Source organism: Bolinopsis microptera, chromosome 12 (assembly GCF_026151205.1).
Source record: "Bolinopsis microptera isolate Bmic1 chromosome 12, MBARI_Bmic_1.0, whole genome shotgun sequence".
Taxonomy (NCBI): domain Eukaryota; kingdom Metazoa; phylum Ctenophora; class Tentaculata; order Lobata; family Bolinopsidae; genus Bolinopsis; species Bolinopsis microptera.
Window position 1 is genome coordinate 1,488,670 of NC_087083.1, and position 288,358 is coordinate 1,777,027.

The 288,358-nt window shown below is 39.0% G+C and overlaps 7 protein-coding genes and 7 long non-coding RNA genes across 20 annotated transcripts; 6 read left to right on the forward strand and 8 right to left on the reverse strand.

Annotated features, from left to right (window-relative positions):
* The first annotated feature begins 27,835 nt into the window (after positions 1 to 27,835).
* Positions 27,836 to 50,042, forward strand: LOC134824252 (uncharacterized). Of its 2 annotated transcripts, XM_063836037.1 has the most exons (4): positions 27,836 to 27,945; positions 28,457 to 28,538; positions 47,216 to 47,310; positions 47,495 to 50,042. In XM_063836037.1, exon 4 carries the CDS (start codon positions 47,514 to 47,516, stop codon positions 48,735 to 48,737), a length of 1,224 nt encoding a protein of 407 aa, XP_063692107.1. In that variant the 5' UTR covers positions 27,836 to 27,945; positions 28,457 to 28,538; positions 47,216 to 47,310; positions 47,495 to 47,513; the 3' UTR covers positions 48,738 to 50,042. The 2 variants fall into 2 exon arrangements, with proteins under 2 accessions (XP_063692107.1, XP_063692108.1); XM_063836038.1 differs by lacking the exons at positions 27,836 to 27,945; positions 28,457 to 28,538 and adding an exon at positions 28,754 to 28,981 and having other exon boundaries at positions 47,120 to 50,042.
* On the reverse strand, positions 32,855 to 38,561 carry LOC134824118 (uncharacterized). Its single transcript, XR_010161349.1, has 4 exons — positions 38,442 to 38,561; positions 38,159 to 38,295; positions 33,587 to 34,456; positions 32,855 to 33,413 (listed from the first exon to the last, which is right to left on the reverse strand). It is a non-coding gene; the product is annotated as an uncharacterized LOC134824118 (long non-coding RNA).
* Positions 50,043 to 60,590: 10,548 nt separating the features above from the next.
* LOC134824011 (uncharacterized) lies at positions 60,591 to 64,310 on the reverse strand. The gene is made up of 3 exons (XR_010161337.1): positions 64,153 to 64,310; positions 60,841 to 60,916; positions 60,591 to 60,672 (listed from the first exon to the last, which is right to left on the reverse strand). It is a non-coding gene; the product is annotated as an uncharacterized LOC134824011 (long non-coding RNA).
* A 12,060-nt stretch (positions 64,311 to 76,370) lies between these two features.
* LOC134823965 (uncharacterized) lies at positions 76,371 to 77,600 on the forward strand. Its single transcript, XR_010161329.1, has 4 exons — positions 76,371 to 76,482; positions 76,738 to 76,832; positions 77,244 to 77,340; positions 77,526 to 77,600. It is a non-coding gene; the product is annotated as an uncharacterized LOC134823965 (long non-coding RNA).
* Positions 77,601 to 77,852: 252 nt separating this feature from the next.
* On the forward strand, positions 77,853 to 79,484 carry LOC134823966 (uncharacterized). The gene is made up of 3 exons (XR_010161330.1): positions 77,853 to 77,937; positions 78,474 to 78,568; positions 78,753 to 79,484. It is a non-coding gene; the product is annotated as an uncharacterized LOC134823966 (long non-coding RNA).
* A 12,036-nt stretch (positions 79,485 to 91,520) lies between these two features.
* LOC134824272 (protein sprint-like) lies at positions 91,521 to 181,621 on the reverse strand. 5 transcript variants are annotated; one of them, XM_063836070.1, is made up of 20 exons: positions 181,547 to 181,621; positions 180,294 to 180,403; positions 178,077 to 178,117; positions 120,394 to 120,433; positions 119,541 to 119,914; positions 117,888 to 117,998; positions 117,595 to 117,682; positions 104,625 to 104,689; positions 99,761 to 99,853; positions 99,379 to 99,479; positions 98,765 to 98,843; positions 97,876 to 97,972; positions 96,374 to 96,507; positions 95,631 to 95,816; positions 94,013 to 94,116; positions 93,603 to 93,794; positions 93,041 to 93,302; positions 92,601 to 92,849; positions 92,261 to 92,457; positions 91,521 to 92,062 (listed from the first exon to the last, which is right to left on the reverse strand). In XM_063836070.1, the coding sequence occupies exons 1-20, from the start codon at positions 181,601 to 181,603 to the stop codon at positions 91,820 to 91,822; spliced, it is 2,823 nt and encodes a 940-aa protein (XP_063692140.1). In that variant the 5' UTR covers positions 181,604 to 181,621; the 3' UTR covers positions 91,521 to 91,819. The 5 variants fall into 5 exon arrangements, with proteins under 5 accessions (XP_063692140.1, XP_063692139.1, XP_063692136.1 ...); XM_063836069.1 differs by lacking the exons at positions 178,077 to 178,117; positions 180,294 to 180,403; positions 181,547 to 181,621 and adding an exon at positions 138,413 to 139,051 and having other exon boundaries at positions 91,730 to 92,062; positions 94,022 to 94,116; XM_063836066.1 differs by lacking the exons at positions 178,077 to 178,117; positions 180,294 to 180,403; positions 181,547 to 181,621 and adding an exon at positions 138,413 to 139,051 and having other exon boundaries at positions 91,730 to 92,062.
* An 18,805-nt stretch (positions 181,622 to 200,426) lies between these two features.
* LOC134824491 (uncharacterized) lies at positions 200,427 to 202,742 on the forward strand. Its single transcript, XM_063836396.1, has one exon. The coding sequence runs from the start codon at positions 200,427 to 200,429 to the stop codon at positions 202,740 to 202,742; it is 2,316 nt and encodes a 771-aa protein (XP_063692466.1).
* A 2,443-nt stretch (positions 202,743 to 205,185) lies between these two features.
* LOC134824408 (uncharacterized) lies at positions 205,186 to 206,724 on the reverse strand. Its single transcript, XR_010161404.1, has 2 exons — positions 205,627 to 206,724; positions 205,186 to 205,338 (listed from the first exon to the last, which is right to left on the reverse strand). It is a non-coding gene; the product is annotated as an uncharacterized LOC134824408 (long non-coding RNA).
* Positions 206,725 to 210,283: 3,559 nt separating this feature from the next.
* On the forward strand, positions 210,284 to 212,134 carry LOC134824571 (uncharacterized). The gene is made up of 3 exons (XR_010161431.1): positions 210,284 to 210,363; positions 211,200 to 211,413; positions 212,105 to 212,134. It is a non-coding gene; the product is annotated as an uncharacterized LOC134824571 (long non-coding RNA).
* Positions 212,135 to 213,502: 1,368 nt separating this feature from the next.
* Positions 213,503 to 223,196, reverse strand: LOC134824289 (uncharacterized). Of its 2 annotated transcripts, XM_063836104.1 has the most exons (4): positions 218,260 to 223,196; positions 217,660 to 217,771; positions 217,481 to 217,527; positions 213,503 to 215,406 (listed from the first exon to the last, which is right to left on the reverse strand). In XM_063836104.1, exon 1 carries the CDS (start codon positions 222,564 to 222,566, stop codon positions 218,829 to 218,831), a length of 3,738 nt encoding a protein of 1,245 aa, XP_063692174.1. In that variant the 5' UTR covers positions 222,567 to 223,196; the 3' UTR covers positions 213,503 to 215,406; positions 217,481 to 217,527; positions 217,660 to 217,771; positions 218,260 to 218,828. The 2 variants fall into 2 exon arrangements, with proteins under 2 accessions (XP_063692174.1, XP_063692172.1); XM_063836102.1 differs by lacking the exons at positions 213,503 to 215,406; positions 217,481 to 217,527; positions 217,660 to 217,771 and adding an exon at positions 218,164 to 218,189.
* Positions 223,197 to 239,239: 16,043 nt separating this feature from the next.
* LOC134824427 (uncharacterized) lies at positions 239,240 to 246,643 on the reverse strand. The gene is made up of 14 exons (XM_063836330.1): positions 246,517 to 246,643; positions 246,066 to 246,247; positions 245,659 to 245,783; positions 245,328 to 245,500; positions 244,989 to 245,095; positions 244,709 to 244,835; positions 244,425 to 244,536; positions 244,072 to 244,199; positions 243,606 to 243,762; positions 243,390 to 243,499; positions 240,544 to 240,599; positions 240,183 to 240,354; positions 239,824 to 239,945; positions 239,240 to 239,503 (listed from the first exon to the last, which is right to left on the reverse strand). The coding sequence occupies exons 1-14, from the start codon at positions 246,572 to 246,574 to the stop codon at positions 239,411 to 239,413; spliced, it is 1,722 nt and encodes a 573-aa protein (XP_063692400.1). The 5' UTR covers positions 246,575 to 246,643; the 3' UTR covers positions 239,240 to 239,410.
* Positions 246,644 to 248,468: 1,825 nt separating this feature from the next.
* Positions 248,469 to 254,664, reverse strand: LOC134824220 (plasminogen-like). Its single transcript, XM_063835997.1, has 10 exons — positions 254,510 to 254,664; positions 253,935 to 254,163; positions 253,326 to 253,367; positions 252,118 to 252,247; positions 251,859 to 251,906; positions 251,594 to 251,670; positions 250,962 to 251,094; positions 250,703 to 250,750; positions 250,428 to 250,514; positions 248,469 to 248,729 (listed from the first exon to the last, which is right to left on the reverse strand). The coding sequence occupies exons 1-9, from the start codon at positions 254,639 to 254,641 to the stop codon at positions 250,433 to 250,435; spliced, it is 921 nt and encodes a 306-aa protein (XP_063692067.1). The 5' UTR covers positions 254,642 to 254,664; the 3' UTR covers positions 248,469 to 248,729; positions 250,428 to 250,432.
* Positions 254,665 to 264,525: 9,861 nt separating this feature from the next.
* LOC134824608 (uncharacterized) lies at positions 264,526 to 265,299 on the reverse strand. The gene is made up of 2 exons (XR_010161445.1): positions 265,182 to 265,299; positions 264,526 to 264,846 (listed from the first exon to the last, which is right to left on the reverse strand). It is a non-coding gene; the product is annotated as an uncharacterized LOC134824608 (long non-coding RNA).
* A 7,616-nt stretch (positions 265,300 to 272,915) lies between these two features.
* Positions 272,916 to 274,058, forward strand: LOC134824492 (uncharacterized). The gene has a single exon (XM_063836397.1). The coding sequence runs from the start codon at positions 272,916 to 272,918 to the stop codon at positions 274,056 to 274,058; it is 1,143 nt and encodes a 380-aa protein (XP_063692467.1).
* Positions 274,059 to 288,358: the final 14,300 nt, after the last annotated feature.

Here is a 288,358-nt window from a genome sequence, read left to right on the forward strand (position 1 = left end):
TGCTTACGGTTTTGATTTCGGTGCCGGGGTTTCGGTTGACCATTGTTACTGATTTCAGGCCCGGCGCGCGCTACTTCGTAGCATGTGCCAATCGGGCATTTCGGAGAAAGCGGCGCGCGCTACTATACTTGAAGAAATTCAAACGAGTCACATCCGTCAATGGGTTTCTGATTTCACATAGCCATGTGGCCTCCGGCAGGTTCGCGCGTACTGCAAGCGAGAGGGCTCTGGTTAGAGCACGGTTTCGGTCGTTGATTACGTTTCTTTTTAAATATAAACATTGACACTATTTTTATTGTACTATTAATTTCACTCTACTATAGTAATAATTAGAAATTGATGACTATCCGTCTATCTTATGCTAGCCTAATAAAAAGAAACAGCAGATTCTGGTGAGAGCAAACACAGGCGTTTCCCGACGAAGGCAGTTGCACTAGGCCTATGAAGGATCTGACGACAGCCGGAAAGTCCCAGTTTAAAGCCCCACTCACCTCACAGAACTCCTTTGCGGAAAACGTGACGGTAAGTCGCGCTTCATTTCATTTGACACTAACCTGTTCCTAATCGGATATTAATCATATCAATCATTCCTATTATGGGCACATTGCTCCTGGGAAATGAGGTTTTTAAACTTTTTACCTTGCACATTATTTATTAATTCCAAAATGATGAAATACTTCTATCGAGATTTGATTCACGATGTCAATCTTCGCAGTCGCCAGGTCGGTGAGGCATTTGACACACGCTGTAACCCTTTTTTAGGACGGGGCTTTTCTGGTTAATATTAGTTAGCTGCTAGTCTGTGCTTATGTGTTCTGGTTTTTTGTGTATGCAAAATATCTAATTGTGCTTCGATATAATAGTTTATATTGTAATGTCCATATATATTATACGGTAAAATTACTTAAAGAACACCCCTGACTATCTTTTGACTTTATTGAAAAACACGGTACTAAACCACTGCTACATGAACAACTTCTGAAAACTTGGTGTGAATAAGTGTACAACGTGCTAAACTGAAATTCAGGACTGACCAGTTGAAAAAAGGGCGAGCGTACAAGTGTCATTTTACTTAGAAAGTTCTAGTCAGTGATTTATTATTGGAGCCTGTCATTACCATCTCAATGCTCCTAAAATCCTTTAAATAATTGTTTGTTCCGTTATTCTTTTTCCTTCTCTTTTCCTAGTCATCCCTTTTAGTATTACGGTTCATGCTATAAATGGCTTACCCCAAAACAAAAAAAAAAAAGGGGGAACAATAAAAAGGGCTTAAAAAAACCCCCCCCCCCCCCCCCCCCCCCCACTAAAATTAATGATAAGGTTAAATTTAAATCTTTAACCTTTTGGTGCTGTCTCAAAATAACATTAATTTAATATTATTATTATTAAGTACCACACAACACGTGGGCCGGAGATCGTTTGGCCATATACCATAAAATCGAGTTAAACACCGCAATTCCAGTCGCAAGCTGGGACCACTACTAGCATAGGTCACAACATCTACAAAGCTGCCATATAGCCTGACTGACACTTTCTCGATGACTGGACAATGTTTCTTCTTTTCCCCTTTAGACTACCAGATTAGTCATTTTAGCTTATGATTAATATTTATATTACCTATAGTTTACCTAGATTGCCTATGATCATATAACTAAAATTACGTGCTATCAATTACTAGTGCTGTCAAAACCGTTGTGATCTTCATCGTCCTTAGTTAGTGCGAAGTAAACGAGGGTGGTGTTCGGACAAACAATTTGGTATTCATTGATAAAATTTTCAAAATTTTTAATGATACGCCTTGATCAGTTCAGCTTTCGGGGTTTTCATGAATCCAGACTGAAGAGGAACAGGATCTGTTCATCCTTTCTGATTTAATCACTCATTCTGAACAGGCAAGCTCTTTGAAACTGTTTTTCTGGCTTGAGTGACTCGACTTCCAAACAGCTTCACATAACTTTAAAACCAATCCAGAGAACAGTTAAAAATTTTAACAACTTGAAAAATATTTTTGGGTCCTCCAAATTCTTTCGATCGGATCAAGCCCAACGCTGAAAAGCTCCACATGATCCATTCTTCAGCTTCTTATACAGTTCTGTTGCCCTTATCTGTATCATCATGGTAAAAACTGCTATACAGGGCCCCTCTTTACACGTACAGCAAAAAACCTTAACTGATAACAGGCTCCAAAATGAAACGTGAGCAAAGGTAACTATTAAAATTTTCATTTACGTGATCAACCATCAGTGAAACACATGATAAAACGTTTTGTAATGTTTACCCATATCCAACAACCCGCATTCTGTTTTATTTCTTTGTTAAGAATGTAGGAAATTTTAATAAGTAGGAATTTTTGACAAAAGTTAGGAAATCGAGTGCCATCGAGACTTTTCGAAAATATTTCAGTCGGAAATTAAGTGAAGTGCAGATAAAAGTAGCTGGACCGTTATTTAAATGTCCTCAGTCAGGGATCCACTGATCCAGTCTACTCAAATTTCGTTTCCACAGACCAAAGATTGTTGCTATTAGCTACAATAATCCTGTGCATCAAGTAACCACTAACCAGATGGCTAATTATTGGGGCCATTTTCGAGTACACGACATAAATATTTGTCATTATTACTGTATAACATTTTACCATCTACTTATTGTCTATGAAACCGGACATTCATACAGTGTCACCCAGTGTCACCCAGGCATCAGAGGCATGTAGACAGGGGGGGGGGCTGGCCCGGGGGGGGGGGGGGGGGGGACGGAGGGGGGGGGGTGGGTTTTCGTTTTTTTTGCTGTTTTCCCTACCTAGGGGGGGAAAAATCGGAATAAATCGAACCCCAGAAAAAAAGATAAAGCCCCTATGTCCCATCGGGTCCGCACCTGGTAATGGGCTGTGTGTGTTTATGGTCTGCAAGTCAGTCAAAGATTTGAACTCGTGGAAAATTAGTAAAATATCTGGTCATAACTTCCAAGCAAACATACTAGGAAGATCTTCTATAAATACGTCAATAGAGTCCCCTAGGACAGTAGTGAGGAAATGTAAAAATCTTAAGACGATGCGGTGAAGTTTACCAAATTTACGTGGAGTACTGATTCTTTGCAATCCCAGTGTATTGCTGTCTACAAGATTTCTTAATGCCAAAATGTCGTCTAAAACACCTTTTTCGCAAAAAAATTTTTCGGGGGGCTACGCCCCCTAGGCCCCCGCCAAAGGGGCTCCGCCCCAGCCCGCCACAGCTTGCTCGCTTCGCACGCTGCGCAGGCTGGATTGGGAGGACGCCCCCTCCTAAGAAAAATCCTGGGGCTACGTCCATGGGCCTAGCCTATGAATCATACGAATCAACCTAAGTTGAGGTAGCTATCACATTAGGACCTTAACGGGTGGAAAACATTTTTGCCCAACTTATACTCTTGATACTTCATGCTGTCTCCTATTTTGTGTTTAGTTAAGCCAAGTGGTTCAGACAATTTATCCCAAAAAAATTGAAATCATGAAAATAGTATACTAAAAATCGCTTCACCATTGTCAGATTCGTTCAGGCGGCCAAATCTCGTTAAATTTCCAACAAATTTTCGGGGGCTTCGCCCCAAAAGTAACCTGGATTATCTATTAAAAAAGCATCCGTGCCCTACAAAAGTTAAAAATCGAGAATCTGGAAATCCGCCCATGAAAAATCTTTGAAATCCGCTGCGAATACAAAGACTTTTTATGCGAGCGGGCACAGAAAACAAAAATTTGAGCATGTAAGGAAATTAAAAAATTTTTTTGGATCTGGTGTAAATAACTCTTTTGCTGCTAAGGCGCCGGCACGCGCTGGGTCCACATGGTTATACAGCGTGTAGCAAACACAGCGCTGGAAAAATATAAGATGCATTGAGCTAATATTCATATAAGCGGTGCGCCGCGCTAAACTAAAACCATAAACATTAAATTGTACTATTGACAGATTATTTTTTCAAACGAGTTTTGCGAACTATAATCTGACATGCTGACTTCGAGGATATAACATTATACCGTGCAGTTCAAATGTATGTGAGTCAAGCGCTTAACCAAAAGCCTTGGCAAAAAGAGCCAGTTGCCTGCAAGAGCTTTACTAGCCCCGATTTACCACTTTTGGAGCACAAAACTCAAAACCTAAAAAACCGGCCAAGCACAAAGTATGTTATCGCCACGAAATTTTTTTTTATTATTTTTTTGGGGGTGGATGATTCCCAAAATATTTATCAGCACGAGGCACTAATTAATACGAAGTTCATATCGAATTTTAGATATGCCATGGATCGTTTACAACCATATCTAAAAGGATATTAAAGACAAAATCATATTTGGTTGTAGGTATAAATCGATATTAATCAATTATTTCAAATAGTAATTGTGTTTTGATAATTATTACTATTGAGTTACTTCGATTGAAATATTAAACACTATTACAATACATTTCAAAAAACAATCGGCCGGGGACACGAAAGGAGAGGGGACAAACACATCACACGGACGGAAACTGCTGCTGTTGACGAGTATTCTGATATTATTAAATATGTCTCTCATGTTCATTAAAATAGGGTTGATCATACTTCTATAGTATATTGGGCTGACACAGAAGCTGCAATGTTACATGGGGTCCAAAACGGGAAGTGTGATACAACTTATTTTCGCGTTAGTAGTAAGCGCTACAAAATATAAAATATAAGAATAAAATGCAACATGCCTGCCGTTTCCGGAATATCGGCGCGCGCAATTCATTATCTGGCGCGGTAAATCCGCTGGGTATGAATTGATAAAGTTATACATGTTTTAAGTTTTCGCGGCGCTACTGTTTACACAATATATTGTGAGTCGTCCCTACGTTCCAGACGACACTCCAGACAAGTCCAGACAATCAGTGTCAGCGGCTGAGCTGATCAGTGTTCTGTGTAATATGCGTGAAATATATAGATTCTATGTTTGAATGTGGTGTGTATGTGTGTGTTATTTTGTGTGTGTAGTATGAAATCTAATATGACTAGTGAGTGTGGTTCTTATTATAGGCACATGTATTTCCAGAAAGTTGCGTTGACCATTCATCAGAGTTCTTCAGCTTTTGAGCATGAGACAAAGCACATAAACTTTATGAATATTTCACCTTTAGGGAAATGTTAATCGAAAATCACAGTAAGGTTGAAGAGAGAATGGCTGCAACATCTGGCCAGTTTCTTAGAGTCATTATACACTACCCCTCCGGTTTCGGTAAGTTTTGAAATATTGCATTGAATAGATTTTAAAGAAAGTTTGCTGTCGCAGTGATGGCTGCTGTAAGCGATCCAGTTTATACTCAACAGATAATACTCGTTTGAGTTATTGACTTCTTACTTACTTCATGTTTGTCATGGTAATACATCGGTGCTGGTTATTGGATCGTGCCAGTGTGAGGTTACTTGTAGTTGTACTTATTCACTGAAACCAGGTATTGAAATCGGAAAATTACAATGATCTATTACATAGAATAACCTACCGGGGGATGTCGTTAAGATAAAAGTATATAAAAATAGGCTGAATCACACCCTCTCTTCAAAAGTTGCCAAACCCCAGTCTATATGAAAAATTTCAAGCCAGTTAACATCGTATAAGCGTTAACACTGTTCACTAAATTAAAAGAATTAATAATAGCATAGTCTTGTTTGAGACTATTTCAAATACCAACAGATATCGAAAAAAATAAAATAATTTAAAAATGAACTGATAAATCTCTCAAAATCAAAAGTGTTCTTCCTTACCTTCTAGGAAAACATTTTCATAAAACCCCTATCAAAATCGGTCAAGAACAATCATAAAACATTCAATACTCCTAAAAACCCATATAATTGGCGGGTACACACGTGTTTAGGCAAACTATCAAGGTATCAACTACTAACATTACACACTAGGTTTAATGTTATTTGTTGATACCTTGATTGTTTTCTAAAACGTTTGTTCGCCGCTATTTATCTGGTTTTTAGGACGTTCTTGAATTATATATGATTGTTCTTGACCTAATTTGATATGTTGTTTAATGCCAATGTTTTCGCGAAAGACTGAGAACACTTTTGTTTTTGAGGATTTATCAAGTTCATATTTTCACACAATATTTTATTTTTACGATATCTGTAGGGTATTCTGAAAAGACTCAAACTAACTGAAGTCTTTATTAATTTTTATCTTCTTGCACATGTTAACCTTATCGATTTAACTGGGCTTGAAATTTTCATCTAGAATTGGGTTTTTCAACTTTTGAAGAGCGGGTGTGTGTCATGCCTATTTTAGTACTATAATCTAAACCGACATCCCCTTTAGGTTCATCTATGTCAATACACGAGTCATTGTAAGTTGTTCACTTCATTACCTGGTTTCAATGCCTAGTACACCCTACACGACTCACACAGGCACAATCCAATAACCAAGCACCGAAGTTATTACCAATGAGGCATACATGAAGTAAGTAAGAAGTCATAACTCAAACGCTTATATCTTGTTGCGTCTAAACTGGTCGCTACGCCGCTCCATCACTGCGCCTACAGCACTTTCTATAAAATTCAATTCAAGCACTCTTTCAAACCTTACAGATAAGCCGGAGGGGGGTAGTTTCACATGGGACTCTTAAATGGCCAGATGTTGCTGCCATTCTATTCATCAACTTACTGTCAATTTGCTGATACACATATCCTAAAAGTGAAATGATCATTTTAACGTTATGTGCTTGTCTCATGCTCAAAACGCTGGAACCTGAGAAAGGTCAGCACTCACCTTTCATGGCAATGACATGTGCCATAATATCTCACCACACCCACTAGTTCCATAACGATTTATCCAACCCACCAAACTACACCACAATACACACCACAATCCAACACATCGAAACTATTAATTCACGCATATTAACAGAACACTGATCAGTCATCCGCTTTACACTGATGTTGGACTAGTCTTGGAGTGTTCGTCTGGAACGTGGGACGGACTCACAAATCTATTGTGTAACACGTAGCGCGGCGCACCTTAAACATAGTATAACTTTATCATTTCATTACCAGCGTGATTTACCGCGCCAGACAAATGAAATGGCGCCGCGCTATATCCGTACACTCGCAGTCATTTTGCATTTATCTCTTATATTTTATAATTTGGTATCTCATCATACGACGCGCAAATAAGTTGAATCACACACCCCGGTATTGGACCCCAATGTTACTTGCAGCACCTGAGACAGCCCACATTACTCTAGACGTCTGGATCACCCCAACATTTCACTGCCAGGGACCCTAAATACTATACACAGATACTACGTCCCAGCAGCCGTTTCGTCCGTATGATGTGTTGACCATCTCTATCTGTGTCCCGTCGTTTTGTTTTGTGAATGTATGGTAATAGTGTTTTAATATATAAATCGAAGGTAACTCAAAAGTTCATCATAACAAACACAAATCCTCATTTCAATCTTGATATACTATCGATATATCACCCCACCCTAAACCTTACAAATATCTTTAATACCCTTTTCTATATGTGTTAAACACCCATCCAAGGCCTATCAAACTTCGTCATGAACTTCGTCTTCTTAGTGCGGAGTGATAAATAATTTGGAATCAATCCACCCAATCGTGGCGATAACATACTTTTTGTGCTTGGCGGTTTTAGGTTGAGTTTGTTGCTCCAAAAAGAGGTAAATCGGGTGCTAGTAAAGCTCTTGCAGGCAACTGGCTCCTTTTGCCAACTGCTTTTGGTATAAGCGCTGACTCAACATTTGGAACTGGCACGGGTATAATTGTAATATCCTACGAAGTCAGCTTGTCATATTATTTCGCAAAACCTCGTTTAAATATCTTGCACTATTTACAATGTAATGTTTTGGTATTAGGTTTAGGCGCGGCGCACGCTTATATTGATATAGTCACTCATCTTATATTTTCAGCGCTGTGTTGCTACACGCTGTATAACATGGTGGACCCAGCGCGGGTGCCGCGCTTCGCAGCAAAAGTGTTATTTACCCAATATCCAGAAAAATTTTTAATTTCCTACATTCTCAATTTTTTGTTTTCTGTGGCCCGCTCGCATAAAAAGTCTTTGTCTTCGCGCGGTTCAAAGATTTTCATGGCGGATTCCGATCTCGATTTTACTTTTTTGGGCCGGATGCTTTTTAATAGATAATCCTAGGTTACTTTTGGGGGCGAAGCCCCCGAAAATTTTGGAAATTTAAAACTAGATTTGGGCCTCTGGAACGAATCTGACAATGGAGAACGATTTTAGTATACTATATTTTTTTTTTTCCTGATTTCAATTTTTATTGGGATAAATTGTCTGAACTGGCTTAACTAAAGCACAAATAGGACGGACCGCATGAAGTATCAAGAGTTTATAATTTTGGCAAAAATGTTTTCACCGGATTTAATGTCTTAATGTGATTAGCTACCTCAACTTAGGTGATTCGGTATGAATTCATAGGCTGATGCCCAGGGACGTAGCCAGGATTTTTCTTGAGGGGGGCTGTCTCCAATCCAGCTGACGCAGCGAGCGAAGCGAGCAAGCCAGTGGCAGGGGTCTGGGCGGAGCCCTTGGGGGGGGCTAGGGGGGCGTAGCCCCCGGAAAATTTTTGCAGAAAAGGGTGTTTAGACGACATTTGGGCATTAAAGAATTTTGTAGGACAGCAATAAACTGGGATTAAAGAATCAAGTACTCACGTAAAATTTGTAACACTTCACCACATCGCTCTTAAGATATTTACATTTCCTACGGTCTAGGGGACACTATTGGACTATTTATAGACGTCTTCTAGATGTTTGCTTGGATGTTATGACAGCTATTTACTAATCCACAGTTCAAATCTTTGACTGACTGCAGTCATAAAACTCAGGCCAGTTACAGGCGACCATGGGGACTCGGGGGCTTATCTTTTTTTCGGGGTCGGATTTATTCCGATTTTTCCCCCTAACCCCCCCTCCCCCCCCGGCCCCCCCCTGTCTACATGCCTGCTGATGCCTGGGTGACACTGGGGTACAATGTAGACATATCCGGTTTCATCGACTAGATCGTCGATAGTACACATGTAATAAAGTCATAATGACAACTATTTATGCTCGTGTACGCGAAAACGCCCCAATAATTAGCATTCTGGTTAGTGGTACTTGATGAACAGATTTTGTAGCTAATCGCACACAAACTTTGGTCTGTGAAACGAAATTTGATAGACTAGCTCAGTGGAGCCCTTACTGCGGAATTTAAATAACGGTCCAGCACACTTTTAGTCTGCTCTTTACTTAAATTCCTACTGAAATATTATCGAAATTCTCAGAGTAGGGCTCTCGAATTTCCAAGTTTTGTCAAAAATTCCTCACTTGTTAAAATTTCCTACATTCTTAGAATACGAGAATGGGGTTTTTGGATATGGGTAACACTGACAAAACGTTTATCAGTTGTTGTCATGATGGTTGATCAGCGAAATGAAAATTATAATAGTTACTTGCTCACGTGTTCATTTTGGAAGCTCTGTTTTTCATAAAGTTATTTTGATGTAGTGTAAAGCGGGGCCCGTATAAGCAGTTTTTACCATGATGAAAAACAGATAGGGCATCAGAAGCTGTATAAGAAGCTGGAGAGAATGGAACATGTGGAGCTTTCAGCGTTTGGCTGATCCGATCGAAAAGAATGGAGGAACCCAAAAATATTATTCAAGTTTTTAAAATTTTACACTGTTCTCTAGGATTGGGTTTAAAGTTATTGAAGCTGTTGGGAAGTACGCTTCACTCAAGCTCAGAAAACAGTTTCCAAAGAGCTTGCTCGTGTTCAGAATGAGTGATTAATCAGAAAGGACTGACAGATCTATTCCCTCTTCAGTCTGGGATCAGAAAAACCCCGAAAGCTGAATGTATCAGTCGTATTCATAAAATTTGGAAAATTTGGTCTTCATGAATTAACCAAATTGTTTGACCGAACACCCAACCTTCCTTTTACCTTAGCACTAACTAAGGACTAAGAAAGATCACAAGGATTGCCAGCACTAGTAATTGGCTTATAACGGTACTTTTAGTTAATGAGGTCATATGCATTCTAGGTAAACTATAGGTAAAAATATATATTAATCATAAGCTAAAGGTACTAATCTTAGTATTCTAAATGGGGAAAAGAGAAACATAGTCAGTCAGTCGGAGAAAATTGTCAGTCAGGCTATATGGCAGCTATGTAGATGTTGATGACTATGCTAGTAGTGGTCCCTGGCTTGCGACTGGACTTGCGGTGTTAATCGATTTAATGGTATACCAAACGGATCCACCTCCCACTTGTGTTTGGTTACTTAATAATAATAATAAAAATTAATGTTATTTTGATACCGACACCCAAAGGTTAACTAATTTAAATTTTAACCCTTATGCATTAATAGTGTTAGCTGTAGCCATTTAAGCAAGAATCTCTAAAACTAAAAGGGGGAGAACAAAGGAACAGAGGAGAAAAAGAATACCGGACCAACACTTACTTAAAGTATTTATCGGAGCATTAGATATTGTAATTACAAGCTCCAATAAAAAAATCACTGACACAAACTTCCTTAAATTAAAAATGACACCTTGGTACGCTCGCCCATTTTCACTGGTCAGTCTGACTTCAGTTTCCGTTGTACACTTATTCACCCAAGTTCAGAATTTGTCAAAGTTTAGCCAGAGTTAGTACCGTTTTTCAATAAAATCAAAAGCTTCAGGGGGGGAGTTCTTTAAGTAATTATTACCGTATAAAATATATGACCTTACAATTAAAAACTATTATATCGATACTCTATTATATATTTGCTACAAAAAAAACCCGAAAAACACAATTAAGCACAGACTAGCAAGCAAACTCAATATTAACAGACAGCCACGTCTAAAAAAAAGGGGTTACAGGTGTGTCAATGCCTCACCGACCTGGGCGAATTGCGAAGGATTGAAATCGTGAATTCAAATCTCGACTATAAGTATTCATCAATTTAGGGAATTCTAAATAATGTGCAAGGTAAAAATTTTAAAACTCATATCCCAGGAGCATGTTCCATAATGATGTGCTATGATGATATTAATTAATAACCGAATATTAACAGTTTAGTGTCAAATGAAATGAAGCTCGACTTTACCGTCCCGTTTCCGCAAAGGAGTTCTGTTGAGGTGTATGGGGACTTTAAACTGGGACTTCGGCTTGTCGGCAGATCCTTCATATGCATAGTGCAACTTCCTTCTTTCAGGAAAAGCCTGTTGTTTGCTCTCACCAGGAATCTTGCTGTTTCTTTATGCGGCTTGCATAAGAAAGACGGTATTCGATCATTTCTCACTTTTATTATATTAGAGTGAAAATAATGTAAAATATAAAATATAGTCAAATTGTTCTACTTAAAAAAGAAAAAACGTAATCAACGACCGGCACCTAGCTCTAACCAGAGCCCTCTCGCTTGCAGTAGCGCGCGACCGCCTTAGGCACATGGCTATGTGAAACGAAACTTGACGGATGTTACTCGTTTGCATTTCTTCGAAGTAAAGTAGGCGCGCGCCGCTTTCTTCTCGAAATGGCCCGATGGCAAGTGCTACGAAGTAGCGCGCGCCGGCCCTGGAACCAACTTTTTTTCCATATTTATCACAATGGTCAACCGAAACCCTGCACCGTAATCAACCGTAAGCGAGCAACGCTCGACGTTACTGGCCGCGCTCAGTCTGTCATTCCGCCTAATTCGATAATAGCCTGAGGTCCCCAGGTCGCGATCGACGAAGCGACGCAAGAATGCTAGTTTGCGCGGCGCGTCGAAGCGGCGAAGTCCTCCAAAATAATTGTAGCGCGATGCACTTATGGGCGCGCCCGCCGCATCTTTTTGCAACCACAGTTGCAGTATGCAAATCGGCGAAATGCGAAGACTTGACATCGTTAATCAAACAACATAATTTGGTCGCAAAATTGCATGCAAAATTGATTTTTATTTGTTGCATTTTATTTTTCTCCAATACAAATTTATACAAAATAAAAACATGCTTTAGTGTTTAGGTTCGAGTAATAGGATAAAAGATAGTTAATCGGTTATAAAGTTATCGTGAAGATAATACAAAGATTAATTTAAGTACAAAGTATTAGTTTTCACTTTTAGAGAGGCTCTTACGGGCAAACAGAGTGTTTTTTGTACGAGTTTAGAGAACAACCCCCTTACAACCCGGGGGGGGCTAATTGTACACAATAGTAAGATGTTACGGGATCGATAATATGTTAAAGACAGTATAAAAGGCCTTATTAGTCACGTGCTATACCAATGACCGCGTTTTAACTTTGACAGTCTAACTTTTTTTTTCCCTTTTCTTAAGGCAAAAGAGTAATTTATTCATATTTTGTCAGCAATAAGATCACATTATTTCTATTTGGGGTGAAAATATGAGCTAGAACGGACATAATCTCGCTGAGTTATTAGCTGTTTGAAATTTAGATGAAACGCGCGGGTGCCCAATTGATAACAATTCAAATACTTTTGCGCGTAGTGCGCGTCGGTAAATTTGGCAAAAAACGCTTGCGGAGTGACAATATTCAAACTTCGATAAAGTTATGAAGTGGGTACTTCTCGGAAAGGAAAAATTTAGGCAACCCCGATGTGACTATTTTTGGGTATTTTTATACAACTGCAAAAAATTATTCAAAAAACTTTCACGCAAAAAAGTCAAAATTTTACAATTTTTTAGGGTTTTGCCTGCACTAAAATAGAGGGATTTTTAAAAAATTTTTTAACCTCTGTGCGGCTGTCTTTTGCTACCTTCATGCCCTTTTGAGCCATGCCAAACCAAAATTTACATGCTCAAAATTATCAAAAACATGCTTTTTTGGCCTATTTTTTGGCCCCAAAATCGGTTTTTGCAATTTAACGGTGTAACTCAATCCAATCATTTTGAAACTACTTTTAATCGATCTCCGGTCAAAAATCGTCTGTAACGGTGTATCTGGGGTCCATAGCGTATTCGAGCAGACAATGCCCGTAAGAGCCTTACTATTTAAATGCTTACATTACCATTAAAATCTGAAAATTAGTACACAGACCGGTCAAATTAATTTTCGCCCTGGTTTACACTATAAATATATTGTTGTGGGGTCTGGTAAAGTGACACGTTGGACCAAACTATAAGTTACCTGATTTAAGTACACACCAGGGTTTCAACACATTTTTATCGATAATTTATCGAATGAAATTAGCACACAAGTGCTGTACTGGAACCTGGAACATTTACACCAATTAGTTCTATCAACAAACAAGTGAATGGGAAGAAGCAAATACTTTCTCCAAAAAGTTAGCTGATAAAATTCCTAGAAAATTCGGTCAAAGATATTGTGAGGCAATGATTTTTATCAGGAAAAGAGTAAGATTTGACCTATTGAGAAACAAACAGTCATAAGTTTTTAGAGGAGAAATATTTGAAAAGTAGTATGCAGTAAAAATAGAGACTTAGATATAAATTTAGAACCAGTAATTGGAATTGGCTACTTTTCCTATCCTACTTAATGCCATCATGTGCATATAGCAGTAGAAATGCGACTCACTAGGACCACTGAGCAAATCGGCGTAAAATGGGTCGAAAAGCCAGAATGGGACACTCGAGTCCTTGATCTTGTCAGTGGCGTAAACGTTGCCTGTTGGCGCCCCCCTGCGAAAAGGCGCCCCCTGTTGGCGCCCCTCCCCTTTTGGTGCCCTCTCCCAAAATTGAACAAATTAGGTGATTTTAGAGGATACGCCGGTAAAATCTCTAAAAACAAGAGTGTATTCTAGAGCAAACACGCGCAGTTTTGCTAGTCTTTAGATAAGTTTTCGAAAAATGTCCCACATTCAAACGACGATTTGGCGCCCCCCTAAGACGGCGCCCCCCTGCCAGGGGGTCAAGCAGGGCCCTTCGTTCGCCTGATCTTGTCGTTGGTGCACTGGGCCTTTTGAACTACATCCTTCAGATTCATGTCAACTGAAATTACTATAATCCCAGTTAAGGCAATCGCCGACGCAGGATTTTATGGTCATCTATGATATGTATAATCTGTAATATACTTTCTCTTTAAATCTTAAAAATATTAGTGGAAATGTGTGTCAAACAGTATATTTATACCATAAAAGTAATTCAAGTGTTGCCAATTGGCAGCGCACAATACAGAGGTAACGAGGCAATTGTCCACTGCTCCCAATATTTATCATATGAAATATCAACAATCAAGAAATATCAACACAAACCAAGATATATACCATCTACTCCCTCATAGGGGCAGGGATGAGGTTATTAAGAGACTTCTGATCGAGGTGTCTCCATATTTGCAGTCATTTTTTTTCCTCTGTACCCTCGTAGCGCTATGAGTGTGGTTCTTAACATAGCGGAAATCCTTATTCTTGTCTTACATTTCTTACCACCTCGCAATACCTCTCCTTTCTTTCCTGGCGTTGAGGTCTTCCACTTATTTAAAACGTTACATTCTTTGGACATGCCTTCCCCCCCCCCCCCCAGGATGTGAGAAAAACTGGCTGGGGTGAAAGTGGCCTTCTTACGGGCACACTCTCTCCCAAGTACTCAAAACCAAAAAAATTTGTATTCCTCATCCTTCTTCTCCTTTTACGTTCTCTCGTTTACTTCTTGAAGAGTTTTTGGTCCTGTTTGATAGCAATTGGGGTGTGAAACCCTTATGACAAGGAAAGGTCTTATCAAAATGGAGTCCAAACTCCTCTAGCAGCACGTCAAGCCGAGTTGGTCACCTGATATAGTTTTGGGGTTGAGGCAGTTCACCCTCATTTACCTTTGTAGCTGGGGTTCGACTTTCACCTCATGACCTAACACACGAAGAGAGGATTTGCTAAAGTGTCTCTGCTGTTGTTGTGGGTCATTATCACATAAACCCCTAGCTTACGTGATAATGTGTCGAAAGATCACTTGTTTCCACATCCACGGTGATGGGAGTGTTTGGTATTCCACCAGTGTAGCGTACAGACACTGGCACGCAACTCCTCTTAGTTCAGAGTGTAGCCATACTGCTGAGAGTGGCAATGTGTTAAGGCCAACTGGACGCTCCCTTTTCTTTGCTGCTAGTAGGGCTCTCTTAGAGGATGTGCCAGTAATAAAGCTCAAAATTCTACTTTTATTCTTAAAAAATTTGTATTCTTAAAGGGTTTTTATAAAAATTACTCAGATTTTTATTGACTTTAAAAATTAGGGTCTTGTGATATTAGTGTTTTTGCAATTGTTTGCATTCATTTTATCATTAGTGATCTACATATATTTATAACTATGTTAGTCGACTTTACAGTGATGTCCACACAAAAAACTTAAATTCCATTATCAATCTTGAATTTTCCATAAATTGTCTTTAAGGTCCAGTTAATGAACATTTGTGTCTCAATTTGGCTAAGATTTAAATTCAGTGTGACAAACTGGTACCAAAACTTGTATCGCCGAACGAACCAACTCTCAGCTTCCGAGTACGCGTTTTACTTCAATATAAGCTGTGGCCGCGTGACGACCATAACAGTCCTCCGAGCGCGAGTCCTCGCGTAAAACCCTGCACCACTTTAACTCCACTACCATCCCCCACTAGACCTCCCACCACTAATTCTCTAATGTCCACAATCCACTTTCACCACCCACCAACACTAAAATTCACACCCCACCCACACATCCACTCATCAATTCATACCCTATACCCTACTTCAAAACCCCTATCCACCTAAAATCCCTTATTTTTATCCATACTTAACTCCCTAAAATCACAACCTAACATAACACATTCACAAAATTCAATAAACATAACCAACCCCCTCCTTTCTCCATACTCAAAAAAACCCTACCCATCCCACCACCCCCCACACCATATCCACACAACCCACAACATCACATCTATACCACTACCACACCAAACCCTAATAACTTCCTCATCTCTCCTCCCCAATTACCGACAACCCCTCCCCACTAATCTCTCCCCAAACAAAAACTCCACTCTCCCAAAACCAAACCACCCCTATCCTCCTACCCTTCTCCTCCTAATTACAAAATTCTAACATTTCCAACTACTCCTTACTCACATCCTATTATTTCCATCCCCCCAACCTTACACACCCCACATCAATTCTATACCCTATATCTTCTATAAATCCAATCAACCACACATACCACATACATCACACTTACCAACCACAACCACATTACCCCAACCACCCCTATCCCTATAACCTACCCACTCCCCCATCCCCCTCACTTCAACCCCTCACACCAACTATTCAACCACCCACACATACCAATCCTTCCCTCATAACAACTCATTACCTCCCCAAACAACACCCCAAAACCCACATCTCACTTCCAAACCAACCCCCACCCAAAAACACAACACATCAAAAACCAAACCCAAAACCTACCCCCAATACTCCCACTAACCAACCATTCCATCCTAACCAAAACTCACCACCATCAAACATCTAAACCAACCCTAACCAACCCCAATATACTACCCTACAAACATTCCCAAACATCCCAATCACATCCCAAAACTACACACCTCCCAAAATCCCCTCCAACCCCCTACATCCACCCTCAAAACTTTTAATTCTTCCCACAATCCCCCCCCTCTCACAATCCCCCACCTACCTCAAATAACATCCTTATACTCTCCCAACCACTTAACCCCTCTCCTCCACATTCCATTAAACAACTTCTAACCTTCTCCCCCCCCATTCACCACCAACCACAACCTATCCCAAATCCCCACCCCCCCAAATTTTATTATCATCTCCCAATACTCACTTCTCCTATCACTTACATAATCCTTTACACCCTACCCCCCCATCTCAAAAACACACATCCAACCTCCTCCCCCTCATCTACCTATCAACAAACACCTAACAATTCTCCCCCCCATCAAACCTTAACCTCACACATCCCCCCACATCTACAAATACCCAATTTACATCCTTCCACCCCCCAAAAACCCATCTTTCCCCAATATCTCCATTCCTAAACCACACCCCAAATCTCCCCTACCCCCCCAACCAAAATCTAACAAATTTTTCTCCCAATACAACATACCCAAAAACATACCCCACCCTAACTCCTCTAAACATATCTCCTCCCTTTCCAAACATCTACACTCCCCCCACCCACCCCCCTACCAACTCCTCACTCCTCTCCTAACTTCAACTTCCAAATCATAATACTAAATACAAATACCCACCATACCCCCACATCTTCACAACAAAATCTAACCATTACCACACCCCAAAACCTTCCAACCTACCATCCAACATTAACCCAATCAAAACCCATAATAAATTCTCCCTCCCTTATCTACCCACATTTAAACATACCCACCTTTTTAAATAAAACCAAATTTCCCTTCCCATTCCCATAACCCAATTCTAAAAATATTACCACTCTCCCTCACCACCTTTAAACCAAAACCATCACTACACAAACCCCCTTACAACAAATCAACCCAACACCCCCCCCCCCCAAAAAAACCCCTCCCCCTCTCCTATTCTACTCCCCTCCTCTCCCCCACCCCCTACCCTATCCCCCATAACCCCCCCCTTCAAAACCTCCCCCAAACCCCACCCCAATAAATCACCATAACCAATCCTCTCCTACACCCAAATCACACAAACCCTCAATCAATAATCTCACCAAAAACACCATCCAATCCACCAATTCCAAAAAAAATTCAACTACTTTAAATACTCTTATTACCCCATAAATAAACAACAACACACCCTTCACCAAACATACTAATAACCTACCAAATATTCCTCACCATACCAATCCTTCCTACATATCAAACACCCACCCATATCCTACATCAATAAACTTCATCATCCAATCATAAATCCCACCCCCTCCAACAATTTCTCCCATTCACCCTCCAACCCCTCTAATTCCAACCCCCCTAAACTTACCCACTCCCCATTCCCACAACCCCCTTACAATTCTCTCCCAAATTCCCACCACATTACCTAAACTAAATCTCCACACCCAATAAACCCCCCCATCCCCACCTCCCTACATACCCCTACAACACCATCCATTAACTCCACCCCCCCCTCATCTCACCCATCATCCCAAACCAACAAATACAAATCACTCACCCACCACATTCCCCTAATCCCACCCACATTCAAATTTCCCCTCCCATCACAAACACTCCTACCCACCCAACCCCCACAAACTTACACCATAACTCCCCATACAATCCACAAACCCTCCCCACAATCAACATATCCACCCCCATATCCACCCCTTTCCACTTTTCCAACACCTTACTCCCCACAACACCCCATCCCACACTCCCCAATATATTATACAATCACTAAATTAACCCCCCCAAATCAACCATTCAAACAAAGTTACTTTCATCCCCCACCCCCCCAACCCAACAATCTCACTACACCATCCCTACTCCCCCTCTCACATTATAACACTATTCCTTCACCAACCTACCATACACACTCAATCTTCCTATTTAACCCCAACCCAACATACTCCCCCACCACACACCCCTAATAAGACTACCCATACAACCATCTTCATCCCAACACCAACCCATACCATAAACCATACTCTTCTTCACCCTATCTGCAGCTCTTATCCCCTAACTAAACCCCCCTCCATCACACCACAAACCATTACCAACTTACTAGTCCACCCAGATTTCCAACCAACCCTCTCAACCTAAATTCACAATCCATAATATACCCAACACCCCCATACATCCCACACAAACATACCTCATAGAACAACCCTTCTAAAACACATCCCACCCCCCACTAAACTCCAAAACACCAACCACATATCCCCATCCCCCACAAAACATGATCTATTCTAAATTTATTATTCCTTCCATTAACACAAATACAAAAACCCTCTACACTCCCAAACCCCAACCAACATATAACCCTTAATAAAACAATGCCCAAAAAATAACCACACAACAAACCCACCACACCTTATAAGAATAATCTCTCTCATCCCCACCACTCTATTTGTTTCCCCATCAACCCACCTTGTTTTTCCAACCCCCCAGGTTTGTGTTAACAAACCCACACTTCTATAAACATTTCAAACACAACTGACAACGTACCAAACACACGCCGGTTCCAAACCCCGCCCCCCCACCCTCCCCCAACCCCAAATAAACTAATACTCCTCATATATACTCCCACTACTCCCCACAATAACAACCATTCATCTTCCACAATCCAACCACCTCCCACCCAAACTCAACACAAATATATCCAAAACACACCCACACACTACCAAATTACAATTCCAATACAGAACCCCCAAAATCCCCCACCAACATACCCTTAAAATATATAAATTAATATCCACACCCTTAATCACACCTCACCTATAATTCACCCACCTCCCCAACAAATTATCCATCATATTATCCTCACCAACCTCCAAAACACCCACACCTAATACTCATTCTACTAAAACCTATACTTTACCCCAACTACAAATCACACAACCATATTAAATCCCCATCCCACCTTCCCCCCCAAAAATACAAACATACACACAACCTCTCACCTAAATTAAATTCTCACCCACAACACACTTACTACCCAATTTTTACACTCTAAACCCCCCCAAAAACACAAACTATTCCTCTCAAAAACTATACACATAAAAAAAAACTCCCAAAAATCAAAACCCACAACCCACTTACAATCCCTAACCCACCCCAATAACACCATCTCACCACAAAAATCTCCAATAAAAACACACCCACTTCAACAAAACCACCTCTTTCAATCCCCTATACTCAACTTAATCACACACCCACCTCCATCCTCAAAATCCTTTTCAAACTAACCTCAATATCAAACCTCCAACATCTCACAATCTACACAAAACTAAAACAATATATCCCCCCATTCACCATCACCCCTCAACCCAAACCCTCAACTTTCACCAACAACCCCACCCCAAATCTCTCAAAACCATTACACATCCCTCCCCCTAAAATCACTTACCCAAAATCTCAACTTACTCCATACACCACATTACATAACCACCTTATACCCCACCCCAACTACCCACCACCCCTACTCCAACCCCCAATCATTTCAACTCCACTCCCAACCAACAACAATCTCACAAATCACAACCCCCATACCAATCCACCACCCCCCCCCTAATCACCAATAACAACAATACCTCCCCCCAATAACCCCTACTCCCCCCCTTCCACCTCCCCCCCTTACCCCCCATCATCCCCAACCATCTCCCCTCATCTACCCTCCCCACCACAAACCTCACATTCCTACTCCTATCTTACACCAACATCCTCCCCACACCCCAACACCCCCCATTCATTATTACCAATAATTATCCCTCATCTAAAAATTACCCCTCTAATATTACTAATTCCATAAATTCTTAAAACAAAAAACCAACCCAAACCAAAACAATCCCCAACCAAACCACTCCACTCACCAAAATCCACACCCACAATCACCTCCCCCCCATCAAAACTTTTAATCAAACCCCCCCCCCCACCAAAACCCCATTTCCCAAACCAAACCCCCAACCCCCCTCCCATCAAACCCTACCCCATCAAACCATCCTCCTAAACAAAACCCCCCCATTCCCCACTCTCAAAACCACACCAACCAACTATATCAACTCAACCCCATAAACCCTTCTTCCCCTAACCACCCCCAACTAACACCACCACAAAATCCCTCAATATCCCCCACTCCCATCTCCCTCTACTCCCAACCACCCACACACCTCCACACCTTATACCAACTCTAAATACAACAAATTCTCATCCTACCCACCTACATTCTCCTCCTCTATATTCATACAAAACCTTACCCCCAATTCCCCACACCCCATAAAACCCCACCACTCCCTACCTATAAAACATTAAATAATAACCACTAATACACACCATTCCAACATCCCCAATCCCACCAACCCCCAAATACTTTCTACCACTCCCACCCAAACCCATCACAACCACAAAAATCCAATCAAACATTCCCCTTCCCAACTTAAAAAACCCCACCATCCCCCTACCTCCAAACATCCACATAAAAATACCTACACACCCTCCCCCACCATACCCAATATTAACAACATCCCATAACCCTAAACACCCCTACCCCCCCTCCCCCATTTCACTCCCCTCCCCCCCCATTTAAAAAATTCCCAAAACACTCCTTAACCTCACAACTTCCCATTAAATCCTACCCACCACACACCCCCATCCACATATCAATCAAAACCCTCACAAACTCCTTCCCACCTCCAACTCCTCCCCCTCTTACTTAACCTAACATTCTTACCCACTTCTATTACCCACAGACACCCCCCCTCCCCACTAACAACCACAAAATTTCCTTAAAAATCCCCCCAAATATTACACCTCCAAATCCTTAACCAACCCCCATACCACCCATCACCTTCACCCCCTAAAACTCTAACCCAAACTCTCCCACCACCCACAACAACAACCCAACCTCATACCTATACCATCATCCCCACATTCCCCCATAAAACCTATTCCCAATCCCCATACCCCCACCCTTCTACCACACCCCCTATACAAAAAACTCAACCCTAATAACACACTAACCTCCAATACACTCAACCCCTAAATATTAATCAACCTCCATCACTAATCCTCCCATAAACCACACATACACAATTCCCCCTCCAACAAATTTAAATTCCCACACATAATAACCTATTTACTCAATCATCCCCCAAATCCAATAAAACCAAAACCCCTATAAACAAACACTTACCTACCTCATCACCTCCCTACTTCCTCACCCAACTTACCTACCCCAACCCCCCCCACTCCCCAACCCACCCACCTACAAAATATCCTTTACAACGAAAACCCTAACCCCTTCCCTAACATCCCTTCTCTCACCAAACCACTTTACCATTTCCTTCTAACCCCCACTCCTCAACATAAACATACCATCCATCCACTTATTCAACCTACCTCCCAAACTAATCACCCCAGATGCTCTCTCTCTCTCTCTATTGTAGATAGAGATATAGTCTACAAAACTTAATCACGTGTCTCTCTCGTCTACGATGTGCTCCGCCATGCACACTGCCACCTAGAGAATAGCACGTACTTCATATCTCTAGTGTGTCTTGTCTTTGACAACACGTATCTAAAGCACCCCCATCCCTATAAGACTGTCAGTCAAACAATGAACCACAATAAAGCATCCTCTGCTCTCACAGAATTGACGTGTTCAGGTTCCCTATAAGCCAATGTGTGTTACATCACTTCGTGATATAGATATACCCCAGACCACGGTCTCCTCCTGTGACCCGTGTACACACAATCAACGAGTGATATTCAGTTTTTCACCTCGTTCTGAGGACTTGTGCCACGCTACCCACTCGTGTTGTGTCCCACAGCTCTACCGACTCGCATATCGATGTCCCCAAGTAATGGCATCTAACAAGCGTACATGATAGAGAATCCTGTGTGACCTCCTAGACATCAGACTGCATCGTAATCTTGCGACTCCTCAGAAATACATAACACGCTTCACCCCATCTTTCTCACTCTCGACCCTCCCTAGCGACCACTGTACAGGAGTGTAAGAAGAAACTTGCATATACCTCGCACCATCGTTCTCATCTCCCAACAGATCTCCAGTCCGCTTACAGCCTTGTGCAACACATCCCCCTTCCAGACACTCGAATAGTACTATAGTCGGCGCTCACAGAGTGAACGCCTATCACGCCCGCGTCCTAATGTGTCTCATAGATTGGTCGTGTGTGACCCGAATAGAGTTCCGACTAGTCATCTCGCTATACAGAGAGTGTGAAGCTACCACCTCCAATCTCTAGTCTGTATCACTAGCACACAGCTCGCTAACTAGTGTTGACTGTCAGATTTGTATCGACGCAAAGTCGCGATCGTGCCAGAGAGACAGAATCGACGTCCGCTGCGCTCACTCCCACTGACTGTCCTCTCAAGACTTGCCGGAGGAGATCATCAGCCTCACCCGCTAAGAGTCCTGAACATATGCATGGCCACACAATCTGATCTCAATCGCAGAATCACGCATGACTCCAGAGGTATCGTACCCGACACGAAGAGAACACGAGAACGCTACGTGGGCAGGAGTGAGAATACAAGTGAATGCAGGACCAGTAGAACATACTAATCTAAGACATCCTCAGGCGCACACTGCGACACTACAGTCTTATGTATATATCTAGATGCTTGTGAAGACTCTCCGACTAAAGCGCTGGAGACCTAGTGAACCAGAGACCTCTTCTACTCACCCAGCTGTCGCACTTATGGAGTTCATGACCGTGATATATACTGACGCATCTCCCCATATTGTACGAGATCTGAGTAATCTGATTAGAGAGATTGTGTTGTAGAGTGAACCTATGCGTCGTGAAACCGAGTTTTTTGTTAGATGGACTCAACTGTAACGTTATATACCTTCTATATAAATATATGTACTATCAATAATTGATAAAATTAATGCAAACAATGGCAATAAAACCCAAATATACAATGGACCCTATTTTAAAAATTCCATAAAAATTGAGTAATTTATATATAAAAAACCCTTTAGATACAAATTTTTTAAGATACAAATTTGCTTTTGATCTTATTACTGGCACCTCATCTTAGGCGACGCCTACTAGCAGCAAGAGCAAAGGGAGCGTCCAGTAGGCTTAACACACTGCCACTTCAGCAGTATGGCTTACACTCTGACAAAGAGGAGTGTTAATCGTGACAGTGTTTCTTAAGCTACGGTGGTGAGATTTATGAGTGGATCCCAACACTCCCCACACTGTGGAAGTGGGAAAAACAAGTTATCTTACGACCACCTTCTCATGTAAGCTAGTTGGGGGATTTGTGGATAATGACCCACACAACAACATTTCAGAGACACATTAGCAAATCTCCTACGTGAGTATGTCAAGCTGTGAAAGACGAACCCCAGCTACAAGAAGGTAAATGAGGGTGACTGCCTCACCCCAAAACTAGAACAAGTGACAAGCTCGGCTTGACGTATCTGCTTAGAGGAGTTTGGCCTCCATTTGATAAGACCTTTCATGACATAAGGGTTTCACACCCCAATTGCTTATCAAACAGGACCAAACTTTCTAGAAGGATAGAGCGAACGAAAAAGGAGACGAAGGATGAGGAGGAAAAAAAAAAATTTTTTTTGATGGAGAGTACTTGGAGAGAGTGTTGCACGTAGAGAAGGCCACTTTCACCCCAGCCGTATTTCTCACAACTGGAGGCCAGTCCAAAGAAAGTAAGCGGTTTCTAATAGAGTGGAAGACCTCAACCGCAGGCAAAGAAAAAGAGCTGGATTGCGATGTGGTAAGACTGTAAGGACAAGAATAAGATTCAGCTATGTTAAGAACCACACTCCTGCTCTACGCGGGTACAGAGGAAAAAAAATGGACAGCAAATATGAGACAACCACTATCCAGAAGTCTTTATAAACCTCAACCCCTGCCCCTATGATGGAAGTAGTGAGTATATATTCTTTGTTATGTTGAATTTCTTTTGATTGTTGATATTACAATTATACTAAGAATTGGTAGCAGTGGACATTTCCGTTACCTCTTATTTGTGCTCATGCCCAATTGCTCACCTTGAATACTTTTATTGTATATAATATACTGTCTTGACACACAATTTCCACTAATATTTTAAGATTTAAAGGAAAATTATATTACAGATTATACATTATCATAGCTGACCATAAATCCGTGCGTCGGCTGATTGCCTTAACTTGGATTAATAGTAATTTCGTTGACAGAAAGCTGAAGGATGGAAGTTCCAAAAGGCCCATTGCACCATCGACAAGATCAGTGGCGTAACGAATGGGCTGCTGACCCGCTGTGCAGGGGGGCGCCGTCATAATGGGGCGCAAATCGTCGTTTGAATGTGGGAAATTTCGAAAACTTACTAAAGTACTAGCAAAACTGCGCGTTTTTCTCTAGATAAACCCTTTTTTAGATATTTTACCGGCGTATCCTCAAAATCACCTAATTTGTTCAATTTTAGGGAGTGGGGGCAACCACAAAGGGGAGGGGGCGCAACAGGGGGGCGCCTTTTTCGGCAGGGGGCGCCCCACAGGCAACGTTACGCCACTGGTACAAGCTCAAGGGACTCGACGTGTCAAATAATGGCTTTTCCGAAACCCATTATCGCGGATTTGCTTCAGAGGTCCTAGTGAGTCGCCTTCTCTCAAATGGCACATGCTGGCACTTTAAGTAGTCTAGAAAAGTAGCCAATTCAATGTACTGGCTCAACCTTTATATCTACGTCTGCTTATTTTTTACTGCTTACTACTTTTAAATTATTTCTCTCTAAAAAAACTTATTACTGTTGTTCTCAATAGGTCTCAAATCTTTACTCTTTTCCTGATAAAAATCCTTGCCTCACCAATATAGACCGATTTTAGGAATTTTAATCAGCTAAACTTTTTTGGCAGGAAAGTATTTGCATCTTCCCATTCCACTTGTTGTTGATAGAACTTTTGGTGTACAATGTTCATGTTCCATGTACCTCCTTGTGTGCTAATTTTCATTCGATAAATATCGATATAAATTTGTTGAAACCCTGGGTGTGTACTTTACATCAGGTAACTTATAGTTGGTCAACGTGTCATTCCGCCCCGACAACAATATATTATAGTGTAAACCAGGGCGGGAAATTATTTGACCGTTCGTGTCACTCATTTCGATTTTAATGGTGACTGGTAGCCTTTTAACTAGTAGAGGCTCTTACGGGCAATGTCTGCTCGTACCTCTAGGACCCCAGATCCCCTTACTAGACGTATTTTTGGACCGTAGAATCGATTTAAAAGTAAGTAGTTTCAAAATGATTGGACTGAGGTTAGCACGTTATAAAATTGCAAAAAAACCGATATTGGGCCAAAAATAGGCCAAAAAAAGCCTAGTTTTTGATATTTGAGCACGTTAATAATGTGGGCCATTGTCAGCAACATTTGCTGCAGGTAGCTAAAAGAACCACAAAAAAAGGGGGCGCCGCACAAGATGGTTAAACAACTTTTAACCATCCTCTATTTTAGTGCGCCAAACCAAAAAGTGGGTTTAAAAATTTTGATTTTTAGCTTGAAGATTAGCATAAATTTTTGCATTTGTATTCATCACCAAACAATCGTCCCATGTGTTTGCCTAAATTTACCTTTCCGAGAAGTACAAGTACCCACTCATTACATTATCGAAGTAGATAATGTATATAACCACCCACCCAACCCCCCCCAACAAACCCCCCTTTTCTCACCCGCAGCGTTTTTGCACAATTTACGTCCGCGCACTACGCGCAAAAGTATTTAGTTGTTATCAATTGGCACCGCGCGTTCATCATAATTTCCACAGCTATAACTCCGCGCGATTATGTCCGTCTAGTCATATTTTCACCACAAATAGAAAACTAATGTGATCTTATTGCTTGACAAAATATTACTATAATTACTCTCTTTGCCTTAGAGCAATAGACTGTCAAGTTAAAACGCGCATTTTTTGGTTTCTAGCACAGTGACTACAAAGGCCTAATTTATACTTCTTCACATATTATCGATCCTTAGAACATAATTCTATTTGTGTCCAATAAGCGGTAAGGTCTCTAATACTCGTAGCAGAAAAACCTTCTTTATGCGTGTAAGAGCCTCTTCAAAAAAGTTTAAACCCAACTACTTTGTACTTTACAATCTCATTGTATTATCTTCTTCACGCTAACTTTAAAACCGAATTAACTACTTTAATCCTATTACTCGAATCTCAACACTAAAGCAATGTTTTATTTTGTATCAATTTTTTGTATTGGACAGAATAGAAAGCACCATAAAAATCAATTAAGCAATGAATTTTGCGACAAAATATGAGTTGATTCACGATGTCAATTCTTCGCATTTTTTTAAACTTTAAAAATTTTCCCGTTTTTTTCAAGGGACATCCAACCTATTTTAAGCTGTAAGATAAAGAAACTCACGCGGAGTATATCAAATTTCAGTGATAAGAAGTACAGGATCAAAACAACTTATTCGAGCAACTACTTCCTAACTGTAATCTATCTTGTGAAGACTATATCCTACCCCAGGTTATTGCAGGTTTGTGAATGTTTTACGGTATTTAGACAACTCAATCTCTCATTCTATATAAGTTTTTGATTGATTGATTTATTTGAGGGATATCTAAGTTAGTACCATCTTAGAATACGACAGCTCCAGCACGCTATTTTTAAGCTGTAAGATAAAGAAACTCACGCGGAGTATATCAAATTTCAGTGATAAGAAGTACAGGATCAAAACAACTTATTCGAGTAATTACTTCCTAGCTGTAATCTATCTTGTGAAGACTCTCCTACCCCAGGTTATTGCAGGTTTGTTAATATTTTACGGTATTTAGAAAACTCAATCTTCATTCTATATAAGTTTTTGATTGATCAATTTGTTGATTAATTTGAGGGACATCTAAATGGGTACTATTTGATAATACGACAGCTCCAGCACGCTATTTTTAAGCTGTAACTGTAAGATAAAGAAACTCACGCGGAGTATATCAAATTTCAGTGATAAGAAGTACAGGATCAAAACAACTTATTCGAGCAACTACTTCCTAACTGTAATATATTTTGTGAAGACTCTCCTACCCCAGGTTATTGCAGGTTTGTGAATGTTTTACGGTATTTAGACAACTCAATCTCTCATTCTATATAAGTTTTTGATTGATTGATTTGTTGATTTATTTGAGGGATATCTAAGTTAGTACCATCTTAGAATACGACAGCTCCAGCACGCTATTTTTAAGCTGTAATATAAAGAAACTCACGCGGAGTATATCAAATTTCAGTGATAAGAAGTACAGGATCAAAACAACTTATTCGAGCAACTATACTTCCTAGCTGTAATCTATCTTGTGAAGACTATATCCTACCCCAGGTTATTGCAGGTTTGTGAATGTTTTACGGTATTTAGACAACTCAATCTCTCATTCTATATAAGTTTTGATTGATTGATTTGTTGATTTATTTGAGGGATATCTAAGTTAGTACCATCTTAGAATACGACAGCTCCAGCAGGCTATTTTTAAGCTGTAAGATAAAGAAACTCACGCGGAGTATATCAAATTTCAGTGATAAGAAGTACAGGATCAAAACAACTTATTCGAGCAACTACTTCCTAGCTGTAATCTATCTTGTGAAGACTATTATATATTATACTATTATATATCCTGCCCCAGGTTTGTGAACGTTTTATAGGATTTAGACGATATAATATTCCTTCTTTGATCATTATTAATTACCAATTACATACTAAATTTCAGTTAACTAATTGCGATTGAATTACGGCACAGCTAATGTTACATTATTATAATGTTATAACACTCTACTACTACAGCTGCCATGAATGCGCCGCTTTAAAAGTATAAATATAAGAAAGTAACATGGAGTATATTTCAGGTTTCGGTTCAAAGAAATAGCGGATCAAACCAACTCATATTCCATCTTAACAGTCTCTAAATCTTATAGCTCTGAACATCAGGTACCAAAATATAATGATTCATTTATATAATTTTAATGATTGTTCAGGTGGGAAATAAATATCATTGAACCGCGATACTAAATTAATGATGAATCATGAAAGTATACTAGTCTGAGAAAAAATGATATGGAGTATGGACTAAGAAATTTCAGATCTGAAAAGGCTATAACCGGGAAGCATTCAATTTAAAATTAACACAGAAATTGGGTACAATCCGACCGGCTATTAACTTGACTGATCATGAATGTTATGTAATTTTTGCAATATATAACGATAAAATGAGCATCTACATTCTTCATGTAGAACTAGAAGCGCCACAATTTTTGGGAAAAGGGGTTACAAAAGGGAGCATAATAAATATTGTTATTAATTTTTGGAATCAACACACTGCTTTATACAAAAATAATCGTCTCTTTTCAACAAAGTAATACAAATTTTGGCAAGTTTCCATAAACGATATTTTATGATCGTCGCCGATAATCGCTTATTGAGCGCTTTTTCGGCGCTTTTTAAAAAAAAAACCGTTTACAATCGCTTTTTTTACGATTATAAACGGTTCAAAAAAAATCGCTTATAATCGACTATAATTGGTGTCATAATTCAAAAAAGCGCTTTTTCAAATTTAAAAGCGCTTATAAGCGCTTTTAAGCGCTTACTAGCGTCGCTGAGCGATTTGAAAGCGGTTTTCCAGTAGGATTGGCGCCAAAAACGGGTGGATAAGCGGTTGGCCGGATAAGCGATTCGTAGGCGCTTTTTTGAACCATTTATAAGCGATTATAAGCGCTTATAATTGGGGTGCAATTTAGCTGTTTGTAAAGCGCAAATAAAGCGCTTATAAGCGCTTTTAAAATTGAGTCAGGAAAACGCTATATTACATCTTATAACCGCTTATAATCGATTATAAGCGTTTTTTTAGAAATCGCTTATAACGGCTAATTCATCGCTATTTCACCGCTTTTACCGCTTTTCCTATCATCCATGGCCAGGTGAGCAGGAATTAAAAAGCGCTTATAAGCGCTTTTTCGATGCTGCCCCTAGCCTGGTCGGAACGGGGAAGTGCCCGGAATTTAAAAGCGCTTATAAGCGATTTCTCAATTCCCCTTAACCTGGTTGGAACTTTCATGTGCTTTTCTGAGCAACCTGGGGTGCACCGGCAGAGTCAGGATTTAAAAGCGCTTATAGGCGCTTATGATCGCTTTTCTACCGCTTTTTCTATCACCCATGGCCTGGTTGGCAAGAATTATAAAGCGCTTATAAGCGTTTTTCAATGCTGCCCCTTATCTGGTCGGAACAGGGGAGTGCCCGGAATAAAAAAGCGCTCATAAGCGCTTTTTAAATGCTGCCCCTAACCTGGTCGGAACTGGAAATCAGAGTGCCCGCTTATAAGTGCTTTTCTGAGCAACCTGGGGTGCACCGGCAGAGTCAGGATTAAAAAGCGCTTATGATCGCTTTTCTACCGCTTTTCCTATCACCCATGGCCTGGTTGGCAAGAATTATAAAGCGCTTATAAGCGTTTTTTCAATGCTGCCCCTAACCTGTTCGGAACGGGGGTGTGCCCGGAATTAAAAAGCGCTTATAAACGATTTCTCAATTCTCTTCAACCTGGTCGGAACTGGAGAGTGCCCACTTGCATGTGCTTTTCTGAGCAACCTGGGGTGCACCGGCAGAGTCAGGATTTAAAAGCGCTTATAGGCGCTTATGATTGCTTTTCTACCGCTTTTCCCATCACCCATGGCCTGGTTGGCAAGAATTATAAAGCGCTTATAAGCGTTTTTTCAATGCTGCCCCTAACCTGGTCGGAACGGGGGAGTGCCTGGAATTAATAAGCGCTTATAAGCGATTTCTGAATTCCCCTTAACCTGGTCGGAACTAGAAATCAGAGTGCCCGCTTATAAGTGCTTTTCTGTGCAACCTGGGGTGCACCGGCAGAGTCAGGATTTAAAAGCGCTTATAGGCGCTTATGATCGCTTTTCTACCGATTTTCCCATTACCTAACCGCCATGTGCTTTCGCGCCAATTCGGGCGCGCTTGTTTCACAAGTACGTCAAGAAGTGAGTGGGGCGCGCTACTGCAAGCGCAAGGGCTCTGGATAGAGCAAATGGCACCCAGCTAGTGAGGCGAAACTCACTGATCTTTCCAAAAAGGTATGACAAATTTGGTATTGTGAAAATTCTCACAGTCTCTAGAAAACAGTATTACAAAAAAATTTTAAAATCTGAGCAAGTTTATTTTATCGTCCACCCCTAATCCAGAGCCGTTGAGCTTTGATCTAGCCGCCAACCCTCCATCGATTTTGGCAACCATATATTGGTTCCCAAAATTTCCCGCACTTTGCAGTTTCTGCAGTAGGGGTAATTAGGTATAAACTACAATACAGCTGTACTTACAATCACATTCACAACTACAAGCATGCAAGCTCACCTGGTCCAATGAGCCTAGCGGGAAACAGAAAACGTTTTAATTAGTTTGTTATAAACGAAGTGTCGTACGTCACCTTAAGATCGGGTGACAGGGTGCTTACAATTCGCGTTACTGGGCGGCGCTCAGCCTGTCATTCTGCATTCCGCCAAATCTTTATTCGGGCTGAGTGAATTCACCGCTGCGCGCAGTGTTGTGACCCCTCTTCGTCTTATTTTACACATATTTGGACGTTGCCAATTTATCCCACTGCGAGCTGATCATTCGCGAGGTGAAAATGAGCGCTGGGGACGATCTCTCTGAAATTTTACCTGTTGGTTCAGTGGACGATTTTAGCCACAGCGCCTTAAATTTAGCACGATCGTCCATAATCACACAAAGTTACAGCTAATTTAGTGATGTAAACACTCGTCGCAATATACTGGAATTGAATCGAGCGCGTTACTATGGTTACTGCGCGTTGATATGGTTACTAGATTTAGATTAGATTCATCGTTTTAGCGCGCGTAGCATGTAGCATTATTACAATTCTATCATATTGTCATATTATTATTAGATGCACGAGTTTAGCTGCATTTTACATTTAATTTCAGGAATCTGCAAGATTTGTAATCGATTAGATAACATTTAATTTCGTTCTTCATTCCTTGCTTGGCGGTCCTCATTTATGTATGTATTTTTACCTGGGAGCGGGAACTCCAGGCTACGCTTTTCATTAACCGGGATGTAATTTTCATAAACCGATTAGAGTTTAGTCAGTATGACATGCTGATCGCCGCCAGACAGTTGAAAATTTGTTTCATACACATAAAATTGATTGTGTCATATCTGAGTTCTTGGCTGTATTTCGAAACCTCAGTCAGTTATGGGTTTTTACCGGCCTAAATAAAAAGTCAAGTTTACAGAACATTTCTGGGGAACCTTACTATGTGTTTTACTTAACAAGATCAAAGATGCGAAGGTGAGGAAAAGGACGCGTGCATTCGAGAGCGTATCATTTTGTACATTATATTACCCCGATCTGAAGCAGGAGGTGACCGGGATTGGCAATTTTGAGTTATCCCGGTCCCGGTCAACCGGGTCAAGTCACATTTTTCATCCCGGTCGCGGTCAAATGCTTATTTATGATCCCGGTCCCGGTTAATTCAGGATTCTTGGTCCCGGTCAATCACTCAAATTTGCCGGGATTTTGACCGGGATCTTTTACATAATTTCATTCACTGTGATTTTAAGTTTTTACTTTCATTCATTGTGAATTTCATCTTTAAACAACCTCTGAGCCAAATAAAACAATGTTTAAAATTGCTAAACAAGTTTAGGTAACTAATATCGTTACATAACTCATAAGTGCAAACTAACATCAAGTTTTCAACTCGGGCTACGCCCAATTGTCAATTGGAGAATGAAACTGTTGAATAATTTGAGGGATTATTGACTGAGGAATGAGGAATGAGGGTGAACTTGAGTACTCAGTACATGAACATTATTGGTGTAGTACATTAGGCCCATGCCCCATGTTGACGGGTTTTTTCTAGTTTTTTCTAATTTAATATTCTAGTTATTACTTATCAAATTGTTCAATTATAATGTAAATGAAAGTTGCAGCTTTCAATATGAGAATACCAGTTTTGGTCCCGGTCATCCCGGTCAAATCCCGGTCATCCCGAAAAAATTGTATTGTTGGTCCCGGTCCTGGTCCCGGTCCCGGTAAGATAGAAATCCCAGAAATTATTGGTCCCGGTCCCGGTCACGGTAAATTGATAATCTCAGTCCCGGTCCCGGTCCCGGTCAAGTCACATTTTGTATCCCGGTCCCGGTCCCGGTCAGGCCTAAAATCATGTCCCGGTCACCTCCTGATCTGAAGTTTGATGACTAGAAAACAGTGAATACAATTAATGTTTATTAATATTATTATCGAACTTCATATTATATTGTTTATCCTAAGTAAAGATCTGATAACTCTACAACAGGGATCGGTTAAACTATAAATGGAAACAATTTAAATACTGAAACATAAACTAGTGTTAACATATCTATAATACGTTAACTTAAAACTTAATTACATCAACTTGCAAGATTTAAAAAATTTTCCCTATAAAATACAGAGGCAATATCAAATATGGCACAGTTCAGTCAAATGAAAAAATCTGTTTGTTGATGGCACTGAAGAATATTTTGAAAAAAGCTACGATGAAAGTTGAAGGAACAGTTAAAGGAACACTATACCAATTTCAGAATGTAAATTTTCGTGTTTAAATATCATACTTTATAAGGTATAAAGTTTCGTATTATTAATCAAAAGTTGGTGTAATATCACACGTAACACGTGTTAGATATTAAACAGAAGAAAGTTTTTTGTCCTAGATCAAGAGCTGCTCATTTCTCACAAGCAGTGTGGTCGGGGTTCTGTTCTTCGATTCTTGCTGCCTTTGTCTTTCGCACGCAAGTAGGAGTACCCTGAGGATTAGAGGCAATAATAATAATAACGCTTTATTTGTATACCGCTTAGGCCGTATAATCAACCATGAATTATTAAAATTTTATAGTTCTACAATTGGAACCTGCGACTTGTTTTGCAGTGAATCACAATCCAGACGAAATGTGTAATTTTAAAAAGTATAGGTACACACCTGTCCGTAGTTTCTCGTACATCACGCGTGACGTCCGGCTAGAAGGAGTTTCTCCCAGGTCTGCTGTCTAGGAAGAGAGAATGGGAGATGAGAGCTGTTTGAGCTTTATGACTTCACTTAACAGCCAGAGGTGCCATAAGCTAACTCGTCGTAAATTGCGAGCTCTGGCAGGTATCCTCGGGTGATTGTCAGATGAGATGGTGGTCCAAAAGAAACTGCTGGGAGCCTGACAGAAACCCGTATTGCAAGCCCCGAAACGGTGTCAGGTTTGTGACTGAAGATTCTGATCAAGCTCAGGGTTGAGTCTACACAGTGTCGCCACTTGCCGATGCCAGTTGATGCGACAGGACACTGATTTAAGTGGGAAGTTGTGTCTAAGAAACAGCGTGTGGTTCGGGTGCCGGTTGAACGCATGTAATAGGGAGGGTATATCCGTATTTCGCTGCTAGGAGGTGGTCCGCAGATTGCGTGAAGATGCCTACTTTTAAACCTATCAATATGTTCAATAGGTAGGTGCTAGTGATGCAGTCCTTGACCCGGAAGCTAAGGCTTCCCCGTTTCTCGCTCATTTGTGCTCCGATGTTCTTGTGACCTCTGCAGGGGTCAAGTGCAGGATGAGGGACATGGCCGACCAGGAGAAGGTTGTTTTTGAGAGGTATTTTTATACAGTTTAACTGTATCATTACCCTTGGAAATCTCTCGACCCAAACGATGCCAAATTCTGCCTCCGAGCACAAGTACTTTGTAGGGGGTCAGCGAGTCATTTCATGTCTATTGTTCAATGTCGTTGAGTACAGGGGAAGTTAGCTGCTGTCTACTGCCGTTATTCTCCAATTCTTAGAGTTCGTCTTTCGCACGTGAGTAAGTTTCCTGGGGAAAATAAATAGTCAACCAAAAATTATTAATAATAAACATAGATGGACTTCCCACAATTATAACCAGTAAATCTGACACCTGCTAGCTGGCGTAAATTTAAAATTTAACACGCAGTGCGCGCGCCGCGCGCTAAAAATATCTCAAATTTGAAAACTGATGTGGTTTTTACCGAAAATCGAATTCGCGCTAGCCGCCATCAGAAGATGCAGTAGATGAATTCATAAATTTGGAACATGGGCACATCACAGTATTGGCCGTATTTGAGTGCTGGGAAGGCTCAGTTCGGATTTCTAAGATGGATATAGCCGTAAGCTAGGCCTAGGAACCATAAAAAGTCGTATAAAACTACCCATGGAATGACCAGAAATGAACGAAAATGAACATTCTTCTCAAAATGCTCAGAATGGTTTAAAATGGGTCGGAAAGTGTTTATATTAGTCCTAGGACCACTCAAACCAAGTTTGAGAATCATTGCATGTCTAGAACCGATGTTACCAATGTTCCAAAATGTCCCAATTTTGGCACAATAATCCTCCTGAGAATCCAGATTTTTGGAACACGGGCACATCGAAGTATTGACTGTATTTAAGTGCTGGGAAGCCTCAATTCGGTTTTCTAAGATGGATGTAGGTAAAAACTAGGCCTAAGAGCCATCAAAACTCAAATAACATTACCCAGGTTCATGGAATGTATGGAAAATGAACAAAAATGAAAATAGTAGTTGAGATGGTGGAAACATTTGATACAATTTTGGAAACATGCTTTTACAGCCGTATTTATGCTTGTACTGACTTGGACACGTTCATAAAAAGGTGGCACTAGAGATTGATTTTTCACTGCCAAAATTGTGTGAAGCATTTTAAAATACTTGTATCTCAAGGAGTATGCTATGAAAGTTAACCAAATTTTAATGTGGTCCAAAAAGATTCAAATGTCACATAATAAAGTCATTCATCTCTTTATATCTGTTAATTGTGCAGATATGAGCCAGAAATCACAAAATATTCATTTCTTGCACCTCTAATGATGAATTTACATTCTGTGAGTGTGTCCTGCTTCTCAATGTGATTATTGAACCTTTTTGAGATAGCTGAGTGTTAAAAGTGCAAAGAATCACCGGTTAAATGTGGAGTTACGATGCAATTATCACATACAGGGTTAATTCTGACTAAGTATTTTAGAATGATGAATGTGATATGAATATCAACGGAATGATTGTAACAATGAACTCTATCAATCACAATTATATCATGCTAACTAATATTTAGAGAATTTAGATGGTTAAAAGTGCCATAATGAGTCAAAAATCACATAAATGAGCATGTATTGAAATGATGCTGTATCAGGGGAATGTACACTGTCCATTTGAACACTGTCCATTAGTACTCCGATGAAAAAGCGATGAATGTCGATTTGCCGTGATTCTAGCTTTGTGTGTTATTGTGTGATTTCAATGCAAGGCAATGAAGGGACTCAGGTACCACGATCTGGCAGACAAACATGTCTGAACAGACATAGCGAGTCAGATCTGGTTCAGGAAATTTTATCGTTAAAGAGATATTCATATTTCATATGAATCAATACTCAGGTTTCTAATTTTGGACTCGCCCGGGGTTTGATTATGATACTTTGAGGAATGACATTTGATTTATAAGTTGATTTCAAATCCCCTATGGGTACCAGAAATACTGGTTTCACAACAACAACATCACTTTTTGGCTCTATATCAGGTTGGTATTCATAGTAAATCTGCAGTAATTTGTTGGGACACTGCACTTGTTTATGGTCATGGAGAAGTTCGTTATTAGAGTAATAGTGGAATCAATAATCACAAAACACTGATTTTAAACTGATTAAACTAGGCAAGTACTTTTACTACTCAAGCCATGATAATTTTGTCTCCATACTGTGACAAATGAATCAATCAGTTACGTATAATACTTAATTGAATTTTTGAAATGTGATTATCGATTCATTACCTTTCTTTTCAAAATGTCATTACAACTTGAACATTACATATGATTCATTTGTCATACTTTAAAGAAAATTACATAGTTGGTAGCCAGATTTGTGTGATTTTTGAATCATTTAACCACCCAGATCAAAAATTATCGCTCAAAGGCCTTCAATATGGTATAAGCTTAGACATGGATTCAAAAATCACATAATAAGAACCATAGAATGGATATATGTTGTCATATTGTGCACTTAATTTAAGGCTTACTATAGTGAGACTTAATAGCGCACCAATAACGAAAATGTGATTTTTGAATCATATTAACTGGTTTTAATACTATTTAATACTATTTTGTACCCTAAAAAATGATAGAAAGCCAATAAAAACGTAAGATGATTCAATAATTACTGCTCAAAATAGGCTCATTTCCAATGTTTAAGTTGTGATTTTTGAATCATTTTGGCACCAATAACAATTTCAGATAAGACATTTTATTCCTTACATGCATTATAGTCACCATATCAATTTTGGCGTCTTTGTGAATTAAATAGTACTTTTCAGATTATCTAGTGTTGATTCATCTTGCATTTCTAATTGTGTGATTTTTGAATCATTGGCACACAAATAACGATAACTCCTGTGATATAAGCACTACAGACTCCGTGATTTCAGGATCATGAAATTTAATCGAATTTCTAAAGGTATAGATAGATATATCAACCAACAAAGAGCAATGACCATTTTTAAAACTCATTTAAAAAAAATCAATCTCTAGTGCCACCTTTTTTTGAACGTGTCCACTTGGAATCTATCTGGTATGGTAGAAGGACACATGTACTAACATTTCCAGCCACTTAGAAGTGCAAAATACTCCCCTGGTTCATGGAATGAATGAAATGAACACAAAATGAACATTTTCCTAGAATCCCCTGAATTGGGCTAAAACCAATTGGAATCGGTCGGTATTGATACCAGGAGTGTCCCTGAGAAGTTTGGTGTGCCTAGCATGTTCAGAAAGGGCTCTGGGGCAATGTTTCTATTTTGGTTTCAGAGTAGTTGAGATGGTGGAAACAATTGACACAAATTTAGAAACATGCTTTTTAGCGGTAATTATGCCTGGACTGGCATGGAATCGATATGGTATGGTAGAGGGGCATATTGTTTACTAACATGTTCAGCAACTCAGAAGTTTTTTTCTTTGACATGTAATACTCCACCGAAGGGATAGGGTGCGTCAAGAATCATCCAGTTTCACATCGAAAGCACTATTTTCACACATCAAATTGTGACATTTTTTGTTCAACTTTAAAAAAACCTTTTTAGTGCAAAATGATCCCCTGGTTCATGAAATGAACAAAAATGAACTTTACCCTAAAATCGCCTAAACTGAGTTGAAGGCGATCAGAATCGATTGGTATCGATACCAGGAGTGTCCTTGAAAAGTTTGGTGGCCCTAGCATCCTCAGAAAAGGCTTTGTGGGCAATGTTCCATTTTGGTTTCAGAGAAGTTGGGATTCTGGAACAGAATTGAGACAAATTTGGAACAGGCTTTTTGGGCAGTAATTATGCCTTGGCTGACTTAAAATCGATCTGGTATGGTGGAGGGGTATATTAACTACATTTTTGGGTGTTTTCAAATTAAAGATTTCAAAGCCAGATTTTCGGCTTAAGTTGGCTGGGACATGCCCAAATTGTATATGCTTTGATCGTGATCGGGTTTTCAAAAATAAACGATTTACCTTTCGCATATGATGGACTTTTTCCCGAAGAAGGTGGGTATTTTATCCTTGTAGTTTTCCAGAGAAGGACGTAGTCTTTTCCACATCTCTGTCATCAAAGAAGTCCTCTCGATTAAAACGGTCCCTGTTTGGCACTCCTGAGATAATTGACTGTCTTATACACAATGGTTTTACCGTTTACAACATTTGCAGTAATATTTATTACCGAATTTAATTAGAATTTAACCCATACATTTTAAACACATGAACTGCTGTATCAGTAACCATCAAAATAGAGACAAACCTATGAATTTGATGTTTATCTTGTTAAGTGGGAGGTTAACCTCTTCTTGACACAAAATACCCAGTCGTCTCCTGAGATCTCCGACATGACAGAGGAAGCTACTGTCGAGTTCGATATTACAGCTAACCTAAGATAGTCAAACTGAGTGGGATCAATTTTAAGCATTACAAATCAGCAGTTATCAAGCAACTGTGATGAAAGAGCCATTATTGAAATGTAAGGCAGATCTAGAGCTAGGAATGTGTTTCGGGGCATCAAAGAATAAGTATCTGTGTACTGTTCTTTACCATACCATTTAAACGATTTAATACATGGAAGTATCACAATAATATACTTTTTCAAAAACATAAACACGTTTAAAAAAAGGCTCGAATGGGTTATCGATATTTCCATATAATGCAGAATTGAAATAATCTGTTTAGGAGTAATACGTTCAAATTCGATCCTGATCTACAAAAGAGTAACATGACAGCAAAATCCGCTGTGCTTTTCTATACTAGAACAAGTTTTAGTAGTCTCCAGCACATCACAGCTTAAAGGCAGTAACACTAAATCGATTACATTAAATAACCTCTTAAGATCATTTAGTAACATCTGTATTTCAATGTGCAACGAAACAGCTTCTATACTACTTTACTACTTCTATACTACTTTACTATCAACTAGATATACGGTTTGAGCATTGAAGCTCTATGCTGTGAGCAGCAACGAAAAGAGATGGGATTGCAATATATCGACTCACTTGTGAAAATAATGATTAAATCTCAAATCTCCTAATATAATACGATAATTACGATTTCTAACTGCGCGGCGTAGTGCGTACTTTGAAATCCAAATAAAAATTATTTTTGATCAAAATATTGGAAAACAAAATTACAACATGATTCTAATCTTGTGTAAAAAAATGTGATAAACAATATGCTGTTAAAAACTTTCGTGAAAAATTTTAAAGAGCATGATTTCCACCCGATTATGTGAAGTTATCATTTTTATGACTTTTACAGGTTATATTTTTTGTCAAGAGCTTAGCCATTACGGTGTACGAGAAGGGGCCTTACGAAGAAAATATATGCTTTTTAAAAATATATATACTTTTTCAAAAAACATAAATACTTTTTCAAAAAACATATATACTTTTTTAAAAACATATATACTTTTTCAAAAAAACATATGTTTTTTGGAACGTATATATTTGCGGATAAACATGTATTTTTCGTAAGGCCCCTTCTCAAACATGGCGTGTACGAGAAGGTGCCTTGCAAGGCACCTTCTCGTACACGTGCGTAGATGGACTTAATTTGTAATTAAAAATGGAAAGAACAACCGGACAGCACTACTCAGACTCAGTCTCCTATCTAATCTTAGAAAAAGACTGCGATTTGAGCTGCTAAGGACCACAGTGATATCCATACAGGGAGATAAAGGAAAGAAGAGGAGGGAAAACCTCGCCATAGCTGAAACAATTTGCAAGAATTCACAGTTAGTTAGATTAAGAATAGCTCTAAGCTAAAGCAATGTTGCATCTAGGTAGCTGTAACCCATCCACAGGTAGTAGAGGTGGTTCTACCTGAACATCTGCGGAAAAACATATATTTTCCGTAAGGCCCCTTCTTGAACATCACGTGTACGAGAAGGTGCCTTGCAAGGCACCTTCTCGTACACGCCATGTTCGAGAAGGGGCCTTACGAAAAATATATGTTTATCCGCAAATATATACGTTCCAAAAAACATATGTTTTTTTGAAAAAGTATATATGTTTTTTGAAAAAGTATATATTTTTTGAAAAAGCATATATTTTTCGTAAGGCCCCTTCTCGTACACCGTAAGCCATTTGTCAAAATTTAGGTCATGGTATCATGTTATGTGACTATACAATGAGATTATAATCCGTTGATGTATAATATCTTGGAGTTTATCAGGGGATAAAATTATTTGTAGGTTTATAAACTACCAAAACGCGCGCTGAGTTGGACTCGTTGTATAATAATAATGTATAACTATCAGTACATGATACACGATAACGTAAAACTATATAAATCGATAACATATAAGATCAAATAAACCATATGGTACCAAGTTACATTAATTGATGAAATCTTTCCATGTTTTAGAATGAAAATCCATACACAAATATTCCTAGCTTTAAGTATGACACACATTATTACATGATAACGAATTGATTTAACGCGCATATGCAAAATATATTGTAATTGTATAAGAATCGACCTTGTTTTTTAAAGATTAGTCATTTAAAGTATCGATGAGAAAATCCCTGTACAAATAGCTTCTACTTATAATCCGATAATTTATGTTGTATGATGCAATGAAAATACTCATACCGCGCGCGCAGCTTGAACTACGACATACGCAAGCGTTCAGTTGCAAATTATAAGGTCTACCGAAGTTTGTAGGGCGCGAAAAATTTTATGTTGACGTGCTCGCGCATTCTGAGTAGTCAGCTCGCGTTGGGATTCCATTGATAATTTTAAAGTTTTAACATTTTTATACTAAATTCTTTTTTAATTTGGTTCTAAAACGATAAAGCTTGCTTTTTGTGAAACTTTAATGTACTTTCGTAAAATAATTTTGATGTGGCAGCGATTTAAAAAAGAAATTAGTTAAAAATTATACAAAAAAATTGGACATTTTTTGATATTAAAACATGTATAACTTGGGCTGTGTTGACAGTAGAAAAATTAATTAACCTCTATCCGACAGCTTTAAAAGTTTTCTAGGCGCCGCGCAAATCCACGCGCGCATTTTAGCGTGTCAAAATCGTTTAAAACTAGAATTAGTTGATGAAGGAGCATAATGCAGATCATACGTTGTATCACTTGACCATTGCATGTTACATGTTACTGGTCTGGCCCGACATAGCACGTGCCATCGTGGCATTTCGGGAAGAAAGCGGCGCGTTACTTTAGACGAGTAACATCCGTCAATTAAGAGTATCACCTGTTAACCATTAGTAGATGCTTTTACGGGCATTGTCTGCTCGATACGCTAGGGACCCCAGATACACCTTACTAGACGTATTTTTGACCGTAGAATCGATTGAAAGTAGTTTCAAAATGATTGGACTCATTTTTCTTGATGAAAATCGCGAAAAACCGATTTTTGGGCCAAAAATAGGCCAAAAAACCATGTTTTTTGATATTTTGAGCAAGTTAATTTTGTTGGAATGTCGGCAAAACTTGCATGGAGATAGCTAAAAGACAGCCGCACAAGATGGTATAAAAATAAAACAAATCCCTCTATTTTTTCTAAGGTAAAAATCCAAAAAAGTGGTAAAAATTTTGACTTTTTTGCTTGAAGTTTGAATAATTTTTTGCAGTTGTATTAAATCAACTCAAAAATAGTCACATCGTGTTTGCCTAAATTTTTCCTTTCTGAGAAGTACCCACTTCATATACTTTATCGAAGTTTGAATATTGTCAAATATTCAAACTTGGCAAGCGTTTTTGCCAAATTTTCGACGCGCACTACGCGCAAAAGCATTTAGTTGTTATCAATTGGCACCCGCGCGTTCATCATAAATTTAAAACAGCTATAACTCAGCGAGATTATGTCCGTTCTAGCTCATATTTTCACACCAAATAGAAAATGATGTGATCTTATTGCTGACAAAATATGAATATAATTACTCTATTTGCCTTAGAGTAATAGACTGTCAAAGTTTAAAACGCGCATTGGTATAGCACGTGACTAATAAGGCCAAATCTATACTTCTTAACATGTTATCGATCCTTAGACATCATACTATTGTGTCCAATTAGCGGTTTAGTTAGGTCTCTAAACTCGTAGCAGAAAACACGCCTTTTTGCCCGTAAGAGCCTCTACTACATGGGTATTGGGTCTATTTGTATCATTCAGGTCGCGTCGTGGGCTCTTACTAAATCGCTCGCCCAAAAATTTCACGTGACTTTGGTTTTTTTGGTTTTGCCGCCGTACAAAACGGTTTTACATAAACCCTAATCCCAACCCTAACCCTAACCATAACCCCAAAGCTATCCATAATCTTAACCACAACCCTTACCCTAACCCGAGCCCTAAATAATCGAATTCACGTTTTACTAGCCTGTCACGTGACCAAAACGGTTTTTTGCCCATAACTCTCCAGGGAAGCATTTTAACCCTACGTCATGGGGGGTGGTTCGGAATCAGCGTCCAAAAATACACCGATCTTGAACCGAATTTTCTTAAAATTTGGGCGAGCGATTTAGTAGGAGCGCGCGTCGTGACATAGTCATAAGTAAATTAAACAATTGCGCGGTAATCGTGAATCGGTAAACAAGCTGATATGCCCATTTTACAGCATGAACTAACATGAGACAAAATAAAATATTGACTCACAATGCGATGTCAATCTTTCAATTCACAGCTTGGCGAGGCCCAGTCTAGTGGTGAATTTTTACCAAACTAGCGAAGCGCAATGTTGAATGTGATTGCGAGAATTGACGGGTGACACTCGTAAAATATTTATTCCATATATTGGAGTCCAACTCGGCTTTTACTGATTCGCTCGCCCAAAAATTTCACGTGACTTTGGTTTTTATGGTTTTGCAGCCGTACAAAACGGTTTTACATAAATCCTAATCCCAACCCTAACCCTAACCATAACCCCGAAGTTAACCATAACCCTTTCCACAAGCATAACCCTAACCCGGGCCCTAAACAATCGAATTCGTATTTTACTAGCCTGGGGGTGATTCGGAATCAGCGTCCAAAAATACACCGATTTAGAATTAGATCACTTTCATGCCCCAAAGGGCCTTTTCACAAGAATTTCCTTAAAATTTGGGCGAGCGATTTAGTAGAAGCGGTAGAAAAGCGATCATAAGCGCCTATAAGCGCTTTTAAAGGACCAGTTAACTGAAAAATTTGTAGTCTCCAATTTGGCTAAGATTTAAATCAGCTGTGACAAACTGGTAAAAAATTGTATCGCCGAAAGAACCAACTCTCTAGCTTACGTGTAACGCGTGTTATTGCAATAATAAGCTGTGGCCGCGTGACGTCATAAAGTCCCTCAGTGCGCGCTGGCATAGCGTAATACAATGCACAAATGTTTATCATCGTCAATAAAACACGTGTAACTCACTCAAATTTTAGAGTTATGACTATTTCCCTAGTTCTCCAAAATCCTTATAGTTTTGGCTATCACCCTAACTATATGAATAGCTGATTGGATGTACAGTGCTCACGTCAGGATTTTAAACAGTGACATAAGTTCTTGAACAGTGGCTGGTGAATGTACGGTTAGAAAGTTTCTGCTATTACAATTAGTTATGTCATATGTGATAATTTTTGATTGTTTTCATTGCTTCATTAAAACGAAGGGAGACTGTACCGATTATTTTTCCCCAGTCCATGAAACTAATACACAAAATAATGTGCTATATATTAAATATAGCTGATCAGAGTGTAACTCTGTAATATAATATTACAGTTGTTCGGAAGAATGCGAGCAGTCGAATGGTTCGCTGTCCTAAAAGACATAGTTCCGAGAGCAATTATATTTTTAGCATAGCGAAATTTCTTACTTTAATCCACACGTGCCAGACAGTACAGGAGACAAGAAGTCTGGCTATTTTACGGCCGTTCTCATGGGACCATTAGTAGAAGTAGCTCCTATCAGAACGGTGCCGTGGGAACTGAAAAATACCCGGTCTACTAAATACTGATTGGAGTGTACAGTGTGCGGAGTGTTTTGAATTTGACTTACCTAGTTATCGTCCTACTTGTATGATCATCGGTACTTACCATAAATAAACTACAGGTAAATTTAAATACCAAGTGCAAACGTGTTCAGTCAATCGACCCACTGAACAACTATAGAATTTCCAAGACCCTATTATTCTTTGACCCTATTATTCTTTGGCCATATGTATTACGGCACGATCGATTCTTAGATGGCTAAACGACAAACGTTAATCTATACAATTCTTAAACTATGAGATAGCACTTTAATCTAAAAATACACTTTTTATATTACTCCTGATTTTTACATTTCAATTTTCACGTAAAACATTGTAGCCATAGGTTGATCATGGACACTGACAGCTTAATTTTAGATAATAATGATTTATGAGTTTCTCTAAAGTTAACTCTAAACTTGTGTAGTCCAGTCATTTATGGACATTTATGGAATTGAACCTGCAAATTTTCGTATACTCACGAAATTTTGCAAAGACCTTCCCAAAAGTATGAATAAACGATTTTCGGTTGGAGACATATTGACCACGCCGATATTGACCCAATAACGTAACCGACCTTTTGTTTCTGAAGGTCGTAGAGACTTCTAAATAGGCTGAAACGAAGCGGCATATGCATGTTTATATAGGAGTAACTGAGCAACACATGGCCTAAAATCCTTACTTTTCGAGAAATTTGCCAAAAACCATTTTGGGCGTGGTGCTGAGCCCATTTTCGATAGGATCGTGATAGAGTCTTTAGACAGGGTGCAAAAGAACCGCAATTAGCATATTTATATATGACTTACGAAGAAACAGATGCCTTAAAGTGCTTACTTTTTCAGTTATTGGCGAAAAACTGATTTCCGGTTCCAGAAATCATGCAAAAATATGGGTATCTTGTAAATTGGGCTATGAAGGCCCTACAGATTTTTGAATGGGTGCAAATTGTGCAGAATGGCCATGTTTATATACAACTTATGAAGCAACATGTACCCTAAAACACTTACTTTTCGAGTTATTTGGGGGAGAACCATTGTATTATGTCCATTTTTACCTGTAAAATACAGTCTCACGAGCTCTTCTGTGCGCGCAAGGGACTTTATGACGTCATCGCCAAAATAATACAAACGGTAATTACACGCGTTAGAGAGCAGTTAGAGATTTAGGAATTTCGACTCGTTGCTCAGTTTGCTATTTGTCACAATCTGTCAAAATATGAGGATAACTTTTTTTTGAGTTAACTGGTCCTTTAAATCCTGATTCTGCCGGTGACCCCAGGTTGCACAAAAAAGCACTTATAACTATAAGCGGGCACACTGATTTCCAGTTCTGACCAGGTTAAGGGGAATTGAGAAATCTCTTATAAGCGCAGCATTAAAAAAGCGCTAATGAGCGCTTTTTAATTCCGGGCACTCCCCCGTTCCGACCAGGTTAGTGGCAGCATTGAAAAAGCGCTTATAAGCGCTTTCTAATTCTTGCCAACCAGGCCATGGGTGATAGGAAAAGCGGTAGAAAAGCGATCATAAGCGCTTTTAAATCCTGACTCTGCCGTGTACCCCAGGTTGCTCAGAAAAGCACTTATAAGCGGGCACTCTGATTTCCAGTTCCGACCAGGTTAGGGGCAGCATTTAAAAAGCGCCTCTGAGCGCTTTTTAATTCCGGGCACTCCCCCGTTCCGACCAGGTTAGTGGCAGCATTGAAAAAGCGCTTATAAGCGCTTTCTAATTCTTGCCAACCAGGCCATGGGTGATAGGAAAAGCGGTAGAAAAGCGATCATAAGCGCTTTCAATTCCGGGCACACCCCTGTTCCGAACAGGTTAGGGGCAGCATTGAAAAAACGCTTATAAGCGCTTTATAATTCTTGCCAACCAGGCCATGGGTGATAGAAAAAGCGGTAGAAAAGCGATCATAAGCGCCTATAAGCGCTTTTAAATCCTGACTCTGCCGGTGCACCCCAGGTTGCTCAGAAAAGCACATGCAAGTTCCGACCAGGTTAAGGGGAATTGAGAAATCGCTTATAAGCGCTTTTTAATTCCGGGCACTCCCCCGTTCCGACCAGGTTAGTGGCAGCATTGAAAAAGCGCTTATAAGCGCTTTTTAATTCCGGGCACTCCCCTGTTCCGAACAGGTTAGGGGCAGCATTGAAAAAACGCTTATAAGCGCTTTATAATTCTTGCCAACCAGGCCATGGGTGATAGAAAAAGCGGTAGAAAAGCGATCATAAGCGCCTATAAGCGCTTTTAAATCCTGACTCTGCCGGTGCACCCCAGGTTGCTCAGAAAAGCACATGAAAGTTCCAACCAGGTTAAGGGGAATTGAGAAATCGCTTATAAGCGCTTTTAAATTCCGGGCACTTCCCCGTTCCGACCAGGCTAGGGGCAGCATCGAAAAAGCGCTTATAAGCGCTTTTTAATTCCTGCTCACCTGGCCATGGATGATAGGAAAAGCGGTAAAAGCGGTGAAATAGCGATGAATTAGCCGTTATAAGCGATTTCTAAAAAAACGCTTATAATCGATTATAAGCGGTTATAAGATGTAATATAGCGTTTTCCTGACTCAATTTTAAAAGCGCTTATAAGCGCTTTATTTGCGCTTTACAAACAGCTAAATTGCACCCCAATTATAAGCATTTATAATCGCTTATAAATGGTTCAAAAAAGCGCCTACGAATCGCTTATCCGGCCAACCGCTTATCCACCCGTTTTTGGCGCCAATCCTACTGGAAAACCGCTTTCAAATCGCTCAGCGACGCTAGTAAGCGCTTAAAAGCGCTTATAAGCGCTTTTAAATTAAAAAAAGCGCTTTTTTGAATTATGACACCAATTATAGTCGATTATAAGCGCATTTTTTTTGAACCGTTTATAATCGTAAAAAAAGCGATTGTAAACGGTTTTTTAAAAAAAAGCGCCGAAAAAGCGCTCAATAAGCGATTATCGGCGACGATCATAAAATATCGTTTATGGAAACTTGCCCAAATTTTATCAGCTCTTATTATTTGACGCTGCTCCTAATATATTATAATTCGAAAATATCTGGCTTTTGACGCAATAGTTACACAGTTATATAACTACTGTTTTATAGGCCAATAAGGAAACACACCACTGAAACAAACCTCGGACCCTTTATTCAATTCAAGGCACTAAACGCAAAACGACCACTGAACGACCACTGAACAAGTAAGTCATTAAAAATATTAATTGAAATTTGATAATTATGTACCACGAGAGCTGTGTGATAATATAAGAACCTTGATACGCGCGAAAAGTGGCATGCAACGTATGTCAATAAGAACCTATGTTGATCCTGGAATGTTGGATCTTTCAATCTGCATCAATCCCCTTACAGCTGATTTCATTTCAGAGATATCAATTGATCAACAATGGATAACTATTTGGAAAATGGAAAACAAATATACGAAGAATATTGCTCAACATCTGAAAACCTGCCCACAATGCTTCCAAGAGCACCGGAGCAGACCTACATTGATGTATATCCAGATGAAGATCAGCCCGGTCCCAGCTTTACAGATGACAGAAGACATCAATTAGACTACGAGACTGAAGTTAAGGTGTATAGGGCTTTGGAAGAGGTAGATGGAAACTTCATTGTTCTTCACAGTTTCAAATACACGCATCATCAATATCGTTTGTGTGCAGGTAAAAGTCATATCCGAAAAGGATGTTCTAATTGTAAAGGCAAAAATGCAGAAAATCAGGAGGGGGAAAGTGACTTTCTCATCATTTGTGCGGACAGTTTCATTATCATCGAGGTAAAGAACATGGATAATGTTGGAGAGGTTTTGGAATGTGAACCAGACTTCCACCTGTGTTCAATTGGCGAGGACTGGCAACCTCAGTGTAACAGAGACCAGCAGTTGAAAGCATTAATCGGAACGTTCCAGAAATCAGTCAAACAAAGAAACAAGATTGTGGAACTGATCAAGTGTATGGATAAGGATGCAAAAATTCTTCAGTTTACTGCCTATCCTAATTTTAGTAAACAGTTTAAAGATGAGTTTAAATTTAGTGAGATTACAGAACTCCCGTTAAGTGATGATGAACTGTCAACTATCATATTTGAAGAGGACCTTTGTCGCAACGAACTTGATGCTGCTTGGTGGGCAGCAAATGTAACTCTGGCCAATTATTCATCTTCAGATTCCCATGAGAGAGTAAGGAACATTTTGTTAGCTATTTGGGCCACAGAGAGAAACACGTGTGATAAATCCAAGTGCAGTTTAGGACGATGTATTATGGATGTCAACAAACAACTTAAGGAAGGTCGCATTACTTTTGAGCCTAAAAAAGGTAAAAACCGTAATCAAAATCCCGCAGTTGTCAAAGCTCCCGATGTTATCAGAAACAATTCTAATGTGGAAAACCTAACAGTAGAACAACACAATGCTTTTGAGTCAAAAGAGAATTTGTTGTTGATTAACGGTCCCGCAGGGGCGGGCAAAACTGTCATATTGTGTGGTAAAATACTGCAACTGTTAGAGTCTGATAAGAACAATAAAGTTGTGGTATTTAAGTTTACTGGAGAAGGGAACAATTCACAGCATTATCAAAGTGCGTTAGATAACGCTAGTATAAAATCGAACTGATAAGCGCAGATGAAGATGATCACACTCCAGAACAACTAGCTAATCTTATAACAAAGTGTTTGTGTAGTGTTATTATTGTCGAGATACCAGGTTATGAAGATACCACATATTTAACAAATAGACTCAGTGTACTAAGTGGTTATAATTTGTTTGTTGATGATATACAGACAGTAATTAGATATAATACCACAGCTGAAAAGTGGACTTTATTGATTAACAAGTTAAAAGACTTATCAGCAGATAAGATTGTGTGGATAGCATATGATATTGTCCAGGTTTGGGCGCTAACAGACACAGATCTCATTTCAATAGTAGCTAATGTAATTACTGATACATTAGCACCTCATCAGAGGACTACTTTATCTAGTAACTTGAGAAATACACATGATTTATCGAATATTTTATCTGTAATCAGAGATCAATTCGTTAAGTTATGTTCTCTTAAATCAGATATTTTAGATATTATTTTACCTTCACAATCACCAGGACACTTTATACACGGTACATTGCCTGTTATACATGTTTTTAATAATCGTAATGTTGATAGTATTGTACGTGTTATTAATATTGATTTAGATAGATTGTGTGCTACACATGAATTAGAATATTCTGATATAGGTATAGTACATACTAATTACACTAGTAGTGTAGTACCACTAGTTGAGGACAGTGTTAATATGAGATGTAATGACACTGCTAGTAAGATTGCAGTGTGTCACAGTAGGTATTGTGCCTCTAGTGAGTGGCCTGCTGTAATAGTACTGTGTAAAGTGTGGGGTAGTGAGGAGAAGGACCTGACTACACTTTACTTAGCGTTATCAAGAGCACGTGTACACTGCTCTGTTGTTATATTCCCAGAGGAGGGTGAAACATTAGACGAATCACCTTACATGTTACATTTGTTACATAATCTGAGTAACTACGCTCGCATTATACGATATTAGATATGATGTTACTGTGTAATAACGTTAGTGGGTGACTAGTTCTATTGTTATGAAACATGTATACATAAGCCTTGAATACGTGATAGCTCAACAATGAGTGAACTTTTACGAACTAATTACCGATTTTTGAAAACTGTGAGACCAAGCCGGGACTCGATCTCGCTACGTCCGGGCTAGACAGACAGATAAGGAGATAAGGCTTATGCTTAACCGATTGCGCCACTGTGCTGATAACAATACAAACATATTAAGCTAAAAATTGAGCGTCATTTTGCAAATAATTTCACCCACTAACCAAACTTATTCGTTATTGTAGTTATTTATATAATGCTAATTACTATGAAATTACTATCCACTATAGAATGTGTTATCATTCGTTTTATCTGTCTTTCAGTGAAATAAAAGTGTTTTAAATCATGATGTTTCGTATAATTTAGGGTTGACCAGATTCAGCATAATGTCTAGGTTGAGGTCTAAACAACCTAGTCGGAAAACAAAAAAATCTTACCTTTACATATGAATGACTAATAAAGAAAATGACGAATGACGAGACGCAATTGCCAAATTAATTTGATAAATGTTAAGTACAAAAACAGAATTAAATATCAATTCTACACGACAATCTATGATAAACACTTCGTGAATTTGCTGAAAATTGTGAAGTCGTTAGATTTAGAAGCTTAAACTTAAGCAGCAAAATCAGAAAATATAAGCTAATAATTATAACCGTAAGTGTAAGCTCTCCGACAAAATGATGAAATCATTACTGTAATGTAGTAACAGTCAACTGATAAAAAAGAACTGAGCACACGGACCATATCAGGCAACACTCTGTCCGGAGAGTTTACTCGCCAGCGGATTGACCAATCACACCACATAGATGGTGCATTATCCACTTTAATCCGGTTAAATTATTATATTTGATCTTGTTTCTTTTTCGTACAGATTGTAGTATAGTTAATTTTTTTTAACGTGTTTTGGGTCTTATTTATGATTTTTTAATAATTATCTTATTTACTTCATTGATGTATTGTCACGATGGGTTCGTTAGTGTTCCCTCTGACTATTTAAGTTTAATTCCAGTTTAATTTCCAGTTTAATTCCATAGAGCTCCCTATTAGCGGAGAGAGACCACGTGACTGTATACGCGACCTCGTATTGGTCAAACCAGTAAAACACATACGAGCAGTCCCCGCCTTTTATCTCTATTTCCTATCCGCTACCTAATCTTTCAAAATGTATCGTTTGTTTATTTTACATCTGTAATTGTTCATATTAGAATTCTGGGTAATCTTTATTTTCTCAAAGTCGGTTATTATCTTGGAGCCAAATAACATGATAAATTACAGCTTTCATTTATGGAATCATCAATTTCAAAGTCATGACCACCATTATAAAAATCAAAGTACTTGCTATCTGATATGATCTATTGATTAAAAATACTGCGATCAATCGAAATGTATTTTAGCTAAAGAATAAAGGCATACCTGCCATTGATTAACATATCACAAATTCTTCTGTCACGGAGTTTCTATTAACAGGAAGCGATGTGTAAGCTAGGAATAAGAAATAGTTATGTAAAGGATTTTAAGAAATTTGCGCAAAATACGCGTCAGCATGTTATACGAAATTAGGTAAAAAACCCAAAATCGCCATATTCAGGTGCCTTAAAAACCATGTTAAAATTGAGTTAGAGATCTGAAACTTTGCAGGGCGTCTAGACCTCGTCCAAATCGACTGTATAATTTTCTTCATGTTTCAGGAGTATCAGGAAATGGGTTTTCTGGAACCCCTGTTTTACAACAGATTGTCGTGAAGCTATATACATATATATCAATTTGACCAAAACCCATAATCATGGGTAGAGTGGACCGCTGCCAGTATCTCTCTTTCCCAAACAAAAGGAAATGATATTAATTTGATTGACCGTTTTCAAATGCAAAATGATACCGAGAATGAAATCGGTCGCTCGCTTTTCCCATTCATTCACGGCTTATAGTTATGCGAATTGTAATAGGTTTCGATAAATTACATCGATCACTGTATGCTGTAATAATCTATTTGGGTTGCGTTCGGGTCGTTACCTAGTATTTCGGGATAAGGGTGGTAGTTAGTGAATTAGCTGAAGTTAATTGAATCTTTATTGCCGAGTACAGCTATCTTCGGGTATGGTAGTTCTTCTTAATCTATTACATTTGTAATTGTAAATGAATGGGAAAAGCGAGCGACCGATTTCATTCTCGGTATCATTTTGCATTTGAAAACGGTCAATCAAATTAATATCATTTCCTTTTGTTTGGGAAAGAGAGATACTGGCAGCGGTCCACTCTACCCATGATTATGGGTTTTGGTCAAATATCATCTCTTTTTGATTAATGTCAGGGTACTTCATAAAGTCGAAATATAATGTATAAACTGATATCTTCATTAATAAGGAGGAAGTTTCAACGATTTCGAAATTTTTCCTTTGAAAACATTTCCTTGTGTTTGGGTAAGCATATCGGTCGATCACTGACTGAATTTGCCACTTTATACTCATTCAAGTTGGCATTAAATTTATATATAATGACATTGAACTGTCGTGGTAAAGCAGAATTTGTTCGAAATCACGAATGAGCAAAATTATCACCTTTCGCACGTGCAAACTATGAGCGGACGTTGCGTGCGCATCCAATATTGAATCGCCGTAAATTTTTGTGTGTTGGTGTTTTATATATAGTTTGATAAGCATGCAAAGTTTCAAAGTATTTCAAGAAGAACTGTAATCACAACGGCACACCAAAGTTTACAGAAAATGGTAAAAACAGCAATTTTCAGTGATTTTAGCAATTTTTAATCAATTTGGGCGTGTCCCCACGTGTGCATCTTTTCGATTTTTAACTTTAAAACTAGCCTAATGCACAATTTATACCTATAAAAAGCAGAACTGAGCTCCACAATCCAAGGGATAGCCCAACACCAGAGAATACTAAATCGCAAAATTGAAGTTTTTATAAAATAATTCTTCAAAAAAGCACTAACTTCAATGGCAAATATATTTATGAAGGAGCAAGGTAGGGAAACTTTCCGGTAGATTTTCAGAATACTTAAACAATTATCTAACTTCAATATGCCCTCAAATTTTGAATAAAATTACTCTTTAATGGCGTAAAATCGATTTTAAAAGTGATTACTTTGTAAAAAAACAGGTTTTTTAAATGGTTAACTTGATGACGTCATCAAGTGGTAATGATGACGTTAAATTACTTTTTCATATAATATAAACTAAAGTCTAAACAATTATCTTCAAGACCTGTGGTCCGAAATGGCTGTATCTTTTATACTTTAGAATCTACGGACACTTAAATACAGGCTATAATTCACTGGCAAAGCGTCTATCCCTGAATATATATATGTATATATATATATCCATAGACACAGTGTTTCGTCCTATTAGGACTCATCAGTATGGCTCAAATCATCAAGGTTGGTTTTGCCGATGGCGGGTATTGAACCAGCAACCTTGCGATTACTGGCCCAACGCCGCGCCACTGGGCCACCAAGGCCTTAATAATGAGGGAATTACATAGGTATATATATATGTATGTATATATCACGACAATCTGTCGTAAAACAGGGGTTCTAGAAAACCAATTTCCCGATGCTCCTGAAACTTAAAACTTTTTTTACAGTCGATTAGGTCAACGTCTAGACGCTCTGCAAAGTTTCAGATCTCTAACTCAATTTTAACATGGTTTTTAAGGCACCTGAATATGGCGATTTCGGGTTTTTTACCGAATTTCGTATAACAGTGCTGGCGAGTATTTTATGCAAATTTTTTAAAAATCTTAACATAACTATTTTTTATTTCTGACATCTTTGACATCAAATTAGAATATTTTGAACTAAAAATAAATCTGCTGAACGACTTCCGATGAGTCTTAATGCCTGAAAAACTCCTGCCGGAGGCGTCGGCCTTCGGCCGCCGCCTCCGGCCGGAGTGCACGCTTCGCGTGCACGAAAGAGGCTTCCGACGTGTACCAAAGGGGGTGTAAAGGGGGTATAATAGTTAAGGGGATAGAATAGTAAAGGGGGTACATAGTATACCCCCAATAAAGACACCGCTCGTGCTTGCCAGCACTGTGATATCTGTATTTTACCAAAACCCATAATCATGGGTAGAGTGGACCGCTGCCAGTGTCTCTCTTTCCCAAACAAAAGGAAATGATATTAATTTGATTGACCGTTCTCAAATGCAAAATGATACCGAGAATGAAATCGGTCGCTCGCTTTTCCCATTCATTCACGGCTTACGAATTGTAATAAGTTTCGATTGATTACATCAATCAGATTCTGTAAAAATCTCTTTGGGTTGCGTTCGGGTCGATACCTAGTATTTCGGGGTAAGGGTGGTAGTTATTACTTATTGAATTAGCTGAAGTTTATTGAATCTTTATTGCCGAGTACAGCTGCCTTCGGGTAGTTCTTCTTAATCTATTACAATTGTAAATGAATGGGAAAAGCGAGCGACCGATTTCATTCTCGGTATCATTTTGCATTTGAGAACGGTCAATCAAATTAATATCATTTCCTTTTGTTTGGGAAAGAGAGACACTGGCAGCGGTCCACTCTACCCATGATTATGGGTTTTGGTAAAATATCATCTCTTTTTGATTATAATGTCAGGGTACTTTATAAAGTCGAAATTTAAACTGATATCTTCATTAATAAGGAGGAAGTTTCAACGATTTCGAAATTTTTCCTTTAAAAACATCTCCTTGTGTTTAGGTAAGCATATCGGTCGATCACTGACTGAATATGCCACTTAATACTCATTCAAGTTGGCATTAAATTCATATATAATTACATCAAACCGTCGTGGCAAAGCAGAATTTGTTGGAAATCACGAATGAGCAAAATTCTCACCTTTCGCACGTGCAAACTTTGAGCGGACGTTGCGTGCGCATCCAAAATTGAATCGCCGTAAATTTTTGCATGTAATTGTTTTATATATAGCTTGATAAGCATGCAAAGTTTAAAAGTATTTCAAGAAGAGCTGTAATCACAACGGCACTCTAAAGTTGACAGAAAATGACGAAAACAGCAATTTTCAGTGATTTTAGCAATTTTCTATCAATTTGGGAGTGTCCCCACGTGTGCAACTTTTCGATTTTCAACTTTAAAACTAGCCTAATGCACAATTTATACCTATAGAAAGCAGAACTGAGCTCCACAACCCAAGGCATGGCCCAACACCAGAGAATACTAAATCGCAAAATTGACGTTTTTATAAAATAATTCTTCAAAAAAGTACAAACTTCAATGACGAATATCTTTATGAAGGAGCAAGCTAGAAAAACTTTCCGGTAGATTTTCAGAATGCTTGAACAATTATCTAAGATAAAAATTTCCTCAGATTTTGAATACAATTACTTTTTAATGGTGTAAAATCATTTTTAAAAGTTATTACTTTGTCAAAAATCAAGTTTTAAAAACGGTTAACTTGATGACGTCATCAAGGGGTGTTTATGACGTCAAATAATTTGTTTATACAATGTAAACTAAAGTGTACACAATTATTTTCAAGACCTGTGGTCGGAAATGGCTGTATATTTTATATTTTTGAATCTATGGACAATTAAATACAGGCTACAATTGACTGGCAAAGCGTCTATCCCTGAATATATATAATATGTACTAGTGTAACCCGGCCTACGGCCGGGATTTCACTGCCGCAGTTAAAAAGGGTAGGAGTAATTACCCGCTGAGTCAAAACCCGGATTAGGCGAGCAATTCTATTCGGAGTGCCCTCACGTATCCAATAGTATGCTTAAAAGATAGTAATTCTTAATCAATAATCAATGGAAATTAACCCTTAACACCATGCACCACACCAGCCTATCATATTTGTGAACAGGCATTACATTGTCGTATGAAAGTATGAACTCTCTCTACAGTCCAAACAGACCGTTTGAGCACTCCCTCCCCTAATAAGTTTATAGTATTATATGACCATGTAATATATACGCCATGTAATATATACGCTAAATAATATTATGCAGAGAGAGAGAGAGAGCTAGCCCCGTAACTCTTGCCGTTCTTCTCAAGCCATTTTATTTGCTACACGTTGTATACCTCTCGTGCACGCGAAGCGTGCACGCCGGCCGGCCGGCCGGCGAGAGAGGCTACACATTATACGTCGTCATTAGCGCGGCGTCAGTCATGACTGACGCCGCGCTAGTCACGTGACTTATTGCGCAACAAAATTGTGGAGTTACCTTGACGCTAAACGTTTCGCGCCGGCGGTATATGTAAAGTTTTTAATCATCATCAAAGATGCATCTAAATGAACGAATATGTTCTTCATGTAACGTGAAACATGTGCAATATTAATATCACCGGCGGTGAATGTAAAGTTTTTACTGCATTGTCAAAAGGACTTTCGACAAATCTGTATCAAATAAAAAGTTCGAAAATCAAGTGTTTTAGTAAATAATTTAAAATATATTCTTGATTTTTTGTTTTCTTGAGAACTGACCAACAAAATCTTTTTAAACTTTTCAGATAGTTAAATAATTACAATTAAAATTATTTATGAAAGTTTGGGCGAATTTCAATGTGCAAAATTTGAGATATCTTCTTAAACACAAGAAAATATCTCCAAATTGGTGGTTTGCATCAGTGGTACCGAGGCATATATCTGAAGATCTGACAGATATATTTTCTTTAAACTTTCCAAATAATTATATGGTTATAAGACAAATAATCTGTGCAAGTTTGGGCGAGTTTCTAATTGGAGATATCACTTCAAACACAAGAAAATATCTCCAAATCGGTACAATATTTGGCATGTATCTCAAGATCTGACTGATAGATTTTCTTTAAACTTTCCAGATCGTTATATATAAGACAAATAATCTGTGCGAGTTTGGGCGAATTTCTATGAACCGACAGTTTGGAGATATTTTCTTGTGTTTGAAGTGATATCTTAAATTTGGCACATAGAAGTTCGTCCAAACTTGCACAGATTATCCGTCTTATAGCCATATATGGCTATAAGACGGAAAATCTGTGCAAGTTATATTTATATGTAACTATCTGGAAAGTTCAAAGAAAATCTATCAATCAGATCTTGAGATAATCAACTTTCATCAAATATTGTTCTGCGGAACATAATAACAAATGGACCGGAAAGTCCAACTCTGCAGCTGTGTACAATTTTTAAGGTAGCGTCATTAATTTGTAACAAAGTTTGAATAAGTTTGTCCGATCATATGCCAATTTAAATGATTTGAATCAATCCATTTGACTGATTGCTGAGGATGCCAAGGTTAACCAAAGTTTGCTTGTTGTGCGAAGAGACGATTTTTGTCGACAAGCTAGTTTCTTTCAAATTAAACTTGTGCAATGTGTAATATTGCTACGGTCGCAAACAGGTAATCAAGCTGTATATTGACATTAACTGTATATTGACAATTTGACACCTTTATATCCGCAATCGAGATACAGTGTAATCCGATATACAGTGTGATTAGCGCATTGTATATCACATCCTTGCTAATATGATCAATGTAATGAACCACATGAGCCCCTGTCTTCACGTGATGGTAATTATTGATACGCGGAATAAATGCTCTAGAAAAATCATCAGATTATTGCCTTCGATACCAAAGCTTCTACTACTAAAAGTTTTAGACAGAAGAATTGCCGAGTTGTAGAGATGCAGGGATGTATAGTTGTACTTGTAGACTGTAGAGTTGTAGTAGTTCGTAGAAGATGAACTTCCGTAGAAGATGAACTTTCGTAGAAGATGAACTTTCGTAGAAGATGAACTTTCGTAGAAGACGAACTTTCGTAGAAGATGAACTTTCATAGAAAATGAACTTTCGTAGAAGATGAACTTTCGTAGAAGATGACTGACTGACTTACTGACTTAAGTCGGCTTCTTGGTCCGAGCAACTACAATTCCTCGCCACACGTCGCGGTCCAGCATAACAGATCTTATCTCTTCAACACAGGAAAGGCTGGTGTCCTTCTTTAGCATGTCCAGAAACGTAAGGTGGGGCCTCCCCGGTCTCCTGTATCCATGCTGAGGGTCCCAGAACAGAAGTTGGTTTGCCAGAAGGTCGTCATGCCTGGCTACATGTCCAGCCAGTCTCATTCTTCTGGAGGCTATCATCGCTGATGGCTTGGGGATGTTGCCGTATAAATCACTGTTGTTGATGATTTGTGGCCACCGTATGTTCAAGGCCATCCGGAGCATTCTAGTGTAGCATCCATTGATCCGCTTAGTCATGGATTGGCTTATCGTCCAAGCTTCAGAGCCGTACAGGAGTATGGGCTCAACCGTTGCTCGAAAGACACGGATCTTTAAGTCCCTGCGCATTCCAGACTTCCAGGTTGTCTTTAACTGATGACAGGCCCCCCATGCCTTTGCTTTCCTAACATCAAAGTCCTTCTCCGCACTCATTATTCTGCTTCCAAGGTAGACAAAGTCATCTACTTGCTCTATCTCCTGCCCACTTGCTGCTTTAATGACGGTAGAGTCAGACTCAGAGAGATTGACTCTGATGTACTTCGTCTTACTCTCGTTGAGGTGAAGTCCAACGGAGTTAGCAGCCAGCTCCACACTGAGGAGAAGATCTTGCGCTTGCTCTGCGGTGTCTGTTGTCAGTGCAAGATCGTCAGCAAAGTCGACATCTGTCATCTTAACTGCTGGGTATCTCCTGCTTCTTCTGGGGTTGACAGTGAAGCCCAGATCTTTGCCTCTAAGTGCTGTTGTCATCACATAGTCAATGACAATCACGAAGAGGTAGGGCGCCAGTGTATCTCCCTGCATAACTCCAGCAAGTATAAGGAAAGCTTCAGTCAGACCATCCTCCGTGATGACTCGTGCCATGGTGTCCTTGTACATAGCATCTATCAGCCTAACAATGGGCTCTGGTATCCCATATGCCAGGAGTATCTTCATCAATATACCCCTATGAATGCTATCAAAGGCCTTCTTAAAATCGATGAACAAGAGAAGGGCGGTCAGGTTTTTGTCTCTAGCCCCCTCCAAGATCCTCCTTAGACACAGAATGTGGCTGGTGGTACTGCGTCCCTCCCGAAATCCGTTTTGGTTGATCCTCAGGATTTTCTCCATCGCTGGTTTGATTCTGTTAAGGATCATACGATTCAGGGTCTTACTAACAATGGACGTAAGAGCGATTCCTCTGTAGTTATCCACTTTAGTTAGATTTCCTTTCTTTGGCACAGGCACGATGTTGAGTTGCCGCCATTGATCAGGGATTTTTCCATCAACCAGAGCGCTGTTACAGAACTCTAGAATCAGGTCGTCCATGTCCACTCTTTTGAGAATCTCTGGAGCTATGCCATCATCACCATAGGCCTTACCCTCCTTGATCTGCTTCCTCGCCTCCGCTAACTCCTCCCTGCAAAACAGACCAGTCTCTATATAATCCTGCTGGGGGTGGATGGTTTGGATAACTATTTCCTGGTCAGGTACAGATGGTGGTTGACCCAGGAGCTTAGTGAAGTGGTCTTTCCAGCTCTTCAATCTCCCCTCTGCACTACCTCCATCAACCAGGCTGCATGGCTTGCTTTTCCTGCCATTTATGTCATTAATAAGGTCCCAACTTTCCTTATTCTTGCACCTGTCAGCAGCATCCTCAGCCCGCCTGATCCGAGAAACAAGAGTCTCCTCCTCAACCTCTTTGTAGCTCACTGCAAGTGCATCCTTACACTCCTTAACTACCTCTCTACTCTCCTCTGAAGGATTCTCATGATATGCGTCTTTGGCCTGAAACAGAGTTCTCCTCCTCTCCGATACCCTAGGATCTTGGGAGGGGTTGTTACGTTGTCTTCTTGGGATGGGCTTAAGCAACTTATGATTGGTTGCTTTCACGGCATCCATAAGCTTTCCGTACTGAATCGTGGAAGATGAAGTTTCCAATAATAATTTAGAGCGCTCACATCAACAGTTTTTGGGATCCCAAAGCTATGAGATCTTTTTTTCTGGGTCATTCCATAAATGGCATTATATCGGCAAGATGCATAATATTTCAGTTGCGAATATATCCAGATTCCTATCGGATATTATATTTAGCTGCCAATGATGACTGCCATCTACTGCAAAGTGCTTTGGGCTGTTGTGATGTGGCGAGTCAGAGGTTAGAGTCGCAGGTTGCGTACGCTAGGACCTTCTCTGGATTAGATGACATCGTGTCTGAGACTACATCTGCTCTACCAAAGAGTCTGCTTCGTATCCGGCACGGATGGTAGCTGTGTACGACAACCATTGCCTTACGATTTCTTCGAGGCTTCATCACATGCAGATTGCAGGGCATGTGGCACTCTTCTCGTAGTCAATTCTAGCCTTGTAACGAGCTATGTCCAAATAGTGCCCTGATCTTGGTTCGAGACTTGGACTAGTAGGGTGGCCTCCTTCATGCTCGTGATCTTTTTATCTGTTTTTCCTACTGCAACCCTTGAAGGTCTGTGATACTAGAGGGCTTTTGTTTACCGCGATCTCTGTTCAACAAGGTGAACTGCATCGTTTATTGTGCTGATGGGCTGGAAAAGAAAGCTGCTTGTTTGATGTCAAGATTTATTATTCTCGTTTTCTGTATACACTACATACATTTTCAAAAGAAGCATAAGTTTAAATAGGTTCTTTCGTATGTTTCCAATCTTACATACTCATGTTCTTAGGGACAGGGAGGTGGTACTGGTATTGATAAAGGTGTCGGCGAGATTTTATTTGCTGTCCGAAAGTCACATATTGATATAGGTTTGCCGTCTGGTCAATGGACATGGAGCTGTAGAACATCGTGCTTTGGCTTTGATAAAGATTGAAAAGTCTATCAGTATCAAGTTGCCGTTGCATATCAAGATAGGTGCATCTAGGACAAGAGCTGCTGGCCGGAAATGAAGATACGTAGAAGCTAGGTCAACAAATGGTTTTCTCGATAAAATCTTTGGGTTTAGGAGTCGGGGTTCTTTGGTATCTCCTGAGCAAGATAAAGAATAACATTATAATTTAATCTTAATATTAGATTTTAAGACTTAATATCGATGTAAAAATATAAAGTCTGCAAGGATAATTCAATATGACCTATGCTTTGAATTATTTATAAACAAAGCCACATCAGATTTCGATGGGAATATTGAGCACTTACAATATCTGTTAGTGATATGCTCATCAAGTCTTTTCGTCGCGAGAGACGAAATGCTCGAGGTCTCTTTACGTCCGGTCTGAAAAAGCAAATTATTGTAGTTGCAAAATGCTATGACACAAACAATTCAAGGCAGATTCGGCTAACTTAAAAATGTGAACTACAAAATAATTTGTAAGTTAAGGGGGGGGGGGGGGCTCATTTTGTTTTTGTCTGTTTTTGTACGTTCGATTTTGTCCGTTTTCAGAAAATATAAGGGTACCAAACTTTTGATTTAAATTGTCTCCACAATTTGTAACAGGCTATCTGCAGAAATGGGTAGCACGGTTGATGACCATGGTCCTTTCTCAAACTTTCAATCCTCAATTAGGTACAAAGAATAGTCTATACATTTTTAATAACATAAAAAGGGATGAGAATCACTTTATTTATGAAAAATATCGTTCTTGAGGAGGAGGAGGACTGAGGAGGAGGAGGAGGAGGAGGAGGAGGAGGAGGAGGAGGAGGAGGAGGAGGAGGAGGACTGAGGAGGAGGAGGAGGAGGAGGAGGAGGAGGAGGAGGAGGAGGAGGAGGACTGAGGAGGAAGAGGAGGAGGAGGAGGAGGAGGAGGAGGAGGACTGAGGAGGACTGAGAGGAGGAGACTGAGGAGGAGGAAGACTGAGGAGGAGGAAGACTGCAAGGAGGACTGAGGAGGAGGAGAACTGAGGAGGAGGAGGAGGAGGACTGAGAAGGAGGAGGACTGAGGAGGAGGAAGCATCTAAATTTTATTTTCATAATAGGGGGAGGACTGAGGGAAAGGAGGAGGACTGAGGAGGAGGAGGACTGAGGAGGACTGAGGAGGAGGATGACTGAGGAGGAGGAAGACTGAGGAGGAGGAGGACTGAGAAGGAGGAGGACTGAGGAGGAGGAGGTGGAGGAGGAGGAGGAGGAGGAGGAGGACTGAGGAGGATTGAGGAGGAGGAAGACTGAGGAGGAGGATGAAGACTGAGGAGGATGAAGACTGATGAGGATGAGGAGAAGGAGGAGGAGGAGGACTGAGGAGGACTGAGGAGGACTGAGGAAGAGGAGGAGGACTGAGGAAGAGGAGGAGGACTGAGGAGGTCAGGACTGAGGAGCAAGAGGAGGACTGAGGAGGAGGAGGAGGACTGAGGAGGACCGAGGATGAGGAGGAGGAGTACTGATGAGGAGGAGGAGGAAGAGAGGATGAGGAGGAGGAAGAGAGGAGGAGGAGGAGGAGGAGGAGGAGGAGGAGGAGGAGGAGAAGGAGGAGGAGGAGGAGGAAAACTGAGGAGGACTGAGGAGGACTGAGGACTGAGGAGGAAAAGGATGACTGAGGAGGAGGAGGAGGAGGAGGACTGAGGAGGAGGACTGAAGAGGAGGAGGACTGAGGAGGAGGAGGACTGAGGAGGAGGAAGACTGAGGAGGAGGAAAACTGAGGAGGACTGAGGACTGAGGAGGAGGAAGACTGAGGAGGAGGAAGACTGAGGAGGAGGAGGAGGAAGACTGAGGAGGAGGTGGACTGAGGAGGAGGAGGACTGAGGAGGACTGAAGAGGAGGAGGACTGAGGAGGACTGAGGAGGAGGGAGACTGAGGAGGAGGAAGACTGAGGAGGAGAAAGACTGAGGAGGACTGAGGAGGAGGAGAACTGAGGAGGAGGAGGAGGACTGAGAAGGAGGAGGACTGAGGAGGAGGAAGCATCTAAATTTTATTTTCATAATAGGGGGAGGACTGAGGGAAAGGAGGAGGACTGATGAGGACTGAGGAGGAGGATGACTGAGGAGGAGGAAGACTGAGGAGGAGGAGGACTGAGAAGGAGAAGGACTGAGAAGGAGGAGGTGGAGGAGGAGGAGGAGGAGGAGGAGGACTGAGGAGGATTGAGGAGGAGGAAGACTGAGTAGGAGGAGGAAGACTGAGGAGGATAAGGACTGATGAGTATGAGGAGGAGGAGGACTGAGGAGGACTGAGGAGGACTGAGGAAGAGGAGGAGGACTGAGGAGGTCAGGACTGAGGAGCAAGAGGAGGACTGAGGAGGAGGAGGAGGACTGAGGAGGACTGAGGAGGAGGAGGATGAGGACTGATGAGGAGGAGGAGGAAGAGAGGATGAGGAGGAGGAAGAGAGGAGGAGGAGGAGGAAGAGAGGATGAGGAGGAGGAAGAGAAGAGGAGGAGGAGGAGGAGGAGGAGGAGGAGGAGGAGGAGGAGGAGGAGGAGGAGGAGGAGGAGGAGGAGGAGGACTGACAAGGACTGAGGAGGAAAAGGATGACTGAGGAGGAGGAGGAGGAGGACTGATGAGGAGGACTGAAGAGGAGGAGGACTGAGGAGGAGGAGGACTGAGGAGGAGGAAGACTGAGGAGGAAGAAAACTGAGGAGGACTGAGGAGGACTGAGGACTGAGGAGGAGGAAGACTGAGGAGGAGGAGGAGGAGGAGGACTGAGGATGAGGAGGACTGAGGAGGAGGAGGACTGAGGAGGACTGAAGAGGAGGAGGACTGAGGAGGACTGAGGAGGAGGACTGAGGAGGAGGAGGACTAAGAAGGAGGACTGAGAAGGAGGAGGAGGACCGAGGAGGACTGAGGAGGACTGAGGAGGACTGAGGAGGAGGAGGAGGAGGACTGAGGAGGATTGAGGAGGACTGAGGAGGAGGAGGAGGAGGACTGAGGAGGAGGACGAGGAGGACGACTGAGGAGGAGGAGGAGGAGGACTGAGGAGGAGGAGGAGCAGAAGGACTGAGGAGGACTGAGGAGGACTGAGGAGGAGGAAGACTGAGGAGGAGGAGGAGGAGGACGACTGAGGAGGAGGAGGAGGAGGACTGCGGAGGAGGAGGAGGAGGAGGAGAAGGACTGAGGAGGACTGAGGAGGACTGAGGAGGAGGAAGACTGAGGAGGAGGAGGAGGAGGAAGAGGACTGAGGAGGAGGAGGACTGAGGAGGAGGAGGACTGAGGAGGAGGAGTAGTAGGAGGAGGAGGAAGCGTCTAAATTTTATTTTCATAACGTTTTTTGTCCGTTTATGTCCGTTTATGTCCGTTTTTGTCCGCCTTACTTTTGTCCGCCCTACTTTTTGTCCGTTAAGGAAAAAATATAGAGTACCAAACGGACAAAAACGGACACAAAACATGAGCCCCCCCTCCCAAGTTAATCAACACGAATACTGAAAAATGAGTATATGACCGCAGCGTATTATAACACCAGCGAGCGCATTTTTTTTGTTATTGGTATTAAGAGGGTAGAAATAGTAAAGGACGTCCTAAAATTTAGCATAATTCTACCTTGTGAAACGGTAGGTTAACATTTGAGTTCGTACTAAGTATCTGCTTACGAATCTTTAAGACGGAACCTCTGGCAGAAGTCGGGTGAGAAGAGATGTAGCTACATTCCAACAGTCATCCTGAACTCAGTCTTACGGCTACAGGAAAAAATTATTTGTGAGAAGAATTTTGTAATGTGTCTTCGTGCAAAGAATTCATCTTATAATTGATCGGGGAGTTGGCGCTTTTAAAAACACCTTTTATTTACAAAATCGTGGAAAATATAGAAGCTAGATTAAACCAATGAATAATCCAAACCAAAATGACTGCACCGTCACTTCTTGAAATAACATGATTCATACATCCAGATTCCAGACTCCAAATTCGTACAAAGATAGACTGTTAAAACTCAGCCCAAGTAAATTCGATTACACATCCACATTTTTTGATGGACTGCTACACTTACAATCTATAACACGCATCCTAGAAATCTAAATAAACATTAGGGTGTGATCTACTTGATGCATGTCACCAAATTATCTTGGGCCAGCAAATCTAATTAGGAGGTTTAGCCTTATAACCAAATTATCTTACTTAATCAGCCGAATTAAAAGGCATTCGAATTTGAACTCTTAAATTTGTCGGAATGATCGAATAGTTTATAAAACTATTAATGTGGGTTTTTTTTGTTGCGTATAAAACCATTCAGAAGCTGAGATAACGGACCGGAATAAAGTTGTTCGGTGAAGCAATATAAGTTATCGTTCTATCGACCCTGTCACTGCTTGTGCCAAACGTAATAAGGGGTCGTTCACATATTACGCAATCAGCTGAGAGGGGAGGAGGGGGGTTTCCGAATGATTACGCTAGTGTAATTAACATTTTGACACAATAGCTATGTGTAAAACTGATTACGGGGGGGGGGGGGGGGGGGTTAAAAATGTTCCAAAAAATGATTACGTAATATGTGAACGACCCCTATAAACGAGGATAAGTTTGAGCTCCTAGTTCACCGGGGAATCCTGAGAGTCTGTATCTGCTACCTTTTGTATTTCAAACACAAACATACAAGGTGTCAGGTGGTAATGTGCTCTATCCTACAGAGTACAGACTAAGTTAAGGATTTTGGAGTTATAGTTTCGTGGTCACATCATGTCAGTTCTATGGCATCCCGAGCTAGAAAAGTTGCAGCCTGGGTGCTCAGTGCGTTCAAATGCAGAAATAGAATCACAATGTTGACACTTTACAAGTCACTTGTCCGAAGTCATTTCGAGTACTGCTGCCCTCTGTGGAATACCAGTAAAATCGCAGACATCTAACAGATTGAAGGAGTACAGCGTGCTTTCAACTCAAGGATTTGGGTTGTTCAACATTTTGAATATTAGCAGCGGCTCAAAGCACTAAATTTAATGTCAATGCAAAGGAGGAGAGAGCGTTATATTATCATCCACATGTGGAAAATCTTGCACCAACGCTGCCCAAATGACCTGGGGTCCACTTTTCCACTCCATCAAGACAAGTAATCAAGGCCACCATTCCAAGTCTCAGCAAGCGCAGTACTCAAAGGCAACAGTCATTGTATGATTGTTCATATGCAGTAATGGGGCCAGGTTAGTGGAACACATCAGATCTTTACCTCATTGAAGACCCGCCACTGCTGTTCAAAGCAAAGCTATCAGCATTTCTTAAACCGTTTTCAGATAACCCATCTGTCAGCATTTACAATTTACGCTGCCCTAACGGAAATTCTTTGCTGGACTGGAGTTTGAATAAGGCAGCAGCGATGCTGCAAGGGCGGTCGAACTATTCGATGACCCAGTAGAGGAATCTACGAATCTCTCCAAAGTATCCAAAGTATAAAGCTAGCACTTAAAATTAAATGCTTATTAAATGGATATTGACACACGCATAAGGAAAGATACTAAATTAGGTAACTAGTTTGAGCTTTTCGTGTACTTGTAGTTATACTAGAAAGAGGTACAAAATTAGTATTTACAATTTAGTATACTATATTATATTATGTTCTGACAGTCAACACGAAAGTTGAAATAAATACTTATTGAATATGGTCCGATATTGGAAAATAATTGAACTATATTTTCAGTTATTAAAATTATCAAAACACCTTCGGTCCTGTATATTATATATCTTCATTCAACAACGAATACTTTGTTAGTGCAACTCTTGTCAAGTATAACGAGGTCAACGTTATAAAAACTGGATTAAAAGAGTCGTCAAAGGTATTAGAAATAAAATTACTTACTGAAATATTTGAACGCAATATCGAATGTCACAATGATTTAAACTATTACTTTAAGCTCAGTTGAACTATACAATTTTTAGAATCTCATCAGCTAATTGAGCAATTATGTAATAGTTGGAAAATAAACCAAAATACTTATATTTGAAGCTTTATAAATGCAAATGTTAGGTTTCGAAAACAAAGGCATGGTGCTGCATGGCGAACAAAAACATCAGACTGAGATATTTAATCACTCAAAGATATAAACTACTGTGGGTATCCAAAAAACGAAGCAAAAATATAATAAAAGTCCACATATTATTTTCACTCTGCAGTTGAACAATCAAAAATGGCAAAAGGAACTGAAAAGAGCATTTTAGCTTATATAGGATGCAGACTTAACTGCTTGCGGAGATATGTTGGACATATTTTAAAAGTGCGCGGCTTGATGATCAATTATTGACAAATTGAAACAAATTACACAATTTTTGCAAAAAATTAACACTATTTCTTTTCATTTTTCTAACATTAAAGTGTTAACAAGAAATAAAAACATTATTATTGAAATTGTTTACGATAAATTTGTAAATAGATAGATTTTTGTTAACAGTAATGCAATAAAATGTCTCGATAACACGCGCGCGTCATCTCTCTTCATTTGAAGCAATTACATCCAAATATGGTCAAATCACATAATAGGGAGCCATATTCTGGGTCCCGCTAAATAGTACAATTCCCTAGATGGTGTGCCCCTTTTGCGGCCGGCCGGCCGCGCGCGCTTCGCGCGCGCTCAAAAGGGGTTACAGCGTGTGTCAACATTTTATGTAACATATTTTGTGGTACAAAACCATCAATTAAACCACTTACCACCGGCCGATTTAAAAAAAAATTTCCTATGGGCTTCATCAGAGTTTTGTCGACACTATACCGAAAAAATCAGTCCCGTAACTCTTACCGTTTTTTTTGTATAACCGACCGGAAATTACACACGGACAGACAGACAGACAGACAGACAGACACACAGACACACACACATTCTGGTGTTATTAAGGTGATGTATATAGATATCACGACAATCTGTCGTAAAACAGGGGTTCTAGAAAACCCACTTCCCGATGCTCCTGAAACCTGAAACTTTTTTTGCAGTCGATTTGGTCAACGTCTAGACGCCCTGAAAAATTTCAGATCTCTAACTCAATTTTAACGTGGTTTTTAAGGCACCTGAATATGGCGATTTTGGGGTTTTTACCGAATTTCGTATAACAGTGCTGGCGAGTATTTTATGCAAATTTCTTAAAAATCTCAACATAACTATTTTTTATTCCTGTCATCTTTGACATCAAATTAGAATGTTTTGAACTAAAAATAAATCTGCTGAACGACTTCCGATGAGTCTTAATGCCTGGAAAACTCCTGCCGGAGGCGGCGGCCTTCGGCCGCCGCCTCCGGCCGGAGTGCACGCTTCGCGTGCACGAAAGAGGCTTCTAACGTGTACCAAAGGGGGTATAATAGTGAAGGGGTATAATAGTAAATGGGGTACATAGTATACCCACAATAAATGCAACGGTCGTGCTTGCCAGCACTGTGATATGTCCCGACAATCTGTCGTAAAACAGGGGTTCTAGAAAACCCATTTCCCGATGCTCCTGAAACTTGAAACTTTTTTTGCAGTCGATTTGGTCAACGTCTAGACGCCCTGCAAATTTTCAGATCTCTAACACAATTTTAACATGGTTTTTAAGGCACCTGAATATGGCGATTTTGGGTTTTTTACCGAATTTCGTATAACATGCTGGAGCGTATTTTGCGCAAATTTCTTTAAAACCTTTACATAACTATTTCTTATTCCTGTCATATTTAACATTAAATTAGAATGTTTTGAACATAAATATACCTGCTGAACTACTTTCGATGAGTCTTAATGCCTGAAAAACAATAAAGGGGTATAATAGTAAAGGGGGTATAAAAGTCAAGGGGGTAAATAGTAAAGGGGGTAAATAGTAAAGGGGTTAAATAGTATTGTGAATATAAGAGGCACGGTCATGCTTGCCAGCATTGTGATATGTATAGACGCTTTTGGCAGTCAATTGTAGCCTACATTTAAGTGTCCGTAGATTCAAAAGTATAAAAGATACAGTCATTTCGAACCACAGGTTTTAAAGATAATTGTTTATACTTTAGTTTACATTATATCGAAAAATAATTTAACGTCATCATCATCACTTGATGAAGTCATCAATTTAAGTGTTTTTAGAACTTTATTTTTGACAAAATAACAACTTTTCAAATCGATTTTTCACCATTAAAAAATAATTTTATTCAAAATCTGAGGACATTTTTACCTTAGATAATTGTTCAAGCATTCTGAAAATCTACCGGAAAATTTTCCTACCTTGCTCCTTCATAAAGATATTTGCTATTGAAGTTAGTGCTTTTTTGAAGAATAATTTTGTTTAAACACAAAAGTTGTGAATTAGTATTCTCTGGTGTCGGGCCATCTCTTGGGTTGTGGAGCTCAATTTTGCTTCCTAAAGGTCTAAATTGTGTAATAGGCTAGTTTTAAAGTTGAAAATCGAAAAGTTGCACACGTGGGGACACGCCCAAATTGATTTAAAATTGCTAAAATCACTGAAAATTGTTATTTTCACGATTTTTATCAACTTTGGAGTCCCGTTATGATTAAAGTTCTTTTTGAAATCTTCTGAAACTTTGCATACTTATTAAACTATATATTAAATACCACTATGCGAAAATTTACGGTGATTAAATATTGTATGCGCACGCAACGTCCGCTCAAAGTTTGCACGTGCGGAAGGTGAGAATTTTGCTCATTCGTGATTTCGAATATATTCTGCTTTCCCACGATATTTAAATGACATTATTTATGAATTAAATGCTAACTTGAATGAGTAAAAAGTGCCATATTCAGTCTGTTATCGACAGATATACCTACCTAAACACAAGGAAATGTTTTCAAAGATAAAATTTCGAAATCGTTGAAATTACCTCCTTATTAATGAAGTTTCGACTGTGTAAATTATCCTGACATTATAATCAAAAAGAGATGATATTTGACCAAAACCCATAATCATGGGTAGAGTGAACCGCTGCCAATGTCTCGCTTTTCCAAACAAAAGGAAATGATATTAATTTGAGGAACCGTCCGCAAATGCAAATTGATACCGAGAATGAAATCGGTCGCTCGCTTTTACGAATTGTAATAAAGCTTATTGAATGGGAAAAGCGAGCGACCGATTTCATTCTCGGTATCAATTTGCATTTGCGGACGGTTCCTCAAATTAATATCATTTCCTTTTGTTTGGAAAAGAGAGACATTGGCAGCGGTTCACTCTACCCATGATTATGGGTTTTGGTCAAATTAACTTTATTTCAAATAATAGAATTTAAAGTCCTCAAAAGTTAATATGCAGTAACGTCAACTAAAAATATTTGTATCATGAAGTTTGAGTGAGTCTATTTGTTAATAATAATATATAAAGTGAAATCATTCAGTTATTGTTAAGTTTACTTATTTAAGTCGAGAGATTCATAACTTCAACATACCGATGTAAGGTGATACAAACAATTGTATATCTTAGAAATATGAACTCCTTGTAATAATTAAATTAGAGCCGGACCAATGACCATCATTCCATTATTTTATGAATGTAGCTGAAATTGGTTTCTAAAATGTTTTGACTGGCGTTCATGTTTTCTCTTCAATCAAAATTCGCGTACAATCAACTTCAGTCTCAAGCCTTGGATTAACAATAACATTGTTATTAAAGTTAAACTTCCATCAAATCATTTTGAAGTTTGCTGGCGCGGATGAAGATCTTTTGTTGTGAGATTCAAGTTCACTTTTTTTAGTCTTTGAGTTTGCCAAGCAGAGAGCACAGGATTTTGGTGAAACGAACGACTCATATGACCATGTCATCATATCAGGGATCCCGATCCTGTGAAATATTTAATGAGTTAACTTACTTTAGTACTTTGAGTACTTTGAGACTTGAGTAGGTTTGGCTGGGATCGCTTCAGGACAACAGTATCAAGTACGTCCTCCTATCACTCCACAGGTGTCTTTTTGTAAGTACCATTCCAAGAGTGAGTTGTTGTTAGTAGCGTTGTATCCTTTAGTCGGAGGTGTGTCGGGGAATTCTTTAAGGAATTTAGCCAGTGACGATTTTAACAGGTCCAAAGTAGAGATGGAATTAATTTCTTTGGGGAGAAGATTCCACAGCTGTGCCGCTTTCACTCCAAACGAGTTTTCATAGTGAGTTGCCACAGAACGCTGTGATTTGTTGTTCAGTGCTGGTACAGTAGCTTTTATTCCATGTCGGGGGTTGTTTTTGAACAGCATGCCAATATCATTTGGGGCCAGGCCATTGAGAATTTTCCATGTGTGGATCAAGATGTACCTTTCTCGACGTCTCTGCAATGATATGATATTGAGTTTCGTGAGACGTTCCCAGTAGTCTAAACCACTGCATCCGTTAATGCGTCGGGTAAATTGTCGTTGAACGTTTTCTATAGCCTCTATGTCCATGGTCTTGGCTGGATTCCAGACAGGGCAGCAATATTCTAGCTTACTCCGCACCATGGTTTTGAAGAGGGTAAGCATGAGAAATTGTGATCTATCTTTGAAGACGCTAAGAACCCAGGATGACATAGTGCTTGCTGATTGGATCATTTTCTGGATGTGGGGAGTCCAAGAGCAGTCGTTTGATAAAATCACCCCCAAGTCCCTGACAGTTTCTGCTGGCTCAATTATTTGACCTGTTGTAAGAGTGTAACTGAGCAGATCATTTGTAAATGGCAGATTTCGTAGCAGAAGAGAATTATTGAGCGTATAATTGAGGATCTCAAATCTGGCTTCATTGAGCTGCATATTGTTTCTTCGAGCCCAGGCAATGACATTGAAGAGGTCTTCTTGTAGCGATGCTTTGGTCGCCAAGTCCAATATTTTACCGATGAGTTTAGTGTCATCAGCAAATATCTTTCCAAGAGAGGTAAGCGGTGCGTCCAATTGGTCATCGATGTAGAGAATGAACAGAATCGGTCCCAACACTGTACCTTGTGGCACTCCACTTATCACCAGCTGGAAGGATGACTTAGTTCCTTCAACGACCACTGTCTGGAGACGGTTTGTTAGGAATTCGCTTAACCACTGGAGCATGTTTCCATGAATTCCGTAACGTTTTGCTTTTGCAAGTAGTATGTTGTGATCCACCTTATCGAACGCCTTGGCGTAATCGAGGTATATGACATCTACTTCTTCGCCACTGTTCAGGCTTTTCAATATGGTATCTACATGGTCTAAGAGTTGAGTTAGGCAGCTCCTCTTTTTGCGAAATCCATGTTGATGCGGTGAAAGAAAGTTATTCGCTTCCATATGTTCGACAAGGTTGTTTCGTATCACTCTTTCGAAGATCTTGATGATATGCGATGTTATAGAAACAGGGCGGTAGTTGGCAGCCTCTGTGCGGTCACCCTTCTTGTAGACAGGGGTAATAAACTGCGTTTTCATGCTAGGAGGGATTACTCCAGTTTCAAAAGAATCTTGCCAGAGTAGAAATATGGGCTCGGACAATGTCTCTCTACATTTGGTCAGGATCCTAGCAGGGATATCACCATCAGGGGTCGATGAATACGGGTCCAGTTCCTTGATGGCTTCTGAGATATCGTTAACTGAGAATTGCATTTGATCGAGTTCCTTAACTGGCACAGGGTTCAATCCAGCAAGGCTTTCCTCGATGTGGGCTTCATTTGGGTCACTAAATACTTTCACATATTGTGCCTGGAGGAGCTCGGCCTTTTCCTTGGGGTCAGTGTGCAGTCGACCTTCTCTATCTCTGATGGGGGAGACAGAAGATTTGACTTTCGCAAACTTCTTTGCGTAGCTGTAGAAGTAACGTGGATTTGTCTTTATGGTAGTGACAGCTTTAGCCTCGCGTTCGTTGAGCTCGTTGATGATCAGCTCACTTATTTCAAATGCCAAGAGGTCCACTTCATTTCTAAGCTTTGCAAGGACGGGGGACGTAGGGTTTCTTTGAGTAATGGCATTCATGCGGGCGTTGATCTTCCTCTTTTTCCTTTTAAGCGTATACTTTTTACGACAATGCTGGTTTCTGTGCACTGGGGAAGCACCTGGCTTATTATTGTACGGGGAATTGAGGAGAGTGACCTGGAGCACAGTCAAACGGATGAGTTCCAAGAAATTACTCCCATTCTCATCGTCTTCACAGAGTCTTTTAAGTTCCTTCCAATCTATTGTTGTTAGAAGTTCATTCATAGCTTCAAAGTCAGCGTTGTGATAATTTACTGCTCGAAAAGAGTCTTTATCTACAACTTCAGTTGAGGTTTGCTTGGGGCTGAGAGGGTTGTGACCTAGTAAAAGCTCAACAAGTCTATGATCAGACAGCTGGGTCTCACACACGTTCGTCTCGATTACGTCTTGGGGCTTGTTGGTGAGTATCAAATCAATAATGTTGCTATCTCTAGTAGGTTCATGAATCATTTGACTGAGAAAGTTCTTGTTCATGAAGTCGAGTAGGCCTGAGCAGGCTCTTTGATCCGATTGGGTTTGGCCGGCGAGGACATTTGAATACTCCCAGTCTATATTGGGGAGATTAAAGTCTCCCATTATGTAGAGGTCCGGTGTTCTGTTATCGGAGGTGAGGGCGTCTAGTTTCTTTTGAACTAGGTCCAGAATTCCTTTGAAAGATTCTGTTGGAGCGTCCGGTGGGCGGTAAATAACTACAGCTAATGTATTCATTGAGTCTATGAAACAGTAAAGCATGCTGCAGTGTTTGTCACTATAACTAAAACAGTCTGAAAATAATAGTGACTCCTCAATGTAGAGCACACATCCACCACCCTTTCGAAAAGGGCGATCAGTCCTTACAGAGTTGTATCCCTCTATCTTGATCTGTGCATCACTAATATATGGTTTTAGCCACGACTCCGTGATAGCAAGAAATGGGGTGGTGGGGGATTCTTTGTCGTGGAGCATATGATCTCTGATGACGGGTATTTTCCACTTGACAGTACTAGTGGCGGCAGGTGAGATTGATCTGGCATTTAGTAGCAAGATCCTGCATAATTGGGATGAAGGCCCATTTGATGCGGTAGTTGAAATGACTGCATTGGTGCAGTCATTGGGAATGGGGGTCGGACTTGTCCTTGAGGTGGAGGGGCTTGGAGTTGGCTTTGGGAGGATGGTTGGCGTGATCTTGACTGGGTTTCTTGTATTAATGTCGGGATTTCGTCCCGAAGCTTCATGAGCTTTGAGTCCATTTCGGATATAATTCCGTTCTTGAGGTTTTCCAGAAGTTTCTCTAAAAAAGCACCGTCTCTTTCTCTTTCAGAGTAACTATCCTTGCGTGTTCTAGCCTGTTTCCAGTTATCCACAGTTGGCGGGTATACTGTGTTTACTGAGTTTAGGCTGCCCATTTTGTCGGGTTCAATGGAGCTTAGAGGTGGCCATTGTCCTCGGGCTTGGTTAAAGTCTGGTCTTCTTAGACCTCTTTGTTGTTGCGGCTGATTTTGCTGTTGTTGCAGGGGCTGGGACCTATCTATTCCTGCATTTGTGGCTCCAACAGTCTTTCTAGCAGTTCCTTTCAAGTGATGGAAGCCGCACTCTTTATGGAAACAAGTTCGGGTAGCCACTGAGTTTCTGCACAGTTTTGGGTGAAAGAAGTTGCAATTTTCCCCTTTCTTGCAGCCTCTTTGTTTGTCGTCCCCAAAATCTGAGTAATATCGGCACCTTTTGGGATGCAGATATGGGCATCCTTTGCCATTTATCAGGCGTTTTCCAGTGAGGCCATGGTGGCATCTTCTCATGACATATTCTCTGCAGACCACACTCACAGTGTTAGTCTGTTCTTCGTTCAAGTTGTCGTCTCTATTCCTTCTAGGGCTCTCTCTATCCTCTTCTGAGGTGATATGTTCTTCTCCTTCCTCGTCATGTTCTTTGATAGGATCCAGAATACCTTCAGACGAGCTTTGAGAGCTTCTTGCCTTGGGGGGCTTTTGAGGGGGCTGTAGGGACAGGTCGTTTTTACGGTCGCACTCATAACAGAGCCACAATCCTTCAGGCGGGAAGAATCCCTTCTCGATTAGTTCTTTAAAAGCGGTCGCTTTTTCTTTCATCTTTTCACAATTGTGCGAACCCTGCATACAAAGCCGACATCTTAAGAGCGGTTGGACTGTCATATCGTTGTGGTATACAGTTGAGCAGGCATCACAATTGGTGTCGAACAGGGACTCGATCTTGAGTATCATTCGGTCACACAGAATCTCCTGGTTCTTGTACAGCTTCTTTTCAGCTTCACGTACTTTAAAACCTAATAGTTGGGCACAGGCTTCGAGAACAGGGGCATTGTGGGCTTTCATATTCTCTAAGTTTGTTTTGTAGGTAGCAGTGGCACTGTAAGAACACAATACTTTCTTGCTGGGTTCATCTGCAAGGTTTAGCAGGCTTCCAATCGCAATCTTTTTGCTTTCTGATTGTTTATTCTTTAAGCCTGCCATTTCAGTTCTTCAAAACAAGATGATATATGTACAATAATCTATGTACCGTGGTCGTATGTAATGTACAATAAGCATGTACTTGGTAGCCGCTTATCAAATATTTTAAAAGATAAGAGAGCTCACTAATTGCTAACAAATGGAAAAATGCAATTTCAAAAAAGAAATGGTTGTACATTTCTAAATATTTAATCCTGATTTTTAACAGAAACTTATAGTTATACACTGGAAAATCACTGCACTTCCCTTAATTGTATAATATGATCATTGATCTGCACAAACCGGATGGCAATATCAAATATATTACCAAACATCATTTGACAGGAAATTGTGTGAACAGACATAATTAATAATTTTGAACGGACATTAAAATGATTATACTTATAGGTTTATAACCTACGTACCAAAGGCAAAACGCGCACCGTTGGACTCGCAGTCGACAGTCTTTGTGCTTTGGAACAAATATTTTACGAGTATATATATCACCGTTAAATTTAATAAAATGAACGCTCGAGACATTCAAACGGGCTTTGTTATTGGATATATTTGGTAATATTTTTATTAATAATATATAAAATAACATGTATAAAATAATAGCACAAACTTTGAATTTACTTTTTTTCTCCAGTGAACTCCACTCTGTTAATTACTTTCTGGGATTTAGCTTCATTAATAATTAACAATCTTACGTCATGTTTTAATATCAAACATGAAACAATTTATTTTAGCGAAATGGAAACAGTTATAATGAGAAAAGCACGAATACTCGTTTTTGAAACTTTATAATTATATGGTTATACTTACAAGTTATAGTTTGCTTTATTATATCCAGAGCCCTTGCGCTTGCAGCTAGTAGTAGTAGCGCGCGCCCGAAGTGTGCAGAAAGATATAGTTATATTTATAAGAACATTTTTATATGCTACTGCCTACTGGTAAGGTAAAAGTAAATTCTTAACCGCTATTTTTTCGTCACAGTCGGAGCAGAGCCCACATTTTAGCCAAAACACCATTTTACTGCAGCGAGTGCAGGATCTCTTCTCTGGGTATACCTCAACCTGTAACACTAACACTAACAGTATCAAACATGTGTTAGTGTTACTAGTGCAAAAAGCACAAAAAGCACGATTTTTACATATGTATAGTACTCTAGTTAAGTTTTTCAAACGCTAATTAGCGCTAACTTAAACTAGCGTTAGCCATCACGTTTTAAGATTGTCGCAGAATAATCCCTTTTTGTATGTAGCACTCAACGTCTTGGACCGTCACTAGTATGTGTATTAATAGCTCCTTCGTGTAGGTAGGTAATATAACACCCGAGTGATCTAATGAAATGTCACGTTACACATCACGTTACCTAACCAGCTGACATTAAACTCGGTATTCTGAGCTCTCTCGGACGGGTCACGTGAAGTGCACGTGACGCATTAAATCATGTCCCTCTACTCTAAATGCATGTAAATGTAATCTACATCCAAATGGTTCGTTGGTTCGTCAGCACCTTGTGACTCATTTCTTATTCTCGATCTCGTGTCTTTGTAAGCTTACACTAAACGGAAACCTGGCCTGCGATTTGTTAGCTTGTTTTAATCGACGCATCTTTGTTGACGAGACATTTATAACTTCTTGGCAGGTACGTGGAAGATGTATTGTAAAGAGGTTTTCTCAAGTTATAAAACTCAGCTACATTCTGGCCTAGTTCTAATCATGAAATATTTATTAGAAGCGGGGTAGTAAGTAATGTGTTTCGTTTTGTTTCGTGTAACTTACTACATAATGTAAATATTACCAATGCAGATTTTAAACTACAGTTAAATCATAACACTAAACCTATGGAAGGCCGTCATAACTTCAGATACATCTGGTTATTAATTGTAAATGTTTTCAGTGACTGAATTTTAAGCAAATTTGAAAGACGATATTGAGAAGAAAACTATTTCCTAATTCCTCTTGTGAAGACTGTATCCTACTCCAAGTTTTCAGGTTTGTGCATATTTTACAGTATTTGGTATTCAGACAACTCAATCTTCCCCCTAAAATTGGTTCTTGATCAGCCACGTAGCTAGCAATGAGGCAGGGAGGGCGTTAAATGTTTTTCACAAAGCTTACTTATGTATTTTAAGGCTATTTATGTGCCCAGATTGCCGGATAATGTGGCAAAAACCGAAAAATGCTTCAATTTTATCAAACATTTTCCCGAGGCTCCGTCCCCTGGCTGTGATCCGGGACTCGCCTGCCTTGTCAGATAATCTTGATAACGAAGCTGTTCTTGATAAGTTAATTACTTAGTTAATATCAGTTAATCAATTCCTCGATTTATTCGAAGGACATCTCCAGCACGCTATTTTTAAGCTGTAAGATAAAGAAACTCACGCGGAGTATATCAAATTTCAGTGATAAGAAGTACAGGATCAAAACAACTTATTCGAGCAACTACTTCCTAACTGTAATCTATCTTGTGAAGACTATATCCTACCCCAGGTTATTGCAGGTTTGTTAATATTTTACGGTATATAGACAACTCAATCTCTCATTCTATATAAGTTTTTGATTGATTAATTTGTTGATTTATTTGAGGGACATCTAAGTTAGTACCATCTTAGAATACGACAGCTCCAGCACGCTATTTTTAAGCTGTAAGATAAAGAAACTCACGCGGAGTATATCAAATTTCAGTGATAAGAAGTACAGGATCAAAACAACTTATTCGAGCAACTATACTTCCTAGCTGTAATCTATCTTGTGAAGACTATTATATATCCTACCCCAGGTTATTGCAGGTTTGTGAACGTTTTATAGGATTTAATTTAGACGATATAATATTCCTTCTGTGATCAATCATTATTAATTATCAATTACATGCCAAATTTCAGTTAACTAATTGCGATTGAATTACGGCACAGCTAATGTTACATTATTATAAGCTACACTCTACACTCTACAGCTGCCATGAATGCGCCGCTTTAAAAGTATAAATATAAGAAAGTAACATGGAGTATATTTCAGGTTTTGGTTCAAAGAAACAGCGGATCAAACCAACTCATATTCCATCTTAACAGTCTGTAAATCTTATAGCTCTGAACATCAGGTACCAAAATAGAATGATTCATTTATATAATTTTAATGATTGTTCAGGTGGGAAATAACTATCATTGAACCGCGATACTAAATTAATGATGAATCATGAAAGTATACTAGTCTGAGAAAAATTGATATGGAGTATGGACTAAGAAATTTCAGATCCGAAAAGGCTATAACCGGGAAGCATTTAATCTAAAATTAACACAGAAATTGGGTACAATCCGACCGGCTATTAACTTGACTCATGAATGTTATGTAATTTTTGCAATATATAACGATAAAATGAGCATCTACATTCTTCATGTAGAACTAGAAGCGCCACAATTTTTGGGAAAAGGGGTTACAAAAGGGTGCATAATAAATATTGTTATTAATTTTTGGAATCAACACACTGCTTTATACAAAAATAATCGTCTCTTTTCAACAAAGTAATACAAATTGTATCAGCTCTTATTATTTGACGCTGCTCCTAATATATTATAATTCGAAAAGATCTGGCTTTTGACGCAACAGTTACAAATTTATATAACTACTGTTTTATAGGCCAATAAGGAAACACACCACTGAAACAAACCTCGGACCCTCTATTCAATACAAGGCACTAAACGCAAAACGACCACTGAACGACCACTGAACAAGTAAGTCATTAAAAATATTAATTGAAATTTGATAATTATGTACCACGAGAGCTGTGTGATAATATAAGAACCTTGATACGCGCGAAAAGTGGCATGCAACGTATGTCAATAAGAACCTATGTTGATCCTGGAATGTTGGATCTTTCAATCTGCATCAATCCCCTTACAGCTGATTTCATTTCAGAGATATCAATTGATCAACAATGGATAACTATTTGGAAAATGGAAAACAAATATACGAAGAATATTGCTCAACATCTGAAAACCTGCCCACAATGCTTCCAAGAGCACCAGAGCAGACCTACATTGATGTATATCCAGATGAAGATCAGCCTGGTCCCAGCTTTACAGATGACAGACGACATCAATTAGACTACGAGACTGAAGTTAAGGTGTATAGGGCTTTGGAAGAGGTAGATGGAAACTTCATTGTTCTTCACAGTTTCAAATACACGCATCATCAATATCGTTTGTGTGCAGGTAAAAGTCATATCCGAAAAGGATGTTCTAATTGTAAAGGCAAAAATGCAGAAAATCAGGAGGGGGAAAGTGACTTTCTCATCATTTGTGCGGACAGTTTCATTATCATCGAGGTAAAGAACATGGATAATGTTGGAGAGGTTTTGGAATGTGAACCAGACTTCCACCTGTGTTCAATTGGCGAGGACTGGCAACCTCAGTGTAACAGAGACCAGCAGTTGAAAGCATTAATCGGAACGTTCCAGAAATCAGCCAAACAAAGAAACAAGATTGTGGAACTGATCAAGTGTATTGATAAGGATGCAAAAATTCTTCAGTTTACTGCCTATCCTAATTTTAGTAAACAGTTTAAAGATGAGTTTAAATTTAGTGAGATTACAGAACTCCGGTTAAGTGACGATGAACTGTCAACTATCATATTTGAAGAGGACCTTTGTCGCAACAAACTTGAAGACTTAAGGAAATCCTCGAAACATTCGGTGACAATAGAGTCGACAAGTTTGACAGAGCAGTCGTATCTACAGGAAAACTGGCTTTCTCGTTTAGTAAGTTGCTTTTCTCGCTGCTGCAAAAAAGACGCTGTTACAGATGACACGAGTAGCGAACTAGAATTATCAAACTCAGACACTGAGTTATCTAACTCAGACACTGATTCAAACAGGAAATTATTCAAATCAGACGAGAATTTATCTACTTTTGTTGCTCGGTGGGCAGCAAATGTAACTCTGGCCAATTATTCATCTTCAGATTCCCATGAGAGAGTAAGGAACATTTTGTTAGCTATTTGGGCCACAGAGAGAAACACGTGTGATAAATCCAAGTGCAGTTTAGGACGATGTATTATGGATGTCAACAAACAACTTAAGGAAGGTCGCATTACTTTTGAGCCTAAAAAAGGTAAAAACCGTAATCAAAATCCCGCAGTTGTCAAAGCTCCCGATGTTATCAGAAACAATTCTAATGTGGAAAACCTAACAGTAGAACAACACAATGCTTTTGAGTCAAAAGAGAATTTGTTGTTGATTAACGGTCCCGCAGGGGCGGGCAAAACTGTCATATTGTGTGGTAAAATACTGCAACTGTTAGAGTCTGATAAGAACAATAAAGTTGTGGTATTTAAGTTTACTGGAGAAGGGAACAATTCACAGCATTATCAAAGTGCGTTAGATAACGCTAGTATAAAATACGAACTGATACGCACAGATGAAGATGATGACACTCCAGAACAACTTGCTAATCTTATAACAGAGTGTTTGTGTAATGTTATTATTGTGGAGATACCAGGTTATAAAGATACCACATATTTAACAGATAGACTCAGTGTACTAAGTGGTTATAATTTGTTTGTTGATGATATACAGGCAGTTATTGATTACGATACCACAGCTGAAAAGTGCACTTTATTGATTAACAAGTTAAAAGACTTATCAGCAGATAAGATTGTGTGGATAGCATGTGACATTGTCCAGGTTTGGTCGGTATATAACACAGATCTCATTTCAATGGTAGCTAATGTGTTTACTGATATATTAGCACCTCATCAGAGGACTACTTTATCTAGTAACTTGAGAAATACACATGATTTATCGAATATTTTATCTGTAATCAGAGATCAATTCGTTAAATTATGTTCTCTTAAAACAGATATTTTAGATATTATTTTACCTTCACAATCACCTGGACACTTTATACACGGTACATTACCTGTTATACATGTTTTTAATGATTATAATGTTGATAGTATTGTACGTGTTATTAATATTGATTTAGATAGATTGTGTGCTACACATGAATTAAATTATTCTGATATAGGTATAGTATATTCTGATTACACTAATAGTAGTGTAGTATCACTAGTTAAGAAGAGTGTTAATATGAGATGTAATGACACTGCTAGTAAGATTGCAGTGTGTCACAGTAGGTATTGTGCCTCTAGTGAGTGGCCTGCTGTAATAGTACTGTGTGAAGTGTGGGGTAGTGAGGAGAAGGACCTGACTACACTTTACTTAGCGTTATCAAGAGCACGTGTACACTGCTCTGTTGTTATATACCCAGAGGAGGGTGATACATTAGACGAATCACCTTACATGTTACATTTGTTACATAAACTGAGTAACTACGCTCGTATTATATGGTATAAGAATTGATGTTATTGTGTAATAACGTTAGTGGGTGACTAGTTCTATTGTTATGAAACATGTATACATAAGCCTTTAGAATTAGTGTGTGATTGCAAAGCTGAGTGAACTCTTATTACGAACTAATTACCGATTTTTGAAAACATTGAGAATTTGACCAAGCTGGGACTCGATCTCGCTACGTCCGGGCTAGACAGACAGATAAGGCTTATGCTTAACCGATTGCGCCACTGTGCTGATAACAATACAAACATATTAAGCTAGCAATTGAGCGTTATTTTGCAAATAATTTCACCCACTAACCAAACTTAACTATTCGTTATTGTAGTTATTAATATAATGCTAATTACTATGAAATTACTATCCACTATAGAATGTGTTATCATTCATTTTATCTGTCTTTCAGTGAAATGAAAGTGTTTTAAATCATAACAGATGTAGTCTACTTTGATTTTGCCAAAGCATTTGACTCGGTTAACCATGATCTTATATTATTTAAGCTAAAGAGCAAATTTGGTATTGATGGGAGGCTACTGAAATTCATCACTGATTATCTAAGAGACAGGCAACAACAGGTCTTGATAAGTGGCAAGTTTTCTTCTATGAGAAACGCCCAGTCTGGTGTACCTCAAGGGTCAATTTTGGGACCATTGCTGTTCATTATGTTCATTGATGATATATCAGTGGGGATTTCACCAGGCACACAACTGTCACTGTATGCCGATGATACTAAAATTTGGCGTAAGATTGTTTCGGAGTCTGATATCCTGCGACTGCAGAAGGACATTGATTATCTCCATGACTGGTCACTTTCTAATAAAATGAGATTTCATCCCGACAAATGTAAGGTCCTCACCGTCGCAGGACGGATATCCGAAACAGTTTCCCTCCTTAGTGTCCTACCACTCTTTAACTTTGTATACTCCATGGGAAGAATCACACTTGACTATGTTGATCATGAAAAGGATCTGGGTGTAATTGTGACATCAAATCTCGATTGGAAAGATCAGTGCTCCAAAGTCCTTTCTAAGGCAAACCAAAAATTAGGCATGGCGAGAAGAAATTGTTATTTTGTCCAAGACGTAAATCGTCGTAGAGTACTGTATCTCACTTTAGTGAGGAGCCTATTTGAGCATTGCTCGGTTATATGGAGACCAGTCACAAAATCCCAGATAAGCAAGCTGGAGGGCCTCCAAAAGCGTGCTATTAAGTGGATTCTTCACGAGGAGTATATGAGTTATCCACCATCCACATACATTCAAAAATGCAGACAGCTGAAGATTATGCCGATTGAAGACCGCTTTGACTTCTTGGATCTCATCTTCTTCTTTAAAATTGTGAAGCAACATATACCTGTCACTTTACCCTCATATTTGCAACCATTTCAAGGCCACTCAAGGCTCAGAAATAGTCACATGGACTCTCTATGTTTTGTAAGCTCTATCTCACCTCGAGCAAGCTCCAACGCTTTTGCCAAGAATTTCTTCTATAGGACCCACACTAAGTGGAATCACATTCCTCTAGATATCCGTGAGATAGAGAGTATCACTGATTTTAAAAGTAAACTTTCCACTTACATGTGGGGGAAAATTATCCCGGTGGATTCGGACTCTGAACTTGACTATTCAATAGAAACAAATCCGTAAAATAGTTTATTCAAGATTATCTATTCTTGCTGTCTGCATTCACATATTTCTCAATTTCATCTCACAGCACAATATTTTATGAATTGATTGAATGGGTGTGTGATTTTGTTTAAAGTAACTTATTACAATTTTATAAGGGCCCATGCTTGTGCAGGAGCTGCATTTGCACTCATTATCTGTGTTTTGGTGACCCTCAGGTCCTTTGGTTACATACATTTTGTCCGAGACAATTTCAACTTTGACAATCCATGCTTAGAGGACAATATTATATTTAACTAATTCATTGTGTAAACTTGTATGTAATTTGACTGATTTGAAAGATTTCAATAAAAAAAAATGTTTCGTATGATTTAGGGTTGACCAGATTTAGCATAATGTCTAGGTTGAGGTCTAAACAACCTAGTCGGAAAACAAAAAATCTTACCTTTACATATGAATGACTAATAAAGAAAATGACGAATGACGAGACGCAATTGCCAAATTAATTTAATAAATGTAAAGTACAAAAACAGAATTAAATACCAATTCTACACGACAATCTATGATAAACACTTCGTGAATTTGCTGAAAATTGTGAAGTCGTTAGATTTAGAAGCTTAAACTTAAGCAGCAAAATCAGAAAATATAAGCTAATAATTATAACCGTAAGTGTAAGCTCTCCGACAAAATGATGAAATCATTACTGTAATGTAGTAACGGTCAACTGATAAAAAAGAACTAAGCACACGGACCATAATATCAGGAAACACTCTGTCCGGAGAGTTTACTCGCCAACGGATTGACCAATCACACCACATAGAGCTCCCTATTAGTGGAGACAGACCACGTGACTGTAGACGCGACATCGTATTGGTCAAACCAGTAAAACACATACGACTACGAGCAGTTCCCGCCTTTTATCTCTATTTCCTATCCGCTAATCTTTCAAAATTTATCGTTTGTTTATTTTACATCTGTACCTTACAAGACTTTTTTGTGGCGGACCAATTTGCGACGACCGAAATTTTGGCGGTCCGAAAATATGGCGAAATTGAACAAAAACCGTCACATTTCGGACGTCACAGAAAATAAGGGTATTTTTCATCATTTTGTTTTCAGACACAAAGGAAATTCAAAATTTTCTAAAAATCGGTAAAATCATGTTGAAACAAAATGAAACTTATAAATCGATTTCTTCATCTTCCTCTAAGGGGTCCGGCTCGACTCTTTCAGTTTCACGCTGTTCTCCAGTGTACTCCCAGGAGTAAGGTTCTCGGATAAGCTGCTTCATCTTGTACACGATGTCTCCGAGGCCTTTGAAAGTAAGTTTCAACTTGATTTCCAATCCACCGGAGGGTATAGGGGAACGACGGTGTCTGCTATCCTCAACAACTCCATTAATTTCACCACCGTGGCACATGAAATAGTGACAATGTTTACTAACTTCTAACGGAATATGTCCGACGGTTACCAACTGTGGAACAAGCAAACCTCTTCCGTCCTTTATCCGCTTCACGGCACACGCATACCGATCATGTTGAAGAGACACATCGTTAGTTTCCCGATGGATAGTAAACTTCTCACCATCGTAGATATCAGTCCATGTGATTACTTTTCCGGAACAAGATCCTTTTTAAATTGACTTGAGTAATAAGATGATTACTGATTAGTGCTGATTTTAGTATTTCAATCTAAAATCTAAATTTTACTCTACTGATCAATGACAGTATATCTGCATCACATGACTTATTGAGTTTGATATTAAATTGTTTATCTTGACTTAGTCTCTTATAAGACGTTTATGTTAGCACATAAATGTAATTTATTGTAAATTTAAAACGTATTACTTGACATTAAATTCATCATGGAATATTGTGTTTATTTGTCCCACCATCATATAACTAACTTTTCAAGAACAAAATGAATCGATGAAGCCACAATTATTGGAATAAGCTAAAAATAATGCGACGGATTCTATTACGACGACCGAAATTTTGGCGGTCCGAAAATATGGCGAAATTTCGGGAAAACCGTCGCATTTCGTACGTTATGAAAAAGTCTTGTAAGGTAATCGTTCATATTAGAATTCTGGGTAATCTTTATTTTCTCAAAGTCGGTTATTATCTTGGAGCCAAATAACATGATAAATTACAGCTTTCATTTATGGAACCATCAATTTCAAAGTCATGATCACCATTATAACAATCAGAGTACTTGCTATCTGATATGATCTATTGATTAAAAATACTGCGATCAATCGAAATGTATTTTAGCTAAAGAATAAAGGCATACCTGCCATTGATTATTATTAACATATCACAAATCTTTCTGTCACGGAGTTTTTATTAACAGGAAGCGATGTGTAACAAACAATATGTAAATCACAGTGCTGGCAAGCACGACCGCCGCCATTATCACAGTGCTGATCACAAGCACGACCGCCGCCATTATCACAGTGCTGATCACAAGCACGACCGCCGCCATTATCACAGTGCTAATCACAAGCACGACCGCCGCCATTATAATCCCCATACTATTACCTTGATTCACGATGTCAATCCTTCGCATCTCGCCGATCTGCATACGGTTGCGAGAAGAATTATTTGATGCGCGGCGCGACCCAGTAGTGCATCGCGCTACAAACTATTACCCTCATACTATTATACCCCCTTTACTCTTTTCCAGGCATTAAGACTCATCGAAAGTCGTTCAGCAGGCATATTTTAAGTTCAAAACATTTTAATTCGATGTCAAAGATGACAGCTAGGAGTAAGAAATAGTTATGTAAAGGATTTTAAGAAAGTTGCGCAAAATCAAAAATACGCGCCAGCACTGTTATACGAAATTCGGTAAAAACTCCAAATCGCCATATTCAGGTGCCTTAAAAACCACGTTAAAATTGAGTTGGAGATCTGAAATTTTGCAGGGCAGCTAAATGTTAACCAAATCGACTGCAAACAAAGTTTTAAGTTTCAGGAGTGTCGGGAAGTGGATTTTCTGGAACCCATGTTTTACAACATGGAAAAAGCGAGCGACCGATTTCATTCTCGAATCTTGGTATCATTTTTAACGGGTGATACTCGTAAAATATCTGTTCCATATATAAATATTGGACAGGACCGTCGACGAGTCCAACTCGGCGCGCGTCCTGGTAGGTTGTAAACCTACAGTATCATTTTGCATTTGCGGACGGTTATTCAAATTAATATCATTTCCTTTTGTTTGGGAAAGAGAGACACTGGCAGCGGTCCACTTTGATCTACCCATGATTATGGGTTTTGGTCAAATTATAAATATAAAATAATTGTTGTACTTAATATAAAAACCAAAGTATACTTGTAGGTTTACAACCTACCAGGACGCGCGCCGAGTTGGACTCGTATACGGTATGGAACAAATATTTTACGAGTATCACCCGTTAAAAGTATACAAGATATTCTGCAAAATACAGTTCATCAAGATTTTAAAGTAGATTACCTGGGACCTCAGGCTATAATGTTGATAGACGTATAGATAATAATAAAGATGCAGCGGAATGACAGGCTGAGCTGACGAGCGTGCTAAATCACTATATAGTCGATCTTTGAGATTTTTCTAAAAGGGCCCCTGACCGTTAAAATTTACCTGATTCGATGTATTTTTGAACACTGATTCCGAATCACCCAACATGACAATCAACTTGATTGACGATGTCAATCCGTCGAGATCGATGCTAGAAGAACGACGATGCTAGCAAGAATGCTAGTTCGCGCGGCGCGTCGAAGCGGCGAAGTCCTCCAACAATTAACATGACATAGGGTTAATATGCTCCCCTCCCTTGCCACTAGCGATATATCGGCGAAAAACTGTCTCGATCACGTGATATGATCTTAACGGGTGATACTCGTAAAATATTTGTTTCAAATATTTGTTACAAATACAAGACCGTCGACGAGTCCAACTCGGCGCTCGTCTTGGTAGGTTATAAACCTACAAGATATGACCATGTAAGGAAGTTGGTATAATTTCTCGTTAGGGTTATATATAGGCCCTAGGCCTATATACTTATAGGCCTAGGGTTTTAGCATATTATGCTTCAGTTTATAAGGATTGGGATCAGATTTGGAGGACTTCGCCGCTTCGACGCGCCGCGCAAACTAGCATTCGATCGTTGCTCTGCTTCGCAGAGCAACGATCTCGACGGATTGACATGGTCAATCAAGGATCAGATTAGATCACTCATTAGATGGTTAGGGTTTCGAATAGTCATTATGCCTTCAGAGCCACCTTGAGGACGTGTTAAAAAAGTCACGTGACAGTCGAGTGTAGAGTGATTAATTATCATCCTGAGTGCTGAGCGCCGCCCAGTAAAAAGTGAAGGGAGGATCTCTATCAAATCTCTTCAGCAGATGACTTGTGTCTAATGTTCTTGTTACTGAGCGCCGCCCAGTAAAAAGTGAAGGGAGGCGATCTCTATCAAATCTCTTCAGCAGATGACTTGTGTCTAATGTTCTTGTTGCTGAGCGCCGCCCAGTAAAAAGTGAAGGGAGGCGATCTCTATCAAATCCTTCAGCAGATGACTTGTGTCTAATGTTCTTGTTGCTGAGTGCTGAGCGCCGCCCAGTAAAAAGTGAAGGGAGGCGATCTCTATCAAATCTCTTCAGCAGATGACTTGTGTCTAATGTTCTTGTTGCTGAGCGCCGCCCAGTAAAAAGTGAAGGGAGGCGATCTCTATCAAATCCTTCAGCAGATGACTTGTGTCTAATGTTCTTGTTGCTGAGCGCCGCCCAGTAAAAAGTGAAGGGAGGCGATCTCTATCAAATCCTTCAGCAGATGACTTGTGTCTAATGTTCTTGTTGCTGAGCGCCGCCCAGTAAAAAGTGAAGGGAGGCGATCTCTATCAAATCTCTTCAGCAGATGACTTGTGTCTAATGTTCTTGTTGCTGAGCGCCGCCCAGTAAAAAGTGAAGGGAGGATCTCTATCAAATCTCTTCAGCAGATGACTTGTGTCTAATGTTCTTGTTGCTGAGCGCCGCCCAGTAAAAAGTGAAGGGAGGCGATCTCTATCAAATCCTTCAGCAGATGACTTGTGTCTAATGTTCTTGTTGCTGAGCGCCGCCCAGTAAAAAGTGAAGGGAGGCGATCTCTATCAAATCCTTCAGCAGATGACTTGTGTCTAATGTTCTTGTTGCTGAGCGCCGCCCAGTAAAAAGTGAAGGGAGGCGATCTCTATCAAATCCTTCAGCAGATGACTTGTGTCTAATGTTCTTGTTGCTGAGCGCCGCCCAGTAAAAAGTGAAGGGAGGCGATCTCTATCAAATCTCTTCAGCAGATGACTTGTGTCTAATGTTCTTGTTGCTGAGCGCCGCCCAGTAAAAAGTGAAGGGAGGCGATCTCTATCAAATCCCTTCAGCAGATGACTTGTGTCTAATGTTCTTGTTGCTGAGCGCCGCCCAGTAAAAAGTGAAGGGAGGCGATCTCTATCAAATCCCTTCAGCAGATGACTTGTGTCTAATGTTCTTGTTGCTGAGCGCCGCCCAGTAAAAAGTGAAGGGAGGCGATCTCTATCAAATCTCTTCAGCAGATGACTTGTGTCTAATGTTCTTGTTGCTGAGCGCCGCCCAGTAAAAAGTGAAGGGAGGCGATCTCTATCAAATCTCTTCAGCAGATGACTTGTGTCTAATGTTCTTGTTGCTGAGCGCCGCCCAGTAAAAAGTGAAGGGAGGCGATCTCAATCAAATCTCTTCAGCAGATGACTTGTGTCTAATGTTCTTGTTGCTGAGCGCCGCCCAGTAAAAAGTGAAGGGAGGCGATCTCTATCAAATCTCTTCAGCAGATGACTTGTGTCTAATGTTCTTGTTGCTGAGCGCCGCCCAGTAAAAAGTGAAGGGAGGCGATCTCTATCAAATCCCTTCAGCAGATGACTTGTGTCTAATGTTCTTGTTGCTGAGCGCCGCCCAGTAAAAAGTGAAGGGAGGCGATCTCTATCAAATCTCTTCAGCAGATGACTTGTGTCTAATGTTCTTGTTGCTGAGCGCCGCCCAGTAAAAAGTGAAGGGAGGCGATCTCTATCAAATCTCTTCAGCAGATGACTTGTGTCTAATGTTCTTGTTGCTGAGCGCCGCCCAGTAAAAAGTGAAGGGAGGCGATCTCTATCAAATCTCTTCAGCAGATGACTTGTGTCTAATGTTCTTGTTGCTGAGCGCCGCCCAGTAAAAAGTGAAGGGAGGCGATCTCTATCAAATCCCTTCAGCAGATGACTTGTGTCTAATGTTCTTGTTGCTGAGCGCCGCCCAGTAAAAAGTGAAGGGAGGCGATCTCTATCAAATCTCTTCAGCAGATGACTTGTGTCTAATGTTCTTGTTGCTGAGCGCCGCCCAGTAAAAAGTGAAGGGAGGCGATCTCTATCAAATCTCTTCAGCAGATGACTTGTGTCTAATGTTCTTGTTGCTGAGCGCCGCCCGGTAAAAAGTGAAGGGAGGCGATCTCTATCAAATCTCTTCAGCAGATGACTTGTGTCTAATGTTCTTGTTGCTGAGCGCCGCCCAGTAAAAAGTGAAGGGAGGCGATCTCTATCAAATCTCTTCAGCAGATGACTTGTGTCTAATGTTCTTGTTGCTGAGCGCCGCCCAGTAAAAAGTGAAGGGAGGCGATCTCTATCAAATCCCTTCAGCAGATGACTTGTGTCTAATGTTCTTGTTGCTGAGCGCCGCCCAGTAAAAAGTGAAGGGAGGCGATCTCTATCAAATCTCTTCAGCAGATGACTTGTGTCTAATGTTCTTGTTGCTGAGCGCCGCCCAGTAAAAAGTGAAGGGAGGCGATCTCTATCAAATCTCTTCAGCAGATGACTTGTGTCTAATGTTCTTGTTACTGAGCGCCGCCCAGTAAAAAGTGAAGGGAGGCGATCTCTATCAAATCTCTTCAGCAGATGACTTGTGTCTAATGTTCTTGTTGCTGAGCGCCGCCCAGTAAAAAGTGAAGGGAGGCGATCTCTATCAAATCCCTTCAGCAGATGACTTGTGTCTAATGTTCTTGTTGCTGAGCGCCGCCCAGTAAAAAGTGAAGGGAGGCGATCTCTATCAAATCTCTTCAGCAGATGACTTGTGTCTAATGTTCTTGTTGCTGAGCGCCGCCCAGTAAAAAGTGAAGGGAGGCGATCTCTATCAAATCTCTTCAGCAGATGACTTGTGTCTAATGTTCTTGTTGCTGAGCGCCGCCCAGTAAAAAGTGAAGGGAGGCGATCTCTATCAAATCTCTTCAGCAGATGACTTGTGTCTAATGTTCTTGTTACTGAGCGCCGCCCAGTAAAAAGTGAAGGGAGGCGATCTCTATCAAATCTCTTCAGCAGATGACTTGTGTCTAATGTTCTTGTTGCTGAGCGCCGCCCAGTAAAAAGTGAAGGGAGGCGATCTCTATCAAATCTCTTCAGCAGAAGATGACTTGTGTCTAATGTTCTTGTTGCTGAGCGCCGCCCAGTAAAAAGTGAAGGGAGGCGATCTCTATCAAATCTCTTCAGCAGATGACTTGTGTCTAATGTTCTTGTTGCTGAGCGCCGCCCAGTAAAAAGTGAAGGGAGGCGATCTCTATCAAATCTCTTCAGCAGATGACTTGTGTCTAATGTTCTTGTTGCTGAGCGCCGCCCAGTAAAAAGTGAAGGGAGGGCGATCTCTATCAAATCTCTTCAGCAGATGACTTGTGTCTAATGTTTTTGTTGCTGAGGCCGACGGAGTGAACATCAGAACATGGCAATATTCAATATTATCATCAACATGTCGAACAATTGGATCCACAATTAGTTTTATGAGAATTGAACCAGAAAGTGTACACGGAACAGACCAATGACAGATGACCATGACATGCACTCAATTTACTCAATATCTGGGGTTGAGAAGGGATCAGACGCAGTTTCAATGTTTTTCACCGGAGGGGAATTGGGTAATTTGCCAAGTCACTTCATGGACTATCGTTTAGAGATACTGAAATCTATCAACAAGAAGGAAAGTTTTGTCCCCTTTCCCAGTTCTCCACTCCAAAATAACTACCTCGCAACGAAATCTTAAAATTGAGTCCTGCATAGTGGGACAAACTTACATTTGCAAAATTGAGGTCAATATAGGACAAAATAAAAGCAGTTCTTTTCATTGACGATGAAATAAAATGTAAACATAAAGCTATAGATATTGTACATTGTCATTAAAAATTCCAAGTACAATGCGTTGGATTCAAAATAATACAAAACCGAGATTATTTCAAAACTCATTTCTTGTACGCTCCATAAAATGAGCGAGGATACGGCAATTTCTTGGCTCATTTAAGGTTATCATATAATTTATCTTGATCTTATATCTTTTTATAGACACCCAAACAGTAGATAATTAAGTTGAGGATACGGCAGTTTTTAGGGTAAAATAGATGAATCGAATAATGTGTTTTTGTTAATGAAAAGGAGAATCTGTCAAGTTTATTTTCAATCTTTAGTAATACAAACATTAACATTACGCCTATCAATTTATAAAACTTTACTGATTTCTTAATAATCTATTTGAATTTCAAATAACTCCTCATATGGGGTCGTTCACATATTACGTAATCATTTTTTTGAACATTTTTACCCCCCTCCCCTCCGTAATCAGTTCTACACATATTTCGGAAACCCCCCCTCAACTGATTACGTAATATGTGAACGACCCCTATCAAATAAATATCACATAATTCCTATAGTTATTTCTCAATGTCAGTACAAATCTCAACATACCAATCTGTGACCATCAACAAAGTTACTATTCCGACTGAAGCATTCCTTTTTGAGGAAACGTTCGTTGAGTCGTTCATTTTCAGTAATTCCTCCAGAACACAATTCAGAAAAACACATTTGAAGAATACACAGCTTATCCTCCAGATCCAAATATAACCGGGTAAAACATCACCAATATCACAGGTTAAAAGAACAACTCTATCACCAGCTTCAAGCTTAAAACCACATCACAGCTGTCATTATCACCGTCTATCACCGGGTCCAACACCTAACATCACCGGTTGATCCTATGGAAAGTAAAATAAGAGTTGATATCCCTCTCCAAACTCTCCACAAACCACTCGTTCTTGATAAACTGCGGACATTCCGCTGATGACAGCAGAGTCTCCCTTCCGTCCTCTACTTTGAATAGTCCGTAATTGTCGATGTGGTCTAGCCGGAACTTGGTGGAGAGGGTGGCGAGGAGGTCTGATGTTGTGGTGTTTTGACAGATTGGCAGGGTCTTGTACGCGATCTCCTGGAGAGGATGGGAGTGTTAAGATAATGTTAAAATAGTGTTAATATAATGTTAAAATGATGTTAAATATGGGTGGCTTAAGAGAAGGAGATTTGAACCAAACGGTTAAAATTGTTAATTATATCTTATATACAAGACCATGAAATAAGAAAATGAGAGGAACTATAGTTCAACTATAACACAAACTACAGCACAAACCTCCATGTCAGGGTCAGTAAAGTGGATCTGTAACATGGACTGGAGATGTCCCACAGTAGGTAGAATATGCTGAGGCTTATCGAAGTTGAGAGACTTGAGAAGGATTATGGAGGATGCGAGGGTGGTGAGATAGTATCCTGGTTCTCCGATCAGGAGAGGGGGGTCCAGCAGGTACTGCATGTACATTACCTCCTGTCCTGAAGAAAGGGGGCTGTTAGACATGGGTTAAAGTATCAGTAAATGTGAATCATGTAAGCGATATATAGATATTGATGTTATGTACCACCAATACCATTAGTTTTATCATGTAATAAAGTTGCAACATAACAAGCAAACATACCAGCAGTATGGAGACCGCTGAGCGCCAGAACGTAGATAAACAAAGGTAGAAACTCATCAGCCCCCATGGTATGAGGCACCCCCGTGTGCTCCAGATTCTGATCTCTAACGATAGTGTAGATAGAATTAACACTGGCCAGTAATCTCTCTAGTTTCTTGATTGGACTGTAGTGGTTTGGCATGTCTTGGAGACATTGGACAGGTACACTCCAGTCCATTTCCTCCCCACAGAATAGGTCCTTGTTGATACCTGTAGGCAGTGTTAGTTGAGATGCGAGGGAGTAAAGTGAGGGGTAGGAGGTTGGCAAAAGCGGGGTATTGAAGGAGGGGTTAACGTGAGAAATATGACAAGACTTAGATTACACATTCAGTCGAAATATCAGTCCTAATAAGGGGAATATACTTATTGTTAGCACTAAAGGTAAAAACTAAAGCACTAACCGAGTTCCTCGTGAGGTTTAGAAAGAGCCACAGTCATGGAATTCTTCAGCTTCTCAGCCTCCTGCTCATCATGCTCATGCAGCACCTTGCTAATGTAGGATCTGAGAGGCCAGATCACCGCTTTAACCAGGATTCCTTCTAGAACATCGTTCAGTTTGGTGGGAGGCCCCCCTTTTCTCTGGGCTCTACACACCATGTCTTCTACTACGTCTGATCGGTACGAGAGGAGCTCGTGTTTTATCGTGCACATGAACTCTCTGATCTGAAGGTTTATTAGGTGGTTAATTGTGTGGTTAATTAGATAACAGAGTAATTAATTAGGCGATAAAGTAATCGACTGAAACTTACAGATATTACCATGAGGGCTTTGACAGAATATCTACTCGTTAATACCATTCCCTACTTGATCCACTGATCCGGACAAGAAAAGGACAATTTGCGACACCACGCTTACACCCTATAATTGGTACACTCCCAACACTTGAAACAGCATCATAGTCAATTATGTAACCTATTACAAACCAATAACCAGTTAATTACCAGTTAATTATTATCTAATTACCTGGCTAAGGAGTCTATCAGGAACTTTCTGGTGCTGCTGCTTCACAAACGTGACGAACGTGTTGACCCTTGCAGCGAAAGTAAAGTCTTGTGAGTCAGTGAGACGTAAAACGTGAGGGGAGAGTTTCTGACATAGTTTAGCTCTGACGGATTGTCGACCTGGTCGGTCCAGTTTGAATACTCTTGATCTGACCTGAGAGAGGAAGTGTGTTAGGAAACAGATACAAGATAATAAAGGGATGATATGGAAATAATCTTTTGGGGAATCCTAATTTCAGCGACCGAGGAATACAGCAATTGTTTTCATAACAGGTATGTTTCACGGTTTTGACAGCGCGTTATAATCAGTGGAAACGTGCACTGTGCAGCTGTGGATCTGGGGGTGCCAGTTACAATAAAATAGCAGCTAACCGATTTAACCTTGTCCATGACGGAAGCTCGGGGTCCTCTGTTGGGTCGGAGCCGTATCGAGTCTGATCCGAGATCCACGCTATTCTTGCTGCTGTACATCGACCCTGAAAGAGGTGCCTGGTTACAATCTGCGTCATTTTAAACAGCTTAAATCGTTTGTTTTGAAAAATATATGGTGGAATTTGTACCAGGCGGTTGTCGTTGATTTGGGTTTTATGATCTAATCGGTGGAATTTAAGAATTATGCCATTACTTGATCCCACACTTTAATAATCAATTGGTTTTATAATTGCATTAAAACGCAAATTATATTGAAAATGGTTCACTGAGGAAGCAAATTTGACAATTCCCGATGGAGGATTCACTTCCTTGGTTAAAGTATCAAACTATCAGCCAGATTTACTCACTATATGTTACTTAAAACGTAAGATTTGAGTAAAGTTTAAATTTTATTATTCGGTGGTTTTTGGTGAATCAGGAGAATGTTGAAATGGTAAACGCCGACTAAACATTTTTGTCGAAAGATTGCTTAATTAGGTAATTAAACTTTCAGAGCTCAAGGTTTTACTGAATAAAGTACATTACAATATTATGTATATTACATTTTATAGACTAAACCACGTAATATCTTCAATAATATTTTACAATGCTGTTAAATTCCGAATCTTGACTAAGCTAATTATAGCTATTATATACTTGGTACAAATTCAAATAATAAAATATAGCGTGTCACGGTGTCATGCTGAAAGGTGGCAAGGTTTTTGAAGAGAATTTTATAACTTTTAAACATTCCATTACAACCCATAACGTCTAACTGAATCCTCACAAAATACCTTACCAAACTCAAAATATTGTCATCATCCACATATCATAGAGAAAATTAGAGTTCGGGTACACTGTTCCGTTTAGAGTATGCATGAATTAGAAGCATTAGAGTGTAAAGAATTAAATGGCATATTGATGTAATATCCGGATAGGAACATTAGTAATGAGTCACATTGTTGTCATGTTTCTGATACATTTCTGATAGATAAGATAAGATTTAAATTTCTGGCATATCTATACTATAATTATTTGATCATAATAAAGAAATACCAGAGTTCCTGCTCCGCGAGATAACCGGGTCGTTATCATCCTGATATTCTTTGCGAGACAACAACCTTGCAATACGTAAACGGCAATTCAAACACAACATGACAAACACACGATGAAACTGTAGATTGTTTTGACACATGTAACTCTAGATAGTGATACGGTTTTTGAGGATACTACAGAAAAAAGGGGGAAATTTGATAAGGCGTGAAACCTGACCCTTTTATCAGATATCTTATCTAATAAAATATCTGCTACAGTGCTACTCAAATATCTTAAAACTGCCAGACCCAAATACCTTAATACTGATAACACATCTGATCTCATACACCGTATTACTGTTCTTTAGATCATGTTTAATTATTTTGTGTTTGGATACAATTTAAACTTTTATAATTCAAAATACATGAAACATTATCAAATAATCAATAAATGATGACATGATTATTACATTATTATTATATTATTTATATTTATTAATATAGATAAATATAACTAAATATATAACTAAATATGAAATATTTACCAGCGCAGCTGCTTAGTTCGTACTCCTCGTCACTCCCGTCAGTAGAAGGCGGACAGTTAGGTGGCGAAGGAGGGATAAACACGGGGCCGTTAGGTGGAGACGCCGCCAGGAATACTGGCATGTTCTCCTGATCGTCGTCGTAGGCGGTGGTTGGCGGCGGTGGCGGCGCGTGGAACACTGCTGGTCCTGGAGGATTAGGAGTTAGATACATTGTTCTGTAGATTATGAAAATGCAACTTTGAGTAGGAACTCGGGAGTAGAGTTTTACCTTTTTTACTTAAATCTACATGTAGTTTCCTCACTAACGCCTCTACCACAATTCAGTGGCGAAACTTTGCTTGTTGGCGCCCCCCCCCCGCTCAGTGACGAAAAGCGCCCCCCTAAAATTTGTTGTCCCTAAAAAAAAAAAAAAAAAGGTCGGGTACTTTTTTTCTCGCCCCCCCCCTACAGCTTTTTGCGCCCCCTGAAGCAAAAAAGGGTACCCCAAATATTTTTTTCGCGTCGGCCGAACGCTAAATTGGACAGGGAAATACACAAACAAGGCGTTTTTTCAGTGAAAGGGCCTAAAATTGCGCCCCCTTATACGGCGCCCCCCCGCACAGCGGGGTCTGCGGGGTCCGAAGTTACGCCACTGTACTGTAGTTTCCTCACTAACGCCTCTACCACATCCTCTACCCTTAATAGAGCCTATACCCCTTTAATCTTTATATCTAAAGGATACAAAGAGTCCTTAATCCACGTACCTTGGCGTTTGCGATGTTTCTCAGAGTTGAGATTGTTAGAATCGTAGGTGAACTGTACGATACGGGTCCTCTTGCTACCCTCGCTGAGGTCGTTCTGTGGGGTCGGCGACAGTACTTCTATCATCTTATCACACCTGATATAATTATCTTTATTAGAGATATAATGAGAAATAATTAATATTATAAATAATTATAAATCATAGAACACTTAAACATATTGAGCGGAGTTCGAATCTTACTGATCACCATCGAGAGATATAATTGCAAAAGAAAGCTCAAATCAAACAAACTATACAGTACACACTACAAATGACACAGGTATACCTAGTTTAATGTGGGTTAATTTAAGGGTATAAATAGGGGGGGGGGGGGGGGGGGGGGGGGGGGTATTAGACAACTTAAACAATGTTAATTGGATTCCGAAAATTACTGATCATTATTTTGAGGAACAAACGTTTTCTAAGTAAAATGTACAATACAGTACACTCAGGTAAATAGCTAGACTGACTGACAAATAACTACAAAATGAGCATCCTGGCAAGCAAATGAACCACCCGACCTCATATTAGCAACTTTACATGAAGTGTAACAGAGGGATTAGAAAAGAGAGAGAGAGCAAGACCTGACAGAAGTTCGGGCAGACAAAATTAAAGCACGTGACAGGAATATTATTATTATTAACTCTAAACTGACGATTTGTAAGCCAATAGAGTCGAACATTACTCCGCTCAAAGATAGTAATGTAGCATCGTGACCAGGGTATTAAATTAATTACATGAGAAAGAAGCGTGGCTTGCTGGTGTCGAGTAGGTTTAGGGTAATCACGTGGTTTTAGGAGTGGTCACGTGACCAGCCCTGGTTCGTCACGTGATCTCATTTGTGCGCGTCATGTTTCTTGCACGTGCAATTATTAGCCGTTTAGGGGATTTAGTAGGCCCTGCTTGTTGAGTATTTAAAGTGTTGTAGTCATGTTAATTAGAGAGGGCTAACCGTGTATAATTTCCAATTTGTACCCAGAGTAACCTCAATACTTCAAGCTGTCACTCTAATAATCTGTTAACTTAAATCCGTCTTTACTGTCCTGCATAAGACAAAGGGAGAGAATTCAACCCGTCTGGCGTCTACTGGAGGGTTAATCTAGGTTACTGTGAGATCGTGCATTAGAGATAGTGTTCAAGCGTATAAGAGGTAGTGTTCAAGCGAATCACAAGGTAAGTCTGGCACCAATTATGCACCAATGTTAGATAAGGATTTTATGAGATTACCCGTCGTAAGTGTTACAATTTGATACGGACAAAGGTTTAAATATTCACCATGGTTACTGAGTAATTTATCAAACTTAACAATACATTCACACGAGAACAATATATTTTTGTGAAGTTGAATACAAGTCAACGATAAGACAATTTAAAACCTCAAACACAGGAAATTATCTGAAGGTTTAACATAGGTAATTTGAGAATATAAATCAAAGTTGATAGTGTGAGAAAGATAAGACTTACCCCTTATCGAGGTTGATGTAGATAAGGTCCTTTTCGTGGGGAAAGTTATAGTTGTGACGGTAGTGCTTTGGTTTTGGGGGCTTGGGCGGTGCACTTGCTGAACAAGAGAATTGTTAATAAAAACAACTCTTAGTAACCATTAATAACTCAATGTGAAATACATAAGAACTGCGAATAAGTCTAAATTAAACTAAACAATATTTCGTTTTAACTTACTAAACTGTTAACAATGTCGTAATAGGTGTATCTCTAAAGTGCAATCGTACGATTACAAAGTAGAAATATCAAATAGTCCATTCAAACTGGATACAAAGCAACAACTATGACACTAAAGAGTAAAGAGCAACGGATTGCTTGCGTACGAGACTGTTAAAAACTCAATCTTGCATAAAAAGATACATAACAACGTCAGAGTTATGTACAGGAAGACACTTAACAATAAGCAGATAGCACAATGGACCCTATTAACAGACATCAGAGAATTGTATCAGAGACTTGTATCAGAGACTTGTATCTCGTAATGGCATTGTGGCAGGCATTGTGGCAGGCATTGCATCACGAGCTCTATATTAAAGGGCAACAGAGAGATGCTATATTTGAGTTGTAAGCTCTTTTGTGAGTCCAGTCATTCTAGAATGACTGGACAATGCAAATGGAAGAATTTATAGAACAATATATAATGCTAAAATAGTTCTCTAGTACAATGGAGAATAATGGTCTAATAACTGCAATCCAAACAATGTTTCAGATACAATTCAGATTATATGCAAATCACTGCCAATCTGGTTGATGTCACGAGTAATTACAACAATCATGCCAAAACAAATCGGCTTAATTAACCGCTAATTACTATCTACACTAATTACACTAATTAGTAATTAAAACCCACCATTTCCTTCCAGATCTTTCATGTTGACACCGTTGTCTCGACTGCAAGTTACGTGTACTGATTTAGGTCTCGATGTAACCTGAAATTAAGTTAATGTTAAGAAAAATATTTAATTGATGAGTAGCACTGTAGCAAAGCCGAAATCAAAATTGGTTACCTTACCCGGGAATATTATATCGGGTTAATTTATGACTGGGAAAATTAATGACCGGGAAAAATATGGCGGAATTTTCCAAAACCCACCACTTTATCCCAGTCATAATATTCCCGAGTAAGGTATCATAAACCAAACCCAAACCAAGAGATATTGTCGGAGTGATCACAACAAATTTAAAATGGCAGCGACCTTAATTAAATCTCCTTTTTCACGAAGCAATAAGTATGACGGAAATATCTTCTAGTGGACGAACTAAAATGTATAATGTACAAAATATGTACAAATGTATAATTGTATAATTGTATAAATGTACAAATGTACAAATGTATAATTGTATAATTGTACAAATGTATAAATGTACAAATGTACAAATGTATAAATGTATAAATGTATAAATGTATAAATGTATAAATGTATAAATGTATAAATGTATAAATGTATAAATGTATAAATGTACCTGTCCGCTGTTAAGTGATACTCGAGGTGGTGGACTGTGTGTCTTACGTCGAGTAGAGACTCTGTTCTCGTTCACAGTAAGAGACACTTTAGCGATGCTGCCTAAAATAAGAAAGCTGTGAAAATAATGTGAAACACTCGAAAAATCAATTATTTGACTCTATTTTTGATGAGTTATCTTTTAGACGGGTGTAGCTTTTTCGTACTCTGTTCACTTAATTAAAATCAAATCTATTCAAACTGCTAATTGCTAAAGCTCAATGTTTTGCGAAGGAGAAGCACCAAAAACTATGTTTTTCACAACAAAATCAATGTTACAATCAAAACTCACTGCTTAATCAATTAACTAATTAGCTAATTAACAACTAATTAACTACTCTGACCTGGAGCGGGTTGTTTGTAGGTAGTAGTAGTGGGGGTAATACCAGCTGCTTGCTCGTGTGCTCTAGTTGGTCCTAGCTCTATCTGGTCGTATACTGAAACAATAATATTTATATCATCAGGGAGAAGGGTACGCACTATAACACCCCTACAGATGGTACCTACAGATGGTACCTACAGATGGTACCTACAGATGGTACCTACAGATGGTACCTACAGATGGTACCTACAGATGGTACCTACAGATGGTACCTACAGATGGTACATACAGAGTACAGATGGTACCTAAAGATGGTACCTAAAGATGGTACCTAAAGATGGTACCTAAAGATGGTACCTACAGATGGTACCTACAGATAGTACCTACAGATGGTACCTACAGATGGTACCTACAGATGGTACCTACAGATGGTACCTACAGATGGTACCTACAGATGGTACCTACAGATGGTACCTACAGATGGTACCTACAGATGGTACCTACAGATGGTACCTACAGATGGTACCTACAGATGGTACCTACAGATGGTACCTACAGATGGTACCTACAGATGGTACCTACAGATGGTACCTACAGATGGTACCTACAGATGGTACCTACAGATGGTACCTACAGATGGTACCTACAGATGGTACCTACAGATGGTACCTACAGATGGTACCTACAGATGGTACCTACAGATGGTACCTACAGATGGTACCTACAGATGGTACCTACAGATGGTACCTACAGATGGTACCTACAGATGGTACCTACAGATGGTACCTACAGATGGTACCTACAGATGGTACCTACAGATGGTACCTACAGATGGTACCTACAGATGGTACCTACAGATGGTACCTACAGATGGTACCTACAGATGGTACCTACAGATGGTACCTACAGATGGTACCTACAGATGGTACCTACAGATGGTACCTACAGATGGTACCTACAGATGGTACCTACAGATGGTACCTACAGATGGTACCTACAGATGGTACCTACAGATGGTACCTACAGATGGTACCTACAGATGGTACCTACAGATGGTACCTACAGATGGTACCTACAGATGGTACCTACAGATGGTACCTACAGATGGTACCTACAGATGGTACCTACAGATGGTACCTACAGATGGTACCTACAGATGGTACCTACAGATGGTACCTACAGATGGTACCTACAGATGGTACCTACAGATGGTACCTACAGATGGTACCTACAGATGGTACCTACAGATGGTACCTACAGATGGTACCTACAGATGGTACCTACAGATGGTACCTACAGATGGTACCTACAGATGGTACCTACAGATGGTACCTACAGATGGTACCTACAGATGGTACCTACAGATGGTACCTACAGATGGTACCTACAGATGGTACCTACAGATGGTACCTACAGATGGTACCTACAGATGGTACCTACAGATGGTACCTACAGATGGTACCTACAGATGGTACCTACAGATGGTACCTACAGATGGTACCTACAGATGGTACCTACAGATGGTACCTACAGATGGTACCTACAGATGGTACCTACAGATGGTACCTACAGATGGTACCTACAGATGGTACCTACAGATGGTACCTACAGATGGTACCTACAGATGGTACCTACAGATGGTACCTACAGATGGTACCTACAGATGGTACCTACAGATGGTACCTACAGATGGTACCTACAGATGGTACCTACAGATGGTACCTACAGATGGTACCTACAGATGGTACCTACAGATGGTACCTACAGATGGTACCTACAGATGGTACCTACAGATGGTACCTACAGATGGTACATACAGATGGTACCTACAGATGGTACCTAAAGATGGTACCTAAAGATAGTACCTAAAGATGGTACTTAAAGATGGTACCTACAGATAGTACCTACAGATGGTACCTACAGTCAGGGTACCTACAGTCAGGGTACCTACAGATGGTACCTACAGATGGTACCTACAGATAGTACCTACAGATGGTACCTACAGATGGTACCTACAGATGGTACCTACAGATGGTACTTATAGATGGTACCTACAGATGGTACCTACAGATGGTACCTACAGATGGTACCTACAGATGGTACCTACAGATGGTACCTACAGATGGTACCTACAGATGGTACTTATAGATGGTACATACAGAGTACAGATGGTACCAAAGTAGACTGTGTGCAAACAAAAGACAAATAAAAGGGTGTCCTCAGACATTACACAGGTTTAATTACTTTGTCAGAGCTCGATCATGTTTTGATATTAAGCGTCCAAATTAAGAACAAGCATCCTTACCAGTGACCAACTTTGTCCAAAAGGAATCCATATCTTTGGTATTTTGCACACAAGATCAACAACAACAAATCCTAGACAACATTTAGCAACTAAAATTGGATTCTGAAGCGGGGTTTAACAGGTCAGGGGTTGAGGGTACCTACCACCATATTTGACACTGTTGGAGAATCAGCAGAATTATTATTAGCAGAAACTGTCATATATTATGATAAAAGTAGCTAAGAGAAGTGAACGCATGCAAATTGTCAGGATCGATATTTAATGTCGTCAGCAAGATACTATCATCATCAATGTCACTATGGGAGCTGAATATTTAGCATAATTAATGAATTATGCTGGAATGCAAATAGTTTCAAGGTTAAACTGTCAGAATTTAGTCAGATCAACATGTGATTAGGAGGATTTGTAACCCTTTTCTGAAGATATCGTCAACATTCAAACCGTCAAATTAAAACTGTCTCAACTCAGGAAACTTGGAGAGCAGTAGTTTAGGCCCATATATGATCAGATTCTGTTTAATAGCGAGAGTTGAAGATGACGCATAAACGATCAGCTTAGAACCTACCACTTCCTGATGTCGACATCAGTTTGACTTCTATCGGCTTTGGTAGACTGGAATACCAAACTTGGAATGATCTTAAGTATCGGTTTCTAAAGATAGTTGACAATCGTTTTGATGACCATGACTTAACTAGACCAAAGTGCCAAACTTGGAAATGTTTTGAGTACAGAAACCTATGTCTTACGATAATTGACAAGCGTTTTGGTTTAAGTGGCAATGAAAGGATGCAACACAAAACTTGGAAATTGTTTGAGAACAGCAACCAAACAGCTTCTGTGTAATATTAAAATAGTTAAATTACGTGGACAGAAACGTGAAGCAGGCGAACCTGACATTTGACAACCACTGTATCTTTGCAAAATTTGGAACACAAGGAAAGATATTACACGACTAATCAGGACAGGTTATGGAATCTGAGAGGTTGTGATTTGTTGTGTGAAGCTGACAACTCCCCGGCTGGTTAGTTGCAAGAGCCTATCCGACCAAGTAACAAGGTTTCAACAAGCTCAAGAATCAGAATTTCCCGCAATCAGACAACAAACTAGCTGCAGAAATGTCTCCTAACTCGACAGCAACGGGCTAGTCGTGTTCAAGACGAAAAGGAGAACTGAGCTAACAAACCAAAGGGAAAACACAACAGATACTAAATTAACGAAACTTAATATGTACGCAAAACACTGCCCACACTTTTATTAATCATCATTATCCAGAAGAAACAAGACTAAGTAACTCGAGCAACCAAACACCAGTTTGTAAAGTAGTTAGTTAGTAAACACCAGTTTACTAGCTCACCAAACAGATCAAACCGTAAAATCGCCTAGAGATAATGATGGACTATGCGATCTAACCTGTAAAACTTAACACTAATATTTGTAGAGTTAGAGCTCAACAATTCTCCAAGTTACAACTTAACAGTTGCCACCCTCAGGTAGTATTAAGTATACCATGTGACGTGTCATGTGTGTGACACGTGTGACATGTGTGTGACATGTGACGCTTCATGGAATCCTGTTACTTGACAAGCCAGATACTAAGTAATCCCTCTAAACATCATCAAGCCAAAATTCGTAAAATCAGATGCAATTGTATCTTGAAAAAGTAGAATTGTTCCTCGGTCGTGGTGTCCCGCCCGACAAAAGACTAAATGTAAGTTCCTCGATTTCTCACCACTATTAAACTTCATGATTTGTTACAATTTCTACTTTATAGCCGTGCTGAAGTATCAAAACGCAATAACATCATGTTACCTGTTGAATATAGATTGTAGAGGCAACTGGCAAGTCAATGTCACTAAGTTTCAGAATTTAAAACTATCAAACTCTTAAAAGTGCAAGTCTAACCTTAGACTAAGAGGTATATAGGTTGGTAAACGGAGCCTAAAATACGCCGGCTAGATTCACATGTCAAGCTCATAATAATGTCACCACCATAATAGGACGTACTAGATTTGTAGGATCGGGTTTAGACTTTGGTGAAACTCTAAAATGATGGACGGCTTTAGAAACGAAACCTTTTCACGAAATTATAAAAACAATTCTCCTCACAGGGAATTGTTTAATAATCGAGCTCTCTGCATATCTAGAGAGGGAATTGTTGCAGTCTGACTCTTTATTGAGGGAGTTGTCGAAAAGATATTAAAAGCTAAGAGGGTACGCACGACAAATATAAAAGAAACGATGAGCCAATAATGTTTTCCTAGAAAGAGAACGTTATCAAAGTGATGTAAAGAGCAGATTGTAAGACGGCCGTTTAAATGTCAGTAGGGTTTATGGGCGGAGTTCTAGAAAAGCACTCAGAGAGAGAGAGAGAGAGAAAAATTCTATTTACCCTGTTTATCGGATTTATCTAGAATCAGTCGCTTTTTAGGCGGTCCAAAACGTTTACGTACCTCTTTTTGAATGGTCCAAAAAGTTTACGAACAACATGTTTCAATAAAAAGGTAAATAAGAGTAATTGTTGATTTTTAATAAAAAGGTTAATTAAAGTTGTAATTAAAAAGTAAGTAAACGTTGTACTAACCAGAAGTTGGGTTTCCGGAGGTGGAGATTAAGCGAGGGATCTTCAGTTGAACGGGAATACCTGTCCTACAAGGGGGGAGGTGACAAGTTAGTTTAATGTTTAATGTTATTTAATGAGTAGTTTAATGTTTATTGCCTTATTATATAGTTAGTTTAGTATTTATTATATTGTTAGTTTAATGTTTGTTAAATTGTTAGCATTTTAAATTTATTTTTCAAATTATATTTTATCATATATAGGTTATAAATCAAAAAGTTTGACGCTATATAAATTGAGTCTTAGTAAGTAAATAAGTAAAAAATAAGTAAAAGTAAACGAGTTATAGTGATGAACGTTGAATAAGAATCGGTAATAAAAATAGGAGTAGTAAAAAAGATGGGGCCTTAGAGGCAGAGTAAAAAAAAGTAGCGAATAACACGTTAACTGAATCCACGGGCTTTCATCAAAATTTCGAGAGAAAGTACCTTCCAAAATTGGTAATTAATGACGGTACATTTTAACAAAAACGTCATAAATCATAATCTTGGTCGATTTTATAGTATTATTTTATTGTATTATTTTATTGGAATTAAGCGATTCGGGTTGATGATCAACCAAAAAATCAGAGGCCGCAAGAGCAATAAATCAAAAATGAAAATGAACCTACGCCTTTAAGGCACGACTTTTAAATCATCAAATAGTTACCATAGTAACCGATAATATCCTAACATTCGGAACAATATGACTCAACATCCAATTTATATTACCAAAATAGGTAAATATTGCTGCAAAAGTAGGATCTCCAGGTTTCCGAGTTTCACGGTTTGATTAAACTACAACTAGTGGCCCAGGAAGGTGGTTAAAGAGTAGTCTGGGGTAAGGGGCTGGGAACATGTCCTGAATAATAGCACGTGGGCAATTCGGTAACACGTGCGCTGTGCAACGTAATTGATACTTTGCAAAGTGTTTCAACAATTAAACTACTGTGGCCCTGCGGTGACGACTTCTTAGTTAAGAAATCATCCATTTTGTTATTAATTAAAACAGTTCAGAAATCAGCAATTCGTTATTAATTAAAACAGTCTACACTAGTCACTAGTCACTAGATACTAGTTAGCCAACTGAAGATGTAACAGAAGGGAATTTCCTGTATTTATACCACCCACAAAGGTTATAATTCTAACGATCATTGCAAAACCATCCCAATATTAAAGGGAGTCTAGGAGTTAGCTAATTCACGTCATTTTATTATAACCTTTTTGCAATAAAAATGGTCGCTGGTCTGCAAAATTCTTGCACTACTAGTACTACTAAAAATAAAACAGTAGAAGTATCTCTGAGAGAAAAATAAGGGTCAAGAAAAACAAGCAATCACTAGATTCTCACATTTGGCAATGTCAACCAGTGACTCAGAAGCTCAGAACTACAACATGAAGGGACGCACTACAGACTAATAATGGGACACAAAACCGGTGAAATGGGGAGTTCAGCATAGTGCAGGAAGTAAGGGACACATTACCTCCCTGCCAGTGTGTAGCAGTGTGTGTATTTAGTGTGTTGAGTCAGGAGGACTGGAACCGTACGAGGAAAAGGCTGTTAGTGGGTTGTTTTGACACGTGGGGGTTGTTCAGCTGCTCTATTGGTTGGTTGTTTTGACACGTGGGGGTTGTTCAGCTGCTCTATTGGTGGGTTGTTTTGACACGTGTGGGCAGCCATGTCATCTGATTGGCCATTGGTCTTTACAATTATATCTTTTAAATATAGCATAGTTTTACAGAATAGGATCCCAAAACATCGACTGAACTGTGACAAATCAGCAATGTGACAACGGGGACTTGCACATGCAACATTAAATCATGCAACAGAATCATCTACAATGTTAAAATGGGACAGACATGAAACATGCGCAAAACTGTGACAACATGCAGCAACTGTGACAACATGCAGCAACTGTGACAACATGCAGAACAGAACAGTGACAACATGCAGCAACTGTGACAACATGCAGAACAGAACTGTGACAACATGCAGAACAGAACTGTGACAGTGGACTAAAAAGTAAAACCTAAGACTATTTATATTGATACTGCTCACTGTTACGTGCCACGTGGTTGTGACGTAGTACGTGCCACGTGGTTGTGACGTAGTACGTGACACGTGGTTGTAACAGAGTACGTGTCACAATAGGTTTCTACTGAAAGCGTCACAGTGAAGGGAGGGCCGTGCAATAAATTGCTTGCATCTTGAAACCATGGTTACCATGGGTTTTTATAGATTAAATTGTCTGGGGATTTCTCCAGACTGATTCTTTAACAGTTTAACTAGCTTCTTCTGAAAACTGGGCACTTTGTTCCAGAACATACCACCTCCGCTATCTAATCAGCTGTTTTGGTGACGTCATCAACTTCGTGTGAGGTATAACAGAAGGTAAAGTGGTGACTGGTGGTTATATCCCAGTCACGTGGGCGCAATGCGGTGTGGTGACTGGTGGTTATATCCCAGTCACGTGAGCGCAATACGGTGTGGTGACTGGTGGTTATATTCCAGTCACGTGGGCGCAATGCGGTGTGGTGACTGGTGGTTATATCCCAGTCACGTGGGCGCAATGCGGTGTGGTGACTGGTGGTTATATCCCAGTCACGTGGGCGCAATGCGGTGTGGTGACTGGTGGTTATATCTCCCACCATATGTTGGACTGTCTGTAGTTAGTTAAACAACATAACTACTAGCTACTACCCGGTCTGTGTTGAGAGTGACATGAGAAGATGTCACTACAGAATATGTCACTACAGAAGATGTCACTACAGAAGATGTCACTACAGAAGATGTCACTACAGAAGATGTCACTACAGAATATGTCACTACAGAATATGTCACTACAGAATATGTCACTACAGAAGATGTCACTACAGAAGATGTCACTACAGAATATGTCACTACAGAATATGTCACTACAGAAGATGTCACTACAGAATATGTCACTACAGAAGATGTCACTACAGAATATGTCACTACAGAATATGTCACTACAGAATATGTCACTACAGAATATGTCACTACAGAAGATGTCACTACAGAAGATGTCACTAGAATATGTCACTACAGAAGATGTCACTACAGAATATGTCACTACAGAAGATGTCACTACAGAAGATGTCACTACAGAATATGTCACTACAGAAGATGTCACTACAGAATATGTCACTACAGAATATGTCACTACAGAATATGTCACTACAGAATATGTCACTACAGAATATGTTACTACAGTCACTAAATAACCTCTGTAGTTTGGGGTGGAGTTGGCACTATCTAGACGTACAACAGTTGACCATAATATTATGTCATTATCTGTGTCTATTCCTTGTGTACCGTGTTTATACTTCGGACTCCCTGGAGGTACAGATAACATTGTCATCACATTCTATTTACAGCCTGTTTCAACTCTTGATTAGGTAATCAACTTAACGGTTCAGGCCATTACAGGAATTTAAAAGAAACAATACACCACTGATATTTAGTAGTTACCAGTAGTTACCAGTAGTTACCAGTAGTTACCAGTAGTTACCAAGAAACATATATCGGGCGTGGTGGCTTGATGACAACGACTCCTACTACTGAAGTGTATAGCATCATAACACTATTTAATGTAAGATTTGTTACTGAGGAGACGCTACCGAAAGGATGGCACTGAATATATATCTAGTGGGTTAGATTTCAACAGAGAGTACAGACACTTCGTAATTCGTACGCTCAAAAACTAACGATTAGTACTGAACGAAGCAGTGACGAGGCAACTTTATATAACGAGTACTAGAGTACGGAATGGTTCCTAAGTTCATAAACAGGCGTTAACCGGTAGGGCTAGGGTTAGCTGGTAGGGCAAGGGTCACAATGTGAGGTAAGGGCTAGTTTTAAAGTTCGGGTGAGGGCTAGGGTTAGCTGGTAGGGCTAGGGACACAATGTGAGGTAAGGGCTAGTTTTAAAGTTCAGGTGAGGGCTAGGGTTAGCTGGTAGGGCTAGGGACACAATGTGAGGTAAGGGCTAGTTTTAAAATTCAGGTGAGGGCTAGGGTTAGCCGGTAGGGCTAGGGTCACAATGTGAGGTAAGGGCTAGTTTTAAAATTCAGGTGAGGGCTAGGGTTAGCTGGTAGGGCTAGGGACACAATGTGAGGTAAGGGCTAGTTTTAAAATTCAGGTGAGGGCTAGGGTTAGCTGGTAGGGCTAGGGACACAATGTGAGGTAAGGGCTAGTTTTAAAATTCAGGTGAGGGCTAGGGTTAGCTGGTAGGGCTAGGGTCACAATATGAGGTAAGGGCTAGTTTTAAAGTTCGGGTGAGGGCTAGGGTTAGCTGGTAGGGCTAGGGACACAATATGAGGTAAGGGCTAGTTTTAAAGTTCGGGTGAGGGCTAGGGTTAGCTGGTAGGGCTAGGGACACAATGTGAGGTAAGGGCTAGTTTTAAAGTTCGGGTGAGGGCTAGGGTTAGCTGGTAGGGCTAGGGACACAATATGAGGTAAGGGCTAGTTTTAAAGTTCAGGTGAGGGCTAGGGTTAGCTGGTAGGGCTAGGGACACAATATGAGGTAAGGGCTAGTTTTAAAGTTCAGGTGAGGGCTAGGGTTAGCTGGTAGGGCTAGGGACACAATGTGAGGTAAGGGCTAGTTTTAAAATTCAGGTGAGGGCTAGGGTTAGCTGGTAGGGCTAGGGACACAATGTGAGGTAAGGGCTAGTTTTAAAGTTCGGGTGAGGGCTAGGGTTAGCTGGTAGGGCTAGGGACACAATGTGAGGTAAGGGCTAGTTTTAAAGTTCAGGTGAGGGCTAGGGTTAGCTGGTAGGGCTAGGGACACAATATGAGGTAAGGGCTAGTTTTAAAGTTCAGGTGAGGGCTAGGGTTAGCTTCAACGGAGACTACTAACAACACTCAAAAAACTAACGAACAGGAACGCTGGAGCACTGACAAGGCTACAAGACATACTGCATATTATAAGTAACAGGTACGTGATACTACGTGAGACTACGTGAGAAAGGGGTGGTTTTAACTTTTTAAACAGCGTTCAGGTTAGGGCAAGGGTTATTGCGAGGTTGGTTTTAAAAGCATTTGTTAAGTTAGGGATATGTTAAGTAGGTGAGTACAGGATGGTTTTTAAACTAAACTAAAAGCTGTTTAATAATATTATATTATGCGATATAACCGCCACAACTGGAACCAGGATCTAACAGTAACCAAGTGCATTACGCCCATGAAATGTAATAGATACTAGATAGACTCTTGACTTGTGGATGGTGGGGATTGCCACGCATCATTAATATTTCTGTTTCTGCAATTTAAGGGTGAGAGTACGGGATCCCCTTGATTACTGACTCTGATTAAACTTCAAACGAATAAACGTTATCCCAGATATAACATATAAGTTGGAGCGGAATAGTACGTTCAATGCAACTATAATACTGCATTACTGTAGCTGACCTTGTATTAAGCTAATTCTGGTCAATCGCTAGTATGGGTGGAGTATGATGAACTCGATTATATACAGTCTCTTTGTACAACTACAAAGGGAATATACCAGAGGTCCACAAAGAGTGACGAGAATGAGCAGCACGTTACGACAGGTTTGGGAGTTCTCAATTGAGAGTTTGCTCAATTGAGAACGCCCCTCCTCACCTGAGATAGAGAGAGAGAGAGAGAGAGAGAGAGAGAGAGATAGAGAGAGAGAGATAGAGAGAGAGAGAGAGAGAGGGAGAGAGAGAGAGAGAGAGAGAGAGAGAGAGAGAGAGAGAGAGAGGGAGAGAGAGAGAGAGAGAGAGAGAGAGAGAGAGAGAGAGAGAGAGAGAGAGAGAGAGAGAGAGAGAGAGAGAGAGAGAGAGAGAGAGAGAGAGAGAGAGAGAGAGAGAGAGAGAGAGAGAGAGAGAGAGAGAGAGAGTGAGAGAGAGAGAGAGAGAGAGAGTGAGAGAGAGAGAGAGAGAGAGAGAGAGAGAGAGAGAGAGAGAGAGAGAGAGAGAGAGAGAGAGAGAGAGAGAGAGAGAGAGAGAGAGAGAGAGAGAGTGAGAGAGAGAGAGAGAGAGAGAGAGAGAGAGAGAGAGAGAGAGAGTGAGAGAGAGAGAGAGAGAGAGAGAGAGAGAGAGAGAGAGAGAGAGAGAGAGAGAGAGAGAGAGAGAGAGAGAGAGAGAGAGAGGGAGAGAGAGAGAGAGAGAGAGAGAGTCCCTCCTCACCTGTGAAACACGTTAACGTCCTATGCTATACTGATACAAAGGTCCTGTACATGTTGTGCAACAGGGACAAGGCTTATTTGGGTGCAATATTTTATCGGTTCATCGTGAATATGTCCGGGAATTATAACGTAAAATACAAGAACTTATTCGGAATTTTCAACTGGAGTGAAATAAAATAATGGCAGACGAAACCCACAAAATCAATATCACAAGGCTTAGATAGAGTTTATCCACCTCTATGACGCTCTTTAACATGAGTGTCACTAAATAAAGTACCAAAAGACGTAAGAGATGTGGTTTATCGTCACTTTCTGGTAATATCCACATTGACATAACACGAAATATTGTGAAAGATTTATCTGAAATATCTGTATAACGGAGTAGACAGGTGCTTGAAGTGACAGTTTTATACGAAAACTATAAAACTTGGTGTCTCTGACGGCTAATTTCCTGTGAACTTCCACTCTTGACGTTTCCAATTAAAACAAGATTAACCAAGAACAATGACGATCATGCACAGTAGGAGACCACTAAAGTTAGAATCATTAATACTGAATATTAAATGTTTGAGACAGGGGACTTTCACTTCATATTTAATTACATTAATGTGAGAAAATTGACAGAAAACATGAAAGAACCACTCAATTTAACACTAAACTGCATTTTATTCATTGAAACTTCAACAGCTTGACGCTTCACTTGAAGGTGTAATGTATAACATAAAGGCATCAAAACAGTACGAAACTAAGAACAAATCTCGCTTAGGTAAGTGACAACAAAACCAATGTTATAGTGTTCTGGTGTGTTGTACTTCTATAGAAACTGTAGTAACATTTCATTCGAAGGAATTGAGAGATCTCAAATCTTAGAATCGAATCAACTGAAGAGTTACGCTATCCTTTGATATGCTAATATCTGTATGAAGATATCCTTTCAGAAAAATATTCAGTTGAGTCAATTAGCTAAATTAACCATACGATATTAAATCCTATATTAGACAAAATCAACGAAATGTTTTCTCAGAATTGATAGAATACCGATAAAATATTCGATAACCTGGGTTTACCAACCAAAAACCGTCTGTAGTATGTGACAGGTGAGGTATTTTGTCAAGATAAAGGGAATAAGCCAATAACGAAGCGAGCAACTGTTTAGAGCGAGGCAAAAGATAAATTATCAGCTTTTAAAGAAGTGTTTGAACCCTAATATAATTGTAGTGCTCTGAAATGAGGCACCAGACACCAATTGATATTACCAGTAAACAATATTATATCTTTAAATCTCCTTATTGCGAGGAAACAAAATAACCATCAAATTATTGCACATCTTCGGCAGATTTTAGTAGTGCCACGATCAGGAAGAAAATACCAGTAACTATCCGAAAATAGAAGTATCGGTGAAGCGGTAAGGATGGCAAATCCCGAAATACGCCACTTTGCTGAGATTAAAATGGCGGTAATTAATAAAATTACTCTTCATTTCCGGTCCGACAAAAGGTATTGACATATGCTGTGGCATTACAAGATATGTTGCCGATTAGGCATGTCAACACATAACACATAACATGGGGATATCAACATACGCTTGCTGCATTTTAATAATAATATGTATTTGAATATGTGATTGTAATGATTGGTGGGAAAGTGTGAATACGGACACATTTTAAAAGAATGTGATGATATCTGAGCCATCAGGAAAATACAATTTATGATCTTGTCGGAGGCAATAGACACGGATGCAAATCCTAACACGTTTTGAAAGAGTTGACAGACATGATCCATCAGGATGGTGAACCACAAAACAGACAAATGTTTAAAAACAGGATAATGTTTTCAAGAGACAGTGACGGCATGAAGGGCGTCAAGAGTGGCAGACAATGTGTTTAAGAACGAGCAGATCAACAGCCGTAAATGTAATGATTGTTCGAGAACAAACACTTACCCACTTAACACAGATACAATTCGAACTAATAGTAATCTAATTTGGTGATATTATCCAGCTCAGGAAAGTAAAAGATCTTTAAAAATTATACATATATTCTGTCCAATTATAACCACAAAGAAGTTCAAGGAGACAAGAGGCGAATAATATAGGGAACTTTAATGATTGTGGTAGAATTATCTGGGGGAATGGAAACGGAAACAGGAAGAGCCAATTTTAATTAAATTAAAAAAAAAAAATTTTAAATTTGAAGAGCAAATTTCGGTGACGCGACCTTAAGTAGAGTAGAAGATTGTAAATACAGTTTCGGGATATACAAATATTTTCAGGAGACTTGAAGAAAGTGAAGGGAGTAGGTTACCAACTATATGTTTTATGAAGGAGTAACTGATATCGACCGCAGGTCACTTGCGTTACAACGTCAACTTAACGAAATTAATAATGACGAATATAAGTAATCAAGTAATGTCGACAAACGGCCGTGAAATTATAGTAAAGGAAGTCTAGAACAATATAAACAGGTGCTCCTTCATCAATTTTATCAAGGAAGCGGAGGTCTAGATCCATCGAAATTGTCTAATAATGACGTAAAATGACGTCGGTTAAAAGCTGCCACCGCGCGGACCGACAAACCAAAGGCACTGTGTTTCCCGCTTCTCAGTTTATAAATGACAAATTGTTAAATCAAGTCGTGATAAAGAACATGTTATACCCAGTGATGGGCAGACAATAAATTAAGGCGATAAAAAATCGACACGAAACCCGGAAAAATTTCACCCTTTTCGGCTTCCCCCGGCGCAATAAAAGACGTTGCCAACAGGTGCTCCTTCATCAACATTATTATTGGCAACAAAAAATTATGCTCAAACTCCATCAATCCCATGTTGCCGATATTCTCGTTTATAACAGACAATATTGTCAATTCGTCCAGGTGATGAAACATCAAGACTTAAGACACAACTAAAATCCGGTAAAAGACACACGTTATAGACTTCTCCAGCACAATAATGTTGATGAAGGAGCACATAATAACACACCAAAGAGCACGATTACCAGATTACTGACTGTCAACTATAAGGTAAGAGGGAATAATATTCCAGCATCCTTACAATTTTATAGCTGTTGGTGCGAGGGTGATTCCTGGTGATGAAATATTTAAGGATAATGGTCACATAGTAAATCTATGATAATACATAATATGTGCAATCAACAACAGTTATAAGGTGCTATACTACACTTATCAATATAAGAATAGCACTTTTATTCCACTGACAATATAGTATCAGAGACCTTACCAAAGTTTTAAAACAACAGAAAACATCAAAACGGACAGTCTAAACCAGAGCCAGAAAAAATACGAGATACTTTAAAACGTCCGAAAGTCAAGTCAAAAAAGCCAATAAAAAAGGCGAGGACTCAACAAAAAGCGGACACGTGATGTTATGTTATCTGTCAGCGTGTTAGTGAGAGAGCAGGGCTGGTAGACTGGAGGAACTAACTGAGCATTCCAGAGCTGGTTGAGAGGGGAGACTGTGTTTACCCGTACAATTGTGAAACAGTTAGATCACGGGGAGTTAGCCTTCACAGAGCAACTAATCAAGAGTCAACTTCAGTAACTAAAACTTGGAATTTGAACGAAGAAGGGCAAATTAAGGCCGTTTAAGCGCCAGATTGTTATTATCAAACTATAAATGTGAGCATTCCATGGGTTCATAAAGTCAGGTCTAGTGACTGGGATATTAGCAGGGCAACGGACACATAGTCCAGGAAGTGAGTAATAATGTATCTCTCAATATAGCGTCCTCAATAAAGCGTCCTGTAGTATGTGGCACTTTTAACTGGGTTAGTTACAAGGGTTCCAGGAATTTTACAGGAATTTTACAGGAATTTTACAGGAATTTTGGAGGCTTTGTGGATCAGGCCTTGCCACATTTTAATTGTTGTAATACTAATACATCCCCATACAAAGAGGTTAGAAGGTGGAGGGAGGAATGTTGAGTTACACGCTCAGAACAGTTTGGGTGACAATGACAAACCAATAAGTAGGTATTGAGCGCCGGCAAATATGACAACTTGATGGCTTATGAGTAGCCAGCAATGACATACTGATAACTGGTGAGTCGTCAACAAATAATAGCAAATTAGTAATAGTCGGCAACAATGACAGACTCGTGAGGAATAGTCGGCAACAATTAGTAATTACACACAAACAGACCCGCATCATTTGCCAGACTGGAGAGCGGGCAGCAAGGACAATATCCAGTGAACTAGACTCATGTGAGACACAGCTAGCTGATACTTAGAGAAGTAATACAAATTATTACCAGGAATCAATGGGGTGTAACAAGATGTACTTACGGAGGAGCAAACGTTATCTGAGTCCGTTTATTTTTAATAAAACAAATATTTAATAAAACAAATATTTATTTTTACGGCACAATCAAACAATATCAATAATAAATAAATCAGGGGAGGTTTGAAGAACCTCCGAAGGCCACTGCTTATCTTTAGGATTTGAGAGTGACCTGCGCTTGAAACCCCCTCAACCATCCACTACGTCAATATAATACTTATTATACAAATATAGAAAAATATAATTATCTAAGCTAAAATTGCTTATTGGTCTAGTTTGGTGACATAGGAGAGCCCAGTTGAGTTTTAGTTTAGGTTTATGTTTTAAATCATAGTTTGAAAGGTTAGCCATGTTTCATGGCAGAGAGAGATATCATGTGTGCAGAGCCGTACCAGATGTAGAATTTGAGATATAATATAGATTAGTTACCATATATTAGGGTCACCTCGATTTTGGAGGGATAGCAAGTGCTTTTTAAGGTTAGATTTAATAATACCTGACGAGGCTGATAAGTCTGAATTTTTGGAAGACCCCGGGAGCCGCGCATATAAATAGAAGGACTCTGAAGCTGCGGTTTTTAGTTTTAACAGCACAAGTTTTTAAAACTTCCCTAATTTTTGTCAAAACGTCTTATTGTTGAGGGAAGCCAACTAAAACTAAACGAAAAGCGAATTATAAATTGAACAGTGTTCACTGAATCGGATAAACGTAAAAATAATAAACGGTAAGAGAAATGGTGCTAATTCACTACAGCCGCTTCAATTAATCACGCAGCAATACAGACAGTAAACTGCGCAGAAATGTCAAATATTTTAACAAATTTGTTTGAACCGGTATGAGGAATACTGGGCGGTGGAAATTCCGTAGAAATTAGCGGAATGAGACACAGAAATAGCGGAAGTGAGAGACAAGGATATTTATGAAAGAGTATGTCATTTGTACATGAATCTCGCAAGATATTTACGAACGACTATGTAAAGTTGCTTGACGATGTTGTATATTTTGAGAGCTTTTAACCGTGTAAATACATAACAAATTAAGCATAAAGTATACCGCAAAAAGTGGAGCACCACGTATAAATGCGTGCTCTGATTACTGATATACATAATATATATATAATATAAATTAAGTTAAACCCTCCAAGACATGTAACAAGGCTTCTCAGGTTACGCAGTTGACCTGCTTGGTAAAAACTTATTAAAACTTTAACAGAAATCAGCAACCTGGGCTGAACTAAATGCGTGATTAATTCTTATAGATAATTCATTCAATATTACAACAAAAACATGTCGGCATAATTTAAGGAACACTGAGATTTTAACAACATTGCTTCAGTAAGGTGACGACTAAGTTTTTCAAGTGCGCGCCCTGACATAACCAATAAATAGCCGAGTTACTTGAGACAGTAGCTAAACGCACCACTACCATGGCTTCACACTTATTTCTACTGACGCCAGAAGTAATGAAGTGATAACAGGGTGACTAGAATACCCCTGTTGCCATGGCTACAACCTTGGTTACTATGGTAACAAGCCTGGTTAGTGTGGTACCCGGCGGCTATTATTGGTAGACACTAGTCTATCACCTAATAACTGATGGCATTAGGGCGCAAAGTGTTGAAATGGGGTGAGAACCCTAGTTAAAATATCTCGGAACGGTTGGACAGACATGAACAGGATTGTTAACTTGGTGACAAAACGAGATTGCTGCAGAATATTGGGGATTACGGGCCAACACCTAACATCCACCGGCCGCCCTAAAGTTTTAAACTATTGTACGTTATTATTACAACCTACAACAAAATAGTTTAATTAAAGTGTTAGAACAAAATTAGATAATCTGTAAAGGATCACTGACTCGCTTACAAGTGACACTCACTAACAACAGTGATACGAGGCCGTATAAAAAAGTACAACTCTCATAAATCGAGCTTACAGACGCGGATCTTAGAACAATTAAGGAATCTGCGACTGCAGCGAGCTGTAAGATACAAGAACATCAGTTACAGAGAGCACTAAGATACGAGGAATACCACTGCAAGAAGAACTACCGCTACAAGTACTAAAATACGACAGGACACAGGGGGGTTGTGAAGAATTACTTAACAAGAAACCTTGGAATTGTGCCAAATTTCAATTAAATTTATGGGTTAGGTCTGCTGCGGAGCGTCAGTTTGACGAATGAGCTTTTTAAAGGTTAATAATAGATTTAATAAGTGCTATTTTACTTTTTAAGAATAGACAGTGTTGAATGTTGACTTTATTGAATGTGTAATAAATTTATAACTGAAAATAAAAGGTGAGCTGAAGTGAAACCGATATTCATTGTGGTTTAAAAATTGAACTTTTTAAAACTCAACAATGAGATCAGATTTAAAGCGTGAAAAATAACTCAACAAACGTTTAAAAAAATTAAAATATAAGTTAAAAATGTAACTTTCGACTAAATCAAGTTTAAATAAAACTGAAATAATTTGTCAAATAACTTACGTTGCCGAATAGGTCCGACTGTTAGCGAAGAAAGCCAGAAGCTTTACAAAACTGGGAAACTTGGCGCTTGAGTTCTCCATCTGTAACACTGAAGGAAGGAGATTTTAATAGATTTATGAAAGTGAAAGTGAAAGTGAAAATTATCAGTGTCGTGAGAATATCGTATTAGAAATAAACAAACTGAGCACTGCTAAGAGCACTCAAAAAAGGTAAACTTTATTATTGAATATAAAACTAACTGAAAGTCTAATTACCCGTCAGGCCGTCATTGTGAAAGTGAAAGTGAAACTAACCGTTATTGTGATCATGTACAAGATAGTGTTCCACACAGGGGGCTGTGTAACTAATGTGAACACTCAGTGCGTAGTGGTCCAGCTTGCTGCTGCCTCTGATGTAAAACGTTCCTGAAAAGAGAAAGTGTTAAGATGTTGGGTCAAAAGCGGAAGCAAAACCAGATTTAGAAAAACTTAGAACCTATACCGCATGAGGACCCACCCTAAAATTTAGACTTCTAGTCGCTCTGCAGGCCCTGTTAAAGTGTCAAGGTAATTTACTAACTGACAGTGAAACAGGAAATAAATTGCCAAGATTTCAACACATACGTCAAATACTGATAACTTTATTGAGTCTGTACCTTGAGTAGTGAGTACCCTTGCAGTTTGCATCATTGCACAATCTTAAAATTATTTCCCAGAATTCAGTGCTACTGTCAAAGACACCGCCAAGAAAGAAAGCTTCTAGTCTCTAAGTCTAAATCCATATTAAGTGTCACGGTTATCAATAAACTGACACGGAAAATGAATTGCCAAGATTATCACATTGACGTCAATTACGGGTAACACCATATCTTGAGTACCCCTTGCATCATTGCACAATCTTTGACCATCAAATTATTTCCCAGAATTCATTTTACTGATGGAGAGACCGTCAAATAATGTAAGCCCTTAATCTCTAGGTCCTGTTCAAGTGTCTAACTTATCAGCTGACAAAGGAAATGAATTGCATTGACGTGCATTACTGATAACACCATATCTTAAGTACCTTTTGCATCATAACGGAACCGAGAATTACATAATCTACAGTTGAGTCGTATATATAGTATATATAGTACTATATATAGTATTTGAAACCCAGATTAAGATTATTATTTCTCTGCATTCACATATTTTAATCTACGTGATGCCTAATCTGCAAACACTGTCTAGTTTAGTTTAGAGTTAACAATTGAGCATAATAACAGAATCATGAACCATTAAATTATTAAATTATTTCTCACATTTCACTAATTTTAATCTTACTTATTTCCAATCTTCTAATGTCTAGTTTTGCTCAGTCTAACTTTTTAAGTTGGGTTTTAACAAATAAGTTTACAAAGGAGTCGCCTAAACCTCCCACACATGTTGTGAATCATAACATGGAAATTACGTACACTTCTTCTAGGGCAAAGGTGATAATTTGAGCACATCAAAGGGGCATTCCTACAAATTAAACTACGCCAGATATGATGCAAGTCTGTACCAGTGAACTCTTGATTTCTTGATAAACGAGCAGGTTGAGCGAGCAAGCTCTGATCAATGTGATAATTTGGACAAATCTCCGAGAAATTATCCTAAATTATCGCACTTTCGTCATATCTTGTTATGGACTTGCAATTATCGTATGTGCTCCTTCATAAACAAAGCTACGTCATGTTAAATATTAAATGTTATCAGTCTCATCTTAATTGTTCTAGACTAATTTCTAAATCACGAGAAGACAATAATCAAAGTTAACAGTACAAAAAGATGTTAAACCAGATAAAGTGCCAAATTCTAACATATTCTTATTGGCAAACCCTACTTATTGGCACACAGTGGAGACTGTGTTACCCATGGTTTATTGTTTTATTAAAAAAAATACATTACAAAGGTTCTACTAAAAAACAGAGAGATCTAGCTCCGACTCACCAATAGGTTGCTTGACGAGAAGTTCCTCTGCATGTTCTCTACTCAGATCAGTCTGGTACCACACGTGGAAAGAGGTCTGCAGTTCCAGCTCCAACCCTTCACTCTGCTGAGCCGCGCAGCACGTGCTTGTCTGTTTAACATCTTCAGTCTCACACGTGACTTCATCTGCCTTACACGTGACATTATCAGTAACACACGTGACGTCATCACACGTGACATCATCATCCAAATTACTGACGTCATCACGTGACGTGTTGTCCTCAGTTGTTTGACTGGTTGTGTCAGGAGAGTGGTTCTCTTTGGGTAGTTGGGAGGGGTGGTCGGGTTTAGAGGTAGGTTTAGAGGGAGACGTAGAGTCCGTCATGAAATCCAGCCTGTGGTTATATCGTGGTTATGATAATGATAATAATAGTTTAATATTTATTTGTATTCGTATATGGTTGTTATTAACGTTAGAAAACCAAATGACGTACAATTCTTAGAAGGAGACTTAAAATTCTAAAAATATTCTTGAAGAGGCTTCTATAGACAAGTACAGACTGATAATTATATGTAACTGTTTAAGGAGAAAACAAACGTCTGACGTAAATGCAACTGCAAATACAGTGCAAATACAGTGCAAATACAGTGCAAATACAGTGCAAATACAGTGCAAATACAGTGCAAATAGAGCGTTGGTGGTTTGGGATACTTCTAACACCTCCGCAGAAATTTCTACCTCGTTTCAATCAAATTTCAAAGTCATTACTAGCGACGTTCACAAGTGAAGCCACTACCGTTAGATACCAGAACATGAAAATTCATTTATGTAATTAAAAAACCATGGGAAAATATATCCTTGTGTTTAACTCACGGAGAAAGAGGCTCGTCGTCAGATAGCCCACTGCCACTTTCTGAAAAGTGGAGAGTGTTAATCACTGCAGTTATAGGTGCGATCATTTTAAAAGTTAGAATAATATTTATGCAATTCATTTTATTTTGTAAAAACTATGGTTATTCAAGAATACCTAACTATTGATTACATTAGACTGGGAAACAAGAGACGTGTAAAATAGCAGCATTTATAACAGACGGTGTGTAATACAGTGTATGTGCCAGCAAATAGAGGGACATAATATATTCTGAAGCTAGTTCAAACTTGGGCACTTACGCGAAGGAAAAGAAATAAAGAAACGGAAGGGGGGTTCTGGAAACATATTGATACGAAAATTTATTATTTCAAAAATTTTCAAAGAAAGAAACAGAGCAACGTAACCTGGCAACCAAGTTCCTCTTATCAATTAAAAAGGGGGAAGAAAACAATGCCATAACTCTTGATGACCGAGTTTGCCCTATTTTTGGATACTGTATCTAATTTCGTCATGTCTTGACCAGTTCCTCAAATAAACTCATTAGCAGACTCGAACTAGTACAGAACCCAATGTTGTCATGACGTTTTTATCAGGTCATGACGTCACGGTGACCAAAAAGAGACGGTCTGGCTGAACCATGGCGGATACAAGGGAATATAAGTACCGTTAGGGACCGATAAAGGGGGATATTACATTATGTTATCAGGATAATTTGATATTTTTAGTACTGTTAAGTTGAGTAGTACTGCGGGTCACGGATGACGGAGTCTTGTTATTGATTTAAAGACACTAACTTGTCCACTTGGCACAATCTCATCACATCATCTGAACAGTAAACAGCTATATAACCATCTCATATGCAGAGAGATGAATAACAGTGTGATGACGCAATGTAAGGGAACTAATCATGACCGTGACAAGCAACTTTAGGATAAACTATTTAACTGTGTTTGTTTTTTGTAGGCAATTTGACGCCTCCATAAAAATATACTGTAATAATGTGTTTAGTGGTGGGACTGTGACGTGACGTTACATCGTCACGTAACGTTATACAATATACAGTCACGTGACGTAACGTTATACAGCGATAACTCTGATCCTTATTACTTTAATAGAGATTCATTATTCGTGTATATTAAAGTTTTGCACTATAATATGTAAGCGGGTATCTCATGACTACTTTCTGTCTCAGATTCCTCAGAATGACTGTTTAAAACAGGAAAAGATAGCGGCGCCGACTCGACGACTCGAGGCAGCGTCTTGGGGACGTTCAGAGACGACGCCAGGCCGCAGAATGTTAAGGACGGAGACTAAGGGAGGGGAGGGGCGGGGCCGTCTCACAAGGGGACCTTTGGTTAAACACAAGCAGAATCGTAGGGGCCTCTTACCTTGACAAGACTTGTGATAGCTGTAGAAGAGGGCGTGGTCTATCAACTTATCACACTAATGAATAATCAAGCTAAACACACTAAAAACAGCACAAGAACGAGAATAATAACATGTACTCCTCCTCTCTCTCTACTTCTCATTTCTCACTGAACGCTGTACTTGTGGACGCTAAATCTAAATATAGTAAAGCTGGGAGTGTGTCATAGATATGTTAATTAATCTATACTCGATTATCGGGTATTACCTAATTATTATTACATTGCACGGCTGTGTGAGCACTATAAACTTGGGTAACGTAAGGGTTTATTTTCAGTGGTCAAGTGGTTGCACCCATGTTTTTTTCAGGCACGTGACAGGAATTAACCAATCAGCTTTCACTATCGACCAGAGTCCTAGTCACGTGTCAAAACAGATTTATATACTTAGTTTACGTCAGTGTTTATTTTCGGTACCGAGATGCCTGCGGAGGTAGGAGAAATGCCTGCGGAGGTGGCACCCATTGTTACCCAACGGTTAATGGATACTAAAGTAAATCTGTGCGTGACACAAGCTTCTTAAATAGCTGACACAGTTTTCCGAGCGTTACTTACTTATGTTACTTATGTGATGCTTTAGCTGCGCTGCAGCAGGGCCATCAACTGAAATGACCACCCTTATGCTTTACTTCGGACAACCATGGCTTTATAGTCACGGCATGTAACCGGCACTTACAGGAAACCGAAGGATCAAGTCTAACGCCAGCGACGGTTAAGGTATTATACCACACTTTCTTCGCCCGAAGCTTCGCTGTATTGATCATGTACAGCTCCTCATTTAACCCTCACACACGATTTCTCGAGCATTCGGCTGAGTAGACCGGGGGGCTGCATAGGTCCAACGGTACCCTTAGCAGAGCGTCAACGACGCTCACCCCATGGCTAGCGGCACAGACGGGAATCGAATCTGGGACCCTGTGAATGCGAGGCATTTCACAAGCAAGCTGACTAACGAACTGCGCCACATAGCCACAGCGTATCGAATATCTGACAAATTGTTGCAAAATGTTGCACCGTTGTGATCACGTGACGTTGTGATCACGTGACGTTGTGATCACGTGACGTTGTGATCACGTGACGTTGTGATCACGTGACGTTGTGATCACGTGATATTGCATGCTTATAACAGAGGCTCTTGAGGGACTATTAGTGTTCAGTGTTAACCAAGTGTTGTAAACATTGCAGAACACCGCAAAGGAAACCAGAGTCTATTTATTAAGTAGAATTACCTCTGGTATTTCACATGTAAAACTGTTTTCCAGATCTTGATATTCCCACCCTTGGACACTTTGTAAAAACTAGCAGGAACCCGTCAAACCTTTAAGACTGGTGTCAAGGCTCTTTGGTGGCCGGATCAGTTTCCTACCCTAAAGTCTCCCAGTAAAATATAATATTTACCTATTAATTTCGCGTTTTTGACACCACTTGGGGGTCCAAAATTTGGGTACTAAAATTATTATTCCTTGGCCGATTTTCGATTTTTTCATGCTGATTTGAAGGCCATTAAAGCATTTGAATCAGTTAAAAAAGTTTCAGTTTTATATCTTGTACGGTTTTTGCGGAAACCCGTGTTAAAGTTGATGCCGTGGTGTCAGTAAAATGGTGCGGATAAATAAATATATATATATATATATATCGTCTCGCTTTATATATAGTAAGATGTGTAAAGTCTCACTTATCTATCTACGCAACATTGTGAGTATTACAGTAGACCACGAAGTGCTGGTTCCTAGTTGGTACCACAGCTATTTCATATTAACAGATAGGATGGTATTACAGTAGACCACGAAGTGCTGGTTCCTAGTTGGTACCACAGCTATTTCATATTAACAGATAGGATGGTATTACAGTAGACCACGAAGTGCTGGTTCCTAGTTGGTACCACAGCTATTTCATATTAACAGATAGGATGGTATTACAGTAGACCACGAAGTGCTGGTTCCTAGTTGGTACCACAGCTATTTCATATTAACAGATAGGATGGTATTACAGTAGACCACGAAGTGCTGGTTCCTAGTTGGTACCACAGCTATTTCATATTAACAGATAGGATGGTATTACAGTAGACCACGAAGTGCTGGTTCCTAGTTGGTACCACAGCTATTTCATATTAACAGATAGGATGGTATTACAGTAGACCACGAAGTGCTGGTTCCTAGTTGGTACCACAGCTATTTCATATTAACAGATAGGATGGTATTACAGTAGACCACGAAGTGCTGGTTCCTAGTTGGTACCACAGCTATTTCATATTAACAGATAGGATGGTATTACAGTAGACCACGAAGTGCTGGTTCCTAGTTGGTACCACAGCTATTTCATATTAACAGATAGGATGGTATTACAGTAGACCACGAAGTGCTGGTTCCTAGTTGGTACCACAGCTATTTCATATTAACAGATAGGATGGTATTACAGTAGACCACGAAGTGCTGGTTCCTAGTTGGTACCACAGCTATTTCATATTAACAGATAGGATGGTATTACAGTAGACCACGAAGTGCTGGTTCCTAGTTGGTACCACAGCTATTTCATATTAACAGATAGGATGGTATTACAGTAGACCACGAAGTGCTGGTTCCTAGTTGGTACCACAGCTACTTCATATTAACAGATAGGATGGTATTACAGTAGACCACGAAGTGCTGGTTCCTAGTTGGTACCACAGCTATTTCATATTAACAGATAGGATGGTATTACAGTAGACCACGAAGTGCTGGTTCCTAGTTGGTACCACAGCTATTTCATATTAACAGATAGGATGGTATTACAGTAGACCACGAAGTGCTGGTTCCTAGTTGGTACCACAGCTATTTCATATTAACAGATAGGATGGTATTACAGTAGACCACGAAGTGCTGGTTCCTAGTTGGTACCACAGCTATTTCATATTAACAGATAGGATGGTATTACAGTAGACCACGAAGTGCTGGTTCCTAGTTGGTACCACAGCTATTTCATATTAACAGATAGGATGGTATTACAGTAGACCACGAAGTGCTGGTTCCTAGTTGGTACCACAGCTATTTCATATTAACAGATAGGATGGTATTACAGTAGACCACGAAGTGCTGGTTCCTAGTTGGTACCACAGCTATTTCATATTAACAGATAGGATGGTATTACAGTAGACCACGAAGTGCTGGTTCCTAGTTGGTACCACAGCTATTTCATATTAACAGATAGGATGGTATTACAGTAGACCACGAAGTGCTGGTTCCTAGTTGGTACCACAGCTATTTCATATTAACAGATAGGATGGTATTACAGTAGACCACGAAGTGCTGGTTCCTAGTTGGTACCACAGCTATTTCATATTAACAGATAGGATGGTATTACAGTAGACCACGAAGTGCTGGTTCCTAGTTGGTACCACAGCTATTTCATATTAACAGATAGGATGGTATTACAGTAGACCACGAAGTGCTGGTTCCTAGTTGGTACCACAGCTATTTCATATTAACAGATAGGATGGTATTACAGTAGACCACGAAGTGCTGGTTCCTAGTTGGTACCACAGCTATTTCATATTAACAGATAGGATGGTATTACAGTAGACCACGAAGTGCTGGTTCCTAGTTGGTACCACAGCTATTTCATATTAACAGATAGGATGGTATTACAGTAGACCACGAAGTGCTGGTTCCTAGTTGGTACCACAGCTATTTCATATTAACAGATAGGATGGTATTACAGTAGACCACGAAGTGCTGGTTCCTAGTTGGTACCACAGCTATTTCATATTAACAGATAGGATGGTATTACAGTAGACCACGAAGTGCTGGTTCCTAGTTGGTACCACAGCTATTTCATATTAACAGATAGGATGGTATTACAGTAGACCACGAAGTGCTGGTTCCTAGTTGGTACCACAGCTACTTCATATTAACAGATAGGATGGTATTACAGTAGACCACGAAGTGCTGGTTCCTAGTTGGTACCACAGCTATTTCATATTAACAGATAGGATGGTATTACAGTAGACCACGAAGTGCTGGTTCCTAGTTGGTACCACAGCTATTTCATATTAACAGATAGGATGGTATTACAGTAGACCACGAAGTGCTGGTTCCTAGTTGGTACCACAGCTACTTCATATTAACAGATAGGATGGTATTACAGTAGACCACGAAGTGCTGGTTCCTAGTTGGTACCACAGCTATTTCATATTAACAGATAGGATGGTATTACAGTAGACCACGAAGTGCTGGTTCCTAGTTGGTACCACAGCTATTTCATATTAACAGATAGGATGGTATTACAGTAGACCACGAAGTGCTGGTTCCTAGTTGGTACCACAGCTATTTCATATTAACAGATAGGATGGTATTACAGTAGACCACGAAGTGCTGGTTCCTAGTTGGTACCACAGCTATTTCATATTAACAGATAGGATGGTATTACAGTAGACCACGAAGTGCTGGTTCCTAGTTGGTACCACAGCTATTTCATATTAACAGATAGGATGGTATTACAGTAGACCACGAAGTGCTGGTTCCTAGTTGGTACCACAGCTACTTCATATTAACAGATAGGATGGTATTACAGTAGACCACGAAGTGCTGGTTCCTCAGTTGGTACCACAGCTATTTCATAATAACAGATAGGATGGTATTACAGTAGACCACGAAAGTGCTGGTTCCTAGTTGGTACTACAGCTATTTCATATTAACAGATAGGATGGTATTACAGTAGACCACGAAGTGCTGGTTCCTAGTTGGTACCACAGCTATTTCATATTAACAGATAGGATGGTGAGTATTACAGTAGACCACGAAGTGCTGGTTCCTAGTTGGTACCACAGCTATTTCATATTAACAGATAGGATGGTATTACAGTAGACCACGAAGTGCTGGTTCCTAGTTGGTACCACAGCTATTTCATATTAACAGATAGGATGGTTTTTTCAGTGACCACAAAGTGCGGGTTTCCCTAGTTTGGTCCCAAAGCTTTTCATTTTTAACGTTTGGGGAGGGTTTATTACAGTAGCCCCAGGGAAGTGTTTGGTTCCTAGCTGTTGGTACCAAGTTTATTTCATATTAACAGATAGGTTTGGTATTAAGTAGACCCCCGAAGTGTTTGGTTCCTATTTGGTTTACCACGGGCTATTCTTTTTAAAAACAGATGGGAGGGTATTACAGTAGACCACAAAGTGCTGGTTCCTATTTGGGTACCACAGCTTTTCTTTTTAAAACAGAAGGATGGTTTTTAAAAACCCGGGGGGTTCCTAGTTGGAAACCACAGCATTTAATTTAAACGATGGGGATGGTATTTACAGTAGCCCCCGGAAAGTGCTGGTTCCTATTTGGGTTTACCAAGTTTATTTCATAAAAAACAGTTAGGAGGGTTATTACAGTAGCCCACGAAGTGTTTTTTCCCTAGGGGTTTCCACAGTTTATTTCATTTTAAAACAGATAGGTGGTTTACAGTAGACCGGAATTTCGGGTTCCCAGTTTACCACACCCTCCCTTCTATTTTAAAAAAGGATAGGTGGTTTACAGTGGGGCCCACGAAGTGCGGGTTTTCCTATTTGGGGTACCACGGCTACTTATATTAACAGATAGGATGGTTTTACGTAGCCCACGAAGGCGGGTTTCCTTAGTTGGTACCACGCTTTTTCTTTTTAAACGATAGGATGGTTTTTACAGTAGACCAGGGAAGTGCGGGTTTCCCTGTTGGTCCCAAGTTTTTCATTTTAAAACCCGTAGGATGGTTTTACAGTAGCCAAAAAGTGCTGGTTCCTAGTTGGTCCCACAGTTTTTTTCCCATATTAAAGATAGGATGGTATTAAGAAAGACCACAAGTGTGGTTCCAAATTGGTACCCCCAGTATTTCATATTAACAGAATGGAGGTTTTAAACAGTGCCCACAAATTTGCTGGTTTCCCCTAGTTGGTACCACGGCTTTTCTTATTTAACAGATAGGAGGGGATTACAGTAGCCCCCCCCCAGGGGAAGTGGGGTTTCCTAGTTGGTACCACGGGTTTTTCATATTAACAGTTAGGATGGTAAACAGTAGACCACAAAATTTGCTGGTTCCTTTTTGGGGTCCCCACAGTTTTTTCATTTTAAAACAGATAGGTGGTATTACGTAGACCAGAAGTGCTGGTTCCTATTTGGTACCCAGCTTTTTTTCATTTCGTTTTTTCCCCGTCCCATTTAACAGTTAAAAAGGGTGGTTTTTCAGTGGGCCCCCAGGGGGAAGTGGGGTTTTCCTTTGTTTGGTACCACAGTTTATTTATATTAACGTAGGATGGTATTACAGTAGCCACGAAGTGCTGGTTCCTATTGGTACCACAGTTTCTTAAAATTTTTAAAAACAGTTGGGAAAGGGTATTCCCAGTAGCACGGGGGGCGGGTTTCTAGTTGGAAACCACGGGCATTTTTTCTTTTTCTCCCCCGGTTTTTCCGGGACACGTTAACAAAAAGGGATGGTATTACAGTAGACCAGAAGTGCTGGTTCCTAGTTGGTACCACAGCTATTTCATATTAACAGATAGGATGGTATTACAGTAGACCACGAAGTGCTGGTTCCTAGTTGGTACCACAGCTATTTCATATTAACAGATAGGATGGTATTACAGTAGACCACGAAGTGCTGGTTCCTAGTTGGTACCACAGCTACTTTCATATTAACAGATAGGATGGTATTACAGTAGACCACGAAGTGCTGGTTCCTAGTTGGTACCACAGCTATTTCATATTAACAGATAGGATGGTATTACAGTAGACCACGAAGTGCTGGTTCCTAGTTGGTACCACAGCTATTTCATATTAACAGATAGGATGGTATTACAGTAGACCACGAAGTGCTGGTTCCTAGTTGGTACCACAGCTATTTCATATTAACAGATAGGATGGTATTACAGTAGACCACGAAGTGCTGGTTCCTAGTTGGTACCACAGCTATTTCATATTAACAGATAGGATGGTATTACAGTAGACCACGAAGTGCTGGTTCCTAGTTGGTACCACAGCTATTTCATATTAACAGATAGGATGGTATTACAGTAGACCACGAAGTGCTGGTTCCTAGTTGGTACCACAGCTATTTCATATTAACAGATAGGATGGTATTACAGTAGACCACGAAGTGCTGGTTCCTAGTTGGTACCACAGCTATTTCATATTAACAGATAGGATGGTATTACAGTAGACCACGAAGTGCTGGTTCCTAGTTGGTACCACAGCTATTTCATATTAACAGATAGGATGGTATTACAGTAGACCACGAAGTGCTGGTTCCTAGTTGGTACCACAGCTATTTCATATTAACAGATAGGATGGTATTACAGTAGACCACGAAGTGCTGGTTCCTAGTTGGTACCACAGCTATTTCATATTAACAGATAGGATGGTATTACAGTAGACCACGAAGTGCTGGTTCCTAGTTGGTACCACAGCTATTTCATATTAACAGATAGGATGGTATTACAGTAGACCACGAAGTGCTGGTTCCTAGTTGGTACCACAGCTATTTCATATTAACAGATAGGATGGTATTACAGTAGACCACGAAGTGCTGGTTCCTAGTTGGTACCACAGCTATTTCATATTAACAGATAGGATGGTATTACAGTAGACCACGAAGTGCTGGTTCCTAGTTGGTACCACAGCTATTTCATATTAACAGATAGGATGGTATTACAGTAGACCACGAAGTGCTGGTTCCTAGTTGGTACCACAGCTATTTCATATTAACAGATAGGATGGTATTACAGTAGACCACGAAGTGCTGGTTCCTAGTTGGTACCACAGCTACTTCATATCAACAGATAGGATGGTATTACAGTAGACCACGAAGTGCTGGTTCTAGTTGGTACCACAGCTATTTTATATTAACAGATAGGATGGTATTACAGTAGACCACGAAGTGCTGGTTTTGGTTTTGGAAACCACGCTATTTCATATTAAAAAGATAGGAGGGGAAATTACAGTAGACCAGGGAAGTGCGGGGTCCTGGGTTGGTACCACAGCTTTTCATTTTAAACAGTAGGATGGTATTACAGTTGCCCACAAAGTGCGGGTTTTTCCCTTTTTGGTTTCCACAGTATTTCCCCTTTAAAAGTTTAGGATGGTTTTTACAGTGGGACCCGAAGGGCGGGGTTCCCTGGGTTGGTAAAAGGATTTTTTATTAACGTTAGGATGGTTTACTGTAGACCACAAGTGCTGGTTTCCCTTTTGGTTCCACCCCTATTTCTTTTAAACGATAGGATGGTTTTACAGTGGGACCACAAAGTGCGGGTTTCCCTAGTTGGTACCAATTTTATATTACCAAAATAGGAGGTTTATTGTAGCCCACGAAGGGGCGGGTTTCCATTTTGGGTTTAACCCACAGCTATTTTTTTAAGATGGGGATGGTTTTCAGTAGACCACAAGTGCGGGGTTTAGTTGGTCCACAGCTTTTTTCTTTAACAGATAGGGGGTTTTTACAGAGACCCGAAGTGGGGCCGGGGACCCTGGTTTTCCCAAAGGCGGGTTTGGGTTCCACGCTTTTTTCATATTAAGATAGGTTTTGGTTTTACAGTAGACCACGAAGTGGGGTTTTCCTGGTTGGTACCACAGTATTTCCCTTATTAAAGATAGGAGGGTTTTATTACAGTAGACCAAAAAAGTGTGGTTCCTGTTGGTACCCGGGTATTTTTATTAACAGATAGGATGGTTTTACATTTAGACCCAAAGTGTTTTCCAGTTGGACCACAGCATTTAAATTTTAACAGATAGGATGGTATTAAAGTCCAGACATTCCTTTTTCCCCACAAAAAACTGTTTTGTGCCTGGTTTCCTTTTTGGGGTTACACAGCTATTTCTTTTAACAGATAGGATGGTTTTTCAGTAGGTCCACAAGTGTTTTCTATTTGGTCCACAGCTTTTTCCCTTTTAACGTTTAAGGATGGTATTACAGGGGGACCCGAAGTGCGGGGCCCTAGTTGGGGTCCCAAACCGTATTTTCTTTTAACAGATAGGATGGTTTTACAGTAGTCACAAAGTGCTGGTTCCCGGTTGGGGTTCCCAAAAGCTACTTCATATTAAAGTTTGGAGGGAAATTACAGTAGACCCCGAAGTGTGGTTCCCTAGTTGGTCCCACAGCTATTTTCATTTTAACAGATAGGATGGTATTCCCATTTTAGACCACAAGTGCGGGTTTCCCTTGGTTGGGTCCCCACACCCTTTTTCATATTAACAAAAATTTTAGAGAAAAATGGGCTTTTTTTTAAAAGAAACACGGGGTGGTTTGGGCCCCTTGGGGCGTTGGTACCCAGCCCCTTTTAAATTTAAACAGATAGGATGGTTTTTACAGTAGACCACGAAGTGCGGGGTTTCCTAGTTGGAAACCACGTATTTCATATTAACGATGGGGTTGGTTTTTAAGTAGAAAACGAAAGTGCGGGGTTTCCTATTTTGGTACCACAGCTATTTCATTTTTAACAGATAGGAGGGTTTATTACAGTTGCCCAGGGAAGTGCTGGTTCCTAGTTGGTCCCAACAGCTTTTTCATTTTAAAAAGATAGGTTGGTTTTTACAGTAGACCACAAATTGCTGGTTCCTATTTGGTTTTCAAGCTACCTTCTTATTAACAGTAGGAGGGTTTATTACCGTTGACCACGAAGGCTGGTTCCTGTTGGTACCACACCCTATTTAAATAAAAACAGATAGGAGGGTTATTCGAAAACCACGAATTTTGTGGTTCCTATTTGGTTTCCCACAGTTTACTTTTATTAACAGTTTGGATGGTATTACATTTAAAACCCCAAAGGCGGGTTTTCCTAGTTGGTACAAAAGCTACTTAAATTTAAAAAGATAGGTTGGGTATTACGGGTTAGACCACGGGGGGGGAAAATTTTTATTTTTTTTTTTGCGGGTTTCCCCCCTTAATTTGGGTACCCCCGTACTTTTATTAACAATAGGATGGTATTACGTAGCCCACAAAAGTCTGGTTCCTATTGGTACCACGCTTTTTCATATTAACGATGGATGGTATTACAGTAGCCCAAAGAAGTGCGGTTCCTATTTTGGTACCAAGCTATTTCTTTTTAAACCAGATAGGATGGTATTACAGTGGGCCAGGGAATTTGGGGGTTCCCTAGTTGGTACCACAGCTATTTTTATTTTTAACAAAATAGGATGGTATTACAGTAGCCCCCCCAAAAGTGTGGTTCCTGTTGGTACCCCCGGCATTTAAAATTAAACCCGATGGGAAATGGTATTACAGTGCCCCGGGAAGTCGGGTTTCCCTAGTTGGTACCAAGTATTTCATATTAACAAAATAGGTTGGTATTACATTTAGACCCGAATTTGCGGGGTTCCTATTTGGGTTTACCACACCCTTTTCATATTAACAGATAGGATGGTATTACAGAAAACCAGAAGTGGGGGTTTCCCCTTGTTGGTCCCACGCTATTTCATAAAAAGATAGGAGGGTTTTAACAGTGACCCCCAAAGTCTGGCCCGGGTTGGGGTACACGTATTTATATTAACAGTTTGGTTTTGGTATTCCGTAGGCCCACAAAAGTGGGGTTTCCCTAGTTGGTTTTCCCAGCTATTTTCCAAAAAAAAGGGATAGGGGGGTTTTCCCGTAGGATCCACGAAGTGCGGGTTTCCCTTTTGGGTACCAAGCTATTTTTTTTTAAAACAGAAAAGGGGGTTTATTACAGTAGACCACGAAGTGGGGTTTCTAGTTGGTAACAGTATTTATTTTAAAAACGGGTTTGGGGATGGTATTAAAATGACACGAAGTGCTGGTTTAGTTGGTACACGCTATTCATATTAAAGTGGGTTGGTATTACGTAAAACACAAAGTGTTTGGTTCCTAGGGGGTTTCCACAGATATTTCATTTTTAACAAATAGGATGTATTACAGTAGCCCAAAAAAAGTGCGGGTTTCCCTATTTGGGTTTACACGGGCTATTTTTTATTAACGATAGGATGGTTTTAAGTAGCCCCAAAAAGTGTTGGTTCTAGTTGGTCCCACAGCTATTTCATATAACAGATAGGGGGTATTCCCGTAGCCCACGAAGTGTTTTTCCGGGTTGGTTCCACAGCTATTTCATATTTCCAGTGGGGAGGGTTTTTTAAAAGTGGGCCCAAGGGAAGGGGTGGTTCCTAGTTGGTACCAAAAGCTATTTCATTTTTTAACAGTTTAGGATGGGGTTTTTTTTTTTTTACCACGAAGTGCGGGTTTCCTTGTTGGTACCACAGTATTTTCATTTTAAACAGTTGGTTTGGTATTACAGGAAAACCCGAAGTCGGGTTTCCCAAAGTTGGTCCCACGCTATTTCATTTTAAACCGATGGAGGGTTTTTCAGTAGCCCACGAAGGTGCGGTTCCAAGTTGGTACCCAATATTTCATATTAACAGATAGGGATGGTTTTAACAGTAGCCAGGGAAGTATGGTTCCCTAAGTTGGAAACCACAGTTTCTTCAATTAACAGATGGGAAAGGGGTTTATTTAAAACCACGAAGTGGGGTTTCCCTATTTGGGTTTCCCACAGCTTTTTTCATTTTAAACGATGGATGGTTTTACGGGTTAGCCACGAAGTGCGGGTTTCCCTTTTGTTGGTACACAGTTTTAAATTTTAAAACAGTTGGAGGGTTTTTTCATTTGGGACCACAAAGTCCCGGGTTTCCTGGGTTGGCCACAGTTTTTTTTCAACAAACAAAATAGGGGGTTTTTTTCAGTGGGCCACGAATTTGAGGGTTTCCCCTATTTGGTACCAGCTTTTCAAAATTAACAGATAGGATGGGGATTTAAGTAGACCACAAAAGTTTTTGGTTTAGTTGGTACCAGTGCAAATTTTTTCATATTAACAGATGGATGGTATTACAGTAGACCACGAAGTGCTGGTTCCTAGTTGGTACCACAGCTATTTCATATAACAGATAGGATGGTATTACAGTAGACCACGAAGTGCTGGTTCCTAGTTGGTACCACAGCTATTCATATTAACAGATAGGATGGTATTACAGTAGACCACGAAGTGCTGGTTCCTAGTTGGTACCACAGCTATTTCATATTAACAGATAGGATGGGTATTTCAGTAGACCACGAAGTGCTGGTTCCTAGTTGGTACCACAGCTATTTCATATTAACAGATAGGATGGTATTACAGTAGACCACGAAGTGCTGGTTCCTAGTTGGTACCACAGCTATTTCATATTAACAGATAGGATGGTATTACAGTAGACCACGAAGTGCTGGTTCCTAGTTGGTACCACAGCTATTTCATATTAACAGATAGGATGGTATTACAGTAGACCACGAAGTGCTGGTTCCTAGTTGGTACCACAGCTATTTCATATTAACAGATAGGATGGTATTACAGTAGACCACGAAGTGCTGGTTCCTAGTTGGTACCACAGCTATTTCATATTAACAGATAGGATGGTATTACAGTAGACCACGAAGTGCTGGTTCCTAGTTGGTACCACAGCTATTTCATATTAACAGATAGGATGGTATTACAGTAGACCACGAAGTGCTGGTTCCTAGTTGGTACCACAGCTATTTCATATTAACAGATAGGATGGTATTACAGTAGACCACGAAGTGCTGGTTCCTAGTTGGTACCACAGCTATTTCATATTAACAGATAGGATGGTATTACAGTAGACCACGAAGTGCTGGTTCCTAGTTGGTACCACAGCTATTTCATATTAACAGATAGGATGGTATTACAGTAGACCACGAAGTGCTGGTTCCTAGTTGGTACCACAGCTATTTCATATTAACAGATAGGATGGTATTACAGTAGACCACGAAGTGCTGGTTCCTAGTTGGTACCACAGCTATTTCATATTAACAGATAGGATGGTATTACAGTAGACCACGAAGTGCTGGTTCCTAGTTGGTACCACAGCTATTTCATATTAACAGATAGGATGGTATTACAGTAGACCACGAAGTGCTGGTTCCTAGTTGGTACCACAGCTATTTCATATTAACAGATAGGATGGTATTACAGTAGACCACGAAGTGCTGGTTCCTAGTTGGTACCACAGCTATTTCATATTAACAGATAGGATGGTATTACAGTAGACCACGAAGTGCTGGTTCCTAGTTGGTACCACAGCTATTTCATATTAACAGATAGGATGGTATTACAGTAGACCACGAAGTGCTGGTTCCTAGTTGGTACCACAGCTATTTCATATTAACAGATAGGATGGTATTACAGTAGACCACGAAGTGCTGGTTCCTAGTTGGTACCACAGCTATTTCATATTAACAGATAGGATGGTATTACAGTAGACCACGAAGTGCTGGTTCCTAGTTGGTACCACAGCTATTTCATATTAACAGATAGGATGGTATTACAGTAGACCACGAAGTGCTGGTTCCTAGTTGGTACCACAGCTATTTCATATTAACAGATAGGATGGTATTACAGTAGACCACGAAGTGCTGGTTCCTAGTTGGTACCACAGCTATTTCATATTAACAGATAGGATGGTATTACAGTAGACCACGAAGTGCTGGTTCCTAGTTGGTACCACAGCTATTTCATATTAACAGATAGGATGGTATTACAGTAGACCACGAAGTGCTGGTTCCTAGTTGGTACCACAGCTATTTCATATTAACAGATAGGATGGTATTACAGTAGACCACGAAGTGCTGGTTCCTAGTTGGTACCACAGCTATTTCATATTAACAGATAGGATGGTATTACAGTAGACCACGAAGTGCTGGTTCCTAGTTGGTACCACAGCTATTTCATATTAACAGATAGGATGGTATTACAGTAGACCACGAAGTGCTGGTTCCTAGTTGGTACCACAGCTATTTCATATTAACAGATAGGATGGTATTACAGTAGACCACGAAGTGCTGGTTCCTAGTTGGTACCACAGCTATTTCATATTAACAGATAGGATGGTATTACAGTAGACCACGAAGTGCTGGTTCCTAGTTTGGTACCACAGCTATTTCATATTAACAGATAGGATGGTATTACAGTAGACCACGAAGTGCTGGTTCCTAGTTGGTACCACAGCTATTTCATATTAACAGATAGGATGGTATTACAGTAGACCACGAAGTGCTGGTTCCTAGTTGGTACCACAGCTATTTCATATTAACAGATAGGATGGTATTACAGTAGACCACGAAGTGCTGGTTCCTAGTTGGTACCACAGCTATTTCATATTAACAGATAGGATGGTATTACAGTAGACCACGAAGTGCTGGTTCCTAGTTGGTACCACAGCTATTTCATATTAACAGATAGGATGGTATTACAGTAGACCACGAAGTGCTGGTTCCTAGTTGGTACCACAGCTATTTCATATTAACAGATATGATGGTATTACAGTAGACCACGAAGTGCTGGTTCCTAGTTGGTACCACAGCTATTTCATATTAACAGATAGGATGGTATTACAGTAGACCACGAAGTGCTGGTTCCTAGTTGGTACCACAGCTATTTCATATTAACAGATAGGATGGTATTACAGTAGACCACGAAGTGCTGGTTCCTAGCTGTTGGTACCACAGCTATTTCATATTAACAGATAGGATGGTATTACAGTAGACCACGAAGTGCTGGTTCCTAGTGTTGGTACCACAGCTATTTCATATTAACAGATAGGATGGTATTACAGTAGACCACGAAGTGCTGGTTCCTAGCTGTTGGTACCACAGCTATTTCATATTAACAGATAGGATGGTATTACAGTAGACCACGAAGTGCTGGTTCCTAGCTGTTGGTACCACAGCTATTTCATATTAACAGATAGGATGGTATTACAGTAGACCACGAAGTGCTGGTTCCTAGCTGTTGGTACCACAGCTATTTCATATTAACAGATAGGATGGTATTACAGTAGACCACGAAGTGCTGGTTCCTAGTTGGTACCACAGCTATTTCATATTAACAGATAGGATGGTATTACAGTAGACCACGAAGTGCTGGTTCCTAGTTGGTACCACAGCTATTTCATATTAACAGATAGGATGGTATTACAGTAGACCACGAAGTGCTGGTTCCTAGTTGGTACCACAGCTATTTCATATTAACAGATAGGATGGTATTACAGTAGACCACGAAGTGCTGGTTCCTAGTTGGTACCACAGCTATTTCATATTAACAGATAGGATGGTATTACAGTAGACCACGAAGTGCTGGTTCCTAGTTGGTACCACAGCTATTTCATATCAACAGATAGGATGGTATTACAGTAGACCACGAAGTGCTGGTTCCTAGTTGGTACCACAGCTATTTCATATTAACAGATAGGATGGTATTACAGTAGACCACGAAGTGCTGGTTCCTAGTTGGTACCACAGCTATTTCATATTAACAGATAGGATGGTATTACAGTAGACCACGAAGTGCTGGTTCCTAGTTGGTACCACAGCTATTTCATATTAACAGATAGGATGGTATTACAGTAGACCACGAAGTGCTGGTTCCTAGTTGGTACCACAGCTATTTCATATTAACAGATAGGATGGTATTACAGTAGACCACGAAGTGCTGGTTCCTAGTTGGTACCACAGCTATTTCATATTAACAGATAGGATGGTATTACAGTAGACCACGAAGTGCTGGTTCCTAGTTGGTACCACAGCTATTTCATATTAACAGATAGGATGGTATTACAGTAGACCACGAAGTGCTGGTTCCTAGCTGTTGGTACCACAGCTATTTCATATTAACAGATAGGATGGTATTACAGTAGACCACGAAGTGCTGGTTCCTAGTTGGTACCACAGCTATTTCATATTAACAGATAGGATGGTATTACAGTAGACCACGAAGTGCTGGTTCCTAGTTGGTACCACAGCTATTTCATATTAACAGATAGGATGGTATTTCATGGCACAACTGAATCTAATTATAAACACAGACCACTGACATGTAGCAACCTTTACCACTGATGACTGGGAGACAGTGCACACTTTAGCGCTAAAAATAGGGGCTGCTGCACACTTTAGCACTTAAGAATATATTTGCAGAACTAAAAACCCTTTACAATGTAAAGAATATCAGAATATGTAAAGTTTACATATTCTGATATTCTCGAGAATGTTCTGTAATTAAGACTGTTAAGCTCTTTGTAGTCCGCTCTACCATAGCACTTGAAGACACGACTGAAGACGATTTACACATGTATTTGAAAGCTCCTGTTATCCTCCTTTCGTGTCACTTATATGTACGTGCAAAGTCGCAAAGTCGCAAATTAAATAACTTTATAACCCCCAAACACACACATTAACACTTTATTGGAGGGTGTTCTGGAAAAAGGTTTGCAGTTTGCACTTTAAAATGGGAGGCCGTGCACTTATTACAACGTGAGGATTGTACAATTCTGATAACCTTATTGTTTAATTATAGCCATAAAGTGGGCTCCTAAATATTTTATTTCAATTCTCACGCGGCTTGCAAAATATAAGAAAAGCGATTTCTAACGAAAACTCAAAGCATGGCGGGGTCGGCGCAGTACAGAGGAAGATAAATCAGCAATGAAATTTGAGCTGTGAAGTAGCCATATGCCCTAAAACAAGTCACGTGACTTTTAAACAAGTCACGTGGGCAACTGTCACGTGGTACAACTGTGATCTAGGAGTCACATTAAAGTCCAATTTGAACACTTACCCAGTTTCCCGAGAACTTTATCACACAGTAACACACTCCGCTCCACTTCCAGCTGTATGCCGTTAAAGATACTGTCAAGACTCTCCAGCTCGCACTTTCTCCCTCCGTTTACCACTTTACCACTTGTGTTTACCACCTTGACACTTCCACCTTTAACAACTTTACCACTTCCACTTCTAACCACCTTTAAACTTCCTGTCTTGATCACTTTCTCCACATTCCCCGTCTTGCTCCCCAGTTTATCAGCGCTCAAAACCTTAAAAACAGGTTTCTTGACAACACCCTCAACTCCTAGCTTCCTCACAACATCTATATCTCCTATAACAACCTCTGTGGGCTCGTCACTTATCTGTAAACTGATCGGAGACGGCTTATCTCTTATCTTGTCTCTTATCTGTATGCTTATCAGCGAAGATTTCCTCTCACTGATGTAACAAGTGAGAGGTAGGCTTTGTTTGTGACATGTCACACACGAGGGTGACGTTTTTATACAGCAAGCGTTACAGTTGTTACTGAGTTGTTCCGTTGTCATGGTAACCGCCGGCTTGGTTGTCATGGCAACCTTTGTGTTTTTGGCACCCAGCTAGAAATGGAAACAATAGTAATTCAAGAGATCATATAAATATTTTACGAAATTAAGAACGAAAAGCACAACCATAACATATTACATAAGGTCAATGAATAATTCTAAAATGTGCAGAAAAATTACTGGTGGACTCTAATCAGATTAATGATCATCAACCGCAAAAATATTGCAACTATTTACCGAACCAGGGGTCGCTAGATATCAAATAACAAGGTAATGTTAAGTAAATAGCTGTAATAACTTAATAATAAAGCAATTACAAGCCGGACAACAACTAAGCAAAAGGAAGTAAATAAAAAGGAAACAAAGTTATTAGCTACAAGACAGTAGTTACAAGACATTAGTAGCAAGACAGGGAACAAGTTCCCAAAACAGATCGCAAAGAATTTCCTTTCCCCAAATATGGCTTAACATGCATAATGTAAACAAACAAAACCCCGATTTACCGCTGACCCCGATTTACCGCGGATGTTTCCTTTCCCCAAACTCCGCGGTAAATCGGGGTTTTACTGTATTAGTTACAAAACAAGGAACGGGCTTTTCGGGGTTTTACTTTAGCTACAAGTTACTAGCTACAAGACAGCTGGGGGAACGAGCTCCAAAGACAGATCGCAAAGTAGATCCTGGTAAGAATGTGTAAGATGGTGAAATTCAACAAGCACCAAAGGTCACTCGCATTAGCATGCAATACACTCTGTGTGTGTGGGGAGGCGGTTTAAACATTGTAATATGGGTCACTAATACTCACTAATTGTTCACTTGTTCGGGTGGTTTTAAATAACATCCTAGCAAATGTAATATGGCCACGTTTTTGAGGACGTGGGAAAGCCGCATACGTCAATGGGTAACAATGACTAATAATGGGTATATGTCAGAGAAAACGTTGGTCACACAGATTAGCATGCAGAGAGTACAGGTTGTGAAAGGGGGTTTAACCACAGCATATGTGGTGTGATGTGGTCATTGGTCACGTGATATGGTCACGTGAAGGGAGAGGAAGTAAAACCATATTTGTTGAGGGGTTTTAATGTAATATATCCACGTTAATTTTTACATATTATTCGTTAACTTAATTCATAATAAATCGTGGGTCAGGGAAGTGAACACACACAGGCGGGCACAGGACTCGTACCAAGATTTGTGGTAAAAATAAAAATGCTAGATGGTAAATATGCCATTGAATTGACACTTTAAAGGAATCTTGACAGATAAACTAGTAAACCAAACAGGAAGCCGCTAACAAAAAATGAAGTACAATAAAAACTAACAATATTAAACAACTGACCTGCTCCCTGTCAGTAACTCAATACATGACACCTGTACCGGTACTAAGGGGGGCGTGGCCATGCACTGTACCGTGTATGCAGTTACCATGGCAACAAAGAGTCATTACCATGGCAACAATATACGCGGTAACAAATACCGTGGTACAATACGCATGATCAGGTCTGCTCTGAATTACAATACATTGGTAACATTGATACTACAATAGGCGGTTACTATACAAATTACCATAACTGCAATGGTAACCTGGCTGTTTACTATACAAATTACCATAACTACTGCAATGGTTACATGGCGACTGTTACCATGGCTACAATGGTAAAACTACCATGGCAACTGTTACTTCGTCTGTTGTTAGTGCCACTACTCCAATTATAATATATTGTCTGCTCCGTAAACACTTGTACAGGTGAACAATAATTGTCCGGTAATGAACTGTAAACAAAAACACCACAAAAGTAGCGCAATAGTAACACTAGTAACACTATAGTAACACACTAGTAACACTATAGTAACACTAGTAACACTATAGTAACACTATAGTAACACAATAGTAACACTACAGGTGACCTAATAATAGGTCTTCAGTTATTTATGGAACTGGTTCGAAATATGAACATTGAACATGCACGGTTGACAAAAAACTCAGGACAACTTTAATCAAGTATCTGACTGAAAAGCCGCACAATGTTTTGAGTATACGAGGTTTGTGACGTTATTTGGGTTTATTGGGGTCTATAGATCAAAAAAAATTTGGGTAGACAAAAAGTTATGTGTCCACCAGGTCTGTGGCCACGCCCTTTTATATGATCGTGGGAAAATCTTACCTTTTCCTAATATAAATTCATATTTGCTCAATCAAAGCAAGTAGGGTATCAAACCTAATGTTTTTTGACCCAAGAAATCGATTGGTGACATCTATTTGACTTTCAGACCATTCCCAGATAAGATAACCACGCCCATATTTACAATTGAGCGTCAAAATTCCCAAAAATGTAAGCAATTTTTTTGGGCAAGTTGGGCGTTGAGACCTATGTTTTTTGACCCAAGAAATTGATTGGTGATATCTATTTGACTTTCAGACCACTCCCAGATAAAATAACCACGCCCATATTTACAATTTAGCGTCAAAATTCCCAAAAATGTAATCAATTTTTTTGGGCAAGTTGGGTGTTGAGACCTATGTTTTTTGACCCAAGAATTTGATTGGTGATATCTATTTGACTTTCAGACCACTCCCAGATAAGATAACCACGCCCATATTTACAATTGAGCGTCAAAATTCCCAAAAATGTAAGCAATTTTTTTGGGCAAGTTGGGTGTTGAGACCTATGTTTTTTGACCCAAGAAATTGATTGGTGATATCTATTTGACTTTCAGACCACTTCAGATAAGATAACCACGCCCATATTTACAATCGAGCGTCAAGAATTCCCAAATACTCATGGATCTGAAGACATTCCCGTCTATATAACTTCCGCCCCGGGGTTTGAGACTTGGAATAGCTCAAGTGACCCATCAGAAACAATTTTGACCTGGGAAGAAATTGTAGCTATGGTGCAGTTTTGCGCAATTGACCACGCCCTTTTTTGGCACTTTTGCGACTTTATAATCAAAATAGCTCCGCTTCTAATTGGAATTAAAAGCTAAACTTGGCTTTAGAGTTTTTCAGAATCATCACATTTAGGGGGGTAGAACATAATTTTAAAGTCACTAGACATCAGGTTGTTGAGTTATATGACCACACCTTTTTTTCTCTCGCGAGTCATAATTTGCACACTAAATACCAGATATCTCGGCTTCTGATTGAGCTAGGTGCTTGTCCGGGGCATTAACATGTTCAAAATCATCAGTTTCAGTAGGGTAGAGCATAATTTAAAAATCCTCAAAGATCAGGTTGTTGAGGTATTAGGCCACAACCTATTTTTACGCTCTCGCCAATAGCAATTATAGCGTAATCTTCTTTCCCTAATAAGAGCATTTTTACTTGTCGCAACAACCGGGATAAAGATAATTTTACCCAGAATACATTACAACAATGCGACTCATAAATAATACTCCAATCCGGATTTTACATACAGCAATTATAGCACTTAAAATCAATATAACTCTGCTTTTGATTGGAGTTCGAAGCCAAGGGTCGACCGAGTCCTCGGCTTCGGTTTTACCGAGGAATAGCGATTTTTCCTCGGCCTCGGTCAGGAGGACAATTCCTCGGTTTGCCTTGGCCTCGGTTAAAAATTAAGTTGCTAATCCTCGGCCTCGGGGAAATTTTGAAGATTTTAAGGGTCGACCGAGTCCTCGGCCTCGGTTTTACCGAGGAATAGCGATTTTTCTCGGCCTCGGTCAGGAGGACAATTACTCGGTTTTTTCTCGTTCCCGGCCTCGGTCGCAAATCCTGCCCTCGGTCTACCCTTGTTCGAAGCTGAATTTGCCTATTATGTTCAGAACTATCACATTGAGTAGTGATTTCAAAGTCCTCTGGTATCAGGTTGCTGAGTCAATAGACCATAACCTTTACGCGACCAAGACAAAGCTACTAGTCTATATTACTGAAGGAAGTTGGGACAAACTCCAAAGAGGAACTGCCAACCCTGATGCGGGACAGGGATATATGAAGGGGGTTATCTGGCGTAGATCGGACGTAGTTCCGACATAGTAGTAGTAGTATAAGTAGTTTACGCATTCGTGATAACTGCATTTCATAGTGAAATACTAAGATATCTCCGCTTCTGGTGGGAGTTGAGTGTTAATCTTGGACATCAAAAAGATCAAAGCTTCGCATTGAATAGAGTACTCAGACATCACGTAGAACCATGATCTAGCCTCTACTCCCCTTACTGCTATAATTCTAAATATCTTCATGCCCAGGCTAAGCACCGAACTCCAATTAGAAGCCGAGATACCTTTCAATGAGTGTTGTAATTGTTGCAAGTAATTGCTTTGAAACCCAACTTAATGTGATAATTCTGACCATTTTGCTGCCCGAGTTTAGCTCCTAACTCCAATCAGAAGCTAAGTAATTTTAATTTTAAGCGCTGCAATTGCTACTCGCAAGAGCGTAAAAATAGGGTTTGGCCAAAAAAACTCAGCAACCTGATGTTTGAGGACTTTTAAATTATGCTTTACCCCACTTAATATGATAATTCTGACCATTTTTCTGCTCGAGTTTAGCTCTTTACTCCAATCAGAAGCCGATATATTTTGTATTAAGTGTGTCAATTGCTACTCGCGATAGCGTAAGAATAGGGTGTGGCCTAATACCTCAACAACCTGATGTCTGAGGACTTTGAAACCAAGTTCTACCCCACTCCATATGATAATTCTGACCATTTTGCTGCCCGAGTTTAGTTCCTAACTTCAATCAGAAGCTGAGTAATTTTAATTTATGCGCCGCAATTGCTACTCGCAAGAGCGTAAAAAGGGTGGGCGACAATTGACCCCCCGACAATTGACCCCCAACAATAATTTAATACAATTAACCCTGACCCGGACCCTAACTCTGACCCTTACCCTGACCCTGACCCTGACCCTGACCATGACCCTGACCCTGACCCTGACCCTGACCATGACCCTGAGCCTGAGCCTGAGCCTGACCTTGACCCTGACCCTGACCCTGACCCTGATCCTGACCCTGACCCTAACCCTAACCCTGACTCAGGACTCAGGACCCTAACCCTGACTCAGGACTCAGGACCCTAACCCTGACCCTGATTCTGACCCAGGACCCTGACCAGGACCCAGGACCCAGGACCCTGACCCTGACCCTGACCCTGACCCTGACCCTGACCCTGACCCTGACCCTGACCCTGACCCTGACCCTGACCCTGACCCTGACCCTGACCCTGACCCTGACCCTGACCCTGACCCTGACCCTGACCCTGACCCGGACCCTGACCCTGACCCTGACCCAGGACTCTGACCCTAACCCTAACCCAGGACTCTGACCCTGACCCTGACCCTGACATAACCCGATCAATTGACCCCAGAGTAATTACATGGGGGTCAATTGTCGGGGGTCAATTGTCGTAGATTTCGCGACAATTGACCCCAGTGTAATTACATAGGGGTCAATTGTCGAAGGGTCAATTGTCGGGGGTCAATTGTCTTACTAAACCCTAGATTTCGCGACAATTGACCCCTATGTAATTACATAGGGGGTCAACTGTCGGGGGGTCAATTGTCAGGGGGGTCAATTGGCGGGGTACCCGTAAAAATAGGTTTTGGCCAAAAACATCTACAACCTGATCTTTGAGGATTTTTAAATTATGCTCTACCCTACTGAAACTGATGATTTTGAACATGTTAATGCCCCGGATAAGCACCTAGCTCAATCAGAAGCCGAGATATCTGGTATTTAGTGTGCAAATTATGACTCGCGAGAGAAAAAAAGGTGTGGTCATATAACTCAACAACCTGATGTCTAGTGACTTTAAAATTATGTTCTACCCCCCTGTGATTCTGAACAACTTTAAAGCCAAGTTTAGCTTTTAATTCCAATTAGAAGCAGAGTTATTTTGATTTTAAAGTCGCAAAAGTGCCAAAAAAGGGCGTGGTCAATTGCGCAAAACTGCACCATAGCCACAATTTCTACCCAGGCCAAAAATGTTTCTGATGGGTCACTCGAGCTATTCCAAGTCTCAAACCCAGGGGCGGAAGTTATATAGACGGGAATGTCTTCAGATCCATGAGTATTTGGGAATTCTTGGCGCTCGATTGTAAATATGGGCGTGGTTATCTTATCTGGGAGTGGTCTGAAAGTCAAATAGATATCACCAATCAAATTCTTGGGTCAAAAAACATAGGTCTCAACACCCAACTTGCCCAAAAAAATTGCTTACATTTTTGGGAATTTTGACGCTCAATTGTAAATATGGGCGTGGTTATCTTATCTGGGAATGGTCTGAAAGTCAAATAGATGTCACCAATCGATTTCTTGGGTCAAAAAACATTAGGTTTGATACCCTACTTGCTTTGATTGAGCAAATATGAATTTATATTAGGAAAAGGTAAGATTTTCCCACGATCATATAAAAGGGCGTGGCCACAGACCTGGTGGACACATAACTTTTTGTCTACCCAAATTTTTTTTGATCTATAGACCCCAATAAACCCAAATAACATCACAAACCTCGTATACTCAAAACATTGTGCGGCTTTTCAGTCAGATACAGGATTACTTTTTAAAAGACTCACAAAATACCTTGGAAATACCTAAAATACCTTTACTTGGAAAAGGGCGAAACTAAGTGACGATAACCATGGGAACTAAATCAGAGTGCAGAGTCAGTGACTTGGCGTGTTGGTGACTGTGTTCACAGTGCTGTTAGTTTTCACAGGTAATAGGTGTCGAGAGAAACTGTTAGGTCTATAATACTTGAAGTATGATCAAACGACCGACAAAATAGCGCTTTGTGGGTAAGCCTTGTTTGTGTAACTTAAATACTCAGTACTACTACTAGAAACAGTTCCCATAATAATCCAACTTCAGTGCTGCAGCAAGTGCTGGGGTCTGGAAAACTTGACAGACGATATAGCGCTCTGTCACCGATGTGTCTTACCTACTTTAACTAAATAAACTTATACTTACTACATAACTTACTTATACATTACTTACTAATACTTACTACATAACTTACATAACTTACTACATAACAGGGTGGTCCAAAAGACCGGTTTAAATTTACTTTCTAAATTAGCATTGTATCAGTATTTTATCCATCATGATACCAGGCCATACAAACTGTAGACTATCTGATGAAGCCTTACTTACTTCATAGACACAAAAGAGCATCGCAGCAATTAAACATGAAGTGGAATAAAAACAGATCTCCTTTTTCTGAAGAAGCCTTGTTTAGAACAAGATGAAAGGAATGGAACTAGGATGGAACGAACGACTGTTAAAACAAGAAGCTCCAGAACAACAGATCTTGTAATAAAGTTATACAAAACCCCCAAAGTTGCCGAGACCTCAATATCTACAATAATAATAACTTCAAAACCCTGGAATTGTCAAAACTGGTCGGGACTGGCAAGTGAGCTGTCTCGACCGTGAAGCCAGTGCCAACTACCACTACCAGTACCCAGTAAGTACCGCACTAAACGGTACGTGACGTCATCACACTGACACATGACGTCACAAAGGAGGTAACCCAACCTAGACTGACCTGGAACAATCACCAAATAATAAACGGCTATCAGCAGCTCTGATAGCCCGTTTGTCCCTTGTCGATCTCTTATATACCTTATTACAGTGTCTGATGTAGCTACTAACAGTGTCTGAGATAGCAGTGAAAGGTTTGGAAAAGTAAAGAAACGACCGACAAATAACAAACAAGTACAGTGTTTCATGGTTACAGTATCAATGATCTAGGTAGCAAACAACCACATTCCTTTTGTATCTATGCTGTAATTATATTTTAAATGTTTAAGAGGCCTGGAATCTGAATACTCATTATAATGCCATCTTTATCTGACGAAGCTTTCATTAACATCACAAACATAAAAGAAAGTAATGGAACAAGTGATTGTAAATCACAATGCTGTTCAGTGTCCCCGTACACCCAATCTCCTAAAACAGCCTAAACCCCGAGCTATTAATCACTATAATCAAACCCAGGTTTTCTTAATAGATCTGGACTAGTTACGGTAGACGAGGACCATTTGGAATTGACTACTACAGGTACTAAACGCTCAGTACAAAGAGGAGGGAGGGGGGAGGGAGGGGGGGCAATCAGTTTCAGACTGAAGAGTAACTATCAAGTAATCAGTGATCTGTAACTCTGATGATGTACCTGGCCTATTAAATTTATTGTTGTTTCTTTTTATACCCAGATTGTAGCGTCTGTGATAGGCTCCGGTAACCTCATGATTTGTAACTACGTCAATGTTCTAAATCAGGCGCTGGAAGATCCTATAGGTCGTGGGTTAAAGACCGTTGAAGACTGTTAAAGATCGGTAACCGTGGCGAGACCTTTAACTACTCCGGCTACATGTGGGTTTTAAGAAACAAGCTTTTTTTAATACCTGCTGATTGTAATAATCCTTTACGAGCCCATATTTTTGTGTCTGTGATAGGTCGTGAGGGTTAACCACATGATTTACCATTACATCAACGTTCTTAATCAAGAACTGGTAGCTTTTTTAATACGTCTAAACGCTAGGTCCTGGATTTAACCGTGTCGAGCTCTATAACCACTCTGATGTCATTGTCATAAGAGCTGAGAGCTCCCATTCGAGCAAGGTTTGTTATCAGAAAGTACTGAAAATCTCCTTATTTAGAGTGATCTCAGCTTTATTTCAAGAAAACTTGTAAAGACCTTGTTTCATGGTTGGTGAGCCTTGTAGTTGTTCTAACAGGTTCTCTGTGATCGGTTGTAAGAGTTTAGCACGTGATTTAGGATATTTTACAACACTGTGGTTTACCATTATACAACGTTCTTAGTCGGGTAGTGGAGGAGGCGTCAATAACTATTGTGCGAGATTTGAGCGCAGTGGAGGAGGCGTCAATAACTATTGTGCGAGATTTGAGCGCAGTGGAAGAGGCGTCAATAACTATTGTGCGAGATTTGAGCGCAGTGGAAGAGGCGTCAATAACTATTGTGACGAGATTTAAGCGCCCATTCACGAGTCTTAAACAGGACTTAAAAAAGATTTAGATTTATACAATATTTAGGAGATTAAGACAAGATTTGAAATTATTTCAGACATGGTTTAAACAAGAAACACGCACATTGTCGTGCTGAGCTTTATTTCTTGTTAACAACTTGTTTCCGGGAGATAAATAATTTGTTGTTTAGAAGATTAAAATTACGTGATTATACTCCTCAATTACATAATCACGTGATTATATTACTTGAATATACAGTCCGGGTAAACTACATACAGTTACTCAAAGAAGATCAGCTGATCGGAGTGAAAGACCACAAAGTTTTCTAGTTAAGAAGCCATAACATAATTGAAATTTGAAATGCTTGAATATAATTTTAAGTAAAGTACAAATAAGCACTTCACGTTACATCATCAGGATTTAAAGATTGATAATTTTGCTGGTCGAGACTCGAGAAGCTTTAAAACATTACATCATTGGACAGCTTCAATATAATTTGACGGAAACTACAAATAAGTACTCAAAGAAAATCAGCCGAGCGAAATGAATTGCCAGTCAGTTACATCACTTACGAGACAGAAAGGTGTAATGGAGATATAATCGATATAAATCTTTTAACTCTTTATTTACCGTCTTAAACGATTACATAACCTAAAGCAAAATAGGCGGCGGAAGAAGGTGGTATTTTAACGTATGGTTTATCTAATTAATCAAATCGTTCTAAATCTTTTACTATTTGTCTTACTTTAAACGGTGACTTAACATACAAGCAATATGTCTCAATAAAATGACTGCCAACATTTAATGTATGGTAGATATATATATATCTACTGTACTGTTATATATAACAGTACAGTAACAATTACTCACATGGCATATTAACGGATTACATAACGGCTGTGGGGCAACAATGACTTATATTTTATCTTTATTACTTAAAATATGATAACTTACTAAAACTCACAGTGTTAAAATACGACAACTTACTCAGTAATTACAGTATTAAAGTATGACAACTTACTTAAAGTACTAAAAACATGATTGAAACCGCTGAATAGTATCAAGTAAAGATGTTTTACTAAAACACTAGAGAGATACGAGCCGAGCTTTCACAAGAATGTGTCTTTATAGTTAATAACTCATTTAAGAATGTAACAATGGTTTCCGCATTAGCACGCAACTTGATTTACGTTATTATATTTAACTACATATCTTTACTTAACATATTATTACATCCAACTACATATCTTTACTCGGGATTCGACAAATTTTACAGCGACACACTCTAGATCAGGTGATCCTGGTCTGATTTTGAACCGGATGGTGAGAATAAAGAATTTATTAAAACAATTATTATATTCAGTATTCACTTTATGTTATACTTAAATTAGTCAACTCAAGTATAAGTAGTTCGAACTTTGAAGTGTTACTTTACTCAATAAATTCTGGAATCTAGTCCTTATTTCGCTGCATACCTTCTTTTTATCACTTAATTTAGCAAGTCCGCCCTTTTCCGTCTAATAGAAATAACTTGTTCTCAGTAGATTTGAGAGTCCCTTATCATCCATGAGTAAACAGTTTCCTGCTTCATTAGATACGTTAATTATACTTGGACCCTAATCAGCGGAGCGGCAAGTCCCAGACCCAATTACGTCATTAAACTAGACTTGATTACGTCATTAAACTAGACTTGATTACGTCATTAAACTAGACTTGATTACGTCATTAAACTAGACTTGATTATGTCGTTAAATGCTTGAATGTGTCGGACAGACTTTAACCTGGTCATTAAATCAGACTGTGTCCCTCAAATGTTACAGTCTGACTTCCTCAGACTGATACATGATTACCGGACAACTGGGACAGTTCACAGACATGGTTATCTTGTCATTATCTGGCTATTTTGTAATTATCGTCCCATTACATGCTTGTTTGGTGCCATGCTGGAATAGAAGCAAGGAAGGTTATGACACGGTATTAGTGCCTGCGAGTAATAATAGAATTTATAGGTGGTCTGCTGGGTTTGTGTTTCTACGGAAGTTGGGTGAAAGTTGGAACTCTAAAGATCTTTATCATTACTTCCTTTACATAACCCTGAGGGCTCACTGTGAGCCCCGAGGGTAATATATGGAGAATATGAGACTTACTTCCGACCTAGTAGTAGTAGGAAGTTGGGTAAAACTCTAAAGATGGACTGTGAGCCCTGCACTGAGGGTTGAAGGAAACGCTGAAGTGAGACAGGGTTATATGGAGAATACCATATTGGGTTCTGAGCTAGTTGTAGTAGTAGTTCAGGAAGGTAACTGTGAAAGTCAGCCCACCAACGCACTTAACAAGTGAAGAGATGGAGGAGGACTATAATTCAGTAGTTTTGTCAATTAGGAACCATGTTAAAATTAACAATCATGGAGGGCCAGTGGTTTGTAAACTTGCTAAATGAGAGTCATTTCCCCAGAGAAATTAAGAAAACCGAGTTGAAACTAAAAACAACAGTATGGTAGAATGGAACAAGAATAATTTTAGGTAGAATAGTAAAATACAAGGTAAGGTGAGAAGTGGGCTTGTGTCAGTTAATGGGTTAGGATTCTGGATTATGGGTTCAGTACAAATTAACATGGAGAGGTGTGGATACTAGAAAACGCTAAAGGTGTCGCTAATTCAGTCCTGAGAAATAATACACGGCGCAAAACTAAAAACTACATTATGAAACTAAACTACATTACTAACTACATTATGACGACTGATAAAGACGGGTTATTGGTTGAAGTGGGTAGGTGTGAGCTACAAGTATTAAAAGTATAAGTTTTACAAGTGTTACAAGCAGAATGGTGTAGAAGATTGGTACACTACCGAGGTTATAAATAACAAGTTGTAAATGACAATGATTTATTCCTATTAAGAAAAAACTAAAACCGGGTAAAAACTAAAAACAACGTCATTTATTGTCAGCACTATCAAGAAAGTCAAGATATTGGTAGAAGTATTACAAGTAAAAGTTAGTAGAAGTTAGCTGGTACTAGACGTGGAGGTGCAGCACCAGCCTGTATACATCATTAACGGCACTATTAATTATCCTTACTTCCTGAGTGTACTGGTGTACTCAGTACACTGTACCCTCCTCCTCCACCTACACTTCCAATAGTGTACTCTCCTCCTAGTGTAGTGTGTGACAAATGCAACGTGAGTGTGAAATGTACATTCCTTTACAGGGTGAAGATACGTAAACAAGAGTATTTTCAAACTGTCCAGCACCAAAACCTGCGACCACTTTGGTAACGGAGAGGTTACTTTGGTAACGAAGAGGTTACCTTGGTAACGAAGAGGGTACCTTGGTAACGAAGAGGTTAACTTGGTAACGGAGAGGTTACCTTGGTAATGTAGAGGTTACCTTGGTAACGGAGAGGTTACCTTGGTAACAGAGAGGTAACCTTGGTAACGGAGAGGTTACTTTGGTAACGGAGAGGTTACCTTGGTAACGGAGAGGTAACCTTGGTAACGGAGAGGGTACCTTGGTAACGGAGACATTACAACTGCAACACCCTCTGTCTGCAGAGTGTGACAATGTTGCAGTGAGAAATGGACATTCCGTATCGGGTGTTATATATGAGGAGAGTGTAAAGTATTTTCAAACCACACAGAACCCGACATATTGAGAAAGTGGTGGAATTGTACTGGATCCAGGGCACCGGAGCAGCTTTTATAGATTGAAAATGAGGCTGGGTAACCAAGGTAACCGGGGTAACAGGCGGTTTGGAATCACGAAATTTAATAACTTCCTTGGATCTGTGGAACTGTGGAACTGTGGAAGTAAAATTTCTGATTGCAACAATATTTTCGAACCATTAGGTATAAGATCATGCACCTTTGCAATGTGCAGAAGTTAAACTTATAACATTTTGCTGCAAGGGGAGGTGGTTGCGACAAAAACTCCGATAAAATAGTTTCCTTTGAGTCTGGGAAAAACTTGGAGTCAAGGACAAACTTTTCTCCCTTTAAATGAGAATATGTTTCTTTGGAACCACTTTATCTAAATAAAAAGGAAGGGCAAGAATGGTAAGCAAACTCACAGACGGTTTGAAGATTTAAAACAAACAACCAAAAACATGACGTATAAATACAGCTCTCTGAGCTATGAATGGTTTATATAAATCACGTGACCGAGAAATGAAAATCTAATTTGTTCATTTGTTATGTGGCTATTTAAATAATTTTGAAAGATTTAAAACGAAGATTAAAAAGATAGTTCTTATCAACAAGACAGCCTGAACAGGAGTTCTAGAAGAATCAAGTTTGGTAGAGTCAACAGCTTCCTAGTAAAGTAAAGCTCAAATTGAACGCAGAGTTTGGGGAAAGGAAAAGCTGCAGAAATTTGGGTTTTACTGTAATTGTTTTTTAACAGCATTTTAACAACATTCCTAGATAGTTCGAAGCAATATGTCTGGTTCTCTGTTGTATGTCGTTCTCATGTTAAAATATTTATCCAATGATTCTACGATAGACTCATACCCTGATAACGTTGTTGATTGAAATATAATCTAATGTCAATTCAAATAAATAAGAAAATATCTAAAGCTATGTATAGTTCCATTAAGATACTGACGATCTAAGAACGTACTACATTTTACTAAAATCATAGAATTCTGTTTTACTTCAGTTATTTAACCAAGAACCATGTCAATTTGTCCTGATTTGTAATTGTCATCGACTCACGTGACACAGAAATGGTCACGTGAGTCAAAATTTTGGATAATTTTGAAAATTTTTCACCGTGAACCAACTCAGGTCGGACTTCGGAAAAAAGAAAGAGGCTCTAATAACTACAGTTTAGAATTGTTTCCGAGGCCACCAATTTTTGTTGGAAAGAGTTTATTAATTGCTATCCAGGAATTCATTTAAAGAATATTGCAATTTCCGAGCAAGCCATTCTCTTGCTGACACTCTAACATACGCCACTTAGGAAATAAATTAGCAGGTTTCAGACATGATTAAGTCAATATTCCAGACATATTTAGAAAATTGACTCAAGTTATTCTAAATGTCTCGCCCAATCAATATTCCTCCGCTCAGAAATCTGAGGATAAATGAAAATCTCTCGTCAAGCGTTATCTAACCCCTCCAAACAGAAAAGATTTAGTAAGTCCCAGACGACGCTATTAATCTACTAATTAAACGTCACTAAACTCTCTATACTGCTAGAGAGATGCTCAATACAATTGTAACCAGAAATAAGACTCTCAAATGTAAGACTGTGACATGTGAACACAAAGGTTCATGGTTCGTATGTCAAATGGAAACCCAACCTCCTACAAAGTCAACTCTAACCAAGGACTTATTAAAAATATAGACAGGTGATGAGTGGAACTGAAAATACACTGTTACCTGATCATTCTTGGACCAGGTTATGGTAATATGCTGTGAAATGCAAGTTCCTTTGATAGCAACAGAGACTTCATACAGAGAAATAGCGAGTAAATGCACGTGATCTTAAGAAATAGCGAGTTAATCCACGTGATCTTATGAATCTGGCATTGTAGACAGCTGGCCACGAAGGTATTAATACGAAGATCAATGTTTTTACAATTTGACAGTAAGTAACCCTGTCTCTGAGCTTGATTTAATATGTGGAAGTTATCTGCTTCTAAATGTTGCATGAGTATTTGAGATAGCACCACAACCTAGACAAGAGTAAACCTAAGGATAACACAGGGTTTAAACAGGATTTACACAGGATTAAAATTAAATTATCAGTCCACTATCGTGAACCGTCATAATTGTTCACAAAGCAATAGGTAAATAAATCTTGAAAAAATTCTTAGCTTTGTTTGAAATCAGGGCCAGGGTTAGCCTTAAGACCGCAAGACCTTAATTATGAATAATTCGCGAGGTTAAGTGTCACTGGAGACGAACGTATTACACATCAAATAAACGAACTCATCAAGATTGCAGTGTTAAGTCTCACGCCGATATTCATATATTTCTCGAGTGTCACATTGAGGCGAGTGTCAGTTGTCACATATGTAACACTGTCACATTGGGGTAATTGTCACACATTAGGGCGAGTGTCACACATTGGGGCATGTGTCACTGACACTTTGAGGGTGAGTGACGTATTATGCTTAACAGTCGACTATAACAGACAACTGGACTCTAAAGAAAAGACCTAAAGGGTACTCAGCAGCAGATATGATGACCAAGACCTTAGTGCAGCTAATCTTAGAGCAGATAATCTTAGTGCACAGTCTTTTGGAGACAAACTTTAAGTTAACCACTTCCTCGGAACTGCACGTCAGATTAATATATTTCAATCGGCACTGTCAATAGTTAATGTCCCAATCGCCATAGTTGTCGGAGTCTGACGTTAATGACTAAAATAACTTAAAACTACAACCAGTTCCATTATCCGAGCATTGTAAGACTATCACATGTGACACTGACAGGTTTCGTGAGTCTTACCAGGAACTACTTGTTTAAATCGATCAAAATAAATTGTTGAGCTAATCCAACAGTAAAGTTTGTTGGGATAAACCATAAGCTAAGCACTGCAGAGGGAAAACTACTAGGTCTCACCAAAAACAATCAGAAGTTTTGCTCGAAACAATCATAAAGAGTTCAAATTCAACAAGTCCCCCTACAAAGACACAGCAAAACAGGAAGCACACACAATCTGACAACCATAAGCTCTAATATACAGTATATAAGCAGGATTGGTCATGTAGGTAGAAATATATATGTGTGTAGTATAGAGAGTGATGCAATGAGACATGTGACATGTGACATAACATGTGACATAACATCTGAATGTTTCATTTCAGGTTTGCGTGTGACAGAAGCGAGAGAGAGAGAGAGAGAGAGTGAGAGAAAGAGAGAGAGAGAAAGAGAGAGAGAGAGAGAGAGAGAGAGAGAGAGAGAGAGAGAGAGAGAGAGAGAGAGAGAGAGAGAGAGAGAGAGAGAGAGAGAGAGAGAGAGAGAGAGAGAGAGAGAGAGAGAGAGAGAGAGAGAGAGAGAGAGAGAGAGAGAGAGAGAGAGAGAGAGAGAGAGAGAGAGAGAGAGAGAGAGAGAGAGAGAGAGAGAGAGAGAGAGAGAGAGAGAGAGAGAGAGAGAGAGAGAGAGAGAGAGAGAGAGAGAGAGAGAGAGAGAGAGAGAGAGAGAGAGAGAGAGAGAGAGAGAGAGAGAGAGAGAGAGAGAGAGAGAGAGAGAGAGAGAGAGAGAGAGAGAGAGAGGAGTGAGAGGATGGTAAGTAAAGAAGTAAAGAAGTAAGAAGAGGACTTCAAATTTATTTCACCTGAACTGTTCATTAGACCAGGACAGGCGGAGAAGGAGAATGAGGAGGAGGAGGAGGAGGAGGAGGAGGAGAATGAGGAGGAGGAGGAGGAGGTGGAGAAAGAGGTGAGAATGCACACAGCAGCAACGTGGCAAGCAGGCGTGATGGAGAGGCTCAGAGGGGCGGGGGACCTCCTTTGAGCTCAGTGTTTCAAAATATACCTGTTAAAATTCCCAACAATTAGAACATATAAACTGTAAGAACATCAGTATCTGTGACATCTCAAACGAGAACAAACCACAACGCTCAAACTGTAACCAATCAAACCGATAAATGACCACTAATCAGGCAGATCTGTCGTGTGATCACACTGTGTGATGACACAGTTTTACTGGTGTTGTAATTACAACCCCCAATTACACTAAAGAGGTGATTAGACACGAGAGGTCACTGCAAGTATCAATGTCAGGGTCCATAATAAAGGGAAGTTAGAAGTTGTTTGAAAACTTACCTGTCAGAACTTAGAGCCAAGACGATTACATCAACATCTGTAACAACTCCAAAAACAAGGAAATGTGACGAAGAGAAAATAAACGTGAGGAGAAACCGATCAAACCGATAAATGAGTCATGACCAGCCGATCACTAATCAGACATATGATCACACGGTTTCACCCGTGTTATAATTACAACTCCCAATTACCCTAATCAGATAATTAAACTGACACAGCCGACATTCCAGCAGATTTGTTTGAGTCTGGGAAAAGGTTTGGGAGAGTGGGAAATTGGGAAAGTGTTAGGTTGCTGGTTAATTATTTAGGTAAGGATTCTAGTCGTATCTTAAAATTCGGTCATGGAACTAAAATGGTGTCTTTTGATTCCGTCATGGAGCTAAAAGGGTGACAGGGAGCTGGAGCATTATTATTAGACAGGATTACCCAGGCTAGGGGCTAGGATCACACTGGTTTTAGACATAGGGCACTTACAGAGACAGGCGATGAACGGTATATTTATAACTTGTGAAGATACAGCATGACACCTAAACCAAACAACATAATAACAATAGCAAACAGAGAGAGAGTTGAGAGAGAGACGAAATGCCGGAAATATGACCGTTTAAACCGAACCAGCAGCACAAAACACGGCTGGTAAACAAAGCCACCAATCAGGAACGAGGAGAGTGATGACGTCACGAGCTAATCAACCAATCACAGTCCACGCTCTTCAAACCAACCAATCAGAACACAGGTATAATTCTACCAACCAATCAGAGAAGAGAGCTAACGTGACGTCATATCACGTAACGTCACACGATGGATTATTATCATTATAAGGACACGGGATCGTAATCATAAAACCAGTAAATCATCTTATCAGATTACATCACATATGCTCAGTTGTTGAGCCTGTGGTGTGCCGAGTTTAGCTGTGAGAGACGAGGTATTTGGTTACAGCAGAAGGTGAAAATTGGGATGGTTTTCCGGAGAATGGCCAGGACAGGGTTGGACATGATTTTATTCTAACAAGTCGAGGTTAGCGGGAGAGGTAGGAGTGAAGTTAATGAGCTGGCGAGGAGTTGGAGTGAAGTTGATGATATTATGAAACATTAAGTGGCTACGAGTAGGTGGGACTATGAGTGGTTTTTACAAGGTGTGGTGCTCAGGGTATGACCTTTATCTAACAGTTCCCATCAAGTGTGCTGCGAGGAACAAACTACGCTGGTTTAATCACAAGAAACACTAAATGAGCAGGTATCTTCCCAGGGTAAATAACTGAATACGATATGAGCGATATAATGGATATAACACATACTTTTCCCAAGGTTCCCAACTGATAAAGTGATAAGAGTGAGTTAAGAGCGACAACACAAATTCGTTAAAGGCGGGTTTGATAATGTGTCCAAGGCTTGCTAAATCACCGTCACGTACCGATATTTCATCATGCTAAGTGCAAATATCGGTATGTGAATTATTGCATAAAAAGATTATAGCACTGCCGAACATTTCAAACGAGTTAGTTTGTAGTAGTAAGTAGTAGTGCAGTAAAAATAGCAGAATTAGATATAAATTTGGAGCCAGTTCTTTAAACTGGCTTACTTATACTACTTAAAGGGTGTTTATACATTTTATTTAGTTTTCTATTGAATTTATATTGAATTTTTATATAGGGTAATTGTTATATTATGTGTATATTGTTTGAATAATCTTTTTTAACGAGTTAGTTTGTTGTCCTAATTTTGGGATTATTCCAAGAACCGTGACACCATATGCTTACCTAGCTAATCTTTCAAACAGCCATAACGAGTGGGGAATGCCAGGTTAGCGATCACAAAAGAAGTAAGTTTCTTAGTTAACCAGAATGGTATTAAAAAAATAACAAATAAAAAAGATCTTGACAACAAAATTCCCAACGCACATGTTGTTACCAGATGTTTACTGTGCTGATTTGGGATCTCTCCAAGAAGTGAGTGAGAAAGTTAGTGGTCACGTGAGAAGTTAGTTAGGATATTATTTCGCATATTATCACAGATTTCGCAGTTACGTTTCTAATGAAACTGAACTGATAATTTATGCATAACTAAATATTTAACACTAATTTTAGTCGTGGGCCTGCCTTTTAACATGCATCCTACCAAAAAATCAAGGCAAAGCAGACTATCAATCATCACAGAAGTTACTGAACCCGTTGCCATGGTAACCGATTGCCATGGTAACAGTTGTAACGAGTTTCTAACTCTTCTTCTGGACAAGTTCCGCCTCAACACCTCACCACCAGCTTGCTGTGCAGCTGAACAGCAGCATCCAGTAGGGAGGTGTCGACACTTTTCCAGCATAAGCGATTGAAACTAGCTGGTGACGTTTTAAGGACGAAGCAATGACAAGGCCCGGTTAGAAACTATGTGGTTTGGTTGTCAGGATGGTTTTAGCGGTAGTTTTTGTATGGTTTGGAGTTAAGATGGTTTTGGCGGTTGAATTTGTATGGTTTAACGTGGTGACTGATGATTTGAGGTTATAACAGAGCGAAGAGCATCAAGTAGGGTCACGTGACTTGTTAGGTGACATAACTTTTAAACCACCGCCTTCCTTTAAAAAAGGAGGAGACGTGACAAGTTAGGTTTCTCACTACTGCGCAAAGTCCTACAAAAAGGATGAGACGAGGAGAGAAAACTTACGAAGAGAGCGAATCAGATATTAGACCAATGAGCATGCAAACCCTGAGAAATATTATTATTTGGAATAAATAACGTTATTACGAGGAACAAGTAATAAATTACAGAGAGAGGGAACATATTCACGAACTTTCTGTCCTTACATTACTAGGAATCAAAAACTTGAGCCTCTCCTCAGGTAATCTAGTTAGTAAAACCGACTGGAAGTAACAGAGTTAAGCTGGTACATTTCAAAACATAAGATCATTGACCACAAGCAAGCATGAGCTAACATCAAAGGGGTCCTGTAGTGACTGGACCACCACAAAGTCAGGATTCTAAACTGTTATCTAGTGTCCAATCCCCGTTTATTTCCGTCTTTCACTTTAACTTTAATAGTAGTGTTTAGTTAGTCCACATGGTTCGCTAAGTATCCTGTAGAAAAGAGGGACCGGAAATTGCGCGCGCACATGTTCTGGCATACAGAGGAAGATATCCTGATAATTTGGTGCATGTTTGACTCCCAGGCAATTTGGTTTCTGATTTGTTTGAAATTAGAGTGGTGCGGCTTTCGAAGTTCAACTGTCATATTATCGATCCATGACATGACAAATCGATGATAAGTAAATAAGTAAATAATCGAACTCGCGCCATTGCGCTAGAGGCATTACAAATATTGTGACCGCGCCGTACGTCACGTCGAAGCCGTAAAAAGAGTTAAAATCCAAAACACGTTCACGCTCGCCAATTCCATTATGTTTATTTATAAACAAGCCCAACCCATTGTTAAATTAGACCCCGACATCAAATTACGTGATTCCCTCTCCTCGTCTTGTGTTAAACTGCTGATTAAACGACATTGTGGCACATTCCATGATCAGGTGAGAGAGGGAACAATCGCATAATATGTGTTCATTATGTGAAATATGTTGGGCAAATGTTTGTAAAGTAAACAAATGACAGGGGCATTGTGGCGACACTTGTGGTACTTCCTTGTTCACTTGTCAAGCTATGAATAGAGCCAATTAATTAGTAACATGTCGTCTTAAGCTAATTGGTATAGCAGGGTGTGGTAATAATTGGCGAGTTTGAAATAAATATTGTGTATTTAAATGAAATGAAATGAAAGTATGCCATAATACATACCATATTAATAGCAAACATCACAAGAAATTTAACTTCACAATTCAAGTTATGTTCGTTTTACACATTATCTTCAACGGGACAATAATCATGACGCCCTGATGAGAATGAGTAATAATATGTAGAGGTGGTTCCAGAAACCCAAATATTCAGGCTTCCCTCCGCAAGCATTTGTTTCACTTCACAACTCCCTTCTAAACATTCAGTCTTTGTGTCTTTGACGACCCCATTTATACCATTAGGCATCCACCAACATTCTGATTAGAAATGTCCATACTACCGTATGCTTCAGTAGCAAAGAGATCTTGGTATGTATAACAAATAAACCGATGCAACATTTTTTATTTATGTAATGATCCTGTCAATCATATGTCACATGTGTCATATGTGGACCACCTACAACCCTATTACATATTGTCACATGCCTGTCACATATTGTAATATATCAGGATACTGGCGAGGAAGTTACAGGGATTGTGGGGTTTGATTGGTCAATAGTGGAATCTAGTCGGTTTATTTGCTGTCACGTGCCAAAAACAAAATACCTCTCCATCAGTACCCACATCTATAAATATAACCGGTAATTAACTTGTATACAAGAACGAAAAACGCACGGAATTCCAGTGCCAGAAATATATTATGTAATCTATAATCAGTAACGAAACTGTCAACCAAATGTCAAACTTTAAATTATATAAAGTATTTCGTCTATATATAATACCCAGTCTACGCCATATATACTCTCATTTAATACTTTCAAGACTACTATATATAACAAATAATTTGAGGCAACGATGTAACAGAGTCGATATATTTTAATGTTGCTATGGGGTGGCAAGTCCCCATACATCGTAGTCCGGTAGTTTCATTGCGTCTTAATTAATATGATAATAGATTTTATTATGCAGATTCCAGCTGCAGTTGCCATAGATCTAGACGTCACATTTTATAACCTAATTTCTATTTCCAGTGCCAATTAAAAGAAGGTTTACTGCAGTAGACCCCCCTGGGATAGTTAATTACCACACCCATTCTGATTGGTAACTTCAACACTCTGCAGTGGTCCAGAGTTCCAATAACTCAAAGAACACACAGAACGTAGTTGCCAGTACACCAGAAACTGTTATTACATACATGTTTCTGACCATCATAATGATATGTCCAATTCTGAACTCGAACCTGTCTCTAGTACCCTCTAACTTACGCCCTTATACCACCATTACATACAGAAGACAGATCTGACATGTGACATTGGATAACCAATCAGCATCCAGCATGTGCCAATCAAAACCCAGGATCAGTGTCAACTGCCATTACAAATATGGTTCACTCACCCGTTTCTATGGTAACTCTCCTCTAGTACCCAGATCTATTACACAATGTACCACGTGATTAACTTGTACCACGTGATTAACTTGTACCACGTGATTAACTTGTACCACGTGATTAACTTGTACCACGTGATTAACTTGTACCACGTGATTAACTTGTACCACGTGATTAACTTGTACCACGTGATTAACTTGTACCACGTGATTAACTTGTACCACGTGATTAACTTGTACCACGTGATTAACTTGTACCACGTGATTAACTTGTACCACGTGATTAACTTGTACCACGTGATTAACTTGTACCACGTGATTAACTTGTACCACGTGATTAACTTGTACCACGTGATTAACTTGTACCACGTGATTAACTTGTACCACGTGATTAACTTGTACCACGTGATTAACTTGTACCACGTGATTAACTTGTACCACGTGATTAACTTGTACCACGTGATTAACTTGTACCACGTGATTAACTTGTACCACGTGATTAACTTGTACCACGTGATTAACTTGTACCACGTGATTAACTTGTACCACGTGATTAACTTGTACCACGTGATTAACTTGTACCACGTGATTAACTTGTACCACGTGATTAACTTGTACCACGTGATTAACTTGTACCACGTGATTAACTTGTACCACGTGATTAACTTGTACCACGTGATTAACTTGTACCACGTGATTAACTTGTACCACGTGATTAACTTGTACCACGTGATTAACTTGTACCACGTGATTAACTTGTACCACGTGATTAACTTGTATTGTTAACTATAGATTAATGGGTATTAAAGGTGTACGAATACGCTAAATTATAGTATTGTACTGTTATATAGGTATGAGGTGGTGTATTGATCTATTCGTAGCTGGGTACTTTAAGAATCAGAAAGTCAGATATGACATGTGACAGTGAATATGCAGGGTGAGTTGAAAATAATGTTTGGATTTTAAATGGCTCTAATTTCTGAGTTTCTGAGAAACAATAAAAAATCACTCCATTTTTGCATATTTAGTGGTTATAAGATTTCTCAGAACATTAACACATGAAACACAGGTTTGTTGAGTGACTATGAACCTCCTCCAGCCTGTTTTAAGCTTGTCGCCCTGATTACATTGTGAGCTCAAATTATCCGTTCTAATTTATAAAGATAAGTACAGTGCATAGACTGAAAGTACAGCACATACCATATCTATATATACCATATATATATACCATATATATATATAGATATATATAGTGACCAGTAACCAGTATATTATAGACTTAAAGTACATACCGCGACCGTATGGTGACCAGTGTGCATAATATTATGGATTGTTAGGCATTGCTAGGGCTCCATAATGACACTGGTTGACATGTACTGGATTAATTTTACATTGTGTGGTTGGTTAATGGTACGTTAACTTATTCGTCTTTATTTATCATATTATCCTGACATTATTTTATTTTATGTACATTTAAATATAGAGTATATGTTATGTACAATGTCAGAATCTGACTATGATCACAGCTGGTTATTAACATTTAACTGGTGTATAGTGGACTAAATTTATGTGTCATAATATTATGGTTCGTAAATGGTAAATCCCAACATTCTTTTATAATATGTACATTTAATACAGAAAATATGCCACAATAATAATATATCATATAATGTCAAAATTTACATCTCCATTATCTACAGTAACTCTCATTTTCTAATAATACCCTATAAAATTGTCTTATTTTCTAATAATACCTTACAAAATGTCAACATCGGTGTCCTGTATAATAATAATATAATGAAACTAGAAACCCGATAGTCGAAAGTTTTATTCGAGGAAATTTTTCAAAAATCAGTTCTAATTTCTCTTCATTATCTCGCTCCGTACTGTAGAAAGTATGGACTTTATTTGTCAATGATTAGAACCAAAAAAACCAGCCATCACGTGAACCAGGAGTCGGATTACTTCCAGAGATAAAATATCACTTCCAGAGAACAATACTAGATCCTAATTCTAGATTTGAGAAGTTCACCGTGAGAAGATGATAAGATCAATCTGGCAAGGATTATTTTTAGAGACTTGGTTTATGTGAGCAGGAAACTTCATGTACAATTTCTAACTTTTGTAATCTCGGGCTCTACAGTCTACAGTTTACAGTCTGTAATGTTAACATGCCATTGTAATGAAATCAATTCATTTTCCAAATCATATTACTACAAATTCCTGATCTCTTAACAATTCGTTATTTAGAAATTACAGCAATTCGCACCCAATCCCCTAAACGATTCCTCTATTAACACTACTGGAACTAAATCAGTACTTGTCTAGAATGTTCAGTCTAACCACTATTGAAACCACGTGACTACTATTAAAACCACGTGACTACTATTAAAACCACGTGACCACTATTAAAACCACGTGACTATTATTGAAACCACGTGACTACTATTGAAACCATGATAATATTGGGTGGTTATACTACAGGTGAAATTATAGAGCTTCAACCTAGATTACATGGATTACTGGCGATTTTACTGATCTAAACAAATAATATGTTTCTGTCAGCGGGTATTTACTACATAACATATTTATTACATTTTCTGTATTGTTCTTTTATGGTTTTAAGGCGTTACTGTCGAGTACTGATCCGTGGAGGGTGGAAAAAAAATTGTATCCAAGTTTACTGTATCCAAGTTTACTGTATCCAGGATGACTGTATCTAGGTTTACTGTATCCAGGTTGACTGTATCCAGGTTTACTGTATCCAGGTTGACTGTATCCAGGTTGACTGTATCTAGGTTTACTGTATCCAGGTTGACTGTATCCAGGTTTACTGTATCCAGGTTGACTGTATCCAGGTTTATTGTATCCAGGTTTACTGTATCCAGGTTGACTGTATCTAGGTTTACTGTATCCAGGTTGACTGTATCCAGGTTTACTGTATCTAGGTTTACTGTATCCAGGTTGACTGTATCCAGGTTTACTGTATCCAGGTTGACTGTATCCAGGTTTATTGTATCCAGGTTTACTGTATCCAGGTTGACTGTATCTAGGTTTACTGTATCCAGGTTGACTGTATCCAGGTTGACTGTATCCTGGTTGACTGTATCCATGTCCTCAAGGTGCTAGTTCACCACACCACACCACACCACACCACACCACACCACACCACACCACACCACACCACACCACACCAAACCACACCACAAACACATTTTACACCTCCCTTTTAAAACCTTCCCAAGAATCCAGCCCAGATTGCAAGGCTGATGTCGCAACTTTTGCTGCACACCATTTATCAAGACTGTTACACGTCAAATCGTCAAGCACCCCTTAAATACGTCAACGCAATTATACCAAATATGGGCATGCTGCATTCGCTTTACTGAACGGAGTACGAAAACGTTTAACTTTGAACTAAATCTCCATTAATCTACACAGTACAAATATGTGCATATTGTTTATGTAGGAAATGAAGTTATTATTCAGTGCCAATGTCGCAATGAATTGTTAAACAATAAAGTAATAATCTACTGTTGCTCGTTGTAGTGAATTAACGGGCGTTAGCTGCCACTTATCAAATTTGCTACGGTGAAGGGGGATTACTCAAAATTCTCTAGCTCGAATCTCTCTATCACCGTTACGTCAATTGAGAAGACAAATTGAAGAGGAATTTTAATTATTAAGAAATTGAAAAATATTAAAAACACTAAATCAAAAATTATATATATCACAAACCAAACGCGCACACAGATGACACCGAACTATCATAATTATTAACTCGTGATTGTTGCCTGTAATGAGGCCCTGTCTGTATTCACTATTCAGAAGGTCACTTAGGAAATAAAAAGGGGAGAGAAATCATACTGCAATTATGATGAACTTCATATTCAGCGCGGAGTAAATTCATCTCGAGTACACTTAGGTTCAAGCTTCTCAAAGTAACATAATCGTGCGTCATTTTGCAGCAGATAACTTACAGGCTCTGTTCCACCACACATTCGAGACAGGAAGTGTCACTCTTCACTAAAGAGTCACTAAAGTGTTAACTCTGTATGTCTGGGTTATATAGATGACGTCACGGTTCTGTATGTTTGAAAATTACGCACGAGAAAGATACGAGCATCATTGAGAAGGTAACTAGGTGGTAACTAGGTGGTAACTAGGTGGTATATAGCTGCTGGTTGTTTGAGTTCAACACATCTAGGAACATCCCCTCATATTATCAGTTTGGTAGCCTCTAGTGCTCTAGTAGTGTAAATGACGCACATGTGTTAAATTTGGGGGAGAAACAAGCATAATCAAGGGAAGTTCACCCCAAAGTATCATTTATTAAGGAATGCATTAAAGTATATATTATTGGGGTTATCTATTTGAAATTCCAAGCTTTCATAATTACTCTTGGTCGTCCTATACATGAAATATGCATATAGGATATAGATATTAGATATAGGAAAACGCAGGAGAAAATCCACACAGGAGAAAAAAAGGGGATAAAAACAAATTCAAGAACAAAAACATTATCAGACGCTACGGCACTTGATTATCAGTTGTTCGTTTTATCTACAACTCAAAGCAAATGTAGTTTTTGTTGGTGGACCAACAAAGTATTTTCTTATCATCTCAGATTCATTAAAGTAGCCTGTTTCATGAGGCTGCTCGTTTTTCTAAGTCTCTTCTTCTCACGTGGTTTCCTCTCCCCCTCACTCACCTCCCCCTCATCAGTCTCATAATCAAACTCAATCTTTCGGTACTGACAGAGGAACCTAGCGAAATGGTTATCATTCAGCCTCCCCACAGCTACCCTCTTTAAATGTCGCTTCTTGCAGGGCTTGGTGATGAGGTTGAATACCATGTACGGAATGGAGAAGGGGAAGAGGAATGGCATTCCGTGTCCCTCCACGTTGGTAACGGAGTTGTACTCCATGATGGACTCAAACTGGGAGAATCTCCAGTCCGCGAACTTGCCCACGTTAACTTTGGAGTACGCATCACACATGATAGCGATCAGCAAGTTCATGCACATTATGCAGAGGAGAACTTCGTACAGCACCAGGAGGAACCCCATGAAGACTGTCATAGCACCGTCCAGGGAATTGTAAAGACTGTTTTTATGTCCGTAAGCCATTCCATCAAACAAAGACCAGATAAGGGATAGAACAGTCCGGCTGAGTGTTTCAAACGAGTGGAAGTCATTGTCATCATCAACTCCATCTATTCTATACGCCAGCCGATAACAGGACGCCAGGCTTAACATGGGAACTATGAAGCCCACTAAAAAGAACCCAAAAAGGAAGATAACCCGGGATATCTCTGAGAACATTTTTCTGATGGCGCGAAGTAGCGGCCCCAGTCCGGGAACATGGATAGTGCATATCTCCAGCAGATGGATCATGGCCATTACGGCGGCTGTGCTGTATAAGTATATCGTTAATATCAACGGTCGTGGTACCATAGGCTTATCATCAATATGCAGGTAAACACCAGACATTCTGGAAGCAATATAAGCGTGCAGTTTGCAATACATCCCAGCGAGAAGAAGTATCATCAAAATAATATCATTGAGATTGGAGAAGCTGTTGAAATATTTCATTAACTTGGCTTTAGCTACTGATCCTTTCTTGTGGTACGCTTGGTACCACTCAGTGAGAGCTCTGGCGAAGATGCAAACCCACAAGCTCCACTCAGATATTGGTATAGTTGGGTTGGGTAATCTCACCAGGATACTACCATCATTTTCAGCTTTAAAATGGGAATTGTTCTCAATAGTGATGTTACCAGCCTCGAGCTGGTCTATCATAAGATGCACTGCTTTAGGATCGGGGATTGTTGTTGAGGTTACAACTAGCAGTAGAGCTACAAGGATAGTGTAATTAAGCAGATCCGCTAAGTAGGAAGTGAAGGGAGTGAAAAAACCACTGTCTACAATCTTTCTTTTCTCTTTCATTTTACTGGAGCATTTAGATAGGAAAGCTAGTGGTATGTAAAAGACATTCCAAAGGAAGAAGTTCATCAGTCTCTTCAAAGCAGAGAGGAGTTTTACAGATTTAACACCTGTCTCACCAGGTGTTGAGCCCCAGAAGCTCTGCCAGACCACCTTCTGATACAGTTTAGACGCAACTAGCTGCTGGTTATTCGACTTTAACACATCTAGAAACATCGTCTCATCTTCAAGTCTCATCAGCTTGGTAACCTCCAGTGGTGTAATGCAAGCTTGAAGCAGCGTCAAAGCAAATTCACTTGGGATTTCCACTAGTTCCTCAATTTTTCTGTCGTAGAGACAATTTTTGTCATTCTCTATCTTAGCGTACTCCTGAAGATGATGCTGAAGTTTCAGGGCTGTTCTCATGGGGTCTCTACGCTCCTTCAAGGCTCTTACCGACACCATCTTCTGGAGCAGGAGGATGGGAACGTAGATATCATCTTTATCTTCTCCGTAAGGAGAGCTGTTCACTATTATCTCTAGTAATCCCACCATATATCCTAGATAATGGTCGTCTTCAGCGAAAACTTGAGTGTGACGATTGTATTCTCGCATCCAGCCGTTTGGATCTTTCAAAAATTCCAGCCTGAGTTTTTTCTCGTCGTTGAAAATCTCTGAAATTGGCTTGGTAGTGGTACACAGTATTTCCTTTAACATCAAATGATCATTTTCAGCTTTTTCAGCGTAGTTGATCATCATCTTCGTGAAAAGATGGTCATCTTCCTCAAATTCCTCAAACTTGTGAGATTTCAGCTGGATGCTGGACTTTCTAACTTTCAACTTTTCAAAGTTATGATTCCTGGGTCGACTGTTTGAACACATTTTCTCGAGATCGTTGTTACGGTACGGGCTACTACTCATCTCGAGTCTCTATACCTTTGAGATGAAGTCAATAATTTAATTACAATCTTTTTTTGTACATTTCTACCTAACATATGGTTTGGGAAATATGGTTTCGGACTCAAATACAGGAAAACTAAGGCAAGATAAGTATGTCCCGAAAGACTGTTAATAAATGAACTATTATGAAAATTCAAGAGTTTAACTATATTGACAGAAATTAAAATATTTATAAATCTTGAATCGTCTTTTTGTGTTTGGCTGGAGAAACCACTTACGAGTTAACATAAAAGCAATTTTGACAAAGGTTTTTGGACAAAAATGCATGAAACAAACTCATTCGTCTAAAGGCAACTCAGTTTCTTGTAAAAATTCATATTTTCCAACAATCAATCATGATAATGTTGCTGATAAATATACAAGCACGTGATGACATATAAGGAGATACACAAGCAAATACTGCTGGCGTCTAACAAAGAAGTTTAAGCTTTTAATCAAATTAGACCATTCAGTTTTATTGCCAGCATATTCACCACTACATGAACTGAAGTGAAGATATCACTGTTAAACCGTTGATCTATCCTGAATACGGAATACTGAAACCTCACTGTAATGTTACTACAATCTTACAGTGATGGATAATGGTACGCATTAACGAATATAATAGTACAACATGACGACGTTTAGCTCGAAATCAAAACGGAGGCACACAAATGATTAAATACATCTGGCATCTAGTAACTATAGCAACTATCTATGGCAACTGAATACCTTTGACGGCAAACAAAACAGAATAAATGTACTAAACCACTGACCCCTGAGGTTGAGGTGATGACTGATAAATACAATACATTTTAAACGAAACTATGTGAAGCGACCAAAGCGACGTTTCTATCAATCAGTTCACAAAGTTAAATTGAATTTAAATTTAATAACATAATTACTAGCAGAGTGTATTGACCTTGCAAAAACATTTTTAGGAACAATACAAATCTAAGGTCAAAATAATGGCGAACTGTACTTCTTTTGCATCTCACGCTCGACAATATTCATTGATCACAATTAAATTTCTTCAGAACAAAATTGGTTTAAATATTGATAATAGCAATTCCAACTTCAGTTGAAGCTAACGCCCTTTATATCTATATAAAGATAATATAATTTATCATATCAAAAAAGCAGCCGTATCACAGAGCAAGCAAATTATAGAACAATACTCAAGACAATACAAATACAAGCTAAAATAATAGCTAGCTTTGTTATAACCCACGGGCAATAATCTTAAAAACATAGTTAAGGATGATAAAGTTTGTCTCCTGGAAGTCGTCTTGGTGAGTATCAGTCATTGTCAAAAATGCTTGATTTATTAGATTTTAGAATCTTACATTGTTCTGCTGATTGGTTTGTACAGAAATGCCACGTGATGCCCGTATTAGGAGATGTGATTCTAGATGGTATGAATGACTGGTGCAATCCACCTCTTTCCGAGCACGTGCAAGATATACATATTATACCCTGTTGTTTTGTCCTCAAATTACGCTGCAGGTTTTTGATACAATTATTTAATTCATTACCATGAAAATTAAATTTATATGTCCCAACTCCCTGGCCTTGGTCCTGGAGAAATCCTAAACGCAGTCGTTAAATGCTTTCTCCATAAAAATGGGGACAATTTACTGAAGAAGGTCGCTAATTAATTTTCAGAACCCATTCAAACTGAGCGAGTGATATTACTTAAATATTTTCATATTGTAGTACAGATAGGAGACGTTTTTTTCTTCTTTTTTTCAGATAACTGTTAGTGCTCCACTACAGATATAATAGGCGCGATTTTAAATTTCACGACCCAAAAAACATATCCAGAATTAATCTAAACTATATTCGTTATTTGACTAAACTTTACTTTCGTAGTCGTCAGGTTTAATTCCTACAATGAAGCACGATAAAAGGAGCGACTATCCAACAACTCGGCCAGTCCCGCTGTCTTCAGTTACTTTCATGATAAGGAAATGACGGGTAACAATGACGAGAACTTACGAAACCATAAATATCTGACTTTCTACCCTGTTCTAGACAGTGCACGCTAGAGAGGTGAGATTATGTGTCTATTGTACGTTAACACGTATAATCATGATCGTGTAGAAGGTGGTGTCTCCATGTAAAAACACTGTGACATGTCAGAAGGGCGCGGTATCACGTGGGCGGGTTGTCACGTGGGCGCTGTGTCACGTGATAGAAGTTACACTAAAGTACACGCTACTTCAGGGAGACGTCACAGGACCTCGTAATGTGACGCAGAAACTCTGTCATTGTTACAGATTTGGTGTATATAGCACATTACACTTTATGTAGATGTGTGATATAATCATATAATAGCATATCACATCACTGTGGCCTAGCCAGACGAAAATAGCAATACGGCCTAACCTCTGATGTTTCCACATAGTCACATAGTCTTATACTTGAAGGGTCATGCACCACACCGCCTCACCGCCTGGAGCCATAAAACTTGAGAACTTGGTCAGGTTTACACTTTACATGCTCTACCTCAACTCTAGCTGAGGCTAGAGAAGTAGAGAGAGAGAAGTGTAAGGTTATGCATATTATGATGAAATTCTGCAGCCTTGGTGGCGCGTGAATTTAGTGCATCCACCAAAAGTTATACGTGTAGTGGTTTAAGATACAATGTTACATGTTACCTGTTTAAGATACAACCTTACTCTGATGTATCCACAGTAATACTACTTCTAGTTCTACTAATTAGCAGTACTAATTGCTAATTACTAATTACTAATGCAGACACACACCATGTTTTCAGGGGGAGGATCAGCTTCACAGCTTACTGAGAGCCGCTAAACGTGATCTATTGGATACATTTACATTGCTACAAGTCAGGCTTTAGAGATATATTGTCAGGTACGCCGTACGATTAGGGGTGTATCACAATAATTATGATCATTTTAAAATGTTCAATTCCACGTTTATTTAGAAGTAAGCACCCACTGGGTCAGCGTATGAAGTTTTTTTGTTGATATAGAGCTGCTTGCCACTTAGGTACAAGATCGTTATAATTCATAACGCCGGACTTCTAGGCATGGTGATTGAAGTACTGACTCTTTCAATTGTACATAGTTTAGGTGGTAGGATACTAGGTAAGATTAATGGAGTTTATAATAATGGATTAATTGATTGGTCCAATGATAATTGGATTACTGTTAACCAGGCATTTAACAGGATCTTTCAAAGTTATATCAGCATGGCTCGTAGACCCGTACACAGGAAACTAACTGAACCTGATTATAAATATTGCTACAGTCTCATAAAACTATATGTAATAAACTATTATTTAAATAGAGCCTATATACCACTCTGCAGTGAGAAAAGAATCAGACTGTAAAATAATCGTAACGCTTCATCTGCATCAGTTCCAGAAGTATTCACCAATGAACTTGTACTTTCATCTAGATTGTAATGATTTACGATTTATTGATGAGATTAAAGTGACGAGAGTCTTATCCGAACACACGTACATACTACATATCTGAATCCGGGGTTATAATAATATTTAAATAATAAATGTATAGTGTATACAGGATAACACGGTTATAATCATATTTATATAAATGTACACATGATTTCAGTAATCTTACACGGAGTAGGATCTAGGATTTCATTGCAATTCAAAATTATGAACGTTATGAGGCTATGAGCGTCCATTATATTAAACAACATTAAAGGGCATTAAACCAATATAATATATACATTACATGTATACAATATTAAACCACAGACGTTCCGGCCGTGAAACGTCTTGGACAACCGGTGATTGCGCAGCTTTAAAATCACAATACTTGATTTTATGTACTAGTACACGTCTATACATTGAACGCTGTCCGAATACAATTTGAATACAAACAGGGAACCATCTTCTATTCGAGTGGAGCACGTAATAAAATGTACTGAGATGTCCAGTTGATAAACCTCAGCCCTACTTCGTAGTTTCATTTTTGGTATTCTTGGTATTCTTGGTATTCATTCTTGGTATTTGTTACTTATAGTTGCCATGGAGAACTGGGCGTACTCAGTATAGCCTGTTGTCATTGAAACGGCTTGACTTGTCACTTGAGCCATCAAAATTTGTTTCTTTATGATATTAATGATTTAAAATATCTAAGAAATGTTGCTTTTGTCTATGATAGAACAGCCTGGCGTAGGATGCAAGTAGTACAATTTAATTTTCTACAATTTTAAGTTTTAACACTTTCTGCTATTCAAAATTAATTGCATATTGCCCTTTAAATCTAGAATAATTATTTATATAATTACTATAAATGCCCTATAACTATTCCAGCGCATAGGTGCAGATTTCGTTTTGAGGTGAACTTTTAAGTTCCCGAGAAATTTTCTTAAGTTTGCTTTTTTTTCCTCCTCGGGCACATTCGTAACCTACGGGCCAGGTAAACCTAAACTACATATTGACCGTTATGTACGTCGGTATCTGTTGAGGAGCCAAATCATCTGAAAAGCCCTTAACCTATATTTTGCTCAGGCACGTAGCCAGGATTTTTCTTTGGGGGGGGGGGGGGGGGGGGGGGGGCTGTCGGCGAGCGAAGCTGCAAGCTGTGGCAGGGGTCTGGGGGCGCGGCCCCCAGCGGGGTCCAGGTAAGGGGCGGACCACATTTTGCGAAATAGGGTGTTTTAGGCTAAATTGAAATTTTAATGAATTTACAAAAATGTATGGTTTGGCATAATCATTGCCTACAATCCTGACCTGAGTAATTTACCCCTTTGAGACTTTATTTTGGGTTGAAAATTAAGTTTATCGAGAGGAAGTGAAAAATCTCTGGTTCAAATTTGGATTTGAAGCCATGTTTAATTTTTTCTGTTGAGGTCAATTTTTTGCGCAGAAAGCGTTCTATTTTAGGGGAAAAAATTTATGTTTGCTTTTAATTTTTATGGTGCCGACGGCACCTGAAATCGACGAAATCTGCAGGGGTGTTCCAGCGAGCAGTTATTACTGCATAAGCTTTTGAATTATTGCAATGATTTCAGGTATAATCACATATTTGACTGTTAGACTAATGCGGACTTCCCATATTGAACATATTGAACATATTTAACATATTAACATATTTACCATTTTTAACAGCTCGACCATCTCAGAAAGCCGCTTATTAAATTAAATCTGGTTATTGACCTACCTATGTGACCTATGTTGAGTTTCGTCAAGACTTGACGGGGCCATCACATCTTCTGACCACCCCATAGCGAAGTAGAGTCTCGCTTGTTGCGCCAGCACAGCAGAGAGTTCGTATTTGGAGGAGTATATCCCCTGATCGGCGGCTTATCAGGGAGAGACAACATGAACTTTGTGAGCTTATCTTTGAAGTGCTCTAGATCTTGAATGACATTCAGATGGTAGGGGATTGCATTCCACAATTTAGGTCCCTGAACTGCAAATGAGTTGTCAAACAAGGTGAGGTTTGCTGTTAACTGGTTCTACGTTTTGATGGAATTACTGCAAGGTTTCCAAGCCTTGGGCGTGAAACAAATAGAACGTTCAGATCATTGCTGGTCTTTCCGTGGAGGATTTTCCACATATGGAGAATGATGAATCGCTCCCGCCTTCGTTGAAGAGACATCAGAGATAGATAGACCAGGCGATCCCAGTAGTGGAGATCGCGCATTCCTGATATTCTGGCGGTGAATGCTTTCTGTACACTCTCCAGTTCTTGGATATCGCTGATTTTTGAGGGATGCCATAATGGACAGCAATATTCAATCAGACTTCGAACCATTGATTTGTATAGCGTCAGCATGATGGAGTGAGATCGTGTGTGAAATACACTGAGAACCCATGATGCTTTTTGGCGAGCTTTATCTGCAATGGCTCGTATGTGAGGGGACCAAGAGAGATCACTTGACACTATGACGCCTAAATCCCTGAGCTGATGTATTGGCTCAAGTATAGTGTCTTTGGAAACTGAGTATTGATAGTGTTCAACCACAAATGGAAGTTCAGATAGTACATATTGGTGGTTGAATTTATGACACATGTACTCAAATTTGTCTTTGTGAAGGGCCATATTATTTCTTTCAGACAGATTATTTACTTTAAAGGCATATTAATGTGCATGACTCTAAAAGAAACACCCGTAAAATCATCTTCAGTTGGTCAATATACCATCATCTCTGAACCAATAAGAATCTAGGAGAAAACTCTGGACCAATAGAAAGCTCGGAGAAAACTCTGGACCAATAGAAAGCTTGGAGAAAACTCTGGACCAATAGAAAGCTCGGAGAAAACTCTGGACCAATGAGAAGCTAAGAAGAAGCTCAGAAGAGAATTAAGTGCTTGTAACTTGCCGAGAGGCTTGGTGCTCCAAAGTGACAGTAATCGAGATGTTTTTAACCAATTATGGTAATTTGATAAATGAACCGTTTATCAATTTAAGACATTTAAATTTCTCACAGATTATCCGACTATTGTTTCTCAGATTATATTTTGATTACGGAGTATAGAAGATGCTATGACAGTGAACTTAGTAGTTATATCTGTGTGGATGTATATAATCCCTTAGAAGCGTCGTTAAAAATACATTACATATTTAACTTATATGAGTTACAGTTTTTTATGGAAGCTTCAAAATAACAATTTTACCCTGCACAGAACAATAATTTTGTAGTGTGCTGTAAACAATACAAATGTACTCAAATTTTTACTCAAACTGAACAAAAACCGATGCGAATCCAAAGTTCGGCTGACTGAAAACCGAAACCCAACAGTTTCGGTTTAGCGTTTAACACACAATTAACATGCAATTACACACAATTAACATGCAATTTTGACAGCTGTTATACACACCACAACAATATGAGGGACAGGAGATTTGATAGTTAGATTTAACGGCTAAGGAGAAGTACACGTCATCTTATGTCTATGAGTACACACAAAGCTATAAATACAATTATAGCTCAGCATTACTTCGGTATTACTTCGGTATTACTTCGGTATTACTTCGGTATTACTTCGGTATTACTTCGGTATTACTTCGGTATTACTTCGGTATTACTTCGGTATTACTTAACTAACTGTACCGGGTACCCCATAATTAGGATCATACTCCTCCATTCGTTTCTCTTTGTTTCTAATGAAGTAATAAACACAGAGAGCGACATGTTCTTACAATGGCTTGATAGTTAACCTAACAAGAGAGGTTTATTGGTAAGAACATATAATTCTGCTTTACAACCCAGGTATTACAACCCAGGTATTACAACCCAGGTATTACAACCCAGGTATTACAACCCAGATATTACAACCCAGGTATTACAACCCAGATATTACAACCCAGGTATTACAACACAGGTATTACAACCCAGGTATTACAACCCAGGTATTACAACCCAGGTATTACAACCCAGGTATTACAACCCAGGTATTACAACCCAGATATTACAACCCAGGTATTACAACCCAGATATTACAACCCAGGTATTACAACCCAGGTATTACAACCCAGATATTACAACCCAGGTATTACAACCCAGGTATTACAACCCAGGTATTACAACCCAGGTATTACAACCCAGGTATTACAACCCAGGTATTACAACCCAGGTATTACAACCCAGGTATTACAATCCAGGTATTACAACCCAGATATTACAACCCAGGTATAACAACCCAGGTATTACAACCCAGGTATTACAACCCAGGTATTACAACCCAGGTATTACAACCCAGGTATTACAACCCAGGTATTACAACCCAGGTATTACAACCCAGGTATTACAACCCAGGTATTACAACCCAGGTATTACAACCCAGGTATTACAACCCAGGTATAACAACCCAGGTATTACAACCCAGGTATTACAACCCAGGTATTACAACCCAGGTATTACAACCCAGGTATTACAACCCAGGTATTACAACCCAGGTATTACAACCCAGGTATTACAACCCAGATATTACAACCCAGGTATAACAACCCAGGTATTACAACCCAGGTATTACAACCCAGGTATTACAACCCAGGTATTACAACCCAGGTATTACAACCCAGGTATTACAACCCAGGTATTACAACCCAGGTATTACAACCCAGGTATTACAACCCAGGTATTACAACCCAGGTATTACAACCCAGGTATTACAACCCAGGTATTACAACCCAGGTATTACAACCCAGGTATTACAACCCAGGTATTACAACCCAGGTATTACAACCCAGGTATTACAACCCAGGTATTACAACCCAGGTATTACAACCCAGGTATTACAACCCAGGTATTACAACCCAGGTATTACAACCCAGGTATTACAACCCAGGTATTACAACCCAGGTATTATACAGGTTAATGTTGCCCTCTCTAAAACAGGTAATTACTCTTTATTCTAATGTTCAAATGCACTGCACATATAATTAGCTATGTAAGCTTATAGTTCTATTTGACAGCTCCATTTAATGACCGGAGCTAGAGATTTACACCCCTCGTATGAATACTGCGAATAATACCCTGTAGCTGTTTACCCCTCTATAATCCAGGTTTATTACACGCCATCCTGTATAATCCAGGTTTAGGATTAGGATCAAACATAACAGATATATCTCTAGAGGGCGGGGGGGTATCTTTAAGGGAGAGAGATTATTTGCTCAAATGACATGGGTGGATTAGCATTTAGAGAGAGAGATACACGTTAATATTCCTGACGCTGTATTATAAAACACTATCCAGGCTAAATACCGGTTAATTAGGCCCTTTCATAAAACCAGGATCTTCTAGGTAATTACCGGGTAATTTTACCCTTCTTGTGTACACTGTACAGTACTCAGTGGGTATGTTATAAATCGAGTGGGTATGTTATAAATCGAGACAATTCTGCGTAGAAACCAGAATGGATTCAGACCAGGAAGGTCAACAACTCAACAGATATTGGTACTGAGACGTCTTATAGAGGGTGTCAAGAGTCGGAAACTGCCAGCTGTTCTGACATTTATAGACTTTAAGAAGGCTTTCGACAGTGTACATCGTGGGAAAATGCTAGAGATTCTAGAAGCTTACGGCATTCCAGTCAAAATCGTGCAGCTTATACGGCTCATGTACGAGAAGACAATGGCCAAAGTCCTAACTCCAGACGGAGAAACTGAATTGTTCGAGATACTTGCAGGTGTGTTACAGGGTGATACCTTAGCACCTTACCTCTTTGCAATAGTCATCGACTACTGTATGAGGCAAGCCATAGGCGATGATGCGGAGCGACTTGGACTCACCCTCGAACGTAGAAAAAGCAGAAGAGTGGGGCCCAAGATCATCACCGATGTGGACTTTGCAGATGATATAGCACTTATATCTGAGGACATGGACAAGGCTAACGAGTTCCTGCTCAGAGTAGAATCGGCGGCAGCAAGCGTGGGACTACACATAAACGAAGGCAAGACCAAGGTCATGACACTGAATATGGAGGATCGATCTAGCGACCTACAAAGTCGATCCGGGGAAGCCATAGAAAATGTAGATGATTTCATCTACTTAGGCTCCTGGATTGAGAGCACAGATAGGGAGATAAGGGTTAGAAAGGGAAAAGCGTGGGGTGCCCTACATAGACTGAAGGATATCTGGAAATCCAAACTCTCAAAGAGCCTAAAGATTAGATTGTTCATAGCGGCTTGTGAATCAGTACTGCTCTACGGATCAGAAACCTGGACACTGACAAAGGCTCAAGAGAAAAGTTTGGACGGGACATACACAAAGATGTTGCGTATGGTGCTGGGTATCTCATGGAAGGACAAGGTCAGCAATATAACTTTGTATGGTAGCCTCCCAAGGCTGTCAAACAAGTTACGAAGCAGGAGATTAAAGATGGCGGGACACTGCATCCGACATCCTGAGCTACTTGCCAGTGATTTAGTCTTATGGGAACCTACGCACGGTAGAGCACAGCAAGGCCGACCAAGACAAAGCTACTTGTCTATGTTACTGAAGGAAGTTGGGACAAACTCTAAAGAGGAACTGCGAACCCTGATGCGGGACAGGGATATATGGAGGGGGTTTTCTGGCGTAGATCGGACTTAGCTCCGACATAGTAGTAGTAGTAGTAGTAGTATGTTATAATGTATGATATATTATAAATGTATAGGACTATAGGTCCTTGGTGAACACTTTAATCCTGGAGTACACTTAAAATACTGGAAGATTCACCTCGAACATCCATTGATGATACCCACAAGAGAGCAGAGCAACAAAAGTAACAAAAAACGTAAAAAATTGTAACAACAATCTGCCTTATCAATTATATGTTTCCATGGAAACCCCCTTTTAACTTCTTCAACTGTTGCTTATCTAGTAGCTCTAGTTCTAGCAGCAGGTAAATGTGGGGCAGCCATTCTTTATTATCAGGGATATTATCTTTCTTATCAGGGATGTTAAGTAAGGCAGTGTTTATGAGTTATGAAAATTAGACAAGATTTAATAGACTTACCATCCTCATACAGTCTTAGCATCTTGATAAACTCGGCATTTCTGAAATAGAATTATCAAATTTGTGGGTTCATCATGATAAACTGTTACTTAGACAAATTGGGTTGGGAAGATAAAATATTGCCATCAAACTTAAACGGAAATGCCCTTTTTAAATCATCTGCTAATAACAGTCTTTATCTATTATAGACTAAGTATAAGTTTAAGGTGTGCACTGTTTTAACCATAATCGAGTTAAACCAGTCAGCTGAAATATACATTGGGAGTTTGATTTCTGAACGTCATATAATCAGGAGGGTGAAGAATAGAAATGTTTCTAACATTCTAATGTTCAACACGTAGTTGGACACACAATTGGGTCTAGAATAATTTATGTTGCAATAACATGGTTTGCAGTGTACCAAATTGCTTACTGTAATGCATTAAATCTGTGTACAACATAAATTGGATTTGGTATATATGTATAATCCTGTTTGAACTGTTATTAGCGGAACTGCTTCGTGCAGAATGATTGATTAGGCTTTGGGGTTTTAAACAATTTTATTTCTAGACAGTTTATAATAAGCAGTAAAAAAATATAAAGAAATATGTATCAAATGATAATACCAAAGAAAAGCAATCTACTATACAGGGTCACAGTGGTCCGGGCGCCCATGCGAGGTAGACATAGGCATGACTAAGGGGTATGATATACCACAAATCATGTTTTCTAGGGGTATCTTGCCCCAAAATAACGTTTAAAAGGGTTTCCAGAGTAATTAAATGGATATTTGACCTCAAATATTAATTTTACCTGATTTTTTGTCAAAAATTGCATTTTTTGACCATTTTTGGCCATTTTTTAAAGGACAAATTACAAAAATAAGTTGCAAATTAACTTTGGTAAGCATAGTTAAATTAATTAATCTATCTGTAAGTATAGGACATTTAGAGTAATCCTAGAAAAATTTACAGTGTAATATTGTGGCATGATTTTTTTATGAGCTCTCAAAGGTTCATGATTAGACAGAAATTGGGTGAAATTTAGAATTTTTTGAATCCATTTTTAGACCATTTTATCACTTATATCGATTCTAAACTACTTCTTTGTGATTTTAATGTGAAGAGGTCATCAAGAGCTTTAATTTGATGCCTCTATACATGGTTATTGATAAAAATTAGAATTTTTTGGGACAAAAACACTGCTCTTTTGAGCAAAATTTAGTTACGCGACAAGAAAATAAGGTCATTTTAGCCCCAAATTGCTGATATTTTCTGAGAATAAGCCTTTAAATTACTCAAATAAGTGTTGCCAGACCTTACAATGACTGTAAAACACTTTGAAATCAATCTTGATGTCCTCATTCATTTAAAAATCATTATTTTTGTGATTTAAGGTCTAAATATGACACATTTTGCCCTGGCGGAACCCAAATTTCGATAAAATTACCAACACTTTTGGGCAGTTGTTGAAAATAGGTCCAAAAAAGTCCTTCTTAGGCATAACCATACCAAAAGATAACTTTAAAACACATTTTTAGATTCTAAAACGATGCCTTTCCTCCAAAAAAGGCAAAACTGAGAAAAAATATTTTTCATTTTTCACACATTTTTACTAACGTCAAGGTTTTTTATAAAATCGTAACTTCTGTCGGCACCATTTGGCACCTTATTCCTTTTGGAATCTGTTAGAGATTTGTCTCCTCTTTCAGATAAGCTATAGGAATATTGTGGCATATGATGGCATCCAAACTATTTTTCTCGAATTTCCTAAAAATTTTCCTAAAAATTCGATAAAAATTTTAAGCTTGGTCAAAAATCAACCTTATAAGATAGAACAATAATTTTTTTTGCAGTGTATTAGGATTGCTGCATAGAATTGAGTCTAATATAGCCTATAGAGAACTGAGATAACACAATTAAACAGTTTAGAATTGACTTTTACCTATTTTGGGCAATTTATTAGAGTTTTGACCAGGTTTCTAAAACGCGCGATTTTGACGCGCTGTCAAAAAAAAAGAGCTTTTTGTGAAATTAATTATGGTTTTTTGCATTGCATCGGCATCAATTTTTTCTAACAGGTTAACCTGGACTAAAAGGAATCTAAGATGGTGACCTAAAATCCTATGACTAGGTCCCGGACCACTGTGAGGGTGATGCAATCACTATACAGGGTGATGCAAAATGTTGGGATTTTAAGAATTAATAAAAAACGTTTCTAAAAGAGCAATCTACTTACTGAAAGAGGGAGATGTTGTCAAGGTTGCTAGGAAGTGTCTGGATACCATTAGGATGCTTGTGTGAGCAAGTGTAGGCTTCCTCTACCTCTGCTGCAAACTGTGATACTAGCTGAACAAAACAAAATTTGTTACACGACATAAAGAACTACAAAAAGTAATCTGAACTTGGTCAACTTCAAAAAACCCAAAAAAAAACAATTTGTTTATATTCAATTAATGATAATAATAAATTGAAGTTTAATAACACCACTTTTAAGATAAAACTTAAATGCTCAGCAGTGTTTAATCTAAAATCCTAGAAAAGTACTTGAATAAGATAAGGACTGGTAACGTATGCTTGAAAATAAGTCTATTGACAGAAAATGATACTTATATGTAAAAATCGGACACAAATATTGACCAAAATAAATTATCGATAAAGTTTTTCAAGTTCATGAAAGGGCAGTTTAAAAAGAAATGTTTTTAGAAGAGCTTTAAATGATTCCAATGATTGAGCCGATGAAATGGAATCAGCCCATAAATGCCTTATTTTAAAGGGGTGTATGAAATATATCATGATAATAATTCCCCTGATAACTTTGCTAATTTGATTCCTGGGATCGATAATATTTGGCCTGTATGCTTGCTAAAATACTTGTAGAAGATAAAGAAGGATTAATTTTTATTGAGCTCGTAAACATCATCTGACGTTCTGCTAGAACTCTATTAGGATTATAATGAAAAATACAAACACATTGCATGATATAATGATGGGGAGGTTAATGAACTACAATATTTCATAATCCTGGTTATGCTCATTAGATTAAGATCTGTTTTGACCAACGGCTGATATTTTTGGGTGTAACTAACATTGAAGGGAGAGCACTGTTTAAGATTTGCATTCTTGGGCGTGACCAACTTTAAGGTAAGAGCTTAAGAACTTAAAAGTTTAAATTTAAACGCTTCCTGCAGCAAACTAATCAAGGGCAATAATGTCTCAGAATAAATGTCAGGCAATAAACCACTTCAGAAGTCCGAGAAAATATAATAAAATTAATCTTGCTAAGTTCCAATTTTCAGAATAATGCAAATATATCATTAATTAATTAACATCACTTGAGAGGTGCCAACAGATTCTCATGCCCTAACCGAACCTACAGTTTTAGATTCATGTACAGCAAGATCTGGTGTATTATGTTGAGGTTAAAGTATGTATGGTTATAGCTGTTGTTAAATGGCAAATACTATTATTAGCCAGATTATAACAACTCACCTCAGAGAACGATTGTTTCCGTGTTTGCCCTTCTTCAATATCTTCAGATGTATCCATTGGCTATAGATCTGCATAGGTAACATAGTTATTCATTGTAATAATTCTTATATTTTTTGAAATTGCAAAGCGGCATAGGAAAGAAAATTTTTTTATTTACCACAAAACAATCAATACATAATGTTATATTCATAAATAAATTCAAATTTCAATTTCAAACACATATACAGTACGCCGCGCACACAGCCACAATTTTCAATTGTTCAGAAATTCGTAGGTCAGCTGTAGGCGCCGCGCACAGGATCTATTTAATTGTTATCTTAGAATTACATGTCGCATTTCTTAATCATTAATTACTAGAGCCAAAATTTCAGAAGCAAAATAATTTAAAACATATTTCTGTCGTTCCCGCAGTACAGGCCGTGAGCACTGCGATCTAATTAATAGATCGAAAAATATTAATGGAGAAATTCCAAAAACCGCGCGCTCGTTATTTGTGATTAAATTGAGTGCTATTATATGCGCGCCTCTGTGAACAGCAGTACCGCTCAAGCATGAAGTACTAAGCGGTACGCAGTTCTGCGTGAGGCGTAGACATTTGTAGCACACGTTTCATTCAACTAATCAATTATGTGACATGTAATTATATTAAAGCAAAAAGAATATTAATTTTAGTAATAATTGACGTAAACATATGTGTTTAAATAACATTTATAATCTAGCGAGTTACCAATAATATAATACTATTTGTTTGTTTTTGATTGAAATAAATTTTCGTGCACATACAGAATGAATGGTTAATAATTTAATGTATATGTAGACCAAGGTCTGTGCACGGGATGCTTCCTGGAAGAATCCAGTTCTTTTAGCGGGGCACCCTACCTAAAGCCAAATTGAGATATAATAATCATATTCCTAAGAAATAATCAGAAATCGAATACCAATCAAATAATATGATATATAGGAGTAGTAACCATATTTACTATGCAAAATGCCCCAACCACATAGTGTAAATTTATATAGAATTCAAATTCCATATCATTATTAAACCTCAATAGTCAATATAATAGCCCAAGCAAAATTAAATAACTTCTTATATACCTTACTGTCATACTACAAATTAATTAAACATTTGAAATCTGTTAACCAGAGAATAAATTTCTAAACCTAATGCAAGTGAAATAATTTAGATGCAATAATGAATGCCTAATGTGAGTATCATCTGTCAATGTCCTTGTAAAACAGTCTGTACAAGAGATATGAGTAACTAATATAGAAGAAAAAACAGGAAGTTGCCGTCTGTTGAAAAATAAATAAAATATCTAGAATATAAATTAGAATATAAAATAACATTCAGTCAATGTGTCGTCAATAAACTGTACAATTATCAAATGTTAAAACTGGGTGATACAGTCACCAAAAATAAATACTAAGTATGATAAGTTAATAAATTAAACCCACCCAACAGACTCCGGTAAACCCGTCTATGGGCCGGTATTCCATTACCCTTAGAGCAATTGACAAAAAATTTAGGAGAAGCACCATCATACTTGGAGATTCGAACACCAAAACAATAAAGTTTGGTAGTGGTGCTGGAACAATGGGTCAATCATTCCCGGGTGAAAGAGTTAAGGCAAGCAAAGTTAGTTTGATTGACCCTTGTCACTGTATCGGATACAGCAACGCTGTTCTTGTTTGTGGTACAAATGACCTCCGAGCAGACAGCCTTAGAGGAGAAAATTCAATCCATCAGCTGGTTGACATTCTCCACATGAAAATCCAACAGATAAAAAAGCTCTCCCCTAGGATCAAAGTTTTTGTAGCAGCAGTCCTTCCAACCAGGCTACCTCAAATGAACGAGAATATCATGACCTTCAATCGGCTTGTTGGAGAAATGTTGAGTGCCAACTTTAACCAGAGTGTGTGGCACCTTGGAGTTGGACACTTTTTAGATAGCAAGGGACTCCTTGCCACCAACCTGACCAGAGGTGGTGATGATATTCACTTAGGAGTTTATGGTATTACCAAATTTGTGAGGTGTGTGAAGCATTGGGTGTATGTGAGAGAGAGGCAAGAACGGACAAGACGTGGAAAACACAACCAGTCAGTAAAAATGATTATGAAAATTATTAAAGATGTGTGTGAGCCATGCAGTAGATCTATTAATATCGGACAACCTTTACTAGAGTGTGAAAACTGTAATAATGCCATTCATACTAAGTGTTTCAAATCAGCTAAATATTCATGCAAAAATGGACTATGGATGTGCTGCGAGTGTGCCAGTTCTGCAGAAGAACGGTACTGCCCATTTCCATCTGATGAGGAATCTATTGATTCTGATAGATTCTATGATAATAGAAACCAGGAGGATGCCTTAATTGCATCATATGCCCATGTACTTGAAAGTTGCCGTCGCTACTCTAAACTCGAGTTCTTAAATGCAATCAAGCAGCTCAATTCCTCAAAAAAATCTATGTTATCAACTTTATTCTACAATATAGATGGAAACGCATCTAACTTTGATAGCTTCCTAATTGAACTCAAAAGTATAGGGCACTCGTTTGATATGATTGGTCTTGCTGAAACCAATACTGATCCTGCACAGCAGGGTCTGTACCAAATTCCAGCATACACAGGATTCTATCAAGAAACATTGGCAGGTAAGAAAAAAGGCACAGGTGTTGCACTCTATGTATCTGACCATTTAAACACTGTGGTCTTAGAAAATGTATCACACTGTACTACAAATATTGAGAGTCTCTTTGTTGAAACCACAGATAGCGCAGGCTGCAAAATTGTTCATGGAGTCATCTACCGACCCCCTAATGGCTGCTTTGATAGCTTTTGCGAAACCCTTGAATTACTTGCAAAGCAGCTAAATGGGAAAACTGTCAATTTGTTGGGAGACTTTAACTCAAACATACTTAATATATCTACCAGTTCCCAGCTCTTTGAGGATACTTTATACAGAAATGGCTTTTACCCGACTATCTCCATTGCAACACATTTTCGTCAAAACTGTAAAAGTTCCTGCATCGATAACATTTTAACAAATAAAATTGAGAATATAGTCTTATCAGGTGTTATTGAAGAACGGCTTGGTGAGCATGCCCCTATATTTACCTTCACTTCAGTAGAGACCCCTCGCAATACAGAGCCTCAGAAACATGTCCGCTATTATGATTACTCAAGTTCCAAATTAAAAAGCTTTGTATCTGAACTTGAGGTGAGGGTAAACCAGCTCACTCCTTCAACAAAATTTGATGAGTTCACGGCATGTTTTGACCAGACACTTGACAAACACTGCAAACTGGAGGTACCAAAAGTGACAAAAAGAACTCCCAAACTTAACCCATGGATTACAGACAGTATCATCCAGTCTGTAGAAAGAAAGCATGAACTGCGTAAGGAGTGGTCTGACACCGTTACTAATAAGAACCCTGGTGGTAATTTCTTGCTCTACCAAGTATTTAGTGATTATCGTAGGATGCTCAAAGCTATCATTAAAGCTGCCAAACGTTGGCATTACTGTAACGAAATCGTAAACAACTGTGAAAACAGCAAGAAAACCTGGCAAATTATTAACGAACTCAGGGGCAAAAAGAAGAGGCAAACCAAGCCCCCATTTATCATTGATAACCAAAGAATAGTTGATAGAAGAGCAATTGCTAATGGATTCAATGCTTGGTTTGTCTCTATTGCACCAACGCTGAATGAGACACTGCATAATCTATCTGATGGCCTGCCTATATTACCCATGAAAACTTTCTATGACTTCCTGAACCCAAGAAATGAAAAAAATATTAGGCTAGAAGATTGCTCCTCAAACGAAATATTGAAAATCATAAGCGAGTTCGAAAATGGTAAAGCCAGTGACATTCCCATAAGTGTAGTAAAAAAGTCATCTCATGTAATCGCACCTGTATTATCGAATTACTTCAATATCCTTATGACCAAAGGTATATTTCCTGATGTCCTGAAAACTGGTAAAATAACACCTGTATATAAGAAAGGTAACCCAGAAGAAATTGAGAACTACCGTCCTATCTCCACACTGTCCGTCTTCGGTAAGATCTTTGAAAAGCTCATATATTCTAGAATATACGGATTTGTTAGCTCCCAGGGAGTTATATCGAAGACGCAGTTTGGATTTAGGAAATCTCACTCTACATCTCATGCAGTCAATTACTCTGTAAATTTGATTACGAAATCTCTTAAACTTAAGAATCATGTTTTAGGAATATTCATTGACCTAAGCAAAGCTTTTGACACTATCGACCATTCAACACTTCTTATAAAACTAGAGGGATGTGGAGTGAGAGGAGTTGCAAATAACCTCATTAAAAGCTACTTGACAAACAGGCAACAATACACCGAAGTTGTAGGAGAAAAATCAGATACCCTATCTATTCAATTTGGTGTCCCACAGGGTTCAATTCTTGGACCTCTCCTATTTCTTCTTTATATGAACGACATCACAAACAGTTCTAAACTAGGATCATTTGTTACCTTTGCTGATGATACCAATATATTTGTTGTCGGAAAAACAAAACGTGAGGCATATGAACGAGGAAATGAGCTTTTGTCATCATTAAAGTCTTATATGAGAGCGAATAAGTTACATATAAACATGTCTAAGTGCTGCTACATACACTTCAAACCCACCATGGCAGGTTCTAAGTTAGAGACTTTATCACACCCTGAAGTTGTATTAACTATAGACAACTTTCCAATCAAAAAGGTTTCATCCGCAAAATTTCTGGGTGTTATAATTGACGAGAACCTATCATGGGAAGATCACATCAAAGCACTTAAGCGAACTCTAAATCATTCCACATCCACTTTATGTAGACTTCGCTGCTCCCTTCCAGAATTTCTACACCAACAATTATATTATACTCTGTTCGAATCACATCTTTCCTACTGTATATCTGTATGGGGTGGGGCAGCGAAACAACGTATAAGCTCATTATTTACTGCTCAGAAGTACTGTCTCAGAGTACTATTTGGTGACAGGCTGGCGTACCTTGATAAGTTTAAGACTTGTGCACGTACTAGGCCTATAGGACACCAGAAACTTGACCAAAAATTTTTCATAAAAGAGCACACCAAACCGATATTTAAGCATAATAATATTCTAGCTATACAAAATCTCTATACATACCACAGTTACCTCGAGCTCTACAAGATAATGAAATTCCGTGCTCCAATATCCTTACATGAAGGTTACACGTGTTCCTCGAGGAAACCCTGCCTTCTAATCTGTCAGGCAGACCCACCTGACAATCACAACACTAGATCAACCAAAATTTTTAACATTTTAACCCCAAAATTCAGAATGACTGACTTTACTACTAGTGTAATGTGCTTGCGAGGTAAGCTAAAACGTGCGCTATTAACGAATCAACATAATCACGCCCTGCTTGATTGGACTGTCAAAGATTTTGACTGCGCAAATCTTATTTCCCAAACATTATAACTGGCTGGTCACACACATCTCAATTAAAATTACCCTAGGCTACTGTTTTCCAAGTCTTGTCCTGTGAGTAAAGTATGTGTGAGAAAGTTTTAATAAAATTATTGTATATTTACTTTTGAATTTTAAAAATCTAATTTGAGAATGAAGTTTAAAGAAATTTTAATTAGCACTGTATAGTTTAAGATATTTATAGCTTATTATAACCATTGATACAAAGGCCATAATCTTTCGCCAGCTCTCCAATATCCACCTTGAAAGCTTGAAGCTGCATTTTATATCCTTGAACTACACAATATAAACCAAAGAATGTTTTAGTGTAGACTTTTTGTCACAACAAGACTGCAACCTATAATAACAACTATAAACAGAACCCCTAATGTTTGCTTACAATTTTTCTTCTAGTCCTAATCTGAGCCTTGTCTCTATAAACTTAACTGAACTAGCGTTTCGGTGTGTGCAAAAGCTTCCAGGCACGCGCATTCCTTGCCCCGTTAGTTACCTGTCCTTCCAAAACCAAACTAGCAGTCAAGGACAAAAAGTCATACACCAAATGGGCATTATATTTTATGAATTGTTTTACATCTTTTTATTCTGTAAAAATGTGCTAAAATTAAATTTCTTGTTTCATTGAAATTTCTTGTTTCATTGGTCTATAAAACTACCACTAGGTATAATAGGTCAATAAATTAAAAGTGGTTTATAAAACTACCACTGTGCGAATCCCTTCTCTTCTTGCCAACTCGAAAATCGTCACGATCTCAATTGGTGCGACTAGAACTGTGCTTTTTGAATCCAAACAAGACAAAGACCTAGATCCTATTGAGCTTGATGTGAAGTCTAACTCACTTTATACTATGACAAGGTCTTCACAAAATTGGTACCGCCACGGTGTGCCAAAATTACCTGATGATAACCCAACAGAGGAGAGATTTTCGATCACCTTCAGATCTCTAAGCAGCCAGTCTCGACGAAGCATCGTTTTAATCGGTGATTCGAATACCAAAGATGTCAACTTTGGGGATGGTGCAGGTAAAGTTGGTCATTCCTTCCCTGGTAAACGAGTCAAGGCTGCCCGTGTCAAAGACATCGATCCACACCTGTGTGCTGGATTCTCCAACGCTTTCCTTATGTGTGGTACCAACGATCTACGCTGTGAAAACGTAAGAAATGTCTCAGATATCCACGAGACAGTGTCAACTTTAAAGAACAAACTAACTGAAATACGTCAATTGTGTCCACTTACTAACATTTTTGTTGTACCTGTTTTACCATCAAGAATCCAAGAAATGAATAAAAATATAATGCTCTACAACAACTTGGTACAGGAGATGATAAAGAACTGTTTTCCTAATATTTGGTTTCAGGGTATGTATGGTTTTTTAGATAACAATAAGCTATTATCGGTTAAGTTCACTAGGGGTAACGACACGATTCACTTAGGAAGTAGAGGTTTAGCTAAGTTTGTAAGCCACATGAAAAACTGTGTGTTTCTGAAGGAAAAGGTGTCTAGGGAGTCAGCACAGAGGGTTGGATCCACTGGTCCAACCTAACCGACACATAACTATGATCATGAAATTAATTAAGGAGGTCTGTGAGCCATGCTCAAGGCCCATCAACATTGGGCAGCCCCTACTGGAATGTGAAGCCTGTCGGACAGCTATTCATACTAAATGTTTTAAAGTAGCAGGTTTCTGCCCCACCAATGGTCTATGGGTATGTAAGGTTTGTTCACTGAACGTGATACCACGCTACAACCCCTTCTCTGGGATGATTAGTGATGGTGGTGATAAATTCTACGTAGATGAAGGTGGATGTGATGACGAAACTATTCAAAAAATTTCGAATGTTCTAGACCAATGTCAGAGCTATTCTACAACTGATCTTAATAGGGTAGTCAGGGAGCTTCAAAACTCATGTAATCCTTCATCCACACACTCAAAATTCACATCCTACTTTGTCAACTTAGATGGTAACAAAACCAACTTCGATTGTCTTAATGTTGAACTCAAACGGATTGAACTAAATTTCTCTGTAATTGGTATTGCTGAAACAAACACAGATGAACCTCTTAAAGAACTATACAGAATACCGCAATACAACAGTTTTTATCAGGTCACTCAGGAGAACAAGCTGAAAGGGACTGGTGTTGCCCTGTATGTAGCAAATCACCTTAATGCAGAAGTCATAGAAAATCTTGGCTACTGCACGCCTGATATTGAATCAATCTTTGTTAAGATCACTCAATCATCCAGCAAGCTCACACTCATCTCAGGGGTCATCTATCGCCCTCCTAATGGTGACATTCATAATTTCCTTAAGTCATTTGATCACATATGTAAACTCCTCCCTAAATCTGGTGTACGTATAATGGGGGACTTTAATGTTGACCTTCTTAAAGTGAATGGTGATGCTGGTCATGGCAACTATACTCTTTTTGAAGAATGCTTATTTAGAAATGGTTTCGCTCCCGTTATTTCGATACCTACACATGAGAGACCAAATTGCAAACCATCTTGTATTGACAACATCCTCACGAATGACCCTGGTAACTGTGTTCTCTCAGGTTGTATAACAGATAGAATTGGTGACCATGCTCCAACATTTGAATTCACTGACATCGAATTTGAGGTTGGTCCAAAAAGTGAAAAACATGTCCAGTACTACGACTTCAGTAATGCCAACCTTAATAAATTCCTAACCCTACTGAACACTGACCTCTCAAAGCTCCACACTTCTCATGAATTCTCGGATTTTACTAAATTATTTGATCGTGTACTTGATGCAACATGCAAACTTGTAAAGCCAAAAACTACTAAACGGAATCCTATCAATAACCCCTGGATAACAGATAGTATCTCAGCAGCCGTTGAAAAAAAACATGAATTAAAAGATAACTGGATTACATCTAAAACTAAGGCAAACCCTGATGGAGACCATGTTCTCGAACAAACCTTCAAAGTATACCGAAGGATCCTCAAATCTGTAATTAACTCTGCAAAAAATACTTACTCTTGCAACCAAATCATAGAAAATAAGCACGACCGTAAGAAGACATGGCAGATCATTAATGAACTTAGAGGGAAGTGTAAAAAGACTATAAAACCCTCATTTATAATCGACAACAGAAAAATAACAGATAGAAGGGTTATTGCAAACGAGTTCAACAAATACTTTAACTCAATTGCCTCCACTCTAAATGAATCAATAGCTGACCTGCCTATACAGGCTTCTGAATTTTCAACATTTGAAGACTACCTCCTGCCATCCAACAATAACTCTATATTCCTATCTGACTGTTCACATACTGAGCTCATGGAAATAATTTCCAAGTTGGAAAATGGCAAATCTAGTGATATTCCGATCCGTATAATCAAAAAGTCAGCTCATTTAATCTGCCCTGTTTTAGCCCAACATTTCAACAAACTCATGATGAGCGGGGTATTTCCTGATGTTTTGAAAGTTGGTAAAGTTACTCCCATATTTAAGAAAGGAAACCAAGAGGATGTAGGAAACTACAGACCTGTCTCTACACTGCCTATATTTGGTAAGATATTTGAAAAAGTGATATACAGCCGTATCTACAGTTTCGCTCTGTCACAAAATATCCTTGATGAAAACCAATTTGGCTTCCGCAAGTCCCATTCTACTAGCCATGCTGTTAACTACTCTGTTAGGATTATTGAAGATAGCATAAAAAAACGAAACCATGTTCTAGGAATATTTATAGATTTGAGTAAAGCATTTGATACAATTGACCATAGTACACTCCTAACAAAACTAGATAGGTATGGAATAAGAGGCAATGCAAACTGTCTTATTAAAAGCTACTTATCAAATAGAACACAGTATACAGAAGTCCTTAATGAAAAATCCGAAAACCTTATCATTAAATATGGAGTTCCACAAGGCTCTGTTTTGGGACCGCTCCTTTTTCTTCTATACATAAATGATATTGCCAATTCCTCGGATTTAGGAACCTTCATACTATTTGCTGACGACACCAACATTTTTATTGATGGAAAAACTGTAGAAGAAGCTTATGAGAAAGGCAACAAATTGCTAAGCTGTATAAAAAAGTATATGATCCTTAACAAACTTCACATCAACATGTCAAAGTGCTGTTATATGCATTTTAAACCAAAGGCTAGTAAACCAGTAGAATTGCCAGATTCGCTTCAACTCCATATTGATGGCTTTCCAATTAAAAAAACCAAAGCAACTAAGTTTCTTGGAGTTGTTATTGACGAACAGCTTTCCTGGGGGCCTCATATAACAGCACTTAAACGAAAGTTAAACTATGCCTCTGCCACCTTAAATAGAATTAGGGACTCTGTACCAAAGGAACTCCATAAAGACCTCTACCACACACTATTTGAATCCCACCTCACATATTGTATCTCAGTTTGGGGTGATGCAGCACTCTTTAGGACAGCAAGTATCTGGCTGTCTCAGAAGCACTGTGTACGGGTCCTCTTTGGTGATAAAGAGGCATACCTAAACAAGTTCCTTACATGTGCAAGAACAAGAGAGTTTGACAGCCAGGCACTTGACCATACATTCTTCCAACTAGAGCACTGTAAACCACTTTTCAAGCAACAAAACATCCTGGCTTTCAAAAATTTATATACATATCACACATTTATGGAAGTTTTTAAAATACTAAAACTAAGGTGCCCAGCATCACTGCAACAGCATTATCAGTCATCTTCTAGAAAGGAAACCACTATCATTTCACAACTCCCATCTAATGACTTTATATCAAGATCCACCAAAATTTGGAACACAATTGCACCTAAACTTAAGCTCTTTGACTACTCCTACAAGATTAGCCTTGCTAAAAGTCGCCTGAAAAAGGCACTTCTAAAGCTGCAACATGCTTATAATGATTCGGCATGGACCACAAGCGATTATGACATAATGCAGCTGTCATTTGAAAACAATCCCCTTCATCAAATTTAATCCAGTGATCTCGGCCCACAGGCTCCTCCTATTAAACAATTTTGATTTTGGTAAATGTGTGCTGACTCCACCACCTATGTATTTAACCTAATATTTAGTGTATTACAGGTAGAAATTGACTTAGGTAGGTATTTTTCTCTTAGGTAGATATTAAGAATTTGGATAATTTCTTAATTGTATGACTATTTCCATTACTGAGACGTTTTTAATATTTAATTTAGGAGGGTTTTTGGAATTTTTTTAGGACTGGTTCACAGAGTGAACAGATTCCAGATTTATATATTTTTAAACTGATATTTAATAAATGATTAAAAGAACAAATTTTAAAGTTGCCATTAGATCCAAAAATACACCCATTATGCTCACTTAAAAACAACTCTAAATCAGTAGGCTGTCACTCTATTAATGCACCACACCGCTACCTCCACTGCACTAATAGTTAAACAATAAATTCTACAATCCTAATTTTGTGTCGTGATGGAGACCGGTGTTCATACAAAACATTTACTAGGTTGCCGTTTGGTGTGAGCAATAGCGAACAGCACGCACACTCCTTTGCCCCGTCAACCTATATCTAATCTATTTAAAGAGTGACAACCATACTGCACATTGAATTAGGATTCCGTTAAATATCAAATTGATTTATTGTAAACTTGTTTAATCTGTAATAAATGGCATAAAATTGAAATTTTTGTTTAACTGAAATTTTTGTTTAACTGAGTTAAAACATGTCAGTCATGTGCAAAATCAATCAGAATGGTAAGGTGGTCAAAAAGGGAATATCCTTTCGACATAAATTATATATGCCTCAGATTTAAAAGAATTAGAAGATACTTAGTTATCGTCGACTATGATTGCAGTGTAAAATTTGTCATATGAATTGTCGACGGTGTAATTAGGGTCTGTTGTTATAGATGAGAGTAGCTGTTTCTTATACGAATCACTTAAGCTTTTAACATCGGGCAGATTTCGTAGATCTGTTGGAACATTATTCCAACATTTTGCCCCCAAGTATTGAAAGTTTTTATGTGATGTTGATCTATTAACATATAGGTTGCAGCTTTCGCCGCTCCTAGTACCTCCTGATATGTAACTAAATTTGTTCATAAAGTTTGTAGGACAATTGTCATGGATGATTCTAAACATATAATTTGACAGATGGAGTTGTCGTCTAAGATGGAGTGGTAACCATTTCATGTCTCTATAAACATTAAGGCTGCTCTCTGTTTGTGGAACGTTGAGAGCTATTTTGGCTACCTTTTTGTACAGAGTGTCAAGTTCAGCAAGTTTTGTCTTGCCAGCTCTACAATAGATCGTGTCTAAATAATCGAATTGTGGCAACATGAGTGCATTGGCAAACATTTTCCTATATTTAATGGGTAGCAGTGCTTTGCTTCTATACATGGCACCAATTCTCTTCATGACCTTCCTAATAATATAATCTACATGGCTTTTGAAGTTTAATTTACTATCTAGAATGAGGCCAAGATATTTTGTCTCTTTGCACTCCTTGATTGTGAAAGTTACCTCATTACATTCAATGGTTAATTCATCATGTTGATCAACAGAATCAAACAATAGGAATTCAGTCTTCTTTTCATTGAGTGATAATTTATTAACACTGAGCCATTTAAAGATTGTCATAAGTTCTATTTTCATGTTTATAAATGTGCTTCTGCAGGTTTGATCAAAGAATAGTGCACCATCATCTGCAAATAGAAAGGGCTTAGATAGGTTACAGGCATAAATGATGTCATTTATGAAGATACTAAATAATATTATTGATTATATATGTTTACACTAGCCTATATTATGATGGAGATATACATTATATAATTGCTCCAAGGCAATTCAGTAGTGTGGCATAACACGGTTAAGGCACGGTTAACGCACGGTTAAGGCACAGTTAAGGCACGGTTAAGGCACGGTTAAGGCACGGTTAAGGCACAAGGGTTACATAAGGCACGGTTAACGCACGGTTAACGCACGGTTAAGGCACGGTTAAGGCACAAACTGCCCAAAAGCAACCATTATGGTCACTTAAGGCACGGTTAACGCACGGTTAACGCACGGTTGGGGAAATATAACATATAAACATACAAGTGGTTAACTAAGGCACGGTTAAGGCACGGCTAGGGAACAAGGGTTACATAAGGCACGGTTGAGACACGGTCACTTAAGGCACGGTTAATGCACAGTTAAGGCACGGTTAAGGCACAAACTGCCCAAAAGCAACCATTGTGGTCGCCTAAGGCACGGTTAACGCACGGTTGGGGAAATATAACCTAAAAACATACAAGTGGTTAACTAAGGCACATGATCTGAATGTGACGATCTGTAAATTTTACAGTGCGATTCCCGCTATGAATAAATTTTCTAATTGTAAAGCAACAGCCCTGCTTCGTTTGACCGTCCTATATTTGAAATCCTTATCTCGATTAACGATCTCTTCAAGTAACAAGGCTCTTCAAATTAAGTTAACATCTCCTAGAGCTCTGCCTTATGTAACCCTTGTTCCCTAGCCGTGCCTTAACCGTGCCTTAGTTAACCACTTGTATGTTTATATTTCTTGTATGTTATATTTCCCCAACCGTGCGTTAACCGTGCGTTAACCGTGCCTTAAGCGACCATAATGGTTGCTTTTGGGCAGTTTGTGCCTTAACCGTGCCTTAACCGTGCGTTAACCGTGCGTTAACCGTGCCTTAAGAACCGTGCCTTATGTAACCCTTGTGCCTTAACCGTGCCTTAACCGTGCCTTAACTGTGCCTTAACCGTGCCTTAACCGTGTTATGCCACACTACTGAATTGCCTGCTCCAATATTCAACACTGCTAAACAACAAATACCTACTCGCCCATAGCTTTAATGCCAAAAACACAAAAGAAAAATAAGCAAAAACGACTATGGGCAAGGAATGAAACACCTCATATTGAGCAAACAATCTATAATAAGATTTAAATTACAATTGATAATTAATTTTAATATTTGATTTAGGAGGGTTTTTTAATATTTTATAGGACTGGTTCACAGTGTGAACAGATTCCAGATTTATATATTTTTTATCTGATATTCAATAAATGATTAAAAGAACCGATTTTAAAGTTGCCATACTGAAGCCTTTAGGTCCAAAAATATATCCATTATGCTCATTTGAAAACAACTCTAAATCAGTAGGCTGTCACTCTATTAATGCACCACACCACTACCTCCACTGCACTAATAACGTAATTAGGATTACATTAAATATCAAATTGATTTATTGTAAACTTGTTTAATCTGTAATAAATGGCATAAAATTGAGATTTTTGTTTAACTGAAATTTTTGTTTAACTGAATAGTTATACAATAAATTCTACAATCCTAATTTTGTATCGTGATGGAGACCGGTGTCCATACAAAACATTAACTAGGTTGCCGTTTGGTGTGAGCAATAGGGAACAGCACACACTGCACACTCCTTTGCCCCGTCAACCTATATCTAATCTATTCAAAGAGTGACAACCACACTACTGACTACACATTGAATTAGGATTCCTTTAAATATCAAATTGATTTATCGTAAACTTGTTTATTCTGTAATAAATGGCATAAAATTGAAATTTTTTTGTTTAACTGAATCATCCTGCTGAATTGTTAAACTGATCTTAAATCGTAGGTATAATTTACAGAGCACTTCATTTTTTTACATAACTGGTAGTAGAAGCTCTTACGGGCAATTTCTGCCTTGGTACGTTAGGGACCTCTTACACACTTTTCTAAGTTTGTTCATATGTAAAGTTTATAGATAATTTATTTTTAATTTATTAAAAGACATTATGACAAAACAAATTATTGTGATTGTAAATAAAAGATTTAGTTTAAGTAATTTCAACGATTTAGTGTACAAAGCTCATGATAGACGTCTTTGGAGAAGCTATGGGTGAGTCGAGACTACTCGGCCACTCGATTTTATGATTTAATTTCTATTATCTTGTGTTTGCTGTAAATAGTTGATTAATAATAATATAGATAATTTATTGGAGCTTCTATATTATGTTAAATTTTATGGACAAACTGATCCCAGGGAGGATTCTTAACCCACCGCTTCGGCAGGTATTTGATACACCTTTCACAAGCAAGAGCCACTTTGGTCCACTTGCTGTGAGGTGTCTCAGCTACATGGGTTGGGGGTCCCCTTTTTTAAATAGTATGTCTATAGTCTTCGATTTCCGTGCAGGTTTTGGTGCCGTGCAAAGTATCATTGTCAAGGTTGCACATGCCAAGAGAAAGAAAAAGACATTAGTACCATGTAGTACCATCAGTACCATCCCCTGGACAAGTTGTACAAGAGAAATGAGGAAGAAAAAAAAACTAAGTATAACTCACGAGTCATCAACACTGAAAGAGCGTCTTTCATTCCTCTAGTGTTTTCTACAGCAGGGACTACAGCACCAGAATGTGACAGATTTCACAAACGTCTTGCTAGATTGATATCAAAGAAGAGAAAGGAGAGCTACACAGATGTTATCAACTACATCAGGACCAAGATATGCTTTGCTATGCTTAAAAGCATAGTGGTATCAGTTCATGGTGTGAGGAGTCAAGAAGAAAAGAAAGTAACAAAAACGGTTGCTGACACAGCATTTGGACTTATACCTAGTATGACCTCTTATGAGTGCCGTTAAATTATTAACAGGAAAATTGTCTTAATTTTGGTTGATCAAATGTTTTATATCAGATGTTGATTTCTTAAAGATAGGTGTATATTTTTGCTATTATTTCTATGAAAGGGGAGGTACAGATAAAGTACCAAACCTTATTGTGTATATTTGGTTGCAACTCCGGTAAATGATGAAAAATGTCTCTTATGAGAGTGATACCGTGAGTTGCTTCCTTTTTTTTTTTTTTTGTAGTACCATCAGTACTGATAGTTGATGAAGAAGTTGTCAAAATATGAGAGGAAAATATTGGATCGAAACATGTAAGGCATCTGGACATTAAGATATTAATTTTATTTGCAGCTTTTTATTTGGCCAACCGCATAATTTTCAGTCTTTGCTGTAAACTTTTAATCAAAACAACTTACACAGTCGCAGATCGATTAGTAGACTTAATCCACAAAGATGTATATTAATGCCGTTTCAGACCTAGCGAATGGACGTGAACTTGAAATTACGCATATCCTGTCTATATACTTTAATACTCTATATATCCTATCAACAACAGGTGGAGTGGGAAGAGAAGCAAATACTTTTTCAAAAAGTTAGCTGATAAGAATGTCTAGAAAATCAGGACAAAGATACAGTGAGGCAATGACATTTATCAGGAAAAGAATAAGATTTGACTTATTGAGAACAACAATTATAGCCCTTAGAGGAGAAAGAGGGATAAAAAGTGGTAGTGCTGTTAAAATATCAGAACTAGATATAAATTTAGAGCCAACAAATTGAACTGGCTACTTTTTATTTTTAATTTACAGAATGCTTGCTAGAGATAAAACAAAATATTATCAGACTATACATGCAGCATGAGTAACTGGTGGATAAGACTTAGGTAAAAACGGATCCGGAAAAGTCAATGCGGCACTCGGGTCTTTGGTATTGTCGTCGGTATATTGTCCATTATCTACGTTCTGCTTTCATAGTTTAAACAATAGTGAGTTCTAAATATACAGCATCCGCACTCCTATAATTCAAAAGCATGAGTAACTCGTAGTGATGTATGATTTCTAGAAACTTTAAATTAAATTTGGCGCTCACATGTCACAGGTCCTCGTTATCATGTAATCGCAGCATGAGGTTCTGTAAATGCGCAGGGCACCTTCAAGCTTAAATTATTCACCTGCACCTTCACCCCCACGCGCAGCGTTGTGACCTCTATTCGCAGTATTTTACACATATTTAGAGGTCGGCAATTTATTCCATTGATAATTTAAAAGTTTCAATATTTTTGTATTAAATTCTTTTTCAATACAGTTGTAAATCGATTAAGTTTTCTTTTCGTGAAAATTTGATATACTTTCGTAAAATAGTTTTGACGTGGCAGCGATTTGAAAAGAAATTTAGCTAAAACTGATACAAAAAAAATGGACATTTTTTGATATTAAAACATGTATAACTTGGGCTGTGTTGACAGTAGAAAAATAAATTAACCCCTATCCGAAAGGTTTAAATTTTTTTAATGCGCCGCGCAAATCTAAGCGCGCTATTCACGTGTCAAAATCGTCAAAAACGTAAAATAGTTGATGAAGGAGCACTATGGCGCCATTTTTACCTGATCGTATGTGAAGATTATAACTTCGCGCCATTTTGTTATTTCTGCTCGTTGTAAAATGTCAGCTGTTATCGACTGTTGTATTATATATTGCAATTAACGATTCACGATAACAGATAATAGGGTTTTGATTTAAGTTTTCAATTAATGCCAGTCGGATAACTTTTACGAACCGGTAAGTTATTAATTGTTATTTATATCTGTTATTTCATACTTGGTTTCGGTTTTATTCCGAACCATTTCACATTTACACCAACCATTTACACTTTTTAAAACCCCTTTACAGCCAGTAAGATAACCCACAAAACTGACTCCTGGCACTAATTTCAGGATCTCGTACGGCCAAATAATGTGTTTTACACTTATTCAACCGTTTACACTTTTTAAAACCCCTTTACAGCCAGTAAGATAACCCACAAAACTGACTCCTGGCACTAATTTTAGGATCTCGTACGGCCAAATAATGTGTTTTACACTTATTCAACCGTTTACACTTTTTAAAACCCCTTTACAGCCAGTAAGATAACCCACAAAACTGACTCCTGGCACTAATTTTAGGATCTCGTACGGCCAAATAATGTGTTTTACACTTATTCAACCGTTTACACTTTTTAAAACCCCTTTACAGCCAGTAAGATAACCCACAAAACTGACTCCTGGCACTAATTTCAGGATCTCGTACGGCCAAATAATGTGTTTTACACTTATTCAACCATTTACACTTTTTAAAACCCCTTTACAGCCAGTAAGATAACCCACAAAACTGACTCCTGGCACTAATTTCAGGATCTCGTACGGCCAAATAATGTGTTTTACACTTATTCAACCATTTACACTTTTTAAAACCCCTTTACAGCCAGTAAGATAACCCACAAAACTGACTCCTGGCACTAATTTCAGGATCTCGTACGGCCAAATAATGTGTTTTACACTTATTCAACCATTTACACTTTTTTAAACCCCTTTACAGCCAGTAAAATAACCCACAAAACTGACTCCTGGCACTAATTTCAAGATCTCAAACGGCCAAATAATGTGTTTCACACTTATTCAACCATTTACACTTTTTAAAACCCCTTTAAAGCCAGTTAGATAACCCACAAAACTGACTCCTGGCACTAATTTCAGGATCTCGTACGGCCAAATAATGTGTTTTACACTTATTCAACCATTTACACTTTTTAAAACCCCTTTACAGCCAGTAAGATAACCCACAAAACTGACTCCTGGCACTAATTTCAGGATCTCGTACGGCCAAATAATGTGTTTTACACTTATTCAACCATTTACACTTTTTAAAACCCCTTTAAAGCCAGTAAGATAACCCACAAAACTGACTCCTGGCACTAATTTCAGGATCTCGTACGGCCAAATAATGTGTTTTACACTTATTCAACCATTTACACTTTTTAAAACCCCTTTAAAGCCAGTAAGATAACCCACAAAACTGACTCCTGGCACTAATTTCAGGATCTCGTACGGCCAAATAATGTGTTTTACACTTATTCAACCATTTACACTTTTTTAAACCCCTTTACAGCCAGTAAGATAACCCACAAAACTGACTCCTGGCACTAATTTCAAGATCTCAAACGGCCAAATAATGTGTTTTACACTTATTCAACCATTTACACTTTTTAAAACCCCTTTACAGCCAGTAAGATAACCCACAAAACTGACTCCTGGCACTAATTTCAGGATCTCGTACGGCCAAATAATGTGTTTTACACTTATTCAACCATTTACACTTTTTAAAACCCCTTTACAGCCAGTAAGATAACCCACAAAACTGACTCCTGGCACTAATTTCAAGATCTCAAACGGCCAAATAATGTGTTTCACACAGGCCCCCTGGAGCAGATACTTCAGGCTGGAAGAACTTACTAGACAGACTGCAAGCCAAAATAGACGCGATCTCAGAAAATACAACGGTGCCAGACATATACGTTGTTGGAGATTTCAACTATCCAGAGATAGACTGGGAACATGGAGGCTTAAGAAGTGAAGCCAGGTGTCTTGATTTATAGAGTTTATAGACCGTAACTTTCTAACACAGGTCGTAAACCAGTCAACAAGAGAAGGTAGCACCCTAGATCTTGTACTTACAAATGTTCCTAGGTATGTCTCAGAAGTAAAGGTGAACCCCACATCTTTATCAGACCACAGCTTGGTCGAAATTCAGCTTGGTTTTAATATGACTGGAAGAAAGAAGAACGAAACCAGCAAGACCGACCCAAACTCTTACAGGGCAGTTGATTATCACAAAGCCGATTTTGTGGCAATCAGTGATTGCCTTCAGAAAGTCGACTGGCTGAAGCTCTGGGAACTCTGTGACGAGGACTTGAACGCTTTTCTGGAATTGTTCAAGCTAACAGTGCTCCAGATTACCTTGGAGTTCTCCCCAAAGAAAGAGAGTGCAGCGGAGATTACCTCAAGAAAGAGAAGAGGGAATAAGCACGTTCATGTCATGAAAAGAAGACGAAGGAAAATGAATGCTAGGATACGTGCATTACAGGAAATGAATCCTAGCTCGAGTTTAATCCCTAAACTGAAAACGGAGGTTTCACTACTGTGTTACTCCATACAGGAAGGGACCCTTGAGAAACTGAACAAAAAAGAACTCCGGGCAGTCGATGCAATAAAGAAGAACCCCAAATACTTCTTTTCGTATGCCAAGCGTCTCCAGAAGACCAGATCTACGATCCTGGTGTTGAGAGATGAGACTGGGGCACTAGTGGACGACCCCAGTATCAAGGCAGAGTTACTTCAGAAACAGTACCAGAAGGTATTTAGTAACCCTATGAGTGCCGATATTGATGAATGTATGAAGAGCCAAGGATTACCTCAGGGACTGGATTCCGGATTCAACGAGCTAAGCTTCACAAGAAAAGATATCATTGAAGCATTAGGAGAACTGGATCCCTATTCGGCCGCACCTGACGGAGAGATTCCTGCTAGGATACTCACAGCCTGCAAAGAACAACTTGCAGACCCGCTAACACTCCTCTGGCAGGAATCGTTCAGCAGTGGGTATATACCAGCGGAATTAAAGACCCAATATATCACCCCTATCTATAAGAAGGGGGACAGAACGGACCCAGCAAACTATAGACCAGTGTCTTTAACCTCTCACATCATAAAGACATTTGAGCGTGTAATCAGAAAAAACCTGGTTCGTCATTTGGAAGAGAACATGATGATCAATACGAACCAGCATGGGTTCAGAAAAAAGAGGAGTTGCATGACGCAGCTTCTCAGTCACATCGAACAGATCTACAAATCACTCAACAATGATGAAGAAGTTGATGTGATTTACCTCGACTTTGCCAAAGCTTTTGACAAGGTCGACCATGCAGTGCTGCTAGCCAAGCTTGGTCGATACGGAATTGGTGGCCAGGCTTTAAGGTGGATCAAAGAGTTTTTGCTAAACAGAAAACAAACAGTCGTTGTTGAAGGTCGCAAATCATCCTTCCAGCCAGTGGCAAGTGGGGTGCCACAAGGGACAGTCCTAGGACCGATCCTATTTATCCTGTACATCAACGATCTGTTGAACAGCATTAGCTATAGTAACGGATTCAGCTTTGCAGACGACACAAAGCTGATTGGGGCTATCCGAGGAATGAGTAGTGTAGAGTTACTGCAAGATGATCTCAACATAGTCATCGAGTGGTCACGTGTTAACAACATGGAGCTACACGAACATAAGTTTGAGGTTGTAAACTACCCCCTGAATGGATCAAAAGCTCTAAGAGAGCTCCCGTTCTACCCAGAGACTGTTGAGTATACTACGCCAAAAGGACACGCAATATCACCACAGGAAACTGTCAGAGACCTTGGAGTGTATGTTAGCAGCAGTAGGTCATGGGGTCCTCACATTGAGAAGACAGTTCAAGGAGCTAGAAAAATGGCGGCTTGGACATTGAGTGCCTTTAGAGACCGGTCACAAGTAGTCATGCTGACTTTATACAAAAGCATGGTTCGCTCCAAGCTAGAGTACTGCTGTCCAGTCTGGAACCCTACAAAAGTCACAGAGATACAAAAGCTGGAGACTGTACAGAGATCCTTTACTAGAAAGATATCTGGCTGCCGTGATCTCCAGTACTGGGACAGGCTGAAGAAGCTTAAGTTGATGTCCCTGCAGAGGCGGAGAGAGCGTTATTCTATTATTCATGTATGGAAAATTCTTAATGAACATGCTCCGAACGATACGGGCTTCGAGTTCAAGTCTCATCAAAGGCATGGTATTAAGGCAGAGATCCCAGCCATGAACAAAAACGCACAGTTGTCGGTTAGAACAGATTACGACAACAGCTTTAGAGTTAGAGCAGCTCAGCTCTTCAACGTGCTCCCATCGGAGCTTCGGAGTATCACATTGCTAGACAGTTTCAAAGTTGGTCTAGGCAGATTTATGGAACAGTACCCAGACACACCACCGGTTCCGGGATACACTCCGACAAACGATAACTCAATGCTGAGCTGGAGGAGGACGCACTCGATGCAGTTGTCCTGAGCACGCCCTGCCAAACTCACCAAAACGTACCAAACGTACGTACTTATTCAACCATTTACACTTTTTAAAACCCCTAAGTTAAAGCCAGTAAGATAACCCACAAAACTGACTCTTGGCACTTATTTCATATTTGACATAATTCTGGCAATTATTATACAATTCCGTCCCTACAGTCACTGATTTGCCGTCATTTAGTAACCACGGTATCTAAGTAACTGACTGTGTCATCTCACTTGGTAACCAAACTTTCACCCTCAGTAGGGTATATCTCAAAATTGAACTCTGAACACGATTTTGATACTGAGCTAATACCTGTTGATCTTAACGACCTCTCCCCTCAAGACTTTGTGGTCTATAAGTTCGGCACTTCGGCTGTTACGTCTGCCAGGTAATGTAGATAAAGTGACTGAGTCATATCTTATCTGGTGTAAGTTGGGTTCAACTACTATTATTTAATCCTGCATGAGAAACTAAAGTATCATGATAGGGGGCTTTTTTTATAGTTACTGACGCTGGTCCTCACTACTCCCTCATTTCCAGGTTAGTGCACTATTAGTGGGGAGGAGGTGTATTAACTTTATCAGTGACGTAACGTCAGGGGGGGGTCCAACTACAAAAAATACGAATACGAATTTCAAATTTTAGGGGTGCGTTCGTATTTATTCGTATTTTTTCGTATTTTTTACCAAAATTTTTTTACTCTAGAATTAACGAAATATCCCAGAGAAATGGATTTATAAATCCATTGGTATTCTCCACGTTATATCTTTGTATATTACACTGTATGACATCAGAGAAGATAACTAAGACGCAGCAAAACTGGTGAACAAATGAAAATACAATACTACGATTACCTACTAATTAATAATTGGAGTTTAGCTGCTTGTCAATCTCACGTAAGCGTAAATGTCAAAATCACTGGGATATTATCACAATTCAGATAGTATGATGTATTAATTGTGATTTATAAAGGTCTTTGAATGCTACATCACAGAATATTATTGCCAAATACGCATACTTTTAAAATCTGGTAAGTTGGGTCCCTAAAACGAAATTTAATCAGCTTCGGCTGAACCCATTATATATTATAATATATAGACTATATATGGCACATTCATATTAATATTCTATCAGATCTTTCTTTAGATAAACTTATTACACAAAGTAGTCATGGTTATAGTAACAGCTTAAATTCCTTAGGATTAAAAATAGAGAAAATGGGTAGAACAAAAGGAGTTAGTGGGTACACGGCAGACAGACGACCTGTCAGCCTTGCTGAATATATGCGATGTTGACATGAACAGAGCCTGCCCGCGGAACTTGACAGCTTGCTTGAATTTTTTCTTGTCGAACCAGCCCTTGTCACCAACAGATACACGTTTACAGTCTTTTCCAAGCGATTCACATGGCCGAGAAAGTGACACCCTGGCGATACTGTAGCCTTTGATTCTCCTTTGGCGTGTATGACCTGCCATTGATGACCGACCGTCGATCATGAACTTCTCAGCAGCAGTATCAACATGGTACCAACGGCCGTCGGTTGTGACAACTCCAGTTGACTGGTTATAAATCTCCATTTCATCATCATCATCAGACATCATTGGGAGCCTCAAGCTCAGCCTCTTCCCTGTCATCATCATCAACTAGAGTGTAACAGTCGGGTTCAGTAGGTATATCGAGTTCGCACCCGGACAGCTTTGTGTGAGCACGTATCATATCCTTCCCCATGTCGATGCCTTCCTTGAGTGCTTTCCTAAGTTTCTTGAGGCTGGTGTCTCTGCCCTTGTACACCCGTGTTTGGTTGGGATTGTATGTATGTATGTATGTATTTTGACACGGGGCAGCGCTAGACCCCATGTAGTGCCCTCAACCTACTTTTAGATTTGAAGGTCATAAAGGCGACAACAATGCCAAGAGGACAGCGCAAGCCGGTGAGCTGTACACTGGGCACGCGCGCGTAATAATAGAGCTCAAACAGGTAATAGACCCCGCGAGCATATAGAATCAGGATTTTACAGGATGTGGGCAGCCGGCCCTGTGAAGGTGATGGATGCGTGCAAATCTGAGGGATTAAGGCGAGTGTATTGTGGAGCTAGCGTACTCTGATAAGTGAAGTAGCCCGAACCAGGTAGCTCACCTGCTCCGCATCGCGGGGGGCCGCTCCAGTTTACAGATGTACATGCGGAGATATGTCGACGCTCGTGAGTGAATGGGGAATAGCTGATTTGTGCGAAGGTAATGTGTGGGTTATGATGGTGCTGTTACTTTATAAGTTCTAAGCTTGTAGAATGTGTTGCAAAAACCATCCTAATTGAGGTTTATTGGTTGGCGTATGTAGTGAACTAGTGGGGTTTGACGATGGAAGAGCGCTAAGATAATTTTGGGAATGTAGTATGGGCAGTGACAGATTCAAGGTTGATGGAGATAATTAAAACAACGAATATAACTGCAATTGTAAAAAGTAATAGCAAATATTTGTAAGTGAATCTCGATTGTTTGTGAATCCTCTTTATCGACACTAGGCAGAGTATGATGCTGAGGCGAAGTTCGGGACTGATCTGGTATCATCTTCCTTGAGTTTACTAATCAGATCAACCTGGAGTGATGGAACGTTTCAATTATGTGGATTTGTCGTAATCTCGTGGATTAGTCGTAAGCTCGCGCGCGCGCAGGCTCGCGCGCGCACTAAATTTTCTGTTTAAAAAATGACGACTATTAGGTTGCTACGTCCTTGAGTTGTATGGCGTTCGCGCGTTACGTTTAATGCGGGAAATTTGAAGGACGGATTTAACCGGTTTGAGTAACTGGATTTGATTGAAGTTGTGTTTGGTGGAGCAAGGCGGTAGGTTCGTTTTTTAGGGGTGATTAGTGGGAGTGTTCTAACCTGGTGGTGGTGGAGGAACTGCTAATACCGGATGAAGGGGTACCCTGGAGGCAGTGATTGGATCTCTACTGGTTTGGAGAGTGGGAGTCCTTTATTTAGGTTGTTTGATGAATATCTGTGTCAAGTCGTCAATCTGGAATAACTCGAGTTTTAGTAATTTATAAAGTGGGCTGTAACATTGCGTTCCAGCCCTGAGAGGGAAAATAAACTAGTAAGAAGATGTAATTATTGGAAAATTGATGCAGATTACATTTATTGACTGATCAGAACAAGGAATAATGTTATGTGGAGTCCAACTTGTAGTTATTCATCTCATGTGATGGTTTAGCGAAGATTTCTGGATCGGAGTAGTATGATGCAGATATCAGATTTCGTAGTGCTGATCCATTGTGTCGATGTACTGCTGCTTAAACTGGTTTCCACGTATGTATGTCACAAGGGTAGCCGGGGTACTCGAATCCTAATTAGATCTCTAGCTTTGTGTTCGCCGTAGAGTGGAGAGTGGATATCCATAGTGCTGTGTACCTGTGTAGGGTTGAAATTCCAAGGTTGCTGAAATGATGATGGTGTTAGAGAAAGACGCAAGGTGTAACATGCGTTACACCGTGGTAAGAAAGGCATTATGGTAGCAGAGAATGCATTATGACAGGAGAATGAGCGAAAGTAATGCAAATGAAAAAAGGACCGAATTGACGAGGTGATTGAGTGAGTGAGATGCTGCATTGCTACTGGCTGACTCGCCAGCAACAATGCAAGTCCAAGAAGAAAGAAGGAGAGACACTGTCCGTTATCTGGGTGAGCCACCACCGACAGTGCTCCCACTTATGTGGGGCTGAGGGTGTTGGCTCCAAGAACCAGCCGTGAGCGAACAGCGCCTGTCCCCCTCTATGGTTAACTTGAGAGTAACAGGACTATGCCATTCTCCAGGCCAATCCGTTCAGTAACCAGCTGACCCAGCACCACCTCTGATGGAAGATGTGGTTCGGATTGGACTTCGCTAGGATTTGTCAGTTTTTCTGTAGACACTAATGCTCCCTCGAGGAAAGACATGAGCCCCGGCGAAACTGACCAAAAACGTGGCAGGGATTCTCACCCTACTTGGTTGGGATTGGGAATCAGTGTCTTCCCCCGAGTGTGTGCAACGTCATTCGCAACAAGATGGCTGCCTTTCGCATCAAGCTCAAGGCACCGATTTTTCCTTGCTGCCCCGTGCACAACCGAAGCAATTGATAGGTTCGTCTGGCGTCCTTTGTGGAAGCCAGTGCGAAGGAAAGCAAACAATTGTTCGCAAGAGTCGGAAACAAAATGCCAGGGAGCAATATCACAGTCCTTGTACTTAGTTGCACAAATTTGGACTATATAATGAACCATCCCTTCAAGGAGGAGGAGGAGGACTGAGAAGGAAGACGAGGACGAGGAGGACGACCATGAGGAGGACTGAGGACGAGGACTGAGGAGGGGAGGAGAACTGGGGGGATGACTGAGGAGGAGAAGGACTGAAGAGGACTGAGGAGGAGGAGGAGTAAAAGGATGAGGACTAAGGACGAGGAGGACTGAGACTGAGGACGAGAGCGAGGACGAGGAGTAGGACGACTGTTAAGAAGGAGAAGGAGGAGGATGAGGAGGAATGGGGAAGGACTGATGAGGATGAGGTCTAAAGACGACGAGGACTAAGGACGACGAGGACTAAGAAGGAAGACGAGGACGAGGAGGACGACTATGAGGAGGACTGAGGACGAGGACTGAGGAGGGGGAGGAGAACTGGGGGATGACTGAGGAGAAGAAGGACTGAAGAGGACTGAGGAGGAGGAGGAGGAGTAAAAGGATGAGGACTAAGGACGAGGAGGACTGAGGACAAGAGCGATGACGAGGAGGAGGCCGACTGATAAGAAGGAGAAGGAGGAGGAGGACTGGGGAAGGACTGATGAGGAGGAGGTCTGGGGGAGGACTGAGGAGGAGGAGGAGGAGGAGGAGGACTGAGGAGGAGGATGACTGAGGAGTAGGAGGAGGAGGAGGACTGAGGAGGAGAAGGAGGAGGGGGAGGAGACTGAGGGGGAGGACTGGGGGAGGACTGATGAGGAGGAGGAGGACTGAGGAAGGAGGAGGAGGACTGAGAAGGAAGACGAGGACGAGGAGGACGACTATGAGGGGGACTGAGGATGAGGACTGAGGAGGGGGAGGAGAACTGGGGAAATGACTGAGGAGGAGAAGGACTGAGGACGACTGAGGAGGAGGAGGAGGAGTAAAAGGATGAGGACTAAGGACGAGGAGGACTGAGGACTGAGGACGAGAGCGAGGACGAGGCCGACTGATAAGAAGGAGAAGGAGGAGGAGGAGGAGGAGGACTGGGGAAGGACTGATGAGGAGGAGGTCTGGGGAGGGCTGAGAAGGAGGAGGATGACTGAGGAGTAGGAGGAGGAGGACAGAGGAGGAGGAGGACTGAGGAGGAGAAGGAGGAGGGGGAGGAGACTGAGGAGGAGGAGGACTTAGGAGGAGGAGGACTTAGGAGGAGGAGGACTGGGGGAGGACTGAGGAGGAGGAAGAGGACTGTGGAGGAGGATGAGGAGGAGGACTGTGGAGGAGGATGAGGAGGAGGACTCAGGAGGAGGAGGACTAAGGACGAGAACGACTATGAAGAGGACTGATGAGGAGGAGAAGGAAGAGGAGAAGAAGGAGGAGGATGAGGACTGGGGAGGAGGAGGAGGAATCAGGAGGAGGAATACTTAAGAGGAGAAGGAGGACTGATGAGAAGGAGGAGGAGGACTGAGGAGGAGGAAGAGGAAGACTCAGGAGGAAGAAGACTTAGGATGAAGAGGAGGAGGAGGAGGACTGAGGAGGAAGAGGAAGACTCAGGAGGAAGAAGACTTAGGATGAAGAGGAGGAGGAGGAGGACTGAGGAGGAGGACTCAAGCCAATAATAAGCATGTGTCACGATACAAATGTACTTGACTATACATTTAAGGCGTGCAGTGTACTATAGTGATATTATGGTATGTTTAAAGACCGGACCACAAAATATAACCCGGTACCTAGTGTTGTACTAATACATAATAATAAGTAACAGGGATAAAATCAATGAGCAGAAACAATCGATTTCACAAGAGGCGAAAGCACTCGGGTCTGAGCCTACCTACCTAGGTCGATCCAGATGAAATCTGGAACGAGTTTCGTGTCAACGCTTCTCTCCATTTATCCCTATCACACATGAGTAAACGCAGCTGGTCAGGTTCCATTCCAGTGTCTTCAAGTAGGACGTCCGGGAAGGTCTTATGTGGTCGTCCTCGATAACGCTGGCCATAGGATGGTTGCCAGAAAAGGAGTTGTTGAGCAGGTTGGTCCTGTAGACGGTAGACATGTCCTGCAAAACGAAGTCTTCGTGTCTTAAATAGTATCTGTCACCGATGGAATCTTTCCGTAAAGAACGGAGTTAGGTGTATGTGATTTCCATGAGATACCAAAGACCCTTCGTAGCATTCTAGTATAAACACCGTCTAGTGCTCTGATATCAGCCTTTTTAAGAGTCCAGGTTTCTGCAACAGGTTCTACTGCAGTTCGAAAAATCTTAGTCTTGATCTTCCTGGACATATTAGATTTCCAAAAAGCATCTAGACTCTGTAAAGCTTTCCATGCGAGGCCTTTCCTGACATTGATGTCTCTGCTTGTTGAGGCTATAAAGGATCCTAGGTACTTAAAGTCATGAACTTCTTCTAAAGGGTTGCCGTTAATAAAGACTCTATCGTCTGAGTTGACAGGTCGCGGGATGTTATAGGACATGTATTTGGTCTTTCCGATGTTAATAAGGAGACCATAACGGGCTGCTATGTCAGAAATGCTTTGGCAAAGGCGGCCATTTTCGCTGAAGCTGTCAGTAATTGTTGCTAGGTCATCGGCGAAGTCCAAATCAGCAATGTAGTTACTTCCAACTTTAAACCCATCACGGGTCTGAGAGTACATGATAACTCCAACTAGTAGTGAGCATACTAGCCCCTGCAGTGGAAAAACACATAAAACATACTAATGGAATGTCCAATTGGTCTGTTTTCTCATCACAATACACAATATTATATAGCATACGTATTATGTAGGGGTTCTGGTTGAATTATATCACTTCTGAGAGGTTTTAGAGATCGATTCTGTAAATTTCTCAATTTTCCGATTTTTCCGATTCCGATTTTGGCCTCATCAACCCTCATATCAAAAATCGGGTTGACCCCCCCCCCCCCCCCCCCCCCCCCCCCCCCAGTTAAATGGACCAATTTCCAATAAAACATAAAATGGATCACAATATATCCCAAATTTTAATTAAAAAACGATAAAAAGGGAGCGAATTTCAAAATTTTGTGTGGGTTCATCGTTTTTGTTGTTGCACCCCCAGGTTTTATGTATGATACATGATGGTTTACTTATTATCTTAATGTTTCTTCACTGCTAAGTTGAGCTTAGATCTGATTAATTACGAAGATGTGTGATCTTCTATATTTATCAAAATGACGATTTGTAAAAAATACGAAAAAATACGAAAAAAATACGAATACGAATTTGAAATTTTAGGGGTGCGTTCGTATTTTTTGTAGTTGGACCCCCCCCAACGTCATGACACTCCTCATCACGGGTATCTTGTAATGGTAACATTGTCATGGTAACAGAAATGTGTTTTCAGGCTGAACAGGAAGCTGTACAACAACCGGTCTGACAAGTTACAAGTGTGGACCTACATCATATCTTCTAGATGTACAGGTTCGTTCATTTACTGATTGATATAAGCTATTTTAATGAACTTATTTGTTTAGATTTGACGTGTTTCTCAATTGACAATTTTATACCCTCGAGATAATGAAAAATGCAAAATTCTATGAAGGATTCATTTTTAATGTTCAATTACATAAATGATAAACTTAAGTTGACTAAATCGCTGCCTGTATTTGGATTATTTGAAGAAATCAATTTGGTGTGACCACAGTACCATAAGTCGCACTGAGCATAAAACCTGTGAGCGAATCACCATACTTAAAGAGTGTGTGCCAGCTCATGTCCGTCTTCATAACCTCTTCCCTCCACTGACCCCATCTTGACTGCATCTCAAGAGAGCCGCATTGAACTTCCCTTTCATGCTCGAGGTTTCTTTTAACTCTCTGAAGGACATCAGCTTGTTGTTCCCGGGCGTTCATCTTCTTCCACGGTTTCTTCCATTCTCCAAAACAAATCCCTGCCCTGCTGTACGGCTGGACCATTCCTCTCACCTCTTCACAGACTAAGTCCCTCTCAGCACAATCTAGTTCCTTGTCTGGTCTCCAAACTCTCCCTGACCTGACTTGCGGTTGAATCGCCCTTATCATGTCATCAGAAGACTGCTGGTAGGACTGTTGGAGTCGACATTTCTCCAGCTTCCAAGTATCGGACAGGCTGCTGATGGGCAAGGCCACACTAGATGTTTGACTAAATAAGCAGATGTTACTCAGTGTATGGCCTACACCCTGCCACACCTTCTGAAATCAATGAAATTTGGCGAAACTTTCAGAAATACTAAGTTTGACCCACATGTGAAGGTCGCTTAACTAAATGTAATATGTCAGGTACAAATTCTACTAGTACGATTCGATGCAGTGGAAGAGGTTGAAGTTGACGTTTAAGCACTAAGCAGTCACCCTGCCGAACAAGAAATCAGTCAGGCAAAGAGGCTAGGTTGACTAGAAACTCAATCACTGTATCCGTGGAACTTGCCGGAAGCTATGTGAGTTATTTTACCTCCTTATTTCAAATGACCTCCAAACCAATTACATTGAAGAGGTGAAGAAACCATTAATATTTACTGCATTAAATGCAACTATAAAACCGAAATAGTAATACACTACTGACTACAAAGAAACATCTTACATGGGGCCAGGCTCATATAAGTGTTCATATGTTAGTGTTCATAGCCGTTGAAAATATGGCGGAATGACAGGCTGAATGTGGCCCAGTAGAAGAAAAAAACATTATAATTCTTTCCGACCATAATAGAAATACAATTGAACTAGAATGAAACAAAGAGTATTACATTTTTAAATTAGGCGAGTCAACCAAATTTCACTGAGAAGCTGGACATTTATACGACAATTTAAATGCAATGTGTATGCGCCGTGATCAATGGTCACGGCGCATAACCATTGCGCCGTGACCATTGATCACGGCGCATAACCCGTAAGATGCTGCGCACATTTTTGATTTCAAAATGGCGGGAACACATTTCAACTGCCATTGTTATACGATACATTGTAGTGCATAGTGGAGTGTGTGGTCTGATAGTAGACAGAGGATTTATTTGGAACATTTCCGGTGCCTTAAACTGTTCTCCACTGTGCACTGCACACTGACTATTTGATCGCTTAAACGAATAAGCGAGCTTTCAAAAACATAAGCTACCAATGTTTCATGCTGAAAAAATATTCAATATTGTTTTCTTTTTACATAATTGATAATATCCCTAATATCTTTTCAGGAGTATAGGTAATCAGACACTAAAGAGGACTTGCTTCTACTAATGCATGATGTGTTAAAATGAAAGAGAAAGAGAAACCACTCATTTATGACTTACTTTTAGTATTATGTCTTTCACTGTCTTAACAATGATATTGAAGTTGATCTTAAAAACTGACTATGAACCCTTGCTAAATGATTTGGGAAGGTGTTAGGGCTAAATATACCTGTAGACATCACTTTCAGTGATTTTTATGAAATTAATGATTAGGATATATTTTGGGACTAAAATAAGCGCAAGACCTTCGACGTTCCTACTCCTATTATTATTTTAATCTAGCAAATATTCAAAAAAAATTTATACTGTCGTATAAATAAAATACTTAGTAATCGGATTAGGCTATTAAAAATTGAGTACTTCAATTACCAAGCTGAAATACATAATGTTGAACTCAGAAATTTTCACGCGTTGGTGGAGAAATATTCAATCCTGTGCGTAGTTTTTTTGTCACATCTATGGCAAATTTTAACCAATTTTGTTCATTCTTTCATAATACTATTTAGTAGACAAATTACTTTCGAACTGTGTCCATATTATTTATTCAAATCTAAAACAAACACCTTAATTTGGCTTCAAAATTGTTCAAATCTGAATACGAGCTAATTACGACGCATACCGGTCACGGCACTGCGCGCAGCAGTGACCTTACTGAGGCAGTCAACCAACGCGCGGCTTTATTTTTTCCTTTTCACCCTTTTGAAAAAAGGCAATAGTGAAAGGTTACGAATGGAGGTTTTTGCAGAAAAACGTGGATTTTGGAGATAGCAGTAGGCGGGTCTGAATATGATGTCATTCCGTCCGTTACCATGCAACGAAAAAGTTGCGCGCGCGCGAGGATTGCTTGCGGAGATGTGATGTATAGATAGCCTGTGATCTATGAATGCGCGGCGCGACTGTGTTTTAATGTATATGATGCATGTAATGTATAATATTACTATTAGGTAATACGCCCAATTTGTACGTGGCACGCATAGTGTATTGATGTGTACACGAGTATAGTTTACCTTTGCTGATAATTTCTTGAATTACAGATACAAGTTAAGTTCTACGGCAATTGAACTGAATTTCAAGTGTTTCCCGTATTTGATGCATAATTTATCAATATTATTATCATGAAGATTGAAGTGAGCTGATTGGAGCTTATACTTAAATTTATAGTAAATGTGAAATGGAAATCTAGCGTCCGCCAAAACAAAACAACGGGCGCAATTCTTGTTATGATATGATATGTTTTGATTGTTATCAATAAATACCAAAATTTAAATTTGTTTTCCTAAAATTTGTTTTCCTATTGACTTTCTTCGGCGGCGCGCGCGAAAAGTGGCATGCAACGTATGTCAAGAATTTCATATTGTAGGGGGTGCACAATCGTATGCGCGCCCTAAATGCTGTCGTTTTGCGTCTAGTAGACCCCCTCGAATTGGGCCGGAAGTATAAAATCAATTAGAAGTAGCTTTATTTGGTCAATTAAAGTCGAAATTGTTTCAACTTTTCCTAGTCTATAGGAAATATGTCCCTCTGATTGGCAGCACAATATATAAGCAATTGGGCCACTGGAACAGGTCTTAATCATCAAAAACCTACGTTTCACGAAATTTAAGTACATTTTCGACTCTGGCGTTTTTGCCTTTCAAGTGCGGAAAAAATCCAAGTGATGCGTAGCAGAAGGGCATATTTCCTAAAGATTTTGAAAATTTGAAACGATTTTGACCTTAGTTGACCAAATAAAGCGACTTGTAAAATCCCTGTCTATATATGACACAATTGTCAGCAATTTACGCCAGCCAATATCCAAATAAATTCGTGCGCGTGCGTGAATTATAATACCTGAGCCGTCTCATATCTAGTCTTGAACTGTAACTTTTTTTTGATACCGCTCCCAACGGTCAAACCCTTTATGGGTGAAGATAAACCGAAATACAATACATAGCATGCAAATGAACAATAAATCCAGTCATCTTCAAAATGTGTTAATTGAAACTATAATCATAAGCATTCTCTCCATAAAGTGGGAAAAACAGCATCATTAGTCCAATGTGCATATCATGTTGTTTAAAATTTAATGTTTATTGTCTCGTGTCTATCCCGGCGTCGTGTGCTAGGAGGCCAAAATCGTCAGTGTGGAATGAAGATGTCCTCTTCCACGGTGTTCTGGTCCCTCTAACTCCGAGGTAGTATTACAGCTTCTAAGGCACAAGACAAAACAAATCACAATGCAAGGCAGTAACTGAAGCACTTACTTCTATAATGATGAAGAAACCTCGGACATCTTGATTCAAATTGCCTCAAATCTAAATTAAGTTAACGCACGTCGTTGAATAGGGACACGGTGTTTAGATTTGATGACGGGAGCACACATTATGACGACAGAAACAAAGAAGCAGAACTAGGAAATCACGGAGGCTGCAAAGTGCAAGATATATCGATTTCATCATTTCACTGCCAATTTGAACATTCTAGGTGAGCTGCAAAGTGCAACGCGAAGTAACGCAGTATATAAAGCTCAAAGTAACGGACATGTGACCAGGTTTTCACTGCCATGTGACTAACATGACATTGAAGTGCTGACAACTTCTTCTCTGTATAGGAATCCTCTTCATTCTGAAGACCCTTTCAAGCAGGACTTTGTAAGAGTATTATAGGTGTTTTGCAGTTACTGTGTGACCGAAAATGGCAATGTTTGCATCATGCGTCATGTGGAGGCGCTTAAATCTACAAATTGTAACCGTGATCGTTTGTGATAGAATTAGACGCGCATGTTTTTGCGCGCTCAAAGGCTCGCTAGTACAGTCATCAAGTTCAAGTAGAAATTTATCGCTTATTTTAGTTTTAATCAAACGTTTTATTGATCACGTTTTATTTTTAGTTATATGTGGCTTTAAGTCGAAAAACATCTCATTTTAAAAACATTTAATACTCAAAACATAACAACAGTATTACACAATTTCTCTAGTAATGATAATTTAACATTTCATGATCTAAACTTCTGCTAAATCGGATTCTTGAAAACTCATAAGCACAAGATTATTCGTTCAAAACTTTATCCCAAAACTTAATCTCTAGTCTGTATCATAATTTTAATATCCATTATTTCAAAACATTATTCAAAGTCCTGTCTATACGTCCAAAAGTCTTTATCCTGCCTCAGTCGTACAGAGTCGTACGCGATGTCGAGGCCTTCTCGTCCTTCAGAGTCCTCTTTAGATCGTATTCTTCTTACTCCTGCTCCCCGTGTAAATCGGCTACCTCTCCAGTTTTACCATCTGAAAAAGTTTTTATTAGTATTACACAATCATCGACGATAAAATACTGATACCCAAACGGGTGCATTCTTAAATTAAACCGTTAATCTCGACTTGCATATCAATCAATGATTTGACGGGTAATAGCCGTCTTGCTGCAGCTCGCAAAATATTTTTCTCACGCAGCCTGAAACCGTGACGGGTATTACCCGTCAATCAATGATAAGAAAAGATTTATACCAATTATCGCTAAAATTCATTCAAAATCAATCGGAAAATTTGGAGCGGTCGGACTTTCTTAAGACATGGTTAAGGCTACAAAACTTAACCGAAACGGACTATTTTGGGTGCAATCTTTGGAAGGTGATAACTTGGCCAACTCATAAGATGAAATCTTGAAATTTCAGATGCTGATAAAATAGCCTTTTTTGACTGAAACTCCAAATATCATGATGCTTCAACGTTAACAGTTGAAGTTACGAGGCCTTAAAGTTTCCATTTCACATTTATGATTTTAAATTAAAATCATAAATGTGAAATGGAAACTTTAAGGCATAAAAAAGGCTTAAAATTTTTAACCCACTTTAGGGAGGCCATGATAAGATGATTGGAAAGTGCGGGTCAATCGAGTCTCTTATTTCTTCCCAATCTTAGTTATGTGGAACTCTAACATATAACATAGCGTCTGACTCTGCATGGACGGCGGACTAGAATATTTATGGGCGTCCCCTTAAGTGCTTAAATCACATGCACGAAACAACGGAAAATTGGCCCAATCCGATCAAAACCAAAGTATAAGCCCAAAATTTCTAGCTCTAGAAGTTGGCTGCAAAGTGGCTGCAGACACTACCATTGAATAGGCACAACCCAGGTTTGACTATATCTTCAGTACTGATTAGTTAGCAAAAAGTCGTCTCTTCCAAGTTCCAAAGCTACTAATATCAGTCCTTAGCGGCCAACACATCTAATATAAAGATACTTACACCTACAGACAGTGACCGACACCTCCAACACTCTGAATATACCTAAGTAAATAGTGACTGAAGGCTCTAAAGCCTTGAAATTAGTCAATTGTGGCGGATACCTACTCATAAAGCTCGTGATATCATTAACTTTAAGCGGCTGATACCTACTCCAAAGAACTCGATGTCAGTACACACTTAATATAGATTGTGATTGACACTCCCAATAGCAGCATAATTTGTCACTAAAATTTCTACGCTTCCCGCCCACTCTCTCTTAATGACAATTGACGAGATGCAAAAATTGCTATTTCTCTAAGAGTCTGGGTCAGTGTCCCGGATTGAGACGATTCCTGATCAAATACTGAAACTTTTGTAAGAGGTGGGGGCTCGGTATAAAATTGGGGGCTCAATGGAAGCTGGGGGTGCCTGACTGTTTCGGTGAATCGTCATAGGGCTGGTATAGCTGAGGTGCTGGATTTGAGTTATTTATTTTCCCTTTTTCCAGTGTTCTCGATGTTAAACTACAAGGTGAGCACGGTTCGTGTAACGTATTAACTTCCAGGTAAATGGATTACTAATTCAATCTCTATTACGCTGAACTTTGGAACAAATCGATCAACCCGGATATAAGTCTGCAATCCGCTTGTCACAATTAATGACGTGTCACTCATTGTTTATCTAACTCTGCGATTTATAGCGGGAAATACACGTTGTGAAGGAGTTGGGCAGTTGCCTATAAATACCTAATGCCTAGAAGCGGATTGGATGGAAATTGTCACGTGATTACGGTTCAGAGTAGAGATTGGCTCTACTCAAAAAATTTGTGGGGAGGGTGTGATAGTTCTAATTGTCGGGCCCAGTCTATTGGCAAGCACTGATCGGGTGACTAGGAGGTGAAAATTTACTGATATTTATTTAGCTGAATTTTAGTAGACTTCTCGGGGCCCACAAATTCCCAAATCCAAATTAGATGATTCGTGATCTTATTATATTGGAAACATTTTATCTTACGATTACGTCTATTACATACTGCAACAGGCGAATTGGTTACTTTGACCAAAATTGAACGAAAATGTGAACGGGATAATTGTCAATAGAGAAGAAATCATGATAAATTTGAGCTTTTATACCTATTTTATAGCGGCCGGTCCGTCTTAAAACTCTCGCCTACCAAATCCTGGGAGAGTTAAATATTACCTATCATATTTAATTCAGGCAGCATGGTGAAAACTGAACAAATCTTGCAGATTCCATAATTAATTCTAAAGTATCAAAACGTTTGGACTTGTAAAAAGGGGCGCACACTGACCTAGAAGTTACGCTGCTAATACTGAAGAAGGTTTCTGCAACTATAAACTCCCTATGCTCCGTTTAGCACACGGTTCCTATGTGATCTCCTGGGGTTTATCTCCGATTACCAACTGAAAGATGTAGTTTGACTTTAATTCTTTAATCCAAAACTTGATACGTACATTAATACAGCAAGATACTCTGAACAGGAGTTCACCCGGGCCCTTGCCCGACCTTGTTTTAGAAAAAAATGGGCGAAAGTGTGCTAGGACCCGACCGTGTTAAACACCCCATTTTAAAAATATGGCTGCCTCCAATTTCAAGTTGCTCAACAGTGAACCTAACAGTACGTCATGACTCATGTGATGGTAAGGAAATGTTTCGATAGTAAAATGGATCACATCGTGACGAGAAAATTTATTTTTGATGAAAATTTCATCCAGAGCAGTTTTAAGCAAAACCAACAACGTACCTCGAGTTTGTCCTATCGTCAAAGTTACAGCGAAGTCCTCATCACACATCAGTACACTATCCTCCAGCAATCTCCACCTGAATAAGACATGCTTTGTTACAAAAACGTCTCGAAATATCGACAAAACAAATGTACCAAGTTTTATACCTGCGTGTCGGGTGCTGCCTCTAAGTTCCAGTCTCTCGTTCAGGCTATCCATGTCATTGTCAACTGTCTCATGATTCATGATACCTAATTTTTTTAAAGTTTTAAATATTTTTTTGATATTTTAAAATATTTTTAGTTAATTTTTTTGTTTTTAAGGCATGCATTTTATCGAGATCATACATACATATATCTTTAAATGCTATTCATTACATCCTGGCTTTATTACCATTTAACATTTTCCGAAAAGGCACAGATAAATCAATAACGTAGTTACATGAATACCTAAGTAAGACTATGAGACCTAATTACTAACTATGCTCGGCATTGATTAGAGAGTAAAGAATGTTACAATGTAGATATCTATCGATCTCCTTTGCATTGCTCACAGTGTACGACAATAACCTAGCAGATACTCCCTTTTTAGGATGTTTACCGCTTCTACTACCGATTACTATCGCTGCGCCTGAATCAGCCAGCTTGACCTTGCATGGTACAATTTGACAAGCATTGACGTGATAAAGCTGCGCCTTTGTATCCAACTCCCATTCTGAGTTGGACTGATCCGTTGCTCAGGACCCTCTCTTGGCTTCACAGAACCTAACAACAAAGCAATGCCCAAATGAGTTCAAACCAGTCAACGAGAACTCTTCACACTGTTCGCACCCATCGTTGCTTCTCACCGTTTCAACCACACCAAGGTACCATGGTGTAGAGGGGTCATCACTGTAGAACACTGCTATGAACTTCTCATCGACCAACCCATCATAAAAGGAACCCGTCAAATCAACTATATCATGCTCACCCGCATCATCACTACCCGAAGTAACACTTGCACGATGCTTAAACCCCTTCAACTCTGCGTGCCTAGCAGAAGCCTTCTCGACGAACTGATCCACCGAAATCACCGGTGCAGGCACTAAACCACTCCCATCTCCATCTACAGACTGTAACCTGAGAATACTCTTTAGGTTACTGATACGCTGCTCTAACGGCACAGGGTCATACTTTCTGGTAGCTCGATTCCAAATCCTCTGCTTAAACAAGTCACCATGACTCTGATCAGCTGAACCAATGCAGAGAATGACCTTCTTCTGATACTTGATCTCGTTCCAAAGATCCTTCATCAGAGCCTCAGACCTACCTTCATACCTACCCACCATGATCTCTACATCCTCCTCTGTTTGGCAGGGGCCTCCATGATCCTTTACCACACTAACCAACCCAGCCTTATCACGAACTTCCTTCATTCGCTTCTTTTTCTGCTCGTACAGGTGGAGAACCTTTTCCTGTTTAAGCTTCTTGCGATCATCGTCTCTGTGCTGGATATACAACTTAAGTGACGCAGATTTCTTAATCAGTTTTATCATTTTGCCAAACTGATCAGCTGTAATAACACCTGAGAGAAGCTTCTCGTACAAAGGACTCTTCTTGATTACCTGGTGCTGGGAAAATGTTTCAATGTTAGCAGTAGGTCCTCGGCGATAGCTTTGTCTTAGCGTCCCAACACTGTGCTCACAAGGCAGCTGGGTCGTGGCAGCCATATCAATCTTATCTGGATTTATTGCCAGCTCTCTACCAACCACTGAATCTGGACCTCCATAATACTCATCCACCTGCCTATCTGTAACCATAAGCAAGCGCTCACAAAGGAGTTTGACCATCCACTCAACCATCTTACTCTCAATCTCGCCGTTAACTATACCACTATCTAAATCATCAAAAATCTTATCAGCCATGCGAGTATATAGAACCTTGGAACTATGAGTAAGCTGGGGGAAATCAGATAAATGAGGGAGACGAGATTTAGTAAACAACGAACTAGGATCAATAGTCAGCTGTTCTAAGTCATGCTTGAGGCTGGGATAGTAAGAAAATAGCTGACTATGCGTCAGGAGAGTATGACCGAGCCACGTTTCTGCACCGACGGCAACCAAAAATGGGGCATAGATGTGATAAAATATCAATGCGACTGAGATAACAAGCTCTATAAAGCAAGGGCACTTGATGTAATACTCGCAAGATTTAAACATTCTATTATCTTTGTGTATCGATGAAATGAAATTGTGCACATTATCAAAGTTAAATGCAAGTATGAAGCACATTTCAGACTCCTTTCCGAATCTAGAACTATTAGGATCAAAGAAAGTGTCTTGAGGTTGTTTATTAGCTAATAAAAACTCGGTAAAATCCTTTTGGCAAGACCATGATTGCTCTTTTTGTCTATATAGTGACGAACCTAGCATACTAAAAAGAGCGTGCAACATAGTGTAAGTACATGAGCGGCTTGAACTAAAGAAAGATGAATTAAAACCTTTGTCAACATATCGCTTTATATCAAGGAGTGATTCAATCGCATGCAACTCCTTATCTATTTCAGAATCAAACGCCGGACTAACGTGAGCATTGCAATGGATGTAAGTTGGCCGACTATCATGACCAAGTGAAACTTTAAGCTCGGAAACTTTCTCACTGACAGGCTTCATCTCGCCACCTAAGTCTGTTACAATGTAATCGATATTAGAAAATACATCTTTGGTCGAACTGAGGACGTCTTCATGGCTAACTGTATCAGAATCAAGAACGGCAGCATTACGTAAGGTAGAAGTTACAGCCTTGAATGAAGAATCAGTATCACTCTTAACCATCTCCATAAGCCCAAGCTGGCGATAATGCGATGTAACTTTGCTTGATACGGGGTCATTTACAGCGTTAACCACGCCAACTGTCATTACTTTGCCCTTTTTAATACTAGCCCCATCATACATGATGGTCGATGTTACAAGATTTGGGCTTTTCAGCTCTTGTGCAACAGACTGAAGAGCTAAGGGCGTGTACACATTGGCCTCAAACTTACGCAGATAGCCTTGAGTTGGAGCTGTATTCTTAGTGATCTTATGCATTGTTCTTTTGGCCGGGATACTGCTCGTGCTGCTGCTTGGATTTGGGTAAGTGGGGCCAGGATCTGATTCTGATACATTACCTTTAGTACTATCACTAGGCAACATCTGACGTGCTCGCTTATTAGAAACATCGCTACTTAACTCCCATTCCTGATCAAAGACGTGATTTCCTAAAAGTACTAACGTTTCAAAACATTTCTCTAGCGAACAAAGACCAACGTGTCTCAAAATGGACAACGCAATATCAATCTTAGGATTGATAGATTTGCGACTACTTCGCATAGGAATCTGGTTCGAAAGTTTCGTATCAGCAGCATCTGATCTATCATAGGATTTAGAGGCCTCAGAAATACGGAGCTTAAAATCAGGGTCATTTGCAATTCTATCTACTTGGGCTTCTAAATCTCGGTATTGGCAAAGCTCATCATCGAGCACTTTGCATTCATTATTGGAATCCCTTAACTTAGCCTTAATATCACATAAGCTAGCCTTGAGGTTGTCAGAATCTGCCAGCAATTCTGCGATGCTCTTATCTTTAAAGCTTATCTGAGATTGGAAGTGTTCTTGCTTGTGCAATAGAACGTCGATATTAGCCTTAAGCATCCCATTTTCTAGCTGTAGCTGCTTATTATCGGCCTTATGCTTCTCTAAAGTCGATGAAATGTGCTGACAACGTGCAGATGTTATGAGCCTGGCCTTAATTTTGCTTGACACGACTTTTTTTCGAACCAGATCGTATTTGAAGGAGGAATGCCATGTCTGAACTGCAACGTTTCTGAATACCACACTGCTCCTAGGTTTACTAACTCGCTTTCGCTTAGAACTATGCGGAGTTTGAACCGGGGTACTATGACTCAATCTAGGCTTTTTGGTACGGACAGCCGGAGACGCATTATCTGAATCCTTTATGCATGTGCAGGCTACAAAGTTGGCTATATCGAACGACTGAGAAAAGAAACAGTTCCGTGACTCAGGAGTTCGGCACTTAAGAAGATATTTATGCATCTTATTCCACACCTTATCCAAAACAGCACGTGTAATATCCTTGCATTGAAATAACACAGCAAGAAAAGACAGTAAATGATCTCTAGAAAAATGTATAGCGCTAGATCTTTTGTACTTTCCTACAAATGGACCAAACTTTCTACTAGCAGGAGGAATAGCGCTTCTCTTAAAATGAAAATGCAGAAGGTAGTATATGTACTCTTTATCATTAAGTAAAGGAGAAAATTTAGCCAAAGCCTGATCAAAGCAAAGAGGAGGACTTGAAAACATGTGCATATAGTGAAAGTCTGGGTACAATTCCTGCATCTTACTGTATACGATATTAAAGGCGTTATCAGACTTACAAATGGACAAAAGCTCCTGATTGGCGTCTTCCCATAACGAGAAATCTTGATGAGACATATAACTATCCAGGAGCCAACAAAGCGCCTACAACTACAAGCAAACCAAAAATTTATAAGTAATGTAATTATGGCTGTCTAGTCTTGCATATAATTAATGTGGGTCCACAAGCTAAGGAATTAACGTCAATATCTTACAATAGAAATGCCATGGCCAGAAAGCAAAACTAATAAAAAAGGCTACTATAATAAGTACATTTACTTCAAATCATGCTAAACATAAAACTTAATTTAGCAACAATGACAGGAAAGTTAAAACACGGTGATGAAACTTATAAAATTAAAATCCACTAACTTATCTAGTAATTAAAATACAAAGAACTGCAACACGGCAACAAATCCAAACAAAAATATGAAATCTTATTCCTACTTGCAGCTCCGAAATGCAGCGCAAGTGACGTGACGTGTCACTCTAGCGCTCGATTTCTTTTTCTTTTTTCGAAGGGCATAAAGACAGTTACGTGATAATTTCAACTGCGAGCGCACTAGCATTGGGTCACGTGAGCGAGGTCACGTGACCAATCGAAAAAAAGTTTGTGCAAATGTATACTTTTCTGAAAGATCTCATTAAACCAAACAAGATGATGTAAGTTTTATTTCGCTACGCCGTAGTTTGTGAATATTGTGCACCCCCTACATATTGTTTGAATTTTTTTTAAAATAAAAAATATATTGGGAAAACAAGTAATAAGCCAAAGACTTCATGTTATTTTTTATGTTATCAAAAATAGCATAAATTAAAAACATTGAAACGTTATGAAAATCATTTATAGGGTTATGCAGATTATTGAACCGAAATCAATAGTCAGTGTAATAAGCGCCAAGCGCGAGCACAGAACTTTTTTCTCTGAGTTCGATAAATTTGGTACCAAAATTTGTCTAAAAATGTGAATAAAATAAATCCACCGTGTAGCAATTTTCGCTAAAAACGCTACACGGCGCTTGTTCGCCGCGCGTGCTTTTTTCGCGAAAATTTTTAGTTTTTGGCCTATAACTTTCACATTTTCGGTTATTATCACATAATTATTATGGCATCGTAATCAACTCATCGAGACGAAACTTTTAGTACTAATATTTTAAGATTTAAAGGAAAATTATTTTCAAAATTTTTCAATCTGAACACAAGGTGTGTGAAATTTTGAACAAATTTTTGAAAAATTTGGTTCTTCAAATATTATAATTGTGGTACCAAAAGTTGCGTCTGACTAAGCTCATTACGATACTCAGATACTGTAATAATTATTTCAAAATATTCAATATTTTAGGAGTTATAGGCATTTTAAGCAATAAATTACCCATTTTTCGTCCTTTGTACATTCTTGTAATACACAGGAGGCCCACATATAGCTCGACGTTATCAGTTATTTTGCTACACGGTGAATTTGCATTATTCACACTTAGAGGCAACTTTTAGTACCAAATTTATCAAAATCAGAGAGAAAAAATTCTGTGCCAACTCATGGCGCTTATTACATAGACTACAATGAATAGTTACTTCATTGAATTATTTTACTTTTAAGTTTTAGTGCCCCGTTGAGTTAACATACTAACGCTTTGACACTTGTATCGCGTCGTGACCCCCTTTATCGTTTTTACGATACAGGGGGAGCCGAGCACTCGTTTCAAATCTGGCGAGTTTTCATTAATAATGAAATGTTTTGTTCAGCGCTAATACATAATAATTTGTAATTGCTTATTACATATATATTAAAGGCTTTAAAAACCATCCCTTATAATTGTTTTTAGCAATTATAAGCGGTTCGAAAATAATTGCGATCGCTTAAACATTAAAAACATTTGTAATACATAATAGTTTTGTTATTCACATCATTTCCTTCGTTCACGATGTCCATGTCAATCATTCGCAGCTACGCCAATCTACGTTGCATGTAGCGTAGGTTTACAACGCGCCTGGTTGGACTCGTCAATATATGGAACAGATATTTTACGAGTATCACCCGTTAACAATTTACGTTTAAACAGTGCGCCATCGACCGTAAGACGCGCGCGCTGACCATTGAATGGTTTTTAGCTCTTATTTCGGCCAGCACATTATATCGGAAACAATCAAAAAGTTATAATACTTCCCATATAACAATTTTGTTGAAATTTGGTCAGCGTACGTTTGTAGCGCGATGCGTTACTGTGCCGCGCCGCGCACTCAATGAGGCTTCTCACATGTCACAGCGATCTCTGGCTAGATCGGCGTACGTTTGTAGCGAGATGCGCTACTGTGCCGCGCCGAGCTGCCATGAATTGACATCGTCAATTAAGCGTACGTAAACACTTATGTTCTACTGAACCTAAATTTGCAATTAGTTTGAGCAACTTCGACGGTCAGAATTTGAGTTATCAACGGACTTATACCTATTTTGTCATTTTTAGACCTCTTAATCAAGGCCAATCTCTCCCAACTAAATTAGGTTCGGTATTTAAGTATGATTGGAAGGTTCTGACAAATTTTCAGCATGATTCATGTTCAGGAACCGAAGATATAATAAAATAATTGATAATACGGCAAAAATTAACGTATTTCGTCAAATTACTCGACTTTTACACCTAATTTTGCTCCAAAAGCCGCGCACCATCAAATATGGCACCTAGGCGAAACTCACTGATCATTTCAAAAAGGTATAACAAATTTGGTACTATGAAAATTCTCACAGTCTCTAAAAACAAAAAAACCATAGTACACAAATTTTGAAAATCCAAGCAAGTTTATTTTTGTCATACCACATACGTTGTATGACCCGCCGCGCACGAAGTGCGCGGCTCCCTCTGTATCGTCAGGACTAGTGAAACGACCGTGAGTGTCACAACGTGATACAAATTTATTTTTTATCGTGCACCCCCTACTACGTTACCGAAGTTGCATGGTTGCGAAAAATATTATTTGATGCGCAGCATGAGAAACGCTAAAATGAAACGACAATGGTGGTCCACAGGGGGAGCTGAAACCAGGTTTTCGATCAAACGCTGCCATGTGTAGTCAAACGTCGCCAAAAGTTGCTCTCGTCCAATGAAATCGCTGCATTATGTAAGCCAAGCTCCGCATATGAATATATGTAATTCAATTATGCATACTAACTTGCAAAATGCAGCGATTTCATTGGACGAGAGCAACTGTTGGCGACGTTTGACTACAAATGGCTGCATTTGATCGAAAACCTGGTTTCAGACCCCCCTGTGGGTCACGACGTAATATAACGGTCGAACCCGCAACCTCGCATTTCTACTAAAAGTAAAGGTTCCCACACCCCTGTGCGCTTCCCACACCCCTGCCGCTCACCCTATGACTTGTGGCACAGGCGGGGATCGAACCCGCAACCTCGTGATTGAGCAGCATATCACGAGTAAGGCAGGTCGACTAACGAACTGCGCCACTAACCCACTTTTTGTTTGTATGTTGAAGGTTTATAACCTACTGCACTACCAGGACGCGCGCTGAGTTGGACTCGCCGACGGTCCCTGGAACAAATATTTTACGAGTATCACCCGTTGTGACAAGTGTATGACAATTTCCAACCAGGTTGAGGGGCCGGGCATCGAGAAAAGCGGTAATACTAATAAGCGCCTTTTAATTCCTGCAGACACTTGCCCGGCGCCCGCGTTGTATTGCAACTATGTTGAGGGATGTTAGGAAAATTAAAGCGCTTATTAGCGCAAGCAAGCGCTGTTAGGTAGGGGTATAGTGAATTGAGGGTGAACAGGTTTGCAAATATCTCACGGCCTGTATTAGTATCTTATAAAATATTTGTACTGAGAGACCGGTAGTCGGTCGAATAATTTAAAGTCTTTATCAATTTAGAAAATATTTGGAGTCAGCGTTACAAGCTGAAAGTTGTAAGGTTTATATGATTGCAATGTCCCACGGCGTGAAGCTGTAGTTAGTATTTTAAGTCTTCGTAAATTAGTAGTATTTAGAATTGTGAAGCTTTCTCGGTGGGAAAAGCAGTGGCTTAAAGATTGTTAAAGTTTCAAATTTATTATAACTTATAGTTAAAAGAATACTTACAATTATTTTAACAGCATTGATTTTTGATCATTGTGTTGACGAACTAGCCGAGGTGTTACAAGAGTGCCATGAGAACCAGCTGAGCCTTCAACTCCCCCTTCAACTCCCCAAAGACCTGTCAACCAGCACTATACAAAAAGGGAAGCTCGCCTGCTGCTCGCTGCCTTTAGCCTTTCGCCTTTAGCCTTTCGCCTTTCTGCCTTTTCCCTTATCTCCGGCCCGGGGGTCATGCTCTGTTGTGCCCGCTCTCTCTCCACTCTTTACTAATTTTCATTATAGGTTTGTAGTTTTAAAGTTAAGTTTTTGTCATATTGTTATCGTTGCTTCAAATCGTATCAAAATGTTGATGTTAAGATTAGTTCATACTTAGGTTAAGTTCTGTTGCAGAATGCATAATATGCGGTTAAGATATTTATACACAATTATACCTCACCAGATAGTCTCGCCGCTACTACTTGTTCCCGATCGATCCTTCCAGTAACTAGGCTAAGCTATGGGGATCTTTTCCCGAGGTATTGTTCTTACATTAAATATTAATCAAATGTTCATAAAAATAGTATTTTCCACTTGTTTAATGTTGATACACGTTTTGTAGCATTAGAATTAGATTCATTTATTGTCCGCTAATTATTTGGTTTCTAATAGTTTATAAATTCCTAGGTGATATTACGGTGAGACCCATCCCACCTGCTCTGCTTCTCCTTACCTAAGTTCCACCCGTAATATTCCATCGTAAGTTATTTGAGCCTTATTTGTTAAGTTCCTACAAAAGTTGTACTTTCCTTTATTTAATTTAGCCTAATTAGTTAATAATTGTTACTAGATAGTCGGTCATTTTATTTATAATTTGTCTCTTTTCAGACCGTTCCTAACCGTTGTAAGACTTAGTCTATGAGTATGATATGAGAGAATGAAGCTTAGTCACGGTCAGTCACTATAGACTTAGAGTTATTGTAATTGTATTTTTGAGTGTTGATAGTTATTAGTATTACATATTATTGTTTGATCCGTGCGGCCGTGTCCCGACATTCTTAATTAAGTTCATCGTTATAATTAATGCGGTCTGGAAACATTGTATTGATCTACGTTTACTTCAGAGAGAGAGACAACTGGCACTGCAACCTCGTGAAACATCATCCAATCGACCGATCGTCCTTACTAATTGCTTTCCACCTCACCACATCCGCTGCCACCTTACTTGGGGTAAACGGACTTTCGTTATGATAGTTGATTCAATATTGTGGTCATATTGAAAACAATTATTTTACAATCTTATTTTCTTGTTTCAATTGGTTATCTTCCAGATATAAATTCACATAAAATTCTGAATCCATAATTACAATAGAAATTACTGTCCTAAAATTGTATCTGTACAAAGAGAGTTTGGGCTGGGACTACTTCCCCGAGTGAGTCTCAAACCGGAAGACTTCCATAACATCGGAACTTGAATTTCCATACTCTAGTTAAAAGGAGCCCCTTATACGTAGTTAAATTAATACCATCACAATTTAATGAAATATAATAAATAAATAATCTCTAGAAGTCATGAAAAATTGGAAGCATTAAATAGGCCGTTAAGTAAGTTGTCGTGCTGAAACCCGAGTACGCCTCTTAACAAGCGCTTTATAATTCCTGATACACAAGAAACTAAACGGTAATATAATCGCCATATTTTAACAAGGCGCTAAGCCTAAACGAGGAAAGCGATTGTAATCGCTTACAGTTATAAACATAAGTGCTTGTGAGTCGTTAATAATAATATGCCTAAAATTATAAATACGATTTTTAGAGATTTCTAAACGGCTAAATTGTAATCGCCTATAAACGCTCATAGTTATAATTGCTTATATTTATAGTTATAGTTATAAATGGTTCGACAACAAAAAACGACTACCAGTACCAGTAGAGCCGACCTTATTACGTAAATGTGGCACTATGGCACTTGCGGCACTAACATGTGGCACTTGCGGCACTAACATGTGGCACTTGTGGCACTTTCATATGTAGCATGCGGCACTTGCGGCACTCACATGTGGCACATGTGGCACTATTCACTAACATGTGGCACTTGCGGCACTATCATTTGTAACATGTGCACTATCATTTGATAGCATGCTGCATATGATAGTGCCGCAAGTGCCACATGTGAGTGCCGCAAGTGCCACATGCTACATATGATAGTGCTGCAAGTGCCAAATGTGAGTGCCATAAGTGCCACATGTTAGTGCCACAAGTGCCACAGTGCCACATTTACGTTATAAGGTTGTCTGAATTGAATAACACAAAAATAATAATAAAATTGACTAACAAAAAGGACATAAAAACTAATATACAGCAGCTTTATCACATATTTTTATATCCTGTCATCACTCCTGGAGTAATATATGTTTATTGCAATAAATGTTTATTGCAATAAATATAATAATCAATAAACTAGAATATAATCTTGTCTTCTATTCAGCTCACTCTTCTGAAAACTCTTCCTCTACATTCTCAACCTCATCATCAACTTCATCATCTTCATCATCTTCATCATCTTCATCATCTTCATCATCTTCATCATCTTCATCATCTTCATCATCTTCATCATCAACATCATCACCCCTGTCTTCATCGCTTTATCATATCCCAAAACTGAATACGTTGTCAAATTTGTTTTTCTCTTTTTCTTTATTCTGATTTTTTGTAAAATTTTACTCTTAAACAAATAAAAAGAGCAAAAACTTAACAGCTGAATAGTATATAAATATTAAATATTGGCAACATAAATATTGAATAACACACAATTGATAATATAAAACAACTGACTAACAAAACGAACATAAAAACTAATAATAATATAATTATACAGCAGCTTTATCATAATCATATTCAAAAACTGAGTACGTTGTCAATTTTTTTCTGATTTTTTGTTCAATTTTATATAACTCTCCAGCAAATACAAAATAAAAAGAGCAAAAAGTTAACAGTTGAATAGTATATAAATATTTACTGGGCGCCGCTCAGCCTGTCATTCCGCAAAATTTCCATTCGGATTATGAACATAAATATAATAGCCTAGGGTCCCCAGGTTAATAAATATTAGCAACATAAATATTGAAAAACGTATATTCACGCCATTAATTTAAAAAAAACTGACTAACAAAACGGAACATAAAAACTAATATACAGCAGCTTCCCAAAAACTGAATACGTTGTCAACGACAATTTTTTTCTCATTTTATTTATTCTGATTTTTTGTTCAATTTTATTCTTAAGCAAAAATTTAACAGCTGAATAGTATATAAACATTAGCAACATGAATATTGAATAAAATAAAATTGATAAAACGACTGACTAAAAAACAGAACATAAAAACTAATATACAGCAGCTTTATGATTATCATATCCCAAAACAGAATACGTTGTCAATGTCAATTTTTTTCTCCTTTGCTTTATTCTGATTTTTGTTAAATTTTATTCTTAAGCAAATAAAAAGAGCAAAAAATTACCAGCTGAATAGTATATAAACATTAGCATCATGAATATTGAATAAAACACAATTAATAAAACAACTGACTAGTAATAGTGACTAACAAAACGGAACATAAAAACTAATATACAGCAGCTTAATCATATCCCAAAACTGAATATGTTGTCAATTTTTTTTCTTTTTCTTTATTCTGATTTTTTGTTGAATTTTATTCTTAAGCAAATAAAAAGAGCCAAAATTCAACAGCTGAATAGTATATAAACATTAGCATAATGAATATTGAATAACACACAATTAATGAATATTGAATAACACACAATTAATAAAACAATTGACTAACAAAACGGAACATAAAAACTAATATACAGCAGCTTAATCATATCCCAAAACTGAATACGTTGTCAATTTTTTTTCTTTTTCTTTATTCTGATTTTTTGTTGAATTTTATCCTTAAGCAAATAAAAAGAGCCAAAATTCAACAGCTGAATAGTATATAAACATTAGCATAATGAATATTGAATAACACACAATTAATAAAACAACTGACTAACAAAACGGAACATTAAAACTAATATACAGCAGCTTAATCATATCCCAAAACTGAATACGTTGCCAATTTTTTTTCTCTTTCTTTATTCTGATTTTTTGTTAAATTTTATTCTTAAGCAAATAAAATGAGCAAAAATTTAACAGCTGAATAGTGTATACGTATTAGCAACATCAATATTGAATAACACACAATTAATGAATATTGAATAACACACAATTAATTAAACAACTGACTAACAAAACGGAACATTAAAACTAATATACAGCAGCTTAATCATATCCCAAAACTGAATACGTTGCCAATTTTTTTTCTCTTTCTTTATTCTGATTTTTTGTTAAATTTTATTCTTAAGCAAATAAAATGAGCAAGAATTTAATAGCTGAATAGTATATAAGTATTAGCAACATGAATATTGAATAACACACAATTAATAAAACAACTGACTAACAAAACGGAACATTAAAACTAATATACAGCAGCTTAATCATATCCCAAAACTGAATACGTTGCCAATTTTTTTTCTCTTTCTTTATTCTGATTTTTTGTTAAATTTTATTCTTAAGCAAATAAAATGAGCAAAAATTTAACAGCTGAATAGTGTATACGTATTAGCAACATCAATATTGAATAACACACAATTAATAAAACAATTGACTAACAAAACGGAACAATAAAACTAATATACAGCAGCTTTATCATATCCCAAAACTGAATACGTTGTCAAATTTGTTTTTCTCTTCCTTTATTCTGATTTTTTGTTAAATTTTATTCTTAAGCAAATAAAATGAGCAAGAATTTAATAGCTGAATAGTATATAAGTATTAGCAACATGAATATTGAATAACACACAATTAATAAAACAATTGACTAACAAAACGGAACATAAAAACTAATATACAGCAGCTTTATCATATCCCAAAACTGAATATGTAGTCAATTTTTGTTTCTCTTTTTCTATATTCTGCTTTGATTTTTTGTCAAATTTTATTTTTAAACAAAAAAAGGAGCAAAAATTTAACAGCTGAATAGTATAAAAGTATTAGCTACATGAATATTGAATAACACACAATTAATAAAACAGCTGACTAACAAAACGAACATAAAAACTAACATATAGCAGCTTTATGATTTATCATATCCCAAAACTGAATACGTTGTCAAATTTGTTTTCCCTTTTTCTTTATTCTATTTTTTTGTTAAATTTATTGCAATGTGCTCATCCTTGGCATAAACCCTCTTGAGCAGATAAAAGGCTCCACAGTGTATAATATCAGCAGCATGAATAGCACACGATTACTGATGTTAATCAAGGTAAATGTTGATAGAAAAACAAGTTACATTTTGTTTATTCTACATTTTACGGTCATAGCGGTAAATGCTTTTACCTATATTTGTGTCAATACTTCTGACCCATATTATTCATATAATATGTTTATGTTATGAGGTATATTCGTCAGCTTTCCTCAGTCTGTTAAATTCATGGCCGATTGATATTGTTCATTTCATACTCTGCTGTTTGGTCAGATGGATTAACTCTTTTGTTAATTCTATTAACAATAGCACTAATAATATATGAACCTTTATGCTTGACAATTTTATACATGTCACTGTAAAATATTGGGTTAAGCAAACTGTTTATGGGCATCACAAACAGGGCGAAAACTTCAAATACATATTCTGGTACAGAACTTCCGTCAGCACCGATGAAATAGTTAGCGGTTATTATTAGGGACACCCAGCTTACCAGTTGAGATCCGATCATCAAGCAAACCTTGATCAGGAGGTCTTTGTTTTGCTGATTATCTCCCTGGTTGTCGTTTGCAATTGCTGCTGACTTGTTATGCTTCACCACTATTAAAATATATGATACTGAAACTACAGCTAACAGCACAGATATGGCAGTACAATATCCAATTTTAAAAGCTCGGTAAGATTCCTGATCCTTGAATATATTGCTTATGCAAATTGGCGTGGTCCCGTAATACCCAATCATTCTGAAGTCGAAGATCTCAGGCATATTTGTTATTTGCTTCAAATCATCCAGCATCGTTGTAATGTACTCAGTAGTCTGGTTTGGAAAGAATTTGTTATGCAGATCTGTTATGTTCTGTTCATCAAAGGAGCTCAACAAGGGATTTTCGGCAATGTTCACCATGAAGATTTTCGATTTGAAGATGTGTTCAATTAGGGGAAGCTTTACAACTGGAAGTATTGCATGAATCAAGTTGAGGGTGAAAATGATGCAGGAACTTAAAATTATGGCTTTATAAGGAATCCTGATAAATGATACAGTGCACTGGATGCTCCTTACAATACTCATCAAAGAAACTATCAAGAGAGATCCGTGACTTGCAAAAGAGAAGATCACCCCCAAAATATTGCAGTAAACGCTCGACCTCCACCAGTCAGAGCGTACACAATAGCCTCCAGTATATCGGAGAACGAGGGATGCCAGCACGATGAAGCAAAGATAAATTCCCATCATAAAGTCATATGCAAATATTTGTATGCAAAGAAGTCTATCAGTTTTCGCAATAACATTAGTGGCTGTGCGTTTCATTGCTTTATAACCGTTCCTTAAATTCAGAATCAAAACAGCTAATCCAAAGATGAGATTTAAACACGAGAGAGCATTCGATTTTATGAGGGATTTTGGAGAAGCTATGTTGCCTAGGTCACAGTCAATATTACACTCATCCATATTATTTGGACAATCTTTAACTTGATCGCATTTCTTATCCAGTGAAACCGACATTGCCCTTTCGCTTGTGGACACATTTTCAAGGTGGTTATAGCAGTAGAATCTGCCCGGACATCCAACTTCATCTTCACCATTTGTACAGTCTATTTCATTGTCACAAATTGACAACAGACTGGGCTTTTTATCGGCATCAAGGCTTTGACAAAAATGTAGTGCAGGAGTTTTAAAAATATTGTTTAAGCCTAGGAGCTTGCAAAACTTATACCATTGATCTGATTTTGAAAAATAACTGCTGCAATTATTTTCACAGAACATTATTAACTGCTCATGCTGGTTAAACCATATTCTATTTTCAGAACGACTGTAATCGATTATGCATTGCGCAACTGGATTTTCCCTTTTTAACCTATTCTGGTGTCTCTGATCGTTGTTTGGACAGAAACTCTCGTCACTACCGTCTAAACAGTCTTCTTTGTTATTGCAAATCTGAGGTGGGAGGTGCAGTCATATTCATAAAACAAACAGGAATATGTTCATTATTATTAGAAACGTGCGATAAACAAGTGGGGAGTTAATAATCTGTCGATGATCGCTTAAATTTAAGAGTTGTTTAAATGTAAATTATCAGTGACTGTTGACCCTTCGATCGCTTACACACAAAACTAAAGGGTTGCTTAAGGATTCTTAAGCATGCTAAATGCACGAAATTATATAAGGGCCGATTATGGATTGACTACAATGAGACACAATAAGCTGCCCAATCTATGACCAAGTAATCTACCGACGAACGGAAGTTAGGGGCGACAAGGTTTGTTATTAAATTTGGTTAATTTTCGAACTTTGTTGACAGTGACAAATTTAAACGCCGTAGTATTATATAGGAATGTTGCCATTAGTGATCATTCGCACTGTTGTATTGATAAAGAAAAATATTTTCTTATTTTTTCGTTACCTGTGGAAATGGGACACATCCAGGCTGTTGAGCACAGTAGAAGACCGGAGTCTGGGTTACTGACTGCTCGGTAGTCTCCCCTCCGCAATCACACTCGTCAGTTAGGCAACTAGAGAAACCATCACAGACGTAATATACAGGGATCAAACAAGTCCAATTTGTTGTGTCCAATACTGGATATTTGTGTATCGACATGGGGCAAGCATGAATGTCTTCAGGTGATAGAAGTAATGTGTCCATATTCTTCATTATGTTGTTATAAAATGGTCTATTGTATGTCAATGAGGTGTCATTGACATTCCGATGAAGGAAATAGTCAACATCATCTCTGCACGGTCCTCTCGGATAATCTGCAAGTCCTATCGAGTAAAGAGGTGGACTTTTGTACACTTCCGTGGTTATTATTACCTTTTCTTTAGACAAGGGTTCTCGTGGGTCATTGGAGCCGAGGACGAGGTCAAGGATGAAAACTTGAATTAATATTCCTATTATTAAATGGCTCCTTCTTGTCATGACACTAATTTTCAAGGACTGCCAGAAAATTCGGTATGCACGAGTGCAGCTGTCCAACGTTCAAAGAAAGAGGAAGAAAACTCGACTGCCCTATATCTAAGATAGTTTATTAAATACAGAATAAATACACGAATCAACGCTCGCGTTCTTGAAGATATTATTTTTAAGAAACCACTCAGCAAAATAATATAATTTGATCAATAGCAATTATTCCATGTTTGATGCTGTATCGAAAAATGAATTTGTAAAACTAAGCACTAAGAATAAGATCCTGATCAGTAAGAGAGCGTTGATTTGTGAGAAAGCGCGATCCGCGAGCGTTGATTCGTGGATTAATAAACATTTATTCTATATTTAATAAATTTTTATCGTGGTGTCTGCAGTTTCTGTTGCGGCTACTGCTGCAGCCTCGGGCATTGCATCATAGATTTTTAAAGAATTGATTGAGGCGATGAAAAAATGTCAAGGTATAGATAAGCGTGTTTAAGTACGCTCCCAACCGGGCAACATTTAGAGATACCGCATTTTTTCCAGCCATGCCGGTATCCAGTCTTCTCCTTTTATAGCAGAGAGGTGGAACCGTACCACAGTAGGACTCCACATCGCCGACATTGTAAACATTGTATTGCAATGTCAAATTTTAATTGAATATGTAAAGTTTTTTGTCGCACTTTAGGTCGTGTCGCACTACAGTACAGGTATCGTACTGTAGTGCGACAGTGTCGGCCTTGAAAATTCTCTGTCGCACTACGGTACGTGTTGCACTACGATCCAGGTAGCGTACTTTAGTGCGACAGTGTCGAACTTGAAGGTTTTGCACTAGGGTACGTGTTGCACTACGATCCAGGTAGCGTACTTTAGTGCGACAGTGTCGAACTTGAAGGTTTTGCACTAGGGTACGTGTCGCACTACAGTACGGAAACCAGTGAGAAGAATAATATTAATAACAAGGTTGGAAATGTCTCGTCCGTATATAAAAGTTTGGCATTGAAATCAGATTTACCGTGGACGATCAGAGTATTATATCCACCAGCGTGCGCTTTTTCGCATAGCGGGCTCTCACCAGCCCGCTGTCAAAGGGCCCGATATCTCTACAGCCCGCTCATGATATAGCCCGCTTATAACAAGTGACATTTAATTTGACCAGTAGCAATATAGCCCGGAGTTCTCTAAAATATTTTCAGTTTCTGTATCGTCTCCATGTGAAATTCCGTAAGACAACAACTTACAAGTTACTTAGAACTATAGTTAAAACCGGTTTAATTCATTAATCTATTAATGATGAATTCAATTGCAATAATCGTACAGTGAGCTAATTAGTGTAGTTTCTGTTTCTAAATTCCCACGGCAATATGCAGTGGATGTAAAGAATGTATCAACTGTAAACTCTGAGCGCACCCTCTATCGGACGCTATATTAGTTGTCACGCAGTTTGCCATGATTGGCTCATAATGAACACGTGACACTGACACACTGTTACTATGGTTACCAAATTCGTGGAGACGTCCAGACTAAATTCTAAGCCGGTGATCTCTATTATAGTATCGATAATTGTTTTGTGTTTACCATTTCAGTTGTGTTAACCATTTTCATTTCACTAGTTCAGTCGATAAATCTTGAAATGTAGGCCGAAATTTTACGTGTTATTCTATTGTGTTCCCGAAAGATATTCTGCCCTGTTTTTGTTTTGAAACTGCCATTTAAATTGATGTTATGAATTTGATCTTTAACTTTCATATTAAATGTCCATGATCAGACTGTGATCTCGAGCTCTCTGGGTTACTACTTTGAAGTGTCCAGTCACTCAGTAGCTGCTACAGAAACTGTAGTAACTGGTTACCCGGGTAACCCTGGTTACCCAGGTAACTGACATGATAATGACAACTAACTTGGTAGTAGAGGGCTCTGTGGCTACTGGTGGTGCTTGTTCTGGTTCCAGGGAGGGAGAGGGGAGAGAGGTAGAAAAGTATAGAGGAAGATTAGGAGAGAAAGATGGGGAGAGGAGGAGAGAGGGAGATAAAGAGAGAGGGATAGAGGGAGAGAGGGACGTAAGGAGAGTGGGAGAAGGAGAGAGGAAGATAGGGAGAGAGGGATAGAGGGATAGAGGGAGAGAGGGAGAGAAGGAGAGAGGGAGAGACGCCTATATTTTGATCGTTTACATTAAAATATGTACCTGAAACAATGAGCTGAAACATTGTTTGATAGCAGCCGGTTTTTCGTTCTATAGACAGTCATTTTGGCCTGTTTTACATCTTAAACCAAAAGCAACATGATTTTTTCGTAACTTTTCTGAAATCTTGTACATTAATTTGCTGTGATTGTTGCAAACTGAAGCTTCGTGATAAACGCCCGCTGATGGATATACACGATATCATTCCTCGCCTCGAGGGCGGAACTATCGTATTAGAAACATGTTGAAACTGAAAGTAAAAGTGAAACTAAATTAAAAACGGATCTCTTGAAGAAACTAAAGTAAAAACTAATATCTGTAAGAAAAAGCTCACGCTGGTGGATATAATCCACATCACCTCGACCCGCGGGCGGAAAAATCGTATAGCACTCGGGCCCGATGGGCCCTCCGTGCTATACGAAAATATGTCCTCCTCGGGCTAGCGCCCTCGGGGACATATGAAATATTGCACGCGCGTGCGCGTGCAATATTTTGTTCCGCCCGCAAGTCTCCGGTGATATGTATATATAAGTATATACCCATCAACGGATGGTACCCGTAATCTTACTGGGCGGCGCTCAGCCTGTCTTTCCGCCGAATCTCTATGCAATTATGAACATAAATATAATAGCCTGGGGTCCCCAGGTAACCCGTAATAAAAATGGTTAATATTTGTTTTAATTGTTCATGTTTCAGAAATTAGAACCGGCAACGAGACGCATCTCATTTTCAGCATGTTATAAACATTTAAGTGTAAGTTCATATACTCTGTTATGTGTTGAGTTCAGCTTTTATGGTTAAGGTTCAAGCTTGCTGGTCTCTTGCTCGCTTCTCAGCAAGAAAGACTAGCAAGCTAGGTAACTATAAACTTAAACCGTATTACTCCAAACTCTGACCATAAACAATAAAATTTGCTGTTTGCGTTTAACTGGTATTTAACGTGTCCAAAATAGCAGTGTTTTTGTTAATCAACAATAACAAATAATGAAATAAACCATTAGGGAAGCAATTTTTTATGTCATGGAGAGATTTGGAATGAGCCGACCTTATCACGTAAATGTGGCACTGTGGCACTTGTGGCACTATATCATGTGGCACTTGCTGCACTCACATGTGGCACATGTGGCACTAACATATGTAACATGTGGCACATGTAGTTGACCGATGATCACAATAGTAATACAATCATGTCATTTGTAATTCGTAATCGTATGTAATTATGGTTCATATATATGATAAGAACACTGATCAATTCAAGCTTAACAAGCCAAATTATGATATCAATCATTAAACAAATTAATATCGTCTTGAGCGTTATTTATGATTGCTGATCGCAGTATGAATCGGGCAGAATTATATTTCACGATAATATCGTAAAAATCAATTTTATAACTTAAAGTTGAAGTAGCAACCAGTTCAGTTGACGATTCTTGCAACAACAAAAAAAGCAGTATTGTACCACAAGTGCCACATGTGAGTGCCACTAGTGCCGCATGCTGCATATGATAGTGTCGCAAGTGCCACATGTGAGTGCCACAAGTGCCACATGCTACATGATGATAGTGTCGCAAGTGCCACATGTGAGTGCCACTAGTGCCGCATGCTGCATATGATAGTGTCGCAAGTGCCACATGTGAGTGCCACTAGTGCCGCATGCTGCATATGATAGTGTCGCAAGTGCCACATGTGAGTGCCACTAGTGCCGCATGCTGCATATGATAGTGCCGCAAGTGCCACATGATATAGTGCCACAAGTGCCACAGTGCCACATTTACGTTATAAGGTTGTCTGTACCAGTACCAACCGATTTTCCATTGGCTGTTGTGATATTGATACACTTATTATAGTTATATAGCACTTTACTTTACTTTTTAGGCGCTTTTAGACAATTATAATCGCTTTCCCGGTCCGTATAAGAAGCTATTATAAATCATGTTTATAAGTAACTATTTTCGAACCGCTTATAATCGCTAAAAAAAGATTATCGCCGAATAAATTATATAAATGTATTCTAATCGTGACTGGTTATTTTCTCAGCAAAGCCTTTGTAGTTGTACGTAATTGAAATTCAAATAATTTACTTTCAGTAATTTGTTTGAACTCGATAAAATTAAAACTTTATATTTAAAAAGATTTCATATAAAAGAATCATAACTATTATTGTAGCGCGATGCGTTACTGTGCCGCGCCGCGCACTTAACAAGGCTTCTCTGGCTAGATCGGCGAGATGCGCTACTGTGCCGCGCCGAGCTGCCATGAATTGACATCGTCAATTAAAACTATAACTATAAGTGAAACAAGTTTTTGAATAATAAAACTAATTGCAATAACGAAAAATAGATTTATCAACTCTCGGTTAAAACAGATAAAAATGACTAAAATGTTTATTTTTAATACTTCGTATTGTTCTATTAACGAGAAATCATTCATTCACATTTCGTTCTGCATACTTATAACTGACCGATCAGTTAATTAGCAAAGGGTCCACGATGTTTCGTTAGTAGGACTCCAATCGTGGATGACAGGTCCTTTTCTCAAAGTATATTTGTTGCTGCTATACGGTTCCTGAAGTTTGATTTGTTAATAAAGGCCTAAATTTAACGAGTGTTTTCTTAAACTTAAAGTTAAACCAACATATTATTATAATAGAAGAAAGTTTCGCCCAATATAATAGCGATATAGTTACTTTGAAATCAATAAACACAAACAAATGCAAGCAATGTTTTGAATCGTTTGACTGTCGAATCTAGCGAATATGTCCTAATTTAAAAATAAAAGTTTACCTGGGTGATAATCGATTAATTAATTAATTACTCTATTACCTGGGTGATAATTAATTAATCAATTAAGTAATTAATTAATTAATTTATTAATTACTCTGTTACCTGGGTGATACCCTTGCAGGCGTCGTTTTCCACGCAGGCTTTTTGAGCATCCTCCAAGTTTACATATTTAGTTCGGGAAGCGTAAGAATAAAGGAAACTACCCAGGTGCATGCACCAAACATCTGGGAGAGTGATATAATTATATAGAATTTTAACAAACATCGTCATTTATATGATGAAATCAAAGATGGGACCACATACTACCATAATCATTATCAGCAATTAAAACTTCAGCACCAGGGTCAACATGGAAAATGAAGGAAATAAAGCTGTCGATAAGAAGAATTAAAATAATTTGATAAACTAACCTACACGATCATGAAATTAATAAGCAATCAACTAATTAACGCGCAATTAACCTCCACATTTGAGATTTCTGCTGTTAACTCCTGCCATATCCTGAGGATCAGCACCGAACTCTTTGTTCTTCAGCCAGCACCGGGAGGTGGATGGTTGGTGGGTCACAGAAACACAGCCAGCCTGGTCAGCACATAACGCTGAACAGTCCTCTATGGACACTACGTTATCAACCTGAGATGTGGTTCGGGTCGAGAAGATGATAAGACTTTTGGTATTATTTTCGAAAATTTTGGCTTGTTTTATCTTTACTCAAGCGCGCTGTAATATGCCTAAACGTAAAAGACTTCAGGCGATAATTGGATATCTCGCGAAATTAAATCAGTACCGCTCAGAAATTGTATTTAATTAAATATATCATACCCGTTTGATGTCAGCTCCACGGAAATCGTAGCTTTCTTTTACACATCCCTCCTCGACTATAAAGATTCCATGGTTATCATTAGAAGGACGATTGTCACAATGGGAGAAGATTTTTATTCCGGCTTGTAGCTTTAGATTGTTGATAGATGTTTTGCCTCAAAAAACAAATTCTAACAATCCTAATGTCCACTTACGATTTAACTTTAAGAGTCTTAGGCGATGCTATAGAGAAAAATCAAGTTTTGTAATTTTTGAGTTGTCACCATGAAGGCACTCAACCATGAATTATGATCCTTGTCAAATGCTCCAAGATCTACATTATATTCTACTTTATACTCTACTTTATACTCTACTTTATACTCTACTTTATACTCTACTTTATACTCTACTTTATACTCTACTTTATACTCTACTTTATACTCTACTTTATACTCTACTTTATACTCTACTTTATACTCTACTTTATACTCTACTTTATACTCTACTTTATACTCTACTTTATACTCTACTTTATACTCTACTTTATACTCTACTTTATACTCTACTTTATACTCTACTTTATACTCTACTTTATACTCTACTTTATACTCTACTTTATACTCTACTTTATACTCTACTTTATACTCTACTTTATACTCTACTTTATACTCTACTTTATACTCTACTTTATACTCTACTTTATACTCTACTTTATAATCTACTTTATACTCTACTTTATACTCTACTTTATACTCTACTTTATACTCTACTTTATACTCTACTTTATACTCTGAAGAACAACTAGGGTTCTCGAAGGGTGCTCAAACAAATGACCACGTTTTTACCCTTAAGACAGTCATTGACAAATATACCAAGGTTAAGAAAGCTCGCCTCTATGCATGCTTTGTTGATCTAAGAAAGGCCTTTGACACTGTATGTAGGGACCTCCTTCTGCACAAAATCACATGCCTTGGAATAACTGGAAACTTCTTCAATTGCCTAAGTGATATGTATAGAAACTCAATAGCTCATATAAAAATCTCCAAACTCTTGTCCCCTAATATTGACATTGGAAAAGGAACAGAGCAGGGACACCCCCTATCACCGGACCTTTTTAAAATCTATATCAACGACTTGTCATCTCTCCTGAAATCTGTTGGTGATTATCCTATTCTAGCTGACGTCCTAATATCACATCTGCTCTGGGCTGACGATCTTGTCCTACTTGCCATAAGTCCCAAGGCCTTGCAAGACAATATAAACATCCTATTCGACTTCTGTAACTCTATGGGCCTTGAAGTAAACTTAAAAAAAACCAAGATTCTCATATTCTGCCCTCCTAAAAGAAAACAATCCTATGAAACATTCATTTTGGGAGGCCAGCCCATCCAACACACCGAAAAATACTGCTATCTTGGCATTATATTCCACAGAAATGGATCTTTTACAGCAGCAAATACTGAACTGAGGGCCAAGGCTCTCCGTGCTCTCTATGGCCTCAAAGGCAATATCGTCAAAGATGCCCTCTCTCACCGTTCCCTAAACATTCTATTTGACTCTCTAATAAAACCGATACTGCTCTATGGCTGCCAAATCTTATGTCCTCACTCAAAAACCATGAGATACCTCTCCAAAACAGATAGCAAAGCCAACCCCCAGCATACTCTCAGGTACATCTCACAAGACCACTATGAAAGATTCCACCTTAAGTTTATCAAGTGGTCCTTGTCTGTCCATTCAAAAGCATCAAATATAGGCTGCTGGGGCGAAAGTGGGCGCCACCCCCTCTTCTTTGAAGCCTGCAAACTTGCAATAGATTTCTATAGTCGTCTTGAAAGCACTGAAAATGAACTTCTCTCCGCTGCATTTCACGAGCAGATTATGCTGGGCCTTCCTTGGTACACCAACATCTCTAATCTTCTCACCAAATATAACTTCCCCCACTCATCCTCTTCAAAATCCAAGCTCTCTACCCAAATCAGTCACAACATGAGGGAAGAATTTGTGGATACCTGGAAATCTGCCAAGGCATCCTCACCTAAATTAGAATTCTACAATCAAATTAAACATGATTTTGAACCAGAAACATACTTAGGAGTGGTTAAGATCCCCGATGCTCGGAAAAGCTTAACAAGGTTTCGTATTAGCTGCCACAATCTTTACATTGAGAGGGGCCGTTACGAAACCCCCCTAGTACCAAGAGAACATCGATGGTGCACTTTTTGCTTTCTCAGCAAGGGGCTTAAGCCTATTGAGGACGAAATTCATGTTCTAACTGACTGTTTACTCTACTCCTCAGTTAGAGAAAAATTTAACTTCCATCCCAAAAATATTACTGACCTAGCCGGTTTGCTATCCGATAAAACACTAGACCCTACAAAATTTACTGCCACAGCAAGAGCAATCCATTCAATTCTCTCTGTGAACGAACATTTTACAGCCTACTATAAGAGCCCAGATTTCCACTCAAATACTGGCCAATGCATAATGCTATAGGACCTCAAAAATAGTATTATAAAACATTTCTATTTTATCCCTACACATTTGTAAATAACTAGAATTGTGTAACCTTAAATTATTTCAGAATTATAACTATTGTGAATTCAATAAAATAATTATCACTTTTGTATCCTTGTATCCTTGTATCCTTGTATCCTACTCTACTTTATACTCTACTTTATACTTTACTTTGTACTCTACTTTATACTCTACTTTATACTCTACTTTATACTCTACTTTATACTCTACTTTATACTTTACTTTATACTCTACTTTATACTCTACTTTATACTCTACTTTATACTCTACTTTATACTCTACTTTATACTCTACTTTATACTCTACTTTATACTCTACTTTATACTCACCGCTGTTAACGAGGAAACAGCTCAAGTTAATACTGTTCACAGTATCTTGAGCTGATTTTCCATTTTCACCATTAGGTTTGCTCTTCAACCAACAGTCCTGAGTCGATGGTCTGAAAGGGGTGGTACTTTATTTCAGCCATAAAAACATTGGTTGGGAGCAAAACTCAGAAAAATGAGACACTTAGCATTTCTACAAAAGATCTGCAGCCACTCAACCTGTGAGTAAGTGAAACACAACTGTCCTCTACGTAGCAGAGCGCTTCACACTCCTCGATAGTGTAGATGGGGTTAACGTTCTTAATATCAGCACCCCAGTAGTCAACTCCTTCATCAACACAGTCATTACCAGACGACACTTGAGCTGCTACTCCGTCTGAGTTAAAGTGAACGAGAATCTGAGTTTTACAGTGGATGATGTCGGTTGGGAGCTTTATTTGCAATTCAGTTAAAGTTTAGACTTTTAAAGAACATCACATATGCCCCATAGAACACAATACAAGAATAGCTTAGTAAAGGTGCTGGGATACTCCAGAAAAATCTTGTTATGATACCCGTAAAATATTTATATGAAATATTGAAAGATCGTCGATGAGTTGCGAAGGTTATAAACCTACAACACAACGCACGGCTCCAAAATATTCATTTCACACAGAGAAATATATCCTTGGGTTTAAATACATACCGAGGCAAGATAAAGCAACACTATCGACTCGATCGTTATCTTCAGGTCTGGCTCCGTTCTCCGAATACTTGACCCAGCAGTCTCCATTGACCTTAACAAACGCCACAGACTTTGCATCTTGGGTTTTCCTGTGGGGTTTATATCTTTACTGTCAATGAAATATTAAATAAACATCACTTTTTGTACAGTTAAGTATGGACGCTATGGGTCAGAGGTATGTTAAAAGGGATTTCAGATATATTTGCGTACGAAAAATAATGAATATAATAAAAAATAATGACTTTTCTCTTTCGTGCAACAATTATGGAATAATTGAAATTGTACAATGGCTGAAATACTGACAGAGATCTGACCTGGCTTCTTCAACACACTCCATGACAGACGAAACACCAGAGACCTTCTTAATGTCAGCTCCCCAGAAGTCGAAGTTTGTTTTCACGCAGTTGTTGTTCATCAGCATTGCACCTGAAATTATCAGTTTATTTTAACTTCATTAAAAGATGTTGATTCTGGTGGGGAGGTGAGAGTGTGAGACATATTTTTGACAGTGAATTTGGGATTTGATCGGGCAATAATCAAAGCTGATTGGTCTGTTTTTCATTTTTGTCACGTTTAAAAAAAAATGTACTAGTCCTACCTTGACAGGCGAGGTTAGCGCTGACACATCCAACTTTTGGGGCGGGGTTCTGACCGTACATGAGGTTCTTCAACCAGCAGTCGGTGCCATAGTACGTCATCGACAGACATCCTGCTTGTTTTCCGCACTGAAAGTATGTGATTGTGTTTTTAAAACCATAATTTTGAGAAAAAAGTAAGAATAGTAAGGGAAGATTATGAATATTTTCTGTATAAGCTTTTATGACTCTTTTAAAATTAAAACTTATTTAAATTGAAAAAAGTTTAAAGATTGTACAAACCATTGCAAGACATGATTCAGCAGAGTCGACGTTTGTTATTTTCTTGATATCAGCTCCTTGGTAGTCGAAGTCCTGGACAAAACAGCTTTCTTGACTCACAAGGTTGACTGGGGAAACAGGATTATCAATTACTCAATTGAATAAACATGGTATTGAAAAATACAATAACAAGATCGAGTTGTAATTGAGAACGATGAGCAAGGTTAAAAATATTGAGCAGCTTAAGTCAACAATGTTATGGCTTCAGCTGCTCTATTCTTTTGATTTAAATAACCTGAACTAATTCAAAACTTCCACAACAAACGAAAAACAGCTAACAAAAAAAGCAACAGAACTCACGTGGAGCCGAGTTATCGAAGACAGCGAGACCCAGGCTGTCATCGTAGTTCCAAACTTGTGTTTTGACGGTCGTGGTAGCTTGACGGCAGTTTGCATCATTGTCAGAGAAAGCCTTGTTGTACAAAACTTGTCCTTTGTTCTTGATAGTTACTCTGTCAGCTGTTTTCTCCACCCTGGTAATTGTTTTAGATCAGTGAGTAAGATTTAAAAATTTAATATGTAAAACACACTTTGACATTAAAAAACAAATTTAAGCATATATTTTAGCATTATTTGGGAGATATAAAAACATTTATAGTGTCTTCACAAGGTCTCCACATTCCAAACTCACACAAGGATGATGTTTTTGTCGCCAGATTCACATTTCATTGCCCCATCCTCCATGGTGAAATCAGTTTTCTCCCCATCATACCAGTTCCTCGCACCAGCAGCGTTACAATAAATGTTTCCTTTTACCTAGAGGTAAAACTACACGTAACGACTACAATTATTGAACCAAGGTAAAGATTGAAATCCAAAGTAAAAATCCAGCTAATCATTGCTTTCCTACATTCTTATACCCAGGCAAATCTCAATCTTAGTACATATACTTGTGAACTTATCTAAATGAATATGAAATAAGCCTAAAATGGGAACCTTAAGTCCAAACGAACCTGAAAAAAGAACTTAACCTCACAAATGTGAATGACGAAAGCCAATAAATCATGCAAGGTGGTTCATGACTAAAGGATAACTCACCTTACTATAAAGCTCGACATGGGAGTTGGCACCATCAGCACGTCTGAGGAAGAGCTTGAACCAAACAGATCCCTCGCAAGGGAGCTTGACGTAGAACCGCTCCACGGCTAAGTTAGAAAAGTCTGTGGAGACGACGGCTTGTTCCGAGACGGAGAAAGGAAGCCAGTTAACACCACTTTGCGCTGTAAGAAAGAATTGAGAATTGATATTTTGCTCAAGTTTTTATTGGGCATATTTCTGAATAGATATACCACCAGATCATTAAAAATGTTTTTGAATGCCATAGCAAGGGCTTATTAGATGTAATAACCAAATTTTTCGAAAATCATTTTTGGACTCATACATTGTATAAGGACTCATATATTGTATAACTATAACTATAAGGACTCATATATAATAAAAACAAACAACGAAGCTTGAAGCTTAAATTTTAACTTAACTTTAAACTTACCACTAGCGCAGAGCACGTAAATCAATCCCAGAAGGGTGATAGAAACGAGGCGTGTCATTTTGATAAAACCAACTCTAACCTTTTAATAATATAACCGATACGCAAGTTAAAAATGAATGGTAAAATTAAAAATGAGCTCTGCTATTTATAGTTACTCCTCAAATCAATCATGCCCCCATCGAAAGGAGTCTACAGTAATATGAAACGAGAGAAAGGTAATCTTAGATTCAGAATGCGATGAGAGTTATATAGACTATATGCAGGTATAGTGCTTTGTTTTTCGGCGACGGCTTATAGTTCTTGACCGAGGTCCTTTTTCTTAATACTTAGATAACTTAACTAAATATTCCACACGGGTGTTCGTGCGGTGGACGCCTTGAGCAAAGCACGTGTCATTCCGCTACTAACCTGCGGAGATCCTGTCAAAATTCATTTTTCATGCGGCTCAAATCATTTTCTTTATATATTTTCTCTATATATTGTGTTATCGCTCCAAATTAAAAGCAGCTTCGAATTGAGTCACGAAGTTCAATAAATGGCTCATAACGTGACGCTCTTCTGCACGCACAGCACATTGCAATGTTAATGACCTGAACCTTTGCAGTTGCTCACTCTCCAATACACGAGCAGGACATTTCTTGAGTCTGTAATTCCGGCATCTCCAGGTATAGAGATAGTTGGGGTCAGTGGCGTAACGCGTTGTTTTAAAAATTGTCCCACATTCAAACAGCGCCTCCCCCCCCCCCCCCCCCATGATGTATTGTAAAGTTACTTAAAAGTTAGTAATCAAGGAGCTGGTTATAACATTCCCGACTAAACAACTTCCAACCCGGTGTTTAAGAGGTGGATTAATTAAATTTAAAGGGAAATTGGTAGATCACCGACCGGCTATAAGCCGGTTATAAGCCGGCTATAAACCGGCTTATAGCCGGCTACAATTTTTATAGCCGGCTATAAGCCGGCTTATAGCCGGTTAATAGCCGCTTACATTTGTTGTTGAGCGACGGCTATTAGCCGGTTATAAGCCGGCTATTAGCCGTTTAGGTATCGGCTATAAGAAATTCAGTGAAAACGGCTATTAGCCGGTTATAAGCCGGCTATTAGCCGTTTAGGTATCGAAAGTGGTTATAAGCCGGCTATAAGCCGGCTATAAGCCGGTTATAAGATATTAACTCAACTTCATCGTACTGAACGATAGTCAGGAGCCGGCTATAAGAAATTCAGCGAAAACGGCTATTAGCCGGTTATAAGCCGGCTATTAGCCGTTTAGGTATCGAAAGTGGTTATAAGCCGGCTATAAGCCGGCTATAAGATATTAACTTAACTTCATCGTACTGAACTGAGTTAATATCTTATAACCGGCTTATAACCACTTTCGATACCTAAACGGCTAATAGCCGGCTTATAACCGGCTAATAGCCGTTTTCACTGAATTTCTTATAGCCGGCTCCTGACTATCGTTCAGTACGATGTAGTTGAGTTAATATCTTATAACCGGCTTATAACCACTTTTAATACCAAAACGGCTAATAGCAGGCTTATAACCGGCTGATAGCCGTCGCTCAACAACAAATGTAAGCGGCTACTAACCGGCTATAAGCCGGCTTATAGCCGGCTATAAAAATTGTAGCCGGCTCTAAGCCGGCTTATAGCCGGTTAGTAGCCGGCTTATAGCCGGTCGGTGATCTACCAACTGGCCAATTTAAACTGCTACTTGCGTGAGCGTAAAAAAAGGGTGTGGCCTATTAACTTAATAAACTTAACAACCTGAAGTCTGAATAATTTGATTTGGAATCATGGTTTACCCCACTCAAAATAATGATGCAGTTTTAAGACAAATTAAAATATATCATAAGGTAGTATAACATATTGTACTTTTAGGTTTATAATCTACTATTAACAAAACGCGCCGAGTTGAAATCGTCGACGTTCTTGAATATTTGAAATAAATATTTTACGAGTATATCCCTTTATTAAATAACATACTAGTAAACATATATAATAATAATATGCGTATATCCTGATTTAAAGACGTTTGATGCTCCAAAAAATTATATGCATAAAGACTTTATAATATGAAAACAATGAAGTTCAAAAAAACTTAAACAGTCCAGTTGCTGCAAATTTCAGTCACTAAATTTAAATTGTATAATCCTTTTCGTTTGAACTTCTTGTACATCAGCTCCTTTTTAGTTGTCTGGCTAACTGATGACCTGCAAATATTTATTCGACAATTAGATATAAACATTTTAAATATAACCGTAACTTAAATTGATCATTACAAAAACCAAATATGACCGATGCGATACTTCAACTCCAAATATTTTGCCGGAGAAAAAATAACGGAAGCTTTTTTGTCAATCCAATCACCTGATCACACGTGGATGATGCAAATGATTGATTATTCTATACACTCCACTGTCACGTGACTTTTTAAAACTTGTTCTCTATTATTCTTCAATCTGTTCTCTAATATTATATAGCTGGCCCCGAAGGACTATTCGACCCTCTAATCTGATCCCAACCCGAACTCTAACCAAATCCCATGCAAAAGTATATGCTAAGACCCTAACCCTAACGAGAAATTAGACCAACTTCCTTATACGATCATTTCACGTGATCTATACAGTTTTTTGCCAATATCTCGCCAGGGGAGCATTTTAACCCTATGTCATAGGGGTGATTCCGAAAATACATCTATTCAATTTGGTTTAAACTTTTTTTAAAATCTCGAAGATCGACTGTAGAGTGATTTAGCAAGGTCGATCACACGTAATGAATAAACTCGTTATTGCTTTATTGGTGATGCCTCATAACTTGCCCCACGAAAAACCTCACTGAACTTCCACGCGGTGTGGGCCGGGGTGGATGGCTCGAACAGGAGGTGCATGGGTGTTTCTAACCTAAGGAAGGGACTAGCCATATCTACAACAAAGGAAAGGCCTTAATAGCCTCTACTAATTTTAGAACCTCAGCATAATTGATTTGTCCACATGCAAATAACACCTTCCGCAGGAAACTAACACGCTCACAGGCTCCCATAATCCATATCTTGTTTAACCCAAGGATTTTATTTTGGAGCGGACACTCAAAACAACGATAGAGGAGCAGTCTACACGCTCACAGGCTACCATTTCTCGTGTACCCTAGGAAATGATTTTGGATCGGACGCTCAAAACAACGATAGAGGAGTGGTTTACACGCTCACAGGCTACCATTTCTCGTGTAATTACCTCAATATTTGAAACGTTCACAGGCTACCACTGACCACGTCTTGTGTAACCTCAGGATTTAACACGCTCACAGACTACCACGTCTCGTGTAACCCCAGGATTTGACCTGCTCACAGGCTTCCATGTTTCGTGTAACTTCAAGATTTGGTTTTGGATTGGTCACTGAAAAAAACCGATGGAAGAGCGGTCTACAGTGATGTTACAGGAAGTAGGAACATTGCATACATTGCATACTCTTTGTTTTATATTATTAAATATTTGTTTTATTAAAATTATCTATCAAATAATTGCAAAAATGAATCTTCATTCGAAAAAATTAACATGAATTTTCTTTGATTGGATATATTCCACGAATGAGTGATAATAGCAAGTCATAACAATATAATCTTAATCAGGCACTCACTGACTGAGCTATAAAGGCCAATGTATGTTGACTGACCTTTGGTGTTCATTTTAATGTCCGTTCAAAATTATTAATAACTTCCAATGAAGTAGCTAGGACTAGCTACACAAACTGTGGCCGTAAGTGATTTGAGTTATCAATAACTTATTACAAGTTAGAATAACTTATTTAACTCGATTCAATTGCAAAAAACCTTGTGCAAAAAAGTGCACACGCCACAGTTCCCTACTATAATACAAGTAATAAATTGGACCTTAAAAAATTACAGAACTCACCACAGTTAATTACCACATGTAGGTATATCACAGACTTCCCATCGAGGACTAGTTCCATCAGCATTATAACACCAGGCGAATGGTTCACTGAGGAAAATAATGACATCTGTTAAAATGGAAAATTTCAGAAAAGAAATTTCATAGATCATTTATATTTCCAAATCCATCTTCATTGCAATTTTGTGTAGATTTTATTTTATAAATGTTTGTGCCCATACCTTGTGGTCGACTTAATGACAATAATTATGGAACACTACCAGATATTGAAAACTTACCCGTCTGGATTTCTGCAATAGTTCTCTTGCAGTCCTGAATTAGGGTACCTGAAAATGTTTTTATGATGAGGTCTTTTCCTAAAATATTATAATTATACTTATGTGGGTAAACAGAGTGATTATTATCAATATACCATCTGCAAAGTTACCATGATGGTCTCAAACATAAAAAAGAATAAATCCAAATAAGAAGCAACAAGAAAAAGTTTGGATAACTTTAGAAGTGTAGAACGGTTTAAAAAGCAACAAGAAAATTTACTTCGATGGAGTAACACCATGGATGTTAGGTGATTGAGAGTCCCATTTCTGGCATTTGTGTCCTGATTTTGTGACAGCTACCTTTCCCCTGTACTCTGATCCATCATTGTCTGCACTGTCAACACAATCTGGTTCTGCAGGGAGTGGAACAAGAGCTAATCCATTGGTTATTCTTTTTGGAAACATTGTTATAGAAAAAACAAGAACAGTTTCTCGCTTACAATAGTGATTAGTGAGGTATATTGGGGTTTGCAGTGAATTGGGACGCATTAAATCGGGTATCTCAGTATCTGTGTATCAGGTGCGGTAAAGGCGACCAAGTAATCAGTGGACAGTGTTAATATTTAATAACGCAGTAACTGTTTGAGAATGTATATTATTTTTCAGTGGCTGTCTGATTTTATCTCAAGAGTCCATGCAGACATTTTCAGACCTCTAGTTCATTTGAGAAGGGCGTGGCCGAGCCTCATAATGTTCAAACATATTCTAGTGGCAAAGCTGGGACTAGGTACACAAACTGCAGCCGTAAGTGATTTGAGTTACCAATAACCTATTTAACTCGATTCTGTATACACGTACGCCGCACATCGCTGCTATATGAGTATTTAGTTTGAACATCAAAAGACCGTTTACCAGGGCAAGTAGGTATAGCACAGAGCTCAAATCGAGGACTAGTTCCCTCAGCATTATAACACCAGGCGCCTGGTTCACTGAGGAAAATAATGACATCTGTTAAAATGGAAAATTTCAGAAAAGAAATTTCATAGATCATTTATATTTCCAAATCCATCTTCATTGCAATTTTGTGTAGATTTTATTTTATAAATGTTTGTGCCCATACCTTGTGGTCGACTTAATGACAATAATTATGGAACACTACCAGATATTGAAAACTTACCCGTCTGGATTTCTGCAATAGTTCTCTTGCAGTCCTGAATTAGGGTACCTGAAAATGTTTTTATGATGAGGTCTTTTCCTAAAATATTATAATTATACTTATGTGGGTAAACAGAGTGATTATTATCAATATACCATCTGCAAAGTTACCATGATGGTCTCAAACATAAAAAAGAATAAATCCAAATAAGAAGCAACAAGAAAAAGTTTGGATAACTTTAGAAGTGTAGAACGGTTTAAAAAGCAACAAGAAAATTTACTTCGATGGTGTTACACCATGTATGTTAGGTGATTGAGAGTCCCATTTCTGGCATTTGTGTCCTGATTCTGTGACAGCTACCTTTCCCCTGTACTCTGATCCATCATTGTCTGCTCTGTCAACACAATCGTCTGGAAGTGGAGTGGGAGATAATCCATTGGGTATTCTTTTTAGAAACATTGTTATAGCAAAAACAAGAACAGTTTCTCGCTTACAATAGTGAATAGTGAGGTATATTGGGGTTTGCAATAAATTGGGGCGCATTAAATCGGGTATTTGTGAATCAGGCGCGGTAAAGGCGACCAAGTGATCAGTGGACAGTGTTAATAACGCAGTATAACTGTTTGAGAAACTATATGATTTTTCAGTGGCTGAATCCGCTTTATCAACACAATCGTCTCCCGTTGGAGTTTCTTCAGATAACCTTGTGACGCTTTGAGGCACTGATGCACTCAAGGCACCACTCTGAGGCCCTTGAAGCACAACTTTGAGGCCCTTGAAGCACCAGTTTTGAGGCAGTGAGGCACCTGAGGCAACAATTTGCAACACTTCATGCATCGTACAGGGTTAGAAACATAACATGATGATTAAATGGCTTGATTTCGTGACTAACAAGACCACTCAGTTAGATAACAGTTATTATAAATAAGTATGGCAGTTAATTGTCGTCATAAAACCAATATTTGGTCCATGACTGTTGTTTTGCTCAACATGAATCACTCGAAAAACTTATTCAACTATTAAGATCGAAAGTTATACTCTTATTCACTCGACAATCACGTGACTTATACTTTAACACGTTCTCTAAGTGTTTCTTAGTGACTATTCAAAACTTTATCAGCTTATCCCTCTAATCTGACTCCAGCCCTAACCCTAGCCATTAAGCAAGATGCTTCATCTTACTGTATGTCTGCTTTAAACGAAACTAGAGTTATAGGAGTATATCTGAGGACAAGACATTGATGAGATGATTACTACCAACAAGGGTCATCTTTAAGTATGAAGCTGTTTTAGTTTACTGTTCTTAGATTTAAAAAATTGTAAATAAAGAAAGTTGAGATGAAATGAAAAGTAAGTTGAGTTTAGTTTATAATAAATCTTCAGCCGTATTAAATGAGCGTGCCTTCCATTTTAAAGTAGTGAGACATAAAAAGACTCGAATCGTTTTTATAGACTCAGTTGGTCTGATCAATAATTTTGTTAACTCACTAATTTCAGTAATAGGAGGCTTAGTTATCCACCAAGGCTCTTCTGAAAATACATTCAATCAAACTTGATTTTTGACAAAACAACAACTTTTCCATTTTCAAATCAATTTTACACCATGAAGGAGTAATTTTATTCAAAATCTGAGGAAATTTGTAGGTTAGTATTTATAGATATTTGTTCAAACATTCTGAAAATCTACCGGAAAGGTTTTCTACCTTGAACCTAGTGCTTTTTTGAAGAATAATTTTATAAAAACACAAAAGTTGTGATTTATTATTCTCTGGTGTTTGGCCATTCCTTGGGTTTTGGAGCTTAATTTGCTTCCTGAAGGTCTAAACTGTGTAACAGGCTAGTTTTAATGTTGAAAATCGAAAAGTTGCACACGTGAGGACACGCCCGAAGCTTTTTAAACTATTACAATTGTAAATGAATCGGAAAAGTGAGCGACCGATTTCATTCTCGGTATAATAAATCTGCATTTGCGGACAGTTTTTCAGATTAATATCATTTCCTTTTGTTTGATAGAGAGAGAGAGACACTGTTGCGATCCACTCTACCCATGATTATGGGTTTTAGTCAAATAAATTGTGAAAAATATGTATATCTTACCTGGTGACTGAAGTGAGATACACAAGTCATAGTCGCATGTTTGATATGAACACTTATACTCCGTCATATCGTTCAAAATATGGGCAAATTCAGATTTTGATTCCCTACATGTATCCAAGTCTGCCCACACATCTGCCCGGTTCATACATTTATAACTTTTCATATAGCCGAACCTGGCACCCTCATAAAAGGTCACCTCAAGAGCTGAGCACACTTCACCCTCCGAACACTAAAAAAAGACAATTTTATTATTTATCACCAATTTATCACACAATCTATCAATAAATATACATTCGAATAAATAATACCCAACTAAATTTTGGCCCTAGATGCTTAGATGGTAAGATATTAGCGGTCGTTCTCATATTACGCAATCACTTTTTTGACCCCCCTCCCCCTTCCGTAATCAGTTTTACACATATCTAGTGTATCAAGATTACACTAGCGTAATCATTTGGAAACCACCTCCCCCCTCGGCTGATTACGTAATAATATATGTGAACGACCACCTATTATAAATATACTTGAGTGGAATAAATGCATACGCTTATACGCTAGCAGCTAGCTGGTTATACCTGATCAACGCTGTCTGAGTCACAGGTATTTGTAGCCCCTGATTCCAAACTTACGTCTCTGCACCCATGGTAACAATCAAGCGATTGAGCTCGTGCCACCATTGCCACTATTATAGCTATTGCTATATTCATTTTAGCTTCTTTGCTTTAGGCTACTGTAGATATATTGTTAATAAATGTCAGTTTTGATATTTAAAAAAACAGGACTCTAAAAATCAGGCGTCAAAAATGTTCATCCCGACCTAAAAATAAGATACAGCTGATGAAATGTAACTCAACGTAATGAAAACACAAAATACAAGATACAAGGGCAGGTCTCCCCCGAACTTTGGGATGGCCTGAGGTGCTTATCTCCTTTTCAGTAACCCTAAGCCACTCTGTGCCAAAGCACAATACTAGCTGTAGGGGGTTAGTCCTACGAGCCAGAGACTGTGTATCACCAGCCGAAGCTGAAATCACAGCTTCATGGTAACTGGCCGACTTGCATCCGACCGGATTTGAACCCGGGTTTTCTGCTAGGAAATGAAAACAACCGATGATAATGAGGAGTAGGATTGTTAAATCTGTGCAGGGATTATTTACAAAATAACGCCGCAACTTATTTTCTATCACGTTCATTAGCAGTATCCCAGAGGGGTTTATACTTATAGCAGCCTAAAAAAGCTACAATCAGACATTAAGCTCAGCTACAACAACAACAAAAACATACCCTTTAATTCAAATTTATAAACTGCAGTACGCAGTGAGTAGCCGAGGCGCTTTGCAGCTCTATCCATTATCTTAAATGATTAAAGGAATATAAGATATAACTTGTAAAAATATGACAAAATATGACAAAACCTGCCTTATCTTTCCACTACCCACTAACACACAGCAGGTTCGTTCTTATAAGGCAGGTTTTCCGTTAAATAAAAAGTCGAATGCTGCAGATTTAGTACAGATCTCATGCGTTCATGACACCCGCTGCAACCCCTTTTGATCGCGTGCACGAGAGGTATACAACGTGTAGCAAATCCTACGTGAGGTTAGATAATTCGAATCAATTTGTTGCGTGATTTAACTTAAATTGGCAGGTTTTTTAGTAAAGTTTAAGGTGGACAAAAATGTTGATTCTTGCAGGATTTGTCAAAATATAGCAGGTTTTTGGTTAATTTGAGTGCAATGTGTAATACTGTAATGATCGTATAACTGTTATTAGTAGAAGTTCAATTAGTCTTACGGGCATTTATATCTGCTCGATACGCTAGGGACTCAAGATACACCTTTTTAAACGTTAATTTCATTGGCATATCAGCAAAATTTGCACTCATATAGCTAAACACAACCATACGTGATGGTATTAAAATTAAGCCCTTAAAGCCAGGAAAACCTAAGGGCCACTCAAGAGTGTGAGGCCACTCTTGACACTGTCTGTTGAATGGCACGAGAAAACTACTTTCCCTGATAACAGTAACACTTATACACAGACCTCAGAGGCAGGTTGCTCAATATATACAGGCCCATGGCGAAATGTCTGTAAAGCTGGACACAGCAGCTGTGCTAACATCGTATGGACTCGACGTGCTAATAAATATTAATCGACGAAAATTTCCCTTGCTTCACAGCGAACTGCGAAGGTATGTGTTTTTCGATTTAGGAAAAGATTTGGAACATCATTCAAGAATTCAGGAGACATGTACCTTGCTTACAGTTTTCTGTCTATTCTATTAAGCCATGAATCAGAATAGACGGATTCCGATTAGTGATTACCGGTCTCATACCATCTTTATGATGACCTGATACAGCTTCTCTGGCTGGATGTAAAGAAAAGGATTGTTCTCATAATATTACTGCTGTCTCACAAATAACCGCTAGGAGTAGAATGGGCACCTTATACTTATAAGCTGGACATTTTTAGATATACACACACCATAATCACTCATTAAACCATTTTTAAAAACTTTTGAGCAAGTTAATTTCGTTATCAGCAAAATTTGCATAAAGATAGCTAAACACAGTCACACGTGATGGCATTAGAATTAAGCTCTTAAAGCCAGGAAAACCTAAGGGCCACTCAAGAGTGTGAGGCCACTCTGTCTGTTGAATGGCACGAGAAAACTACTTTCCCTGATAACAGTAACACTTATACACAGACCTCAGAGGCAGGTTGCTCAATATATACAGGCCCATGGCGAAATACCTATAAAGCTGGACACAGCAGCTGACAATAAACTAACATCGTATGGACGCGACGTATCCTGATTTCTTTTGTAGGTGAAATTCTTAACCCTCTTAATGCAGTTAATAATTATGAATCTACGAAAATTTGCTTTGCGTCAGAGCGATGGTACGTGTTTTTTGATCAAGGAAAAGATTTGGAACATCATTCAAGAATTCAGGAGACATATTTAACCTTGCTCGGATATTAGATTATGGAAATTTGTGGAATCCATTTATCAAATAAATGGATTGATGACCAGGAAACTTATACTTTATAGTACGTTGTTTTTTATTAAGCAGTTGGAATGGTTGTTACCTGGACAATCAGATTTGCAATCTACATGAGGAGAGAGTTTTGCAACTATTATTAGATTATTCAACCCCCAGAGGTCAGATATTAAAATCTTTCCGTAAATTATCCAGCAAGTTTTCTGTCTATTCTATAGAATGAATAGACGGATTCCGAATAGTGATTACCGGTCTCATACCTTTTTTATGAATATGATGACCTGATACAGCTTCTCTGGCTGGATGTAAAGAAAAGCTGTCTCACAAATAACCGCTAGGAGTAGGATGGGCACCTTATACTTATAAGCTGGACATTTTTAGATATACACACACCATAATCACTCATTAAACCATGTTTTTAAACTTTTGAGCAAGTTAATTTCGTTGGCATATCAGCAAAATAGCTAAACATAGCCACACGTGATGGCATTTGAATTAAGCTATTAAAGCCAGGAAAACCTAAGGGCCACTCAAGAGTGTGAGGCCACTCTGTCTGTTGAATGGCACGAGAAAACTACTTTCCCTGATAATAGTAACACTTATATACAGACCTCAGAGGCAGGTTTCTCAATATATACAGGCCCATGGCGAAATACCTATAAAGCTGGACACAGCAGCTGTGCTAACAATGAACTAATGGACAATGAATCGTATGGACTCGACGTGCTAATAAATATGAATCGACGAAAATTTCCCTTGCTTCACAGCGAACTGCGAAGGTATGTGTTTTTCGATTTAGGAAAAGATTTGGAACATCATTCAAGAATTCAGGAGACATGTACCTTGCTCGGATATTAGATTATGGAAATTTGTGGAATCAATTTATCAAAGAAATTGATCGATGAGCAGGAAACTTATGCTTTATAGTACGTTGTTTTTTATTAAGTAGAAAGCAGTTGGAATGGTTCTTACCTGGACAATTAGATTTGCAATCTGTAGGAGAGAGTTTTGCAACTATTATTAGATTATTCAACCCCCGCAGAGGTCAGATATCAAAATCTTTCCTTAAATCATCTAACAAGTTTTTCGTCTATTCTATTAAGCCATGAATCAGAACAGACGGATTAGTGATTACCGGTCTCATATTATTGATGCTGACCTGATACAGCTTCTCTGGCTGGATGTAAAGAAAATTATTGTTCTCATAATACTGCTGCTCTCTCACAAATCATTGTTAGGATGGGCACCTACTTATAAATAGCTTCGTGATACTAAGGAGAATATTTCAACTAATGTTAAGATTCACTGAGACCAATTGAAGGGGCATGTTTTACATTTTCTTATTGTCCTGCTGGTTTGTTGGCCAGCCTCATAGAGCTAGCTCTGTGAGGCTGGTCACCATACCCACGTCCAACAATTTATTACATATTTTGTACACGCTAACCTAACCAGCTGATGGTCCTATTGATTATCATGACATTAATGTTATTTATAATGAATCTGGTTACTACATTTAAACCCAATTTAACGTGGAATTTGGACGTGTCACAGTTCAAATTTGAGTGAGCCGCCCTGTCAGGCTGTCAATAGCTGTCTAGGAGATAGTCGGCTCGTAAATGTAAAAACCGCCGGATATGACCAGTGCCGGGGTTTCTCATAATTATCATAGTTCCATACCTCTGTAGATATTCCCACGATATAAATCCTATTTTGATTCACAGCCGTGATGAATGGATTTCCAGTAGATTTCATTCGAAATCGAATCACTTCGGGTTTATCTTGATAGCTTTGAGCTATTGTAAACCAATTGCTCCTATTCTCACTAACTATCGGACGATTTACGTACTAAAGTTCGTCAACAAACCAGCAGGACAATAAGAAAATGTAATACATGCCCCGTCAATAGGTCTCAGCGAATCTTAACATTAGTTGAAATATTCTCCTTAGCATCACGAGGCTATTGTTAACAAAGAAGATAAACATTGTGTGTAACAGAATAACTTGATGAACGTGTGTATAAACTCTTCACACCACTTTATATTTGCCGTACGGATGCCAATTATGGATCGATTCCCCTGGTTTAAAGTTCTGACTGAAGATTGATTAAAAAAGGAATTTTTTTACTAAAACGATAAATGAGGAAGAAATTTAAACAGGCAACTAAGAATTTGCTTCATGGGTCATGTGCTGACGCCTGACATGCACCCTGTTAGCGTTCACGTGCACCCTCTCAGTTTCTCATTTGACCTCATGCAGATGCAGAAGAGTTGCCGAACAGAGTAACAGGTCACTATTAGAACAGTGATTATTGAACGTATGATAGATAACAACAGATACTACAGCGGTGGATTTAAATGTCACCTGGTCAAACCCGGGGTGGACTATTTACATTAAGCGTCCCAACAGCTCCTGACACATGGTAGAACCTGGTAAGCTCAAGAAATTGGGTCAAACTTAACCCTAAATGTCATGTCCTCCTGTAGGCTTAACCTTGACACTTGAAAGCCACGAACTTTAGTTGCTCAAAGCTATCAAAATTAGGGTTAAAATGTTAATTCAAGTATGTGAAATGTGAATGTGACTTGTATTCTGTACAAATATTTCTAGTTCATGACATAATCATGGCGTGTGTACCGCGGTACAGATATGAGCACCTTGAAATTGCCGAGCCAAGCTGTGGTAGAGATAACAAATTGAACAGAGGGTCAAATACAGATAGACACGACACCTCTATTACAATTGGTCGCTCGGTCAGGATCACGGAGTGGCGAGTGCATGGCTGCCCGTCGTTCAGAAAAAACTTTAATTCAGTTGTTATTATGATTGTTATATCATGGTGTTGGTTACCTACCTTCATTGTGTTTCTTTTGACTGAAAATTGTGATAGTACCTGTTCGAGTTGTTAACGAAACGATAGCCTTGTTCTTTCGTTGCAGAATCGAAATGTTCTTTGCTTGAGTAAAACATGAATTTTGAGTGTTGTTGGGCTGTGAAACCAACTTAAATCGATGTCTCGCACAATGGTAGGTGAGAAACAGTCACAAAAATGAGTTGCTAACATGCTGTGTGTTTTGAGTTTTCGTACTCTGCTCTTCACTCAAGTTGCAAAGCTGCAATAAACATATTGCAACAAACATTTCTATCTGAAAATTGTGTTAGTACCTGTTCAATCAGTTAAGGTGAGGATTGCCTCGATCTTTCGGTTTCAGCTTAACTCCCTAGGCCCTAGGTCATGAGTAGAACAGAAGGATCAAAATATATGTTGCTTGTTGCTCGTATCACAATGCTGGCAAGCATGACCGTGCCTCTTATATTCACAATACTATTTACCCTCTTTACTATTTACCCCCTTTACTATTTACCCCCTTTACTATTTACCCCCTTTACTATTTACCCCCTTTACTATTTACCCCCTTTACTATTTACCCCCTTTACTATTTACCCCCTTTACTATTTAACCCCTTTACTATTTACCCCCTTTACTAGTATACCCCTTTATTGTTTTTCAAGCATTAAGACTCATCGAAAGTAGTTCAGCAGGTATATTTAAGTTCAAAACATTCTAATTTAATTTTAAATATGACAGGAATAAGAAATAGTTATGTGAAGGTTTTTGAGAAATTTGCGCAAAATACGCGCCAGCATGTTATACGAAATTCGGTAAAAAACCCAAAATCGCCATATTCAGGTGCTTTAAAAACCATGTTAAAATTGTGTTAGAGATCTGAAATTTTGCAGGGCGTCTAGACGTTGACCAAATCGACTGTAAAAAAAGGTTCAAGTTTCAGGAGCATCGGGAAATGGGTTTTCTAGAACCCCTGTTTTACAACAGATTGTCGGGACATATACATACAGATATCAACTTAATAACACCAGAATGTGTGTGTGTCTGTGTGTGTGTCTGTGTGTGTGTCTGTGTGTAATTTCCGAACGGTTATACAAAAAAAACGGTAATAGTTACGGGACTGGTTTTTTCGGTATAGTGCCGACAAAACTCTGACGAAGCCAATAAGCAAATTTTATAAAAATCGGCCGGTGGTAAGTGGTTTAATTGATGGTTTTGTACCACAAAATATGTTACATAAAATGGCTTGAGAAGAACGGCAAGAGTTACGGGGCTAGCTCTCTCTCTCTCTGCATATGTAGCGTATATATTACATGGCGTATATATTACATGGTCATATAATACTATAAACTTATTAGGGGAGGGAGTGCTCAAACGGTCTGTTTGGACTGTAGAGAGAGTTCATACTTTCATACGACAATGTAATGCATGTTCACAAATATGATAGGCTGGTGTGGTGCATGGTGTTAAGGGTTAATTTCTATTGATTATTCATTAAGAATTACTATCTTTTAAGCATACTATTGGATACGTGAGGGCACTCCGAATAGAATTGCTCGCCTAATCCGGGTTTTGACTCAGCGGGTAATTACTCCTACCCTTTTTAACTGCGGCAGTGAAATCCCGGCCGTAGGCCGGGTTACACTAGTACATATATATTCAGGGATAGACGCTTTGCCAGTAAATTATAGCCTGTATTTAAGTGTCCATAGATTCAAAAGTATAAAAGATATAGCCATTTCCGACCACAGGTCTTGCGAATAATTATTTACACTTTAGTTTACATTGTATAAAAAAATTATTTGACGTCATAAACACCCCTTGATGACGTCATCAAGTTAACCGTTTTAAAAACTTGATTTTTGACAAAGTAATCACTTTTAAAATCGATTTTACACCATTAAGAATTAATTTTATTCAAGATTTGAGGACATATTGAAGTTAGATAATTGTTTAAGCATTCTGAAAATCTACCGGAACGTTTTTCTACCTTGCTCCTTCATAAAGATATTCGTCATTGAAGTTTGTGCTTTTTTGAAGAATTATTTTATAAAAACGTCCATTTTGCGATTTAGTATTCTCTGGTGTTGGGCCAGGCCTTGGGTTGTGGAGCTCAGTTCTGCTTCCTATAGGTATACATTGTGCATTAGGCTAGTTTTAAAGTTGAAAATCGAAAAGTTGCACACGTGGGGACACGCCCAAATTTATAGAAAATTGCTAAAATCACTGAAAATTGCTGTTTTCGTCATTTTCTGTCAACTATAGAGTGCCGTTGTGATTACAGTTCTTTTTGAAATACATTGAAACTTTGCAAGCTTATCAAACTATATATAAAACACCAACATGAAAACATTTACGGCGATTCAGTATTGGATGCGCACGCAACGACCGCTCAAAGTTTGCACGTGCGAAAGGTGAGAATTTTGCTCATTCGTGATTTCCAACAAATTCTGCTTTGCCACGACAGTTTAATGTCATTATATATGAATTTAATGCCAACTTGAATGAGTATAAAGTGGCATATTCAGTCAGTGATCGACTGATATGCTTACCTAAACACAAGAAAATGTTTTTAAAGGAAAAATTTCGAAATCGTTGAAACTTCTTCCTTATTGATGAAGATATCAGTTTATATTTTGTATTTCAACTATATAAAATTAAAGTACCCTGACATTATAATCAAAAATATATGATATTTGACCAAAACCCATAATCATGGGTAGAGTGGACCGCTGCCAGTGTCTCTCTTTCCCAAACAAAAGGAAATGATATTAATTTGATTGACCGTTCTCAAATTCAAAATGATACCGAGAATGAAATCGGTCGCTCGCTTTTCCCATTCATTTACAATTGTAATACATTAAAAAGAACTACCCGAAGGCAGCTGTACTCGGCAATAAAGTTTCAATAAACTTCAGCTAATTCAATAAGTAATAACTACCACCCTTACCCCGAAATACTAGGTATCGACCCGAACGCAACCCAAAGAGATTTTTACAGCATCTGATTGATGTAATCAATCGAAACTTATTACAATTCGTAAGCCGTGAATGAATGGGAAAAGCGAGCGACCGATTTTATTCTCGGTATCATTTTGCATTTGAGAACGGTCAATCAAATTAATATCATTTCCTTTTGTTTGGGAAAGAGAGACACTGGCAGCGGTCCACTCTACCCATGATTATGGGTTTTGGTCAAATTAACTATATAAAACATCCATTTTGAGGGATGAGGAAGTGTTTATAGGTTCTGAAACTAAGTTAAATCGATTTTTCGTGCAATTTTAGGTCAGTAATAATCATCAAAATGAGATAATAAGAAGGTCGATTTCTCGGTTATTTTTAAGTTTTCGTTCAGAAAATAATTAGGGACCTTCGAAGGGGGTAACAAGAAGGAGTTACAAGTGTTACAAGCGTTCTATAACACAAAATTTGCATCACCTCTTCAACCTGCTGAATAGAGGCGCCTCCTAAAACGTAAACAAACAATTATCACCTCCCCGCCAGTATCCACATCTATACGATGACAATTTAAAAACGAGGAAACAGCTGATAATAATGAATGACAATTTGCAATTACCCAAGAAAAATTATAAACCAATCTATCGCATCTACAGGCTGAAGACAAAGTGCCGTTCTCCTGTGCTACAGGCACAGCAGATTCAGAGCTTTGTTTGATAAAGTATTGTAGATACCTCATGCTGTTCGGCTTTGTATTGGAGATTCCTTACGGCAAGTTGATCGAGAATAGACGACTTCAAGTCTCCGCCGTACTCCGTTTTATCGATTCGTTAGTTATACGTACATAACTTCACATTTCACAATGTACAAGGTGTAACCAGCTACCTTACGAGACATATTTATGTTCGACATACCTTATCGGACCTTATTTGATTTTGAACGGACATTATGTGAACGAACAAAACCATTAAAAATCCCAATTTGTAAATCAATTTTTCAATACAACAAGTAAGAAATTGAAAAGCAGTCGTTGATGTTAGGCATTAAAAATGTTAAATGCTGTGCAGATGAGGTATGAAGGTACGTCGGCCACATCCTTCGGAAGATATCCCGGTTTTCGAATTCTAAATCATCGAGATGGCTGGTATGGTAGAAGATATCGTCGTTGACATGAACCACCGAAGGTAGCCTTTGCCAAGTTGAGGCTAGAGATAAAGCTCAAGTTGTACTTCAGGCATTTTAGTATCTCTGGTAGAGCAGTTGATATCGTTCATTACCCGCTACAACTACGAGTTGGATAAACAACCAGTTATAAGAGATCTAGAAGATGTGGAAGTATATTAATTGTAACTCCAAAGAAATGAACGAGGAACCGTAAAGAAAGTGCAAAAGTGCCATAACATGATATTTAGAATATTTAAATTTTATAATAACTTCTTTTTCATTGATCCAATGATAGAATGATATATAGTCTAGTCCGATGATACTGATAGAAATTGAAATTATCTGAAATTAAAAAGTTGTCATATACTGGACAATAAGTTCTCAGTGGAATAATTTTTGAAAAAATTCAACGGACTTTAATTTGAACGGACCTGAAACGGACGAACATTATTTGAACGGACATTAAGATGAACGCTAGGCCTAGGGCCTCCAGCATTCAATTAATATCCGTTCAAATAATTAATAATAATTTATCATTTATAATTTATAATTTTGAATTTTGAATTTCTGACTTCGTTAATACTAATTTATAGGGTCATTTAAAATTTGGACTGCGCTCAGTACTGCAATTAAATATGGTTAAAATTTATAATGATACAATCAATTAACATTCAAACCACAAATGTCAAATATTATATCTCTAAAATCAGGATTGAAATACAAAAGCTAACATTAAAAATCTACAGGTCTAAAAAACTTCTACTGGTTCAATTTTACGTTTGATAAAAAGTGTTTTAAAACTTGGGTCCAAATTTCCCACTGCTGCTCAAACAAATTGTTATATGGGATAATTGAATGTACTTGAAATATCAATTACTAACTATCGAGCTCTTGAGAAATACTTCCACTGCTCTGACCTCCTCTTGCTTGAATCTTTTAACCTGATATTGGAGAAGCGAAGAACATTAATAATGAATAAGTTTGACAGATAGGCTTTAAAAAATCAATGAGATGCGCGATTTCACCAATTTAAAAATTTCACAAGCAATGTATATATATAAATGTGATAATTTATATTCATCCCCGAAGGGCACGCAAATTATGATTGTGATTTTATCTATTAAAACTATTCAATTCAAATTCTATTGGTCAATTCTACTGGCCCTGATCTGCAAACATATTTGATATATATAACTTGATGATGCTGCCTGTAAATAACAATTTAAAAAACACAATTATTAATCACAAAAATATAATTATCAACTATCGAGTATACCTTTTCAGGGATGGAATTAACTTGGGACATAGCTCGAATCAAGTAGACAAAAAATGCAATGCTCCCCACCAAGGAGAGACTTAAAATCGGCGGATTTTCGAACTGGGACACATATGTGGACCTGTAGGAGGGGGATTAATTAACACTTAGTAAAAACTAGGGAAGTTGGTCGTTTAGCTCCGGACAGTCTATGCAACGTCTATGCAACGTCCGTGCAACAACAAAAGAACCGTCTATGCAACGTCTATGCAACGTCCCTGCACAATGAACACTCTATGCACACTCCCTGCACGGTCAGTCTATGCAACGTCTATGCAACGTCTATGCAACGTCCCTGCACAGTACCATATGAACACCGGCTACTAGCCGGCTACTAGCCGGCTAGTAGCCACTTTTGTAATAACAGCTCCTCAACTTCACATTAACAACCGGCTACTAACCGGCACTTGAAAAGTGGTCACTAGCCGGCTACTAACCGGCTACTAGCCGGCTAGTGACCACAAAGTGGCTACTAACCGGCTACTAAGCGGTCACTAGCCGGCTATTAGCCGAGCTCTAAAGCAGACCTATTAGTAGCCGGTTCTAAACCGGCTACTAGCCGGCACTTGAAAAGCGGTCACTAGCCGGCTACTAACCGGCTACTAACCGGCTAGTATAGTAACCACCAAGTGGCTACTAACCGGCTACTAACCGGTCACTAGCCGGCTATTAGCCGAGCTCTAAAGCAGACCTACTAGTAGCCGGTTCCAAACCGGCTACTAGCCGGCACTTAGAAAGCGGTCACTAGCCGGCTACTAACCGGCTACTAACCGGCTAGTAACCACCAAGTGGCTACTAACCGGCTACTAACCGGTCACTAGCCGGCTCTTAAGCGGACCTACTAGTAGCCGGTTCCAAACCGGCTAGCGACCGCTTTTCGAGTGCCGGCTAGTAGGTCCGCTTAAGAGCCGGCTAGTTAGTAGCCGGTTAGTAGCCACTTGGTGGTTACTAGCCGGTTAGTAGCCGGTTAGTAGCCGGCTAGTGACCGCTTTCTAAGTGCCGGCTAGTAGCCGGTTTGGAACCGGCTACTAGTAGGTCTGCTTTAGAGCTCGGCTAATAGCCGGCTAGTGACCGCTTAGTAGCCGGTTCGTAGCCACTTTGTGGTCACTAGCCGGCTAGTAGCCGGTTAGTAGCCGGCTAGTGACCACTTTTCAAGTGCCGGTTAGTAGCCGGTTGGTAATGTGAAGTTGAGGAGCTGTTATTACAAAAGTGGCTAGTAGCCGGCTAGTAGCCGGTGTTCATATGGTACTGTGCAGGGACGTTGCATAGACGTTGCATAGACGTTGCATAGACGTTGCATAGACGTTGCATAGACTGACCGTGCAGGGAGTGTGCATAGAGTGTTCATTGTGCAGGGACGTTGCATAGACGTTGCATAGACGGTTCTTTTGTTGTTGCATGGACGTTGCATAGACGTTGCATAGACTGTCCGGAGCTAAACGACCAAGTTGCCTCGGTTACTTATACTATGACCCTGCTATCACATAACGTGTTGACATATTGTGTCACCTTGGTAACATGAGCTACCTTGGTAACATGATCTGCCTTTGTAACATGAGCTGCCATTATCTAAAACGTATTGTGGGAAGCGAAGCTCAAATTAACAGTTATACTGAAGCTTCAGTTTTCAGATCACTTCTAATAAATGTTAAGGAGATTAAGTTTCGTAGTTTAATAGCTTTTTTGTGTCTTTATAATATCAGCATCCGAATACCTTATTAACAATAAGTTGAACCTGTTTCAAATTAAATAACCATATTCGCTTCTTTTCAATTTTCTGGGTTACTACCAACACTTTTAAAAAGCTTGTTTCTTCCTGATGTCACCAAAGCGAAAAGCTCTTCAAATAATTACACTGAAATTTAGATCTCGAACTTGTATTAATTTTGTTTTCTAGTGACGATTGTTAAGCGGAACTTCTGTACTGTCGTTAACTTTTTAGTAAAATGGAGCAGCAAAATGCTCCAGACTTTAAAAATGAGATGAAGATGGAAGAAGAAAGTATTTCACCGGAATTGATCAAGACAGAGATTAAGAAGGAGGAAGAGAATTTTCTTATTAAATCAGAAGTGTATTCAAATGCAGTGTCTCAGTTGGATTGTCCCAACCAAGAATCAGCATTGCTTCGCTACCAGTGGGTGCATCCTAATAAAAATGCTTACATTCGCTCTGAATGTTCCTTCAATGCAAGCAAAAAAACAGCTTTATTTTCACATCAACGGACTCATACCGATGAAAAACCGTATAAATGCTCTGAATGTTCCTACAGTGCAAGCGTAAAATCAAACTTAGTCCGCCATCAGATGACTCATACCGGTGAAAAACCATATAAATGCTCCGAATGTTCTTACAGTTCAAGCCGAAAAGGAAACCTAGTCAGTCATCATATATCTGATCATACCAGTGAAAAACCGTTTAAATGCTCTGAATGTTCCTACAGTGCAAGCTTAAAACGAAACCTAGTTAAACATCAGAGGACTCATACCGGTGAAAAACCGTATAAATGCTCCAAATGTTCCTTTAGTACTGGCTGGAAATCAACCCTGGTTGGACATCAGATGACTCATAGCAGTGAAAAACCGTATAAATGCTCTGAATGTTCCTAAAGTTCAATCCGAAAATCATACCTAGTTAAACATCAGAGGACTCATACCGGTGAAAAACCGTATAAATGCTCCGAATGTTCCTACAGTGCAAGCTTAAAACAATACCTAGTTAAACATCAGAGGACCCATACCGGTGAAAAACCGTATAAATGCTCCGAATGTTCCTTTAGTACTGGATGGGACTCAAGCCTGGTTATACATCAGATGACTCATACCGGTGAAAAACCGTATAAATGCTCTGAATGTTCCTACAGTGCAAGCTCAAAACAAAACCTAGTTAAACATCAGAGGACTCATACCGGTGAAAAACCGTATAAATGCTCCGAATGTTCCTACAGTGCAAGCTCAAAACAAAACCTAGTTAAACATCAGAGGACTCATACCGGTAGTGTTGGAGGACCCATTTTTGTTAAGCCTCTACCTTTCGTGAAGCCACTCACATTTGGAAAGCCTCTGAACTTCTATGACCCCTATCTTTCCAGTTCCAGCTTACCTCCCAGTTCCTTCTCCAGTCACCTACCAGAATCTCACAAGCCTCACCCTGCAGCTCCTCTCACCTTCTCACCTGGTGAATCTGTTTTCACACCTGCTCCCACTGTCCCACCTACCTTATACTCTTCAACATTTCCTTCCCCCTCTCATATTTCCTGCCAGTTCAGCGACCATGGGGCGTAAATCAAAATGTATGTAATATGTTACGATGGAAAGAGGACGACGTTTCTCGTTCAAATCAAATATCAATTAGCACAATGCTGACTGTATAAATTAAAACTGTCTGGTTTTATAAAGTTAAGTAATTATAATCAATAATCAGGAAAGATTACAAGATCTATATTAATGTTATTAGAATTTAGTATAATACTTTATACGTTAGTAATTGTATTTTTAGTTTATTAAGTTTACGAGCAACTACAAAATGCGTTACCTAACCTTCTTCATATTTCAATTTCAATATCATACACTATTGTTTCAGTGAATGCTGGCAAGTGTAAGGTTTGCTCTGCTGCAGGGTTCAGTCGGTTGAACAAGGACCGTTCCAAGCCTTGTTATGAGATTGTCTACCTTTCCCCAAAGGGAAGTCGGTATGAGTTTGCTGACAAAGAGGAGTACCACACTGTGGCTGCTTCTCTTTTAGGTAGAGTCACCGTTTTACCCAGTGGTAAAAAGCAATTCTCGCTAACCGAGCCCACTCCAGCTGTCCTTAACAAGCTGATGCTCGCTAATTCCTTATGTATAGCTGCTTCAAGTTTAACTGCAACTGAATAGAAATTTTGCATATTATTATTAACTATTTTACAACTTTGACAGTTTACCCTGCCTAATAAATGTGCTCTGCTTATTGCAACACTTGATTGAATGTATATTTTGCTTGTTTTAAAACCATTTCATTTCATGTATATTGTTTGAAACTTTAATACCTTAAAAATACAAAAAAATTATGTTAAGTTTAATGTTAAAGTTAGTCATTATATTGTTTGATACCTTAATAGTAAAAAACCCAAAAAAAGCAAATAATTACTTTAAAATATACAAAAAAATTATGTTTAGTTTAACCTAAGTTTTAAGACTTAAGTTTTGAAATCACAGTTTAGTAGTTGATTTTTATAACATGAAGTCGGTTTCTGTCTGTTGATGATATTTGTGAATGCAACAGTTAAAGTTAAAACATTAAAAAGTTATTCCTATTTCAAAAATAATCCATTTCAAAAACTTGAACTTTGGGCGGGGAAAAAGCGTTTTATTTCGTACAGAGAGCAGAGTTTTAGCTAAAGGACTAGCAAGATTCTGATAAATTTCTGATGAGAGTACATCGTGTCAGTCTCACCTCACCTCATTACATATTTGTGTTCGTGTGGATTTAAGGAACTCCAAAACATGAAATTTTCTCAAATAATTTGCAGTTTTGAGAAGGAAACCTACGTTTCTGTTATAAATCACTAAAATCTGTGGGGATTATTGCGCTGCGGCAGGATATCCGCCAAGCAGTTTCAAACAAGCCCTCTTGCGTATTTGACAGTGTTTCTGGCAATTAAAACCACGTTTAGCCAAATTCCACAGAGAGCTTATAATTTACTTCAAACACGAAATAAACATTGCTAAGGTCATGAAGTTACCTAATGGCTACTTTTAACGGAGAATCAAGTCATTCTGTGACATGTAGCGTCCTTTTGTCACTTAAATGGATGACGTTGACTTTAGAACATCGTGAAACTTTCCATCAGTAAAGCTAAAAGTATTTCCATTCTAAAAAACTTTACTTCAAGATAATTGCACGAAAGATGAATAAGTGTCTAAAGATCCATTTGATTGAACTTGTCTTCAACTTTTAAGCTGTATTACGTCTCGAAATAAGCGATCGACCGCGCAGGATTACCACCTAGTTTCATTTAAATGTAGTTTTGGTTTAGAGAGTAAACTTAAAACTTGCCGGTTCAGGATCAGATAACTGGATGTTTAGGCAAGATGTGGATATTGGACACACATACTTACCGTCCCGGCACTGTCCAGTGGCGTAGCTGTAACGTTATATATGTTGCCCGAGCCACTCCACGCTGGATCAGGATGGCTACTAAACGTTTATAACAACATGCAAGGTATAACCAGTTAATAACATTTCTTGAGAAATCTGACATTACTTATGCCTTGAATATGGACTATTGCCTAATTGATTCTGTATCCAATCTACCGAGAGTGAAACATTGTGAAAAATTGAGAAAATTGAGAAATTTGAAACAAATTTATGTAAATCAGGATTAATATATAAGATCAAAAAGAACTGGGTTATAAGCCCTCCTTTAGCTTGCAACCTACATCGAATCGGGCTTTTGCAGATGACCTAACACTTATGTCCTCCAGACTAGAGAAGGTAAAGTAGCAGATAGAGTTGATGGAGCAGTTTTTGGATTGGAGTAGGAAAATGAAGGCCAAGCCTAGCAAGTGTGTCTCCCTGGGAATGAAACAAGTCCACACTCGATTGTAAAATTGAGCCATTGAAAATTGCAAACAGCTGCGAAAATTTTACCAGGGCACTAGCTAATGTCATTAACTGTTCGTTCTCCAGTGGTACCTTCCCAAATGCTCTAAAAACTGCGAAAGTCGTTCCTATCCACAAAGGTGGTTCAAAATTAGAAGTAGCTAATTATAGGCCGATTTTTCTTTTGGGATCATTCTCGAAAATTTATGAGAAACTTATGCATGCTCGTGTTTTAGAATTTTTAGATAAGAACGATTCTCTTTTCGAAAATCAATACGGATTTCGGCCAGGAAGATCGTGCGAACATGCACTGCTCAATGCCCAAAATTCTATACTACACTCTCTGAATAAGAAACAAATTTCCCTACTGCTCCTGCTCGATTACAGTAAAGCCTTTGACGTGCTTGATCATGAGACCTTGCTTGAGAAGCTTGACCATTATGGGATCAGGGGAGTCGCGCACGAATGGTTTAGATCTTACCTCTGTAATCGATCTCAATACGTAACTTTAAACGGAACTTGCTCTTCTAGCATGCCCATAGTTTACGGCGTACCTCAGGGTAGCATTTTAGGACCTCTCTTATTTGTAATTTATATAAACGACCTACCTGGAATTAGTGATTTTGCAAAGTTCATCCTTTATGCCGACGACGCAAACATATTAATTAGTGGAACCACCCTAGAAGAAATACAATTAAAAGCTAATCAGCTAATTTCACGTCTTGTAGATTGGGTAGGTGTTAATGGGCTATCTTTAAATGTAAAAAAGACGTGTTTCATGATTTTCACTAGAAAAAGAATAGACTTCAGCGGCTTTAATTTGTCCATTGACAACACTGTAATCGAACGTAAGACTGAAGCAAGATTTTTAGGAGTGATCCTAGACGAAAAGCTCACTTGGCAAAAACACATTACGGCCGTTAGAATAAAGATGGGTCGCTACCTCGGAGTTATGTATAAGCTAAAGCACCTTCTACCTATCAAAGCCCGCCTAAACATTTTCCAAAGCCTTATCCAATCCCATCTAAATTTCTGTTCTTTAGTGTGGGGATTTGCCTCAAAATGTCACATTGAATCTCTGTTCACCAAGCAAAAGCAGGGAATTAGAGCTGTTATGTCAGGATATGTAAATTATAGATATAAAGACGGCAATCCCCCGGAGCACACAAAAAGTGCGTTTAGATTGCATAATATCCTAACAGTCCATAGCGTCATTGTAAAAAACGCTCTTATTCTACTACACAAAGTAAGGAACATGCCAAGCCTTCTCCCTAAATCCATCAAAGAACTTTTCCCTCACGATATTCCCACCTATAATTCCACATACGAACATAACCTTTCTTGGTTCACAACTTACAACGGCCCAACATTTAGAAATACTCTTTTCTTCAAAGGACCCATGCTCTCTATTACAAAACAAAGTAAGGATATAACTATTCCAAGTTCTACCTTTTCAATTGAAATCTTTAAAAATTCAGCTAAGCGCGAACTCCTCAAGCTGCAAAGCTCAGGAGACGATGAAAATTGTCCAAATTTCTTACTTTATAGTATACCTGGGCTAAGAAAGTCTCAAAGAGAAGGGCGCTCGCAAATAGACTACAGCACCGAGTTAGTAAGCGACAACGCGTAAAGAAAGATCACTCGCGACAAATGACTATGATCTTTTATCAACAACATATCATTTTAATTTCACTGCCATTATGCAGTAATTAGCATGTTTACAAATTGCGACTTCAACCAGTTTTGCAGACCGTTAGTTATATAGTACTTTTAGTAGGGCATTTATTTTAATATATTTATTTTACATTATTATATTTTAGTGTGACTTCTATAATTTCATTTATGTAATAACCATTGATCAATAAATTGCGGCACACGCCAACCTCCACCGTGGGGTTTCAAAACAAACAAAAGGTGATAGATGGTACGTACCAGCCTTATGACCCAGAGATATTGATTGACGGCCAGATAATCAGCTATGTAGGAAACAACCCGATTAAGTTCCTGGGCCACTGGATCTATGTAGATCTAGGGTTAAATGACACTAAACAAAGGATTGAAGACAAACTAAAAACTCTGTTTCAGACAGTGGATGAGTGTGGTCTCAACGGTGTCATGAAGTGTTGGATCTACAATAACATGCTGACTAGCAAGATGTCCTGGGATCTGATGATTTACAACCTTCCTGTAAGTTTTGTGTACGAACTGGATGCTATCTGCACCAGATTATTGAAGAAGTGGTTGGGTTTTACTAGATCAATTACTGTGACAGTCCTGTACAGGGGCAAGGATTACTTCGGGCTAAACTTGAAGAAGTTGAGTGACTTATACAAGTCTCTTCAGGTATCAAAAGGACACGCCCTGAAGAACAGTGATGACACCAAAGTTGTAGAAGCTTATAATAACAAGAGAGAGAAACAGGAGAACAGCCTGAGATGGTCTTATACAACGGAGCTGACGGCAAGAGAGCGAGATCTTTACTTCCAGGAGTTGGTTGGAGTAGTGACTAAAGACCGAGTAGGACTCGGATGCAAACCAAAGTTGACTGAGAGGCAGAAGCTAAGACAACTGGTAGAATCGGTGTCAGAGAACGACATGCTAGTCACCCTGGTAAACAAGGGAGTACAGGACAAGTTCTTGACATGGGAGAACACGATGCAGTTAGGCTTAGGATGGAACAGCCTTATCTACAACTACAAGATGAGCCCGGCTCTCCTTAAATTCCACCTAAACTCGACACACGACGTGGCTAATACCCCTGCAAACATGAAATTGTGGAACTACTCGAGTACAGGAAATTGTACACTTTGTGGTTGGAAGACGTGCAACATCAAGCACATCCTAGCCGTCTGCAGTGTAGCAAGAGACTCCAAAAGGTACAACTGGAGACATGACAACGTCCTACGTGTTATAGCCGTAGCCTTGCTTGACCAACTCAAGATGTACAATTCCTCAGGTTCCACGACCTCCGACAAAGAATGGATACGGTTCAAGTCAAAGAATGGGAAGTATGAACACCCAAAGCCAAAGTTGAGGAAGGAGAGGCCCTTTGAGAGAGCGAAAGACTGGAAGCTGATATGGGACGAGCATACACTACCTGCCCAGTTCCCACAGCACATCTACAACACAGCGGAGAGACCCGACATTGTAGTATGGTCGGATAGTTTGAGAGAAGTAGTTCTGATTGAACTGACTTGTGGTGACGAGAGTAACTTCAGTGTTACTTACTTGGGTTACTTGGGTTGGGTTCCGAGCTAGAGTGCTACCAGGCCAAGAATGTCTTGCATCTCCACCGCCATGTAGTAGCGTGTCAGAGACACGTGCCACCGGCCCACTCCAGCATTGAGTTCCTGTTCTGTCCAGTGTACCCAGGTGTTGGTGGAGTGTCAGGGAATTCATTGAGGAAAGCATCAAGAGCGGGTTTGAAAGTGGTCAAGGTCAGGAGGGACTTGATGGCGGGAGGGACCACGTTGTACAGTGCAGAGGCTCTAGAGGCAAAGGAGTTGAACCTCAGGTTATTGACACTTGTGTACTTGGAGGACCCTAGTGGTCGTATACACGTAGTTCCGTATCGTGAGGTCTCGCGGAAGTTGATGTTCATGCTGTTTGGAGCGAGATTGTTATAGATCTTCCAAACTAGGATGATAGTGTATCTCTCACGCCGCCTTTGAAGGGAGTACATAGACAGGCGACGGAGGCGTTCCCAGTAGTTGAGATTTCCAAGACCCTGGATTTTAGCAGTGAAGGATCGTTGAACTGCTTCGAGTTTAATAATTTCGCACTGCATGTGAGGAGACCACAGAGGACAGCAGTATTCAAGATGAGATCGTACGTAGGACTTGTACAGGAGCATCATGGTCGCTACATCCCTGGAGATGAAGGTGCGTAGCACCCAACTAGCCATGTTTCTGGCTTTGGCAGACTTCATCGCTATGTGAGTGCGCCAGTTGAGGTCTGGGTCGATATAGACACCCAGGTCCTTCACGTGGTCAGAGCCCTTAAGAGTCTCTCCAGATGGTAAGATGTAGGGCTGCTTCAAGTCCGGTAGTTTGCCGTGTTGTAGAAGCTGGAACTTTTCCTCGTTAAGCTCCATGTTGTTAGCATCAGCCCAATTTACAACCGAGAGAAGATCTTCTTGGAGAAGGATGCGATCGATATGGGAAGATATATCTTTGTGGAGCTTCGAGTCATCTGCAAACACTTTGATCTTGCTGTGCTTGACTACGGAGAAGATGTCGTCAATGTAGATGAGGAAGAGAAGGGGACCTAGGACAGTACCCTGAGGAACCCCACTGATGACGTCGATGATCGTGGACATGACCCCATCCACGATAACATGCTGCTTTCTGCCAGTAAGAAAGCTGGCTATCCAGTCGTAGAGCTTACCACGGATACCAAAGGCCTGAATCTTCTTGAGGAGTATCTTGTGGTCAACCTTATCAAAGGCTTTGCTGAAGTCGAGGTAGAGCACGTCAGCATTTTTGTCGAGGTTGAGATCGCAGATTATATCCTCGATGTGATGGAGAAGCTGGGTGAGGCAGTTCTTGCCTTTTTGGAAACCGTGCTGATCAGGGTTGAACATGTTGTTGCGTTCAAGGAAGCTGACCATCTGGTTGCGCATGATGCGTTCACAGAGTTTGATGAGGTGAGAAGTCAGTGAAACCGGCCTGTAGTTAGCGGCTACAGCCTTGCTCCCCTTCTTGAAGATAGGGATGATACTCTGGGAGCGGAACATCTCAGCGATGTCCGAAGTATCAAAAGATAGCTGCCAGAGCTTGGCTATAGTGGGAGCTAGAGCGTCCTTGCATTCCCGCAAGATGAGAGCAGGGAACTTGTCTGGTCCTGGAGCGGAGAACCTCCCTGTTTCCTTGATAGCACTAAGGACGTCGTCAACCGAGAAGGTGATGTCGGAGAGTTCTTCTGTATGCCCTTTTTCGTCAGGGGTGTTATCGGGGTTGACGTTTTCAGGGTTACTGAAGGCTTTCTGGTACTGCTTCTGGAGGATGTTGCCCATAACAGTGGGATCGCACTGCAGGTTGTTAGCATCATCGGCGAGAGGTCCAACAGGCGCCTTGAACTTAGCTGATTTCTTAGCGTAAGAATAAAACGCCTTGGGATTGATCTTCATCTTAGCTAGCGCAGCAATTTCCTGTCGGAGCCGTTCTTGTTTGATGTCTTCCTTCATAAGAATTTCGATGTTAGCACGTTCGTTGTTGAGGTTATCGAGTTTAGTGCTGTTCCGTGGAGTTCTAACACCATGCTTTATAGCATTGATCCTGGCATTAAGGCGGCGCTTCTTACGAATAAGTTCCCTTCTGGGCTTGGGAATGGAGGATTGTGAGGACAATTGGATGTTAGTGCTGTGCGAGGGAGCGTGCTTAGAGCATATGAACGCTACCTTGTCTTCAAACAATGTCCAAGCTGTATCCTGATCGTTGCTTGGGTCAGTGATAGAAGCCCAGTCTACTTCTAGCAGTTCTGCATTAATAGCATCCCAGTCTGCAGAGTTTAAGTTAATGTCATCAAGGAGGCAGGAGGGGGTGAAGTGACCAAGTAGTACGTAAAGAAGCACGCTACAACAGAGAGCTGATTCCTGGCATCGACGGGTGCGGTTGGAAAGCTCTGCTCTTTACGGTAGAGATTGGGTGTAGGGGCTTCTGGTACCATACTGTACCAGCTCTATTCAACTACTTTGGATTGGCGAAGAGAACGAAGAATAAAGCCCTGAATGAGGCTGCTTTGGTCGCTCTTCGATGTTCCTATACAATCTGGTTAGCCCGCGACAACAAGAAATGGTATACCTGCTACGACATCGCAAGGAGGCTAGAAGTCATAAACTGTGAAAGCTGAGTGTTGGGCCCATAAAACATGTTGAAAGCTGCAACCAGGATCACAATTACTGGTGGAATACAGAATGACTTGCTAATCAGATTTATAGATGGAGTTGCTATCGAAAGATATAGAACTCAGGTAAACATCTAACCTGTAATAGTTTATTGTTGATTTTTCTCAAATTACCATCCTTACCTAGATCAGATAGGGGGCTGCTCACATATTAAGTATTCAATTTTTAACCCACTCCCCCTCCGTAATCAGTTTTACACATAGCTATATATAGTATAATAGTGTAACCCGGCCTTCGGCCGGGATTTCACTGCCGCAGTTAAAAAGGGTAGGAGTATTTACCCGCTGAGTCAAAACCCGCATTAGGTGAGCAATTTTATTCGGAGTGCCCTCGCGTATCCAATAGCATCTTAAACAATAGTATCTTAAACAATAATCAATAGAAATTAATCCTTGTTCACTCCGCACCACACCCACCTATATGAAAACATGATTACATTGTCTTATGAAAGTATGAACTCTCTCTACAGTCCAAACAGACCGCTATCAGCGATCCCTCCCCTAATAAGTTTAAATTATTTATGTCAGTGTAATTATGATATTTGTACCAACACTACTTAATAAGCAGTAATGGGAGAGAGAGCGAGCCCCGTAACTTTTACCGTTTTCTTGATTAATCTGCTCAAGCCATTTTATGTACATTTGTGGTACAAAACCATCAATTGAACAACTTACCACCGACCGATTTAAAAAACCTTCACCGTTTGACTTCATCAGAGTTTTCTCGGCACCATACCGAAAAAACCAGTACCGTAACTATTACCGTTTTTTTGATAAAGCCACTCGGAAATTACACTAACTAGCAGGAACCCGTGTCAAGACTCAAGATACTAAAATAATTATTACCTATTTATTTGGCATTTTTGACACCACCAGGGGGTCCAAATTTTCGGCTCTAAAATCATTATTCCTTGGCCAATTTTTCATTTTTTCATGCTGATTTGGAGGCCATTAAAGCATTTGACCCAGTTAAAAAGGTTTCAGTTGTATATCTTTTACGGTTTTTGCGGAAAGTCGCGTTAAAGTTGATGCCGTGGTGTCAGTAAAATGGAACAGATATGTATCGTCTCGCTTTATATATAGTAAGATGGGACTGACTAATTTATTGCAGGTACGAGATTCAGTCAAAACTGTAAAATTTCGGCCCTGGAAATTTCAGCTTCAAAAACTGAAAATGGGAGAGAGTATGGGACAGTATTATTTTCCAATTATTTGAGATTTTGACTTCCAGTACCCCAATTTGGTTTCATACCATCATCAATTAGTTGACTAATTGGTTTGTTGGCAAAATTTTCATCCAATTTGTCAAATGTGTGTTGATCAGAAATTTTCATATTTGAAAATGGGACAGGGTTTTGAAAATACAACTTTTCGTTTTGTTAAGATTTCTGCTGTGAGCTTCCTCCGACCCGAATCAAACTTCCAGCACCTCAATCGTGTCATTTTCCATCTATAGTTGACTGATTGGTTGCGGGTCAGAAATTCGGCTGAAACTGTAACATTTCGGCCCTGGAAATTTCAGCTTCAAAAAACTGAAAATGGGACAGAGTATGGGACAGTTTGATTTTCCAATTTTTTGAGATTTTGACTTCCAGTACACCAATTTGGTTTCATACCATCATCAATTAACTGACTAATTGGTTTCTGGGCAAAAATATCATCCAATCTGTCCAATGTGTGTAAAGAAATTTTCATATCTGAAAATGGGACAGGGTTTTGAAAATACAACTTTTCGTTTTGTTAAGATTTCTGCTGTGAGCTTCCTCCGACCCGAATCAAACTTTCAGCACCTCAATCGTGGCATTTTTTATCTATAGTTGACTGACTAATTGGTTGCGGGTCAGAAATTCGGCCAAAACTGTAGATGAATTTCAACAATCGGTAAAGGTCTCACTTAGCAACACTTAGCAACGCTTAGCAACACTTAGCAACACTTAGCAACACTTAGCAACACTTAGCAACACATAGCAACACTTAGCAACACTTATTAACACTTAGCAACACTTATCAACACTTAGCAACACTTAGCAACACGTGATTACAATATTATAACATAATCACACACTTACACAGATACGCGGTCGGTTACTTAATAAACTATGACCCTGCTATCACATCACGTATTAACAGGTGCTACCTTGGTAACAGGTGCTACTTTGGTAACATGAGCTCGACTAACTCTACTTAGGGCGGCTTTAACGTCCGAACAGGTGCTGCCATTATTTAAGACCTATGGTGGGAAGCGAAGCTCAAACTAACAGTTATATTGAAGCTTTAGTTTTTCGATCACTTCTAATAAATGTTTAGATGATTAAGTTTCGTAGTTTAATAGTTTTACGTGGCTTTATAATATCAGCATCCGAATACCTTATTAACATTAAGTTAAACCTGTTTCAAATTTGATAACGATATTCGCTTGTTGTAAATTTTCTGGGTTACTACCAACACTTTTTAAAAGCTTGTTTCTTCCTGATGTAACCAAACCGAAAAGCTCTTCAAATAAACACTGAAATTTAGATCTCGAACTTGTATTAATTTTGTTTTCTAGTGACGATTGTTAAACGGAAAATCCTGTACGGTCGTTAACTTTTTAGTAAAATGGAGCAGCAAAATGTTCCAGACTTTAAAAATGAGATGAAGATGGAAGAAGAAAGTATTTCACCGGAATTGATCAAGACAGATATTAAGAAGGAGGAAGAGAATTTTCTTATTAAATCAGAAGTGTATTCAAATGCAGTGTCTCAGTTGGATTGTCCCAACCAAGAATCAGCATTGCTTCGCTACCAGTGGGTTCATCCTAATGAAAATGCTTACATTCGCTCTGAATGTTCCTTCAATGCAAGCAAAAAAACAGCTTTAGTTTCACATCAACGGACTCATACCGATGAAAAACCGTATAAATGCTCCGAATGTTCCTTTAGTACTGGCAGGAAATCAACCCTGGTTAATCACCAGAGGACTCATACCGGTGAAAAACCGTACAAATGCTCCGAATGTTCCTTTAGTACTGGCTGGAAATCAACCCTGGTTGGACATCAGATGACTCATACCGGTGAAAAACCGTTTAAATGCTCCGAATGTTCCTTTAGTGCAAGCTTAAAACCAAACCTAGTTAAACATCAGAGGACTCATACCGGTGAAAAACCGTATAAATGCTCTGAATGTTCCTACAGTGCAAGCTCAAAACAAAACCTAGTTAAACATCAAAGGACTCATACCGGTGAAAAACCGTATAAATGCTCCAAATGTTCCTTTAGTACTGGCTGGAAATCAAACCTAGTTAAACATCAGATGACTCATACCGGAGAAAAACCGTATAAATGCTCTGAATGTTCGCACAGTTCAAGCCATAAATCAGACCTAATTAAACATCAGATGATTCATACCGGTGAAAAACCGTATAAATGCTCCGAATGTTCCTACAGTTCAAGCCGAAAATCAAACTTAGTTAAACATCAGATGATTCATACCGGTGAAAAACCGTATAAATGCTCTGAATGTTCCCACAGTTCAAGCCATAAATCAGACCTAATTAAACATCAGATGATTCATACCGGTGAAAAACCGTATAAATGCTCTGAATGTTCCCACAGTTCAAGCCATAAATCAGACCTAATTAAACATCAGATGATTCATACCGGTGAAAAACCGTATAAATGCTCCGAATGTTCCTACAGTTCAATCCGAAAATCAAAACTAAGTAAACATCAGATGAATCATACCGATGAAAAACCGTATAAATGCTCTAAATGTTCCTACAGTTCAATCCGAAAAACAGACCTAAGTAAACATCAGATGACTCATACCGGTTGTGTTGGAGGACCCATTTTTGTTAAGCCTCTACCTTTCGTGAAGCCACTCACATTTGTAAAGCCTCTGAACTTCTATGACCCCTATCTTTCCAGTTCCAGCTTAACTCCCAGTTCCTTCTCCAGTCACCAACCAGATTCTCACAAGCCTTACCCTGCAGATCCTCTCACCTTCTCACCTGGTAAATATGTTTTCACACCTGCTCCAACTGTCCCACCTACCTTATACTCTTCATTATTTACTTCCCCCTATCATATTTCCTGCCAGTTCAGCGAACATCGGGCGTAAATCAAAATGTATGTAATATGTTATGATGGGAAGAGGACGATGTTTCTCGTTCAAATCAAATATCAATTAGCACAATGCTGAATTAAAGGGTCTAATAAATCCTAGTAGTTTTACTATTACAATGTACATTGCGGGGATTTGTGACAAAGTATAAATTAAATCTGTCTGGTTTTATAAAGTTAAGTAATTATAATCAATAATCAGGGAATATTACAAAATCTATATTAATGCTGTCACAATTTAGTATAATACTTTATAGTTTTATACGTTAATATTTTTAGTTTATTAAAAGTTTTCGAGCAACTACAAAATGCTTTACTTAACCTTCTTTGTATTTCAATTTCAAACAAAAATTGTCAGTTAAACAACAATTTCAATTTTATGCCATTTATTACAGAGTAAACAAGTTTACAATAAATCAATTCGTCATGTGGCATCTATAGTTGACTGACTGATTGGTTGCAGGTCAGAAATTCGGCCAAAACGGTAAAATTTCGGCCCTGGAAATTTCAGCTTCAAAAACTGAAAATGGGACAGAGTATATTGGGACAGTATGATTTTCCATTTTTTTGGGATTTTGACTTCCAGTACCCCAATTTGGTTTCATGCGCATACCATCATCAATTAACTGAATAATTGGTTTGTGGGCAAAAATGTCATCAAATCTGTCAAATGTGTGTTAAGAAATTTTCATATTTGAAAATGGGACATAGCTTTGAAAATACAACTTTTCGTTTTGATACGATTTCTGCTGTGAGCTTCCTCTGACCCAAATCAAATTTTCAGCACCTCAATCGTGTCATTTTCCATCTATAGTTGACTGACTAATTGGTTGCGGGTCTGAAATTCGGCCAAAACTGTAGATGTCGAATTTCAACAATCGGTAAAGGTCTCACTTAGCAACACTTAGCAACACTTAGCAACACTTAGCAACACATAGCAACACTTAGCAACACTTAGCAACACTTAGCAACACTTAGCAACACTTAGCAACACTTAGCAACACTTAGCAACACTTAGCAACACTTAGCGACACTTAGCAATACGTGATAACAATATTATAACAGTTAACTACATAATTACACACTTACACAGCTACGCAGTCGGTTATTTATACTATGACCCAGTTATCACATCACGTGTTAACGTGTGCTACCTTGGTAACATGACCTGCCTTGGTAACATGAGCTGCCATTATCTTAAACGTATTGTGGGAAGCAAAGCTCAAACTAACAGTTATACTGAAGCTTCAGTTTTGAGATCACTTCTAATAAATGTTTAGAAGATTAAGTTTCGTAGTTTAATAGCTTTACGTGGCTTTATAATATCAGCATCCGAATACCTTATTAACATTAAGTTAAACCTGTTTCAAATTTGATAACCATATTCGCTTGTTTTCAATTTTCTGGGTTACTACCAACACTTTTAAAAACTTGTTTCTTCCTGATGTAACCAAAGCGAAAAGCTCTTCAAATAATTACACTGAAATTTAGATTTTCTAGTGACGATTGTTAAGCGGAAACTTCTGAACGGTCGTTAACTTTTTAGTAAAATGGAGCAGCAAAATGTTCCAGACTTTAAAGATGAGATGAAGATGGAACAAGAAAGTATTTCACCGGAATTGATCAAGACAGAGATTAAGAAGGAGGAAGAGAATTTTTTATCAAATCAGAAGTGTATTCAAATGCAGTATCTCAGTTGGGTTGTCCCAACAAGGAATCAGCATTGCATCGCTACCAGTTGGTTCATCCCAATGAAAATGCTTACATTCGCTCTGAATGTTCCTACAATGCAAGCAAAAAAACAGCTTTAGTTTCACATCAACGGACTCATACCGATGAAAAACCGTATAAATGCTCTGAATGTTCCTACAGTGCAAACCACAAATCATCTTTGGTTTGTCATCAGATGACTCATACCGGTGAAAAACCATATAAATGCTCTGAATGTTCATACAGTTCAAGCCTAAAATCAAACTTAGTTACACATCAGATGACTCATACCGGTGAAAAACTGTATAAATGCTCTGAATGTTCCTACAGTACAAGCGTAAAACAAAACTTTGCTCGCCATCAGATGACTCATACCGGTGAAAAACCTTATAAATGCTCTGAATGTTCCTACAGTGCAAACCACAAATCATCTTTGGTTTGTCATCAGATGACTCATACCGGTGAAAAACCGTATAGATGCTCTGAATGTTCCTTCAGTTCAAGCCGAAAATCAAACTTAGTTACACATCAGATGACTCATACCGGTGAAAAACTGTATAAATGCTCCAAATGTTCCTACAGTGCAAGCCAAAAATCAAACCTAAATAAACATCAGATGACTCATACCGTTGAAAAACTGTTTAAATGCTCCGAATGTTCCTTTAGTACTGGCTGGAAATCAACCCTGGTTGGACATCAGATGACTCATACCGGTGAAAAACCATTTAAATGCTCCGAATGTTCCTACAGTACAAGCGTAAAACAAAACTTTGCTCGCCATCAAACGACCCATACCGGTGAAAAACCGTACAAATGCTCCGAATGTTCCTTTAGTACTGGCTGGAAATCAACCCTGGTTGGACATCAGATGACTCATACTGGTGAAAAACAATATAAATGCTCTGAATGTTCCTACAGTGCAAGCTCAAAACAAAACTTACTTCAACATCAAAGGACTCATTCCGGTGAAAAACCGTATAAATGCTCCAAATGTTGCTACAGTGCAAGCCAAAAATCAAACCTAAATAAACATCAGATGACTCATACCGTTGAAAAACCGTATAAATGCTTTGAATGTTCCAACAGTGCAAGCTTAAAACAAAACCTAGTTAAACATCAGAGGACTCATAGTCATACCAGTGAAAAACCGTTTAAATGCTCCGAATGTTCCTACAGTTCAATCCAAAAATCAGACCTAAGTAAACATCAGATGACTCATACCGGTTGTGTTGGAGGACCCATTTTTGTTAAGCCTCTACCTTTCGTGAAGCCACTCACATTTGTAAAGCCTCTGAACTTCTATGACCCCTATCTTTCCAGTTCCAGCTTACCTCCCAGTCCCTTCTCCAGTCACCTACCAGAATCTCACAAGCCTCACCCTGCAGCTCCTCTCAGCTTCTCACCTGGTGAATCTGTTTTCACACCTGCTCCCACTGTTCCACCTACTTTATAGTCTACAACATTTCCTTCCCCCTTTCATATTTCCTGCCAGTTCAGAGACCATGGGGTGTAAATCAAAATGTATGTAATATGATATGATGGGAAGAAAACGAATTTTCTCGTTCAAATCAAATATAAATTAGCACAATGCTGACTTAAAGGGTCTAATTAATCCTAGTAGTTTTACTATTACAATGTATATTGGGGGAATTTGTGACAAAGTATAAATTAAAACTGTCTGATTTTATAAAGTTAAGTAATTATAATCAATAATCAGGGAATATTACAAAATCTATATTAATGTTATTAGAATTTAGTATAATACTTTATTCGTTTGTATTTTTAGTTTATTAAGTTTTCGAGCAACTACAAATGCTTTACCTAACCTTCTTCATATTTCAATTTCAATATCATACAGTATTGTTTCATTTAAATGTAGTTTTGGTTTAGAGAGTAGACTTACCTGTCCAGGATCAGATAACTGGATGTTTAGGCAAGGTGTTTGGATATTGGACACACATAACTACCGTCCCGGCCCTGTCCAGTGGTGTAATGTTATATATGTTGCCCGAGCCACTCCACGCTGGGTGGCTACTAAACGTTCATAGGAACATGCAACATTTGCCGGGCATTTTTGAGAATGTGGCTGCCAAATTTTTTAAAGACCTAACTCAAAATTCCAATACAAAACTTAAGGTCATGAGGCGATTCTGCGTTGATTCTGAAAATTTCATGAAAAAATATTGAAACCCTATTGAGTTTTATTGTTTTGAGCGAAGTCAGTTTTGCAAATATCGCGAACTGAGATATGGGCAATTTTGTTCATGTTTTGCGATTATTTGAACACAGAATCCACAGTTAGGTAGATATTGAGCTGATAATCATATAGAATGTTTAGTTTAGGCTTACCTTTCATAAAAAGTTGGTTTCATTAAAAATATTGATATTTGACCAATTTATGGGCCAAAATCGATCAAATTTAGTGCGTATGCCCAAATATGGGTATATAGTTTCTTGCTCATAACTCAGTCATTTTTGTTCAATCTTGATAAAAATTCATATACTAGTTCAGGGGACCACTAGCTACAAGTAGAGCACCTATAATCTGGATTTTGGGCATGTTCAGGGTATTTGGCTAAATTGGGCCTAATTTGGACAAAATATGGGCGTGGCTGCCCCGCGAGCACCTTTTGGCGGTTGGGGTCCGGGACCCCCTCAAAAGTTCGGTCACTGGTCCCCCCCCCCCCCCCTTAAATGACCATCCTTACCTAGATCAGATAGGGGGCTGCTCACATATTAAGTATTCAATTTTTAACCCACTCCCCCTCCGTAATCAGTTTTACACATAGCTATAATATAGTATACTAGTGTAACCCGGCCTTCGGCCGGGATTTCACTGCCGCAGTTAAAAAGGGTAGGAGAATTTACCCGCTGAGTCAAAATCTGCATTAGGTGAGCAATTCTATTCGGAGTGCCCTCACGCATTTAATAGTATCTTAAACAATAGTATCTTAAACAATTATAATCAATAAAAATTAACCCTTGTTAACTTCGTACAACACCCACATATATGAAAACATGATTACATTGTCGTATGAAAGTAAAAACTCTCTCTACAGTCCAAACAGACCGCTATGAGCGATCCCTCCCCTAATAAGATTATAGTATTCATGACAGTGTAATTATGATATATGTTCCAACGCTACATAATATGCAGTAAGGGGAGAGAGAGCAAGCCCCCTAACTCTTACTGTTTTCTTGATTAAGCTGCTCAAGCCATTTTATGTAACATTTGTGGTACAAAACCATCAATTAAACAACTTACTACCGACCGATTTAAAAAACCTTCACCATTTGTCTTCGTCAGAGTTTTCTCGGCACTATACCGAAAGATTTTGACTTCCAGTACCCAATTTGGTTTCATACCATCATCAATTAACTGACTAATTGGTTTCTGGGCACAAATGTCATCCAATCTGTCAAATGTGTGTTCAGAAATTTTCATATCTGAAAATGGGACAGACTTTTGAAAATACAACTTTTCGTTTTGTTAAGCTTTCTACTGATTAGGTTGGCCTTGTACCCGGCTATCGAGTACCGTCCTCTAACTCTCCAATAAACCCAGGCCAGTTTATTATGTAAAGAGTTACCGTATGATGTAAAAGTTACCGTCTCTGGATTACATGGGGACCCCAGGCTGATAGTGTTCATAGTTATAATTGATAATGGTATAACGCATGAGACAACAGTTCTGAATTCTCCTAGTAATATGTCAATTGAAAATTAAGCTACGACTAGACTGAACACTTTTTTAAGATTTTGAGAAAGATTCAGATGTTCTGTGATGGATTGTCTTAAAAACAATGAATTTAGGCACGTATTATGACAAATGAGAGCTTTGGACATTGGATAATGGATATCACTGATGAAATGGCGATGATTTGCAAATGAATGATGCAGATCGACAACAAAATAGATATACGATGAGTTGTTGTAGAGAATAAAAATATTATTTTGGCTACTTTTCCATCAACAACTTAATACGAGCTCTAATTTATCACTTTTTACTGATCAAAAACTTTAAAAAGCACCAACTACATACTTGGACGTATACTAATACTAATACTAATAATAATAATAATAATTTGGTCGACCGCAGTCGAGGAGCAGATTTCCCTGTCTAATTGCATTTCGGCCACGGTCCTTTCGGTACAGATTTCCCTGCAGTATAGTCGGGAAGCAACCCCAGACAAATACACTCGTGTAATATCGCAGCTCTAATGAAAGCCACTACCATTTACACCATGGTTTGGTGAGTGACGGCTGCCCTTCAGTTTTTGAGATTTTGGGCCAACTGGGATTCGAACTCGCAACGTCCAGGCCAGTAGACAGGCGGATTAACCAACTGAGCCACTGAGCCACTAAATACTAATAGTAATACTAATAGAACTACAATTAAACTTACTGTGTTATTTCTTTAAGAACAGCCTCTAGTTTGACTCCATAAGCGCAGATCCCGGCACAGTGGGCTATCACTGCGTTATCCTTCACTCGTCTGGGGCAAATATTCTAATTACTAATTTTCTAAATACCAATAGTTAATAGTTAATTGATATTCACAGTAAGTCGCAGTTTTACAGTAGGTGTAATGGGCTGCGCTTGGGTCATATTGAAATCTTTAATATACCACCATCGACCATAGTTTTAGTATCACACACCAAACCATGGTGTGAATGATAGTGGCTCTCATTAACAGAGCTGCGAAAATAACTCGATTGCATATGCCTGGGGTTGCGTCCCGACTGTGCTGCGGAGAAATCTGTACTATACCGAAAGGACCGTGGTCGCACCGCAAAAGAAAAAGAGGTCGTCCCCTCGTTCCTAGCTTGCTAGGTTCGCCATGTTGTTGTTGTTAAACATTGGATGAACATTTTTAAATTCTCCGAATTCGTACTTTTTCTGTCGATTTAAAAAATAATAATGTGGATGAAATTATATTTTTCCTGGCCAAGAGCGATCCATATTGATATACCGCCAGGGCAAACAATTCTCTATTTTTAGTTCTACAGCGTTGTTTCATGATTGTTTGATTATATAATTTGACCAAAACCCATAATCATGGGTAGAGTGAACCGCTGCCAGTGTCTCTCTTTTCCAAACAAAAGGAAATGATATTAATTTGAGGAACCGTCCGCAAATGCAAATTGATACCGAGAATGAAATCGGTCGCTCGCTTTTCCCATTCATTCACGGCTTACGAATTGTAATAAAGCTTATTGAATGGGAAAAGCGAGCGACCGATTTCATTCTCGGTATCAATTTGCATTTGCGGACGGTTCCTCAAATTAATATCATTTCCTTTTGTTTGGAAAAGAGAGACACTGGCAGCGGTTCACTCTACCCATGATTATGGGTTTTGGGCAACTTGTACGAACACCGATGGGACAGTAAGACAACATTAAGACACATTAAGACAACAATAAGACAACATTAAGACACCAATAAGACACATTAACACAAAAATAAGACAACATTAAGACAACATTAAGACAACATTAACGCAACAAACACCAATAAGACAACAAACGATAAGACAACATTAAGACAACATTAAGACACCAATAAGACAACATTAAGACAACATTAACGCAACAAACACCAATAAGACAACAAACGATAAGACAACATTAAGACAACATTAAGGCATCATTAAGGCAACAAATTCGTTTAAGACAACAAATTATGTATAACAGTATAACACTATTTCTTCGAATATATTTTACTTTGTCAAATTATATTTTACTTCATCAACTGAGTTAGAGTAATACGAAATTGTGACTTAAACTCTGAAAATGAAATAATTAGGTCTCATTATTTATCAGGTAATACAAATCTACAGAGCAA

Bases quoted from the DNA above. Each gene is read 5' to 3' on its own strand.
- LOC134824492 (XM_063836397.1), top strand. From the start codon at position 272,916: ATGAAGTGTTGGATCTACAATAACATGCTGACTAGCAAGATGTCCTGG.
- LOC134824289 (XM_063836104.1), bottom strand. From the start codon at position 222,566: ATGTCTCATCAAGATTTCTCGTTATGGGAAGACGCCAATCAGGAGCTT.
- LOC134824427 (XM_063836330.1), bottom strand. From the start codon at position 246,574: ATGACACGCCTCGTTTCTATCACCCTTCTGGGATTGATTTACGTGCTC. The intron at 244,836-244,988 runs GTTTGTACAATC...ACATACTTTCAG, and splicing joins CTGAATCATGTCTTGCAATG to TGCGGAAAACAAGCAGGATG. The intron at 240,355-240,543 runs GTATGATATATT...ACCACATCTCAG, and splicing joins GTGGAGCTGACATCAAACGG to GTTGATAACGTAGTGTCCAT.
- LOC134824272 (XM_063836066.1), bottom strand. From the start codon at position 138,968: ATGACAACCAAGCCGGCGGTTACCATGACAACGGAACAACTCAGTAAC. The intron at 119,915-120,393 runs GTGAGTTAAACA...ATATAACCACAG, and splicing joins GACGACGAGCCTCTTTCTCC to GCTGGATTTCATGACGGACT. The intron at 92,063-92,260 runs GTTTGTGCTGTA...CATCCTCTCCAG, and splicing joins TTACTGACCCTGACATGGAG to GAGATCGCGTACAAGACCCT.
- LOC134824252 (XM_063836037.1), top strand. From the start codon at position 47,514: ATGGATAACTATTTGGAAAATGGAAAACAAATATACGAAGAATATTGC.
- LOC134824491 (XM_063836396.1), top strand. From the start codon at position 200,427: ATGACTGGAAGAAAGAAGAACGAAACCAGCAAGACCGACCCAAACTCT.
- LOC134824220 (XM_063835997.1), bottom strand. From the start codon at position 254,641: ATGAATATAGCAATAGCTATAATAGTGGCAATGGTGGCACGAGCTCAA. The intron at 251,095-251,593 runs GTAAACGGTCTT...CACTCCCTGCAG, and splicing joins TGCTATACCTACTTGCCCTG to AACCAGATTGTGTTGACAGT. The intron at 250,751-250,961 runs GTAAATTTTCTT...AAACATTTTCAG, and splicing joins CATGGTGTTACTCCATCGAA to GTACCCTAATTCAGGACTGC.